The 288,358-nt window shown below is 44.7% G+C and overlaps 2 long non-coding RNA genes across 5 annotated transcripts; one reads left to right on the top strand and one right to left on the bottom strand.

Annotated features, from left to right (window-relative positions):
- Positions 1-64,932: 64,932 nt before the first annotated feature.
- LOC146860215 (uncharacterized) lies at positions 64,933-158,548 on the bottom strand. Its single transcript, XR_014978807.1, has 3 exons — positions 158,456-158,548; positions 65,962-66,233; positions 64,933-65,591 (listed from the first exon to the last, which is right to left on the bottom strand). It is a non-coding gene; the product is annotated as an uncharacterized LOC146860215 (long non-coding RNA).
- A 42-nt stretch (positions 158,549-158,590) lies between these two features.
- Positions 158,591-270,247, top strand: LOC146860214 (uncharacterized). Of its 4 annotated transcripts, XR_014978806.1 has the most exons (6): positions 158,615-158,773; positions 165,312-165,456; positions 193,145-193,248; positions 201,518-201,658; positions 207,499-207,639; positions 257,321-257,606. It is a non-coding gene; the product is annotated as an uncharacterized LOC146860214 (long non-coding RNA). The 4 variants fall into 4 exon arrangements; XR_014978803.1 differs by lacking the exons at positions 193,145-193,248; positions 257,321-257,606 and adding an exon at positions 268,602-270,247 and having other exon boundaries at positions 158,591-158,773; XR_014978804.1 differs by lacking the exon at positions 193,145-193,248 and having other exon boundaries at positions 158,591-158,773.
- Positions 270,248-288,358: the final 18,111 nt, after the last annotated feature.

The raw sequence follows: 288,358 nt of genomic DNA, 5'->3' as shown, positions 1-288,358 counted from the left end.
TGGGGGCAGCAGCCCCCAATCTGTCCCCCCATCGGGGACAGAAAGCCCAATAAACGCCAGGGATTTTTTTTTGGGCACTTGTTTTTAGGGTGGGTCTGCCCAAAACGGGCATTCCAATGCCCCCACCACCGCCACATTACCAGCCTTTCTGCCCCCCAAGGGCAGAAAGCCCACTAGACGCCAGGGATTGTTTTGGGGAAATTTCAATTAGGGTGGGGGCTGCCCAAAATGGGAATGCCAATGCCCCCACCCCGCCACAATTACAGCCTTTCTGCCCCCCTGGGGGGAAGATGGGGTCAGTAGCCCCCAATCTGCCCCCGGGTGGGAAAAAAGCCCACTAGACGCCATGGATTTTTTGGGGGACAATTTGAATTACGGTGGTGGCTGCCCAAAATGGGCATGCCAATGCCCCCACACCCTCCTGCAACAATTACAGTCTTTCTGATCCCCCTGGAGAGCAGATGGGGCAGTAGCTCCCAATCTGCCCCCGCGCGGATGCAGAAAGCCCACTAGAAACCAGGGATTTTTTGGGGGCAATTTTAATTAGGGTGGGGGCTGCCCAAAACGGGCATGCCAATGCCCGCACCCCCCACCAAAATTGCAGCCTTTCTGCCCCTGGGGGGGCAAAAAGCCCACTAGATGCCAGAGATTTTTTTTGCCAATTTGAATCAGGGGTGGGGGCTGCCCAAAACAGGCATGCCAATGCCCCCAAACCCCGCCCGCAAAAATTCCAGTCTTTCTGCCCTCCTGGGGGCATATGGGGACAGTAGCCCCCAATCTGCCCTCCTGAGGTGCAGAAAGCCCACTAGAAACCAGGGATTTTTTTTTATTTGTGTAGGGGTGGGGTCCGCCCAAAATGGGCATGAAAATACCCCTATTCCCCAGAGAAATTCCAGTCTTTCTGCCTCCCGGGGGGCAGAAGAGGGCAGTGGCCCCTGAGCTCTCCCCGGGGGGGAAGAAAGCCTACTAGGCGCCAGCGATTATGCTGGCTTTTTTTATGCGTCTCCACAAAAAATAGCCACAGTCTTTTTGCTCCCCTTGGGGGCATATCGGGGCAACCTCCCCCCCCCTCCCCCGGATTCCCTGCCAGGGCAGCAGAAAGCCCCGTAGGCACTGAACTGTTTTTCGGAATGTGCCCACCTGTCGATTTTGGGACCTAGCTCAGCTGGCACATAGGGAAACCTAGCAAACCTGTAAATCTTTGAAAACTAGACACCAATGGGAACCAGGATAGGGTGACTCATCTGGCTCTCATACGGTTCTGTTACGCAGAATCCCTTGCAAACCTCAAACCTTGTCAAATAAAAACATGTTTTCCTCACATTTATGTGGTGGAAAGTTTTGGAATATGCATGGATCCACCAAATTTCACCCACCCCACGTTCCCCAAAGTCTTCAGAGAAAAATGGTACCTCAATTGTGTGGGTAGGCCTAGTGCCCATGACAGGAAACGGGACAAAACGCAACATGGACACACCACATTTTCACAGTGAAAATGGACCCTTCTTTTGCAAAATGCCTAGCTGTAGATTTTTAACCCTAGCTCTGCCGGCACCCAGGGAAACCTAGCAAACCTATACATTTTTTTAAACTAGACACCAAGGGAAATAAAGGATGGGGTGACTTGTCTGACTCTCACCAGGTTCTGTTACCCAGACTCCCTTGCAAACCTCAAAATATGTCCAAAAAAACAAATTTTCCTCAAATTTCTGTGGTGGAAAGATCTGGAATCTGCGTGGATCCACAAAATTACATCCACTCCGTGTCCCCCAAAGTCTTCCAAGAAAAATGGTACCTCACTTGTGTGGGTAGGCCTAGTGCCTGTGACAAGAAACGGCCCAAACCGCAAGGTGAACACACCATATTTTCACAGTGACAACTGACCCTTTTTTTGAAAAGTGCCTAGCTGCAGATTTTGAACCCTAGCTCTGCCGGGATATAGGGAAACCTAGCAAACCTATACATTTTTTTAAATTAGACACACAGGGGAATCCACAATGGGGTGATTTGTCTGGTTCTCACCAGGTTATGTTACCCAGAATCCCTTAAAAACCTCAAAATTTGTAAAAAGCATTTCCCTCACATTTCTGTGGTGGAAAGTTCTGGAATCTGTGTGGATCCACAAAATTCCACCCACCCAACATTCCACAAAGTCGTCTGAAAAAAATGGTACCTCACTTGTGTGGGTGGGTCAAGTACCCGCGACAGGCAATGGCCCAAAACCTATTGAGGCGACTTCAAAATTACGTATCACAAAACAACCTGGTTTTGCAAGGGGGTCCTATGAGTTTCAGACCTGAGGTCAGTGGCTAGCTAGGGAATCCTACCAAACCGACACATTTCTGAAAAGTGGACACTCAGGGAGTCCAGCAAGGTATAGCTTGCGTGAGTAACCTCAAAATTACTCCACCCAGAATCCCCTGCAAAACTCAAATGTTATTGAAAGAATCAATTTATTCTCACATTTCTGTGTGAGAAAGTTGTAGGATCACAGGGCTGACACAAATGTCCTACTACCCAGCTTTCCTACAGGTCTCCCGATACAAATGGTACCACACATGTATGGGTAGGCATAATGGCTGCAACAGGAAATGGCCCAAATCGTACTGTGGAGACTTCAAAATTACCTATAACAAAACTACCCGGTTTTGGGGGGGGGACCTGGTTTTTTGGCCCGGGCTCGCGGCCATCTAGGGAAACCTACCAAACCCACACATTTCTGAAAACTAGACACCCGGGGGAGTCCAATGAGGTATGGCTTGCGTGGATCCACCAATTATTCCCTACCCAGAATCTCCTGCATACCACAGATTTAGCTGAAAAAAACATATTTTCCACATATTGTTGTGTGGAATCACCATCCTGGCACAAATGTGCTACCCCACAGCATTCTCCTTAGTGTCCCGTGTAAAATGATACCTCACTTGTGTGGGTGTTCAATGCAGAATTGGCTAAAAACGCATTTTTTAAAAAATTTAGCGCTTAGAATTGATGGTGCTATCCCCTAAATCCCTATGTTTTGGGATCTTCCCAGTCACAGGCCCTTGCCCCACCCACACAAGTGAGGTATCATTGTACTCGAGAGACTGAGGGGAACGCTGTGGGGTAAGACATTTGTGCCGGCACTGTGATTCCGCCGACAAATATGAGGAAAATGTGTGTTTTTCAGCTAGCCGGTACTTGACCTACCCACACGAGTGAGGTATCATTTTTATCCGAAGACCTGGGGGAACCATGGTTGGTAGAAAATTTTGGATCCACGTAGATTCCAGAACTTTTCCAGACAGAAATCTGAGAAAAAAAGTGATTTTTTTCAGCTATATTTGAGGTTTGCAGGGGATTCTGGGTAGGAAAAGGTTGGGGGACCCATGCAAGCCATACCTTGCTGGACTCCCGCTGGTGTCTAGTTTTTCAGAGATGTGTGGCTCTGATAGTTTCCCACGATGGCGACCGAGCCCGGGGACAAAAACCCAGGTGATCTCCCTTGCAAAACCAGGTTGTTTTGTGATAGGTCATTTTGATGTCTCTTCAATACATTTTGGGCCCTTGCCTTTCGCGGGTACTTGACCCACCCACACGAGTGAGGTATCATTTTTATCAGGAGACCTGGGGGAATACTGGATGGTAGGAAATTTGTGGATCCACGCAGATTCCAGAACTTTTCCACACAGAAGTTTGAGAAAAAAGTGATTTTTCAGCTAAATTTGAAGTTTTTTAGGATATTATGGATAGGGAAATGTTGGGGGACCCACGCAAGCCATACCTTGCTGGACTCCCACAGGTATCTAGTTTTCAGAAATGTGTGGGTTTGGTAGGTTTTCCTAGATGGCCACTGACCCCGGGGCCAAAAACTCATGGGACCTCCTTTGCAAAACCAGGTTGTTTTGTGATAGGTGTTTTTTGATGTCTCCTCAATTGGTTTTGGGCGCTTGCCTGCCGCGGTGAGAGCGTGGTGTATCCATGTTGTGTTTTGGGCCATTTCCTGTTGGGGGCATTAGGCCCTACCCACACAAGTGAGGTACCATTTTTCTCGGAAGACTTTGGGGAACACGTGGAGGGTGGAATTTTGTGGATCCACGCAAATTCCAGAACTTTACACAACAGAAATGTGAGGAAAATGTATTTTTGGGCCAAATTTTGAAGTTTGCAAGGGATTCTGTGTAACAGAACCTGGTGAAAGCTAGAGAAGTCACCCCATCCTGGATTCCCCTGGTTGTCTAGTTTTCAAAAATGTATAGGTTTGTTAGGTTTCCCTAGGTGCCTGCAGAGCTAGGGTTCAAAATCTACAGCTAGGCACTTTGCAAAAAAAGGGTCTGCGTTCACTGTGAAAATTTGATGTGTCCACGTTGCGTTTTGGGCCATTTCCTGTCACCGGCACTAGGCCTACCCACACAAGTGAGGTACCATTTATCTCGGAAGACTTTGAGAAACGCGGGGTGGGTAGACTTTTGTGGATCCACGCAGATTCCAGAACTTTCCACCACAGAACTGTGAGCAAAATGTGGTTTCTTTGACAAATGTTTAGGTTTGCAAGGGATTCTGGGTAACAGAACCTGGTGAGAGCCAGTCAAGTCACCCCATCCTGGATTCCCCAGGGTGTATAGTTTTCAAAAATATATGTGTGCTAGGTTTCTTTAGGTGCTGGAAGAGTTAGGTTTCAAAATCTGCAGCTAGGCATTTTGCAAAAAAAGGGTCCGTTTTCAGTGTGAAAATGTGGTGTGTCCACATTTCGTTTTGGGACGTTTCCTGTCGCGGGCACTAGGCCTACCCACACAAGTGAAGTACCATTTTTCTTGGAAGACTTTGGTGAACACGAGGTGGGTGGAATTTTGTGGATCCACGCAGATTCCAGAACTTTCCACCACATAAACGTGAGAAAAATGTGGGTTTTCTTTTTACAAATTGTTAGTTTTGCAAGGGATTCTGAGTAATAGAACCTGTTGAGAGCCAGTCAAGGCACCCCATCCTGGATTCCCCTTGGTGTCTAATTTTCAAAAATGTATAGGTTTTGTTAGGTTTCCCTAGGTGCCGGCAGAGCTAGGGTTCAAAATCTACAGCTAGGCACTTTGCAAAAAAGGGTCAGTTTTCACTGTAAAAATAAAGTGTGTCTACCTTGTGTTTTGAGCCATTTCCTGTCGCGGGCATGAGGCCTACCCACACAAGTGAGGTACCATTTCTATCGGGAGACTTAGAGTAACACAGAATTGTAGAACAACTGTTATTACGTATTGACTTTTGATGCATTTCTGCCTTCCAAATGAAAGACAATGTGTAAAAAAGAAGTCATTTTGAAAAATGACCTATAATTCTCATGCTAGTATGGGTACTCACAATTTCTGAAATGTGCAAATATCTACTGTTTCTAAACTCTATATTTTGTTTCAATTTCAGAAATACATAGGTGTCTCTCATACCAATTTTTCCATATATATATTTTCCCAAATTAATTGCCATATACCCGACACATAATAAAAAACCATTGCAAGAAGCTGCTCAGTTATTGGCTCTGGGATTCGTCTGGTTCTTGGTGAACCTACAAGTCCTATATATCCCCACAACCAGAAAGGTCCAGCAGATGTAATGGTATAGCGCTTTTAAACAGCTGTCATAATTAGAAGAAGTTACAGGTGAAAACGTTGACACAAACTGCTGTTTCTTTCAACTAATTTTCAAATTTTCCATATTCAATGGTTAGTTTCTATAAAGAATCCTTAAAGGATCTACACAAATCCCCTCTTGCCGAATTCAGAATTTTGTCTAATTTTCTAAAATGTATAGCTTTTCAGGATCCATTATTGCTTTTATACCCATTTCTACCATTAGCTGGAAAGAGGTTGAAATCCCAAAAAATAGGCAATGTCCTAGAAAAATGCCAAAACTCTGTAAAACTTTTAGATTTTCTGACAAAAGTCTGCTTGTCCATGAAAGCTGGTAAGGTGGTACCACAACCCCTCTTTTGATACCATTTGCAGGGGAAAAACAGACACTTTCAGCTGTAGCCCTTTTTTCCCATTTTTCCCCCCAAAAATGAGATTTTGCTGTATTTTGGCCAATTTCTGTGTCCCCTCCAGGGGAATCCACAAACCATGGGTACCTTTAGAATTCCCATGATGTTGGGAAAAAAGGACGCAAATTTGGCGTGGATACCTTATGTGGTCAAAAAGTTGCAGGGGTCTAAGCGCGAACTACCCCAAATAGTAAAACAAAAAGGCTTAGCACGGGAGGAGTGCGGGGGGAGAGGCCTAGCAGCGAAGGGGTTAAAGAATGTTGTAAAATGAAAACCTTGTACTGTGGTACCTGATGGAAGTAAATGTAATTAATGGAAAGAACATTCTTTTTTGTTAGATATATCATGTCAATACCATATATTTGTTTAGGCAGGAGAGACATTTCTGTTTTCAACGATGTGTTTAGTCTTTTTAGCAGTCTTGTTGAATTGATCATCTATTTTGTGCTATGTCTGAATACGTTGTACAGTTTTAGTTGTAGATGGGTGCTTTAGAGTGATATTTATATAATGGTGAGGAAGTGAGAATTGTTTTGGTCTTAACTTAACTAAATCAGCAGCCCCATTCCTAGCACTTCGTTGTAAGTTCCAATTTGGCATTCTGGTAGTAGGGTAGGTCCCAGTAGCGGCTCCTCGAGGGAGGACTGCGGGCGGTGGGGCGGGCGAGGGACAGGGTGAGAGGTAGTAAACTCCGGCATATGGCCGAACGGAGGTAAGTAAATAAATAAATAAATAAAACAAATTACATTGCACACTCTGCAACGCCAAATGGCGATGCAGAGCACGCAATGTAATTCGCTTTATTTATTTACTTACCTCCGTTCAGCCGTATGCTGGAGTTTATTGTCTCCCACCCCGCCCCTCCCCTGCCCCACCACCCCGCAGCACTCTCTCGAGGAGCCGCTACTGGTAGTTCCTTAGACTGTTTTCCAAAAAGTAAACTTGCAAGCACAGTTCCAGCTCAACATCGCTGCCTTTAAGATGGTTATCTAAGAGAGATCTGGTATTGATTCTTTCTGTTTCCAGAGGAAACATCTATTATTATTATTCATTATTTATAGGTTTTATACAGCGTGAACATGACCTAAGTGGGTATCAGAGCGCTTTACATATGGTTGTAGAAGACATAGGAACACAGCTCAAGGAGACAAATCAAGGTACAAGTAGGACAATGTGCAACAAGAGCAAAAATGACATAATGGTGGACATAGGGTAGAAAGAAAATCAGGGCCATATACATCAAGAACAAAAATGATATTATGGCAGGCGACACTGGTTCCCAACAAATGACAAGTAATAGTTAAGATAGTTAGAAAGTCTCAAGGTAAGAGGAGCCAAGCTTCTAGATCAGCGCATTGTTCATCAGTAGAGCTTTCACTTCCCTTTTGAAGGCAAATCTGGATGGAATCAGCCTTGTTTCCACTGGAAGGGAGTTCCAGATTTTCGGGGCAATGCCCGAGAATGAACGATTGTAGGTTTTAAGCTTATTGAATTTCTTTGGCTTGAGCAGCAAGGTGCCAATACTCTTTGTGTATCGGGAGCCCCCAGAAAGTTCCAGCTTATTTGTCAGGTAGAGTGGGGTATTAAAGTAAAGAGCTCTATGGGTCATACAAGCAATCTTTAATTGGATCCTTACCTCAAAAGGAAGCCAGTTGAGTGATTTCAGGTCCGGCGAGATGTGGTTGGTCTTCTTGGAACCCGTGATTTGTCTCTTAGCTGCATTTAGATATGCTCTGATGGGGGCTAAACTGAATTTCGGTAGTCCGCATAAAGTAGCACTGCCGTATTCTAGTCTGGAGATGACCAGTGCTTGCACTGCCGATTTGAAATCCTCTTGGGGAAGGTAGGGTTTGAGTTTTCTTAGGATGCACAGCTGGAAGTTTGCTCCTTTGGTAGATGCTCTGATGTGCTCTTGCATGTTTAGGTTCCTGTCAAGCAGAATTCCAAGTGATTTTGTGGAGTCAAGTGACAGTGAGATTAGAGAGATATTTCACAACCATGGGGGTTTGCCTAGCCTGTGCAATGAGGAAGAATTCCGTCTTGAGGGCATTTAGTTTGAGATGGTTGGAGGTAAGCCAGTTTAGGGTTAGAGCACGGTTCCGTTGAGAGCATTGATGTCTTCGGGGGTGGATATTTTCATGTAACGTTGGGTGTCATCAGCGTAAATGTGATATTGGATGTTGGAGGCTTTAAGAATTATCATCAGTGGTTCCAGGAAAATGTTAAAGAGTGTGGGGGAGAGTGAGGACCCTTGTGGAACACCCAGAGTGCAGGGACTGGGGTTGGATAGAGTCTGATTGTATTTGACTCTTTGTGTTCTATTGTTGAGCAATGAGGCAAACCATTTAAGGACCGTGCCTGAGAACCCCATCCTGCTTTCCAGGAGGTGGAGAAGATTGTCATGCTTGACAGTGTTGAATGCAGATGAGAGATCGAGAAGAATTAATAGGCAGACTTCATTCTGGTCCAGTAAAGTGAGAGCGTCATCCACTATGTGAGTGATGGCCGTTTCGGCACTTTGGCCAGTGTGGAAACCCGATTGGAATTGCTCCAGGAGCTGGAATTGCTCAATGTGTCTGCGCAGTTGTTCATGATCACATTTCTCCAGTAGTTTTGCCAGGGTAGGAATGTTTGTGATTGGTTGTAGGAGAGTAGGATCTGCACTTATGTTGCCCCCACTTTTTTCTGATGTATACACTGGTTTCTGGCTATAGTCTGGCTGGGTCCCTGCTAATCAGGGCCCCAGTTTCTCTGTTCTCTCTAAACGACTTGGTGTGCCTATTAGATGCACTAGTGATTGGATACTGTGGTACCTTATGAGCCCCTAGTATATGGTACCCTAGGTACCTAGGGCATAGGTACTTCACAGGCCTACCAGGGGCTGAAGCATGTATTATGCCACCCCTGGGAAGCAGACTCAATCTGACACCACAGGCCTGCTACTGCAGCCTGGGTGAGGTAGTGTTAGCACTCCTCACAGAGGTATAGGTTCCTATATCTCACCATACATACACATATAAACCTATCAGCCACCCCTATGGCAGGCCCTATGAATCCTGAGGGCAGGGTGTTTGGTTTACAATGTGAGGGGGTGCCTCTGCATGAGCAGGACCCCTCTGCAGCTGGCACAGTCTATTCTCTGTGGCTGTTTGTGAATGCAGTTAAACCATATACTCTTAAGTGCATTATAACCCAGCGGTAAATGCTAACTTTGGAATGACTGCATCAAAACATGTTGTGTTTGGTGTCAAACAACTTGGAATCATACCCCCACACCAGTAACTGGTGCGGGAGTATGACCACACCCTTCTAGAGGGGACGACATGTACCTACTGTGGTAACACGGTAGATTTCTGAAAGAGCCCTGGCATCACAAACTGGATGCCACCAGCACAGACACTGGGCTGCCCTCCTGCTGCTGACTGAAACTCGCAGTGGAGGAGGCCCAACAATAGGTATCCTGTCACAGGGAGGTGTCACTACCTTCCAGACAGGATTTAGTGTTGTGGGGCTGGGAGGGTGCACTTCTAGAGTGCTTTGAAGTCCTGCACTGGGGGAGCAGTAGGCTCCTCTGTGCATATGCCAGCTCAAACCGGTTCAGGGGCTACCTCTGGCGTGAAACTGGACAAAGGAAAGTGGGTGTAACCACCCCCTACCCTGACCCTCCCAGAGGAGTGGTCATTGAGCTAGTCCCTCCCCTGTCTTCAGTATAAGATAGGGAAACCTTGCCATTGCAAATCAGATATCCCTGGACGACGCTATACAAGAAGAATCCTGGCCCTTCGACGTTCCACTACCTTTGGAAGACAGAAGAATCTCCCTTGGAGTCAAGGAGTGACTCCCCTGCTTGGCAGGCACCAAAAACCTTAATCAACGTTCTCAAACTTTCCCGCTGGAGTTTGAAGTCCCTGCATCCTCAGAAGTGGATTTCCTGATTTCTCGACAGCCATTGTGAGTCCCCAGCAAAGCTGTGGCGAGTGGACCCCAATACCCGGGTACCGTGTACTATTGTCGAGTGCAACCCCTTCACGACATTCTACGAACTTGTGCATTGGACCATTTATGGCCCAAGCCTCCAGCAGGTTTTGCAGTGAAAATCAGAGGCCTACCCCATCCCGAGTGACCGTGGGCTCCTGTGAAGCATTTCCTCACAAGGCATCTTTGCGATCCCTTGCCCATTGGCTTGTTGGACCCCGAAGACTATTTCTTTGAACCAAAGGGCCCCCTGGTTGCTCCAGGCCTGCTCTCACTCACCCTTGCTGGGTTAGTCCCTCAGACCTTGCTGGTCTGCACCTCTGATTTTATTCACTTCTCACGAGACTTGCTGTTGCCAAGGCTTGTTGGCTCCAATCCGGTTGCCGACACCTCAGTAAGCTGCAGACGTTGTGGGACACTCCGAATCCAGCTGCTGGTCATCGTTGATCTCTCCTGGACCTCGTGAGCGAAGAGTCAAAACACCCTTGATCATGATCTGAAAACACCCAACTTCCGTGGGCATCCATCTTCCTGGCCCCGGGTCACTGGCAAGTGACTGTGAGCACTGTCCCTTCAATTTTCAGGTCATCTTCATCTTGAATCCAGCCTTGGATTCCATTGGACACTTCTTCTGTCTTTGCAAGCAGCAAGTCTTCTTTGGTCTCCTAAGAAAGCAGCGACGCGACCCGACACCAAAAGACACCTGGGTGAGGTAACTCGTGCACTCCGGTGCCCTAGTGTGTGTTGGCCCTCGAATTACTTACCTTGTAAGTGGCTTGCTCGTAGACTTCCTCGAAGTACCCTTAAACTTTAAAAATTCAACCGCAACTTGCTCCATTGTAAATTACAATGGAGCAAGTCGCGGTTGTAATCAATAGGGAACCCACTGCTGTGTTCTCACACTTCACGTGTCTCCCGTGGGTCTTTTACTTACCTGCTTCTGCTGCATTAGTGAAGCCCCAGCGATTCTTGTCCCCTTGCAAGTCGACTTTCCTAAACCTCTTTTTTAGTATATGGTCTGGTACGCCCCTAGGGCCCCATCCATATTTGTGCTTAACTTATTGTGAAATGTTGATATTTGAATGTGTTCCTGGCTTCTAATCTCATAAAGAGATTAGTAGAGTGTGTCTAGAAATAAATACATATATATTTGATATATATACCTGTGTGGTGTCCTTTCATTTGGTAATTCAAGAGATTATAAGGTAAAACAAGCTGCTTTACATTCCTCAGAGATTTAGCCTGAAGGATGCTCTCCACAGCTACCACTAGGATAGCTTTCTTTAAAAGGTGGTCTTAAACCTATCTACCATAAGAGTCGAATTGGACTGGTGCACGGTGGCCACTATAACTAGTGACCAGCATATGCCAGGCCAACTTCTCACATTGGTCTGTAATTATTCAGGTCTTCAGGGTCAGCCGAGGGTTTTTTAAGAATGGGGAGCAATAGGCCCGCCTTCAGGCAGTCCGGGATCTCACCTTGATGAAGAGAGGTGTTGATGATCATGGACCAGAGCGGTGCTAATGAGCCTATCATTTCTTTTTAGAAGTTGGGGGGGAGGGGTCATTGAAGTGATTTGAGGGTTCAATGGTCGAGAGAGTGTTGAGGATAGTAATGCCATTGAGGGGTGTGAATTGACTCCAAGAGGCATTGTTTTTGGGAGAGAAGCCAAGCGGACTGGGAGGGGGCATGGAGAAGGAGGAGGCAGGAGGGGGTGAGAGTAAAAGTGCAGCAGACCTTAGATCTGATTTGATCTTGTTCGACTTTTCGAGGAAGAAGTCAGCAACCGCTTGGCAGTTTGGCTGCGGACGAGCGATTTGCTGGGATTGGGTGGGTGCATTGTCGGATTGTGTTTTAATCAGCTCAAATAGTCGTTTCGGGCGATTTCTTGTTTTGTCAAGTTGGGTTTTAAGGAAGGAAAGTTTTGTGGTTCTAATGAGTTTGTTGTATCTACTTCTTTTGAGTATTAGATTTTTTGGAAGATCCGTGGAGGAAGTGGATCTCCAAGTGCGTTCAGCTAGTCTAAGGCTGCGTCTGTCCGCATTTAGGCTGTCATTGAACCAAGGTTTGGAGTCCTTGATGGAGATTCTTTTTAGTTGTAGGGGGGCCGTAGCATTCAGGGCTGAGAGCATGGTATTGTTAAAGTGCTCAGTGAGGTCATGAACGTCTTTCATGTTAGCAGGTGGCAGAAGGGAGTCATTTCAGAGCGCTATGAGCTCATTAGCGCTTGTGTTGTGATGCGATCTTTTCCAATGTTTTAGTTTTAGTGGTTGTGATATATTAGGGATCCAGCTTTCGAGGATAAGGAAGTTGATATAGTGATGGTCCGACCAGTCTCAGGGAAGAATAGATTCGAGATGAATGGTGTTGGGGTTGGAAATGATTAGATCAAGTGTCGAGCCTAAGTTGTGTGTGGGGCTGTCACAGAATTGAGACAGACAGAGGTCTGTTAGGAAGTTATTGAGAGTGTTAACCTCCTGATCATGCGGTTCATTCCAGTGAAGATTGAAGTCACCAAGGAAGATCTGTGGGCAGTGTTGGCTCAGGTTGGAGGAGATGGTTTCCATAGTTTGTTCAATTAGAGGGAGGTTATCGTCTGGGGGGTGGTAGAAGATGTGAAGGCTGCATAAGGGTCTGTGTGCACTAGTGATGTCTATGCCTAAGTATTCACAGAAAGAGAGATTAGCTGAGGAGCATTGTTTTGCTGTGAGAGAGTTGCGGAAGATGCAGGCTATGCCACCTCCTGTTTTCTTAACGCGGTCTAGTCTGATAATATTGTGGCTGGGAGGGACTAGTATGTCAAGGTTAGGACCAGATGAGTCATTCAGCCAAGTTTCTGTGAGGATAAGGAGGTTCAGTTCTTGGGCAAGTATGAGATCTGCAAGGTATGTGGCATGTTTCACCGCTGATCTGCAGTTAAGTACCATGTAGTTCAGGTGTGATTTGTGCAGGCTGTCAGTGAGCGGTGGTTGTGTGGAGGGGATGTGCATGAGAATATTAATGTTTAGGGCATTGGTGTTGAGTCTGGGTGCTCTGTGAGGGTTGGGGGTGATGCTTTGGATGTGTTCCGTGTAGCCTTGCTTAGGAGAGTTCGAGCTAGGGGCAGATAGTGGGGCTGTTTGTGCTAATCTAGAAGGGACTGAGATGGATAAGTGCGGAGAGGTGTACGATCAGATGAGGGAGAGAATATCTGGTTCTGAAAATGGATTCTTGGACCTGGAGGGTCTAGATGGGGCGTTAGGGTAGGGAGTGGTATTCAACTGGATCATATGCGGGGTCTCCTGTGAGGTCTTGGTGGAGAGATCAAGTGCCAGCTCTTCAGTTGCCTCAATGAGTTTTTGAATGACAATTTTGATAGAAGTTCCTGGTTTATTTCCTTGAGTTTGGCAGCAGGCTCTGAATGCGGATTATGTATCACTGGAGGGGAGGAGGAGGGTTGGACAGTGGGAAGGGTGGGAGGAGACCCGGCTGGGGGAGGGGTGAAATCAGCTAGAGGGGAGTGCCCTCTGTGATTAGCGGGAGTGCAAGGAGAGTGGGCAATGGGATGGAGGTTGGGGAAGGGGGGTTAGGAGATTTCCCACTGTGATGTAAGGGAGTGCCAGGAGAGTGGGGAATGGGAGGGAGGTTAGGAGAAGGGGGTTAGGGGAAGGGGGATTAGGGAAAGGGGGGTTAGGGGAAGGGAGGTTAGACAAGTATATGTTGGAGCGTGGGCAAGCCGGTTGTCGATTGAGGGAGTTAAGTAGGAGGGAGCTGGTGGGAGAGGGGGAGGTGTCGGAGAGGAGGTCAGAGCAGAGAATAAGCCGTACTTATCTAGTAAACAGGATTACTCATAATTGTGTTATTTTTCACCTTCTGGTAACTGCTGATGAAATAACGCACACACCTTAAATGAAAAATGAATGCAAGTTAAACTAATCCGTGGGAAATGCATTTTTTACTCTATGACACCTCATATGGTTAACATAATCACTGCAGATGTATGTGTGTGATCAGAGAGTCACATAATTGAATCCTAGTTGGCACATTGGGGAGTAGGGTCTTGTTCATTTATAGTGCTACGAGGTCTTAGCTTGTAACAGAAATCGCTGTAAATATGTAAGTCATTATTTTAAAACTGCATTACACACAGGATAAGATGGGCAGCCACAACATCCATACACAGAATCAAAGACATGCCCTATAAGATGGGGTGCTATCAGACAGAGAGAGATTTCTCAGATATGCCCTGGGAAGGTGGCATATATAGGGGCTTTCGCCTACAATCACTCCCATTAGTACAGCAGGCACAGTGGCACAGTGGCACTGGGCCCAATGATGCGAGAGAGCCATTGCACCCCAATTGTCTTACTAGCATAAAGTGGTGGGGGCCCTGCTGATTTTAGGGCCCAGGCCATCCTTGATACAATTGGAACAGGGCCCAAGCAGTTGAGGGCAAGATGTGGGGCTTTTTACCATTTTGTCTATTGCCCAAAGGGGCAGACAGAGTACTTTGAACCTCTGGCCTAGAAGTGATGGCCCTGTGGACTGCACAGAGCAGGAAGTCTGCTTAGTAGGGCTATAGGTACCATTGGTGCTGTAGATGAAGTGGCACAGAGGCCCAGGGGAATGAGGGACCAACTAAACCCCAATTATGGCTCTTTTACTATCATTCCATGCCGTGCCAATATTGCTTTAGGCCTTGCACAAAGGGAGGGTAATATTGAAGCAGAGGAGACACTTCAGCTTGGGACTCAGAGACAACAGGAAGGAGGATGGGGCTAGATCGGAACCCATGTATTCAACAAAGAGCAGAAGAGACTGCCTGCTTTGCAAGGCATTAGCCACCATTAGTAAAGCAGGTAAAGTGGCACTGGTACCCATGGGTATGAGTGAACTGCTACACAATCATGACCATCTTACTTTACAAAAACAGCATTGGGCCTTGCTAGCATTAGAGCTGAGGAAGCAAGTGCTGCAAAGTGGAGGGAACATTGGGGAGCTCATTTTGTTCTCAAAGGGATAGAGGGCCTCATTTATGAAAAGTGTTGCATCGCTGTGGTAAAACAATGATGCAACACTTTCCAGTTCGCCCTCCTTGCGACACCAGTGATGCGCTGTATTTATTGTATGGTTCTGCATGTCGCAAGGATTGACAGATACGTCAGGAATCCTGATGTCTCTGTCAACGCAAAATTGGCACATTGCTGGAGTGTGTCTGGAAACAGAAGCAACTCCAGCAATGTGTCATTTCACATGGGGCAAGCCCCCTGTGAAAAAGCCTGTGTTATTACCTGCTTCACGGAGTAGAAGTGTCGCAGTGAAATCTCATAGAGTTAATGGCAACACTTTACAAGCCTTTTCTGCACAAGAACACCCACCCTGCATACATTATACCTGATGCAAGTATAATGTATCGCAGGGGTTTACAAAGTGATCCTGTTTTTCCTTGACAAATTTGCTTGGTCATTATTCTCACATTCAGAAAAGTACCTCTGAGATTTTCTCAAAAGCCACATATCCGCACTCTGCCCTATCACACCCCAAATCTTGCTATGACAATTTGGAGGGGGACACTTCGAAACATTTTGCTCTGGGGACTAATAGCAAAAACACTTGAAGACTTTTGTTGTAGGAGGACCTTTTCTGGCCTCTTCCTGAAACTCTGGAACTGATTTCCTGAATTTACAACTTGTTTAATCTCTTACAGTTCATAACGGACCACTTTCTTTCTTCACCTTCTGCCCCTCTTCATGAATGCCTTGCGCACACCTGTGCCTCTTTGACCAAGCACACTTAGTGCCTAATTACGATGTGCGGAAGACATGACACTGTTTCGGTCTGGAACTGCCCGACCTTAGGTCGGTGGTTCCAACAGCCTGATTTGGATGCAACCACCTATAGGGCAGTCGGAAACATCCATTCTTCAATCCAAGCTTGTGGGGTGGGCTGAACAGGCCGACAGCACAAGCTTCCATTGTAGAATGGAGGTTTGCAAACATCCCTGCACCATGTGGCAGGCACCATGTAATGCCTGCCACATGGTGCAGGTATGTTGAGGGGGCAACATAGATGCCCCTCAAGCCCCATTGCGGAGGGCCAGCGGAGAAGGGGGCCCTGCTAGGGTCCCCCAAAGACACTTCCCGACAACCTTATCATTTCAGAAAGGCCAACATGAAATGGCTGTCGGAAACTGCCATCACAAAATCCCGACAGCGGAGCCGAGCCTGGCTCATCTGTAATTGGGGGATTATGGTGTGTTCTGATGCACTAATGGGCTCCTTGAGCCGAATGGAAGTTCTGTGGATGATCCCTCCCCCTGATGTCTCTGCCCGCCACATTGTAACGCGACGGGCGGCGTACAGGGGCAGATGTCAGAAGGACTGCAACCGACCGCCGGTTGCATTTTTTCCTACATCGTAATCATCCCCTTAATATTACATTTATGAACCCTTGCAACCATAGACATATCTCATTGGGCAGAATATATGAAATATTGTGCATGGAACATGTTAAATGCAAAAAGACAAATGCTGACCAAATGCAGAACAATGCCATACATTCACCCCAGTGCAGAGATCTGGGCCTAAATCCATCGTTTTATTGCTCCCCATGCCATTCCAGTTTGAATCCAGCCAAATGCAAATCAGTCTTGACCCTGCGCCCAAAGAGAACAGTCCAGCCCGAACTGCCAGGCCAGGTCCTCACTGGACTAGAAACAAGCATCCTAGGACCGGTTTCGGGGTTCCACCCCTCATCAACCAGGATAGCATGTCTCCAGTGGCATGGAGAGCACGGGACCCAGGTCTGGGCATACCAGTCCCACTCATGTTGACAAATGCAAAAAGACAAATGATGGACAGAATTCAGAACAATGTCATATATTCATCCCAGTACAGAGATCTGGGCCTAAATCCATTGGTTTTTGCTCCCCATGCCATTCCAGTTTGAACCCAGCCTTATGTAAATCAGTCCTATCCCTGCGCCCAATGGGAATGGTCCAGCTGAAACTGCCAGGCCAGGTCCTCCCTGGACTGGAAACAAGCATCCTAGGACCGGTTTTGGGGTTTCACCTCTCATCAGCCAGGATAGCATGACTCCAGTGGCATGGAGAGCATGGGACCCACGTCTGGGCATACCCATCCCACTCGGGGTGACAAATGCAAAAAGACAAATGATGGACAGAATACAGAACAATGTCATACATTCACCCCAGTACATAGATCTGGACCTAAATCCATAGTTTTTTGCTACCCATGCCATTCCAGTTTGAACCCAGCCATATGCAAATCAGTCTTGTCCCTGCACCCAATGGGACCAGTCCAACTGAAAGTGCCAGGCCAGGTCCTCCCTGGACTGGAAACAAGCATCCTCGGACCGGTTTTGGGGTTTCAACCCTCATCAGCCAGGATAGCATGACTCCAGTGGCTTGGAGAGCATGAGACCCACGTCTGGCATATCCACCCTACTTGAGGTGACAAATACAAAAAGACAAACGATGGTCCGAATGCAGAACAATGTCATACATTCACCCCAGTACAGAGATCTGGGCCTAAATCCATAGTTTTATTGCTCCCCATAATATTCCATTTTGAACCCAACCATATGCAAATCAGTCTTGACCCTGCCCCCAATGGGAATAGTCCAGCCGAACTGCCAGGCCAGGGATTTAGCTAAAGACTGTTTCATGAACTAGAATGGCTTTCTTTCACATAGATTAAGGATAGTTTTTTATTTAAAAATGTACCTAGAAATCCTCTTGTATTAATCATGAGAGGAGCTCCAGTCTCCTGTATTGCTGACCCAATTAAGTAAAACCAGCTTTTATATTAATGTGCCACTGTGCAGCGAGAGGAGGAACCTATAATCCATCCAGGTTAGCCATCAGGAACCTGAATTAAGCGGCATTTAAAGAAGGTTATTCCCAGATGCCAACAGAAGAGGAGGTTTGTCAGAAGTTGACAAATTTATTTGGAATACCCCAACACAATTATTAAGTGTAATTTGGTTAGGACATATCACAATTGTAAGAGAAACTCTGCTCAGTCCCTCATACTAATTTCACAAACAATAGGCAACTGCTCTGAGAAATGTGTATTAAATTCAAGCAGGATCAAACAACATTACAGTCAAGAATAAAGCAAAACTAGATTTCCAAACCAAATTAGAAAAATCAAGAAAAATGCAATACGCAAAAAGTCACTAACACAATTAAAGCAGAAAAAGGCAAGTTAGAATATTATATTTTAGGTTTTAAGGCAAAGAACACCAGGATGATGTAACTGCCAGTTGAAAGTCACAGCAAGGCTGATCCAGACCTGTGCTCAAATTCAGGCTGACTGCCATGGAGTGGAGTTTAGGTAAGTCAAGTGGGTCACACAGATCAAATATCTCTACTTAGAGAGGTAGTATATTATGTGGAGCTCAAAGTCCTCCAGCCGGGGAAGGCAGAAGGCTGAATCTGGTCTCCTGAAGTCAGAAATGGCCCCTTTTGGCATAATCAACCCCTCATTTCATTGGAGTGATGCTGATAGTTTTTTGACTGTGTGCACCAGGACGTTGCTAACCAGGTCCCAGTGCATGTGCTCTGGCCACTAAAACAAACAGGTTGAATTTGGCTATATTCCTAATTGGCATATTTAACTTACTGATAAGTCCCTTATGCACATCCCAAATGTACACAGGGCATGTAAGTAAAATGTCACTAGTGGACTGCATCACATATTGTGCCACCACTAAAGTGAGATTGCAAAATTGGACTGCAGGCTTGCCACCAGTAGCCTCACTGTTCAGGTTTAATCTGCAAATTCAACCAGTCAAAATAATCCCTTCTGTCAGGCCTAAACTCTCCTTCTAAATATTTATATGTCACCCCTATGTTAGCCTTAAGTGTCAATAAGGCAGCCTGCATGATAATTAAGAGTAGGGATATGTAAAAGCTCAAAGTGAAACATGTCCTTAAAGTGTAAAGGCCTAAAAAGTTGTTTGACTGTAGCAGGGTCAGCTGTTCCCTAGGAATACATTGGGAGTTAATGTTGAAATTGAAGAATGCTAGTCAGTTTAGGAACCAGATAAAATGTTACCTCTTGGACTTTTTGAAATAATTATCACAAATGTGATGCATTATTATTTTACAAAAGGTACTTCGTAAAGCTACCTTTAACCTGCCCAAAGCCTCCAGAAGCCCATTTGCCAGAGCTTTCAGCTGTCACCCACAAACTAAATGGCTCATTGAGTAGCTATGAAATGGCTCCCAGAGCTGAGACAAAAGTCTTGGATATGGAAAAGTGTCCTGTTCCTCTGAATGGATGGCTATTTTGGAAGTTCCCAACAAAATCATTATTTTCAAAGAGGTCTGCCCTGTCACAGGCAGATGTTACTCACACTTTGGCCTGCCCCTTCTATGGTCCTTCTAGCCAGGCAGGCACCAATTCCAGTGGGAGAGGAGCTGCCCCCAAGAAAAAACCACAATAAAGGGTTTTACTTAGATTCCTGGCTACACCTTTAGGGTAGGCACTGGAGCTCTGCACAGAGGAGCACAGTTTCTGTCATCCTGGTTTTAGATGGAGAGAGTCACTGTAGGATTGTTTACAGTAAGGCACACAGGAACTACTGCACAAATAGATATGGTTTTCCCTATTGGTCAGGGAGGGGCCATGAGTCAACCTCACCTAAAGTCAGACATAAATGTGGCATTCCTGGGAACCCTCTTCAGAACACTGTGTAAGGCCGAAGGACTGCACCTGCTGTTGTGTCCTATTAAGGGAACCCTAAGGGCTGGAGCTGTTTCCTCTTGTACCCCGGACTAAGAGGAAGACTCAGGCGCATTAACATGTGGTTGTCCTTTTCACTGACCACCATGTGTGTGATACTACTGTACAACCCAGGACTCTGCCTGATTAATCCCATATTAGTCTTGTATTGCAGGATCCCCCTCTTCTGTCCTTACTCTTAATTGATGACTGAAAGGCACAGAGTTTCAGGATTAAGTGTTTAGTTCTGAGTTTAGATCAGCTATTACTGAATATTTCAAACTAAATGAAGGCTCAGTCGCTGAAGTGGCCACTTTATTGAAAGTGTTCAAGGTATATATAAGGGGGATCTGTATATCCAAAGAATCTGGTATACACCGGATGCTGTTCGCCACTCTGTGGAGTCTTGAGGATGAGCTCAAAGCACTGGAAAAAACATTTATGCATGCACTAAAGACTGGTCCATATTATCCACAATTTAAGACAAATTGAATGGATTTCAGGAAGCAATAGACCGCAAAACTCTCTACCTGGGGAAGCACATATGTGCCTGACTTTTTGGGAAGGAAGGTAGACCAGGCAAGACCTTGGCCTGGATATTTAAATAAAATACTGATAGAAACCATGCCACTTTAATAAATGTAGATAACGATGATACCTGTACGAATCCAGCAGATATTACTGATATTTATTGTTGCTACTATGCTCAGGTGTACACAGCCAAAACCCAAAGTCATATCTCAGACATAACAACATACTTAGATAATATAGTATTGACCTGGGTTGAAGGAGAAATGTGGGAATTATTGAACTCTCCCTTACTATAGAAGCAATTAAAAATGCAATTATGAGCTTGCCCAGCAGATTGTCTGTCCATTGAATTCTATAAGGACTAAATAGATCTCCTCTCCTTCCAATTACAGGATGTCTATTTTGACATGCAACTTAAGGGCCACCTTCTCCTAATTATTAGGGGGGCTATAATAACAGTCTTTCTAAAACCTGGCCGAGACACCGTTCAATGTTCCTCTAACCAGCCGCTGTCTTGATTCAATAGCAATCAAAAAGTGCTTGCTACAATGTTGGTGCAGCGGCTACAGTCGCTAATGAAACTGCTGTTGTAACCAGAGCAGGAGCAGGCTGGCTTTATGCTGCAATTCACCACTGCCTTCAACCTGTGCACTCTCATAACCATTCTTTTCCTTTACCGTTGGAGCCACTTAAGTGTTTTCTGCATGACTTTCCTGCTGACCCCTGGCTATATATAGGGGAAAGTTGCTTGGTGGTATCCTTCTATTCTGATGACATAGTACTATATGTTCAAAATCACATACCAATATTATTTATTATGAGGGAAAGCAGTTCAACCTCTAAGCACTGCTGAAAAATAAATACATTGTGTTTTCTTTGTTAGACCCTCACCCACTCTAGTAGTGGCATGTTTCATTTTGGAGTCTCATCCTGGTCCCCAAAAACCAGGATGTGATCAACCATGTTCAAGGGAGCAATTTGTTTAATGTTTTCGGTTTTTGGAGACCAGGTTAAGGTCTGATGAAGAAGCATGCCACTACTAAAGTAGGTGAAGATCTAACAAAACAAAAATTATTTCTATTTTCTTTGCCAGCCAATAGTGGTTGAACAGTTGTTCCCCATATTAAATAAGTTTGGTATGGGATACTTGTTTGTGTAGTACAACTTTTATTAGGGAGTGTGTATCCCATGTCTCTGTTATTGAAATACCTCTCTTCCCTTCCAAATTGAGGATCTTGCAACATCCTCATTCAGCTTTATGCTTGACAGTTCCAAACTTCTAATTATATTATTTGATAGGACAGGCTCACTATATTAAATACTGGCTCGCCGAACTAAGTGCCCCGCTGTATGCTCAAATTAACAGGATGATAATGCGCCCCCAGCCCTTGGTAGCTATGATCAGCAGGAAGCCGTCAATTCAGCCGAATGATATAGATGTCAGTAGAATGGCACAGTAGGAAATATCTCAATTTCTTGGACTCGAAATACCCTAATCTTCTCATCTGCCAATGGCCAATGTAGGACTTGGCCCTTTTTGGCTAAAGTCCCTAAAGTTTTTGCTTTCCCCAGACCTTTTTCTGACATAGTGTTGCCAACTTAGATGCTTTGGAAACTTTGCCACTGCTGAACAGTGTCAAAGTGTAGGTGCTCCCTGTATAAAGTAATGGTAATTGGTTGTCCATGATTGGTATGTTTGCCTTACTAGTAAAGTCCATAGTAAAGTGCACTATGTGTGCCAGGGCTGGTAATGCAAATGCTACTAGTGGGCCAGCAATACTATTTGTGCCACCCACACAAGTAGCCTTATGAAGGGAACTCGGGCCTGCCATTGCAGGGCCTGCGCGCAGTTTGTGAAACTGCCATGTTGTTCTGTCAAGTGCACTCACTTGCCAGACCTTACCCTTCCCTTTCTGTGCAACTAAGACACCCCTATGGTAGGTCTAGGGTCCCCCCTGGACAGGGTGTAGTGCATGTGAAAGGTAGGACAAGTACGAACGTGTGTGTCATGTACTGATAGTGAAATAATCTCTATTTCGTTTTCAATGTTGAAAGGCCATCTTGCCCATAGGACAGAATAGGAGGGCTGTGTAATATGTTTTCAAGCCTGTCCTTCCAAATGCTTAAGATAGAAAGGTGAAGTTTAGTATGCCTGAACTCACAATGTAATTATACATCTTTTTATGTAGGTGGTTTTTGCATTGTGTGTTCAAAAGCCACTCTTTTAGAAGTGGCTGCGTTTTTGTGCTCTGACATTTCTGTGTGTGTCTCTGCCTGGCTGTGGATTGACCGTCTGGATTAGACAGCGATAGGATCTGGGGAATGTCTTGACCCGGGGGAGGAGGTGAGATAGCCACAGGCTGAGCTGCATCTGGAGTGTAAGGGGAGAAGAAGCCCCTATAGGTGAAGAGGCCTGGTCTGCTGCTATAAAAACAATTGTCCCATCATCTGCTGAGTGATTGAGAATCCAGACCCCACTAATCAAAGGAAGAGAGGTGCCACTGGCAGGGAGGCACCCAGAACTGGTTTGAGCAGGGGTCAGTGCCCCCTGAAGCAGAAAGATGTCAAATCCATTGAGGGATATAACTATCAGAGCTGAAGCCCCTGGCCTTTGGAGAAGGGCTTGATCAAGTGTGAACAAGACTGGAGTTACTTTGTGGTCAAGAGGACCTTTGCCAAGGAAGAAACACCTGAAAAGACTGATGGATAGGACTGCTTTGGTTGTGTGATCTGGGGCTGGCCTGCAGTTTGCTGTTTCAACCAAGGAAAGGCTAAAGGGACTCTGCTGTGTGCTGCGCCCCCTGCTTTAAGGACTTTGCTATGTGCTGTGTCCTGAAATAATTATCCCCAAGGGCCTTAGGTGAGCTGGCTCCCTGCTTGGAAACACAGGAACACAAAAGTTTCCAAGGAAGACTCTCAGAGATGCTGTGTGTGTGTGCTCTGAGCGTGGCACCAGGAGTCCTAGTGTGTCTCAGAGACGCTGTGTGCGTGTGCTCAGTCTAGCCTGAGACCCTCGAAGGAGTCACCTTGTCATTGTGTGCACTGGAATCCCAGTGAGTCTCAACGCCGTTGTGTGCGGGTTCGTGGGGGCACCGTGAGACCTTCGTTGGGATTTGTTGTTTCATCGTCTGCACCGGAAGCCACGTGAATCTCAATGCCATTGTGTGCGGGTACATTGTGCACCGCCAGCTGTCATGAGGAGTGGCCTTGTGATCGTGTGCACCAGAATCCAACTGAGTCTCACGCCGTTGTTTGCAGTTGCGTTGTGCACCGCGAGACTTTGTGAGGAGTGGCCTTGTGATCGTGTGCACCGGAATCCAAGTGAGTCTCAACGCCGTAGTGTACAGGTGCGTGGGGCACCGTGAGACCTTCGTGGGGATTCATTGTGTTATCGTGTGCACCGGAGTAAAGGGAGTCTCAGGGATACTGTGAGTGTGATCTTCGGACAGTCGGAGACTCATATGTGAAGTGCCCAGTGATCGTGCACCTGGAGTGAAGGAAGATTCAGCGACACTGTGTGAGTGTGCTTTGTGGAAGCCTGGGATCTTCGTAAGTGAAGCGGCTTGGACCAGCAGTCCTGGAGGAGCTGAGTTGCCACCCCGAGCCGCCGTTGCCATTTTGCAAAGCTGCATTGAAGGCCCAGCCGCTGACCGAGGAGAGGAATTCCCGCCCCCCAGGTAACGTGTCGACTCTCTCTCTCATGATAGCAGCGCGAGCCTCTGAATCGGCTCGTCTCGCGGCCTATATCGCCAAAGGAGTGGTGGTACAGGGGCCAGAGTGCAAAGCTGCACTTTGGTATTACATCGTAATGTGTGAGGGGCAACTATGAGAGGCAGAGAGATTACCTAAAGGCCCGGTGATCGGGGCCTGAGTGTATTACGCATTATTCCATTTCTGAAGAACGGAGTACCTGACCGTCGTATTACACATTGCAACATTTCTGTATAATGGAGTATCTGATTAGAGTATTTATTACGCATTGCATTATTCCTGCATACCAAACTATCTGATTAGTCTATGACGCATGGTATTTTAATCTGCAAAACGAACTACCTGATTGTCATATGATGCATTGCATTGTTTCTGAACAAGGGTCTACCTGATTAGCGTATTGCGCATTGCATTTCTCCTGCATAACAAATTACCTGATTAGTGTGTATGCATTGCCTTATTTTTGCAGAACAACATATCTGGTGGTGGTATCACGCATTGCATTATTTGATCTTGCAAAGTGCCTGATTGTTACATTATGCATGACAGTGTTATTACATTGCAAAAGTATATGATTCTTGCATTACGACTATATGATATGTTTTTAGGAGTACAGGAGAATGTTTAGAAGTGCTCATTGATATCGCGAGAACTTACAAGGGCTGGCTGGCCTAACAACTGGCCATGAGAAATATTACACAACCTCATATGTTGGTTACATATTGTGTGGTCTTATCGTATATCTTTTTACATAAAGTTTATACTCCTTTTTACAAAACTCATGTGGAGTCTATTTGTGGTGTCATCATTGGATTATTGTGAGTGTGGTTGCAAATACTTTACATATGTGCCCTTGAAGATAAGCCTGGCTGCTCGTGCCAAGCTTCCGAGGGGGTGAGTGGGGCTATCCAAAAAGCTGACCTTCCTTTCCCTGATGTTGGAACGCGGGTCCCTACTTGGCCTAAGGTACCTACCTCAGCCAACCAGGGATCCCGGGTCTAACAGCCAATAACTCACTGCTTGAACCCGCAATGGAAAAATACCCAGGGAGGGTTCTGCCCAATATGGAAATAAGCACTATGAGAAATAAGCACTATGAGGGATCTATTAGATTATCACAGTATATAACACACCACTTGAAATCTTATATTATCAGCTGTGGTGCATAGATGGACTCATAATCAAAGACTTCCCCAAGCCTCCTATATACATTACACTACTCACCAAGTATATACTTCATACAACTTCCTCCCTATACACTGATCTAATAGAGGCCTTACCAACACCTCCCTCTTAAAGAAGGATGGAGTGGGAAAGGGAACTGGGATGCCAGCTGGCAGATAAATGCTGGTCCTATTGCTGTGCATAAATCTATGATGCTCCACTTACATATAGTGATAAATTAATGCAATTTAATTTTGTACATCGCTTTTATTTATCTCATGCCCTAACATATAGTGAAGTTTATCCGCAGTGATGGAATAAATTATAAACAATTTAAGACGCCGTGCAGGGTTTCTTCATATGGCATTGTCCTGCTCCACAAGGTGCATTTTATTTTTTAGCAAAATGATATAAACTCCTTTCAGCTCCATCTATGTCTCTGGACCTACTGGAAGTCACCATGGATTTGCCCAAAGCAATGCACCATTTTACTTCCATGGCTTTGCTGCTAGCCAAGCAGAGAGTTGCCATGCAATATACACAGAGATCTATACCTAAGCATGATCAATGGATTCAAGATATGGTATATTCTAGAGATCAGCTGACCAGTTTCAATTGGACCTGTCCTGCACCCTCCTGGTGGCTTCTGATGGAATGAATCCAGTTCCTGAGGTCCTGGAATCCTTGGCTGTGGTTACAGTGTACTCTTCATGCCCAAGCTGCAAAAGCTGGGACTTAGAAACTTTTTTGCAGCTTTTTGCCTGAGCAACCAAAGAAAAGCAGGGTTGCAGTCAAAGCTGCAGCCGTCAAAGTCAAATCGACAGTTGGCCACAACTTTTTGGTTTGCTTCATTGAACGAAATGCAATTTCCAGAAAAGTTTCTGAGTCCAAACGTAGAGGACTCTACTGATTGACATTGATGCCTTCCTGGGCATAGACTTTGGACTCGCCTGCTTCGACTTCAGAGACGACTTCACCGGGACCCCACACTTCAGCAGCCCACCATCATTGATCCCCAGTTTGGACGTATCTTACAAATTGCACCTTTGATGACAACTTTTCTCCAGAAAAGTTTCTAAGTTTGAAGGTAACTCTTTGACCAGGACTGTTTGAAATGGAGTTTATGGTCAGCTAGAGTATGCACCTCAGCCAGGCAGAACCCACCACTCTAATCAGGGCAAGTAAGTTACAAACCAAAGGTACTATAGGCTGTTTCCTAAATGTGCCAAGTTCCATAGGGCAAATCGGGAACCTCTGTTGAGGTTTCACCCTGTAGTGTGAACCAAAAAGCCAATGATTCCCTCCAAGAACAAATACCCCAATATACGGGTGCAGCAAGCCCTCAAGTGGTCTCCCAGGACCGGGCTGCACCAAAAAGGAAGAGCTGGCTAAGCGACGAGTGATCAGCCCAAGAGCACAGTACCTGTTGTATTATCGAGCCGTGGGGGCTCTCGGACCAGAAGGTGGTGTGGCAATAGGCCGGGTCAGCAGATTTCCGCGGTCAAAGTCTGTATTGAATCCAGAGGCGGGCCGGTGTACCGAGCCTCATGGGCTTGGCCCACCCTTGACTGCCGGACCACGTGGTTCTGATGGGGATGCAATGCAAGGACTGCGTGAGCTTTACTGCCTAGTGAGCACGGGAAGTCAGACAGAGCACAGTTCTCGACCTGTGCTGCTATCACCAAGTACTTCCCCAAGCCGGCCCCCAAAGCATGAAGCTCTCTTAATGTCATGGCAGGCAAACAAAGAGTCACTCACCACGCGCTTCTGGATCCGTGCTTGCCATGTGTGGGGAAACAGCAGAAGGATCCTCCAACAGAGCTCATCACACGCTAGTTCCTTCGTAAAAGCAGTGAAAGGTAGGCGCTCACAACTTTATGATGGCAAAAAACAGCGAAGAAGCAAGTCACCCAGTCCCTGGAGAACAACCGGGGGGCATAAAAGCAGGGAGGTAGGCAGCACATAAGGCAAGTTGCAAAGTGGCAGTCCCTCTAGCAACCCAGCAATCAGTAGGCAGCAGATTAGCACAACAAAGCAGGTAGTCAAATGACAGTACTACCTGGTAGCACAGGAACCCTCTGGCGATGTGCAGCATTTACCAGTGTCTAAAATTATGGCATCAGAGCCCCTGTACTTATACTCTAAAATGTCTTTGTATAAGAGGTGACTTCTAAAGAAATCTTAACAGCGCACTGCACACCTTTTCAACTCAACTTTGTGTGAGGGCAGGAAACAGCCTATACAAATGTAAGAACGCCCCACCTCCCTCTCTCTGAGTCAAGGAAGACTATCAGTATGCAGAGGTAACCCTGTCATACCTAACCCTGTGTGATGGCTGTCTGGAAAGTATAGCTGTCACACAGGTCCATACTTGGATTAGGGTGAGGCTGCAAAGCACAGTCATAAGTACAGTGAAGTGCCCACTTTCTAAAAGTGCCATTTCTAAAATAGTGATGTAAAATGCAACTGAAATGATTTTTCACTACCATTCTAAACATATCAAACAATGCAAGGCTACTCTTTCAGATCAGAAATTGCCACTTAAACACATATAAGGGAATTCCCAATGCTAGCCTGTGAGAGGAGTAGGTCTAATAGCAGTAAGAAACACAATAGGCTGTTTGTCAGTACCGGGACATGGCACATGACGAAGGCACATGTTGCAGCGCAGAATCTGGGTAACAGAAATCAGAGCAAAACCCCGTACCAAAATCCTCCCTTTGTCACAGACCAAATATCACACTAACACATTCACTCATACATTCATTGGTGGAGCCCTTAACACCAACACTCAAACTTCACTTCTCACTGGTCTGCTCTTACAGGAGAGATGAATGTTCCAAGCGCTGACATGAAAGGAAAACCTTATGACCTATACAGAAAAAATTATTTACATATCCATACACTAAATATCCTTATTCCTACACATCTTAAACCTGAACCTTAAGATACTCCTTCCGCAATGATCAATGGATCATTTAGTTGGATTGGAGTGGTGATTTAATCCTCTCTAAGGCACATTCAAATCCTGATCTATCCCCTCTCAATAAATGACCAAACACATTTTCTTGTTAATCAATAATTTTGTTTATCTAATTAATGCAAGAATTTAATGAATCATTATGCAAAACACAGAACACCATATTTACCTAATCTGGCTATTAGTCGTCCTCTAAGTCGTCAAATTTTGTCGTCGGTTTGTCAGAAATTGAAAGCTCTTCATGCAGCACGCTACAGTCCCAAAGGTTGGGTCAAGGACCAGAGACGTGCAAGCATCAATCTATGCCCATAATTTGCAGGAAGTCCATAGTTCATCAGGAAATTGGGCAGCGATTCAGTCTGTAAAAGATTCAGGAATACAGCAGTCTTGTCGCATCACCGTCGTCTCCGTCAGCAAGGAAATATGCCATCTTAACAGCAGCTTAGTTACAATTTTAAAGATTTGGACATCATTCATTGGTCAGTTAAGATCGTCTGGCGAAGTTTCACACAGTTTAGGGGTTTAAGTCATAGGACGTGATCCCTCCGGTTCTTTGCATAAGTCTTTTGTTTGACTATTTGGCAAACTTCCCATCGTGTCCTTGCTCGGGTACAGAAAGCTAGGGTCATATCGAGGCCATTGGTACATGTGGTGGCGCATGCGCACTTCACCCGAAACCTCGTGGAATGGTGGCCATTGTGTCAAGTCAGTCAGTCGGCCATCTTGATTTTAGGCCCAAAAGATAACTTAAGCGAAACAAACACAAAAAGGTAATTAAAACATAGAAATAATGAATAAAATGTTAAACCCTCACAAATTCCCCTATGTGCTTGTAATTATCTGGCGTATGGCGACATTTAAAGCGTTTATATTCAACTATTGATGTCATCTGGTGCAACATACGATAACGTTACAAAAGCAACAAATATCATGCGATATTCTATTTTCCTAGTATTAGTATGCGTACGTATGTTAATTACAAATTATTTTAGCCATGCAAAATGCAATTCCCGCGTATATTTCGTACATTAGTAATGTTGATTAAACTTGATGCAAACACATTAATAAAATTACAATTAATAGATTATTCTAATTAGTATGAACATGCAGAATAGGGGGGGTATACAAAATGTTGTACTACCTGCTCCATCACAAGGCTACTCTTTCAGATCAGGAATTGCCACATAAAAACATATAAGGGAATTCCCAATGCTAGCCTGTGAGAGGAGTAGGTCTAACAGCAGTAAGAAACAAAATAGGCTGTTTGTCAGTACTGGGACATGGCACATGACGAAGGCACATGTTCTGTGATTCTTGATGAAATGCTAATAAAGAAATTAAAAGTAATAAATAAATAAAGGCACATTTCCTATCTTTAACTTACAAAGCACCTTGCCCACAGGGCTACCTAGGGCCTATCTTCGGGGTGACCTATATGTAGTAAAAGGGAAGTTTTAGGCTTGGCAAATAGGTTTAAATGCCAAATCAAAGTGGCAGTAAACTGCGCACGCAGGCTCTGCAATGGCAGGCCTGAGACAGGTTTGAAAGGCTACCTCCGTGGGTTGTACAAGCAGTGCTGCGGGCCCACTTGGAGCATTTAATTTGCAGGGCCTGGGTATATGGGATACCACTTTACAAGGGACTTCAAGTAAATCAAATATGACAAACAGATGTAAACCAATCAAATCATGTTTTATGGGAGAAAGCACACGCACTTTAGCACTTGTTAGCCATGGAAAGGTGCCCAGAGTCCTAAAACTAACAAAAAGAAGGTCAGAAAAATAGGCGTAAAGGGCCAGGTCAACAGGTACCAACCTGCTCCTCATATCCGACCCGCGTGATCTATCGTGGTTCACCTCAAACCTTACCTTTGACCCAGTCTAGTGTGACCAGTTGCGTGCGGTTGACACTGCTCTTTTTGGCTTGATTTGTATTAAGAACTTCATTGGATATTTGTAATTTTGGTGTCACCTTGTTCATTAAAATATTCTCTATTTTTATAAATTAGAGTGGGATTTTTATTATATTGTGTCCTTGACTTTTTAACAGTTTCCTCACTTTAAACTGCTTTACACATTTTCTTAAGTTAAGCCTGTCTGTTCTGTGCCGTAGCTACCAGTGGTTGATCTCAGTTTTAAATTACTGAAAACTTTATTGGACATAACAAGAATAGTGTCATTTTTGCTGTTAGTGGATTACCTTCCACCATGACTAATAATCCACTTTCTCGCTATTGTTAACAGACTCCTGCTGAAGACTTCAGCGTTGGCACCGAAAGTTCTGAGCAGGATAAGTAAGGATTTTGTAGCTGTCAAGCTCACTTTAGGACAGGGGTAGCTTTGCGACCCAGCCCCAGTCCAAGGATGTTTTGGGGATCTTATTCACTATTATGGTCCTTGAAATACTCCACTGAGCAAGGCTGCAAGCTGGGATCTTTGAGGCTTGATACCGTCATTGCAAAGAGCAGCCAAAACCTTTTTTCTCTTTGAAGCAAAAATTCCCATTCAAGATAAACCTGGTCCCTCCTTCAGCACTCAAATCCTATGGGCAGACTTCTAGGCACTAGGCTTCTCTCCAGGCGTGGCTCCTGTAGGGTCTAGTTCACAGTAGTCAGCTATGCCTTCTTGGAGTCAATACGAGGCCAACCACTTGACCCTTGGAAACCATTTCCAATTCCTCAGTGACAACAACATTTCTTGGGCCTTCTTTCTTTCAGCAGTCAGACAGAATCTTCTTGTACTCAAATGTTTCTTCCTAGTTCCAGGAATATTCTGAGGAGGTGGTGGTGGGATGCCAAAGATGCAAGTCTTATCCTGTGCACTAGCCAGCAACTAGAAAATGCCAATCATAGCTTCTTTATGGCAGAATTACCACCTCCTTTTGCAGAAGGTCTAGTCTCCGTTTACTGCAAACCTTCTCAGAATTACTCAACCAAAATGTCCTTGGCTTCCTCCAGTTGCAGGAGCCTTGTCACCCCTTCATGAAACTCCTTGTGGAAATGAGTTATCCTCCTCTCAAGCAATGCTAAAGCTAACTTGCACTCCTGCCGGAAGCAGAGGCAGAAAGCGTAAGGAGGCTCTGAGTGTGAAAGGTTTTAGGGGCATATTCCTTCACATCTATCATGGGCTTCAATTGGAATTCCATAGAGCATATTATCAAGCCCATTATCGCCGTTTTAGCGGCAGTTTTCTGCTGCTAAAGCGGCGATAATGTTATCGCCTGGCTTGATAATATGCCCCTTAGTTCCTGACAGCCTTCTTTGGGATCTCTACGGTCAAAGAAAGAGCTGGGAAACCAGCCATTTGTATTGCCAACTACTCATGCCACCTCCCAGATGGCTAATCCCTTCAAAGTGGCTACTGTTAATATCACTGCAGCCTTCCTGCTGTCAGTGGCTAAGCCATTGTCTTCCAGGAGGAGTGTTATTAGCAGCTAATAGAGGACGTGTTGAAAATCTGTTTACTCTAAAGCAGTACAAAGTACACTTTTATAAAGTTGCTTTTCCACTAAATCTATCAAAAATCAACTTCCACAACTGAATCTAATAATTAATAGTAATAAGTGGAAAATAAGTGGCTGTTCTATAATTTTCTCAGGCCAAGATACAATAAAGAGGCTTTTATTCTAAGCTAGCCGCGTTTATGGAAAATATGGCTTTAACTATCAAGTTTCAAACAAATGTTGGTAAATATTAACTGTAATGGCATACTTCTCCTTATTATCTAGTGCGCCCTACTCTCATATATTATGTCGGGGTGAGTGCAAATTGCATATTTTGTTTTGTGTTATTAGTACACAAAATTACAGAAAAATGACGTGGGAAGACAAAGAACTACGAAAGGAGCATAACACAGAATTTAGCGCAATTGTTTTAGAGCAAAATGCACACTTGTTTTCAAAATGACCAGCAGTCGCTCATGCTCGCTAATTTTGTTATTCCTGTGCTCCTGCTGTAGGATTTTTGCACAAAATTACACATATTTACCCAAAGTGGCATAATCGTGTAATTTTCGGTAATTTGGCATCAGAAGAGTAATACAAAATTATCAAAATTTCTTTAGTTACTCCAGCATAATTAAAATTTCACCCAGGCCAAATATTATGCACTCAGCCTTGTGGGCATGTAAGGCACATTTTTAGGTATGTCTTAACTCATATGTAGGGGCTTATTTACCATAAAGTGGCAGAGCGCGGGTTAGCTCCAAAATAGGTAATGCCGTGCTCCGTCACTTTGGAAACGCAGGGATGCACTGTATTCACAAAAATATGGTACACCCCTGTGTTGCCCCCTGCGCTGGTGCTAAATTTAGCTGCCTAACGCTATCACGGGCACCCTTGCGCCATAGTGCAAAGGTGCGTGCGTTGAGGGAATTATTTTTTTGGGGTGCACGTAAGCAATCCAGAATGGCAGTTTGTAACTTCTATGTTTGATCCATTGTGCAGCACACATAAAAGTTGCAAATCGTAATTTTTTTGATGATTGTTTATGTGCTGGAAGGGACACCTTCCTGCACATAAACAATCATTAGTGGCGTTTTTCTGTTTCTATGTGTGCTGCACACATAGAAACAGCAAAAAGGAGGAGAAATAATGCATTTCTCCTTGTTTTGCCATGTTAAGACCAGGTTTTTCCTGGTCTTAATTTTGACACTGCCTCCTATTTACGCCACCCTCGTAAAAAGGAAAGAACATCAAAATCAATGGGTGTTGCGGTGGAAAGCCCACCGAGCTGCCATTGCCCATCACTTTCTCGCTAAGTATAGCGTGAAAGGGTGCCTTATTTACAAGGCGGCATGAAGCCATGTTAAGTGGCTTAGTGCCAGCTTGTAAATTAGGCAAACCCCTATCGCCACAGGAATGTCATTCCTGTGGCAATAGGGGTGTGTAAATATACCCCATAGTTTTTTTCCGCAGGACAAAAGCACTTTTCCTTACCATGTCATTTGCCATGCTTCATATCACCATATTTTTACCTGCCATTTTCACGAAGCTGAACAAATAGTTATCTGTTATTAATCTTTGAGATATTGAGGGATAAAGTTAGTTTTACTACGCATGTGAAGGATCCAGTAACGCAGTTAATAAAATGTGAGTATCAAGAAAGACTGTTTTTTATAAGCAAGGACATTGAAGTTGAACAAAATGAAGAGCTTCAGTGTCTTGCTATTCCTAAATAAAAATGTACAGATTATTACATTGCAGATACTTTAAAATGACTGATTAGAATGCTAGAGCCTTATGCCCCGGTGTGGACAGTCATGAGTTTCTATGTGGTTCAATTATTAGCGTAGCAGATTTCTCTCTGCCCCCTTCTATAGCACCTCGTAGAGGCACTGTACATTTATTTAATAGGCAATTAAATATTAGATATGATCTATCACTTTTTCAAGGTTATTTCTCAGTATTAGAATAAACATTATGCACTATGTTTAAATTCGAACAAAGGGTCTGGTTTTGAGTATAGCGAGTGGAGGCTTCTCCACTGGGATGTGGAGGACATTGCCACCTCAAGGTACTTGCACCCACAATATTGAGAGTTGTCCGCCAGCCCCGTGGCCAACTCTAAACACTGGCATGAACTGCCATCACAGCAGTTCTTCTAAATGCTGTAGCAAGATGACAGACGACTCCATCAAACATAACTGCCACACATCAAACTTTTGCAAAGTTTTCATTTTTCAAAAACAAATTCCCAAGGCAGGAGTTTGCTTTTGAAAAATGAATGACCCCCGTACCATGGAAGTTGTCTCCCATAGTGCGGAGGTAATTTTTCTTTTTATTGTCCTTCACCAGCAGGATGTTGCTGGTGGTGAGGGACCTCAAAAAAAGCCATCTGATCAGCAACTCTCAATTGAGGGGACAGTCATATGGCTAACCTCTGATGGGCAATACTCCATTGAGCCATTGGAGGAGTATGTTGACAGCAGAGGTTCCATCGTCGACATACTTAAGGTCCACCTGCCTCTATATCAGGCAGATGGACCTTGAGTTTGTTTGAGAGGGTACTCCATCACCACTGAGACAGGAATACCCTCTCTTCCAAAATCTAAATCAGCCAGAAAGTTGTCTCAACTTTCCCTTTTCAATTTATGAGAGTAAACATTCCCCTGTTGCTTTCCCCAGCACCATGGTAATAGTTTTTGCAGAAAATGTACACTTTACATAAGTGCAGACAGGGGGACATGAACCCGTTGGATGACATGCATAATCAGAGGTGGTCAACACAGGTTTTGTGCAAGAAAGGATCCTGTTATTCAGGTGGATACTACTCTGCAAAAGCTAGAAAGGAAGCTTTTCCCCTATGACTAATAACACTAGACTGCTGAAGCTTCCATGGTCTCTAAAATAACCTAAATTGAAATGGGAGTAAGGATTCTTTCTTGAAGGTTTTCCAAAAAGCATTCACCAATCCTAATAATTGTCTAAAGAAGGCTCAGCAGGGAGGTTGACTTAAAACAACTTTCAGAAAGAGTAGAGCCCTGGGAGGGTGTAGCAGAGTTCCTTATCCTCCTTTGCCCTGTTTATGATTTGCCTCATAAAGAAGCTGTATTACACTATATATTAGTATATGATCACCCTGTCCCAAAAGGCAGCTTAATCAAGTCATACCTAAACACGGAAGTGCTGCTTCTTTTGATTCAATGATATCAGCTGTGAGGCTGATCCAGGGTAACTAGGTAGCCAATGCAGGTAATACTTACACTCTGGAGCCGCCACACCCATAGGATTTGTTTCCCAGGCCATATGTAACCCTTTTACGATACCACAGCGAAGTATCGTTCTCAAGCGGTTGCAGAATTTGCTTCTAAAACACGGCACTGAAGTCAAGTGAGAAGCATCTAAGTGGTCAAACACTCACAAGATAATGCTCTGTTCAAAGGGAAGATAAGCTCAGAGACATGCACGAGGTTGATGGAAGGCTTTCTTTGAACGGTCCACAGATGAGGTGCTTCTCTTGACACAAATGCCTGTGAATGGCCTGATGTGCTTCTTCTCGAGCAACATTTGACTTTGACTTAGAAAAGAGCAGGAGCTAACAAGGGCTGTAGCAGAGTCCGTGGGGGGAGGGCAATAAGATGCCACTGGTTGAACGCCTATCACTGCATCAGAGCTCCAATCCATCAAGTTAATTCCTCCATGGCATCCTTTCTCAGGGTGGTTAGCAGGAGTTTGTGCCTTAAGCAAAAGCGCTAGTTCAGCAAAAAGGGCCGAAAACGACTTGAGCAAATGGAACGAATTCCTGTAAAATTTCAACATGATGTCTATAGACAGAAGAGCTGGTGTGAGTCGCACAACTTTACAGATTTTACATACCATCAGTGAGTCCCATGGTTAACCTGAGCTCACGGTGATGCTCAATAGATTGGCCATGGAGCTGGATGGAAAGGGAATATGAAAGAGCATCCAGATGTTACACATACTGATGTTGGCGACCCTAGGGCAGGGTTCTACAGTGTTGGTCCTGCAGGATTATGAAGATCACTACATTTATCTAAATGTGGACATGCTAAAAATCTGGCATGGATCTGGCCCTCCAGGACGGATATTGGAGAACCCTGCCCTAGGGGATAAAGTGCGAACCTATAAAAGTATTGTTTTCTGTTGTTTGTTACTCCAGGTGTTGAACAAGCGGGACAGGGAGGTGTCCACAGACACTGAGAGTAGACAGTGGTGCACTGGGACTAACTGGTGCGAGGCCTGTCCTTTCTGCTCTTTCCATTGAGCCCAAAACCAGACTGAGTAGCACCGTGAGCATTTTTCCTGCAGACACAGCAAAGGTGGCTTTGCACCTTCGCACACTCCAGGATGTGACATTAGTAGCAACAGTCATTAGCGTTTCATTGATTAACACTTTGTATGAGGTCAAAGAGCCTGAATGGGCAGCTTCCACTTTGCTGAGATCTAAGGTGAATGGGCCACAAAGAGATGTTGGGATATCCCTGAGAGGGCAGGTGTCCATGAAAGGTGAGGCTGTGATGGTGCAGAGTCTGACAGGTCCTGCCTGACAGGCTCTGGTTAAGAAATCTCTGGATTTTCTTTCGGACAGTTTGTCTCACAGATATCTCTCGATGCAGATATATCCAGTTATTATTAAACGCATAAAGAGATTTTGTTTTTTTACATACACAACTACCAATATTTCATATGTTATAACCGAGGTCTTCAAACTGTGAAGCGTGTGCACCAGGCTGATAAGAAGTAAATATGTGAGAGAAGGTTTGTTATTCTGGGGTGCCCGATTACTTTTTTCAAGAGAGAGGGGACTTTATTAAGAAGTTTGACAACCATTGCTTTAGAGTATGATGTTTATACGCAAAATCTGCTGACCCCACTTTGTGCATATTCGAGCCCCCTGGTCGTCCTACTATGCAAATGTTTCCACCTTAGTGACACTTCAGCACATCAAAAACGATGAAAATGTATTCACGTGTTCAGACACGTCGAGCACAAACATTTATTATGCACAATTTGTCCTACAGATTTTTGTTGAAAATTAAGCTTGACAAGAAGGAAGGCCTCAAGTATCTGAATCCTAGAATAAGTTAAAAAAAAACTTGGACGCTTCCCCTAAAGCAAAATATTGTTTGTGGCACCATCTGCTAAATGTACATTAATAGTCTTAAAATTATCACGTGTCCAAAGAGAAAACCTTCTGTAAGAGGAATACAGTACGAGTTATTGTTCACCCACTGTCAGAAACATTTTTAAATATAAATGAATGCTCGTTTAACATGCTGTTATAGTTGGAGCCTTTTCTCCCTGCTGATAATCATTGATAAATGATGAACCTGGATAAATTACATGGACATGGGTTTCTGTTTCTCCATTTTTCAATGCCGAGATCAGGGCCGTCTATGGTGTTGATGGCGTCTGGTGTGACCTTTGTTGGTACCTGCCACGCTCCTCCTCCCCGTCCACATGACCTCCTTACAGGGCTGCACTGGGAACTGAAAGCAGCCCTGGCAAGTTTTGTCCAACCAGCATGTAAGGGTTAGGGCCCTAGGCCTGCATGCGGTGGCATCAATGACATGGACACTTTGATTGCATTCTGGGACTGTCCCTGGGCATGTGCACCTGACCGGTGACACCTGTGATGGATGGGTGTGGGGTACGTGTGGAGCCAGCCCACTAGGAATGGCTAGTGGAAACACATGACTAGACTGTGACCAGCCGGTTACTACACAGCCCCCATACTGCATGTAGCAAGTGAGGGCAATGAGCAAGCATGACCACTGCAAGCAGGGTTTGGGTGGCATACTCCTAAATGCCTTTTGTGAATACCGAAAGTCGTGAAAGTTAGGATTTTATCTCAGTTTAGGAGTAGTAAAGTTAGGAATCTTAACTTTACTACTCCTAAATGATTTTTGTGAATACCACAAAAGTCATAAAGTTAGGATTTTGTCTCAGATTACTTTTGTGAATGGGGCCCATAGTGGTTTGGTCGATCATTCGAGACCTCTTTAGTATATTCTTCTTTGTGGGCTTCAGCCCCGCCCACTGTCTTTCATTTGTTTGTTTCAGTGTCCTTTAAAAAATCCTTGCTTCTAAGTGGGGCCTTTGTTATTTATCCCTCCTTTTCCTGGATTGTTCACTGCTATGGGAAGAGTGTTGCATTACTTGCACCATTCCACGTGCCCCATTTTAGCAAATGGAAAATGGACTACTTTTTCCTTTGTGTAAGAGCACTTCACACAGGTGCTTGATGTTTTCAGTTGCTCTGAGCTCCAACCTGTAGTTTCTGTTAACAGGGCTGTAAATCTTGTGGCACTGGGGCACCTCTTCATTTAGCAGTTCATTTTGCTGGTCTCCGCCCCTCCTCCTTGTTTTTTTATTTGAGGATTTCGAGACAACTAAAGCTGTTTCCCAGTTATTTTTTGGGCTCTAGCCATTCCATTTTGTGAACTCATTCCACTGCTGAGATTCACCCGGCCTACGCTTGCATCACGTTTGCATCACTTTCTGTGGCCCATCCCTCAGTCCCTCTCTCCCATTGCACCAGAGCACTGCTGCTCCCCACCCTGTGCCACCGCAGTTTGCCCCTTGTTGACTATTTCGATGGAATCTATCCTAGCTACAAATGTCTCCTTTCTGACGTGTCTCCTGATCCAATAGTCCTTGTTTCCATTTGTTCAGGGTCTGCTGCTGAGGTACTTTCTGCTGCACTGTGGAACTTGCTGTTCTTCCCGCCGCACTACTTTACCTCTGCTGCCCTCTTGTGGCATCATTGTGTATGTCACCTATAAAATAAAATGTAGAGAAGGGAGAGGACCGCACTAGAAGAAGCTGTTCAGTGGGTGATAAGCCAGACTGGGCAGTGTGTTTCTCACCGCATGGGTATGTGCAGGGTGGAAGGAGCTCGTACTGTATACGTCTACACATGCTTCTTTTTTTAGGTCGAGCCTAAACAGCTCTTGCACTGTTAGGCGATCTGTTGTCTGTACCTTGTGGGGTCTGACTCCTCCCACACTTTGGATTGGCTTTTGCGTGTGTCCTTTGCCTGCAAATGGCTAATGATGGGTGCATTTCCCACCTTTTCTCGCAAGTTCACCCCCATGGAGCAAGGACTCGCACGCTCCTTGCGTGCCTTTATCTTCTTATTTTAATTGCATCTGAGCATGCATGACTTTGCAAAAACCTGACGCTTCTGCACAAAAGCAGGAAGTGCTTTAAGTGCATTTGACAGCTGCTGCTTGGCAACTGCAATCTCTCGCGGTCCACCTTAAGAAAAGTAGCAGCAGCGCTTCAGATACTCTTCCTGGCACTGCATGATCCATAATGCACTGAAACTGGTAAAAGTCGAGTGGCTTCTGCCACGGCACCATTGCAGGAGGGTAATAAATGCCATCAGATGTCAGCGGCTGCAGTCACATTCCCAGGGGACATGTCAGCGCAGGAGGAAGGGGCAAAAGAAAGCCACCTAGCCCTGTGGTTGCTGATGTTTTTTTTTGCACTTTGCCTCATTGTGCGATATGAGCACACAGCTGGAGAGCTGTCCTCCTGGACAGATGTGCCCCACTTTGGAAAACCCCTCTGATGCTAAAGGGGGCTGCGCCAGGGCCGGGGAACAGAGGGTGCGTTTCTTGGGCTCCACAATTTCTCGTGTCCTTGTGCTGACGCACTCCCTTTCACCAGAGGCAATAAACAGTGGTCAGAAGAAGGGCTCTAGGGGTGGGGGTCACTGCTCAGCTTCCCCGATATGTCTTCACATGGAAGGGCAGCTAATTTGCCTCCTCCTGATACCCTGGACAGAGCAGAATACAGTGAACCTCCTTCTTGATGCGGGATGTTTGATTAAAGGAATTGTCTCACACATAAATACACATATTAATAAATAAATGCACTAATAAATAAATTTGGATTGCCTAAAAGAGCCACGATTGGCCACATTTCACTTCAAAGTATTTTAAAGGTAATGACTACTTAGACAAAGGGCCCAGTACATGTAATGTCATTGCTGTGTAGTGTTGTGGTAGTGTTTGCTCGATAATTTTAATAACATTAAAGATGGTTAACATTAGCAGAATAGTTTACTTGTTTCATGGATTAACAACAGAAATATACAAGTGTGTAACCCAAAGGGTGTACTAAGCTACTCAAGATTGACAATTCATTAGAACAAGGCACTGAGGAGTGCTACATGGCTGTCTGCTTTCTGTCGTGACAACACAAGGCACTCATGTTGTGATGCTGAAACCCCTGTTTCTTTCACCTGTTCAACTCCTCTCTGAAAGCTGCTGAGATTTACATCCAGTGTCTGGGATTACACACGTTTTTCCATGTTTACACACAAGACACAAGGCTACTATTTCACTCATATTCCCATTAAAGTTTGAAAGGACATCCCACATTGTAACCTGACCTCTGCTCTTTAACGTGATGGAAAACTAGCTAGTATTTTCTTTGGTTTTTTTGTTCTAATGCAGCAGTGCCCTGCCGCTTTGTTGCTTGCCCCCTCTCATCCATAAAAATAAAACACTGACAAAGACAGTGGCTCTCGCATATGCAGGAGATTTTTGGCTTTGTCAATATCCTTTTAGCCGCAGGGTACCATGGCAAAAAGTAAAGAAAATATAAGAGCTATGACACGTTGGCACTGTCAAATCACTTTTTTCTTTCATTGCTTTCAGCCATGTTGCACAGTGGCCGCGCTGCTGTGCAACAGAGCTAAAAAGCATTGAAAACCTAAAGGATATCATATAGGCGAGACCTATTGGCTTTGCCGATGCTTGTTGTTTTTATTTTTCCTTCTCGCCACTGGCTGATAACAGACCTGAAGTACCTTTGTTGAAGTAAGGAGGCGTGCAATACTGCTAGTGGTAATGTGCTTTCCAGCAGCCGGTACAATATTGCACACAACTGACGGAGAAAATAGAGGCTGCCTGAGCTGCTTTTGGAACTAGTAAAACGGGACAACTAGGAGCTGCAATGTAGTGCTCTTTTTGTGTCGACACTCGGGGAATGAGGAGGGATTTTTCTGCCCCTACTTCATATTCTTGGAATGTAACTCTTGTGCAGAGGTAGAAGTGAAATAAAAAAAAGCATGGGAACTGTGAACCTGAGTGCAGTGGAGGCGGGGTCAGTGAGTGTGGGGTGGGGCCAAAGACGTGGCTATTGACATAGATGATTGGCAGACAGAAATAGGTGTCCTGGAGGGTCAGTGACACAAGCCAATGGCCTGCATCTTGGATCAGTGGATCTTGACTCATGAAAGACATCTTTACCCTGCACTGCTGAAGGAAAAGGTCCTCTGGTCCATGTGTCCATTTGTTCAGGAGCTTGCAGTCTGCCACCGAGCTACTCTCTGCTGTGCTCATCTACTCCAGGTTCTGGCCGCTAAGATAGGCCCCCCCAGTCTTGGACTGGGGTCCCCTTCAATGCAACACAAAAAATAGAGAGTCCATCCGTCCACATAACGTGAACGAAACCTTCTCTTTAAGGTTCACAACAAGTATGTTGCTTTTAGGTTGAGCTTACATAGCACTTGCGCTGTTAGGTGATCTGTTGTCTGTACTTTGTGGGGTCTGACTCCTCCGATGCTTTGGATTGGCTTTTGTGTGTGTTGTTTAGAAATCATAGAATGCAAATGGCTAATGGTGGGTGCATGTCGCACCTTTTCTGAGAGGTTCGCTCCCATGGAGTATTGCCACGGGTACGAGCAGCATTCGTGCCTGCCCCATCTACACTGTTCACATGCCCCTGTTTGTTCACACTCGCCTGGCTGCTTCCTCCATTTTCTCCATCCTGAAAATGTCGGCCGCTATCTCCAAAATCACGATAGTGATTAATCTCATTTCTCTATTCATACTGTGCTTTTTTGGTTTCACCCCTTCACTCGGGCAGGTAGGCACCTAACTCGAACGGGCTCATCGACTTGGGAACAAATGAAACACAACGGGCCATCCAGCTGAAAATAAATACCTGGTAGCGAGGTTCTCCTTGTTAAGAAACTGTCGAGTTAATACAGCAACTGCAGCAGAAACCCTTGACCCTGATTTCAGGTAGGTCGCCCCCCTCTGCCGCCTCACGGTCCTCCTGTGACGCTGCCTGTGCCTGCCCCGCTGCCTGCTTCGGCCGCTTCCTGCCCTCGTGCCACCGGTATACTTGTACTCTATTGTGCGTCTCTTTTGCTGTAATACCGTAATATTGTGCCTCCTTCTGCTGTAATTCTGCCTTAGTTCCTCCACTTGTTGTTTTGCCCTTCATTGTACCCCTGCCCCCCGTTTTTTTGCCTTCTGTATCCCCCCTCCCGCTCCCCTCCCTCGCACTCTCACGCCGCTGCGGCCCTGCCCCCCTGCGAGCCCATTCGCCACCCCGCTCCCGCCTCCCAGCTGCTCCTCCCTCCCACTGACCTTCTTATGGAGGCCGCAAAGCTGTGAAGGGAGCGACCCTTGACCCTGATTTCAGGTAGGTTGCCCCCCCCTCTGCCGCCTCACGGTCCTCCTGTGACGCTGCCTGTGCCTGCCCCGCTGCCTGCTTCGGCCGCTTCCTGCCCTCGTGCCACCGGTATACTTGTACTCTATTGTGCGTCTCTTTTGCTGTAATACTGTAATATTGTGCCTCTTTCTGCTGTAATTCTGCCTTAGTTCCTCCACTTGTTCTTTTGCCCTTCATTGTACCCCTGCCCCCCGTTTTTTGCCTTCTGTATCCCCCCTCCCGCTCCCCTCCCTCGCACTCTCCCGCCGCTGCGTCCCTGCGGACCCGCCCCCCTGTGAGCCCATTCGCCTCCCCGCTCCCGCCTCCCAGCTGCTCCTCCCTCCCACTGCCCTTCTTATGGAGGCTGCGAAGCGGTGAAGGGAGCGACCCTTGACCCTGATTTCAGGTAGGTCGCCCCCCCTCTGCCGCCTCACGGTCCTCCTGTGACGCTGCCTGTGCCTGCCCCGCTGCCTGCTTCGGCCGCTTTCTGCCCTCGTGCCACTGGTATACTTGTACTCTATTGTGTGTCTCTTTTGCTGCAATACCGTAATATTGTGCCTCTTTCGCTGTAATTCTGCCTTAGTTCCTCCACTTGTTATTTTGCCCTTCATTGTACCCCTGCCCCCCCGTTTTTTGCCTTCTGTATCCCCCTCCCGCTCCCCTCCCTCACACTCTCCCGCCGCTGCGTCCCTGCGACCCCGCCCCCCTGCGAGCCCATTCGCCGCCCCGCTTCCGCCTCCCAGCTGCTCCTCCCTCCCACTGCCCTTCTTATGGAGGCTGCGAAGCGGTGAAGGGAGCGACCCTTGACCCTGATTTCAGGTAGGTCGCCCCCCCTCTGCCGCCTCACGGTCCTCCTGTGACGCTGCCTGTGCCTGCCCCGCTGCCTGCTTTGGCCGCTTCCTGCCCTCGTACCACTGGTATACTTGTACTCTATTGTGCGTCTCTTTTGCTGTAATACCGTAATATTGTGCCTCTTTCTGCTGTAATTCTGCCTTAGTTCCTCCACTTGTTCTTTTGCCCTTCATTGTACCCCTGCCCCCCGTTTTTTGCCTTCTGTATCCTCCCTCCCGCTCCCCTCCCTCGCACTCTCCCGCCGCTGTGTCCCTGCAGACCCGCCCCCCTGCGAGCCCATTCGCCTCCCCGCTCCTGCCTCTCAGCTGCTCCTCCCTCCCACTGCCCTTCTTATGGAGGCTGCGAAGCAGTGAAGGGAGCGACCCTTGACCCTAATTACAGGTAGGTCGCCCCCCTCTGCCGCCTCACGGTCCTCCTGTGACGCTGCCTGTGCCTGCCCCATTGCCTGCTTCGGCCGCTTCCTGCCCTCGTGCCACCGGTATACTTGTACCCTATTGTGCTTCTCTTTTGCTGTAATACCGTAATATTGTGCCTCTTTCTACTGTAATTCTGCCTTAGTTCCTCCACTTGTTGTTTTGCCCTTCATTGTACCCCTGCACCCCGTTTTTTGCCTTCAGTATCCCCCCTCCCGCTCCCCTCCCTCGCACTCTCCCGCCGCTGAGTCCCTGCGGCCCCGCCCCCCTACGAGCCCATTCGCCGCCTCGCTCCCGCCTCCCAGCTGCTCCTCCCTCCCACTGCCCTCCTTCTTATGGAGGCCGCAAAGCGGCCGCGCAGCGGCCGCGCGCAGCGGGTGCGCCACTGGCGCGCCAAAGGCAAGCCCGTCTGCACCCATCTGCCCCTGGACCACTCCCAGCACCAGAACCCCTGGCCCCCACAGGAACCAGAAGCCCCGCCTGAGATACGACACTGCGCCTGGACCCCCGTCAACACTGAAGACACCACCCACGTGATGAACACCCCTGCCCCCACCACATCTTCAACAAAGCCGACTCCATCATCGCACCCCAACTCCGGAACATCATCAACAACTCCTTCGCATCCGCTACCTTTCCGGAGAGCTGGAAGCACGTGGAGATCAGCGCCCTCCTGAAGAAACCCACCACGGACCCCACAGACCTCAAGAACTTCCGGCCCATCTCGCTCCTCCCCTTCCCTGCAAAAGTCATCGAGAAGACCGTCAACAAGAAACTGACCACCTTCCTCGAGGCGAACGACTCCCTCGACCCATCGCAGTCCGGTTTCCGAGCGAACCACAGCACCGAGACCGCCCTCATTGCAGCCACCGACGACATCAGAGCCCTGCTTGACAACGGAGAAACTGCCGCCCTCATCCTCCTCGACCTATCGCCGCATTCGATACAGTCTGCCACCGCACCCTAACAACCCGCCTCCACCACGCCGGGATCCAAGGAAAGGCCCTGGAATGGATCACCTCCGTCCTCTCCGACAGAACCCAGAGAGTCCGTCTCCCGCCCTTCTGCGCCGCGGCCACCAAGATCATCTGCGGCGTACCCCAAGGCTCCTCGCTCAGCCCTACCCTCTTCAATGTCTACATGAGCCCTTCGCAGCCATCGCTCGCAACCACAACCTTAACATCATCTCCTACGCTGACGACACCCAGCTGATCCTCTCCCTCACCAAAGACCCCGCCACCGCCAAAACCAGCCTCCAGGAAGGAATGAAAGACGTCGCAGAATGGATGAAGCTCAGCCATCTGAAACTGAACTCAGACAAGATGGAGGTCCTGATCTTCGGACCAGCTCCCTCCGCCTGGGACGACTCCTGGTGGCCCCCTGCTCTGGGCACCGCCCCCAAGCCCACAGACCATGCACGCAACCTGGGCTTCATCCTTGACTCCTCCTTCACGATGACCAAGCAAGTCAACGCCGTCTCATCTTCATGCTTCAACACCCTTCGCATGCTCCGAAAGATCTTCCGGTGGATCCCCACCGAAATCAGAAAGGCGGTCACCCAGGCCCTCGTCACCAGCCGGCTGGACTACGGGAACGCTCTCTACGCTGGAACCACAGCCAAACTACAGAAAAGACTCCAGCACATACAGAACGCATCTGCACGACTCATCCTGGACATCCCTCGTCACACCCACATCTCCGCCCACCTGAGAGACCTGCACTGGATCCCCGTCAGCAAGAGGATCACGTTCAGGCTCCTCACCCACGCACACAAAGCTCTCCACGACATGGGTCCCGAATACTAGGGGTGGGCGGAATTTGCGAAATCCACTTTCGCAAATTATCGCGAAAATGTTTTAAATTATCGCAAACAAGCAGAAATATCGCGAAGATGCAGAATTTTTTTTCCCGCATGTTCGCGAGATTTTCTGCATGGTTGCGGGTCGCCAACTTACCCATGTGGTTGCTCGCGGGCGCGGCCATCTTGTTTTGAGTTGTCTCGCGGTGCATGATTGCGAGAAGAAAGACGTGATCGCGCGACGCATGACATCACTGCGGGCGCGAACTGTCGCGTGACAGCGCAAATGGCTAAAAACAATCCAACATCTCATGGAGAACGCGACCGGATCAAGAAAACTTGTCGGCGAACGCAGGGATTCAGGTAAGGCAATCGCGCGCAAGTGAGAATGTATTATTTTACAGCGCGAGCAAGAAACAAATTATCGCCAAGCTGCGGAAAGCGGAAATTTTGACATTTTCGCGCTCTCCGCGGAACGTGAAAATGTCAAATTATCGCAATTTCCGCAAACGGAACGAAATTTTTGCCCAGGCCTACCGAATACCTCAACAACCGCCTCACATTCTACTCGCCAGCCCGCCAGCTCCGCTCCGCCAGCCTCGCCCTCGCCACCGTCCCACGGATTCGCAGAACCACCACCGGAGGAAGATGCTTCTCCTACCTGGCCGCCAAGACATGGAACTCCCTCCCCACCCACCTACGACTGACCCAGGACCACCTCTCCTTCAGGAAGCACCTCAAGACCTGGCTTTTCGAGCAGTAGCAGCCCCCCCCCCAGCGCCTTGAGACCCGCTCGGGTGAGTAGCGCGCTCTACAAATATTCTTGATTGATTGATTGATTGGTTTAACAATATAAACATATAAAAAAAAGTGAATTCTGGCACGCAGTGCCAAAATGCGCTCTCTCGTTCGTGCCATTAAAGCTTGGGGCTGGTACCTATTAGGACATTTATAGCAACCTACTAGTGAATAGCAGAATGTAGACACAATACAATATTTTCCGTGATACAGAAACTATTAGTTCCGATGCATTCTACTAGATCACATTAAGTTCCGCATAAAAACAAAATAAAGACTTGGCAACAACAGACTTTTTATTTAAACAAAAACTTTTACGAAAATATCTTGTCTGGTCAGACCCATGGAACAAAGACTCTTGCACACGCAATTTTAATTGTATTTTACTTTTTGCAGTTTAATAAAAGTGAACTCAATCGAAGGTATAAGAGCAGTTTACATAGCACCAAACGAGTACTGTTGTGCGATGTGCATACATACCGTGTATGGTGTGACAGTACACATTTTAGTGCATCTGGCAGTTTCATGGAACAAAGACTTGTGCGCACACTATTTAAAATCACATCTGGGTTGTGCTACAATCAGGAAGGTCTCTTGCTCTGTGCCGACTAGTGCTCAGTATTGCCCATAGACGTACTTTCAGAACTTGAGCAACCGCCCACCGATACGTTGTTACTTGTGGACCGGTACTATACTCGGTGGTACTAGCCAGGTAAATTATCTCATATTTTCATCTTGGTCACAATCATTCACATTGAGTCGAGTTTACCATGTCGAGTTTATTTTCATTGCATTTTACTTTTTTCAGTTTTATATAGTGTGAACTCGACCGAAGGTATCAGAGTGCTTTACAAAGCACCACGGGGCATATTATCAAGAACGGCGTTAAAATTATCGCCGCTTTAGCGGCAGGAAACTGCCACTAAAGCGGCGATAATGGGCTTGATAATATGCCCTTGAGAATTCCAATAGAAGCCCATGTTCCGGTGTGAACTATGTGCATACGGCTGGGTATGGTGTGACAGTACATATTTTAGTGGATAGGGTCCGGACTTCTGTTAGTAATATTTGTGCTCACTCTTCCATGAGTCTCTCTAGTGATAATGTTTACAGAAGAGCTTTAAGTGGAATGAAAAAAGTGTGTGTGTGCATGTGTGTGTGTGTGCGTGTGTGTGCATGTGTGGGTGTGTGTGTGTGTGTGTGTGTGTGTGTGTGTGTGTGTGTGTGTGTGCACGTGTGTGTGTGTGTGTGTGTTACTATCCTTGTGGGGACTTGAGTATGATAACACACTCACGCTGTGGGGACTTGATTGCACTGGCGGGACCGGAACCTAAGTCCCCACAAGGTAAAGTCTTCTAAATGATTGGAAATTACTTCTGAAACAACTGTGCCAATTTTTACAACTTTTGCAAAAATTGCCTTGTGGGGACCTGTGTTTCACCATGTGTGTTTATGTTTTTGCTCAGCTCTGCCCCTGTAGACAGGAGGTGGTACTGCAACCTCAAACACACCGCATATTAAACACACTTTCTCCATCAGAATAAAGAAGAATCGTTTTAAATGTTACATTTTGCTCAAAACAATGACCGTGTGACCATTTCTATGTTTTTTAAAAGACTGTATAATTAAAATGACAGTCCTGACTTTGCATTTTCTGCATTTTAGAATGTTTATTTTAGCTGTTTTTAAAGTATTTTACCAACCAATTTCATCTAGCTTCTTGCATTAACAGCACATTTTAGATTTACTGTTTTCATGTCATAAAGCAATTACTGATTGCAGTTTAATCACTTAATGGAACTGAAACACGTCTGTCAAATATTTTACGACACAATATAAATTCGGTCCTTATGTTTCTGTAGTTCAGTAGAGGGAACTTCTGTTCACGTTTCACTGCCATGGTGTTTTGATAAACCTGATAACACTCCACAAATCGCCTGCCCCTTAGGTGCACAAATAGAGCAACCAATGCATCATCATATGCGAAACCCGCTCTAATGTGTTCTGAGCCTGACCCTGACCTTAACTACCCTCTTCCCATTCAGTATTCAGAAACATATGACTTACATTTCCTACAGAAATGCACGAAAAACACACCTGCTAATCAGAATCATTTTTTAACACCGAGGGCATTCAAGCTTATTTTCACACAGGCAAACACGCAGAATAATTCTATTTTTGGTACAGTCATGTTTGATTAAAGCCGATTTTTTCGCTAAAGATGACCTCCCTTACCTTGGTTTTTACTGCATTTAAATATGTATAGATTTGTATTCCTGTAGTGCACAAAGCACTTCTACCCCACCCACCAAATCTTGAATGGAGGTATTATAGGGCAAAGTGTTTACACCTTTTCATAGTCCAAACAGTGGAATTAACAGGTGGGGAAAGGCAGGAGATGTAGTCACGACAAAGGCGAGTTGTTTTTTCTGTTTCTGGGGCATATGGAGGTTTTTGTTTTTCTACATCTGCTCACGCTAGTTTAAGATAACTGTAACATTTCAAAATAACCTTTAGAAAAACGAATTTGTTTTTATGCACATGAAGTAATTGAAAGTTGTGGACATAATCCATACTAATTAGTTAGTACCTTTAGTACAAAGATAAAATGGCAAGATGTTTTAGAATTACATTTCAAATCTTTCTTGAGCAGCCTATGTATTGGTCATGGATGTTTTCCTACACATAATGCACTCGATGTAACTGAAAGTCCTGCAGAAACTGATTGATTCTTTGACTTCCTGTCAAATGAAACTAAAATCTGGGGCCACAGTAAAGAGATACATTTAGCATTGACTCTGTGACCAGCCGAAGACGTGCTAACACCCATTTAGGCATAGCAAGGGTTTACATTACAAAGGGGCATGCTGTAAACCCCTCCAGCCTGGGACTGCCATGGGCTGGGGGATGGGTCCTGTGGCACCTTGGCACTCAGAGCAAAAGCAATGGGTCCGACTGGCCTGACACCTGCAGAGCTGCCAGGGTTGGACTGGGGCACCCAGGCTGCCCATTCTCTGATCACAGCCTCCAACCCGGAGCGGGTTTGTGCTCATATTAAAATTGTTGTGCTACCTTCAACAGAAATGGCAGAATGTGCTATTTTAAAATGTCTTTCGAAATGACAAAAATGCTAACATAGATACAAAAAGTGGATCAGAATTCATATGTAACCCTCGGATTGATATATATCTCTTGTGCTACATATTTTGTACTTTAAAGGACACAGCGAAGATGAGCACAGCTTCCTTATGAGGTATGAAGAGCTAACCTTCCAAGTAAAGTGAATGTATGGGCTGAATTTCTACTTTTGCTTATTTTAATGAAGGAATAGTGTTTGAGTTTACAGTTTTAGCTGCTGTTTTCCTCTTCCTGCAATATTTCAACAGAATAAGTCAGGGCACTACCTGATTTCCTTAGAAGCAAAGTATTGCTCAAATTTACAATATATTATAAGAGACAGTGGTCCCTGAAAACGAAGAAATGTCACAAGCAATAATCAATATAGCCCGAGACGTTGCCTTGCCGACTCCCCCGGAACGTGACTACATCATCACATCGTGATTTTTCGTTACCGCGTGAATTATTACCCTCGCGGACCTAGACCGATTCCGTGTTTCTAACGGTCGCTTAGTTTTCCCAACTAAGCTGACACATCTTCCTTGCTGTTATCAAAGACAGCACGAGGCATTTTTATAGGCAATCATATTAATCAGTCCTGATGATGATCCTAACACCCCCCCAGTAAGGATCGAAACGTCGTCGACTATGTTGTTCACCTTACACTATGATTACTTATGTGTATGAAATGTCGTGAAGGTGACTAGGATGTTTCACTATCTGCTATTCTTGTCATAAGAAACATCGCTTCAATTGCCTGTGTGTGTTTTTTCAAAAATTCATGTCCTCTTGATATGTAAGCCATAGGATACAGGCTTGTGTCCCACCATTGCTTTGCTTACATCTTGTTACATCATTGTAAAACATTTTGCTTATTAAAGCTGCCTTGTCCGGCTGGACATAGGCTATAGTACCTATTGTGGCTATATTGATTATTGCTTGTGACATTTCTTCGTTTTCAGGGACCACTGTCTCTTATAATACGTAACTTCCCAAGGTCCCTGACCAATTGCTTTGGGTGCCCTTGTCCCTTTGTTACAAATTTACAATATGTCACTCAGAGCAAAACTGCATTGCATGAATGGTAAAAATAATTGGCGGCACCTTATGTAGTAAGAGTCGAGCGCTAATGTCAACACGTGTTTACACTAAAAAGCTGTTTTCGCCAGAAGCTAAACTTTACATAGCATTGCCTTGTGTGAGATTAGAGGTGGATAAGCCAAAAAACTAACAGGGAGTGATGAGTTTCTACAGGAGAGGCAATGGTCTTTCTTGGCTCATGGAGCCTTTGCACAAGCCGAGCCCTGAAAATGTTTGCAATGTAAGTCATACAACAAACATAATGTAAAATATGAAACATTCTCTTCAAAGTTCAAAACAGACCGTTTCTTTAACATGTGGAAGCTTTGACATTAATACAGCACTTTATAACACTGCGCTGAAAATTACTTATTAAAAGTGATTGATTTTAAACAAGAGGCAAGACAGTTGTCATGTTATGTTAAAAGAAATTTATATAGCGCACATACACCGGGTTGGTTTCATGGCGCTGCCCTGGTAGATGCCTGTGCCCTAAGGAGCTACTCATAAGCCTGTCGAAACAGCCAGGTTTGAATAACTTTCCGGAAACCTAAGAGGTCAGTGCATAAGCGGATTTCAGAAGGAAGAGAATTCCACAGTTTGGAGGCCGGGATGGCAAACCTCGCACCGCCTAAACGCTTCAATTTAAATAAGGGAGTGGACAGGAATAGCTTATGGGCCGAGCGCAGGGTGCGTCCGGGTTCATGTCTCATAATCAAGCTGTTCAAAACTTTGGGTCTTCTTCCATTAAGAGATTTGAAAATGAGGCAGCAAACCTTACAGGTGCAGCGCTGAGCAATCGGGAGCCAGTGTAGTTTCCTCGGAAGCGGAGTGACATGGCAATTCCTGGGTTGATTGGAAATCAGGCACGCTGCTTGGTTCTGTACTAGCTGCAGGCATTTTTAATAGGTATAAAGGGATGCCAAAATACAACGAGTTGGCATAATCAGTATGGGACATAACCATGGCAAGTGTCACCTGAATCAGAGCTTCCTTGGTAAGTAGTCTTCGGATCTTTTTTATTTTTCTCAGATGGAAGAAACAAGTGGAAATTACTGATCTGATTTGAGACTTCATGGTGAGATTCTGGTTAATTGTTACCCCAAGGCTCTTGGGCGAGCTAGAAGGGGAGGGACATTGGCCCAGTTTATTGGGCCAAAAATGGGAGCCCCAGGGATTTTCATGAATGCCTCCTGTTAAAACCAGCTCCGTCTTATCCGGGTTAAGTTTTAGATGGTTGCTGTTCATCCATTTACTAATGAACAGCATGGTGGACTGAAAAGCATGGACCGAGTCAGGAGAGTTGCTAATAGGAAATATAAGATGGAAATCATCAGCGTAGTTAAACACGCAAACTTGACGTTCCTTTAGGGTCCAGATAAGGGGAAGGAGGTAGAGATTAAACAGCAGAGGAGAGAGTGAGGAGCCTTGTGGGACACTGCTTGGGATCCTAATCCTGGGAGCAGTAAACTCAGCGGTGCAAACTGCTTGAGAATGGTTTTCCAGGAAGGAACTAATCTACCCCAGTGCGGGTCCCTGAATCCCAGCATCTCTCACATGGTCGACCAATAAACCATGGTCGACCGTGTCAAAGGCAGCAGAGAGATCAAGCTGGACCAGAGCCTGTGGGGAGCCCCTATCGGCATCACTACGAAGAGTGTCGAACACTGTCAATATCACTGCCTCAGTCGAATGTGCTGGACGAAAGCCAGCTTGGTGAGGGTCGAGATATTCAGACTCCTCTAGAAAGCCAGAAAGGCACCTGGTTACATAGGCTTCTAAAACCTTAGTTAGTTATGGGAGGAGGGAGATAGGGCGCTAATTTGTCAGGATCTGGGGGTCTGTGCCTGGTTTCTTCAAGAGAGGGACAACAGTTGCCTCCTTGAAAGTTGTGGGGACAATGCCCTTGGACAGTGATTCATTCAAAAGATTTAGAGCTGGGCTGGGAAAGGCAGTATAAATTTCTTTTAAGAAGGTAGGGGGGCAACAGTCCTTAGGGGAGCCAGATTTGACTTTGGATAGGAGACCAGAAAGAGTCTGGTTACTGATAATAGGAAATTGTGTGAAGATGCAGGGGTTTTTGATTGTACCGGAGCTTGTTTCCGAAGTAAGACAGGCAGGGATACTGGCCTTAATTTTAATAATCATGTCTATAAAAAAAGAGTTCAAAGAGTTGCAGAATCTTTGAGAAAGGGTAGGTTTAATTGAAACTCTTTCAGGATAAGACAGTTAGTTCACAATAGAAAAGATCTCCTTGGATCTGTTAGTGGCAGTCAGAATTTTGGAGGAAAAATAAGCTGCTTTGGCAATCATAATGCACTTTCTATATGCTTTCATAGTATGTAGGTAGATCCTTTTATCTTCAGGTAGATAGTTACGTCTCTGCTTTCTTTCAAGTTGTCGCAAGGCCAATTGTTGGTTTTTTAAATGAGTAGAAAACCATTCCTGAGCATCATGACGGCGGGCAGAATGTATCTTCCTAAGGTGTGCGAACTTGTCACTGGCTGTTGTAAGCCATCTGGTTAAGTGTTCATCAGCCAGATTTATCAGTTTTATTCCAATTTCTTCATAATCCCCCTTCAGAACTGGAGATTTTGGACATGGGACTATCATCAATAGTGAATTTAATCAGATGATGATCTGACCAAGTACAGGGTAGGATCGACATAGTAGATATGGTCAGGTTGGCTGTCCAAACATGGTCTATGGTATGCCCTTTAATGTGTGTAGCAGAGTGTATTTGTTGTGTAAGGTTAAACCCTGAGAGTAACTCAGATAGTTCAGCCGATTGGGGACCACCCGATGTTTCGTTGGCCCAATAATTGAAGTCACAGATCAGCAGAATTTTTCCATGGTTAGTTACTAAATGAGCGAACTGCTCGCCCAAAGAGTGGGGTTAAAGAGGCATACTGTGGGGGGGGCCTGTAGAGCAAAACGCAGATTACATTGTCATGTAAAATATCTGTTGAAACATTATGGTCTATTAAACCAAACACAATAGGTTTTTGTACAACTGGTATTCTGAACTCACATATTTAAAAGTGCTTTTATACTCCATAATGAAGAAAAAAGAGTTTAGGTGAAATACAATACTTGCCTAAAATCATACAATTTTATGTAGGGAAGTAGCGATTTATCCCACAATTGCGGTTTCACCATGTACAAATCAGTTGTCTTTCCTTTTTGTTAATGCTTTTTTGTTACCTCTTAGTGCATTTTTCTGCAGTTTTTATATAGCGTGACAGCAACCCAAAATTATAGGAGTGCTTTACATGAGCACCAGTTACAGTAATTAAGGTCACATTCATTTTTTATAGGTAAGGGAAGATTAAGTGATTTGCCCAGAATCATGGATGTTGAGCAGGCCTGAGACATGAATCTGGTTCCCCAGTTCCAAAGTTTGCAGCTCTGGCCATAATGCTCCATTCTGAATAGAGCTGAGGGTGGCAGGCAGAAGCCACATGAAAGCTTAGATTGTTATGGGCTTAAGGTTCCAACAGCACCTTGTGCTGAGCAGGGCCAGCCATGGGCATTGGCGAGCTAAGCCCTGGCCCTGGGTGTCTAGGTTTGGGGGTCAAACAATGGACTGATCTAAAGGCCTACTTTTATTTATTTTTGTTATTGCAAGCTGCCAGCGAAATTAATTTTCTAAATAAATCTTTTCACTCTCTTCATTTGTATCCCTCTCATTCCTGTCCCCTCCTATGGTCTCTCATCTCCAATTAAGCACCTGAATAGGTGATTCAGGTCCAAAGAAGGAGGGAATATTTGTGTTCACAGGCTGATCACTGTTATGGTTATCACCTAGGACTTGACTGACTGTGAACACAAACCCACCACCCCCTCTGGGGTCAGGTGCAGTGGAGGTGACAGGGCACAGACCTTCCATAACTCACAATATTGCCCAGTTTCTCCCCCCATGTTTGCTGCACAACGTCCACTGCTAGGGATCTACCGATGAAGATAGTAGTTACATTCAGAATAGCAGCAATTAGTATTTTACTACACCAGTCTGCTGTATACTGTGGTGGGGACTTCAACTCCCAGCATTCCTAGGGTCCCAGAAGGTGGTCCTGCAACTGCCCTCACCTGTGCTCTACTCTGCCGTATAAAGCGTCTTTTCTAATCCTGCTACGCGGGTGACGCCCTGGCCAAGGGCGGGCCCGTCATTGACTGGAGAGGCCGGGCCGGGCACCTATCAGTTATGTTGCTTTGCCCTCTGTATGTGAGGTGCAGCAAGGGGTGTCAAATGGTTCCAGCATTGCTGAGGGCTCAGATATTTCTACAGCTCCCCATTTGCCATCAGAGGCCATGCCAGATTCCTTACTTGAGGACCCTACTTCTATGCCCTGCCCTCCAACACCAAAGAGGAAAAGAAAGTGTAAGAAGGCTCCAGTGGAAGCCGGTAGAATACACGTCTGTGTGCCTGCCGCCCTGATGCATCCTGAGGTCGTTAATGGCCCAGTCTCTTTCGATGAGACACAATGGCACTATTTATGACCAAAATAACAACTATAATTAAATATATAGTATCCCCAATCAGAGAAAAGTTGGAGTGTCTGATTGGAGAAGTTGATCAGATCAGATCCTTTTGTCAACATTTTCCTCTTGGTAATTTAAGGGTCGATAATACAGATATGTCATCACCACAAGCCGTTGCACCCTCATTGCTAGAAACTAATTCCAGGGCAACCCATCATCATATGGGAAAGCCCTACAGGGCTAGCTCTGTTGCTGGGCCAACCCAAAGGGACCCTGCAAGTGTACTCGTACCAGAGGACAAAATACAGTCTGTCCCTCAGCCAGGTTCAATGATTAAGGCACATTCAACACTAAGCCATACACATTACACGAAGTCGCAGTTTACAAATTTAGATTCAGTGGGTGACAATGCTGTAAATTCTGTAGAGAATCATGTTACGATCAATTTGCCCCTGGCGTGTTGCCCCTATGTGGCCGTTTTAGTTAATGTCCCACACCCCTTGCTGCCAGGTCAAACAGAAACCGATGAATCTTTGAAACATAGAGTGATACACTGGCTCCATAGGAATTGTCAATACCCAGTTGGGAGAGCACACCAATTTTTACTAACCAGGAGAGTGGGATGGGTTGGTCCTTTGAGGAAGAGCCTCAAAGGAGACTGTATTATTATTAATTTCAGGGATCCTAACTGGAGCAAGGGAAGTTCTAGCTTCCGGGTGTGGTGGAGCTCTGGACTCAGGGCGCCATCTTGTATGCTAGCTAAGCAACCTAGCAGCTTTCTTTTTAAACTGGATCACTACACCTGCAGTAATAGTGCACTGCAGCGAACTCTAGCCTTCACTCAGAACTATCCATGTTCAATATCACACTTTGCCTAATTACTCCTCATTTTAGTGTGTGAACTTCACACACTAAATATGCAATATTTGGTAACAATCATCCATGCTAAAATATTTGCCAGATAGAAAAGAGATATGTGTGCGACTTCAAAATTCATACTGCCACGTTACCACGAGCAGAAAAATCTTACCTGCTGCACAAACATTACTCTCTCAGAGTAGAAGAGTGGTTCAGTGAATTTAAGAGGTTGGTGCTGAAATAAGCTTCAACTCTGTAGGTAACAAGTTTGAAAACCAGAAAAGCCCACTCAGCCTTCCCTCCCTCCAAACGTTGGTACGTGAGTGCCATTAAAATGGATAACCGTAAAACCTGCAATTTACAGCGCTTAGAAAAGGAGGATGAAGTTGTAAAGCTCATATAAAAGCACATATTCTAAGTTATTGAATTTCTTGAAACAAATTCAACGACAAGAAAGAATAACACTAATCTATAGATTTAGTTATGGCTTTGGCCTTGAAAACGGCCACAACCAAGACTGATCTCCAATACTAGAAGACCAGGAATTGTGTTTTTTGCTACACAGAGAGTCCATGTGCCTTCCAGAACAAAGCATGTATCATTTCTGCCCAGTACTATTATGTTCTACCACCATCAGCATTCATATCATTGTGGATGCTCTACATGACAGATGGTACTGGTGGTATTCTTGCTGCCAGCAGAACGAGCCACCAAGCCTACCTGCTGGTAGAACAGTATTCTGCGGACTGGTAATTCACCACTGGCATTATTTCTTCTGTGATGAGCCTCCACGTTCTAGAGTGAACTGGGAGCCACAGCCTGTGGTAGTCAAGAAGATAATGCCACATTGAATGTGCAACTCAAAGGCTGGGGCATAGTTACCATTGGCTCAGCATGTGCAGTGACAACAGGGCCTAGAGCCCTGCAGGCCGCATTGCACCCTGATAATTACTGTATTTTCTTACACCACACCAGTCAAGCGCCCGTCTTCCTTGCGTGCACAAGGATCTGTGGCATCGTTGCTACACTACTGCTCATGGGTAACTTTAAGAGTGATCAGGTTTCATGGGTCATGCCAACAAGGTGGTTGGTAAGGGTTACAACTGATCTTTAGACTACACACATTCATTGTGTTACATTTCTGCTCATACAGAAGCCAGCCAGTGCATGGTATTATTAGAACTTTCTGTCCTGATTCATTCTGTTGGACTTGGCCCTTTTTGCATGGTAATCCCTTAACTTTTTGCCTTCCTCATGTATTTTTCTGACCTGTTGTTGGTGGTTTTATGACTCTGAGCACTTTATCACTGCTGTTCAGTGCTACAGTGTGTGTGCCTTCTATGGTAAACTTGGTAAGATTGGTCTACACCTGTTTGGCATATTTTATTTAACTGTCAGTCCCTTGTACCATGGTATCTCATATTACCAGGGCCAGTAAATTAAATGCTACTGGTGGGCTTGCAACGCTGCTTGCGCCACCCACCAAAGTAGCCTTTTAAACCTATCTCAGGCCTCTGCCACTGCAGGGCCTGCACGCGCAGTTTACTGCTGCTGTGATGTGGCACATAAAGTGGTTGCCACGTCTGTGACTCCCCTTTTGCGACATATCAGTCACCCGTAAGGTAGGCCATAGCTAGCTCTATGGGCAGGGTGCAGTCTATGAAATTTGCCTTAACTGTGTGGCATGTCCTAGTAGTGACAAAGAGCCTATTTGGTTTCTCACTGCTGTGAGGCTGCCCTCCCATAGGAATGCATTGGGGATTCCCTGATATATGTTTCAGTGGTAATTCCTGACATGAGAGGGGTAGCGTGATCAAGTTTGGTATGTTTGAAATAGTGGTGATAAATGCTGCATATTGGTGAAAGCGGATTTATTATTACTAGTCTAGAAATACCACTTTTAGAAGTGGGCATTTCTGTGTGCTATGTGTCTTTGTGCCTGCCTGTTGTGTATTGACTGTCTGGCCTTGGACTGATAGGGCCTGGGGAGGTGCAGTGGCTCCAGAGAGTCTGGATGAGTCAGCGCTAGGCTGAATAGGCCTGGTCTGCATTTGGAGTGGTGGGAGGAGTAGCACATGCACCTGAATGCGGCTGCACCTGCCTTCCACAATGATGGCTCCGCCCCCTGTGGTTTGTCTCGGGCCAAGGCTTACACTTACAATGGGGAGTATTGTGCACTGTAAAGATATTTTTGAGTGCCCCCAGAACTGGTTTGGACAGGGCTCAGAGCCCTGTGCTAGCAGAGCACAAAGACTTTACAGACTATAAATATTGGGGCTGTGACCCCCATGTCTTTTGGACTGGAAGAGAAGATACAGTGTGGACTGCTGTTGGACAGGAGGAACTGCCATTGGGGTCTAAGCTGCTGCCTGCTTGGTGGCTGAAGGGACTGCCCTCTACTAAGGGGCCCTATTTGCTGGCCTGTGTGTGCCTTGTTCTCTGGCCCACGGATTTACTAGGGCTGTGTGGCTGGTCCTGGGGACTGGGACAGTTACTTTCCTTTACTTAAGAGCCAAACGTATTGAGCGCTTTTTCTTTTACAGATGGGAAGCATCGAGTGCGTGTGAAGCATGCTATTGGAGGCACTGAGGTGGAGGTAAAGCTCCAGGTGCAAAGAAGACTCGGACCTAGGAGCACTATAAGGGCCTGCTTCCGGTGCATGCTGAGCGCTGCAGGGATCCTTGTGTATTTGCATTTGTATTTTGGGGTATTTGTAAAGCGCGACATTCATGCCGAGGGACAGAAGGATCGGTCACTAGCTAGTCTTAGCAGGTTGCAGTATTAGAAATTGTGAAAAAGTCTGCATCGCTATTGTTTCCTTTTTCATCTAAGGACTGGTCATTCAAGTTTAATTAGTTGTATTTGTTAAATGTTAATTTGTTGGGTATTTATGATTTATTGAAATGTTAAAGTAGAATGTATGTCTTGCTCTTATGATATGAATTAATGTCTTGCAGGTTTGTGTTTTAACTAATGTAGAAAGTAATAAGTGAAATAAATACACTAAGCCTTGTTTATGAGTTAGAAGGGCTTTCTAAAGAGATGTGTACAAATAATACATCCACACGATTTGTGTTCTCCTACGCCCACAGCGAAGAAGCATTGAGGAGGAGCAGAGGACGCTTGCCGGGGCCAATGCTCAACTAACGAGCCTCAGGTGTCACGAGGACTACATGGGTAATCACGTTCACTTTACCCACAATCGCATGGCATAGGTGAACAGCGCCGGAGGCATCAGGGAGATCTAGGTGTTGCCTACACTGAGCCAGCCACACAGGACCTGCCGAGGTCCCAATCGTTCCCTTAGAGGTACTTGGGCACAGTTGCCCGTGGTGGCCTGGGCCATTTTTTGGGGGGGTAGGGGGGCAGGACAGGGTGGCAACCCTCAATGAAGGGCCTGTTTCTACGCCCCCCGTAGTTACCGAGCATCCATACGATAAGAGCAGGAGCGGTGGGGCTGCTATCGGAGTAGCGGGGTCATTTTCTGGTGTGTGTTGCACCCCTGGCCCCGATATGGTGTGTTAGGCCCCAGGGCCATTCTTTGTGGAATGCGGCTGGGGCGAGACCTCGACAGAGGCCCCTGGTGGTTAGAACTGCCACATTTCCTTGTGTAGGCGGGCACATGACCCAGATGCCTACGGGAGGGACACCAGGAACAGTCATCAGAGCGCGGGTGGCGTTCTAATTCTTATACTATCCTAGGATAGTTTATCCACTTTTGTGGTGTGCCTAGTGTGTCGCTGCTGTGTAATTGTGTTGCACAAACGCTTTACACATTGCCTCCGGGATAAGCCTGAATGCTCTGCTAAGCTACCAAGGGCAGAGGTTATCTTCAGCGTGTAACTCCCTTGACCTGACTAGAGTGGTGGGTTCTGCATGGCTTAGGTGCATGCCCTAGCCAACCAGAAACCCCATTTCTAACATATTACTTTCCGTCCAGGGAGTACCCCGATAAATGCTCAGAAACTGTGGGGCATATTATCAAGACAGGCAATAAAATTATCGCCGCTTTAGCGGCAGAAAACTGCAGCTAAAGCGGCGATAATCGGCTTGATAATATGCTCTATGGAATTCCAATTGAAGCTCAGGTTAGATGTCCTTCACATCTAACATGGGCTTCAATTGGAATTCCATAGAGCATATTATCAAGCCCATTATCGCCGTTTTAGCGGCAATTTCTGCCGCTAAAGCGGCCATAATTTTATCGCCGGTCTTGATAATATGCCCCTGTCTTGTTTCCTCTCCTTCAGTTTTGGAGATCTGAAAGACTTTTACCCATTTATCATATCTTGGGAGCTGCGCTTATATCTATATCCACTTCTATAATGTAACCTATGGTAGGCTTGGAATAATGTCCTTTTGACATCATCGCAATTCAAGTCAAACATCATGAATGGCATATTTTATGACGCAAAAATCGTTTTAAAGAGCTACGAATTTAAAAATGCTTAATGAGGAATTCAAATAATTTTAGAATAGCTCCTCGACAGGACCAAATCAAGCACTTGCTTTTTATGCACAGCGCTACGGGCATTTATAGCAATGTCTTTGAAATGTTTTGAAAAGTATGATATTTTGTAGCTTGGTTTCTGCAAGCTCAGAATATTTCTATACAATACAAAAACAGCCACACAAATTGATTTCAGCAAAAAGGCAAACTTACTGCTGAATGATGACTCAGACCTTTGGGATCTGCGATGTGCTCTAGAAACAAATGTGTTTTATAAAAAATGCATGAGTTGTGGAGCATGAATCGTTGAAGCACTTTGCAGCAACGTTTGAAAACTGCATATTACACGGATATATTATTAAACTAAAGAAATGTTTATTTAAATAAAGCCTCACAATAACAACTGTACCCTCATATATATCTACTCTGAGTATGATTGATCTCGGTCACGCTTTTTAATTACCTGGTGGTCTTCAACAATGAGGAAAAGCGGTTTATTTTGCTGTTTTCACTATAAATGACTGTGCAGTGGGTTCTGGTGTGTGTCCTCTATCTCCAGACTGCAGAGGAGTGCATTGTAGGTCCCCATGAAAGAGCTATAGATGTCGAGAGAGTTAATATAATTCATTGAGAGAGGAGCAAAATGTCAATCGGTAAGCCAAATAATTTATATATGAGTGATCATTTTATAAAACCAGCATGTTATTTCCACTATGTTTATATAGTTAGTACATGTTGCAAATGCAGGTATTTTATTATCCTTCTGTTTTCCATTTGATATAAAATGCCAAGAGGGATGTAGCAGTGACAATCAAGTCAGTTTTAGATTCGCCAACAATGCTTTAAAAAGCACATAGAACATATAGTTGCTCAAAAGTATATGCTCGACAAAGTAGAAACATTTTTCTATACAAATACTTGACCCAAACTATATCGACAAACTGATGAAAGTGCTGATTTCTAAATGTGTCAACATGTTAATGCCAACAATATAGACTTTTGGGAGGGTCTTCATTAGGATATGGACAGACTGAGAAGGAGACAATATGGTGTTAAAATGAATCCAAAATCCAGAAATAAATTAAATGTAGATTTATTGTCAGCACGGCAAAATAGGTCATCCATGTACAGCTCCAGATGCAACTGGACAACAGAAAAGAACCTTGTAGAAAAACAGCCATACAGAATATGGAATGTCATAAGAAAATAAACAGAGCGCATGCCACGGTTGGCAAGCAGCAGGGGATGTAATAGAGATGAAAGAGAGAGATAAAAAGAAGATATGCAAATGCATTAAGGAGAATGTAACACATCCCCCTCATTAATAAACAAAGCCAAAAACAAGAACACGTGACTATACAAAATGATTACATTGTTTAGGCAATTGTCTCACGCGGTCAGACAATTTGACTCTAGAAGCAACAGTTTCATTCTTTTGTTCATCACGTAAATTTGTGGTGGAATGGTTTGTTCCCCAAGAAATGTTAAACTTAGAAATATCCTTAAGTGGGAATTTTGCTAATCTTTTAACATTCCAAACTTTTCCGTCCTGGGTAATGACACTGTTACTAAAACTTTCTTGATCTGGATGGCTTTTCCAAACCTGTTAGAACCTTTATTTATTTAACCTGGTTTAAGAATCCTGACTCAGTCACCAACCTGAAACATGCGTAGCCTAGTAATCCATTTGTCATTATACCATTCCGTAGTTTTGTTTTGTTTCATTTCAACCCTTTTTGCTGTATAATGCACACATTCTTTAACAGTGAACTTACTTTGGCATTTGTTCCTAAACCACCATGGAAACACACTGGTCGCAGGGTCTCTGCCTTTGAGGAGTTTAAAAGGACTGAGATCTGTCGTAGAATGAGTTGTGATGCGATAAATCCACAAACGTTCTCTTAAAGCACTCATCCAACCAGCATCCAACTTAAAGGAATCTGTGACAAAATTCTTGAGCACTCTATTAAAGCGCTCCACCTGTCCATTTTCATGTGGTACGTAAAGGGATGTAAACTTATGCTTGATTCCACAATTTGTAAGGAAATTCTCCATTTCCACAGATGTCAACTGTACCCCATTATCCGTAACCAAAATGGAGGGACAGCCTTCACGTGCAAAAATGTCCTTAAAGAAACAAATGACAGCACTCGTTGTGGCCTTGGAAATGAATTTTATCTCTGGCACACTAGAATGATAATCTATAATGACCAAGGCGAAACGTGAACCCGCAGGCAAAAAATTAAATGGACCTGAAATATCAAAGGCAACTTCTTGGCACGGTTCCTCAGGCCACTTGACAACTTTTAATGGAGGCACAAAAACTACAAGCCGTACGTGTGTTTTCCAGCCGACTCGTACAGCTTTACGAGCGGGCAAGTACGATGCGAGCTACGTGAGATTCACCAACCGAGTCGTTTCCGGGTCCGAACCACTCCGTACGTCTCGGTCAGGAGCTAATCGTGGCGTGCAATGGATGCGATTTACAACCGAGCCAGTATGATGCACGTGTCGGACAGCCTGTGCGAGCCGGAGTGTCCAGCTCGCAAAAGCTCCAGGAGTCGGACTTTGGGGGTCAGCGTCGGACCCCCTGACACCCGCAGCCCTACGTCTCGGGCACAGGGGGAGACCTATGGGTCTCCCCAACACAGGCATGCACGGTGCGGATGGCACCGATGCGTACCCACTGTAGGGGGCGCATTTGTTCGAGACGTACCCATTCAGTCAATGGGAGCGCATGTACGTGTCGTACAACTGGCTCCCATTGACTTCTATGGGAGTCCGACCGAACCGAGTCCGACAGCATAGGTGCGCATCGTACATGCTCGGTCGGACTGTAGGGGTCCGGCTCGGTCGGAAAACACTCCGGATCCGACTCGGTCTGAGTGCTTTCCGACCCGGATCGGAATCAGCCCCTTAATGTGACATCTGTATTCACTACTGCAATTTTTTTTAGCAATTGTTTATCATATAGAGACACTGGTTCACTAGACCGTGGATTCAATGTCAAGCCCAATTTCCACTGGTCACGCCAGCCTAAAACGTTCACTTCTTTTTGTTTGATGTATAATTTCACATCTGCACACCTAATTTTGAAATGTAACTCTAAATGAAAGAACCCTTCAATATCAATTTTCATTCCGTCAAAACTCTGCAATTATGACAGAAGGCAGTACATTTTCATATTGAATATCATGGCCTAATTCTCTTTGTAGTATTGGTGAATGATGATTGTCCACGGTGAACCAGAATCCACCATGAGCATGAGATTTTCTCCCAAAATGTGGAATTCACATTTGGGAGACTTCATCTGGTTGCCCGGTACACCATCAATAATAGATACAAGAAAACCCTTGTTGGTTTCAGAAACATAGCTGACTTTGATGGTATTGTTACTATCAACTAAGTGGGACACTGCGCCACGTGCTTGTGTAGAATGACGCCTATTATCTCTGCACACACTACTAAAATGTCCTATTCTACCTCAACTTTTGCATTCTCTATTAAATGGCTGGACACCCTGGAAAGAAAGCAATATGAGATCTATTACCACATCTATAATACATGTTATAATTAGTAAAAGTATAATTTCTCTTGTGGACATGAGTAGAATTGAATCTGTTAATATTAAATCTTCCATTTGAGTTAGGATGCAACTGAGGATGTTCATTCTTAATCTCATTTTTGGGTTTAACAACACACATTTCTTCTTCCATAACAGTTTTAATAAAGTTCTGTCTGACAACTTCCATCCACTTCTCGGATTGTTCTAAAGCCTTAGCTTTAGTTATGGCCTCAGTCAAATTGGGATCTCCCATGACCCATAATTTCTCTTGTATTGTCTTGTTCTTGACATGTACTTTTATTTGGTCTCTTATCATTTCATCCGTCATTGCACCAAAGTTACAGTGTAAGGATAGGGCCCTTAAAGCAGTCAAGAAATCGTCGAAAGATTCCTCCTCTTTCTGTGCTCTAGTATGGAACTTAAATCTATTTAAAGCAATGCTTGTGACTGGTTTAAACCTTTTCTCCATTCTCATTAATGCCTCAACGTACACATTCATGTTATCCCCTCCTCCTTCATTAGGTGAGACAATTTGGGGTAAAGTTCTGAAAATAACCTGTCCTTCAGAACCTAAACAGTGCAAAAAAATGTTTTTTCCCTTTCCGCTCCCATGCGTTCCCCATCTATGGCCTTCATGTATGTAATGAATTCTTCTTTCTACCTTGACCATGGCATTGGTGGATCCCCTTTAAGTTGTAGGAATTTTGCTGGAGGGTCAAACTGCATTGTTGTCAATAAAATTTGAAATTGGTATGATAATGAACAATTATAATGTTATTCAGAAAGTAGTAAGTAGTATGTTATTAGTGACTAAAATAATATTTTGACTCCTTCGCGATATATATAATAACAGTTATTTCAAAGTGAATAGTAGTTTGTGAAATAATGTTAAAGTGATGGCCCAATGAATAATAAATAAAGTTAGTAAGACAAGACTTAATGAATGTAGACAATCCATTCCGGAGTGAAGCTCTCTCCGTTTACTCACACGCGTAATGAATATTCACCGCTAAATTATGTTAAAGAAGAAACATGCAAAAAGGCTTCGTCATTGCTGGAATATCCTAATTAGGTTACCAAGGCAACAAAAATGGCCGGTGATGACGTTGCACACTCCGGACGCTGACACGCTCTTGACACTGCGTGTTGCATAAGCGCACTGATGATTGAGTTTGTAGTGGTGCAGTTCAGAACACAAAATCTTCCCCTGCTTACATGGACGGAATGATTTCTCGGTCACACGCACATACACACATCACATGCTGGTGGGGCCCATAACACTAACATTCATTCTAATCACACTATCTGTGCCTACAGGGGATATCCAATCTCCAGAACTACAGCTATTCACTTTGGATAGAGGAAACTCATCTATCGATTTACCCTGTTAGTTCCTCCATCCGGAGGTCGACTAGATCATTTAGTTAAGATAGGTTTTGATGAAATTCACTTTGATTCTCATTTAATCAATAAAACATTGCCAGAAATAATCACCCGACACAGTTCTTCAAATAATGTTTTTCTTTATCTAATCAAATTGCAGGTTAAATCCTAACAGTGCCATATTATCTTTTGTCATATTTACCTATTCTGGCTAATTGTCGTTTTCTAAGTCAGAACCGGTCCTCAGAAAGTTAATCGGAATCCTAAAGTCCCGTCCTCTTCCGTCTGCATAAGGATCTCCTAGCGAAGAGCAGCATAGAGTGTCGCGTAGAGTAGCATCGATCAGCTAGGGTCACGAACGCCCTTTCCCTCTCTAGACTACTAATATTAATACTAAAATGTACATATAACAGTAACATTTTCTTTATTTCCAGGCCCCTGATTGGCTGAATTCAGCCTCATCCAAATACATTTAGAAACATTCCCCAAATTTCACATACGGATGATGAATAAACTAGGCACATGGGAAAGGCTGTTCCCAGGTCAGGAAAGTATCAGTCTATTGTGAATAGGTGGCTTTTGGTTCCCAAATGGCAACAATTGCTTCATGTTCAGGGACATTGGCATCTCGCCCAGAGTAGTCTTCATGGACCTGGTTTGATAGTTCATGGAAAGGCCACAACGAAGTCGGTGCAGGTGCCTTTCTCCATTGCTCAATTATGAAGTCATGTACTTTAGTTAGGTTTCAGTCGGCAGCCATCTTTTGGTAGGCCAGAATAGTCAACTTTAAGTACAGAAAACACAAAATTGTAATTAATACATTGAAATAATTAAAACAGTGTTATTCCCTTACTAATACCCTTATTTGTATGCATTTATCTAGCCATATGCAACATTCAAAGCTATTAATGCTGGTTTATTTAAGCGCAAATCACATTAACACTGCTTAAGCCAACATATAAATTTAATATGCGTACAAACTTAGTTCACTTATTATTTTAGCTATGCAAATGCATTCCCATGTGTAGTCTCTTGGTTAATAAGGTTGATTAATTATTATCACATCACTCTATTATTTATTAGAATTAGTTCTTTATTTGTTTTAGTATAAACTTATATAAATGGATTGGGTATATAAAAAGAAAATATTTTACCCGCTCCATCAGTAGCAGGGTTGAAGAAAGTATTCTCAGAACGAAGCACAACGTGGGGAATGGATTCCGTGTGTCTCCGCTACTTTTGAAGAATGCAGCAGATAACGGAATGCTGGTATGGCTCCTGCTCCAATTTAAAAGATGCAGACAGGTCACGGTGAAGCGCGGTAAGCCAATTTTACCGCTAGGATTTTAATGGCCGTTAACTCGTTGTAATCCACTGCCCAGAGGTCGTAAACACTGTGAATACTCCCACAGGTGCAATCAAGGCACTTCATGGAAAGAAAACAAACAGCCACTGGTGAAATTAGGGCACTTAAAATGAAAGTTAGCAAACATAAAATATCCAGAAGGTGCAGGACAATTACAGCGATGCTTGAGGTGAAAATAAAATCAGTAATAATAATTAGGTATACAATAAATTATTTCAAATAGGCAAGGAAAAAGGGAAAGAAAATCCATGGGTCCAAGAAACACACTGTACCCATGTTGATGATGACAAGAGTGGTTCTTCAGCTCGTCGCCAATGTTAAAATGAATCCAAAATCCAGAGATAAATTAAATGTAGATTTATTGTCAGCACGGCAAAATAGGTCATCCATGTACAGCTCCAGATGCAACTGGGCATCAGATAAGAACCTTGTAGAGAAACAGCCATACAGAATATGGAATGTCATAAGAAAATAAACGGAACGCATACCAAGGCAGGCAAGCAGCAGGGGATGTAATAGAGATGAAAGAGAGAGATAAAAAGAAGAGATGCAAATGCATTAGGGAGATTGTAAAATATGGTAATAACAATACAAGCTCTATGATCTCCATGATCGAAATTAGAGGAGAGGGATTGTTTGAAAGCGTTCGGGATCTGCACGGGTGGAAAGGATTAGCTACAAGTTTCTGGTCCCAAACAACATTTAATGGGGCGGAAAAGTAAAGAAACTAAATCAAAGTTGTTCCAACATCAACGGCTAACGTAAGTGGTATTCATCAACAGTGTAATATTTTACTCACTGTTCCAGTATTTTGCTCAAAAAATTATATTCAGTTTAAATATACTTTAGTTAGTCGTTTCTAACATAGATAGAATCCTCTAAATAGCTGTGGAATATCCTGCATCCAAAAATTAATGCTGCAAACAAGCATTTTTGTTCAAAGAACTTTAAAAATGAGATCTCTCTCTGTACTCAAGATAATCAGCTTTATATCTGTGTTTCAAAGCCTTGCTATAACGTACCTTGAACACGACAAAAGGCAAATAATTAAATGTCCAAATTCTGAGTAATGGCCCAGTAAGGTCAGTCAGTCACTGTGGAGGATGTAAAGCTGGTGGCACAGTTTTGACCTGCTATAAAGTTAAAGATATATGGGGGAGGATTTACAAGACACCGGTGCCACCAGTACGTCCCTTTTTGTGATGTACTGGTGCCGTATTTCTTTGCCCCACATATACAAGGACAGGAAAAGCCACCCTGCGTGGCTTTTCCTGTCCTTGTAAATACTGCCCTTTACACACAGCACTTTGCGTGAAAGGGGCGTTCCATGGGTGTTGCTGTGGGTGTTCCCACGCAACACCCATGGAAAAAGACACCTTTCCAGATATACAAGGAGTCGTAAATTTGGAAATGGGTGTGAATGCTATGCCTCCCCAGGGGAGGCGTAGAGAGGCGCAACCAGGAGAAATATTTTCATTTCTCCTAGTTTTTTCCTCTTTCAATGCATGCTGCATTTTACAGCATGGATTGAAAGAGGAAAACACCTGTAGTGATTTTTTTTGAGCAGGAAGGTGCCCCTTCCTGCACAAAAACAATCTCCTTATAACACAAGCATCCTTGCATCATGGTGTAAGGGTGCCTGAACTAAGCCTGGGCAAAGCACTACGCTACGCTCGCGTAGTTTGCGTAGTTTGCGCTACTTCGCACTACGCGAATTGCACGTAGCACAGTGCAAACATGCGTAGCGTAGCATTGCGTAGTGCAGCGGTCATTTTTTGCTTGCTCGCGGTCCTCAACATCAAGTTGGCGACCGCGAGCAAGCAAAATGACATCCCGGCGAGACTTTTTCCTTGTTCGCGATCAGCAATATCAAGTTGCCGATCGCGAGCATGGAAAATAAACATCCCGGCGAGATTCTCAATGCGGGGAGGTCAGGTTTCTCATTGCGAGTGGTCGCGTATGCTCGCGACTGCTCGCGATGAGAAACTACCAGTCTGCGTTGAGAAAGCAGCTGCTCGAGTAAAAATCTACTAGAGCGGAAGAAAACTACAGCTCGCACTGTGCAAGATGCCGTTTTCAATGATTGCACAGTGCCGGATGCTTGTCCGCACTGTGCAATCATTGAAAACGGCATCTTGCACAGTGCGAACAGGGTACTACGCAGTTCGCGAAGTGCTACGCATAGCTCACGTAGTGCGAAGTGCACTTTGCGTATCTTCGCATAGTGCTACTTCGCGAACTACGCCCAGGGTTATCCTGAACTGATGCATGGCAGCTCTTTGTGCGCCAGCGCAGGGGAGAGCACAGGGATGCGACATATTATTGTAAATATGTTGTATTCCAGTGCTTTGGAAGTGCCGCAGAATGGCGCAGCCAAAGGGCTTGCGTTGCCGCGCTGCGGGACTTCCTCATACATCTGACCCATGATGTTTTTCAGCATACTCCTACTATGTCTTCAAATGTCACCAGCTTCAGCAGCAGCATGCTCCACCATTATAAATAAGGCTTGCAGAGTTACGTTTTTACTGATTCTTACAGATAAATAAGGACAGAATACAATGTGCTTCCTGGCTGTTTTTATTTTTAAAAGCGAAAAAACATAGGAAAAGTTGTGCTTCATGTGGGTGACTCTCCATGCTGTTTTTTGTAATTTCCAGGACAACAGTTGAGCAGATAGACAGCATGGGAAGTTAAAAATAGGTTGAGAATTCCTTAATTAAAGGCATAATGTTAACACATATTTGTATTAGAATTCTGATATTTATCTGTGGGTGTAGTGTTATACACCTGCTTAATGTGTTAAAACGTGACAGGCAGCTAAGTATGAGTGCATGTTTATCAGTTAAATGAATGTGTAAATATACCATTTTACGACTCCATTTATGAGCAAAAGAAAACATAAATATAGAAAAATGACAATAAATTGGCCCAAAAATATATATGGATAAATACAGATGGAAATGTTAACAAAATAAATATCCTAAAACCGGGAGCCCTAATTATAAATATAACGCTTCAAAGAACTTGTAAAACCTTTGGGTTAGAGAGTTTATACCTAATGAAGAGGAGTTACAGGAGAGATATGTCCCATTCGTTGGCCTCCAATCTTTTGGCTGTTCCTTGACCTTAACCCGAGATTTAGCAATAGTGCAACAGTAAACCATTCACCAAGTGTGATTTTATTCAAATATGCTAGCGCTTCTTTGGTTGTAAGTACAACTTCTTGACATATTTAGTATGTGGGAAACACTACCATTTGTGACATGTGCTTAGAGTTCAATCTGTCCATGATGGCTCCCATTTAGGCGCACCAACTAGGTTTTGAGGCAACCTTTAAGGATCACCTTTCTCAGACCTCCAGTCACGTTTCTCCCCTTTGGCCTCAGCTGGACCTCTCTTTTCTTGGGGTCATCTTCTAGTTGAGAGATGACACTGGCGAGCCCACTCTGAACCTCCAACTGCCTCACTCATCTCTAACAAGCCCTATTTAACATCTCCATCTGCGGCATCCTACCTGGGAACCAGGGAAAGGGTTCATAGTGTAAAGTTAAATCTTTAAGGCATCTCTCCTCTTTGCATCTGGTAAGCCTCGGCTCGACCTGGGGCGATTCACTCATATCCTCCTCATGCCTCTAGAAATGTCACTGGGTCGCATCATCTGTAATCTAACCACTTTCCTTTCCTTCCTCAGAATTTCTAAATGATTCCTTCACACTGTTGGTTGCCTAGCTACAGCTACTTTTGTGGTTTGGATCATCACACCTCTTGGTGGATTCCATAAGCCCATGGGAAACAGTCAGACCAATGCGGGCTCACCATGCGTGTCCAACCAACGTGAGCGTAACTATGCTTGCCTTCACCATGCATATGCCTTAACAATGCATATGCGTGCTTAAGGCAATGCGCGGTCTAGTTAACGAGCAGATGAGTAGTAGAGGGAGAAAGGAGGAGGCAATCAGGAGAGGCATGTGGTGAGGTAAGTGGGGCTGGGGTCGAGTCTTGGCGGGTAGTTTTTCGGGGTGGGGGTAGGTTTTAGGACTCAGGAGGGGGTCAGGGTTGTTTGTAGGGCAGGGAGCAGTTTTAGGGCTCAGGGCAGAGGGGCTGGGGTCGGGGTAGTTAGCAGCTGTAGGGGCCAGTTTTTAGAGCTCAGGGTAGTTTTTAGGGTGGATGGCAGTTTTTAGGGCTAAGGGCAGGGCGGGAGAAAGGGGACAGTTTACAGGGCGGGAGGCAATTTTAGGCCTCAGGGCGGGAGGGGCTGGTTTGGGGTATCTCATGGATTTAGGGGCCAGTTTTTAGAGCTCAGGCCGAGGCACCTGGGGCTGGGATAGGTTTTGGGGCGTGGGGTTCATTTATAAGGCTCAGGGCAGGGGGAAAAGGGAAAGAATACAGGACAAGGGCAGTTTTAGACCACAGGGTGGGGGGCAGAGTGAGGGTAGTTTAGGGATGTAGGGGACAGTTTTTAGAGCTCAGGGCGGGGGAGCCTGGTGTCGGGGTAGATTTTGGGGCGTGGGTTAAATTTTTAGGGCTTAGGGCAGAGGGAAAAGGGACAGTTTACAGGGCAGGGGTATGATCTAGTGTGCATGTCCCTTTACCCATTATGTCTTTACTGCAAAATTTCGTGGTAAAGGCATATGTGGTAAAGACGCGGTCGTGGTAGAAACTGCTTGGTACAGGCGTGCATTGTTCAGGCATACATTGTACCATCATCCAACTTAAGCCCATTACATTGATATCTCTAGTATTCCTTTGGTTGCACCATAAACGCTTCTGTGCTGACTTCTTAGACTCATTACTGTGGAGTTCATGTTTTTCCTTGGGTTGCACCATCACCTTTTCTGGATCTATAGTGCTGTGTCATTAATATGGCATCTGTGGTTTTTCTGAGGTTGTAACTCACCAACTCCGGGCCAAGCCCTTAGATTTTTAATTGATATTTTTTAGACCTGCCAGCCTTAGGGTGGTTTTCCCCCAAACGTTCTACCTGCTTACCTCCTCTTTGCTGATTCTTTTGGTTGGCCTTAGGACTTCAAGCACTTTACCATTGCTGACCAGGGCTAAAGTGCATGTGCTTCTCGCCTAAACATGGTAAGATTGCTGTATACCCAATTAGCATATTTAATTTAAGTGTAAGCCCCTTGCAAAGAGGTATACCATATACCATATACAGAGGGCCTGTAAATCAAATGCTACTAGTGGACCCGCAGCACTGATTGTGCCACCCACACAAGTAGCCTTTCAAACCTGTCTCAGGCCTGCCACTGCAGGGTCTGTGTGCGCAGTCTACTGACACTTCGACTTGGCATTTAAAACGCTTTACCAAGCCTTAAACTCCCCTTTGATTATGCATAAGTCACCCCTAAGGTAGGTCCTAGTTAGCCCTAGGCATGGCTGGTGCAGGTAAGAGTGGTAGGGCGGGGTGGGGGAAGTTGTCAGACGACGAGAGAAGGAAAATAAAATAAAGAAATATATAAAACCACCTACTTTGCGCTCGCTGCATCACCGACTCAGCGATGCGGTGAGCGCAAGGTAAGTGGTTTTATTTATTTATTATATTTTCCCTATCCCATCGTATGTTGACTTCTCCCTGCCCTGCTCCATTACCCACTACTCTTACCTGTACTGGCCGCGCCTGGGAAGCCCAAAGAGCAGGGTATTATATAAGTAAAAGGTAGGACAGAAATGTTTACATTTTCATGTTCTGGTAGGGAAACACACCTACATTCATTTTTCTCTACTGTGAGGCCTACTCCTCCCATAAATTAACATTGGGAATTGCTTAATAGAGTTTTAAGCTATAATTCCTTATTAGAAAGCAGAAGCTGTGTCATGTATCATGTCTGTGGGATGGTAATGATAAATCCTATTTTATGATAAAATTGGATTTAACATTGCTATTTTAATAATGGCACTTTTAGAAAGTTGACATTACTCTGCTCTTCCAGCTCTGTGTGCCTGCAGCCTGTCTCCAATACATGTCTGAGGTGAGTGGAAGCTAAACTTTGTGCATTCCCTCTAGACAGCCACAAACACAGAAAGGTTAGGTGTGTCTGAGTACTCATCTGCATTCTGATGGCTCTTCCTGGGCAGGAAGTGAGAGAGTGGCTGGCACGTACACCGGAATAGGCAGTGCCGTGTCCCAACACAAAGGTCTGACTACCCCCTCCTGATAGTCTGGAGCCAGGGGTGGAAAAAATGGACCTTAGTGTATGTCAAAGTCACCCTCACTTCAAAGGCACCACTGGGTATAAGTACAGGGTCTCTGATCCCACCAACTCAGACCCTTCTTGACCTACAACTAGGAAGGCGTGTTTTTTTCTGCCCAGCTGCCTGCTGCTCTCTGACCCTACTGAGGAGAGCTGCCTCTGCCTTGCAATCAAGGTGATCTACAAAGGCTTGTTGGCTTGCATCCTTTGTGTGAGACTCAGGGCTATCAAAGTCTCTACCCCTCCTCCTGTCTCTGGTTCACTGGAACTAGATACTAGATACTTGCAACAGAGAAATTGGTGCATCTGGCCAATCAGAATGTTTGGTCCTGCAGTATGGTCCCGGGTATCACAGGACCTCAATGATCACTGGGAGAAAAGGCTCATTCATCCAATGTGATTTAAGTATTTTATTATTTTTCGGTTCAGCTGGATTTCCATAGAGGTCCTGCAGGACCCAGTGGTCCAGATATCACTACCATTTACCCCTTCATAACTAGGCCTGAGCGAAATTTAATATATGCTGGGATCATTCTGTAATTTCAAGAATTTTGTGTCATGCTTATTGCGTGAAATTTCCAAAATTAAGCCGTTATGCCACTTTATGTTCCAATTGCGGTAAGAATTAATGCAAATGATGTGATTCACTAATACAAGGATGCCTTTTGTGCTAAATTGTAGTGTGACATGACGGATTTATATTTCATGTAATTGCGCATCATTGTGCGTAATTATATCATCATTTCACATAATTACGCACAACTATATATGTGCAGATATCATTTAAAAAAAAATATAGCTTTCCTTCTTGGGAAAGTCCTGCTTTGTAAGCTACCTATAAATGGTGTGCGTGGTACTTACCTGCATGGTAAACACTGTCTTGTAAACCGGGTATGTGATAAAAGATGTGTTGTAAAGGTGACATACCCAAAATAGCAGTACGAGGATTCCCACTGTCGCAGAAGGCTCCTTCCCTGCCCCTCATTTTTTTTAAACTTTGTGAGCTCTTCACCCTTCGCTTAGCAAAACTGGTGAAATTTAAAAAATAAATTCCCAAAGTTATGAGGTCTTGAACTTTGAACAGTCCTACTCAAGAGTTACACTGCACCTCTAGTCTAAAATACACGAAGCATTGACATCCCATAAGTGAGACATTGGGATGGATTGATCGCAACTCTGCAATAATACTTATAATACCGGGATTGAGTGCCCTTGTGATGCTTCGTTCTAGTAATGTGCATCATTGCGCGCTCCTGTCTAAGAAAATGTAGTGATAGCTCAGTTGAAAACATTTCAAAGACCAGGATAGTTACATGTTAAATCCCAATAAAATAGCTGATGGGACGACTAAGAAAGACAGTGTAGACAGTGTAGAAGGATATTGTGTCTTCTTCAGTTACACATGTTTCACTTGCTATTTCTATAACACCTGTTCCTCGTATTAAGGAAACTTACACTATTTCTGTCCATTTGATTGCTTACCCATATTTTTTAGTGGAGTCTGTTAAAATGCATTTTGAATACCAAATCAATCATTAACCCGTCAGAAGCGAAGAGGAATTCCCTTGCGTCTTTCCCTCTGACCATCTGTATCATAATGCGGCAGTCAGACGGAAACCTCTGATGTCAGGCAGAAAGCCTCAGATGAGCTGTCATGTGGATTTCAGCCCTACATCATAAAGAGGTCCATAGGTGTGTGGGAGTGGCAGTGGATGGATAAAAGATTCTATGGGGTGTGAGTGGGTGCATCAGACATGCTGTGTATGATGTGATCTTGAGATGTCATCAGTGATGTCACTGACCATGTCATGAGGGATGTAATAAGCAGTGCATTGCGGGGGTGTGAGTTAAAACGGCTGAATTTCTCTGGTTTTGTACAAGCGAAATGTCAGCCTAACTATAACGCCCCTTTAACCTTTGATTTTTCAGTGAATTTCATAGCTTTTTTAAATGCTAATATTTAACTATAACGTCCCTGAAACCTGTGTTTTTTTAAGTGAATTTCAAATTTTTTTTTTACTACCAGTTGCGTTGGCAGAGTGGTGGAGACGGGGCCTCCAACCAGAACTCAGGAATTCCACTGCATAGGACTTACAGGAGGTACCAGGAGGGCTTCTTGGCCCCCAAGGTCCCTCAGGAGCAGGCCTGGGCGTAGTGGGCGTAGTGGGGCTACGTGAAGCAGCGCGTAGTGTGCCCAAATCTACGCACACTCGCGCGCCCTGCGTAGCCCCACTACGCGCGGCCCGCCTCCCACCCGCCCTCGCGAGATATACGGATGCCCGCGCATGCGCATTTGTGTAAAGAAATTGGGAACGAGGAAGAGGGAGCCCCGGAGACGCCGCGCTGAAGGTAAGTGATTCTATTTAATGTTTTTATTATACTTGATATTATTTTAAAAGGAGGGCGGGCGGGAGGCGGGTGGCGGGTGGCGGGCGGCAGGCAGCTCTACTTCGCCCTGGTGTGTGCGTAGTGCTGCCTGCTACGCCTACTTCGAAAACTGCGAAGCAGGAAGCGCTACGTACACTCTGTGGGCGAAGCGGAGTGCTACGCCTGGGGTTACTCAGGAGTAAAGTGCTTCTAAAGTTAGACTGACACACACCAAATTGTTATATTCCAAGTCCTTTATGGACGAATTGGCAATTGGAGGATATGATCTGTGTAAGGCTACTATCGATCTTAAATCGGTTTGGGGTTCTAAGCCGTGGCAGGTACAGAGAACAGAAGCTTTGCATCGTGCCTGTCTTATTCCGAATCATATGTTATTTTTAAATTCTTAAATTTTTCAGACCACCTGTTTTTGATTGGGTACTACAAAAAAATTTAATTCGCCCCTGATTCCGGATCTGGGTGCTTACCCTGGTTGGGGTAATCATACAGATCTTCCCCTTTCTGACTTGCAGGCATATGTGTCCAACACATCCTTCAACATTACTGATTTACATTACTGATTTCAATCCAGAAGGGTGGTTGGTGTGGCAGACAAGTTCAGATGTCTGTCAACATCGGTTTCTAGGTTTCAAACAGGGGTATACACAAGTTTGTGTGGACCCACGTTTTGACTCCTCTCATAGTGTAACTACCTACTCTGTGGGGAAGTTATGCCAATCATGGCTGCAACATTCTACTTTAGCATCTGTTAAACTTCATTTATCAAAATTAAACGACAAAATAGATTTGAATGATTTTGTTAAGGGTCCTGCTACTGGCAGGTCCAAAAGATGGGTATATGCTGTTTACAACGAAGTTTGGAAGTTGTCACAGATTGAGGCTGCATCCAGATTACGTGCTATTGATCAAGCCAATATGGAGAAAGTGTTGGCTGTAATAGATAATAGCATTAACACCCTGTCTTCCAGAATTTATACTTTAGATAATATTGTGTCATCTGTGTTAGACATTGTGCAAGATGATTTGTCTGTATTATATCATGGTCAAAACCAATTGCGTTCTATTATGCTGTTTGTATGGACCTTGCAAACGTTAAAGGCAGGGAAAGTACCTTGGGATTACATGAATGTTTCATCTTTGTTCCTCCCTTTTAATTTAACTGCAAAGCAACAGTTTATGTCCATGAAAGATGCTACTTACTCACTGCTGCACATTGAGAAGTTAGAACCTTTACCTTTCTCTGTTGCTGAATTAAATTCTGCCGTGTGGCTTATCCACGTTACCTTTTCCCCTGTTTAAGTTTAGTTCGTGCATGAAACATTATGCTCTTGGCAGATATGAACAACTTGGTTCTGCCTTCCTGCACAAAGTTTGGTCACTCCCATTCACGTATAGATGTGTGAGAGACAGTGCAGAAGTTTACTTGAAAGGGGAGGAGTGTACTTCCACTGCAGATCACTCTGTAGTTTGTAGACATATTCAGTTACATGGTGCTTGTAATGTACAGGCCCCTAATTTAGCGTGCATCCTGAAAGGGATTCCGGTGCCAGTTATAACACCGTCTTTTACGCTGCTTGCTGACGGTAGTAATTTGATATTAAATAATGAAGCTTGCTGTGGGATGTTAGTGGGAATTCCTTCCATAGTGACTGTATCACAGCGAGTAGTTTGCTGCAATAACGTCCTTTTCCCACCCCCGCATAGCCGGTTCGATGTTTCTATCTAGCCTTCTATTGCAACCTTGAAAGCAGAGTTCAACAAGATGAGCAGAATAAGGGCTCTATTGTCTCAGAAAGAAGTCGCGTTGACTTCATCCCGTGAAACATTTGTCCTTCACATAGCTAACACACGCACGGAAGTACAAGCACTTTTGAATACTGATCTCCCACTACATTTTGGAACCTTGATTCAGACTATCTTTAATGCCTCGTCAACTAGTGGCTTGGTTCATTTTTTTTAAATTGTGGGCTCCGGCCTCGTGACCTCCTTTCAAACTATTTTTGGTGTGATCCCCGCATTTTTTCATTCTATTTTTTCCAGCGTCTTCGGAGGTCTCCCTTTGCTTCTCGCCCTTGTAGCTGGGGTGCTTCTACTGATTTGGGTGCTGCGCAATGGATGCACAACTTGCGTACCAAGGCAGTATGCCCAGGCTGCTCCATCTGCGTAACCGGATGCTTGATAACTATGGCGCTTTGCCGTTGGTGACCTTAAACAGCGCCTATGGATTGTCGGTCCAGTTTCCCTTCTTTACTTGTGTGCAACCTGTTTTTCATTGCCTAGATTGTCCATTCCAGTGGGCTCTGGATTTGTGCTTGTCGTCATCGGTGTCTCCTGCTCCGGATTATGGTCAGCTGATGACCCCCTTGGTGGTTCATGAGTTGGACTGTTCTGGCATCGGGATTATGGCATGTGCGGCTGCGCATGGAGTCCTTGGGAATTGGGACCTCGGAAAGGCGGCTGCTGACTTCTTGGAATGGAGTTATCTTGAAGAACCCGCCTGTTGTCCAAGTTTGGTGCTTGAGGCTCCTTTAGTCGAGGAACACATGTGTTCCTTTCCCTTGCTTAATTGGATGGCAGACAATTTTGCGGACCGTTCCAATGATTTTCTCTTGGAAGGTGTTACAACTTATTATGCCTACACCCTGATGGATTGACTTTGTGCCCTTGTCATTTCATGGTACGGCTATGGATGTTTTGCTTTTTTCCCTTTTAATCAGGTTTTTTCCTAACAACGTAATTTTTCTTTTTCTTTTTTTCTTCGAACTTTTTCACTCACCTTATATGGACTTATGGTTCATGCCCTTGGTTCCGTTCTATCGAACTTGAACTCTGCGTTCTTGAAAGTGCGCCCCTAGTGGTTAGTGGTCCGATCAAAGGGGGGTGTAGTGATGATACCTATCTCCCTATGTACAATGCTAAGTTAGCACAACCGCGTTAGATGTTAGAAAGCCATCTTGCCGCTTCTGCTGCTTTTGCACGCGACACTGTTGTCACATGTTATTAATTAAGAAATGCTTACTCGACTTTGCTTCACATGAGAACTGTCTGTTGTTTAACATCCTTAACGGTGAGCAGTGACCTTGGTCTGTACACCGTGTAAAGAACGAGTCTGGGTCACTAGACGGTGCATGTTGTTGTGTTCAGGTTGATCGTACCACTATTTAGCCATAACATGCACGCAGCTGCAGATACCTGAAAGATGAGTGCTTTTTAATATTGCAGTGCAGCATGTTTTAGAGTCAGTCGGCAGAAGAGTGTTCCCAGGAGAGAGCCTAGCTTATCCTGTGATGTGATTCCACTAAGCTGACCTATACGGTATGGGGTTCCCCATTCAAGCCTAGAGACCTTCTAATAGTCTAATAATAATACTATTAGTTTTATTATGATTGCTCCTTTCATTTTCTATGGTATTGTAACAATGCTGATGGTTCTGATCTTAACCATTTGTCTGCTTATGTTAGCCAAAATACTGCATCTTAGGACGCGAGGTTTATAAATTAAACTCTTGAAACTTTAACCGTGTCTCTGTTTATTCTGTTGTGGACTGATATGAGAATAATAACGAAAAGGTATTTCTGATTCCCACCATTCCTGAGAATATTCTAAGTCGCTTGTTCTGGGTTGTCTATACATTGGGACCGCCGAGCTAGATCTCGGATAACGAATGGGACACTAAGCTAGTCGGAAAAGGGGTTCTGGGTTCTGAGGGGAGTTTTTGTTACACCACAATTCTCTGAGGTCCTGGGTTCCTGCGCATAGTTCTGTGCATAAGCAGAATCCCTGCAACACCTGCATATTTCTGCTGGCATCTGTGCGTAGAAGGCGTTGGTACATGACCTGGAATCTTTATCTTTCAGAACTTCGAAAACAATTACATTGCAATAACTTTGCAAACCGCTAATAAAAACATCCATCTTTTCTCAAAATGCTATTGGGCTTTTTTTTTTTAATTATGTACTTCAAAAGGCCGGAGGAGTATTTGGCGCTGATTTCTGCGAAAACTCACCCCAAACATATTTGGAGCCCCTTCAGCACCTACTTGCCGTTCCAAGTGAATCGGGATCCATCCCCAACAATCCAGGACTAGGCGCCTGTACCACTTACAGAATTGCCATGAAAACATGATTGTTCTGCCTCTCTTCCCTTAATCAATCTCAGTGTTAACGCATTTACTCTCTAATCAAGAAAATACACCTACGTAATTATGGGAAATTCGATGGGTAACTTCTTGTTTTGTTGTTGTGCTTAACTCAAATTGCATAAAAACAATCATTTAAAAAAGCTTTGCATCTGACTTAGTAAAGCTAAAACTTGAACAGAATATTAAATTTTATATTTAAAAAATAAAGGCAGCAAATACCTCCTAAAATGAAAGCAATGCAATTAAATTAAAGCTTGCTTCATTTTAATTTCAACATGAATTACACGTCTCTGAGCGATAACTGACCTTCCTGCGAATTTTCTTGTGAAGTCTATTTATTGCTCTGTATACTTTTTATTAAACATATACAATTTCACTTCTAAGATGTCACTATGGTTTCAAATTAACTGTTTCCTAGGCTTCTTCTTAAAATGATCTCAAACAGGGTGCAACCTGTTCTTAATGGGAGGAAGAAAGCACGTGAAGGCAATGCCCAAGGTCAGCCAAAGATGTGCAAATGCACATTCTTGCATAACAAAGGGCCGGTTAACCAGCTCTGCATACACCACCTCCAGTCAGTGACTGTCACAGACTGGGGGATGGGCGCAGCTGCAACAGAATACACACACCTAAGTTAAGAGAGCAGACAGAGCGCCAGCAAACAGCAGGTGGTTTGTCAGGCCTAAAACTTCAGCAGCAGCAGCAGAATGTGGTTGAGCACTTAAAACTGCCTTTTGTGCTCCCAAAAAAACGTAATAATGCCATTTTAAAGCAAAGCCCATGAAGTGCAGGGTTTTTCATTTGGAACACTGATAAATAATGTGAAGAAAAGAGTGACAAAGGTCAAGGCATCCTCACAGGTTAATGGGAGCGTGAGCACTCTGGCATATGTGTCAGTCATAACAGCACATCCAGTTCATCTGCACAAGTGCACAAATTTTAAAAGCAACATTTGCTACATTTCATAATTTTAAAAAAACTATAAATTTACGATTCTGGAATCTACATTTTAATTTTCCTAGAACATTTCAAAATAATTTATATAATTTTAAATGAGTTTCAAATGCAAGTCAATAGGCTACATTTCATCACTTTTCTGTTTGAATCGCCTTTTGCTTATACGTACAAATTGACCTATCAGCTAAAAGAGGAGGTTCACGCCGGTTTTGCAACACTGAATATCTTACTTGCCCTAGCCAAAATTGAAGATATGTTGGTAAAATGCCTGAAATTTTATTAAAGCAAAATTTGTAAAATTTTGCATTACACAATTTCAGTAATGGTTTGTTTGTGGGAGCAAGGTTTGCACAAAAAATGTCTTACAGGGAAACATTGTCTGCTCAATCCAATCTCTTCCTGCTGTCTCTTGTGACTTTTATTATGCAAGGTATGCTTTACGCAATATAATGCAATGTAATACAATTTCTAAATGGAAGGAAATGCTGCTTTTTGCATGATCACCCCTAAAGTTTGGACTGATGCTGTTGGTTTTCAACTCTGAGGGTTCATTTACAATAATTTGACACACGGCAGCTCATCAAGCCCTCCTGCTGCGCTGCTGCGCATCAAAATAAAAGGGCAGGAATGTACCATATCTAGACGATATGGCGCATTCCTGTCCTTCTCCCCTGCGACGGCGCACAAAAAGCAGTCGTGCGCCAGCGCAGACATCCTTTTATTTATTTTTTTTGTCCTCATTTATGCGATCTTATTGAATTAAGCAATCGGGTCACCTCTCAGGTTTACCACCCTCAGAGCAGAGGTAGGAGCCATGCGTTAAATCCAACGATTCCATGAGCTAGTTTGACAATGTTGCAGCCCTTATAAACTCATGGGTTATTTAGATAGCGATGTTTAAATCATTGGCCAGCCCTCCCTATCCTACCGCCTGTAATTATCCCATAGTTCCCAATGTTTTGTACGTTTACTATCCCCTCTGGCTCTATCCAAATTTCTAAATTTTTCTACTGAACGAATTCAATCATCAATCGTAGGGGGAGAAGGAAGAATCCAATTTATACAAATCTCACGTCTAGCCAGGAGCATGAATGTAAACAAAAGGTATTTCTGTTTTTTTTGTTAAATTAATATTAAGATCGACATTACCCAAAATACCAAAAATAATAATAAAAGGTCTTACCTTAATAATCGAGTTTAAGCTTTTATCAATGATCTTACCAATTTCATTCCAAAATAAGTCAAGCTGATGACAGGAGTAAAACATGTGAATATCAATTGCTTCCTTCTCACCGCATTTTGGACATTTTTTCGTCACCTGGATGTTCCTTTTTGAGAGCTTTTCGGGGGTCCAATAAGATCTATACAAAGTAAACAAATGATTTTTCCTAAGAGGTGAAGAAATTATAATGTGCCATAAGTAAGTGCAGGATACTTGCCAAGCTTGTTGCAAGTCTTCAGCCGGAAAAATCTTCTTCCATTTGAGGTCTGGGATATCATAGTCTGCTTTCTTCTTCTCCACTAGGCACCGGTACCACTTTGATACTTCTTTCTTCCCAGCAATTTTATTGAATGCACCCTCTAAGTTCGTGACATCATCCGGCCAAGTAGCTTGAACTTTAGCCCAGTTAGCCAACTGGTAAAATGTAAACCTCGAGGTTTCATTCATCGTCAATGCCACCAGTTCTTCCCATAATTTTAAATTGACATATTCCAAGAGATCTCCCCATTTTATTATTCCAGCCCTTTTCAAAGGGAGTGCTAGAGAGTCCTGCAAGCATTCGGGAGTTCCTGGAGAGTTCCATATCGGAGCTTGCGGGCTATAGTACGGGTACAGCCATATTTTCCTTATGTCTCACCATAGTTTAAATGCAGATCTTTGCACCTATAGTTTAACTTTTTTGAAGAACTTTTGGTGGCCGAACTTATAAAGGTAGTGACTATGTTTTCTTATTGCTTTCCAATATGCGGTATATGAATCATAGTCTCGATAGAGATGCCTTATATTATTAAAATGGAAAGCTTTATATTACATCAAGAGGTCCGGGCTAGCTATCCCTCCTCGGTGTGCCAGAAGGATTCCCACAATCTGTGGGTTATCCACTACCCCCAAAATCTGGTAATCCCTGCACAGGTAAAGGTAGTGGTCGAGTCACGGATACTCCCCTGGGGGGTGACATTGGTGACCATGTGGCCTCACTTTTAAAGGAGATGAAAATGGGATTTGCTAAAACCGAAAAAAAACATGAGAAAATTCAGGCCACCTGTGAGGCTCTAGAGACGAAAGTCAATGCGCTTGTAGATAGAGTAGTGATAGTGGAAACGGCCTTGGAACAAATCAAGGATGAAGTGAAGCTCTGTCAGAGTAATAACGAAAAAGCATTGGTTGCAGAGAGAGAACTTCGGGACAAAATTGAGACCCTAGAAAATAACTCCAGGAGGAATAACCTACACCTACTAAATGTCCCGAAAGGCCAAGAAGGTCAGAATATAAGGTCCTATAAGATTTTGTACCTGAGATGGACGAAAAAGATTTGGATGGAGACATACAAAGGGCCCATAGAGACCCATACAGACTCAATAGAAATAGGAAAAACTCGCCAAGAATTCTAGTCAATTTCAAATCTTATTCAGTAAAAGAACGCATCCTGAATAAGGCGCTAAATTTTGGCATCCTGTCCAAAGATGGATATAACTATAAAATTTGCTCAGATATTTCCAAGGCAACAGCCGATAGGCAATGGGCCTAAGGAAAATATATGCAAGACCTCAGGGCGGAAGGAGCCACTGTACAGATGAAATTCCCAGCCCTCCTATGCATAATGTGGTGCAACAAAACCTACAACATCAGAGACCCAAAAGAAGTGGAGCTTTTTTTGGAACGCATTAAAACCAATGGGGATAAGTAGCCTTATGAGCCTAATTGTTTCTAACTAAACATGCCTTCGATTGCGGTCCTCAAACTGGGCAACTAGGATTGCTCATGTTAGTGGGGAGGGTTCTCCAGGGTCGGGGTACACACAAGTTTATAATTTTCTTTCTACACAGTTTGGTTGCTTTTTGGGTGGGGAGCATAGGGGGAAAACAAATATATATATATTTGTCTGATATGTAAATGGTATAGCAAACAGGGTCAAAGTCCAAAGCAGGGAAAATCTTAAACCTAATGTGTGACTTGAAAATAGCGACATGAAATCTGAACAGGTTAAGAACGAGAGGGCGGCAAAAAAAAATCTTCGAGTATCTTAAATACCTAAATATGGATATAATTATATTGCAAGAAACACACCTCCTTAGGGAAGAATGGCTTGAAGCCATAAAGTTCGAGAGTTGGATTGGAGAGTCTGTCTGTAGTGTATTGTCGGTAGTGGGTTACTATGGTCCAAACATAGATGATCCCGCACCTCTTCAATCCCTGTACGTGCAGCTGATATCACAACACACACCAGTTATATTGGGAGGTGACTTTAATATCTTATTAGATCCTAAAAAAGACAGACACCCACCTGGCAGAGCTTTCAACTTACCTAGAATGCGACAATGCTCGAACAGGCTCAAAGATGACTTGGACTTAGTTGATATTTGGAATTTCAGAGGTGATCAATTTAATAAATTTACTTTTAGGAATTATAAATACACCCATGCCTCAAGAATAGATTTCTTTCTGGTCGATAAACTCCTAAGTAGGAGAGTTCATCATTTGCCCGCACATCTTTCAGATCACTCTCTGGTCCAATTAAATATAAAGTATGAGTCAGCTCAGAGCGAAAAAAGGTGGACTTTAGATCGGACACTCCTTCTAGATCAACAAGTTATCGATACCATAAGACTAACAATGGAGAATTACTTTAACGAAAATAGTGAGGGCGAAGTCTCAGATAGGATAGTGTGGGAGGCTTATAAAGCTGTTATTAGAGGAACACTAGTCGGTATAGCATCAGGCAAAAAACAAACTGAAGCAGCTCAAAATATCACGATTAGAAACTGACTTACTAGAAAAACAAGCAAAGATAGAACTTTCAACTTCAGAAGAAGACCAAAACATCTTGAAAGGTGAAATTATGAATAAGAAACAGGAACTGTCCCTTTTTCTGGAGGAAAAGATAAGGAAGAGGTGGCAAGCTAGCTCTCTGTCAAATTATGAATGGGGAGAGAATAGCAGTAAACTCTTAGCCTGGAAGCTCAAGACTGAGTCTAATAGAAATAAGATAACTGCTATCCATAAGGGAAACAGCGGACAGATAGTAGAAGATAAAGTAGGTATTGAAGAAGCATTTGAGTATTTCTTCCAGTCACTATACGAAGAGGACCTATCACCCCCACTCATAGCAGTTGACGCTTATTTAAATAAGTCACAAATCCTGAAACTAGATGTAGACTCCTGTGAAACTTTAAATGCTGTAATCACACAGAAGGAGGTATTAGATGTAATAAATAACCTCCAAAAGAGTAAAGCAGCAGGACCTGATGCTATACCAAATTAATTTTACATAGCCCTGAAAGACTATCTAGGCCCTAAACTGACTAACCTGTTTAATACTATTTTCCTTGAGGGTGCAACAATTCCTAATTCCTGGGATGAAGCAACGATTAGCTTGATCTTAAAACCTGTCAAAGATCCCTCCTATTGCGAATCATACAGACCAATCTCGCTTCTCAATATAGACTATAAAATCTTTACCCAGGTTTTAGCAAAAAGACGTGGTTCTCTCTCCGGCAAGCTTATACATGAGGGTCAGAAGGGCTTTATTAGAGGGAGACAGCTGCATGATCTCACACATCAATTGGTTGGATCCATTGATATTGCTACCCATGAGAAGGTACCCCTAGCAATATTCACATTTGATGCGGCCAAGGCTTTTGACCGAGTTAACTGATCTTATCTACAACAAGTTATTACACAAAACAACTTAGGCCAACATTTTTCTAGGGTAATAGCAAATATTTATTTGTCTTCGACAGGGAAAATACTTATTAATGGCAGCATAACGAACAGTTTTTAAATTAAGAGAGGTACTAGGCAGGGGTGCCCTCTTTCCCCTCAACTCTTTAATCTATACATAGATCCGCTAGCCAACATGATTAGGATCTCAAAATAAATCATTCCTTTTAGTTTTAATAACTGGGAGTTAAAAGTAGCATTATATGCTGGTGATTTAATGATCTACTCGAGTAATTTAAATTAGCTGAACTCAGACAAGACGGAGGTCCTCATCCTCGGCCCACCCCTTCAGCCTGGGACAACTCCTAGTGGCCAACAGCGCTAGGAACAGCCCCAGAACCCACCGACCAGGCACGCAAACTGGGGATCATCCTCGAATCTGCCCTCTCCATGACCAAGCAAGTCCTGCTTAAACACCCTCCGAATGCTCCGCAGGATCTTCAAATGGATCCCCTCCGACACGAGAAAAACCGTCACCCAGGCCCTCGTCACCAGCAGACTGGACTACGGGAACGCCCTCTACGCAGGAACAACAACCAAGCTCCAGAGACGGCTGCAACGCATCCAGAACACCTCGGCACGACCGATCCTCGATGTCCCCCGACGCAGCCACATCACACCCCACCTGAGAGGCCTGCACTGGCTCCCCATCAACAAGAGGATCACCTTCAAACTCCTCATCCATGCAAACAAAGCCCTACACAACACCGGACCAGCATACCTCAATGACCGACTCAGCTTCTACACCCCCACCCGCAGCCTCCGCTCTGCCAGCCTTGCCCTCGCCAAAGTTCCCCGCATCCGGAAAACAACTGACGGCGGCAGATCCTCTTCCTACCTCCCCGCCAAAACCTGGAACACTCTCCCTACCAATCTGCGACAGACCCAAGACCTGCTGGCCTTCAGAAGATTCCTCAAGACCTGGCTCTTCTATCAGTAGCAGCCCCACCAACCCCCAGCCCCTTGAGACCCTCACGGGTATGTAGCGCGCTCTACAAATGTACTGATTGATTAATAAGACATCCAATACCATAAATATATTACTAACAGGCTGTGGGGAAATTTCTGGATACCAAATAAATCATCAAAAAACCGAGGTAATGCATTGGAACATATCCGCTCCTCAAGTTGAATCTAAAAATGAAATAAGATACCTTGGGATTCAAATATTAAAGAATATCAATAACATTGCCCAGGTTATCCTCCAGAGTTGAGGAAATTATTGAAGTCCTGGAGTTAGCTATACCTTTCTTTTATAGGGAGGGTCAATGTAATAAAAATTACTATCCTACCTAAGTTTACTTTTGTTTTCAACACAATTCCTTTGGAGTTTAATTCACTACAGATAAAAAAAGATACAAAGCGCACTGAACACTTTCATTTGGTCGTCGAAAATGTCCAGGATAGCTTGGAAGAACTTGAGTCAGAATAAACGCCAGCGCAGACATCCTTGTGTCATTTTGCAAATGTACCTGTACTGAGGGGATGATTGTTTTTTCACAGGAAGGGTGACCTTCCTGCACAAAAACAATCATTAAAGGCATTTTTTTTCTTTCTATATGTGCTGCAGAATGCAGCAGGATTAGAAAGAGGAAAAAACAAGGATAAATAAAAGTATTTCTCCTCGCTGCCCCTCCTTACGCCTCCCCTGAGGAGGCGTAGGTTTCTGACGCATTTGGGTTTACAAAATGTTAATCTGGGAATGTGTCAAGTTCCATTGATATTGCGTGGGAACACCAACACCAACACCCGTGGAATGCACCCTTTCACGCAGAGTTATGCGTGAAAGTGAAATATATTTCCAAGGCCTTGAATAGTCATGCACTGTGACTTTACATGGCCTTGTAAATATGGAAAAGCCCACTGTGCTGCTGGTGCATCAATAAAAGTGACGCACCAGCGGCATAGTGGGTTTGTAAATAAGCCCCTGTGAGTGCGCTGAGGCCTGCTAACCAGTCCTCAGTGCCAGTGTTCCTACCCCTTACAAACTGTATGTTGAATTGGCTGCCCCCAATCTTTTTACGCACCGCCTTCAAATTACTCTAATTCACGCACCTCTGTACACCGTTTTGTGAACTCACTAACCACATAGTGCATAAACTATAACTTGTGCCTTGCTTTATACGCTTTCATAATACGTCACTTATACTTTGTTAAATTATATCATTTATAACACTCATCACATTTCCAATTACAACTTTTATGAGAGCACTGTGCATGGCAACAGGGCGAGTTATAGTTCATGTACTGTATGGTTAGTGAGTTTACAACACTGTGTGCGGAGGTGTGTGAGTTATAGTAATTTAAAGAGGGTGCATAAAATTGAAATTGAAGGTATAACTATAACTTTAGAATTTCTAATATTTTTGTAGTTTAAGTTTGGTCTCTATAGAAAGAATAAAACATCTTTTCATAACTATAACTAAGATTCAACCTTTGTTTTTTTCATTGGATTTGCATGTTTGTTTTATTCATTTATTTATTTATTTTTGTTAAATATCACAAAAATAAACCCATGATTATTTTCTTCTTAATATTGATTTGGAGAGGCGTAGTGTAGAATGGGATACAGTAGAGTGTTATAGAATAGAGTGAGGTAGTGAACTTGTGTACTGTGTTGCGGCGTAGAGTGCAGTGGCAAAGAGTGAAGTGGTGTGGACTGGAGTGGTGTAGAGGGTAGTGGCGTAGAAGGTAGTAGCATAGAGTGGAGTGAAATAGAATGGAGTGGCGTAGAGTGGAGTGTCGGCGAGTTGTGTAGGGTAAAGTGGAGTGGCATAGTGTGGAGGACAGTGGATTGGCTTAGAGTGGAGTGGTGTGAAGTGGAGTAGCACAGGGTGAAATATTGTAAAGTGGAGTAGCATAGAGTGGATTGGCATAGAGTGGCTTGAGTGAAGTGGTGTAGAGTTGAATTGTGTAGAATGGAGTGGGGTAGAGAAGAGTGGGTTAGGATGAAGGGGTGCAGAGTGGAAGTGCTTACAGTGGAATGGCATACGGTGGAGTGGCATAGAGTGGAGTATTGTACAAGAGAGTAGCATAGAGTGGAGTGAGTAGCGTAGAGTGAAATAGCATCAAGTGGAGTGCCGTAGAATGAAGTGGTGTAGAGTGGAGTGGCATAGAGTGGAGTGGTGTAGAGTGTATGACCTTCACTGGAATAGTGTGGAGTGGCGTGGCGCATCGTAGAGTCAATTTTAGTATATTGGAATAGCATGCTTTATATCGATAGAAAATAGCTCAAACACAGGCCCAGGTACTGCCGCTCTTCTGAGGCAGTTATGGCCTACTGAGATCTCTTGGCGGAGGCTCTTGCTGCGAAGGGAAGAGGGAGGCCGAGATCCATCTTTTGCTGACACACACCCCGCCCCAGGCGGCTACACACATGCTCCCTGAACTCCGTCCGAGCATAAGCTGGTGGGGTGTAGTCTCTCTCTCTTCTCCTCCCGGCTCAATGTCCCGTGGGGGTGGGTCAGTTGACAGCAGCTGTTCCTCGCAGGGGAGTCGGATTGCTAGGCGATGCCTCGCAGTGGATTGGCTCCCAGCGCAGCTCCTTCTCGGGGGTTTCTTGATCTTTGGCAGATGAACACGGGCCAGCGGCGGTGATGGCTCGGAAATACTTCTTAGACGATTGGAGGCCTGGGCCAGCGGTGGTGAAATGCTCGCAGCTCCTTGTCGATGATGGCCCAGGCCGATGGCAATAGCAGCACTTCGTTGGTCACGCTGCTAATCACAAAGGTGGGGGCTAGGCTGTCTCCAGACACACAGCCACAGCACATGCCCCACGACCATCTTGGGCGGCAGATAGCACATGCACACAGCGTCGCTGAGACGGCAGGGAACTTTGATGGTCCTGAGTTCTCACAACATGAGGCCAGCTCTTCTCAGGCCCTTGGAGACTTTTCTCTTCAGGACACAGCACACAGCAAAGTCTTTTTGTAAGAAGGAGGACACAACACACAGCAAAGTCCTTTGTCCTCTCCTTAGTTGAATCAGCAAACTGCAGGCCAGCCCCAGACACTCAGCAGGAGCAGTACTTCTCCTCAGTCTTTTCATCTGGTCTTCTTTGGCAGAGGTTCCTCTTGATCACAAAGTAGTCTAAATTACAGGGGTTTCAGCCCTCATATTTATACCCCAAAAGTCTTTGTTCTCTGTTTGTCAGGGGTCCTGGACGCAGTCCAAACTAGTTCTGAGTGCACTCTGCTAGTGCACAACTTCTTCCTTTGTTCGTGTGGGCCAGGGTCCTCAGACACACCACAGGAGGTCGACCAGCATTGTGGAAGGCAGGCACAGCCCTATTCAGGCCCAGATGCTACTCCTCCCACCACTCCAAATGCAGATCTGCCTATTCAACCTAGTGCTGACTCACCCAGACTCCTGGAGCCACCCCAGCCCCTGTCATTCTCAAGCCAGAAAGTCAATCCAGAAACAGGCAGAGGCACACAGAAAGGTTGAACAAGAAAATAGCCACTTTCTAAAAGTGCTATTTTAAAACACAGAATTTAAAAACCATACTAAAAGATGTGTTAATAAATTCTGAGTTCAGGGATACCTGACTCCACTTTTTTTCCATCTCACTCCTATGGGAAGATATGCAGGTAATATATTACACAGCATTCCCCATTCTGTCCTATGGTCAAGATAGCCTATCAATAGTAAAAAACATAATTGGCAGTATTTCACTATCAGGACATGTTACACACACTTGTACATGTCCTACCTTTCAAATACACGGCACCTTGCCCAGGGGGTGCCTTGGGACTACCATAGGGGTGTCCTATGTGTAAGAAAAGGGAAGGGTAAGGCCTGGCAAGTGGGTACACTGGCCAGGTCGACATGGCAGTTAACAAACTGCTCGTAGGCACTGCGGTGGTAGGCCTGAGTCCTCTTTGCAGGGCTAATTATGTGGGTGGCACAATCAGTGCTGCAGCCCACTAGTAGCATTTGAATTACCAGCCCTAGCACACTCAGTGAACTTTACTAGGGACCTACTGGTAAGACAAATATGCCAATCATGGATAACCAATCACCATAACAATTTACACAGAGAGCATATACACTTTCGCACTGATCAGCAGTGGTAAAATGCCCAGAGTTTAATAGCCATCAACCACAGGTCAGGAAAAACAAAGAAGGAAGAAGCAAAAGGTTTGGGGACAACCCTGCGAAAAGGGCCATTTCCAACAATGGGATTCCAGTATTTTAATCAGATAAGGAAGCAGAGATATGGGACGATAATTAAGTAGGACCAAGTGATCGTCCCCAGGTTCTTTCAGAAGGGGGACTACAGTAGCTTTTTTCAAGGCTCTATGGACACAGCCCTGCTTCAATGAAACATTCAGAAGACGGAGGGCGGGAGCAGGGTTAGCAGTGAACACTTCCTTGAGGATGTGTGGTGGACAGCTGTCGGTAGGAGAACCCGATTTAACCCTGCCCAAGAGTTCAAGGAAGGCTTCACTGTTAATCAGTGGAAAGTGGTATAAGGAGTTTGGGTTCCTTGAGGCTGTAGGTAAGGCCTCATATGCAGGACTTACAACAATGCTGGTTTTAATCTTAGCAATTATGTCAATGAAGAAGGCGTTCAATGTGTTGCAAAGTGACTGGGATGGCACTGGTTTTATTGTGACTCCATCAGGGTTGGATACCTCGTTGACAATTGAGAATATGTCTTTTGATTTGTTGGTAGAGGTCATAATCTTTGCAGAGAAGTAACCGGCCTTAGTGATTTGGATCGCTTTCTTATAGTCCTTTAATTGAACTAGGTAGGAGGCTTTCTTATCGGGAGAGTAGTTCCGTCTCCACCTTCTTTCTGATTGGCGCAAGGACAATTTTTGGATTTTTAAGTTTTCAGAGGCTTGTTTATTACTAGCTGCAGTTAGCCAGTCTTTCATAGCTTCTGCACTCAGGTTGAGGTCAATAGATGGCTGATCAGTAAGAGCTGTGTAATAAATTTGTGAGCTCTTCCTACATCTGTGTAGGTGGCCGCAATGCAGTGGTGTTAGCAACAACCTGTAAAATCAATAAAAAAGTTACAAAAAAGAACACTATCTTCAAACACTATTTTTGTGGAGTTTGACACTCTATCTCTTTGAAGGCTTAAACAGTCCAATAACAATGCACTGAGTTGGGTAACAATAAACATCTGTTATTCAGCGCCAAGATACCCGTAGTGGTGAACGTGCACTTTACAAATACACGTGTTATGTTATGTTATAGGGACATTATTCCAGTAACTACACACTATATTTGTGGGGTCTTGAACAGCACTATAATCACACTATATCTTTATTGGGCTTAAACATTACTATAATCACACACTATCTCTCTGGGGACTTGAAAATCACTATATTCACACACTATCTCTCTGGGGACTTGATAATCACACCCTATTTTTGTGGGTACTTGAACATCACTATAATCACACACTATCTCTCTGGAGAGTTGAACATCACTGTAATCACACACTATCCATGTGGTAACTTGAATATCATTACCTTTACATACTATCGTTGTATTGATGTGACCATGATGTTCTCCAGACACTCTGTTGGTAGGGACTTGAACACCACTATAATCACACACTACCTTTGTAAATCAGGTCCAATCTGTGTGGAGACGTTATCTACACACACTGTCTTTATGTGAATTTGAACATGCTTACCTTCACATATGATCTCTGTGAGATCTTGAAAATGTTCCTAACTGCACACAATCACTGTTGGGACTTGAACGTCCTGTGTAACTACACACTATTACTGTGGGAACTTGAACATTCCATTAATCACACACTATCTCTGTGGGGACTTGAATATTACTATAATAACACTCTGGCTCTGTAGGGACTTGAAAATCCCAGTAACCATACACTATCACTGTGGGAACTTGAACATTCCAATAATCACACACCATCTCTGTGGGGACTTGAACATCACTATAATAACACACTATCCCTGTGGGGACTTGAATACATTTATCTTTACACACAATCACTGTATGGGCTTAGCCATGATAATCTCCACACGCTATGAGAGTAATCGCAGTAATTTCACGTTACTCTGCCCGTTCGCATATTTATGAGTAATTTGGCACAGACATCCTGATGCAGGAGCACCAGAACTACGAATATAGCGAGTATGAGTGGATGCGGACTGCTGCTGTCCAGTTTGTTGCATTTAAAACTACTTTCTTAGCTATGTTATTAGCATGAAATGCATCTTCATGTCCATTTTGTGCATTTTGCACTCTGAAAAAAAGTGCTAAATGCTGGGATATGCTTCTTGCATAATTCAGCAACATTTTGCAAAATGTTGCTGTAATTTCGTATAATGACGCTACAGAAAATAATGCGAGTTATTCCCACTCCTACTTATCTCTTAAGAATTTGAGCACTAACAAAGAGGTGCATACAGTTTTAAATTCCTTCTGTAATCTTGCTATATGTTAATTTCTGGCACTTTATTAACACAATTCATCTATTGTGTACCACTAGAATATATGAAGCCATTGAATTATGAAAAGATTATGATGTTATTTGCATATTTTACTGATAAATAAACATTTAGCCATGTGTGAATTACTGTATTCAATAGCAAATGATAATTATACAGCTAGTCCCCGCAAAGATGGAAACACATGTTCAAGTCCCCACAAATATGGTTCTGTGCGCGTGATTAAATAACAAAATATTTGCACATTTGAAGCAGGATCCTGTATTATGAATTTTTTCTTAAAATTATTCCATTATTGGTATATTTTTAAAACATTGGGAAAGTTGACTAATTGAGGAAAATGTATAAAGAAGAGGAAAATGGCATCAAAATGATCTATATGGAATTTTAGTTTTACACTAAACACTGTATTGCACTGTACAAACTCAGGGACTGTACCCCACCATGGAGCACCAATGTGAGAAATGGGGTTATTGGTTGAGGAAGGTGTGAGCCCTTCTCAACCAACAGCCACAATCCTGGTCCGGGTGAACCACAAAATTCACTAAATTAACTTGTGCATAACCCTTTGGTAGCTTGGCACAAAAATCAGGTTAACCTTCAGGCACTGTGTGAAGTAAAATGTAATACGTTATTTGTCACCAAAATGACAAAAGTCCAATCAGTAGAACTGGAGATATGCAAATTCAAAGAAGTATAGCGCCTAAAAGTGAAAAGTGCCACCTGTGGTTATCTGGTCAAGCAAGACAAGGTGAAAGTTACAAGGTCAGGCAGTCCGCAATTGGGCATGGGCCGGATGGGGGGACAAGGTTAGTCCGGCTTAAAAAGTTGCCTTCTAAAGTCCAGTTCATAGAGTTCTGTTAGTGGTGGAGGAGGACAGAAGGAGCAGGTTGAGCATCAAGGGCGGTCGCAGCTATAGCGCAAAGAGCAGGCAGGTGTTGGAGACGATCATTGCTGGAGCTTTACATTGGCAGTCACTGTAGGCTGTCAATGCTGCAGCGCAAAGTGCACATCTCACTTTGCTGGTAGTATCTGGTGATCGCTATAATGTGAAGAGTCGGGTTGACTGGATCTTCGCTTTGGCAGGTGGTGTGGATGGCAAGATCTTGGTTATGATAAGCCAAAATCTTCAACATTCCTCCTTTTCTTTCGGAAGGATTTTAACTGATGTCACTACGAGGGCCCAGGAATGGAAGGCACCTCTTGGGGATCAGGAATTGTCTCCAGCAGAGGCAAGAAGGGCTCAGGCAGGTCCAGTTGCAGGTTCAGGTAGGTCCAGTTACAGCAGGTCATCTGGACAGTATCAGAGAGGCCACTGCGGCGTGTTGTGTCCCCGTAGCACAGATAAAGAGGTCAGTCCACTGACCCTTGGAGCCACTTTAATTTGAGATAAAGGGTGAAGGTCCATTCTTCCTTCTCAGACAGCGGGCAGACAGCAGAGCAGGCCTCAAGCGGCAGGGTTGTGCTCTGGCAACAGGACAGTCCTTCCTCTGTAGTATGCACATGTCCAGGAGTGTACTGTAGAATGGGTCTGAGGGTCCATTTTATGTGGCTGGAACTAGCTTTGAAATGGGAGAAGCTTCTAGAGTTTTTCCCCCACAGAAGTATTTAGAATTTCCTGCCTCCCTGTCCTGGTCCCAGTCTGTCTGCAGTCACAATAGACTGGTGTGAAGTTATTTGTTGTGAGCTGAGGCAGTGTCTTTGAAGTGCAAGTAGGTCTGTGCCCAGCTCTGTCCTGCCGTTCTGCATCTAAGCCCTCTATTGTGTGGCTGTGGGGGAGAAATGCACAAAGGACAGATTTCAACTACACCTAGTCTTGCAATCCAGGAAACAGGCTGCAGGGACCATATTGTGACAAGAAAAGGTCAACGTTCTAAAAGTTATATTTTCTGAACTGTGACTTCAAATTGAGTTTTCCATTAAAGAGGCTTTTAAATTACAAATCCGCAAACCCCAAACATGACATTCTACCTGTTCCCAATCATAAGTTATCACTTATTAAATGTAATTAGGTAACCCACTTTTATCCTATGGGAGAGGTAGGCCCTGCAGTAGTAAAAAACCAAATTGGAGAGTTTTTCACTACCAGGATATGCAAAATTTAACTGTACATGTCCAATTTTTTAAATACAATGCGTCCTGCACTGTGGAAAGATAGGGCCTACCGTAGTGGTGAAATATTTATTTATTAAAAAGTAAGGTTAAGACCTAGTAAAACGTTTATTTTCCCAGGTCAAAATGGCAGTTCAAGATTTCACACACAGGCTGTAATGGCAGGCCTGAGGAATATTTAAAGGGCTAATTAGGAGGGTGGCCACATAAGTGATGCAGAGCCACTATTATCATTGAATGTACATGCCATGGGGACACATAGTACCACTTTACTAGGGACTTTCAAGTAAATAAAATGGGCCAATTGGGTGTAAGACCAATTCACAATGTTTAAAGGAGAGAGCACAAGCACTTTAGCACTGGTTAGCAGTGGTAAAGTGCCCAGAGTGTGAAGGCCTGCAAAAACGAATTCAACAAAACAGTCAATGAATCCATCTATCGGGGATTTGTAAAGCGCACTACTCACCCATGAGGATCTCTAAGGGGGATGCATGGGGGTGGGTGGGGCTTTCTGGCCGATCCAACAGTGGGTTCATCTGATGCTGAGGGGGAGTTCGTCAGGAAGAGTGAAGGCAAAAATTGGAGGGGGGTGACCCTGCAGAGAGGGCCTGATCCAACAATATGTCTCAGACATCATAGACTTTATGGGCTCAGGGCTCAGATAGCTGAGCAACCTCACGGGTGACACACAAAACACTCAGGTTTCAGACAACAGAACTGTTGCTCGTGATGATTAAATAGAATAGCACTGTGAGGTGCCCAGGATCACAATGAGACTTTTCGGGGAGCTAAGAATGCCTTGCATCGTACATTAACACTAAGGTCTCGTTTGGAGAGGTGTAAAAATATGAAAAGCTATATGTAAAGTTTTTTTCGCAGGCATCTAACATGACATTTCTATTTAAAGAAATGTTTTATTTTCAGCATCAATTAATACAGTGATACAATTTCTTTGCATGGAAAGTCGAGCACCAGCTGTAAAAGTGAAAGTGAAAATATATGCAAAAACACAATTTATACATTTTAGTCCGCATGTAAATCTACATTTGTTGCAAAATCGCGATTAGCATTTGAAATAATGTAATTACCACAATCGCAATATTATAGTGAATTGCTGGGCACTTTCATAAGAAGAACTGCATTATCTTTTATAGCTGTTTCTTTGTCATAATGTGTGCTCTACCTTGCTGATCCCAGTTTTGTTTTGTGAAGCAAGGTATCCTCTGCAACTAGACAAGACACCCTGATGTCTCTTGAGGGTGGCGAGGGAGTGACACTCTCTCACCGCCGAGTCCGCATACAACCTAACAAGGCCCGGATGGCAGCATGAGACTGCAGCACTCAGAGACGTTTTAAGGCATGGGCAAAGTGGGCTCTAGCCCAGGGCCCCAGCCTTTCAGGGGGCCCCTGATAGATCTAGCTCTGATCTCCACACAGTCCTGCCCTGATGACCTTGAATAATTTGCAAAGATACATCATTTTTAATACCATTTTCCTTCTAATTTGTTTTTAATACAAAGTAATGTGTGGGAGTCTATTACAGACATTTTGTAGAGAAATGTTGCGTTTATGTTTTTCAACTCTATGCAACATCTATAAAAAAAAAGTTCCTTTTAGATCAAAACAGGACCTCACATATGCTAAATGGCAGTGGATCGTAGAGATTATGTGAAATAATATTAGTGAGCTGCTTCTATATTACAATAATAAAAACACACATCACTATCCCTGAATATTAGATGGACACACATTTAGAATTTGGACCAATCCGCCTGTCTAGTGTCAGTAACCTTGTAAAAGAGGTTATGAGAAAGCTGAAATTGGATCATAACATGTAAAGCTGTTCTGAACAGGGGCCCCCAAAATATGTTTGGCCCAGGGCCCCCCAAATCCTTAAAATGTCCCTGGCAGCACTTAAGCGACTGCCACGGTTGGACTAGACTAGAGTGTCTCAAATGAATCTAGAGAGATGAGGAAGAGCGCCAAGGTGAAAATAAGATCAAAGTAATTTGGGGCCTTTTAAAATCCAAACAGCATGTGAGAAAATATTTCTGACTGAGTAATAGTAACTGTGCCTGATGTTTGTACGGTGCTTTTAAAAGTGTAAGCGATTGGGATCTACGGAGCGCTACTGGTGCACCTCATTCCTTGTCCAGCTCTAATAGTGCATATGTTACACCAGTGCTGAAGTGCCACACAGGCCTCCCAATGTGCCTCACTCTTTCACCACAGAACAGTAGAGCGACTTTAGCTTTCCCAGCAATGCATCTGTGCAGAGCGCCGCCTATGCACCTCTGTCTCAACCAGCAATACCTATGCTACCCCACTGATAAGATTTGCATAAACATCTCCCGCTGCACTTCACTCCTGTCCAGTAACAATCCTGGACTGAGATCTAAAGCAAGCGTTACTGGTGAGCTTTCCTCCCAGGCAGCATCCCTTGTGATGTATCTATCAAGATGCAAGCACGACTCTGCCAATTAATCTTATGAACCTGCAGCATGCGATAACATTCACATTTTAATATTTAACCCCCCTCTGCCACTGCACGTCACTTAGCAACGGTCAATAGCAACCATGTATGTTTTCCCACTGCAAGGATTTGCAATGACCTCTAGCAGTGCACCTGGTTTCCAAAACGGCTGGAGCGGCCGACTTTGAAACTGGGGTACCAGGTTCGAGTCCGGCGGGAGGCTCAAACATGCGGTGATCCTGGGCAAATCACTTCATCTCCCCGTGCCTAACAATGTATGTGTCCGTCAGTTATGCAAATGTGCTCATGTAAGCTCGCGGATACCTTCGGGTCGAGTTCGTGCTATAATAAAAGTGCAACTAAAACAATTTTCAATTGCTGAGACCAAAGCAGTTCTTGCAATCCGCCTGACGAGAGCAGCAACATCCAAGGTACACATCTCTTCCACTGTGGTTGTGTGCCTTCAAGCTGCGCTCACACACATTCAACTGTATGTTTACAGTTACTTGTATCCAAGCACGCAGTCACTGGCCCTACCTACTCATGCACCTCCAGCCCGGGGTGAAGAAGAGATTGGTGCACCAGGACCTTGAGGCATGAGGGTGCCACTGCACCTCGGTCATTGCTTCTTTTACTACTCAGCCAGGGACGCTTTTTAGGTCTGGCTAGAGCCAACGCATGCGCTTGTCTGGCAAGACAATTATTAAGCAGGTTTTTAAAGTGCTACCAAAGGCGGCCACCAGCTTGCTGTTACACGCCCAAGAGCGTTAGGGCTCCAGACACCCTGCATACTTCACTGACCATGTGTTCAGAACCTTCTCCTTAGGCTTTGGCTTCAGGGAGCTGAGAATTTGAAAAGTTAAGTCACACTCTAAGAGGGTGGCGTGGCGTAAAATACTTAGTTCAGCTAGTGCTTGCAACTCTTTTAATAAATACATTGCAATAAGACTCTATATACAAACGGAAAAATCTTATGGAATAAATCTTTATCTAAGTCTCAAAAGTCCTTTGCACATTTCAACCGGGGTAACAGAAGCAACAGGAAGGTGCACATGGTCACACATTGAGATAGCTTGCTGAATTCACGGTGAGACGCTCTCACAGTTGTTCTCAGGGGCCTCAGTAAAGGGTGCCAAACTCACGCACGGGCACTGCGTGCTCAGATAGCGTCCGATGTGGTTCAAGGAAATCTGCAGTCACAGTCACAGAATATGGGAAAGTCAATGCAATACTATCCCAAACCCCAAAGATGGTCCTTATATTCTCACTAAGAAATCCTTTGCTGAGTCCTGGTAGAGTGCAAAGAGCACATTGGGCCCGATTCACAAAAGTAATCTGAGACAAAATCCTAACTTTACAACTTTCGGTATTTACAAAAGGCATTTAGGAGTAGTAAAGTTAGGAAGTGTTGTTGGAAAACCGACTCAGAAAACCGAAGGAACGTCTGGTATGTGTCTCTCTCCACATACGGTCCATACACAAACTCATTAAAAAAAGTTGTACCCCAGAACTGGCATTTGATTAAAGATATTGATAAGGACCTCCAGATTCCACTATTTGCACTGAAAAAGAATATAAGTATTGGCCAGCGAATCATCAGGGTATCAGACGATCCACCTAAAATATCTGCGTCATTGCGTTCCCTTTTGTGCTTACCATCAGTAGTGGGTCACCACAAATGTGGGAATTGTCATGCATGTAGCTCTACCATAGAAGGTACAGAATTTATTATTACCAATGACAAGTGGATACGCAATGACTTTTCGAATTGCAAAACCAGGAATGTGGTGTACGCCATCTGTTGTCCATGTCCTCTAATTTATATAGGCAAAACGACACGAAAGATCAGATCCAGAATAAGTCAACATCGATCTAGAATTAGGAACAATGTGCCCCATGCACCGTTGGTTGCCCATTATAAGTCACTCAAACATACAGAAAAGGACTTACAATGGACAGTCTTGAGTGTTATCAAACCTAATTCAAGAGTGGGAGAACTTGAAATGACATTACTCCAGAGAGAAGCATATTTAATTATGCGGTTTGAATGAGATGTCCGAAGTAAATAGACTGTGAATTGACACGATCACCACCTGTCTAAGCGCTGGGAATCAAAAATCCAATCTGCCTTCTTTTTAATAGATTGTGTAAAGACACTAATAGTACTTTTAAAAGCGTCATGAACTATGAGTTCATTTTGCGGTGCCTTGAACAAACAAGAATGTGACGTATCATCCATAGCATTCTTAAACTGGTTACAAACTAAAAGTCCATTCCGTATTTTCTCTAAGCTAAGTTACTCTCCACCAAAACATAACTACATAACCCAGAACACTTAGCGCCTATCACGTGACCGCAACTGCGTTTGAAAATCCAATAACCAAGTCCGGAACTGGCCGCCATTCACTTCCGCATTCAATGAATGCCAAACGAACATATGGTAGAAGGAAGGGAACTCCAAATCATTCGTGCAGGCAAGTTTCTAGTTGAGCATGAGCCCGTCAAATTTTGACATTGCGCAGCGCACAGAGAGATTTACAATCACTATTAATTCCAACCCTACAGGAGACGAGGGACATGACGTCTCACCCACTCCGTCAACATTAACTAAAACCGTCAAGACGCTTGAGTAAGCCATCACTCTTTACTTTCTTCGCTCTAGAGTAGCTTGCAATGTATGACATATAAATGTAAATACCAACGGGTACATCGGTAACCGGTATGCCTCTATGTATTGCAAGGCAATGCCACGGCGCCAACGCTGACCGAACCGGAGTCAGTGACAACGCCCAATTGTAGGAAATTGGATCATCGCCGATCCAGTACTATTTGTGAAAGATTACAGGCAAGTTCGCGCACTATCTATTTTAAGGCATTTTTGCTTAGTTACCTGTCAAGCACTTTTTAACTGTTACCACTCTGTGGTGACATTCATGTGAGTGCACCCTAATATATGGAAGAATCCAACATACGTCTTGCACTCACCTTCCTTGTATGAAAGGTAAGAATAAGTGTAGCAGTGGTGCATTCAAAAATAAGGTATATAAGCCCAATACCCTTTTTTACATCTGTGTAATATTACATTACATTTTAGAGCTTGACCTAGTCCTGATGCGAACCCTCCAATGAGGAAAAAGATTTGCCTCCGGTGGTGGCTTTGCGGATGCGGGGGACGGCTGCCAGGGCTTGTCCGGTCGATCGCAGGGTGCGGGTGGGTATGTAGAAGGAGACGCGGTGGTTGATGAGTTTGGGTCCTTGGTTGTGAAGGGCTTTGTGTGCGTGGGTGAGGAGTCTGAACGTGATCCTCTTGCTGACGGGGAGCCAGTGAAGCTTTTCCAGGTGTCAGGAGATGTGGTGGTGGCTCGGGACGTCCAGGATGAGGCGTGCGGCGGCGTTCTGGATTCGTTGGGAGTTTCTTCTGTAGTTTGATCGTGGTGCCGGCGTAGAGGGTGTTGCCGTAGTCCAGGCGGCTGGTGACGAGGGCGTGGGTGACGGTCTTCCTTGTGTCGGTGGGGATCCAGTGGAAGATCTTGCGGAGCATGCGAAGGGTGTTGAAGCATGCCGATGTGACTGCGTTGACTTGTCTGGTCATGGAGAGGGAGGTGTCCAGGATGAAGCCCAGGTTGCGGGCATGGTCGGTGGGTTGGGGAGTGCTGCCTAGGGCGGGGGGCCACCAGGAGTCGTCCCATGCGGTGGGAGTGGGGCCTAGGATGAGGACTTTCGTCTTGGCGGTGTTGAGTTTAAGCAGGCTGTCCGTCATCCAGTCCGCCTCTTCCTTCATTCCTTCGTGTAGTCTGGTTCTAGCAGAGGAAGGGTCGTTGGTGAGGGAGAGGATGAGTTGGGTGTCATCTGCGTAGGAGTTGAGGTTGAGTCCGTGTTTGCGTGCGATGTTTGCCAGGGGCGTCATGTAGATGTTGAAGAGGGTAGGGCTGAGGTAGGATCCTTGTGGGACGCCGCAGATGACCTTGGTCGCTGTTGATCTGAAGGGGGGGCGGCGGACTCTCTGAGTTCTTCCGGCGAGGAACGAGATGATCCAGTCCAAGGCCTTGCCTCGGATGCCGGCGTTGTTGAGGCGCTGTATCAGGGTGCGGTGGCATACCGTGTCGAAGGCTGCGGAGAGGTCAAGGAGTATGAGGGCCACGGTCTCTCCCTTGTCGGTCAGGGATCTGATGTCATCCGTGGCTGCGATGAGGGCGGTATCGGTGCTGTGGTTGGCCCTAAAACCGAGGGGTCGAGTGATTCGTTGGTTTCGAGGAAGGTAGTCAGTTGAGTATTGACGGTTTTCTCAATAACCTTTGCTGGGAACTGGAGGAGAGAGATGGGTCGGAAGTTCTTGAGGTCTGTGGGGTCTGCTGTCGGCTTCTTGAGGAGGGCGTTTAGTTCGACGTGTTTCCAACTCTCTGGGAAGGTGGCGTTGGTGAAGGATGTGTTGATGACGTCTCGGAGATGGGGGGCGATGATGTTGTCGGCTTTGTTGAAGATGTGGTGGGGGCATGGGTCGGCGGGTGATCCTGAGTGGATGGAGTTCATCGTGCGGGTAGTTTCCTCGGTGGTGATCGGGTTCCAGGCGTGGATGGTGGTGCTGTGGGGGGTGGGTTCTGGTGGTGGGTTCGCGTTTGTTGTGGTGAAGCTGTTGTAGATGTCGGTGATTTTGTGGTGGAAGAAGGCTGCGAGGGAGTCGCAGAGGTCTTGTGACGGGGTGATGGCGTTGTTTTCGGCATCGGGGTTGGAGAGTTCTCTGACGATGCCGAACAGTTCTTTGCTGTTGTGGGAGTTGTTGTCAAGTCTGTCTTTGAAGGAAGATTTTCTTGCGGCGCGGAGGAATTGGTGGTGTTTCCGGGTGGCGTTTTTGAGGGCTGACATGTTCTTGTCGGTCCGGTCAAGGCGCCAGGTTTTCTCGAAGGTGCGGCATCGTTTTTTAGAGTCCTTGAGGGTGGAGTTAAACCAGGATCTTCTTTTGTGGTTGGCTCCGTTCGCTCGGGTCTTCAGGGGAGCCAGGATGTTAGCGCAGTCGGAGATCCAGCTCGTGAGGTTGTTGGCTGCTTTGTTGGGGTCTGAGGTGCTGGTGGGCGGGTTCTGGGAGAGAGCTGATATGAGTTGGTCGGCGGTGATTCGGTTCCATTGTCTTCTCGGTGGTTGTTGAGCGTGGTGGTGGGTTGTGCTTTTCCTGTAGCTGAAGTGGACGCAGCTGTGGTCCGTCCAGGAGAGTTTGGTGGTGTGGTTGAAGGAGATGTGTTTGCTGGAGGAGAAGATGGGATTGAGCGTGTGTCCGGCGTAGTGGGTGGGGGTGTTGACCAGTTGCTTGAGTCCGAGGTTGGAGAGGTTGTCCAGTAGGGTGGTGGTGTTGTTGTCGTTGTAGTTCTCCAGGTAGAAGTTGAGGTCTCCCAGGAGGATGTAGTCGGCGGAGGGGAGGGCGTGTGGGCTGACGAAGTCTGCGATGTCTTCGCTGAAATTGGTGCGTGGTCCGGGGGTCTGTAGATGAGGGTTCCTCTGAGGGTGGTTTTGGGGTCGCTGTGGATTTGGAAGTGGAGGTGTTCAGCGTCGGAGAGTGTGTGGTCGGTGTTGGTTGTGATGCGGATGGAGCACTTGTGGACGATGGCGATGCCGCCTCCATTGCAGTTGGTGCGGTCTTTCCTGATGATTTTGTATCCGTCAGGGATGGCTATGGCGATGTCGGGTGCCAAGGAGGGGTTCAACCAGGTCTCAGTGAGGAAGGCGATGTCCGGGGCTGTTGAGTCGATGAGGTTCCACAGTTCGATTGCGTGTCTGTGGACGGATCGCGTGTTGATCAGGATGCACTCGAGGTTGTGTCAGAAGGACCCCCAAAGCACATGTTTTCAAAAGTACATTCCATTATACATTTCGAGCGTCCTCAGTATCTGCACCCTTTGCCCATCATGTGACAGAAGCCTCTGTGCCTGTAGTTAGAGCCTATTTGAACATGCCTGCTAGCACGTTAGTGCAATGGGATTTTAACTCACATCACACATTTACACCATGTGCACTCAGGTGTTTCCCTTTAGTGACATTGCAGGGATGGGATGAGAAATACTGTTAGAAATGGAATTTCTGGTTGGCTAGGGCTTGCGCCAAAGCCAGACAGAAACCACCACTCTAGTCAGGGCTGGGGAGTTACACGCCAAAGATAACCCCTGCTCACCCCCTTGGTAGCTTGGCACGAGCAGTCAGGCTTATCCCTGAGGCGATGTGTAAAGCGTTTGCGCGCGCACCCAGCAACAACACCCAAGGCCCACCACAAAGGAAACTCCACACAAGGTATTCTATAAAAATAGCCTTTGTATTATACACGACACATTAGATAAAAACACACACTTTACAATGTGCCAACAGGCACGGGCAGAGTTTACAAGGGATTATATGTACAGGGGACAGGGCCACATGGACCACTGTCAGGAATTAGCACTTTTAGAACATAGGAATATTACTGTAGAACAAAATAGCAAATGTAGCACACAACCAGTAACTACTGGTATCAGGTAAGCACCACCTACGCAACCCTAACCACCTTAGGACAATATCGCGCAGGGATCTAGGACCTCACTAGCACCACCTGTACTAGGAGAAAACAAACAACCACCTAAGTATCACAATACCTGTAGGGGTAAACGCACTTTACACATGATGCATCACATTCAGAGGTGTAGAACAAGGGAAACACATGATGCATAAAATACATTCAGCGGTGTAAAGCAAAGCACATGACGCATAAACACATTCAGAGGTGCAGGAAAGGAACAATAGCGCAAAACTCACATTCGCCACCACCTGTGGCAGTCCCTAGGCCAACTGGCCTTGTCGGGGCTAGGACGCCCTATGTCCCAGCAAAGTCAGGGCGCGACTGCGCAGGCTGCGCAGACCAGGGCGCACAAAGCACAACCTACACGTAGCAGTTGCCCACTAAGTGCTGGGCAACTGGTGAAATGCTGGGGCACCACTGTGCCTTCCTAAACAAATATGGCAGGGGTTGGAGCCTCGTGGCTCTAAATGCACAAAATGCCCCCTAGAGCCTTCGGGGCTCTGCGCAACTCTGTGGGGCAAGGTGGGAGTGGCCCGCTGCCATCTGGGGCCACTCAGTCACAAAAGAAATGCCCCCGTATGGATGGAGCCTCCCGGGGCTCGTAAAAACACTTGTGGCCCCCCTGAGCCTCGCAGGCTCTGATCAATAATGTGGCCCTTCGTTGGAGCGGCCCGCTGCCTTCCGGGGCCGCTCTAGCCACCAAAGAAACGCCCCCGTATGTTGGAGTCCCCTCTGGGACTCAGAATCAAGAATGCCCCCGAGTCCCCCTCCGGGACTCAACACGGACTTGCCCCCACACGTTGCAGCTGCCCGATCGGCGGCGCAGCTGGGAAGACGTTGTTAGCAACGGAGAGGTGCCCCGAGAGGCACCAACACTGCGGGGTATTCAGCCTCTTCTCACTCCCTGGGGGTGCACCGGCAGCTTTCCCTGGGGCCCCGTGGGTGGGGGCAGGCACAGGCAACGTGCGAAGGCTCTCTCCCCCCCCGGTCCCTCCTCACCTGGTCGGCGGCTTCTTTCGGCGGGGCAGCAGCGTCTCGCTGCCTCGCTCCCCCTGGAGCCGGGACTTCCTGCCTCCGCCCTGCGTGCTGATGACGCGGCGGTAGGAGTCCCGGTTGCTAGGCAACCCTCCGGCGGCAATGAGGAACTTCTCGTGTTCCCTTTACTGAAGCGCGGGGTGGGCTCCCGCCTTCAGGTACAAAAATACGACAGTGGCTCCTCGTCTCGGGGCACACACAGCGGGGTAGGCACCCGCGAGGGAGGCGATACGGGGTGGGCACCCGTATATGAAACAATAAAATAAGCGGGGTAGGCACCCGCCACCGAGTGCCACAATACGGGGTGGGCACCCGCCTTAAATCCGGCCAAAGCGGGGGAATCCCTACGTCGGGGTTCCCTCCTGGATTATCGTAGCGCCGCGCTACGGGCTCCAATGAAGGCGCCTTTCAGGGAAAGCGCTTCTTGATGCTGGGGGCCCAAATAAAGCGCTCCTAGCGCTATACGTCCAGTAAAAGCGCTGCCAGGCGCTTAGGGATACAATTAAAGCGCTCCCAGCGCTTAGAGGAGGATAAAAACAAAAGTCCAGCAAAGTTCTCCCCTGCATACAGCAAGGCAGGGGTGGGGGGGGCAAGGCTGGACCCAGAGCCAGCTCACTGGGCCTCCAGGCAGGGAGGTAGTCCAAGTGGCGGTCCTCTGGTCCAGCAGCAGCAGCAGCAGCCCCCCTCAGGCAGGATCCTGGCAGAGAACAGTTTCTGTGGGGACACAGCCCCATTTTTATACAGTCAAACCCTTTGTTCTGGGTTCAGGGTGAGGGGGAAAACCAGTCGCAGCTGGTTGGGGAGCACCCTTGATGTGCTCAGCCCCTCACTCTATTCACTGGCAGGGCTAGGGTCGTCAGTCGCACCACAGGGGGCGGGGCCAGCATTGTGTGTGGAAAACCCTGTCCTATTCAGGACCCAGGTGTACTCCTCCCACCCATCTAGCTGCTGATCTCCCCATTCACCACTGGGTGACTCATCCTGACTCTGGGGAATCCCTAGCCCGTCACATGACATGACCAGCCAATCACGCGACAGACACACTGCACACAGAAGTGCCCACTTCTAGAAGTGGCACTTCCACACTAGGTACATGCACGCCGCACACATCATCGCACAGCATTCACTCCCACGAGTCCGCACATACCAAACTCGGGCCTGCACACCCCACGCATCAGGAACTACTAGGGACACATACATTCCCCATGCATTCCTATGGGAGGGCAGGCCTATCTCACCACATGCACTCAGAGCACGCACGCACTTTACCCTGGGACACAGGGAAAGTGCGCAGAGACCAAACAATTACCACACCAAGTCACCAATAAAAAGCAAAAAAAGTTCAGGGGTGAACCTGCCAGAAGGGCCAAGTCCAACACAACCCCCTTCCAGCCAAAACGCAGGGCAGACCAATCACCACCGTGATGGACTTCCCTGCTTGGGGCGATAGAACACGGACGCGGGCCCGCAACTGCAGGGACACCCTCCGGTTCTACGCCACGGTGAACCCATGGAATTCTTTCTAACACCACTGTCTGGACCAACTGGGCTACCCCACTGGTACTCCCAAGCTGTCCGCGGCCAAGACCAGGCCCTAGGCCACCCAGGTGCCACCGGTCTTTGCCTAACCATAGAGTGGGGGGTAGTAACCCCTGGCACATAGCGGCCATTCTCCACTCTACCCCTCATCAGGGCAGTTCTAAACTGCCACTGATCCTCCAGCCTAGGGTCTGTACCCTCAAGCTGACCAAAAGTCACGGGTGAGGCTCTCCTCCCCCTACCTCTTCTTCTGGGGTTCCGCCCTCTCTTCCTCTGAGAGGCGACCCCGTAACGCAATTCACCTACCAGCTCAGGACCCCTCCCTGAGAACTGGTCTCCCAACCTAGGGTTTAACCCCTCAGGTTGCACTGGGGTCAGAGGTGGGCTCTCCCACCCTCTGCACCCCCTTCCAGAGTCCTGCTCCCTACCAACTGGGGAGGTACCTCTGGAAGAAGAACCGGTCAGGACACTGGTTACAGTCGTCCTACCCTTCAGGTCAGGCTGATCCTGCACCTGGCCTCCCAACCTCGGGTCTAGAACCTTTGGTGGAATACTTGCCTGGCACTCCAGGACTACGGGGGACTTACACACCATCCCCCCAAGAGGAACATATGCCTCATATGTTGCATGACAGTCTGCCTGGTGCAGATCTCCCGTCCCCTGTCCACCTGACAGTGCGCGAAGATCCCCCAGGACAGACGTGTGGTCACCATGGTCACCTCGAGGAGACTCAGCCCTCCCGGCTGGTCCCTGACCCACTGGCTCCTCCACCGGGGAACACCGCCCCATGCCACTCCTCTCGCTGGACTTCTGTACCCTCCCTACTGGAGCGGTACTGCCAGACATCAGAACCACTGGAGCTTTATTTACAGACGCTCCAGGTCCTCCATACACTAGGTGATCCTCCTCAAATGGACTAACAGGACAGCCTAGGTCCCAAACTTGGTGTTCCCTCATGAAACCATCCAAGTCATGAGGCAGGGTTTCGTGCGTCTGGGGACCCTCGGTCACCCACTTACTCCCGCTCCACTGAGCCAGGCCGTAAGCCCCTACACCCTCCTCGCTATCCGGGGACCTAGCTGGGCTACACTGAGCCTCCTCCACCACGCTGGGCTGGAGGATCTCTGAACCACTACTGTTGGAATCACTCTCCCATTCATCATCAGAACTTGGGACCCCTTCCCATCGGTCTGCTCTTTTTGCAAGGTCCCAAGCATCCAAATCGTAATATCCCAACAGGTGTTGGCGCAACCCGGGGTAAAAACTACTGAGTAGCTGCTCTTTGATAACCAGAGCATACAGTCCTTCAAAATCCCGTTTCGTGTTTACTCTTACCCAATCATCCAGTGCATCCTCGCATTCACCCACAAACGTGTCCCAAGACTGGTGAGACAGCTTCCTACTGCCCCTGAATTTCAACCTATACTCCTCTTCTTGGGAAACAGGTACCAGACTGGGTAAACTGGGAATGGGACTTCCTGCACTGGACTTTATCTCGCTGTCACCACTGGACTCAACCCTCCCTGGGGAGCCCAGACAACTACAACTGCGCTCAGGGGACAACTTACCCTCCAGAGCTAATTTCTCTGTGGCAAAGGCCCGCTCAGCCTCCGCCATCTGTTTCTGAGCTAAGACCCTCTCGGTCTCCAGCTTGGCATGCTCTATCCTGAGCTTCTCCATGGCCAGCTGATGCTCCCTTTCTTCCCTCCTATCTACCCACTCCTCTGGGGACAGGGAAAGGGATGGGGAGCTGCTCCTGACACTGGACCCAGCAAGGGACTCCCTATCTATGGGGTCTCCACTATCTACTGGCGTCCCTGTCAGGTTACTTTCTTCCTCCTCTTCTAAATCTTCAGGGCTCCCTACAGACCCACCACCCTCCTGGTGTGAGGCCCGGGCCCTTATCCTACTGCGCTCAAGACCCCATTGACCCTTTTGCCATAGGATCAGGCTGCTTCTAAGTTCGGACTGAGAGTCTGACTCATCCACCCCTATGTCTCTCTCTTCACAGAACCTTACCAACTCCAACATACTGTACCCAAACAGATCACCGAAATCAAAAGCTGGCTCCATTTTGGCGGACGTTCTTGAGAAAAGATCACACAGGGAACCTAGGGGTCTGAGCTTAACACAGGAGTACACAATTCGCAAAGGATTCAGCAAGCTCTCTATCCCAGAGAACTCACACTCACTTGCCTAGTGCCACACACCACTCATCCACACCCAACCCTCCCCTCGGACTGGTAAGGCGGTTTCTACCACCCCTGATTCCTCAACCTGACCACCACGTGACACAGGTACCAACTCTGGGCGCAGGGCGGGGGACAAATGTACTGGACACTATTACGCTGCCACCACTGGATCCCACCCTCTGGTGAATCCAGAAACACAATGCACTAAGGGGGATGATCTACCCTCCCGAGCTAGGGACACCTAACTCACAGTGCACAAAACCACATTTCCAAAGAAATGACAATTAAAAACAAACTTAGAACAATAATCCCTATACCATGTGATTTATCTAAATGCAGAGTTTTGTAGTGCGGCCAGTTGCCGCTGCGGTACAGCGCAAACGCAAGTCCAAATCCCACCGCTGATCACCGATGTTAGAAATGGAATTTCTGGTTGGCTAGGGCTTGCGCCAAAGCCAGACAGAAACCACCACTCTAGTCAGGGCTGGGGAGTTACACGCCAAAGATAACCCCTGCTCACCCCCTTGGTAGCTTGGCACGAGCAGTCAGGCTTATCCCTGAGGCGATGTGTAAAGCGTTTGCGCGCGCACCCAGCAACAACACCCAAGGCCCACCACAAAGGAAACTCCACACAAGGTATTCTATAAAAATAGCCTTTGTATTATACACGACACATTAGATAAAAACACACACTTTACAATGTGCCAACAGGCACGGGCAGAGTTTACAAGGGATTATATGTACAGGGGACAGGGCCACATGGACCACTGTCAGGAATTAGCACTTTTAGAACATAGGAATAATACTGTAGAACAAAATAGCAAATGTAGCACACAACCAGTAACTACTGGTATCAGGTAAGCACCACCTACGCAACCCTAACCACCTTAGGACAATATCGCGCAGGGATCTAGGACCTCACTAGCACCACCTGTACTAGGAGAAAACAAACAACCACCTAAGTATCACAATACCTGTAGGGGTAAACGCACTTTACACATGATGCATCACATTCAGAGGTGTAGAACAAGGGAAACACATGATGCATAAAATACATTCAGCGGTGTAAAGCAAAGCACATAACGCATAAACACATTCAGAGGTGCAGGAAAGGAACAATAGCGCAAAACTCACATTCGCCACCACCTGTGGCAGTCCCTAGGCCAACTGGCCTTGTCGGGGCTAGGACGCCCTATGTCCCAGTAAAGTCAGGGCGCGACTGCGCAGGCTGCGCAGACCAGGGCGCACAAAGCACAACCTACACGTAGCAGTTGCCCACTAAGTGCTGGGCAACTGGTGAAATGCTGGGGCACCACTGTGCCTTCCTAAACAAATATGGCAGGGGTTGGAGCCTCGTGGCTCTAAATGCACAAAATGCCCCCTAGAGCCTTCGGGGCTCTGCGCAACTCTGTGGGGCAAGGTGGGAGTGGCCCGCTGCCATCTGGGGCCACTCAGTCACAAAAGAAATGCCCCCGTATGGATGGAGCCTCCCGGGGCTCGCAAAAACACTTGTGGTCCCCCTGAGCCTCGCAGGCTCTGATCAATAATGTGGCCCTTCGTTGGAGCGGCCCGCTGCCTTCCGGGGCCGCTCTAGCCACCAAAGAAACGCCCCCGTATGTTGGAGTCCCCTCTGGGACTCAGAATCAAGAATGCCCCCGAGTCCCCCTCCGGGACTCAACACGGACTTGCCCCCACACGTTGCAGCTGCCCGATCGGCGGCGCAGCTGGGAAGACGTTGTTAGCAACGGAGAGGTGCCCCGAGAGGCACCAACACTGCGGGGTATTCAGCCTCTTCTCACTCCCTGGGGGTGCACCGGCAGCTTTCCCTGGGGCCCCGTGGGTGGGGGCAGGCACAGGCAACGCGCGAAGGCTCTCTCCCCCCCCCGGGCCCCTCCTCACCTGGTCGGCGGCTTCTTTCGGCGGGGCAGCAGCGTCTCGCTGCCTCGCTCCCCCTGGAGCCGGGACTTCCTGCCTCCGCCCTGCGTGCTGATGACGCGGCGGTAGGAGTCCCGGTTGCCAGGCAACCCTCCGGCGGCAATGAGGAACTTCTCGTGTTCCCTTTACTGAAGCGCGGGGTGGGCTCCCGCCTTCAGGTACAAAAATACGACAGTGGCTCCTCGTCTCGGGGCACACACAGCGGGGTAGGCACCCGCGAGGGAGGCGATACGGGGTGGGCACCCGTATATGAAACAATAAAATAAGCGGGGTAGGCACCCGCCACCGAGTGCCACAATACGGGGTGGGCACCCGCCTTAAATCCGCCCAAAGCGGGGGAATCCCTACGTCGGGGTTCCCTCCTGGATTATCGTAGCGCCGCGCTACGGGCTCCAATGAAGGCGCCTTTCAGGGAAAGCGCTTCTTGATGCTGGGGGCCCAAATAAAGCGCTCCTAGCGCTATAAGTCCAGTAAAAGCGCTGCCAGGCGCTTAGGGATACAATTAAAGCGCTCCCAGCGCTTAGAGGAGGATAAAAACAAAAGTCCAGCAAAGTTCTCCCCTGCATACAGCAAGGCAGGGGTGGGGGGGGCAAGGCTGGACCCAGAGCCAGCTCACTGGGCCTCCAGGCAGGGAGGTAGTCCAAGTGGCGGTCCTCTGGTCCAGCAGCAGCAGCCCCCCTCAGGCAGGATCCTGGCAGAGAACAGTTTCTGTGGGGACACAGCCCCATTTTTATACAGTCAAACCCTTTGTTCTGGGTTCAGGGTGAGGGGGAAAACCAGTCGCAGCTGGTTGGGGAGCACCCTTGATGTGCTCAGCCCCTCACTCTATTCACTGGCAGGGCTAGGGTCGTCAGTCGCACCACAGGGGGCGGGGCCAGCATTGTGTGTGGAAAACCCTGTCCTATTCAGGACCCAGGTGTACTCCTCCCACCCATCTAGCTGCTGATCTCCCCATTCACCACTGGGTGACTCATCCTGACTCTGGGGAATCCCTAGCCCGTCACATGACATGACCAGCCAATCACGCGACAGACACACTGCACACAGAAGTGCCCACTTCTAGAAGTGGCACTTCCACACTAGGTACATGCACGCCGCACACATCATCGCGCAGCATTCACTCCCACGAGTCCGCACATACCAAACTCGGGCCTGCACACCCCACGCATCAGGAACTACTAGGGACACATACATTCCCCATGCATTCCTATGGGAGGGCAGGCATATCTCACCACATGCACTCAGAGCACGCACGCACTTTACCCTGGGACACAGGGAAAGTGCGCAGAGACCAAACAATTACCACACCAAGTCACCAATAAAAAGCAAAAAAAGTTCAGGGGTGAACCTGCCAGAAGGGCCAAGTCCAACAAATACACATAGAATGGAGCAATAATTAGTGTGGAGCTCTGTATTTTGGTTACGTAAAGCTCACCTAACAGACTGTAGCTCTGTTTATCTGTCAGATGGGATTACCATGGCATACTAGTCAATCTGTAAGGCTTGTGTGAAAGACTGTGACTCTGCATCCCAGCCGGGTATCTCTCATGTGGCAGATTGTAGCTCTTCCCATCAGTCTGGTGAGGCTCCTGTGACAAACTGTGTGTACATTTGTCTATTGACCAATTATCACTCATCTAGCAGAGTGTAGCTCTGTCTGTCAGCCACGCAAGACTCATGTGCCCCACTATAGCCTCGTTTTTTATTCTAAGATGAAACTCATGGGAAAGAGTATAGCTCTAGCTACGAGGCAAACTCATGTGATAGACTTCAGCACTGTCTATCAACCAGGTAAGGCTTGCCGGGCAGACTGTATCTTTGGTGACCAGATATGACTTGTGATAGAGTTTAGCACCATTGACCAGGTAAGGCTTGAGTAGTAGACTATCTTAGGTGCCCAGATAAGACTCATGTTACAGAGTTTAGCATCATTGACCAGGTAAGGATTGAGTAGCAGACTATCTTAGGTGCCCAGATAAGACTCATGTGACAGAGTTTAGCACTATTGACCAGGTAAAGCATGAGTAGCAGACTATTTTAGGTGCCCAGATAAGACTCATGTTACAGAGTTTAGCATCATTGACCAGGTAAGGATTGAGTAGCAGACTATCTCAGGTGCCCAGATAAGACTCATGTGACAGAGTTTAGCACTATTGACCAGGTAAAGCATGAGTAGCAGACTATTTTAGGTGACCAGATAAGACTCATGTGACAGTTTAGCACTAATGACCAGGTAAGGATTGAGTAGCCGACTATCTTAGGTGCCCAGATAAGACTCGTGACAGAGTTTAGCACTATTGACCAGGTAAGGCTTGAGTAGCAGACTATCTAAGGTGCCCAGATAAGACTCATGTGACAGAGTTTAGCACTATTGACCAGGTAAGCCTTGAGTAGCAGACTATCTAAGGTGCCCAGATAAGACTCATGTGACATAATTTAGCACCATTGACCAGGTAAGGCTTGAGTAGCAGACTATCTTAGGTGCCCAAATAAGACTCATGTGACAGAGTTTAACACTCTCCATTAGCAAGTTACGATTAATGTGATAGATTTAAGTACTTCTTATTGGCCAGGTAAGACTCATGTGGCAGACTGTTGCTCTATCCACTAGGTTAAACTCTGGTGGAACACTGTGGATCTGTCTGTCGACAAGTAGGATTTACATGACGAACTGTAACCATTTGAACAGGTAAGAATCATGTGATATAATTTAGCATGTGACAGTTTGTCGCGAGATCAAGTACGTAAAACTCAGATGATTGACGCTGCCTGTGTCGCATGCAGGCGGCACCTCAGCACAGCATTCCCCAGCCAACCTATGCACCCTTCCCATCAGTTTTAGCCCCTCCAGGGCTAGACGATGGGGGGCAGAGTGTTTGCACCCCGGAGGTGGCTCCCTCAATGAAATCACTTCAAGGCCTGGATCCACCTTTATTGAGCCCCAGGGGTCCCCTCTTTGGGCAAACTTGCACAGCTAAACCCACCCTACCTCTTCCCCTTACTGTTTGGTTGGTGAATACATATATAATGCAAGGGCTTTGATGGGATAAACTTTATCACTGTCTATTGACCAGTTAAGACCCGTGTGGCAGACGGTAGCTCTGTCTATCAGCAAAGTAATAGTCCCATGGTAGACTTTAGGTTGATTTGACATAGATGGAATTATGCTGTGAGGAGAAGAACGCTAGCGAATGTGGCACCACCTAGTATTTTGTCTTGCTGTGCCTATCTGGGGACAAATGGGAGGAAAGGGGGAAGTAAAATGAGGTATATTTAAGGAGAGAAGGGGCAGACAAGAGTAAGGGCGAAGAATTTAGACAAACAGTTGGACACTAGCTTGTATGGTAGCAAGGTGGCTGCCCACTCTGCATTCAGATGCATACACCACAAACTAGCAAATAAATACCTTGGAAATGTTGTTCTGTTTCACTATTCAAATGCAAACATTAATTTTGCACATATACAGAAGTGGTGGCATGAGGGCATCGTCCCCCTCCCCGCTGTGAGTGGCCATATAATAGGCACATGATAACATTACATATTTTTGCCAGCTGATATCCTATCCCCATTTTTCTTTGGGCGGGGGAGGGGGGGTTCTGGGCAGCACTCTCTTTGCTGATGCAGTCTAGTCATCTGTTGGTGAGAGTGTAGTTTCAATAAGTCGAGATTGCGCAACTGAAGTGTGTGTGTGGTAGAGTATGAGAGCAGTGCCTGGATTGGCTGTGATGGGTGCTGGGTGTTCCCCACAGCCTGCCTGCCATGCACATCATTAAGAGCAGGCCGATTAGGTCCGGATGATTCATTTTATAAAGGCTACAGTGAACAACTGCTCTGTCATGTGACCTTTTCAGTTTGCAGGCACATAATGTTAACCAAAAAAAAGACTGAGGAAGTCAAACATGATGGGCTTCTTCCAAGTCATGACTGCGTTTTAATGAAATATATTTTGATGTATTTTAAAACTTTGCATCCCTTGCCATCATTTTTAGGGTCTAGCCTGCGAGAGAATGTGCTAATGCATGGGTCTCGCTTGTAATACACTGCTGTTAACAAAAAGGGATTGGAGCCTGCCTGTTGCTGACCATTTGTTGGCTTGCGTGGCATTCTTCTCTACAGCCTCGTAATTCATTAAGGCAGGCCTAACATCATTTCCGTTCCTCACTGTGGAACAGGGACAAAGCACTGATTGATTCAACTTAATCAGTTCCCGTCCACTGCTCCCGACGTGATTGAGATACTGTTTTGCTCTTTTTTACTGACCTGCAAAGAGAAGGCGTGTGATTGGCAAAAACATGCCCAGCACTGGAAATAAAATTGCAAAGATGTATTTTGTATAGTTAAATGTCTTTTATTTTGCCAAGTCTTCACTGTGCATTCATGTTTTCTTTTGTTTTTGCTTGTGGGTACTGTCCTCAAAAGATGAGGATTATTTTGTTGCAAAGACACATTTTATTTCTTATGTGTAATTTCTGAAATGATGCCTTAACACATGATGGTGCAGTACACCCCAATTTGCCCCACTCCAATCCGCCCCATTTCAATCCACACCAATTCACCCCACCTCACACCAACCTTCCCCACTCAAATTGATCCACCCCAGACCAATCCAATTCACCCCACTCAGTCCAAAGCACTCACCCTAATCCAGTCCACTCAAATCCACCACACTTCATTCCTCACCAACCCACCCCACTTTAATCTGCCACACTGCAATTCACCCCAATCCCATCCAAAGTAATCTGCCCCATTTCAATATCTGCACTCTAATCTGCCCCACTCCAATCTAAAACAATATGCCCAATTCCAATCTAAAACAATCTGCCCTGCTCCAAACCATCACAGTCTACCCCACTCCAATCTGCTGCGCTCCAATCTAATATAATATGCCCCACTCCAATCCAAAGTAATCTACCCCACTCCAATCTGCCCTACTCCAATCCAAAACAATTTGCCCCACTCCAATCTGCCTCACTCCAATCCAAAACAATTTGTCACACTCAATCCAAAACAATCTTCCTCACTCCAACCTTCCCCACTCCAATCCAAAACAATCTGCCCCACTCCAATCCGCCCCATTACAATCTACCCCACTTCAATCTGCCCCACTCCATTTTACCCCATTCCATTCCAATCCACCCCACTCAAATCCACCCACTTCTTCCAATTCGCCTCACTCCAATCTACCACAATTCACTGCACTCCAATCAAATCCACACCACACCAATCCAATCCATTCCAATCCAGTCCAATACAATCTACCCCACTCCAATCCATTCCACCTCACCCCTATCCACCCATGTCCCTCCCAAATCCTTGTCACTCCAATCCACCTCAACACAATTTAATCCATCCCACTCCAATCCAATCCACCCCACCCCAATCAAGCCCACCCCAATCCTGCCAAATCCATTCTATCCCACTTAAATCCACCCACCCCACTCCAATCCACTCTGGCCCAATCCAATCCACCTCAATCCAATCCAGTTCACCCCACAGTTCCCCCCCACCACAATCCAATCCACCTCACTCAATCCAATCCACCCTTAATCCAATCCAATCCACCCCACTGCAATTCAATTTACTCCACTCCCCATACCACCTAACCTCACCAACCCCTGTGCCCTACTAGCCGCCACTGCTAATCCTTGTAAAACCTTGTTTATCACCATGTACTTACGGGGTTCTGTCATTCTATCTTGACAGATAAATTGTGCTATATGCTCTGCTGCAGTAATATTGTGCCATCTCGTAGCCCAGAGAGTACATATAGGTCTTTCCCCACTCAGCATGCTACTGCCTTTGCTTACCGTTTCTGTGTGCAAAGGACATGAGGTTTACTACTGCACAGGCTGTTCCTGCTGTGTGTTCAGCAAACCTTGCACTGTTACTGTTATAAAAATGGGCAACTAGTTTAGCTTTTTAGTCTTTGTGTTCGAGAAGTTGTGAGGTTACTCTCGATTATTCGAATATTTCAATTTTCTGGTGGGCAAGGGAGAAGACATCACAAATACTCATGGGAATACAATGTGTGGACTGGCATAGTCTTACGTGCCCTTTCAGAATTTCCAGTAAAGCCTGGAGCTATGTAGCCAGTTCCTTTGCAAGTGAGCTGTACAATCCTCAATATAACATGTTGCTTACTTCAAAAAATGCCCCCTTCCTATTTTAGGTGAAGCCAACTCACTGCACTCTTTCCTTTGACAGCTTTGACCATTGATTTCTGGCCCACCACTTGCACAACGCACCAGCCTCCGCTGATAGAACGTGCTTATTCTGTTTGAGTCAATTGCAAGGAAAGGTATACATTCTTTACTATTCAAAATACAGGTATTTTGAGGAGACACTATAGAATTCTATCAGATTCATAACATTTCAGTGTGACATCGATTGTACATAGACATTCTCACTTCTATTGTTTGTAGTGTGCCTGAAAAATGTGTATATTAATTTCAATTAATTGATTGTTTTTACTGTTTGGAACATTTAATCAATCGACAATAGATTTCAAAATAATAGTGTTCAGTTAATGTCATATGCACAGACCCTATCCTTTCCGAACCACTAGTTTCTCTGGACAGACAGGGTATCCACAGCAGGAGCATCTGCTGGTTACAATGCTTCAACCTTCACTGCTCGAGCAGTGAAGAGATCGCCCCCCGTTCTCCGGGCCCAGCCGGCCTCCTGTGGTTCGCATGTGGCTCTGATCATTGCGATCATATTGAACAAAGCTGTTGGCTCAGGTTCTGCTGATGGATTGTCTTTGTTTTCATCAGTCATTCGGTTAATTTCACGTATGAACCTGGAACTGGCAACGTTTGAGATTCACTTTACAACATCAATTGAATTGCAACAACATGCAACAGAATCTTCTTCAGATTGGCACGTGGATTAGATATCACTAGTGCAGCAGGTGCATTAGCGGCAGGGCCGAGTGGTATGTGGAGTCCAGTAATGAATACCTTTTACTATCAAACCTGAAGAAGAGGGGTACATTTTTCTTGGTTACATTAGGGCCCGAAGCAACCTTGCTACCCTACGAACATCACAACGGCTAATAAAGTACTGCACCATATATGAAAAGGTGGGTCTGGTGAATCAGTGGACTAATGCATCCACTCCAGAAACGTTGGACCACATGGCCACAGGTTGAAATCCTGGCTGGCACACTCTGCCTTTCATCCTTCTGAGGTTGATAAAATGGGTACCATTGAGTTGGGTAACAATAAAATACCCTTAACTCAGCAGCAAGATGCTCTGTGAAGGTGAACGTGAACTTTACAAATGCACGTTATGTTAATGGCTTGATGCTTTTTTTAGTTTTTTTTATAACAATGAAGGAAGTAATCGTTACCTTTTTTATTTCTGTTGAGTTCTGGTCATCCAGAACAGCAAGGAGTTATGAACTTGAAGCACCTTCTTCCGACACCAACTAACAAACTCTCAATTTTCAGGTTAATGCCATTATTTCCCATTGTAAAGAAAAAAAACTTAACTTGCATTAAAAACAGAACCAAGGGTTATATATCAGTGCACAGCTATAGTTGAAAAGAATTAGCAAATTACTGTTTTCCATTATTAAGGGGGGAATGGCTTCCACGCTGAACAAGATGGTGGCTTATTGCTCAGCTCCATCACAACATGGAGCAATTAACTTTTAATTAGCTATCTCCAGTCTGCGCTTGGGGGCCTCTGGCGATAAGTTCAAGTCAGATGCAAATAGCCGCCATTTCATCAGTGTGCCGCAGGAGTTGTCAGATGACTGCTGCCTTATTTTGCTGTGTGTGGACCAATGCCCTAAATATGTCACTTTGTGCCTTTTTAGATTGGCACAAGATAGCCTTTCACTTCAATACATACTGAAGACAGTTTTCTTCAATATAACTCTGCATTGCAGTTGTCAAACATGCATATCTAATGAGTAGCTGCCATTTTGTCAGCGTGCCGCTCATTTCTCACATTTTATAACTTTCCACACTAGGCTGCTTTATGCATTTTCCCTCTATGACCCTATAACCAGTGGAATTCCTCCTAACCTGTAGCAAAACGGAGTGAATGTTTTCTGCTACATTTTTGTTGTGCCTCCTTTAAACGAGTTGCTTTATGTATCTGACTTAGTTTTTTTTAACTACTTGATGGCTTAAAATTTGCCAAGTACTTTTTATTTTGGTCCTGTTGCTTTCAGTTTATTGACCATTTTGTCCGCATTCCCCATCATCATGTTGTATGGGCAGTATTAGCCCATACAAGAAGATTACGCATCGTTCTATGCGCTACATCAAAATGGTTAGCAACTTACGTACTACTATTAAATCCACTTCTAGCATGAAACCTAAAAGGGCGAAGAATGATCCTCCAACTCCTGATATGTCTTCTCATAATCCTGTTTTGGATACTATCCTTGATGAGGTGTGGAGTTTTAAACCTTTGATGTGTGCAACTAATAAAAAACAACAGCAAATTGAGAACTGGTGGATCGTCATGGAGGGCAAGATTTTTTAGATTCATCTTCAAGATACGGTCACCAAGATTACTGTGCTAACACAAGAAATCCAAAAACTTAAACTGCATACTGAGGACCTTGAAAACAGAAATAGATAGAATATTCTTCGCTTATATGGATTACCGGAGAATTTTGAGGGTCCTGATCATCTTGCTTTCTGGAAGAAATTAAAATTCAATCAGCGCATCATCTTGGTCATCCTCAACCCCATTCTACTAGACCTCGAAGTATCATCTTGCTGTTTTTGGAGTTCACAGACCTGATGCATTCTTAAAATCTGCTAAAGAAAAATGTCACCTTTATGGTCCGGCCACAACATTTTCTTTTCTCAAGACATTTTATAGTGCTACAAACGCTAGAAGAAAATAATTCCTTGCCCTTTGACCACAAATGAGATAGTTGAATATTCGCTATGCTATTTTACATCCTTGTCTATGTATGATTGCCTATGGAGGCACTTCACGATCTTTTGACAATCCAATTAAACTAAAATCGTGCATCCAGAATATTTATCCTCCTACTATGGATAGTAATGTTCAATGCTTTTAAGCATTTTTTCATGCACATGTTTTTCTCAGTTCTTTTTTTTCTGTATTTCCCTAAGTATATGGCTGTGTTTTATATTTTTTTTATTTTGTATCTCTCTGCTGTTGTTCTTGTTTTAGGGCTGACACATCTCATGCTCAATCTTCTTTCTGTTTGCTTTAGATCTGTATCTCTAGCTGTTAGACCTGGCTGTTTTGACAGGTTTATCCCCAAACCTTTTGCCTCCTATTTTTCTGACCCTATTTTTGTTGGTTAAATGATTCTGGGCACTTTACCACAGCTGATCAGTGCTAAAGTGCGTATCCTCTCTGTATAAATTGTGACAATAATTGATTATCCATGATTGCCATATTTAATTTACTGGTAAGGGGCCCCTGCTGCTTGCAAACGACGTCGCTCTGTGTGAGGAGAACCGCTGCGATTGAAAACAAATTTGGCGCCAGTAATCGGTCGAAGACTTGGTACAAAGCAGAACAATTACAGCGTACCGAGGGACATTGATAATGCGGTGAATGCCATAGTTTCAAAGAGTGGCGGGAAATACGGCTACATAAAGCGAGGCAGATTGGTCCACGCATTTTACAGTCATTAAGCAAGTTATTGACCATTGAAAAGTCGCTTTCCCATAAAATAGGGGTTCATCGCAGTCGGTTCCCCCACAATTCAAACAGCAGCCAGGTTGAAGAAAACTTCCTATTAGCAGATTGCACCAATCTATTTATAGTTAAGAAGCCTGATGAGAGACCCCGTGGCCCTCTGGGGCTTGAAACGTGTCGACAATCACAGTAATAGGCATTAAGACCAATACTGAAGATCTACTGAGGAACATTGAATGAAATTATGTTCCCAGCTTTGAGAATCAATATGTATCTATTGACCACAAATAATTGATTTGTGTTGATCAGATTACAAATGATACATTGGTTTATGTAATGTTTTTGTTTGTGATAAATGTTTGTAATGTATACTGTTATAAATGTTTGAAAATATGTGAATGTTTGTAAAGAATGAAATTGTCTTTTGATATGTGTTTAACTGGAAGGATCGGAAGTCCTCCAAAAAAGATAAAAATCATTTAAAAGAAAGGTTAAATAAATTACCTAATCACCCAAAAGAATATAGTGTGATTGCTGCAGTAAGGAAACCGCATGAACTAATTAGTATACCAGGTTCCCCCCTTTTGTTGTACTTTTAGAAAGTGGGCATTTTCCTACTTCACCATTCTGTGTGCTTCTGGCTGTTTGTGTATTCAGCGTCTGGTGTGTGAGTAACAGGAGCTGAGATGTGCATTCACTCTAGACAATCACTAGGGGGATTGAGGTACACCCTTCTTTGGCTAGGTGACTCATCACAGGGCTGAATAGACCTGTTCTGTAATTAGAGTGGTGGGAGGAGTTTTACTTACACCTGAATAGGCTTGTGTCTCCTTTTGCACGATGCTGTCTCAACCCCCTGTCGTCATGCTGCACCAGGGAAGACAGGACTGGTATGGACTGGGTTCAGAGACCCTTGCCACAAAGAGAACAAATGTATTTTGGGGTATAAGTATAACACCTAAAACCCCAGGACTTTAGATTAATTCCAGGAACAAGAGGACCCTACCAAGAAGATCTGCGCAGCTATAAGGAGGACTACTGCCCCTTTGCTGTGTGCTGTGTGGGGTTGGCCTGCAGTTGCTGCTTCTGTCTGTGGTAGAGGAAAAGGACTTACTCTTTTTGCCACGCTGTGGTATCCTCCTTATGAAGAATCTCTAAGGGCCTGTGGGTGCTGGCCTCCTGTTTTGGAAGACTCAGGGATATCAAAGATTTCCTTGGGCTTTTATTGTGCCCGGAATTATCTGAGGGGGCTTATTTGCTGACAAAGCTTCTGCGCGCCTCACTGAGGTGAAGTTCTTGTGCTTTTACTTTACTGGAGCTCCCTGCACTGACTGGAAGTTCTATGGTGCTTTTAATTTGCCCAAAATTAGCTGAGGGGCTTTTGTGTACCTCACTGATGGGAGGTCGCTGTTCTTTTACTTTGTGGAACTGCTCGGGCTGATAGCAACTCGCAAGGGCGCTGCCTGCTGCACCGCCATGGGCCCGAGTCCGAGGCTGAGCTCAACTGTTGCAGCCCGACGACCTTAGAAAAGTGAAGGCGGCCGCTCGCTAGCGAAGCGTGCACGGCAGGAGTCCAAGCATTGCCTGGCCACCATAACAGTGCCCACCAATCACTAAGGAGGAAAGAGGAACAGTTGCCAGAGCAACTTAATGACGCTGACTAGGGGAGCCAAAATGGAAATTGGCCCCATCCTCGGGTGCCTGGAGAAACCCAAGAGTGGTGCAAGCATGCAGGGAAACCTCGCTGACTGCGGTCATGCCTAGCACAGTATTCTGCAGGCCTGGAAGAGGCCCATGTGAGGAGGATGGGTGAAACCACCAACACGGCCGCCAGGAGAGACGGCAGCTGCATATCCTTCCACAAAGCACCACCCCTCCTTCAACTCGAAAGGCCATAGCCCAGGGAGGAGCCCTGAAGACCAGGCATTAGAAACCAGGCCAAGGATGAAAAGGTAAGGCAGCTCCTTCTCAGCCCTCGGTGCTTGTGGAGGGGGCTGGGCTTCACAGTATATGTGGCAATCAGTTTGTGGGTGACTGCCCTTGATTCTCCTTAAGCAGGCGGGGGGCCAAGGATGTCACTCTGCCAACGGGGGCACGCTTGGTTTTGCTTTGGTCAACTGCCCTCGCCGTATTTGATCCCGGCGGCTGCGCCACAGGTTTGTGGGCAGCCTACATATCACTGTAGGAGGCACTTTGGTGAGAAGACTCATGGGGTCTCATAGGCCTACCATTCCTGCATTATTTTAATCCAGATGTCAGGCCTTAGGGCATATTTTGGCTCCTAGCACTCTGATCTGGTTCACTGTTGAGTGGGGGACCGGAGGTTACAATGTATGGTAAGCCCGGGCGGAGCAGGCGGAGTGCCTCTACGCGTAGTACCATGGAGTTGGAAAACTACTCAGTGGAACTCTGCTCCTTCCCTCCTCCCAAAGTAATTATAATGTTAAAAAAGGCACTTACCTGCCATATAATTACTTTGTGGAGGAGCAGGTTAACTCGGTTCCCCTAACTTCGTGTTCCACTGCTAACTCGGAGCTTAGGCAAAACTCCGGAAATTTTGCTGGCGCAGCCGAAGTACCCACCCGGGGTTAATGCATAGTGGGTTGGCTTCAGCAGCACCATGAGGGTGTTGTTTCTCATAATGTGTGCATTATATAGGCCCATGAAAGCTGATTACTTAAGTGCCCTATACATTTACTTGTAGCAAGGGCAGCATATGTGTCTTCATGTTATTGCCCTACCTGTGATGCCATGATCGGTGCCTTTTTGAGAAGGTGACTTATGATCTAGGTGACTAATGTGTATTATATGCATTATTATAACACCTGCCTAGTGGCACAGTAATTCATGTAATGGTGGTCGTATGTGGTTTATATGCATCATTGTGACCAGTGACACAGTGATTTACGTGATGTGACCTACTTTTTTTGATGTACAATACAAAGGATATTTTTTATATAACCTTGTGTGTTGTCTCTCTATTTGTGGTATGCCTAGTGTGTCACTAGTGTGTGTGTGTGTGTGTGTGTGTGTGTGTGTGTGTGTGCGTGTTGCTCAAATGCTTTACACATTGCCTATGGGATAAGCCTGACTGCTCTGCCAAGCTACCAATGGGGTGAGCAGGGGTTATCTCGGGTGTCTAACTCTCTGACTAGAGTGGTGTATTCTGCCAGGCTTAGGTGTATACCCAAGCCAACCAGAAACCCTATTTCTAACACGAGCCTTGATCTGTCTCTTCATCCTTAATTTCATATTCTATTTCTTCTTTCTACTCTCTTATTCTTCTTGTAACTGTGTGAGTGCTTATTTGTTTTTTACTGTTACTATGTTTGAGCTGCTTCCATGTTATGTTGATGTTATTAAATGGTGTCTTTTTGTTTCCTATAACGTTTTTGCAGCTTGTCATCCATGTTCCTGTATCCCTACTGGTAATCCTCAATATGTTTTATGTTGTTTCGTGGAACGTTTGTAGTTTGGGACATTCGGACATAAGACAAAAGGTACTCTGTCATCTGTCAAAATGTAATTCACATGTTACTTTTTTACAGGAAACTCATTGTAATGATGTGGAATCGCATAAACTAAAATGGAAATATGTGGGCCAGGTTGTTTTTTTCTCCATCCATTAACCATAAATGTGGTGCTGCCATCCATTTTTATAAATAGCTAAATGTAGAGATTGTATCTACTCAATGTGACACTGTTAGGTCATGGGCACTGGTTATTGTTATAATTCACAATAAACAGATTTGTTTAAAATGAACGGTCCTGCCAAGCCTGAGTCTGATTTTTGACATAGAATGAAAATCAAATTTGCTTCCGTTGTTAATCCCAACATTATTGTAGTGGGTGATTGTATTCAATAGTTAGAACCTTTTTCTGATAGAAAATCTAAATGCAAATTTAACCCTGATAAATCCCATAAAGCATTTCAGTCGGCCATTGCCACTCGCCCTTTATTTGATGTTTGGTAAACTTGTAACCCTGATACTTGTGAACTCATATCTTTCTCTAGTGTTCATCATTCCATGTCCAGAATTAATTACATTTTAGTTATGAAAACCTTATTCCCTTCTATTCAATCATCAGAAATTGGCTCAATTTGTATTTCACATCATGCCACATTAATAGCTTCTTTTGATTATCTCTCACTAATTCTAGAACTGGTAGTTGGAGATTCAACAACTTGCTCTTATTTAACACCAACTTTATTACAGAAGCATCTGTCTTTATTAATGAGTTTTTTAAAATTAATTAGTCAATTGAAACTTCCATTCCTAATAACTGGGATGTGTTCAAAGCCACCTCTCGGGCTTTGCTATAGCCTATTCAGCTAAAAGGAAAAAGATAGTAAATTGTCAATATCTTACGCTACTACAACAAATCAAAACACTTGAACATACTTACTTTACTCCTAAATCCTCCTCTGTTTTACATGAACTGTCTACCCTCAATAAACTTGACACCACTGATGCATGTAATATCCTGATGCATGTAATATCCTACTTACGGTTAAATCGAAATAACCTGGAGGTCAAAATAAAGCTAACAAAATGTTGACTAATAATTTAAAATTTTAATCTGAGCATAACCATATTGGGCCCATTCGTAATGAGCTCACCAATACCATTATGACCTCCGATTCTAATAGTTCTAATGTCTTAGGATTTTATTAAGGGTAGACTCGCTGCAGATAATGCCAGAATGTTTTCTAATATTCTTGCATTTGGTAAAAAATATCACTACCACTTGCGGCCTTATCATTTGATGCCGAAAAGGCATTTGACCGCATTAATTGGCAATTGTATTCACTACTTTCCATTGCTTTGGCCTAAAATGTCATTAGTAAAATTATTATAAAATGACCCTGGTGCCAGTGTTTGTTATCAGTGGTCATTTTTCTCCTTATTTTAATTTGCATAGAGGTACTAGACAAGGTTGTCCCTCTCACCTTTCTTTTACATTCTTTGTTTAGAACCCTTCCTTGAATGTATTCATTGTAATACACTTATCTCTCAGTTTAAACACAAATCCCTTGAATCTAAATTATCGGCTTGTGCTGATGATGTTCTGATTTACATCTCTAATCCCCTGTCCTCTTTAAATATTTTTCCACAAGAGATCAATTTATTCTTATGAAACAATGATGATATTTTTATTATGTTCATTTTATTTCAAATCCTCACAAATCATAGTTATTGATTGCATTAATTACATCAATTACACAAACAGTTGTCTTCAATTTATTTGAGCGAGGAACACCATTACATAGCACCCACTAAAATGTTTTTAACAGTTTTCTGCAGCTAAGGGCAAGGATTTCCTTAACTGAAGACTTTTTTCCAAGAATGAGCAGCCACCCCATAAGCTATGATTATAATAGCTAATCAGAAGTTTTGCTATTTTAGTAAAGACTAGAAATGTAATCTGGCAAATAATTTTGGAAAAAAAACTGGTGTAAAACAATGATTATTAGATGGGGAGAATATGAGTCCTTCTCAAGTAATAAGTCCAAAATCTTATCAGGTCCAATGCACTAGTTCAATAAATAAACCTGGGCTAAACATCTGGTAGCTATAGCACAGAGCAGCCAGGTTTAATTCAAGGAAAAGTATGTAAAGAAGATATAATATAATGCAGTAAAAACTCCACAATCAACTTCTAAAAGTAGTGAAAGGGTTTCAAAGAAAAAACAAATTACTAAAATAAAATAAAGGGAAACCAAGTTATGAACTTTTAAAGCTTTAGTCCAAACAACACCACTAAAAAGTGAATCCCCAATCAAAGTTGTCGGGACTGACATGCAATTTCAGGCTCACCATGATCTATTGTACCTTATGTCTCAGAAAGGATCACGATTGAATGCATCATCCATCATAGTCCCCTCAGAGTTGGATAATCATTGGATGAGGCAAGCTAAAGCCGTGATTTTGGCATGATCAGCTCAAAACCATAAAAATGCAACTTTTGATCCCTCCAAAGTCCTCTAGTTACTCAGATCATTTTAACGACTTTACTTGGTCAAGAGTACCACCTTCCAACTTTGGGCCTGATTAAGAGTTTGGCAGACATACCATTGTTCCTCCTTTACTGAGGGACTGATCCCTCTCTGAGGCTGATAGATTTCCATCTGCTATTATGCTGATAATAATTCAACCATTCCATCCATCACCTTCTTGTTTTTTTTATATTAAGGGTTTGGTCTGACGGACCACCATCCGGAGGACTTTCCATGATGGAGGACGCTCCGTCAGCTGGTCCTCAGTCTTCTGTTGTCAGTTCCCCCTTTCCATTATCCACTGTCAACGGATACACCCACGACAACATTGGTATGGCAGATACCAGTCCACCATATTTAGAGTTGTCCACCATCAGAGTGGGACAGAGAGACACTTACATTGGAGGAAAGAAATGGCAGATAGGGTTTCTCAAGGTGGACACGTCTGTCAAATTGATAGATGCATCTGTACAACACATACGCGATCAAAATAAAGTTATGAAATACACCTGCAGCTCACACTTCAAAAGACACTTCCTCAAATCACACAAGCATCACCTCAAATGTTTATCACCTTTTCTTTCCACAATGCCCAGAAGAAGACAACCTCGATTCTCTGAGAATGTAATAACTGTTGTGAAGGATTCATTAATTAGGGTAGATCCACAGTTGTTTAAAGCTCTGGTCTAGACCACACCCATGCGCCAAAGACGGCGAATGTGGAAAAGAATAGTGGATAAGGTGAATGCTGTCTCCAGCATCAAACACTCACAGGAGGACATCCACAAGCATTGAAATGATTTGCTGTGGAGAGTCCATTCTCTCACTTTCAGGTCACACAAAGATGCCCTGGTAGCTGATGGTGGTTTTCCTAGGCACCTCAACCTCATGCCCTAGGAAGAAAAGGTGTTGTTCATACTTCACACTGAAAGCAATGCAGGAATTTCAGGTAAAGTGGAAACTGGTAAGTACAAACATTAGCTATCTGTCATTAACAAAGTTACCCTCTCTATACTCTGGCACCCCATTCTCCACAACAAATCACTAAACTAAAAACAACCTATTCACAAAGGTTTGCAAAATGATGTTTGGCACAACTTACTAATTACCGTACTTGATAACAATATCCTATTTCACTCTGTTACACCTTTTTCCTTAATACAACTCCTGATAGACACCCATTCAAACAGGTGTAATATCATATTTTGAGCACAAATCTCTCCCTTTTCTATGTAACACCTACATCTAACAATTTACTCATAATAATGTGCGCTCTATCCAAGTTGATCTCATTCACAAACACCATACTAGTTTTCTTGATATAATACAATATAAAAAAAGGATTTTGTGGTACTAGACGTAAGAACAAATTAATCTACATACTGGAACACTAACATTTCGGATCTGGTTTTGGAAATGACATACCAGTGCACCATAAGAGCTTATTTGTATTCATTGTCTTAGTATATTGTTCAAACAAATATCTTTTGAACCATCCATCTGCACAGGAAGTGAAATCACTGGATTTCCTATCAATCATCTGCAGAGGAAGGGAATCATCTTTTCCACACAGTCTTTATCATCCAATGTCCCAGCAGACCTTACCACGCATATGCATTTACCATGCATGGCTTTGCAATGCATATACCTTTACCACAAATGCCTTTCCCAAACATGCCTTTTCCATGATTAATCGTAAATATATGTAAGTATCGGAAAGAATTCTATAGTGTTTTTTAAAGAAATATATTTTTTAATTATTTTTTAAATTATTTAAAGGCAGTGATATATTTACTTTATATATATATATATATATATATATTCATTATATTATTTATAAAAAAAAGTCAATAAAGTTTTAGGAGCTGGATGAGAGGGATATACTAGCAATGGTTGAGGAAGTCTATAAATACACAGGTATCAACTAGGATACTTGAGTATTAAATATATAATCCAATCTAAAAGCAATGAATTAAAAAATAAGAAATAGAAATGATTGTAAAAAATAGGTATAAATTGCTTTAGAAGTTGGATATAAGTTGTCTTTCCCCGTGTGCAGATACAATTTGATACTGACTGATGACATGACTTACTGCCATCTATGCAGAGTATGATGTAATACTGATTTGGCACCCACTAATGCAGTGCTATTTAATAACACCAGAGAAAGTAAACAAACTAGCTATTGCGTTTTCTGCCTGAACTGTCTTGTCTTTGGTGAAAAACGGTTCTCAAATATTTAATTACAATATGAACAAGAAGCCGAATTCTATTTTTCACATGGAAACATGTCTAAATTAATTTTCTATGCCTATTACAGTACAGGCTGTGCTTGAGCAGTACTGCTTAGTGAGGCCGCATCACTTGGGGGAGGGGAGGGGAGGAAGAGTTGTGATTATATATGAATTGGTGTTTACATGCCACACAGAACGCTTACCTTTGCCTGATCGTGAGTGCGTGTATAATCTTTTCTCTTGACCTCACAAAGATTTTTACCTTGTCTGGGGATCTGATGTATCGTCCACTGAGCGCCATTTGTAGCTGGAATTCAGAAATAGGAGAAGCAATTGCCCCTTTTGTATTAAAATCAGCCAGTTTTACTATTTTGGAAGACCTTAATATTCTTTGGGGTGAGGTCAACAGTTCTAGTGTAAGGCGTACCTCGGGCGAATTTACCCACTCATTTTGCTTGTCATATTATTGTTCTTGTTTTTCTCCAATCTATCCTCGCTGATGGTGGATACTCTGGTTCCCTTTCATTAGTCAGAATTTTTTCTAGTATTGATTCCAAGGCGAGTGAAAGGCCAAAATTGATCTTTGCATATTTGGCTCCTAAGTACAGGAAGAGGGTGTTAAAGCAGTGGGTTCATAGATCTGTTTCTATATAGACAGAGCACTAGCTCTGAAACTTGGCTGAAATAAATTTCAATTGTACACCAGCTCCTTTATTAATTGATGCATAATTACAGTTAAAAAAATGTAAGCAACTAAACAAGCATGCTGAAAGCAGTATTGTCAAGAGGCCAAAGAAAATTTAAAAGGGCTTCAAATGCATACTCCAGAGTTAGTCACTTGCTGCGTACAGCCTATTATGCGAATAAAACTGAGAGTTTGAATAATTCAGCTAAAGAGATCTTTTTGATTGTATGTTTCTTTTAAATCTGAAACAAGCATCTCTACCTTTATTCCTCTCACAGAAAAATTGGAATGAATTAGCTAATGTTTTTCCTAATACGATTACTGATATTTACACTTTTTTTGACCGCATATGGCATCGAGGAACACTGGGTACTCTCATGTCACTCTGGGACACATACTTTAGGGGAGTTTTGTCCATTTGATTCTATGATTTTATGGTTTTTGCTTGACACTCTGGCTCTCCTGGTGACCCTTTACCTCTTGATGCGATGAGCAAGATAAAGCTGGTGCTGTTTCCCCACCTGCATCATCTTCCAAACTCTTGACTGCTGGAAGGGCGAGTTCTAACGGTGTGGAAGCATGCTATGGTGGTCCCACTACTTTAGAAACATACTCTTGATGCCACTGTATGGACCAACTACAGACCTGTCTCTCTCTGCTGAATTGTGCCAAGATTCTAGAAAAACATGTAAATTAGCAACTTTGCACATATTTAGAGAAACACGACTTATTACATTCTGATCAATCAGGATTTAGCACTGACTTTAGTACATAAGAAGAGAGGGGTAAGAATTTTACTTTTTAAAACATACTGGTTAGGTAATTATAAGAAACGATGGAGGGAGGTATATAGATGTTATTTTAAAAAATATATATATATATATTTTGTGTTTTGACCAAAATTACTTCTCCATACAGGCTGTTTTTGAATGCGCACATCAGGACGATTGTTTTTCTTTTTCCACATAGGTTTAAAAAGAAAGATAATTTTTTTAAGCTATTTGAATAAAAAGCAACATTTTAAGTTTTTGGAGTCCATTTTTTGTTGTTGTTCACTATGGAAAAAGAAGGGGACCCTTTGGAAGAAAAAAAGCAGGAAGCCTGGATTGCATTTTTAAAAAGAAAAATCTTTCAAATTGTTTAGGGTTTTTTTTTTTATTAAAGTTATACATTTTTTCAGGCTTCATGGTTTTTAGATTTAGTCATTTCAAGAGTTTTGAAGAAGGTAATGTGAACATTGTATGGATGTTTTTTTCTGGGTTTGTATTTGATGCAGATTCCTTGGATTGTTGCACTAGCAACGACTCTTGGTGTGAGGTTTTTAAAATTTCACCAAGTATTGAAGAAAAGAGACAGCTTCAGGTAACAAGTGAAAATGTTTTAAAATGTAAAACTCATTTAAAAAAATGCCAATTCAATTTAGTTATTTAGTCAAAAAAGGAGAGTTATTTTTGAAGATATTAGTGTGTATTGGTAGTGTAAAATGTACGCAATATTGTCCAGGTAGACTGAAGCGCCCAACAATGGAAATTGTGGGGTTTGCCAAGTCTTTCCGATATCTCTTTACATTTTTGGGGTATTTGAGAAATACACTACCTGACAATGATTGCACCTTTCCAATTTCCTGGAAACATTGCTCTTTTGTAAAAAAATATTCCAGAAAATGATAAAGGTTGGGGTGAATTTTTTCAACTGAAAATGTTAAAGAATCATGCCAACCCTCAATGGCATTATAGCTATTTGCACCTCCCTCTAAGCAAGTTGAGTAACATTTTCACCATTGAATAGGAAACCTTGGTTTCCTTCTCTGGCCCAACCTGATTAGATGGCCTATTCATGTCTTGAATATAATTTAGAAGTGGGGCCAATTTTTCCTTGTTCTGTGAAATAATCTTATAACTGTACAATTGAAGTGTAGAAGTCATCCATACACTCAGGAGATACAAAATAGAATGCAGTGAATTTTCTAAGCTCATATTGAAGTTTTCTGTTTGACATATAATCCTCGTTAAAGGATTTTTAATTTTTTTTTGCTGATATGCATGGAAAAGGTGAAAAACATCCTTTAATTTGGTTGTTAGTGTAAATTTTAGAAATCGTATTAATCATTCGTAATTCGAAATCAACCATGATTTTCCTAGGACATCTACTTATTGTTTTGCTTTTTACAACTGATAAAAACTCAATGTAAGTTGAGAATTGTTTGTCAGGCAGTAAACCATAAGTTAATGGGATTGTTGTGTTGTTTATGTTTGCATGAATTGTATAAATTTCCATCCATCACTATTCTCTAGGCTTAATGTATTATGCACTCTACTAAAGATTAATATTGCTTTCACAGGGTTCTCATTGTCATAGAGTGGAAATGGTTCATGACTGAAAGATTCTGTTAGTTCAGGGCGTATTTTAAAGATCGGAGTAGTTTTGGTGTGTTACTATTTGGGGATTACTCACCTGGTTTTGACCGTGCACCATTCTTTTTAAATTTGTGATTGTGGGTATACTACTGGCAATGTGCATGAGGAAATTCTAGCTACCTCCCTCAAAACTGAGCCACATGGTTTATTGAAGGTGGCAGCTAATGACTTAGGGGAATTTTTACAAGCCTTTCAATAAGGCACCCTTTCACGCTTCAATTAGTGTGAACGGGTGGACAATGGGTGTTGCAGTGGGCGTTCTGCCACAACCTCCATTGATTTTGATGCTGCCCCATATATACAAGGGTTGTGTGCAGGAAGGTGTCCCTTCCTGCACATAAACAATCATCACAAAAAATTACAATTCGCAGCCTCTTTGTGTGCTGCAGCACACATAGAAATCGCCATATGTGGACATGAACAATCATTCCCCCCAATGCAGGCACCCTTGCACTATGGTTCAAGGGTGCTTGTGTTGGTGCTAGGCAGATTCATTGAGCTTAACTTAGTGCCAGCGCTAGGGGAAATGCAGGTGTGCACTGTATCTTTGTAAATAAGGTGCATCCCTGTGTTTGCAAAATGGCAGAGTGTGGCGTTAGTAAGTTTTTCTTTATATTCTGTTGTATATATGTCCCTTATTTTGTTGAAAATTATCTCTAACGTCAATCTCCATTGCAGAGAGTGGTTAAATGCCTGTGACCACACCTGCGGAGTTCGCAAGGACCCTCCCTGAGCCTGACTTTCTTCAATGTAGCCATGATTCGTCTAGTCAGCATCATCTGCTCTCACAATATCAACGTCCTTTCCTACGAGGTCCACACACAACTCATTCTCTCCCTCACTGACAAGAGGCCCAGTATCCGGATCAAGTTCATGCCTGCATTACTGAAATCCCCCACTGAATGAAGACCAACCTTCTAAAGCTGAACACCAACAAGAATGAGACAATGATCCTCATGAAGAGCACATTACCCTGGGACACCATGTGGTGGGCAACAGAGCTAAGACCGACACACAGCCCCATTACCTACACAAAGAACCTTGAGATCATCATCAACAGCAAATTTGAGATGACTGCCCAAGTTACTGCCATCATGCCTCATGCTTCCAGACCCTGAAGATGCTTCCTGGAAAACCATCATGCACGCCCTGGTCAGCACGATGCTGGACTAGGGGAATACCCTTTATGCCCGGATCAAATAAAACATAACCAGAAGCATGAAGACTGTTCAGAGCTAAGCAGCTAAAATCACTCTTAAACTCACACGCTACATTCTCATCACACCACACCTGAACGAGCTCCACTGGCTCCTCATTCACAAATAAGCACAATTTGAACTCCTCACCCACACTTGAAAGGTACAAGATAACACTGGCCCAGCATACCTCAAGAATCATATCTGATTTAACAAACCGCTCATCGGGTCTCCTGCTTGCACAAATCCCACGAATATGGAAAGCCAGACCTGGCGGCTGAGCCCTCTCTCACATCACTCCTAAAGTGTGTAACCACTTACTACTAAACATAAGAGCCTCCTCATTACTTGTTGAATTCCACAAAAAGCTGAAACGCTGTTTTTTATATATAGCCCTACTAGGCGCGAGGTCTGCCTAGACTCACACCTGCTCAGCGCCAGGATATCCTCCTGGATGATGGTGCGCTTCACAGATCTGCATAACTTAACATTGCAAGCTAAGGAATGGTAAAGCGATGTCAGATGATTTGTTTAATTTTACTTAATTAGTAATACTCTGCTTTTATACACATTATCATCATATTGAATGATGCTTCACTTGTTTCTTCAAAATGTCTGGGACAGCTCATTTTGATTAAAACAACAAACACACATAGATGGCTTCATGACAAAAGATGAAGTAGAGAGTTGTATTTATAGGTCTTTCAAAAGCATTGTAAAGAGGCTGATCAGAGCTCTTAAGCTATCTCACTCAAGCCTCACTTTCTGTTGTGAAAATAAAGTCAAGGATACTATGAAATAAAATAGGAGTAGTGCTACATCTTCAATGTTTATGTACCTAAAGAAATCTACTCTACAAAAGGGAGATAGTCAAATAACAGGGAATCAGCTAACTTACATAATTCTTAAACATCCTGGGGCATATTTATAAACAAAATGTTGGAGAACGGGGATATGCCAAATATGGCAATGCCGTGTTCCCACATTTTTAAAACCCAGGAATTCCCGTATTAACAAGAATAGGGAGCACCTCTGTGTTTCCCCGAGTGCTGGTGCAAAAAAAGCTGACTAGCACCTGTGCAGGCACCCTGCCGCCATGCAGCAAGGGTGCCTACGCTATAGGGGTATGTGCAGGAAGGGTCGCCTTCCTGCTCATAAACAATCGATAATGGCGATTTTCTCTTTCTATGCTGCAGAATGCAACACACATAGAAAGAGCAAAAAATAAGGAGAAATGTAATAATTTCTCCTTGTATCACCATTCTTAGAACAGGTATTCCCCGGCCTTAGTTTTTTGGTGCTGCCCCAGACTTTTAAATCTGGACCTGTGTCAAAAAGCAATAATGTTGTGGTTGAACGCCCTCTAACAACACCCATTGGACGCCCCTTTGGCACAGAGACTGCCGCGGAAAGGGGCAAATTTACAAAGTAGTATGAAGCCATGGTATGTGGCTTAGCACCATCCTTGTAAAGTTGGGAATGCATTGGAGCGCCATACATTTTTTTAGGACGCTTCGGTGGCATTAAGGGCTTGTAAATATGCTCCCATGTGATAAGAATAAAGCACTGTTAAACCGCATTTATCTTCAATTCACTCAGTATTCATATTTTTTAAAAGTTTATCCATTAATGAGAATTCAAATATTTGTAAGGTTACCCAATCAGATCAGTAGTGGTTCTATGTCATATTTGTGATAGACTAAGTCAACCGCATAACTCTAAATCTAGCCACGAATGTTATTGAGTTAATATAGTATTTACAAATAATATTCCCTATCATCATCAGCGTCAATAGTGTTGGCCATTCTGTCTGAGGAATAAGGATCAGAAAACTTCAGTCGTAGCCGCTCCTGCCAATGAAGATGATGTAGAGGAAAAGTCTAGCCCATCAGGTTTGTGCTGCCAGCACCCTACTCTTCTCCCTCTCCCTTAGGACACAAGATGTAATACATCCAGCAAAAGTCTTCTCCCCATTGCCCCCACAATCTCCCTGTGGCACCACACCAATAACCTTTTTTAATTTTCTAGATTCTGTGAAAACAGCAATAACAACTGCTGTGCAGCCACCTCCTACTACACCTGTGGCCACACAGTCAAGGTCACATGGTGGTTTGGAAAAGGCCAGGGCAGGACCTGCTCCAGGAAGGCAGGCTCAGCATACTGCCACCAATGCCAACACCATTGGTGGAAACTGATGGGTGGCAAGAGGAGAAACTAGGCCAGATTATAGTACTGTTAAGAGTACACATACATTTCCTAAGGAACGGAATGATTGCCAGTGGGCACAAAATGATCTACTGGAGCGTCACCTGAGTCTATATTCTGGGGTGGTGCAGGTGATATCTGTTGCTATTGTCGTCAGCAGTGTCTGATCTAACTGCTGAGTTTCTTGGACCAGGACCATTTTGCTGCCAAATTAAACCCTGAAACATCCGCAGCTGTCAGCTCCAACTCCCTATTGGCACTAATGCCACTGCAGTGGCCCTTCTAAGGGTCTTTCTTCTGGACTAGTTGAATAGACGCAAACAATGTTTGTGCTAATGTGGGCGTCTGGACTACTCACTGTATCCACCTTTTACCAGCACATTTCCAATCCACTCATTGATTGTTGCTTGGAAAAGGAATTTAAGGAACTGTTGGCTCATCTTTATTTTCTCAAGCAACACACATGGTAACTGTTAAAAGGTAGGTCTGACACTATGGGCCGCCCGGATTTTTCACTTTTTGAGCACCTAATTGTTGAGCTTTTACTGTGGGGGAGCCTCATAAGTTGGGACTCCCCCACAGTGAACTCATAATGAAAGAGACTGCATGGGGATTTTACTGGTGTACCCCTGGCTTGACCAGGCCACTGCGCAGCAGCTGGAGTAAGGGACACCGGGCTGGTTACATACAGACACATGTGTACATGCGTATGCACACATGTAAGGGCTGCGCAGGGGAGATTCCTAGCGTGTGCAGCCAAGAAGCAGGTGCAGATAGACTGGTGTGGCAGGACTTGTGCAGAATGGGGGGGTGACATGGAATAGGCTTTATACACTGGGAAGAAACATGCCAGGAAAAGTCAGTGTGTTTTACTGTGTTTTTCACTTTATTATTTCCTTATAGGGATGTGAGCCCATGGGCTAGATTAACTTTCCCAAGGCCTACAGATTCCAGACACACACTAACGTCCACTGTAATGGGTGTGAGAAGAAGTATTCTGCAGAGTTCAAAGTCATATTTGTACTGCTTTTGGGTCATCCAGAACTGTCATATTTCTCTGAGTCAGCCATAACCAGGCCCTGGCTGGGGGCTGACCTCAGTAGCCTGGATTGATGACCTTTCTTCCCAGAGCAAAGACCTCCTCTCCACGAAGAGAAGATGGGTGGGGCTACAGGCTAATCCATCAGCAGCTATCGCTGGGTGCCAGGCACCAGGCTGCACCAGGTAGGGAAGGCAGCAAAAGGGGAAGGGGCTTTCAGAGACCATTTGGCAGGAGACACATGACGACGCCATCTTGAACCAACCCAGAGGCCTCGGCAGGCAGGAGGGAGCTAGGGCAGAGAAGTGATGTGTCGCTGTGTGATAGGGCAAACAGAGACTTCTTGCCAGCCCCCTCCCCAACTTCTTAAAATAACTAGCACATGAAGAGTAGCTCTCTCTGGGGTGTGGTCTGCTGAGGCAGAAGGTGCGGGAGCCTGGCGCAATGGATAGTTGGAAGGAGGAACTCCCTGACTGTCCCAAAATCCTGAACAGCACCAGGAAAAGAGACCAGGACCAGTGCGCAGAAGCAGGGGCCTCTGCGCAGGAAGAAGAGAGGCCCAGGAGGAGAGTCAGGCGAAATGTTGGCGCAGGGAGCCAGTGAAAACAGCTTCCTGCCAAAGTTCACCCTCTTGGAGGCAAAGAGGTCAGCGACAAGTGTTCCAGAAGGGCAGAGCTGGCCATCAGGAGCGAGAGGCCGTAATGGTGCAAATCGGCAGCCTGGGGGCCGAGATCTGCCCCAAGATGGTAGGCGACCTGTGACCCCGCATGGGACCGATGACAAAGCGCGTGGGACTCCACTGTGACCCCACCTTGGCCCCCGCCAATAATGAAGCCGGGGAGAGCCGGTGCGCTCCCCGTGAAGAGTTGCAGTGGGGAGGGGCCCGGGATCCCAACCCAGGGTCCCGTGTGTGGAAGGAGGTGGGGAGGACCGTCGTGCCCCCTCAGAGATGAAAGTCGGGGGAGCGCCGTTGCCCAGGGGCCCGGGACTCCATCCAAGGGCCCCGAAGAAGTAAAGTCAGGGAGTGCCGTCGTGCTCCCCATGAAGATGTGCCCAGGGGCCCGGGACCCCATCCCCGGACCCCAAAGAAGAGAGAAGTCGGGGGTGCCTTCGCCATCACCCCCCGTGAAGAGGAGAAGAGGGGCCCGGGACCCTATCTCCGGGCCCTGAAGTGCAGGAAGGAGGAGGGGGAGTCCCGTCGCACTCCCCCCCAAGGTCCAGCGAGGCCCGCAGGTCAAGCACAAGCCTCCGTGTCTGCCCGCCAGAACGGGCAGACCAGAATGCACATGCCGACTCCCGCAGACGCACACGAGGGTGCGGGCCAGGAGGGAGCCGGCAGTTGGGGGTGGGCTCCCCAGGTTGCCTCCAGCAGTCTGCCAGCATGGGGTGCCCGGGTGGGATCGAGCCCCCACAAGGTAGAGAGGAGGGGCAGGGGGTGGGCTCCCCGGGCAGCGGAAACCACTCACCGGCAGCACGGGGTCTGGGTGGGACCGGACCCCCACCGATGTCCAGGAGCGGCCGGGGGTGGCTCCCCGAGTCACAGGAGCCCTCACCGGAGGCACAGGGTCCGGATGGGATCGGACCCCCAAAGAGGACGAAAAGCACCAGGAAGGACAGCGCGGCTCTCCCCGGAGCAGTGGGGGAGCCGCTGCTCTATTATGCGAAAGTACCCATAATGCCTTGTAGGCCAGGACCAGCCTGCAAGGGCAAAACTGCGTTTTTCTCTGCTTGTGGTGGCCCAGGAGAATGGAGTCACCACCACCAGTGTGCCAGGGTGCAGGGGGGACTGCAGGAGCAACACAGTCTCCCCCAGCAGCACAAGTAAAGTCCCTCCCTAAGTCTCCTGCGAACTTGCAAAGAATAACCCCGCAAGGGCCCAGCCAGCATTTTAATTCCTCTTGGGCTGGAACTTTTGTTCTACAGCTGGAGGAGGCTTGAGAAGTGCGCCAAGCTGAGTTGGGGATGTCTGGAGAAGGGCATCCCCTGGAGATAAAGAGGTGTAATTGCACCCATAGTGCAGTTACTAACGTTATTTCTTTTAGAGGGAACGAAGGTCACATGTGTAAGGTGATGTCATAAACAAAGTGTGGTTATGTTGCCAGACATTCCTGCTAGGGTGTCTGGCTGTATATGCGTAATCCTGTGATTTCATCTGTGATGCCTTAGGGGCTGTAATTGCAATGCATTCTAAGGATACACAAATGTGATGAGTACTGTCATTCTAAAGTGATGTTTACACATGTATTATTGCTGCTGCGCTTAGGTGAAGAACCCAGACTGCTAGCCCTTAAGATGTAGAGGTGTATATTTCATGGCCCGTAGGAAATGCTCAGTCAGGGTTATTTGTCACCAAGGAAGGGTTACCTATTTTAAATGCTTGTTGAGATAATGGGGTGGGTCGCCTCTGGGATGGTGCCAATGCGCAGGGCCCTCGCTCCAGGTTATGTTCAATGACCTGCATTGGGGGCAAGATGATTTGCATACATGGGAGTGGTGGTACTAGACACCACCCCCCGGCGGGCGGGGTGGAGATGTCATGCAATGTCACAAAGTAATTCCAACAGCTTATGTATATTTGTAAATTGGTGCATAGTATTGAGTAGTGTGTGTGTGTTTAATATATGTACTCTTACTTTTATAAAGCAAAGTACAGACTGGACAATCAATTATTAATTATTGAGTTTTATTTCTGCGCACCTGCAAATGGCGATTACTAGCCCACAGCACCTCCCTGCTCTGCAACGCTACTCCCTGAGAGTCGGGCGCTACAATTGGGTGTTTGGTTCCCAGTGAAGGACAAATGTAGTCATGTTATTTGTGCAGGCCTCACAGATACTGCCTCGTTTTCCAACAGTAACTAATTTTTAGGAAATGTGAAATTTTAATTTTGTTTATTTGTTCAATATTGTGAATACAAATAATGTGTGTTGTGACATTTACTTCAAATAAAATAAACAGAACTTATACTACATAATAAAGTCCAAAGGATGAACACACGTTTATTGCCTACACACTATACGCATTTCATCAAAAATCAAAAGTTAAATTACTACAATCTCAGTATGCAGACTATCAGCTAGAGTGATTTCTCCAATTTTTTGATAATTCTAAATTTTGTAGCACTCAAAAGACCAGCAAGGGAGAAGGATACCTCAATAATCAATACTTGTCAAAATGTAAACTATGCAGAGAAGTCACATTAGGAAGTAGTCACAAAATAGAAGAATTATGAGGCACAATGAAAAATAATGAATGACTTTGACAATGGAATGTATGGAAAATCATGCATTGTAAAGACTTTTAAGCCAGTGTTACATAGTGTTGGCAACTGCTCACCCAAATACATTAGCAACACCTTTTGGGCTGCCCTCATATTTACACAGATATCATGCTCATGTATAGGCATACAATATACCCAATTTACAGCGCTGCACTATCTTCTGGCTAAGTTTGTGCTATAGAGGTGCCAAATACATACACACATAAGATTGTTTCTACAGATATGCTACAGATGACCTCATCAAGAACAAGTTCTAGAATTGGAGACACACACAACATGTGTCAGGTATCTTAGAAGAGACTTAGTTATATTGGCATCACTTCATGACCGAGAGGAAGTGCATTAATATTTATTCTCAAAATAAAAGACTGCTGGATTTATACAATAAAAGGTGCATGCTCTCTACCTACCCAACCCAAACTCTTGTTGGGTCTCTAGCTCAAACCAGGTGAGAGGGGAACCCTACGTTTTTATTAAAGAACCCCCACTCACAAACCTAGTTGGTAACATGCTTCATCATTAGGTTCCCACCCTGGTTGCCAAATGCTTCCAGGGTGTGATTTCAACACATGATTACAGCTGAGCTGTTTTTTTGTGAATAGTGCAAGTGTAAGTGGTTTAAAATGGACTCAGGGTCTCCTGCCATTAGAAGTATTCAATGCTTTTAGCCAGTTCAAACAAGATATTTCCATCCTTGGATTTCCTAGATGTTAGCGATCTGTTTCAGTGCATATGCCCAACCGCCTCACCTATGGATACTGGATCAAGAGTGATAGGTTGACATACAGACAATTCCTATGCTCTTTCCTCAATGTTCTAAAAATTAGCATAGTGCCTAGAAACAACTTCAGGGTGTTAGGATGATGAGAAATAAATATCAATATTAGAGTTTTTCTTGCTCCTTTAATTTCCATAATTTTCATATTCTGTGTGGACACCATTCATATTTTAGGTACTAGGTTAGGATTTTTATATAAACATTTTAAAATAGGTTCTGTTTCTTCAGTGCAATGCTGAAGTGTTTTATTTATTAAGGAAAGAGTGTATGGAGTTCCATTGTGTCCCAGAACTCATCTTGTCAGACTGATTGCTACCAGGAAACACTTCCCACACATAATTGCTCAGTGCTTTGTGTATGGGTTGCATTGATAAATTGTATTGGCACATTGACTAAGTCCTTGTGCCAGGGGTTAGAAAAATGACCTCGATAACTCTCTAAGAGTAGCCCCAGAGAACACTAAGATACTCACTTCTAGTACTAGGGCATGTTCAGAGAGACCAGAATTCATGGGAAATCATCAGACAATGAGTAACAATGAAGCCTGCTTAGTGCAGCCCTCGTAAGAAATTAATCAGAAACCTACCTTTAGGTAAAAACAACCTTGTCTCGCGAAGTCTCATAAAGAGGCAGCAGTGCTCCCTTAATTTGAAAGTGACTCCTCCTCATTTTCAGTAACTTAGTTACTTGAAGCAATTATTACACGTAATGTACAGAATTAATGAAAAGCAGTTTACTTATACTTTAAGAAAAAATAATGTTACATTAATGTATAAATTGAAAAATGTTTCTCAAAATATTTTATAATTAACTTATACATATTTTTATATAGTTTTAACATTAAAATATATTTATTTATATTTTAAACTAATTTAAATTATTTAATTTAACATTATTTCCTCTGGTGTTTTATATTAATTCCAGTATCATCAGTTAAGGGCTTCGCAACTGGCAGCAGTCCAGACTGCGAAGTTTTGTCATTCAGGCTTGCTTAAAGTAAAAATTATACTTTCAAAGGCCTTTTGTTATATAGGCCCCCTGGCCCAAGAAACACTTTGTGAACTCTATCAGTCCCTTCATTGAATCTACCACTGATACAGATGATATTTCGATTTTGGAGGATTTCAACTATCACCTAGAAAAACTGGAGGATTATGATACAGCCTCACTAGTCGACACTATGACCAGCTTTTCCCTGAGACAGATAGTGGAGCACACTACGCATGCGGCGGAACATACTTTAGATGGCATATTCACATCAAATCCATCCCTAAAGGTCTCAGAGGTTCTGCCCATTATATGATCATACCATAAAGCCATAATGTTCTCGGTTAGCACTTCGCAACACCTCCTGCGACCCCATAATACCGGTATTGAAAGGTCGTGATAGGAGGAATATCGACCCCCTTGCACTACAAGTGTCCCTAACCAACTCAAAGTCTGTATGGGTAACTGTGTGGGTGGAAATTTCTGGACTTCTGGTGCTACAACTTCCGGGACGGCAGGGACCAAACAACGTCTTTCCTGAGGAACACAAAGATTACTTCCACATACTACAAAGCTTTGCCTTGAAAAAGCCCACGGTCAATGGACCACTAGAGCGAAACACGTGTCGGCTAACTTTCGCTAGTCTGCTTCTCATTCTCACTAAAAACTCAAATAAAAACCACTCTCGAATAACACAAAAAGACGTTTGACAATTTTTCCAGATTCATTTTGACAACTCATAGTCTGACCTGGCTACAGATGCAAATAGGGCTGCCCTCAGGTTTTCTACCTGGATCAAAGCTGCGGTTGATTCTTTAGCCCCGGAAAAAACTTTTTTTCACTAGGCGGAAAAAACCTTCAGATCTCTGGTTCTCCAACAAATTGAGAACCCAGAAAGAAATATGCAGAAAGATGGACAGACACTGAAGAGCAAATTTCAGACTACTGGAAAAAACTAAATACACACAAACAATGTCTGACTACAAGTAACTGATAGTGTAAGAAAAAAGCATGTACTTCTCAGCAAAATAAATTGCAGGCTAAAAACTCCAGTAAAGAACTCTTTAGAACAGTCAAAAGCCTAGCCAAATTACCAAAGACCCCAAGTATGGACAGCAGTGTTGAAGTTTGCAATTCAATAGTTCTTTTTTAAGGATAAGGTGGAGATTATGTACAGATCCTTAAGGGATAGAGATGTTGCTTCTAATGGAATTGCTTCAGCATTTCCCTCCCCATCTAACCTGTTTTTCTCCTTTTCCCCACCCACTGTGGAACAGATATTTCTGGCGTTTAGGACATCAAATTCTGGAGCTCCATCGGATCCATGCCCCCCGAGAATATTGCATCTAGCTCCTGAACTTATTAGTGAACAATTGGGGGCTGTATTCGAAGAGATTACCAGCTCAGGTATTTTTCCCGATGACCGGAAAATAGCCTTGATCCTTCCACTTCTTAAGAAACCCAATCTAGATCCAGTCTATTCCAGCAGCTACAGACCAAAATCAAGACTACCTTTCCTGGCAAAGGTACTGGAAAAAGTACTAAATTCCCAACTCACAGCTTTTATCTCATCAGCAGAACCTTTAGATCGCTCTATGTGGCTTACGGGACAGCCTTACTCATGGCGGCCATAGAGCTTAGAGCAATCATGGACACTGGTGGCAAAGCTGTCCTGATTTTTATTAGATTTATTAGCAGCTTTTGACACAGTGAACCATGATATACTGATCAAAAGGCTGTCAGATGTAGGATTAAAAGAGACAACCCTGAAATTGATTAAATCATATTCATCCAACAGGGTACAATGTGTACAGACAGGAGCTTTCTCTTCGGAGCAATTCATGCTCCCCTGTAGGGTGCCATGGGGCTCTTCTCTAAGCCCTACGCTGTTCACCCTTTATGTTATCCCCCTAACTGAAATTATCAGGCAGTTTGGTTTCTCAGTAATTAATTAGTAATTATAATTGTCAAGACACTATATTTTGTAAAACAATGTGATGTTTATAAAAGCAGTGAAGCTGTGTATGTAGGCACCCCATGGCCACGGTGTGTCTAGGAATATTCAAATATGACAGCCTGGATGTTGGCCTGGTGCACTGAAATAATTAGGACTGATACCTTAGAGTTTTACGATCATTTGTGATGAGATGTTCTGATTATCATATATTCTGATCATATCTCTTCATGCTCACCAAATCTATAATGGCTTAATGATGACACTGATGTAGCATCTTGTTAGACATTCAGAAAGATTGGTTCTGTTTCTGTAAGAATCCTGCAATGCTGATACATAAATGTTGCCTCACTATAGCCAGCCATCTCAACTGCCTTTTCCTGATACCCAATGCTAAATGGAAGGGTGTAAACGAGTGTAGAGATCAGTTACCAATATCTCACATGGTGTAACACAGCCTGGTTGTAAGGGAAAGGATTTCTCCATGGAGAAAATTATTTTCCCAGCCAACAGAGAACAATAAATATGTATTTGAACAGGGGAGCCCATTTCACCTGTGGGAAGTTCTCCATTATGGAGAACTCCAACAGCGGCAACAAGAGCCCACTTCAAAAGTCACTTGACCTTACCAGGAGTCCACCTGAAAATCTGTTTCTGAGAATGTTGATGATTTGCAACGAATAGGAAAACAAATAGAAAAATTATGCTGTGGCACAGATCTAAGCCCATACATTTATTGTAATCTGACTGGCAAAAAATATTAAAGTTTCAGAAAACAAAATGAAAGCTTGAACTAGATGAATTACTCATGCCTGACAATGGGCAACTTGGTTCACAGGCACTGACTGCCCTGGGTTGGGTTTATTGACCTCTGTGCCTCTGATACAGGCCACTTTTCAGAGTAGATACTGCTCTATTGTTTCTGATGCTGTTGTTAATTATGTTGTTGCACCCAGAAACATACATTTGTTAAGTGTAGTCTGCTTTCAGTTGATCTCAATATGGCACTTTAAAAGCATATTTCTGTCGCTTGCTCTAATATGTCCAGTGAGAGGATCGGTCTGTACCACAATTTATAATATTCAGTCTGGATTGTACGTTGGTCAAGAAGTACAACTCAGGTGGTTGTACTGCAACATAGGATTATATAGATCCCTTGTACTGACAGCATGAGCACAGGTTTAGGTTTTTTAAGCTGGGTCAAAGTATTACTCAGCGGCACTCTACGCACTCAAACCAGGTTGCAAAAGCAACTGCAAGCTAGCATCACCAGCCAACACCCACGGACCATTCAGCTGTCACCGCTGCCGCCACTCCTGCAGCACCGCCAAGACCACGGATCCAGTACAACCCACCTGCAACAACGCGACTGCACCAAAGACCCTGCAATGCATCCTCCTCAACATCTGATCCCTCCACAAACACCCCAATAACGCAGCCCGAACCTTGCACAGATGGATCTTCGACTGCGCCAACACCATAACCCCCCTCAAGAAGAAGAAGAACACACATGCCAGGAAAGCCAGCTGGTTCACCACCGAACTCCGAGAGTCCATACGCACATGCAACCGCATCGAAAAGGCCCGGAGGAACTCCAAATCTACAGAAGCCCACAACAACTTTAGAGCCGCCACCAACGCCCACTACCAACTCATAAGAAATACAAGAAAGAAAGCGATCAAAGACAGAATCTCCATGCATACGCACAACAGCAGAGAACTCTTCAGCATCATCAAGGAGTACGCCCAACCCATCAGCGAGTCCACAGACATTCCTCCCTCACAAGACCTCTGCGACAAACTCAGCACCTTTTTCCACCACAAAATCAAGAACATTTCGACAAAGACAGCCAACACACAGAACCCTCACCAACCACCCCGACACCTTGAAGCCAATGATTGACAGTTGGACAGCCCTCAGCACCACAGACACACGGAAGATGATGAAGTCAACCCACTCCAGGGCCCCCACGGACCCCTGCCTCCACCACATCTTCAACAGAGCCGCCAACACCATCGCCCCATGCTTCGCCACTCCATCAACCGCTCCCTCACAAACGCCTCCTTCCCCTATGACTGGAAGCACGCTGAGATCAACCCCCTCCTAAAGAAACCCTCGGCAGACCCCACCGACCTCAAGAACTACAGACCCATCTCCCTGCTCCCATTCCCAGCGAAAGTCATCGAGAAATCCATCAGCAGCCAACTAGCCACCTTCATCGAAGAGCACAACATCCTTGACTCCTCCCAATCCGGCTTCAGAAAGAACCACAGCACAGAAACTGCCCTCTACGCCGCTACACATTACATCGGCTCCCTTCTGGACAGAGGAGAGACAGTAGCCCTCATCCTCCTTGACCTTTCAGTGGCCTTCGACACAGTCTCTCACCGCACCCTAACATGCAGACTTCACTACGCAGTGATCTGGGACAAAGCCCTCAACTGGATCCGCTCACTCCTCTCCGGCAGAACGCAGCGGGTCAGACTCCCTCCCTTCCTCTCGGACCCCACACGACCACCTGCAGAGTCCCCCAAGTATCCTCCCTCAGCCCCGGGTTGTTCAAAATCAACATGGCTCCCCATCGTCAGAACCCATGGACTGAACATTGTTTCATACGCAGACGACACCCAAGTCATCCTCTCCCTATCCAACGAACCCAATGCAGCCAAACACAATTTCCAAGAAGGCATGGAAGCAGTCGCCAAATGGATAAAGAGCAGCTGTCTACAACTCAACACGGACAAAACAGAAGTACTCATCATGGGCCCACACCCTGACACCTGGAACGACACCTGGTGGCCCCCCGCCCTCCGAAGTCTGCCCACCCCCATGGACCATGTACACAACCTTGGAATCCTCCTGGACTCTAAACTCAAAATGGACCACCAGATAACTCAGTCGCATCCTCGTGCTTCCACACCCTCCGCCTCCTATGCAAGACCTTCAAATGGATCCCCCTCGAACACAGAAAGACCGTCACACACACCCTTGTCACCAGCAGACTTGACTACGGCAACACACTCTACGCTGGAATCATCAAAAACCTCACCCGCAAACTTCAAAACATCCAGAGCACAGCCGCCAGACTAATCCTCAACCTGCCACGACACTGCCACATCACCCAGCACCTGCGCACACTCCACTGGCTCCCCATCAAGGCAAGAATCACCTTCAAGATTCTCACCCACGCACATGATGTTAAAGATTTTAACATCATGTATCTTAACACTCGATCTGTTGTTAAGCATCAACTGGAAGTTTTCAATCTATTGGCCACTGATGCACCAGATATGCTGTTTTTGGCCGAAACAAGGCTTACAGAGGAATCTTCCCCTGAGATATTAGCAGCTCTTCCTGGAGATTATTTTTTTTTACATACAAATAGATCTTCAGAAAAAAGAGGGGGTGGGGTGACTGTTGCTATCAAGAAAGGATTACCTTTTACCGCCATTTCTCTTCCTGAAATTACCTTGGTTGTTAATCTTGTAGTCAAACTGGATTCCCATAACAGTACGCTGGTATGTGCCCTATTGTACAGACCTCCTACAGTGATGAAAGAATTTCCTAAAGTCTTAGCTAATAACATTGCATCTCTGACTGTAGATTACGACAAAGTTTTGGTATTAGGTGACTTGAATTATTGGGCGAATGAGGTGGAAGGGGGTACGCTATCAAGGAAACTAACGGAGTCCCTTGCTAGCTTAAATCTTACTCAACACATTCACTCCCCACACACATTAAAGACCATATACTCGACCAAGTGTGGTCTATCAATCTCACACTCCAGAATCTGACTATCCACCCTTGTGTATTGTCACACCATTACAGTATCAGCTTTACTCTGAATGATATATCATTGCCTAAGCCGTCACCTCAATTAAAAGCTACCTTCAGAAATTGGAGTCGGATTGACATGAAATCCTTTTTGGATACTCTATCTCATGAGCAGCCCACCTCTGAAGAAAAGTAAGATAGCTTTGAGAGGGGGATCACTAACTGGCAACTTAATGCTTTAGATATTCACACCCTTATACAGACTAAGATCTCCCGTTTAAGGCAACACGTAGCATCTAAATATTTCACCTCTGATCTAAAAATTCTAAAACTCAACGCACGTCAAGCTGAAAGGAAATGGCGTAAAACGTATTCAGCAGAGGATAAAAAGCAATATACTGTAGGCTTAATTACTTATGAAAGTGCCATTCTGGAGACTAAGAGAGTCTTCTTTACTAACAAGGTACTCAATTCTGATGATAGGTCAAAAGAAATTTTTAAGATTGTGAAGGAGATATTTAATCCTGGTCGTATGACTCCTCCCATCACTGCTACCCAGAGACTTTGCAACGATTTGAATTCCTTCTTTGTGGAAAAATAAAAACAATTCAAGATTCAATCGATTCTCATCATAGTAGCTCAGATGACCCTTTGGATCCCCCCAATGCTTCCTCTCTGACTATTTTCCCTTGTCTAGACAGGAAACTCCTCTCTGATCTTATGAAGAAGGTAAAATCAGGCTCCCCTAAAGAGGTATGTCCTACTCACATACTAAAAGCCATCTATCTGGCTTTTCCAGATACTATTCTTGAGCTTTTGAATCTCTCTCTTTCCCTGCGGTCTTTAAGGAAGCAGTGGTTATTTCACTGCAAAAAAAAGCAGGGCTTGGACCCTCACAAGCTGGAGAACTACAGACCTATATCTCTCCTTCCTTCCCCGCTAAATTATTGGAGACTCATGTAGCCAGCTATTTTAGCTCTTTATTAGAAGCCACCAACTTCTTTGTTACCCATCAGGCAGGCTTTCATCCATCGCACTCCATTGAATCCATTATTCTATCTGATATATATGACTTTAAAGGTCAGGCTGACATAGACTGCACTCAGGCCCTGATTCTCCTAGACCTGTCTGCAGCATTTGATACCGTGAACCACGAAATACTGTTGAATCGCATTGCCGCAGAGGGTCTTGAGGCTTCTGCCTTGGATTGGTTCAGATCTTTTCTAGAGGGCCGCAAGCAATTGGTGTGGCTCTCTCCTTACAACTCTAACACTGTAGATATGAGATGTGGAGTCCTGCAAGGTTAGTCTCTTTCACCGAATCCTTTCAATGTGTATATACGCACCACTCATTTCCAGTCTACGGCAGATGGGGATTAAGATATACAATTATGCTGCTGACATGCAGCTAATATTTACCATTGAAGACTCAACCAACTCAGAGGAATTTGTTAGGAATTCCATGTTGTTCATCCAAAATTGGATGAACAACAACCAGTTAAAACTGAATTCTGAAAAAACTGAAATAATTGTACCCAAAAACAAACGTATGCATTGGACACCCACACATTGGCCTCTGGAGCTAGGCGCGACACCACTCCCTAAGCCGGTGATTAAGAGCTTGGGCATACAAATTGACTCAGATCTCTATGAGGTCTCAGATTGGCTCGGTCATCTCTGCCTGTTTTGTTCAACTCCGAAAGCTGAGTAAGATCAGAAGATTCTTTAGCAGAGAGGCCAGCATTCAAATTATTATCGCCTTGATCCTTTCCAAAATCGACTATGGAAATGCACTATATCTTGGCCTCCCACAAAATCAGAAGCATCGTCTTCAGATGATACAGAATCAAGCAGCCAGAATTATCTGTCAAAAAGATAGACAATGCCACATTTACTGGCTACTGTTTACTTTAGCCCATAACTAGATTGCTTCTGGCTTGAATCCCCTCTACTGAAATCATAGCGCCAAGAGACCTTTTGGTGAACGTGCGCTTTAGAAATACCTACCTAACCTAACATAACACAAAGCCCTACACAACACCGGACCAGCATACCTGAATAGCTGACTCACATTCCACGCACCTCAAAGGACCCTACAATCAGCCCAGCTCTCCCACACAGTGGTCCCTCACACCAGAAAGACCAGGTCGGGAGGCCGCTCCTTCTCCTTCCTCACGGCCAGAGCCTGGAACGCCCTCCTGCTCCACCTCAGACAGACAACATCACTCCCCAGCTTCATAAGGGACCTCAAAAGATGGCTCTTTGATAGACCTCCTCCTTGATGGAGAGGACCCTGCACCTCCCTCCCCGCCCCCCCCCCAGCGCCTTGAGACCCTTATGGATGAGTAGTCACGCTCAACAGAACCATGATTGATTGATGGAGTATTGATGGAAACTAAGGAGAGTACAACTCTCATTTGCATGGCAGGGAGATAGAAAGCTGAGCAAGATCTTCTACTATCCCAGGTTGCACGAGAGCTGAAGAGCCTCAATCCAGCCCCGTGCTGCCTATGCCCACAGACAGCACTCACTGTTTATAAGTCTCATTTCTGTTGTCCACTATTTTTCACTTCACCCTCGGAATATCTGCAACCAAACGTCCAGGGCAGGCTTGTGCTTTCATTGTGTTTCTGCAGGCATCGGTTGACAGTGTGTGTCAGGCAAGTCAGGCAGTACAGGTGCATGTACTGAGCTGGACCTGAGACTGCTACACCTGAACCTGATGTGACTGGACAGCAAGCCTGTGCAGCTCAACACAATTCTTCTTATCACATCTCTTCCCAAGTACCTCCTGCTGGCCCCACATCCTGCAAATTTCGGAGGAAGGAAAAAAGCAAGTCCAGGAACGCCCCCTGACCTGCCATTGCATACATAAATGATTTATCACCAACACTAATTGCACATTGCTGCAGCTGGAAACAGGCACAAACATGCACAACTTGTTTAGCTGCCAAGTGTTCATCTAGCTTAAGTACAAAATACTATGCTTGGACGACATTTAAAACATTTCCTACTTTCCATATGTGCTCTATAGTGCAGCACAGTAGGTAAAAAAAGGAGAAATTAAAACATTTCTCCTTTTAACAGCTGGGGCCTTATTGCGCATGACAGTGCCGGTGCTAGTTGCCGACGTGTGCCAGAGTATGTTTGTGTTTATGTGTGTTTACGTCTATGCGCTAATACAATATGCGTACAGACACAAACGCACATAAACACAGAGCTCAAAGTCTGTGCCTACATCACGACGGCATTACAGATTGATCCTCTGTAATTCCGTTGGGCGCATACTCTGGCACACATCAACAATTAGCGCTGGCGCTATCATCGGTAATACGGCCCCTGATTTCAAATGGCATTATTTTTGGGTGCAACCACTGTCTCAAATTTTCGTTAGATATGGTTTTGCATCAAAAAGCATGAGTGGTTGCATGGAAATGCCCATACCACCCATGAAATGCCCCATGGCGCTAATGCAATCCAGAGATGGGTGCCTCTTTGCATTACCTTTTGGCAACTTTCCAGGGCAAAACAAGTTTTGCCCTGGAAAGTAAATAACAAAAAAATCATTTTGTGCTGGTTTGTGTTTGACGCACACAACTCAAAATGTTGGTAAATCTGCCCCTGTGTGTGTTGTATTATTGAAAACCCAGGAGCAAAACAAGTATTTGTAAACGCCAAGAGGAATACATTTTTATTGACAAAGGTCTCACTTTGCACACGTGGCAATGTATGTAGTATTACATTGATTTGTGAGGAATTTGTGACTCCTGCACAAATTGTTGCCAGAATTCAGATCTACCAGGCCCAGCTATGATGACCAGCCGCTTCAGATTTACTCTGAGGGAAAGAGATGATAGGGGCTTGGTTAGGTTGCTGGTGCATATTTCGAGGCTTACTTACAGCTCGTCAGGGCAGTGCTCTTAGATTCCAAATCTTTACCTCAATCAGAGCATGTTCCCAATGAGCTAGCTCACTCTGAGCTCACCGTCTGCATGGTTATCGATGCTAACAGGTTGTTCGCCTCAGTCACAATGGGTGGGGGTCAGAAGGGGGGCTTCCTTCGCTAGCACTGGAGGGGACAGAGGTCTCCTACCATCATCAACAAGTGCAAGCAGCGCTCTCGGAGCAGCCCATAATCAGCAGCACTCATACTTCGCTCACCGTCACGATCACTTCTTTTCCAGGCTTCCACTACACCCCTTACATAATGAGCACAGTCGCTTTCATAACACCGCCCTCTAAGACTAGACTCCAGTGCTGGCAGCATTTGCCCCTCTCTTTGAAAGGTACCTGGGCATGATTTAGCAGAATGTCTACTAGTATGCATTTAATGACCCGAGACCCAGGGACGGCTGCCGGGTGCACGTGAAGCAGTCTCGTACGAGACACAGCAAGCTCCGGGGTAGTACTAGGTTACAAGCAATCCGAATATCGGGGACACAGAGGGGCCGGGATATCACTGAACATAGCTCTCTCCTCATTGATTGCCTGCACAAGCTGGTGCCAGGAGCTCAGTCTAAAAACAGAAGGGAAATTACGTTTTCTTTTTAAACAACGTGCTCTCAGCTTTCAGTTTGTGTGAGCTTTATTAATCCTGTAGGCTAAACTCTTATGAGTGGCCCTTTGCTGGGCTTCATAACGCATCATTTGAAGTGAGAGACAACCAAATTCACCATGTGATTTGTGGGGACCTGAGCAAAATACAGACTGGCTGGGCCCCTAAGGACCCCGTGACTATAGCCCTGCATCCAATGACCACTATGAAACGGTCTGCACCCACTGGTCCACTGTGGGGCCCTAACTCCCCTCCAGGTAATTGCAATCCGCCTCTTACGCTTCTTGGGGTGAACAATATTCGCCAACAAAGAATGCTGAGGAAATTCTCACAAGCCAGAGCAGTGGTCCTCTGTAATCTACCCACCATGACTGACCAGAAGGCTCCTGCCATTGCACAGTCCCATGCCAAGTGCATAAAGTCAGCATCCACAAAACCACAACGGGGACGAGAAAACAATCGTATTGTATCATTACATGCTCTCAGAGGTCACATATGTACAATGTAAAACATTTAAGTGTATCAACTTAAAGCAGGCATTGCCAGACACAGATTTTAAGAACGTGCAGACCCTGATCCAATCTACATCCCAGCCTGCTGAACCCATAGCTGCCTGTAAACCCCATCCGCCTGCCTTGCCTTATACATCAAGGAGATAAGATGACTCGCTGAACCCAAGGCCAACAGCGCACCCAGTACAGCCAAATCCGATGGCACCGCTGGAAAAGATAACCAGATCTCCATAGCTATCTCATTAACACTTGTGTAAGTACAAGTTGAGACTGTGCATCCTCAAACGCGATAAAGATATTATTAGGATACAGATCCCTGCCCAGTTCAAACCTTCGTCATCCCAAGCCTGAAACAAAATTGCTCCCTCTAGTTGGCAGAATGGGGCCAGCACCCAAGACGGTAGTTCCCTATGAAAGAGAGCCTTCTTAATTACTACCGTGACTACTCTCTGCCATATTGCAGCGGTCTGAAGCACTATGTTAGAGACACCAGACAGCACACCCAAGCCTGCCATCAACATCACCGGGAGCTCTCCATCCTTCACCATTTCTCTGAGCAAAGCTTTTACCCAGTTCTCAACCAACTATTTAATTGGATGCGGCGTTTGAAACGCATTATAGTAGAATTCCAGGTTTGGCACTCCAAGCCCAACATCTTCATACCCCCTCATTAACATCATACGAGCCATTCTGCTTAACTTACCTGCCCATATGAGTGAGGTGAGGAGCACATTTAACCTCTGAAAAACTCCAGCCAGCAAGGGAAACAACAAGTTCTGAATGGTGTACAAACATTGAGCAGCAGCACCATCTACGACACCCCAATTCTTCCATGAGAGACAACAGCAGAGTGTTCCAAAACCGTACCGAAGCACAGCACTCTCTCAACATTATAACACAATTGTTTTTTCGTAGTATGCACCACCATCTTCCCCAAGTATCGGAAACGTTCAACTTTCAACCTCAACCCCAGATCAGGGTTCTGCTCTGAAGGGACCCACACCAACTCAGCCATAGGGAACAACAATGACTTTGTCCTATTAATTCTGAGACCGGATACATCACCAAAGACACCCAAGAGCTGTAGCACCACACCCATTTATTCCATCGGGCACCCACATTAAACAGAGCATCATCAGCATAAAGGGCTATTACCTGGCTGTTCTGCTCAAGTTGAATTCCCCAACCATGCATAACCAGACGGACATGAATGGTCAACGGTTCCACTGCCAAGGCAAACAAAAAGTGGACAATCCTTTCCAGTTCCACGCTTAATGTCCCACTGAGCAAAGCAATAATGTCCCATCCAGACCCATGCACCAGGGTTAGTATTAAGCAGTCATATCCAGGCCCGAAACCGAGCACATAACCCCATAGCCTGCTTTATCCCCAAAAGATACCTCCAGTCCACCGTATCAAAGGCCTTTGCGATATCGATTGAAGCCAAAGCCATTTCCTCCCAGGCACCTTCTACCTCGAGTAACACATGCGTCAATATTTGCAGATTCATGGTTGTGCTGCGACCAGGAATAAATCCACATTGAACATTATGGACCAAACAACTCATTGCTGTGGGCAGAGGATTGGCCAATAGCTTACATAAGATATTATCATTATTAGTGGGCAATACGCTGCCAGATCTGACCTGTCCCCACCCGACTTAAGCATCATACATATAATACCCTCTTGCACGCTTGGCAGGAGCACCCCTGACTCTCTGGCTTACAAGAACACCTCAAGTAATCTTTGAGTCAACACCGCTGAAAATAGTTGATAAAATTCAGCAACACACACATCCCCCTGGGTGCTTTATTTATTGGTAAAATTTGTAGAGTCACCCGCAGCTCCTCCAGCATAATATCTGCCACAAGCTCTCCCCATCTTTGTCTCTCCCACCCTGGGAATGTTTAAGGGCACCAGATAAGCATGAACGTGATCCAACTTGCTGCTAGTACCCCCTAAATATAGCCCCTCCAGGTGACGCTGAAAGGTTGCCACAACCGTCTCCCTCATTGCCGCTAATACACCGTCTCGTCTATCAGGTGAAACACCACTGAAGCACTGGTCTCCCTATGTAGTAGCGAAGCCAAGAGCCTGCCCGACTTATCACCCTCACGGTGCAGGCACTGCCAGTACTGGTACATGTGTATGCATCCAGTCTGTTCTGTTTTTTGGCGATGCTCTGCCGAGCCCTCAGTTCCTCCCTCTGACTCTCCGGGTTAGTCATGTCCTGATCCTGCAAGAATGCCAATTCACTCTCCTCCAATTGCAGTTCCCACTGGAGCTGCCTGTGCATCCCACAGGTTGACCCCAAACATTGACCTCACATGGTGGCTTTTATAGCCTCCCACTCATGGTAACTGGACCCTGTGGTGCCTGAGTTAGTTTCCAAATAGTCTGTTAGTGCATGCGAAAATCACCGGGACTCACCATAATTGTGTTTGCGCCCTCAATCCCCAGCCAGTTCACAGAGTACCGGTGAGTGATCAGTTAGAAACCAAGCTCTTATCTAATCTGCTGTAAGTGTTATGTATGGGTGAGTGACAGGCAAACACTCTATTCAACAGCCGGGGAGCCCTCACAGACAGTCTATTTGCCTCCCCATCCGGGACACAGTTGTAGTCCCGGAGCCACAATATCAGACTATCAAGGTCTGAACCCAGCATTTCCTGAATCATGAAGAAGAACTGGGGATAGCCCACATTGGGGGCATATAAGTTAGCCAAGGATATGGCCTTCCCATCCAGCTGGCCCTCTAAGATGACATACCTTTCAGCTCTCCATGTGGGGTACCTCAGGGGTCATTTCTGAGCCCCACTCTTTTTAATCTGTATGTTGAGCCCCTAGCTGCAATCATTAGGAACTGTGGGTTTCTGCCAGTCTCTTACGCTGACGACACCCAAATAGTGGTGTGGATCAAAAATACTGTCAAAGAGACGGCAGAAAAATGTCAAAACTGCATGATACGAGTTAATCAATGGATGCAGAGTAACTGTTTAAAGTTAAATGGAGATAAAAGTGAAGTTATGTTGCTAGGTACTGACATGGAAATTTGGTTCCCGGAGTGGTGGCCACACAGTCTAGGCCATCGCCCATTGCCAGTAAACAAAGTGAAAAATCTTGGTTTCATACTAGACAACAAACTGACTTTTGACGCCCAGTCCAACAAACTGGCATCAACCATTTGGTACATTCTGAAAATAATAAGGAGGCTCCTGCCATTTATCTCCTTAGATTCTCGCAAAACGGTGGTAACAGTCCTGGCCTTATCAAGGCTTGACTACGGGAATGCTTTGTATGCTGGGATACAGGCTCAGCACCTAGCAAAACTACAACGCCTGCAAAATGCTGCGGCAAGATTGATTCTGGACATTCCCAGGTCTGAGCCAATTACACACAAACTAAGATCCCTACACTGGCTACCAATGGAAAGAAGAATAAAATTTAAGTCGGTATGCTTGGCCTATAAGGCCCTGCATGGGAGTGACTCTCAGTTTTTAAAAACTCATTTACGGCTGTATGAGCCATCCAGGAATCTCCGTTCTACCCAAGCAAAACTGATCCAGATCCCAAGATACAAACAGGTCAGGTGGGGGGGGAAAGCTTTCTGCTACACGCAGCAAGGGCCTGGAACCTCCTCCCAATCACAATCAAAAACAGTCCCTCTATGCTGTCATTCAGGAAAGTGGTAAAAACCTGGTTGTTCTCCTCCACTTAGACCAAGCTGTGACATTTCTCGGGTAGTCTCTGTCTCTATGCAGCGCTAAGACACCCACGGGCATACGTGCGCTTTATACATTTTTTATCAAATCAAAATCAAATCAAATACCTCCCCTCTATGACCGCCTCCATGTATGTGGGTGCAAAGGTGTTCACCAGAGCTACCCATACCAACACCCCCCAAGCATAGGCCGACTAGGAAGCATTAAATACCCACCCTTTCCATTTTTTTCGTTTCCTCTCAACTTATGCATCATTGAGGTGTGTCTCCAGGAGACAAGCAATATTCACTTTGTGTTGTTACAAGAAGGATAACTACCTATACCGTTTAACATATTTGCAGGTGCTGGGCGGCAGAATACAAGCAGTCCGCTGGCTCCATCAAGATGGCAGTCTAGGGCATAGAAGTCAAACCAGGTCCCCCACTCTTCCTCTGCCACCAGGGGGGATGCAACAATCTTGCTGCCAGCCCGTTGGGGTCCAAGCACTCACCAGTCCGCTTTCAGGCCCCACATGGGGCACCAAGAACTGACTCAGCTATCCCCAGGCTTCCCCGATCCCGCCAACCAGGGAGAGGGAGCCAACATGCCTCGCTCCAGTCGCCAGGGATGTCCGCCTCCCCGTTCAGCCCTCAATAGACCTGCGCTCACCCCACCAGCCTCGCCAACAGGGTCTCTAACTTCGCTCCGGTCAGGCCCCTCAGAAGGGCAGACTCCGTCGCTGCCAGCTAGGCCAAGGCAATGCAGCCCAGGGCCCAGCACATTGACAGCTGCCAAATGTGGCCACACCAGAAACTGCTCAAATTATTCCCCTGTGTCAGAGCAATATTATGCTAGTAATTTTTTAGTTTGTAGGATGTACGGGATGCAGGATGGTACAGGATTATAGACGGGCGGGCCTGAGCTACAGGGAACTGCGTTCGGTTGGCCATCTTGCCAGGCCACGCCCCTGCCCAGGTCTAATTATAAACCACATTCTTATATGTATGTGAATAATTGATGCACTATCAGACTATAATACAGCAAATGTTATATGTTGTGCATGTACAATCAATACTAAATGCAGCATGCATTTATAAATGAAAAATGTGGACTTCGTACATTAATATTCGAATAAATGAAATGCAATGGAATTACATAAGCAGACACGCAAAGATCACATCAATGCCCAGCATCCCAGGCTTTCCACATCAACCCAAAATGGAGACAAAAGTGAAGCTAGGCACACAAAACAACAGAGTACACAAAGTTGCTTCAAGATCCTAGTAGGCCTTGCCTTACACTGCTTGAAACAGTATTCTTCCTTCCTGACTTATGTTATCAACTTTTTGCCAACTGCTGAAAATGAACCAAACTTATAGAACATGTAGTGGGTGCTCCAATCAGGAAGATCAACCAGTGTCCACTCTCAATGTGCTTCTCAATGTAGTAAGTAGATTAGATAGGCATCCGGACACGTCTTCAGGTTACAAGACAGATTTATCAGGATAGCACAGCAGAGATAAAGCACTTCGCTAGCTGACCAGACCATCAACTGCCAAGACTGGAACATTCACAAACCAAATAGAACACTCATAGGTAGTAAGGGAGGTTGAGAAGACATAAACACAAAGAATGGACTACTGACCCCAAGTAGCCATAACAAAGCAAGCACATATATACAACATATCTTCTTCCTTTACAGAAAACACAATAAACGCTTCAAACACCCAACAAAAGCTTAAAGCACGAAAAGGAAAAGCAAGAAAACATAAAACATGTAGGAGGTCAACGACCTCTTGGACTTCCAGATGACGAAAGCAAAGGGCAGGATAAGAAGAGGATCACAATGAGAATCATGACGAATATCACGATGACATGAGCACCTTCTTCCCTTCGATTGACAAAAAACAAAAAGAGACAGTCTACTCTCTACAATCCGTCCTTGTGGCCAACGGGAAGAGACAGCTTACGTTCTCCAATCAGTTTTCGTCTGTCGCAGCTTACTGCACACAGTTGAAGATATAAAAGTTCAACAAACGCCTCTAATGCTCAACAGTTCTGGAAGAATGCTCCCTAAGAAACATTTTAGCCAGATTTCTTACAGTCCAAAATGACGTTCTGGTTCTTTTCTTGGGTTAAAGGCCTCTCGATGTAGTTCGGGCCTCTACATTAGACTTAAAATTAAATTTCTTTGTTGACAAACTGTCTCAGTACTAAGGGCTAAAAGACCCGGCTCTAGTCGCGGAACATTTGTCCCGGTAGAAAGAACCTCCATGTCACGATTTTGTCTCGTGGTACTGGAACTCTTGTCGTCACAACTCTAGGTCGTGAACTCTCCTGGTCAAATGACGCATTTTTCCTTTCTTTTCCTATCCCGGTACTGATTTTATGACAACTGTTGTCTCCCGCTAGATAGGTTGGAACTTTAGTTCTCTCATTTTTGGTTTCTGGTTTCGCCGGTCCTGGGACTACCATTGTCCTCTCCCAGTCGTGGTCCAAGGCACACTTCCTTAGTCCTTACTTTTCCCTGAAACAGGGTTAGGGTTGCAATATCTACCCTAAACAAATATTTAAATAGGAATTCCACTTTGCAATTTTTCCACTTGCATTTCATCTCGTGAAAATACAGTCTTTCAAACCAACTTTTCATTTACTTTGCAATTTTTCCATTTGCATTTCAACTCTTTAAAATTTACAAAACTTCAATACTTTTGAAAGGTGGCATCTTTTCTTATCCTTTATCTGCCACACCTGCTTTTGAACTGCTCTCTGTGAACGCTAGAATTAAGTGAATTACACTCTCCAAAGGTTGATGCTGATTGATGAAAGAACTCCTCTTGCGCTTCTTCGCTACTATACTAAATATATGTGCTATTGAACGTCACCATTAGAACAATTTACTGTTCCAGTTCTTAACATAACAGGTTTATATCTTTGACCCAGTTCTCACTTTTACTCTTTCTGCCATAGTTCTATTCCAGCTTACGAAGAGCCAAGCAGCCATAGGTTTAATTATTTTAAAGTATTATTTCCTTGTCACACTCCTTCTGCCAAGTAAAAATAGCAAACCATATTATGAAACACAAATTTCAAAAAGTCCTCCGAACATCCAGCAGGTGGCACTCTCGTAAATGGATTATTATCCTTAAAATCGGCGGTTCTCTCGTAAACAGTTAACATCTTTAAATCAACTCATCTGTGCTCCCATTTCACGCTTTGACTTATGGTTTGCCTTTGTGCCGAAAGCGAAATACAAAAGTAATGTGACATAAAATTGCTGAAGCGTGTCAATTACCAGTATAAGACCCATAATCTTTTGAGTAAGACAGATGCGCTTAAAAGCGGAATCACAAGTGCTCCGAAAATCCTCACAATAAATAACACTGCTTGCATTCAAATTGCTTCCAACTCTTAAACATTAGGGTGTCTTACTTGATCACCGGCGAGCTAATAATGAACTGCCTCATCGTGTAGTGTCCCGTACATCCCATTACCATGGGAACACCAAACAAAAATTTCGAAGATGGCTTCCTGACGTTGCGTGTTGCGTGATGACGTGCTCACGCTGGATACGAGGAAGGCTTTCTCCCAGAGGTAGTAATACGCGATAGAATTACGTTTCTATGACGGTAGGCAGCTGACGTTAGACATGGAATGTCACGCTTCTCCGCCGACACCCACGGAGAATTCTAAGACGTCATCATTATCAGGATGGCAGCGACGTCGGAAAGACCTCTCTGAAGCCTAACGGTAAGGCGGAGACTAAGACACGCTACACCATTCTCTTGCTCCGTGTCATTTTCTCCACTCATTACAATGTCCATGTCAAAAATAGATCTAATTGCATGCCTAAGTCACGCATATCGTTTACCGCAATAAACAGTTCCAGACGCACGTTGGCTTAATATAATCCAATCGATCGCACTTGTTTTCAAAATATGTCAGTTTCAATCAAAAATACGCTCTTCACGTTTGGAATTGCTGACATGTCGCCTAGTATGAATATTCTTTAACGGAGATAAGCTCTTGGCTGCGCTTAACAGAAAGTGTCCCTCATACCTGTCAGGTCGTGTTGACACAGGATAGACAACAAATGGAGTAGTTTGGCAGATTTCTTTTAGTTTCTTGTTTCTTTTGCCGATTTTCAAGCGTTACTCAGGTTTTCAGTTTCTCAGGATACCAGTTTCTTTCAACTTTTTATTTGAATGACTTGCAGCAGATTTCTTCTTTCCTTGGTGATTCTGTCGGTTTCTTCATATTTTGGTTGAAAATTTCGTCCATACAGCAGGTTTCTTTAAGTTTTGCGGCATACCAGAGGCATCTTGTTTACTTTTACAGTTGCTTTCAGCCGCAGATGGATGACAAGGTGTCTTGGGTTCTTAATGCGAAGTGTATCTCGTGCTGCGCTGTGCTTCTGCCTTGGTCTGGTCAGCCAAAAACGTCGCCAAAATGTTGTAAGTAGATTAGATAGGCATCAGGACACGTCTTCAGGTTACAAGATAGATTTATTAGGATAGCACAGCAGAGATAAAGCACTTCGCTAGCTGACCAGACCATCAACTGCCAAGACTGGAACATTCACAAACCAGGTAGAACACTCATAGGTAGTAAGGGAGGTTGAGAAGACATAAACACAAAGAATGGACTGCTGACCCCAAGTAGCCATAACAAAGCAAGCACATATATACAACATGGGTGCTCCAATCAGGAAGATCAACCAGTGTCCACTCTCAATGTGCTTCTTTTCACAAAGAGCAAAACTGGCCTTTAAAAATAATTAAAACTATTAGGGCATCTGACTCTTCAAAACGTTTCTCTTACACTGCTTAGTGTTAACAATCACAGATAACAAGGGCGTAGCCAGTAACATGGCCGATTAGACGCAATCGCCAGTGCTCCTGCTGCCCCACTGATATCCAGGCAATAATCCTGCCTTACAACACGACTTATCGGATCAAGTAACATCCCGAAGGTTTACAGTGCCTGGCGATGCAGCTGCGGGAAGAATGCGAGACTTGAGAAGTTGGGAAAATGGCTCTGACGGAACTACTGTGGAGAGAGGAGACGGGCGAAGATGGCGACCGGCCCCAAGAAGGCGCTCAGAGGGACGCGACGACCCCAATGATCTTAGATAAAACAAAAGACACATCCTCCGATGAGCCCCATTGTGAGCAGCTTGAATTCCATGCTTGAACCCTTAAGCAAGTATGCTGATTTTTTCCTAAAACCACTGGTGCATAAACAAAGATCCTATTTGAAGGATACAGCACATGCTATATCAATTTTTGAGGGACAGGACTTCAATAGGGTGACCCAATTTTTGGTCACCCTTGATATTGAAGCCCTATACACCAATATCCACTAAGATGACACCATTAGAGCAATCACGTCAATTTCAGAACAAGGGGAATTGAATAGTGGTAACAAGGATTTTATAATAGCATGTATCCCTATGGTCCTTAAAAATAACATCTTCCTATATAAGGATGAATTATTCAAACAGATCAAGGGGACCAGCATGGGGGCCACATGTGCCCCCAGTCTGGCCTGTTTGTATGTGAGTCAATTTGAAAATAGACACATATATAATGAGCTGGCACCCTACTATGAAAATGGGTCCTGCTGGCACCGTTTTATTGACAATATCATCTTTGTTTGGTATGATGTCAGCAGTGAACTAGATTCATTCATTGAATAGCTCAACTTGGGGGACAGTAACTTGAAATTTACAGCTCATTATAGTAATTCAAGTGCTGAGTTTCTTGATATCAGGTTGAAATGTGTTGAGGATGAACGGTACGTGGAATTATTCACCAAACCCACAGACAAGAATACTCTACTCTTATATAACAGTTATCATCCCAGATCCCAGAAAAACAATATTCCCTTTGGGAAATTTTTGAGACTGCGACGTAATTGTACATCCCTCAAAGACTCTATTACCATTCTGATATCATGTCCAAAAAACTGCAGCATAAGGGGTATCCAAGGAAACTCATCAAACAGTTCCTTAAGAGGGCACGGTTTTATGACCGTGACCATCTACTGGACATTAACAAAGAGGAACAAGCATTGACATAGCTAATAGGTCTCGCTTTTGGGACTTTGTAAGTATTTAGTTATGCAGCACAATATCCTTGGTGCAACAACATCAACCGTTGCATGGCTAAACACTTAAAAGATCCCAAAGGCGAGACCTATTGGCTATGCCAATGCTTGTTTATTCTTCTCTTCACTTAAGCCAAAAACTCTAAGGCACCTTCGGCGCTTACCATTTATGACCGATGTGTTTAATGTGCCTTCTGAATCTGCAACAGTGAGAAGTACGATTCAAGCAATCTGACCCATGTAAGTTATACCTGTTAGGCGCAGGAGCTGAATCCTGGCAGTAGAGGTCAGTGCATCGCTATCTCTATAAGGAAACTCTTTTAAGTAGGTCAATAAAATGAGCCCACTTTGATCCTGAAGCTCATCTGCCAGAAAGTGGCATCGGGAAGGAACTCAGTAATGAAGACCATGATTTTGGGAAAGCAGAGCTATTACTAGGCGTAAATGCTCCTGTTGGGTCCACACAGATCAGGTCGCACTTTCAGTTGTGGCACCGTATGAGAAATCTTTGAAACTGGTTTTAAGGGTTCGCAAAAGGGTAAATTGTACAAGAAAATTCGACAAGTTCGCAGAATCCACAGTGATTTTCTCAATTTAAAGCCAAAAGAAGCAACACACACATCAACATGCACCAAATGTATTTACTTTTACAATTCCTGCATGTTTAGAATGCAAGCTAATCACAACATATAGGTTTTCTATTCTCCTCACGATTATCACACTTTTGTGCAGCATAAATACAATATTAGTAATACCCTATTTTTTTTTTATATGACTGCACCTCTCCACCACGTACGTCAAAGGAATTTCTAACATACACTCTAAGTCTAACATAACTAAATGTACCTACTGTCAGAATGATGGAAGGGGCTGGTCCGGTTCAAACTCCTGACCTGCAGATAAACATCAGCCCACTGAGCCATCCTACCATCTAAGTTTAAGGTCTTTGTTTACAAGCCTGATGCCAGAGCTCGTGTCCTGTGCACCTCACATCAGGCTCACTGAACATGTCTATAATCCGCAGCGCACGCACCCGCCTGCCATACTTATTAAAATGAATGGTAGGCAGCACAAGGACTTTTAAGCTCTAGAAGGCTTAAAGAGGGGCCCCCACTGGGGAAACGTGAGCCTTGGGTGCGAGAATGTATTCTTTAATGGTGTAAATTCGTGTTACATAGTCAGAAAACTCGAGTTTACACGTGAAATCTGTTCCTAACGATAATGAGAGATGGTTCTTGGGCGAGCAATACCTTGGAAAGCTGGTGAACATCCGGAAACGCGTGGGCTTGTGGGCATTTACAAACTTTTATAAAACATGTTCCCTTCCTCAATAGACATGGTGATTTATTCCTGAAGAGGATAGGAGGAAACCTTAGCTAGAGTAACAAGCATTGGCTGCACAGCAGTAAAAGTAATGCCGCGCGGCCGTAAAAGCGAAAGTCACTCTGAAAGCGCAAGTGATCGCGATGACGCGCTAAAGCACGCTAGGGATGCGCGCACAGCAGCGGAGGGAGGGGCATGGTGCTGAAGGCTGGCGCAGGAAAGGCAGATGGCTGGGCAAGAAGGGAAGGGTGAATGCGGGTAGCAGCTGAGCGCGTGCATGCCACCGTGCACTGAAGCTTGTAGCCAGCACAAAAATGTGGGTAGCACTTTCAAAACCCACCTACTAAATGTCTCGGCCAGACCAGCACATGTGCTGGGTCGGGCGAGACCTAAAAAGACACAGGAGCTGAGAGAATTGTCTTTGTGACTAATTTCTCTAACAAAAGCAACATGGTTAAGAATATAATCAACAGAAATTGGAAAATTCTCAACCATGGAGACAATGTGCAAATGCAAAAAACGCTTTTTTCCTTTAGGCGGAAGAAGACCATTAGGAACTCTCTAGTGAGAATGTATAGGTGAGAATCTGGAGGTCAAAGAACACTAGGTGGACAGAAGGCAATAGGCAATTATAAGTGTGGAACATGCGCCATATGCCCCCACTGCATTGAAGTCAAGAGCATTACGTTTGCAGGTAAAACTGTAGTGGCAACAACTCTGAACAATTGCCGTAGCAAAAATATCATCTACCTATTGACCTGTCCGTGTGGACTAGGTTATGTCGGTGAAACAGGTAGTGAACTACGTGTCCGGCTACTTGAACATAAATCGGCAATAAGAACTAAGAAAACTAATGCCCCCCTAGTCGACAATTTCTCCAAACTGAATCACGATTGTGAGCAATTTAAATGGTACATTCTGGAAAAAATCTGTATAGATAGAAGGGGCGGAGATGTGCACAGCAAAAGAAAAACACGAGAACAGTGGATGATGTATCATCTAAACACAATAGAAAATGGTTTAAACACACAAGAAGATTGGATGAAAATAGTGGCCAATCAATAAACAGAAGGCAGTGTAGATCTATATATATTGCATGCACAGCAGTTAGTTCCCTGCGATAGGGGATCAGACATTAGGTAGGCTGTGTAATAAGACACAAATTTATAGGCGTTGGCTAGAATTAATTGGAGAGTTAAGTATCTAGTGCAGTTGCCTCCCACTAGCGATTCGAGTGGCTATGAGACAGTGAATAGAAATTAGACATGTATTGAAGTATACTAGTAGGTATAAATTGAACAATTCTGCGAGTAAAATCTAGCAGTATTGGCCATACTCATGAATGTACTGCAATTATATGTATGGGATCCCTTGAAACCCTGCTTGAATTAATGTATGTATTCAAACAAACAAAGTTGTACTTGTAAAAACAAATAAAGCTGGTGTCATTATTCACGAAAATATATGGGATCCCTTAAGACCCTTTTCCGATCAGATTTACGCATACAAACCAATAAAGTTGTATTTCATATAAACAAAAAAAGCTGCTGCTAAAAATCCATGAAAACCATGTTGTTAGTTTCCGGGTTAGGAGTGGCAGATCAGCACATGTTGTTAGTTTCCGAGTTAGGAGTGGCAGATTAGCACTAGTAGTACATGCGGGCCATGTGGTCTGTAGGAACCAATGAGAGACCGCGAGACAGTATTTAAACGAGGACAATGTAGCAGTCTCTCATTCATATTTTCCAAAAGGACGAAGCAGCACGGGGAATCCCTGAGCTCATAAGGTGAGAAAGGAAGCTTATAAAATAGATGGGATAGACATACGAACAGCCTATTTAAATGAATTCCCTGGCACATATATTCATGGGTGTAATATAATGAGGGAGTTTCTTTATTTTAGAGCACGACGTAAGCACATCGGCAGGTGAGGAGGTGTATGTACTAAAAGCCCCTCTACCTTGGACCTCATTGCGGACCAGTTGGACCCAAAATTAGAAATCTGGGGTTCCGGATTGAACCGTTCAAGAAAATACGGCAGTTGGGAAACGGGGATTATTCAAGTCCGTTTAAGAAGGTACGACATAAAATACATAAGAGGAGATGTACTGCAGTGTGTTTAGTTAGATTATATGGCAGACATCCTCTGGTACAGCAATAGTAATATAAAAAATACTCTCTATTTATCAGGGGTCCAGTAAATAGACCATTCTTCGAGTCTGCAAAAGAAGTACAAGAATAATTGCAAATATCAACTCCCCTTCATTCAGGTGAGAATAAAGAGAACGCCTTTGAGGCATACAAATGAGTTTAGTGATCTATATAGGTATCTCTCAAATTGAGTTTGATGATGAAGATATGCGAACAGCAATGTAGGCACATTGTGCCATTAGTGGCCTATATTCCCCAAGACGCATGGGTTATTTGCAGCAGGGAGAGTGTAATACCGTAGGTGTATTCGTTTGTTATACAGCGGGTGACTGTGGAGTTTTTTTGGACCCAGAAACTGTACACAAATGTCGGGTAGTGTAAGAAGTGCTTTAGCAAAAAACTGTTTCCCTGTTTCCTTTTTTGAAGGTTGTAAGCAAGAGTAATGTGATGCTCTGAAGGGACAAGCTGTAAATATCCTTATGAAATGTTGATATACAGTGTAGATAATTGGAGAAATATATTTGATGTAAATAACATGGGCATATCGTATAAGGAGTTTAAATTGGGCCATAACACATTTGAGCATGTATAAAACGAATCATATAATTATGAATTTTGTTAGTAGAATGTCATTGTAAATTTCATGTATAGTAGAATTATTTTAAGGTTTTCAAATACATATTTCTTTATACACTTGTTTGTACAGGGTATAACAATCAAATATACCACAAAGAAAAGTGAACATAATGACTGTCTTGATAAAGATGGAATAACCAGATACCCATTGATACGCGTCGACGCATTTCTATACATTATCCCGAGGACAATTGGACCTGTAGATACAAAATAGAGTATGTATCCAGGATAATCTTGCTTAAATTATTCCCAGGGAATTGTTGAGTTACAAGACAAAGCATACTGTCTATCATTGTTCGTCCTCCCTATTTTTTAGGGTTCTCTGCGGGAAAAGTGTTATAAGATGTTATGTTATGTCCTGATTTGATGAATTGTATTGTTTTTAATTATGCTGAAATTATGCATTGTGTTTTATTATAGGTGTTTTTATAATATTTGTGTTTCAATAATATTCACATGTACTAAAGAAATAAATTGACTTGTTTGCACTGCATGTTATAGTAGAATCATTTGTTGTACTGATAGTACTCTACTCCCTTGGTTGCTGACAAGGGGTCTCTCTCTGTTTAAACACTCCATACCACACAACACAGCTCTCCTGTGAGTAATACAAGCATCAAGGGAAGTACTGGGAGGCAGGATAGCTGAAGTACTCACTGATGTGACACTGCTGAGGCAAAACCTCCGCAATGTGGCAGAAAGAGTGATGCAAGCGGAACAACGTATCTCGGAAATGGAAAATATAACACACAATTTGAAGGGAGAAGTTATCATGCCAAAGACCTCCTTGAAGGAGAAAATGTGGGAAGTGGACGACGCTAAAAATTGAGAAGGAACAGCCTGCACTTAATAGGTTTCCTAGAAGGAATCGAAGGGACGGACACGGGGGCATTCCTCCTTAAATAGCACAAAGAAACTCTCAGAAGTGCCCAATTATCCACCTGCTTTGTGATCGAGCGGGCACACAGAATGCCTACCTTCAGACCTCCAATGGGGGCACCCCCCAGGCTAGTCATAGCCCGATTCTTAAATTATCAGGATTGAGACTTAATATTACGTGAAATTAGATGCTTGGGAGAGACCCGGAAGGAAAATGCAAACATAATGGGGTTCCCGGACAACTTCAGGGAAGCCCAGAACCTTTGACTCCGTTAAAGAAAAATTGAGAAGCCTCTAAATTCAATACATGCTGCTTTTCCCTGCCAAGGTCAAAGTAATATTTCAAGCTAAGACATTCTTTTTGCAGACACCTGAGGAGGCATGGTCGTGGATTGAGGAGAGGCATCCCAAAGTGCGAAGTACAGAAGAGAGAGACTCTCAGTGCCGGACTCCAGAGACAGTAGTAAGGCCCAAAATATGAGAGCCAAGACCAAACGCCACCTTGGGCATGGGCCTAAATATCAAGGCAGCACGCTCAGAAGGTTTGAAGCGATGGTGGAGCAAACAAAGCGAGATTTAGACTAGGAAGACGATTTGAATCGAGAGTCAAGAAAACTGTCACGAACTGGAGGACGGCCAAGGAAACAAGCCACACTAGACCTGCCGGAACTGGAGGGATCAGACAGTGACCACCCGCCATTGCAGAAAATTAATCGGCAAGAGGAGCCGGAGGTGAAAGGCAGGTGCAGGGAGATAGTGCGACCTGCCTCCCCAGACGGTAGTGAAGAAGGCTGAAGAATCCAGGGCATGTCGGATGCCAAAGGGACAGTAAGAGAGCACTAGGTGCCCATAGAGACTTAACTAGCTCAGGCTGGGGTAGCTCTGAAATCTGGCCTGGAGCCCTGTGGGACACTTATCTTTATTAGTTCATTAACTTCATCATTGGGGAGGGAGGGGTAGGGGGATTTAGACCTTCCAGGCTAATCCTACGACACAGTTGTCATGTTGACATTTAGGGGAAAGTGTGTGAGAAGTGAGATAGAGAGGGGAGGGGGCAGTTGGGGGGGGGGTAATGTCCAGAGGGGAGACACAACCAGAGGAGATCTGAATGCTAGCAATGTCATAGAGAGGCATGCAACTACACATCGAGACACAAACGACACATCAGGACATTGCATCCAGTGCAGATATGGCAGAGGCAACCTCACGGAGTATGGCTGAGAAGGACTACACAGTAATGACTTGGAATGTTAACGGCTGGGGGACCAAATCAAAAGGGGCCTGGTCACTAAATACTCAAAGAGACTGAAGCCAGACATAGTATTCCTCCAAGAGACACGCCTTAGAGGGACACGCTGTAACTTCCTGGGGAGAAGCATATACACTACCCTGGCCCCTGCAGGGTTTACCTCTGGTTCAATTGGGGTGGCAATCCTCATTAGGAAAACTGTACCCTTTCGCATCTCCTAACAGCACATATGTGGCGGTAAGGGAATATGGGGACGCAGGGATATTACATTGGTTAGTGTTTATGCCCCCCCATGACTACAACGACAGACACTAGAGAAGGTGACAGAGGTTCTGCTGGCTGCAGATTCCCCCTACACATAGTAGGTGCAGATTTTAACGACATGGCAGACCCTGGCATAGACAGATCGGGAGGGACCGGTGTGGTGGAAGGGAAATACAATGCTGGCTGAATTTGCCCACACCCTGGGCCTGCAAGATATCTGGTGTAGATACCACCCAGTTGATTGGGTATTTTCTTACTTCTCAGGTGCCCACCGGGTGTTCTCTAGATTAGATTACTTTTTTGCCCCAGCATGGGAACTGGGTAGGTTGACGGGTGGAATACTTAGCGAGAGATTGTCAGATCACTCTCCCCTGTGGCTAACGGTGAGTTGGGAAACCCGTGGCGAGACGGGGGGATGGAGGCTAAATGCGTGGGAACTCAGAGATCCGGTGATAGCAAAGGAGGTGAGGGTAAAATCAGAGCTGTATTTTCTAAAAAATAATGGAACAGTACCTTCAGCAGTGGTCATATGGGAGGCATTCAAGGCAGTGTTAAGGGACAGAGCAAAAAACACAATGGCACACAAGAACAGGAAAGAGATTCAGGACATAGTGGCTCTAGAGAGTAAACTCCTGCAATTGGAGCAAGATATGGACAACGACCCCAGTCATTCTGCCCACCGCCAGATAGAAATCACCCACGCGGAATACCAATCGCTGGCACGACAGGAAGCGAAACAGATGTATCTTGCCTCGAGGCATCAACTCTACGAAACTGAAGATAGGTCAGGGAAGCTCTTGGTGTAGTTGGGTAGGAAAGAGACTGAAGCCTTATGGGTACACATTATCCAAAGAGACGGGCAGAACCTTACCACAGCATGGGACATTGCCAATGCCTTTGCAGAATATTATGCTAACTTATACAAAGCTAAAAAAGGGGTAGGGGATGCCCAGATCCAGGAGTATCTTAGTGGGATAGACCTACCAGTCCTGTCTCCGGAAGACCGGGAAGCCCTAGAGAAAGAGCTTACGCTAGAGGAGGTCACAGGGGTCATACACAAACAAAAAACAGGGAAAACCCCAGGACCTAACGGTTTGCCCGCGGAATTCTTTAAGGCTAACACTGCACTACTCAGTGGTTAACTCCCTTATACACGATTACCATTCGGGATTCACGACTAGGAGGGGACGAAGTTTAACCTACGGTGTTTAGCAAACTGGCAAAGTACGGTCCAAGACAGAACAGAGCCACACATGCTGCTCTCATTGTATGCAGAAAAAGCCTTTGATCCTTTTCACTGGCCTTTCATGTGGCAGACATTAAAAAGGTTTGGGTTTGGCCCCAAATTCACGCAGTGGATTGAGCTGCTTTACAGGTCACCGAAGGCGAGGGTGCGGGTCAACTGGAAGATGTCAGAGTTTGCAATAGAGAAAGAGAGGCACTAGACAGGGGTGCCCAATGTGCCCGATGCTCTTTGCGTTGACCCTGGAACCGCTAGCGTGCATCGTAAGAAGACACCCGATGATAACGGGGATCATGGCACAGGAAGGTAAAGAACCCATCTCGCTATACGAGTATGATGTCCTTCTGTATGTCACTGATCCCTCATCCACGATCCCGACACTTTTCCAAGTGTTAGAGACATACGGAGAGCATGAAGGCTACAAGATTAATTGTGGCAATCAATTGTTTACCCGGTTGGAGGGCCCCTTGAGATACAAGATCTCCCCAGAGAATTGCAAGTAACCACAGAAGGCTTTAAATATTTAGGGATGTAAATATCTACGGACATCTCATGCTGCCTTACACAGAACATCTGAAGGGTAGTGGCAGACTTTCACGCAGATGTGGGAAGGTGGAGACGGTTGCCCCTAACATTGTTGGGCAGAGCGGAAATGTAAAATATGATTACGCTCCCCAAACTTCTATATATCTTACAGAACACACACTACAGGATTCCGGAGGACACGTTCGGGGCAATAGACAGAGAGGTGCGCATGTTTCTGTGGGATAGAGGGCAACCACGGATTGCGCTTCACACACTACAGTGCACTCAGTACAACAGGGGGATCGCCCTTGCAGATATTAGATCATATTTCTGGGCTGCACACCTGATAGCAATAAATGAGTGGGGACACCTGTTGAGATCACACCCGACATACGCACTGGAGTGAGGTCAACTTGAGGTACACTCTCATCTACACTAGATATACATGAAAAAGGGGGCAAGACACTTGTTACAGGCGACTCAGAGGACATGGAGGCATGGAAGGCCGCAAAGAAGCGAATGGGCTGGAATAAGATGGTAACGAGACAGACCCCATTATGGGAAGGTACACATCTCCTGGATATCGGGAAACTGAAGGGATTGAAAGACTGGGACAGGATAGGAATTTCTAAAGTTGAAGACCTGATAAAAGAAAAATCCCTGATTTAGTTTGAAGCCTTGCAGCAAGATTTCCAAATGGGGGACAGACAAAGGTATAGGTATCTGCAAATACAACACGCGTGGACCACAGAGGGAATAGATATTGCAGACCTTCAGACATAGACTTGCCCAGACGGAGTCTTAGCCTGTGTAACCTGGGGATGTCAGTGGCCTAGAGAGACATAGCCAAAAAAAGGGATGCACCAGAGGTCCCTACTTTGAGGGAGTGGAAAGTGGGGATGTTATGTTATGTTATGTTATGTTATGCAGGTTTTTGTATAGCGTACGGCTACTCGAAAGAGTGTCCCGACGCTTTGGATTGCACACTAATCGCAGAAACACAACAGGGAAAATGAACAGAAACATAAAAAGAGGAAACCTGATAGGACCTGAAACTAAGAAGTGAAAAGCCAAGTTTTAAGCCCCTTCCTAAAGGCCAACAAGTTTGGGGTGCTACGCACGATGGACATGTACTCTGGGGCGGAGCTAGTGACATATAAAATGAGAGGCTGCACCAAACGTTTTTTTAAGATCTGGCATCCCTGGCTCAGGTATTATGGGCTAGAGTTTAATGATAGACAGGGGGGGTCGCAGACTCTAATCACGCCCGAGAAGACACAAGCCGGAACGAACATATATCCGTTGGGAGGAGGGAGGACATGTCCTATGAGAACCTACTGCCATGAATCTAAATAGAAGTATATTGATGCTGCTGAATATGCGAGATCTTTGTAACCAAATGAGAGATGTGTATTGCCCTTTTGCCTTGTATGCGCCAAATGTTAATTCGATGTCTATTGATAGTGGGACAAATGTACTTATAAAAAAAAACAATCACAGATAACAAAAGAAATCCGAAGACAAAATAAGGGCTGATCCTGCCATACCCTCCTAACATTGTAGACAAAAGTAATACAAATGAGGACAGTCTCAAACTTCAAATACACATGTAACAGTACACACAAAATGACGTTAGCCACCAGTACGTTTAGGCCTAGCATGCCTGATGATTCTATACCTCCTTTGGTTTCTTTCAAGTCATCAATAGCAAACGAGTAGCGAACAAATCATAGAATACATGGTGTGCCAGCCACCCTGCCAAGCCTCCCTTTACTGCTCACTCCTTGTGTTGCAGCTAATAAAACTCGGAAAATGGGCAAGCCCTGAATAAAAAGCATAGATGGTCTCCTAACAAGAACACATTCCGCCAAATTAAACATACCACCATCAAAGAAAATAACACAAACATCAGTGAGAAAAGAGTTGATGCCACTCCTCCCTGCCAACATCCTCACATCCCTCGCTTCACTTCACTAACCATAATAAATGAACCAAAATATAAAAAGAAAATCTGTGGAGTGCTCCAATCCCTGTCACACCCCCACACCTCTGCATTCCCTTTGCGTCATATTAGAAACCGCACAAATGAATGACAAAATCCACCCTGGCTTTCCACGATCTCCTTACGATTCCTTCCGAAATTATAGAAACTGTGCAAGTAAGTCTTGGTGCGGCACATGTATAACAAGCGTGTGCAAAGCAAGATTCCAGACACGAACATAGATAGAACTACAACGAATACAGTTTTGTGGCCTACCTTGCTTCCACCTAAGTGCAGAAAATAACCCCATAAATTAGACAAACATAATGGCGTCTAGCCACACTGTCCAAGTCCTACCATGCTTTCTAAATCATATTACCATCTACAGAAAATGACCAAAAAGTGAATGACCCTCACTCACTCTTTAATTCACAAATGCATTAAAAACTGCAGTTTCAAATTGGGAGATCGACTCTAAAACAGGTTCCTCCTCACTCATCCTTATGCAAATCACCACTGCGGAAAACTACCCAATAGACAAAAAATTGCCCCGGATCCTGCGACTTCACATTTTCACACTTAAATATTAAAGCAAACCTACCTGTTTTCTCAAAACGGGTATAGCTACTGCATAACAAAGGATGCCCTTCCAGTCTCAATACTGGCCATGCCTGGGGGAGGCAGTGTGGGAAATGGAAATGGTATTTTGTATTTTGTGGTCAATTACACTTGTAATCAGTGTTAGAAAGGTTTTCATAGACTGCTTCTACCGGAAAACAATTCAAAAAAGTATTAAAATTCGCCACAAAATGGATGTGGAATAATTACCTGAAACTTTGTTGGCAGGAATTTTAGCCCAATAAGGGCATTAACATACCCACGAATTGATTGCTTTCTCTCATTGATGCAGATAATTTCTGAACGTCAGTTTCAGTTATTCTACGCATTGGATAAAGGCTGAGGCATCAGCTAAAATTCCTAATTTGTGACTTTTTATGGTTATAAATGTTATTGATAATAACAAAAGCAACGTATTAAGCACATTTGCAATTAAGCTATTTAGGGACCAAATCAAAAAGGTTGTTTGTGAGTAGGCTTGAATTACGGCTTTATATAGAGTTTGGCTGTAGAAATTGGGTTCCGCCCATTCAGTATGCCTGGTTTTGTTTTGCTTTTGGATCACCCGGTTTTCAACTTTCTACTGTGAGTGAGTCTCCCACAGTGATCACATGGCAAATGGACTGTGTTAACTGCCAGTGTCTGCCTTTTAAGATAAGGCTGCTGCGATGCAGCAGGGGTAAGGGGTTCTTGGATGGTTACATGTGAACATGTGTGCACACGCATATGCCCACATGTGAGTGCTGTGTGTGTGAGACACTGTAATGCGCAGCCCGGTAACTGCGCGCAGAAATCCTGACACAGAGGAGACTCTACAGGATTATATATTGGTAGATAATGACCTGGGCTAGGCCTTATAATGTTACTGTACACTAATAGGGACATTTAGTGTGATACACTCTTTTTGTCTGTAGTGACACTTTTTTCATTCACTTCCCTTTGGTCCACAAAGTCAAGTGATATATCAAAATGGGGTATAACCTGTGCAAGAAAATCAAATGTGCAAGTTCCCAAAAGGGTGAACAGTCTTAATATCGAAAAAAAAATATCGAATGGACATAATATCGAGTCTAAAATATAGAATGGACATAATAGCGAATGGACATAATATAGTTGATAAAAATATCGAATTGCAGGTAAGTAATATCGAAGTACATAATATAGGCATTAAAAAATATCGAATTTTTATTAATATCAATTTTTTAAAAGTGTTTTGCATGTTAGTATATGTGTTAAAAGTGTATATTAGTTTTTGTAATGTATGTTTAATTTTTTTAAAGTAATGAATTTTATGTTATTAAATTTTTGCGTAATTTAATTCCGTAGCGGGTTGTGGGTTTATAGGGGAATAGGGTGGGAAGTAATTTAATAGTAATTAAGTAAATATTTATTTTTATTTATTGGTATTGATAATTAATGTATTAATTCATTATTAATTGGTAATTAAATGTTATTAAATTATTAATTGATAATTATGCTAATTGTATTAATTTATAATTTGTAGTGGGTTGTAGGTTTATTGGGGAATATGGTGGGTAGTAATTTAATTGTAATTAATTAATTACTGAAAATATTTTTGTGTATTGATAATTAATTTACTGTTAATTAATTATTAATTGCTATTTTTTTATTATTTATCAATTTTTGGTATTGAAAATTAATTGGTTGTTGATTAATTATTAATTGGTAATTAATTTGTATTAATTGGTAATTAATTTTTATTAATTGTTTAATTGATAATTATGTTAATTGTTTTAATTTATTATTTGTAATGGATTGTGGGTTTATAGGGGAATATGGTGGGAAGTAATTTAATTGTAAATAATTAATTATTGAATTTATTTTTGTATATTTATAATTAATTTACTATTAATTAATTATTAATTGGTATTATTTGTATTTATTCATTTTTGGTATTGAAAATTAATTGGTTGTTAATTAATTATTAATAGGTAATTCATTAAAAAAACAATATTTATTGGTATTTATAATTAATTGCTTATTAAATATTTTGTGATTGGTAATTAATTTTAATAATTTTTGTATTGGTATTAATAATTAAATTATTTAAAAAAAAATATTAGATTATTTTCCCTACTACTGCACTCATTGGAGTGGGAATAGTAATTTTTACCCCTACTCTATCCAACGCTTTCCCTACTGTTGCACTCTTTGGAGTGGGAATAGTAATTTTTACCCCTACGCTATCCAACGTTTTCCCTATTGTTGCACTCACTGGAGTGGGAATAGTAAATTTTACCCTCCCGCTATCCAACGCTTTCCCTACTGTTGCACTCTTTGGAGTGGGAATAGTAAGTTTTTACCCCTACGCTATCCAACGCTATCCTTACTGTTGCACTCTTTGGAGTGAGAATAGTAATTTTTACCAATACGCTATCCAACGCTTTCCCTATTGTTGCACTCAGTGGAGTGGGAATAGTAAATTTTACCCTCCTGCTATCCAACGCTTTCCCTACTGTTGCACTCTTTGGAGTGGGAATAGTAATTTTTACCCATACGCTATCCAACGCTTTCCCTATTGTTGCACTCACTGGAGTGGGAATAGTAAATGTTACCCTCCCGCTATCGAACGCTTTCCCTACTGTTGCACTCTTTGGAGTGGGAATAGTAATTTTTACCCCTACGCTATCCAACGTTTTCCCTACTGTTGCACTCTTTGGAGTGGGAATAGTAATTTTTACCCCCTACGCTATCTGACGTTTTCCCTACTGTTGCACTCATTGGAGTGGGAATGGTACATTTTACCCTCCCGCTATCCAACGCTTTCCCTACTGTTGCACTCTCTGGAGTGGGAATAGTACGTGTTTACCCCTACGCTATCCAACGCTTTCCCTACTGTTGCACTCTTTGGAGTGGGAATAGTAATTTTTACCCCTACGCTATCTGACGCTTTCCCTACTGTTGCACTCACTGGAGTGGTAATGGTACATTTTACCCTGCCGCTATCCTACGGTAAAAATATTGATTATTTTATATCAATATTACGTTAATATATATCTATTAAAAAATAAAAATATAAGTTCATTGTTTTTTAACTTACATTAATTATTTATTATTTTTAAGGTTATTTAAGTATTTTTAAATATGTTTTAGTTAATTATATTTATTATTTTATTATTTTTACATTACTTTTAAGACATTTACAAAATTCGATATTTTGACTAACTATATCTTTTTACAACGATATTTTTGATTCGATATTTTTGTACTTACCTGTTTGTAGATAGGAATTCGATATTTTTGCATTCTATATTTTGTCATCGATATTTTGGTAGGTCTATATTTTGGTAGTCGATATTATGTCAGTGATCCTCCAAAAAGATGCCTGTACAACATATGGGTCATCCAAAAGTCTTATTTCTCTGGCTCAGCTTAGGATCAGAGCCCAGACCTTTTGTCACCCTGCTGTGCCATGTTAATTACATTTCTCTCCAGCAGCAGAAACAAAGGCCTCCCCACACAAAGGGACAAAGCTACAGTGCTTCTATCAGATCTTGAGGAGGAAAGGGGTGGGGGCAGAAGGATCTGCGTCAATCAATCAGTTGGACCAGGCATGGGCCTCTCAGGCCCACTGAACAAAGGAGGTACCTCTGGAGCGAACAAGGAGGGGGCTCCCTTTTGAAGATTTGGTAAGAAAGGCCCTGGCAGTGATTTCAGCGAGTGGTGGAGATGAGGCCCCCAACGGAGATGTGGCTTGTGACTCCTGGATGAAGCCATCTTGAACTGTCCTAGCATGCTGTACAGGAGGGTTGAGATGGAGGCGGAGAGGTGACATGGCACCCTAGGATTTGACAGGGATGCCTGGAGCCTTCCACTGCCCTTCAAAAAATCTTGTGCAAGCGGGAGACTCTATTGGTTGGTGTTTTTCTGACCTGCGCTGCTGGACCCTGGGACTGCTATGGACAACTGGAAGGAGGAACCCCTGACTCCCAGAAAGCACTGTGACTCTGCTCATTGGACTCCAGGACCAGTTGGACTTTCCGATAGCCAGTGAGGCTGGCCCCCTTAAACTCCATGAGGGATAGTTGAGGGTAAGCCCCTGCTTCTGCGCCCATAGACAAAGACCAGGAAGAAGGCTGGCACAGAGAGCCAGGGGAACCAGCTTCCTGTGGATTACACCGCTATTGAGGTTAGAAGGTGTGCTACAAACTGCCCCTGGTGGCTGAAGTTCACTAACATGAGTACAAAAAGCCCAGGATTGTCCAAATTGGCCCAAAGGGGCCCAAGCTATGGGATTTCGAAGATTGGTGACGCTGGCGCACCTCATTATGCAGTTTTTATATGGATTTTCTGCTTGTGGTGGCCCTAAAAAGGGCAATGGGCACCACCAACAATAAAAAGGAGGCATGGAGAGGCTGCAGAAGTGCAGCAGTGCCTCCCCAAGAACTTTTACACAGGACTGGCCCTATGTTCTGTACAGGTCAGGAAACCAAGACCTCTCTGTAATATTTCATAATGTTTCAAAGCACTCCCAAAGCTACAGCTATACAGCTGGGAATGCAACACCCTCTAGGGGCTTACTCTATGTCTTTAATTATTGTGGCATGAAGATGTTTAACCCCTTCGCTGCTAGGCCTCTTTCCCCCCTGTGCTATGCCTTTTCTTGGCTATTTGGGGTAGTTTGTGCTTAGGCCCCTGTAACTTTTTGACCACATAAGGTACCCATGCCAAATTTACATCCATTTCTTCCAACATCATGGGAATTCTAAAGGTACCCAGGGTTTGTGGATTCCCGTGGAGGGGACCCATAAATGTGCCAAATTACAGCTAAATATTTTTGTTTTGAAAAATGGGAAAGAAGTGCTGCAAATGAAAGCATCTATGTTTTTCCCTGCAAATGGTATTAATAAAGGGTTTGTGGGAATGAATTCACAATTATCCCTGCTTTCAGGAACTGACAGACTTTTGTCAGAAAACCAAATTTTTTAACCAATTTTGACATTTTACTGGGACATAGCCTATTTTTGCTATTTTCTGTGCTTTCAACCTTCTTCCAGTTAATGGTAGAAATGGGTATGAAAGCAATAATGGATGCTGGAAAGCTATACATTTTAGAAAAGTAGACAACATTCTAAATTCAGCAAGGGTTATTTGTGTAGATCCTTCAAGGTTTATTTATAGAAACTAACAGTTGAAAATAGGAAAATGTGAAATGTGCCAACGCTTTCATCTGTAACTTCTTCTAATTATGACAGATGTTTGAAAGCAATATACCGTTACATCCGCTGGACATTTCTGATTGTGGGGATATATAGGATTTGTAGGTTCACCAAGAACCTGACAAACCCCGAGCCAATAACTGAGCAGCTTCTTGCAGTGTGTTTTAATTATGTATCGGGTATATGGCAATTAATTTGGGAAAATACATTCAGTGAAAAATCGGGATGAAAAATACATATGAATTTCTGAAATTGGAACAAAATATAGAGTTTAGAAACATAAGCTATTTGCACATTTCCAAAATTGTGAGTACCTATACTAGCATGAGAATTATAGGACATTTTTCAAAGTGACTTCTTTTTAGGTCTCGCCTAGGCAGCGCTTACACTGTCTCGTTGAGACATGCAGTATACACTATTAGTTGGGAAGCTTCGTGAAAGCTCCGCCCACTCTCCACCCATTATTTTCATTGGCTTGTGTCTTAAATGCTGCCTTCAAATTGGCTGTAGGCTTGTTAGTCCCTCCTTATGATGGACATGTCTTCATTTGTGTCCTTCCATGGCTATTGGCCCCTTTACTGCAGACTACTTTCTTTCTGTGCCTTGTGCATACCCCACTCCCCCTGCAGTCTGATGCATGATTTGCCTTTATCATGTTGGAGCAATCTTTCTCGGAGCGCTTTATAGGAGCACCAGTTACCGTTATGCACGAACACATTCAGGCGCCGGGAGATCAAGTGACGTTGAGCCGACGCTGAGGCTCGAACTCAGTTCCCCAGCGCCTAAATCAGCAGTCTAGCTCTCCCTTTCAACAACTTTGAAGATACGGGGACGGAGATTAAGTGACGTTGTGCTGACACCGACATTTATTATTTGGTAGGCACGGGGAGATTAAGTGTATACGAGCACCAATTACCATTATGCACGGACACACTCATTATTTGGTAGGCGCCGGGAGATTAAGTGTATATGAGCATCAATTACAATTATGCACGGACACACTCAATATTTGGTAGGCGCCGGGAGATTAAGTGATGCTGAGCCGACGCCGAGGCTCGAAGTCAGTTCCCCAGCGCCTAAATCAGCAGTCTAGCCCTCCCCTTTCCACAACTTTGAAGATACGGGGACGATAGTGGTAGGCGTGTTTTTTGAAGGAAAAAGGGGTGGAGAGAGAAATCATCGGGCCAGTTCAAAATTCCCTTCAACGGTGAGTTAATATAATGGGATGACTTTGTGTTCCAATCTCTTCACCCCCCTCTCAGGGTAATACTTCACTGGACGTTATTGCCACCTTTTAAGAGATGCGTATACACAAATAATAATCCACCCCCGCCCGCCTGCAGTCCGATGTCAGGTTTGCCTTTATCATCTCCGAGCAAACTTTCTTTTTGCATTTTTACATAGCGCGAACAGTAGAGTTATTGGAGCGCTTGATACGAGCACCATTTACCATTATGCAAGGACACATTCATCATTTGGTAGGCGCCGGGAGATTAAGTGACGTTGAGCCGGAGCCGAGGCTCAAACTCAGTTCCCCAGCACTTAAATCAGCAGCCTTGCTCTCTCACCTTTCAACAACTTTTAAGCTACGGGGACGATAGTGGTAGGCTTGTTTTGAAGGAAAAAGGGGTGGAGAGAGAAATCATCGGGTCCATTTAAAATATCCTTTAATCTGGTTAACTGGTGTGAGTGGCTCACAGTTTTTATTCCAGCACACAAAGTCCTAGAAATGCACGGACCATAAAAAGCGAATTCTATTTTGTTGGTGAATATTTCCGCTGTGGCAGTGTTTCTTCCAGTTCTAGCGTACCTTAAACGAGATGAGGTAATGGAGCTGTTTCATTAACTTGCGCTCTCTGTTCTAGCCAACGGGGAACCGAGGTTGTCACAGCGGAGCGCACCACTGGTGTCTGCTCAAGCTAATGGCGTAGTTGTTTGAAATGCCTTCCGAGGAGTCAGAGTTGAATGCAAATTCTAGAGGTTTCTTGACATGCCCCTGTTGGTTTCGGATGGAGCGTGTGAGAAGGACTGTGCTGGACCCTGAACAAGCCTCCGATGAAGCGTGAGTGAGTGCAACGGGACTGGGGTATTGCTTGACTACTTTACTAATCAGTCTTCTGCCCATCTCTGACGCCACACTTTGTGATACGTTCACTATTTTAAGGCTTTTAGCAACCACGTTTTGGAATATTTAAGTCCTTAGATATACGCAAAACCGCAGGTACTAGAATGCCATAAAAAAGTTATTTGGGGGAGGGTGGGGGTGACGGAGTTTAAACATCGGCATAGACAGGGTGCAGTCATGTGACCGAGAGGCACACTGAAAGTCTAATATGGGGTTTATGATTCTCTTTAATGGGAACAAACCATGATTCACATGATAAAAACGCGCACATGAACAACTGTTTACTGCTCGCAAACACCCTGGTGCCCCAACTGCCAACTTTGTATTTAAGTGAAAGTGCTGCGGAGCTGGGTGCTGTGAGAAAGAAAGGCTTGTGACAGAGAAAACCCGTCTGTGCACTTTCTCAATCTGTGGCCCTCTGCCCCAGCCTGGTTGGGTGGCATTCCTCGCGTAGTTATCAGATCTTGAGTTTGCACAAGTGTGGTGCACAACGGGACGTTACTGCTCTGAAGTGCCTTTGTTTACCATAGACCCATCATCGGTGCAGCACTAGAAGGGCAGAAACCTGTTGTGAGCGTGGTATGTACGGAATATTTGGGTGCATTGCAGCCTTCCCCAAAACAGTCCCTAAGAGTTATATTTTATTTGAACACCTGCCCAGGAATAATTTGCTGAAAGATTATAATCCAACAGATATTTAAAAATAATGATCAAAATGATGGAACCGCGGGGTCCAAGTTTTTTCCAACATCAGCCCTCTCTCCCAAGCCCTTCCTCCTCCTCTCACTCCTAAAATTCAGCTGCGTCTTTCCCGGGCCCAAACTCAAGGGGCCCGATTCACAGAACAAACTTAAGACAAAATCCTAAACTTAGTACCATTTTGGTATTCACAGAATGCACTTACTACTTCTGGTATTCACAGAATGAACTTACTACTTTTGCGATTCACAGAATAAACTTACTACTTTTGCTATTCACAGAATGGATTTAAAACTACTAACTTTACGTCCGCACTCGGGCTGGAAATTCTGTCTCGGAGGCGGAGCTTCTGGGCCGGAGGCGGAGCTTCTGGCCTGGAGGCGGGGCTTCTGGGCCAGAGGCGAAGCTTCCGGCCCAGAAGTGGAGATTTTGGCCATGGCTAAATCTCCGCCACTGGCCGGAATCCCCACCTCCGGTCCGGAAGCTCTGCCTCCGGTCCGGAATTTCCGGCCCGAGTGCGGACGTAAAGTTAGTAGTCTTAAATCCATTCTGTGAATACCAAAAGTAGTAAGTGCATTCTGTGAATACCAAAAGTAGTAAGTGCATTCTGTGAATACCAAAAGTAGTAAGTTTAGGATTTTGTCTTAAGTTAATTCTGTGAATCGGGCCCAAGCTGTGCAGGAAGATTAACGCTTTGAGGCGGAGACTTTTTCACCACCAATTCAGACTTTATTAGAAGCCGCTTTGTCTATCTGCATTAATCTAAGGCAGTAAGTACACTTTGACATTTTAATTTGCAGGAATGTTTCCCTTAGAAGTAGTCATTTTACTTTAGAGTTATCTAAAAGGCAGTGTGAATTGCCATGCATCACTTGTTATTTATAAGAGTAATTTAAAACTAAGTCTGTGCTCGGAAACGTTCCTTTTTGTGAGTAAGCGCTTTTCAAAGTCATGTTGTTAAAACTTAGAAAGGACCAGTTAAATTCTACTTAATATTTGATTGTATCAAATCATTTACACAAGTAAACACATTTCATTATTAATAAAAGAAGCAGCTTTCAAAAGCACTTTAGCCCAAATTTGGCAGGGCGCTACATTTTTCATGTTGTGGCCCAGTTATTTGTTTATTTAGCACACGTAGTAAGGGCAACACACATTACAGGAACACAGCAATGGAAAACATTCCTGCAGTAACGTTCTTGCATCCGTATGGCAAAGCTGCGCACGCAATATTGGGGTGAATATTTTTGTGCAGCATGTTTGGGTTGCCCTATACTGCATTTAGTTGGCACTTTTGGGCTTCTGAACAGGCATTCCAACTTTTGGAAGAGACAATCAGTTTATTTACTTGCAGTACCCCAGGGCGTGTGGGGCAAGATGCCTTTTTTTGTTTTTGAATAACATCCTCTTTAAGGAGAAAAACATTTATTAACAGCAAAAAAACAGGCTTATATTGTGCCATTTACACATTTTAAACATGCGGGTAATGTATATCACATAATTCCACTCCACACCACATAAATCCACTCTAGTTCAAAACACATGGGTAAATGACATTCTCATTTGTAGCACCAATACCTCTAGCTCCCACAAATGCGAGACCAATTTGCATTGCAAATGCTTGTTTATACATTGTCTTTCATTTGGAAGGCAGAAATGCATCAAAAGTCAATAGGTAATAACAGTTGGTCTACAATACTGTGTTACCCTAAGCCTTCTGATAAAAATGGTACCTTTCTTGTGTGGGTAGGCCTAGTGCCCGCGACAGGAAACCGCTCAAAACGCAACGTGGACACACTTCACTTTTACAGTGAAAACTGACCATTTTTTTGCAAAGTGTCTAGCTGTAGATTTTGAACACTAGTTGTGCCGGCACCTAGGGAAACCTAGAAAACCTACACATTTTTAAAAACTAGACGGCCAGGGAAAACCATGATGGGGTGACTTCTCAGGCTCTCACCAAGTTTGGTTACCCAGAATCCCTTGCAAACCTCAAACTTTGTCCAAAAAACACATTTTCCTCAAATTTCTGTGGTGGAAAGTCCTGGAATCTGCGTGGATCCACTAAATTCCACCCACCCCATATTCCCCAAATTCCCTCAAGAAAAATGGTACCTCACTTGTGTGGGTAGGCCTAGTGCACGCGACAGGAAACAGCCCAAAACGCAAAGTGGACACACAAAATTTTCACAGTGAAAACTGACCCTTTTTTTCCAAAGTGCCCAGCTGTAGATTTTGAACCCTAGCTCTGCCGACACCTAGAGAAACCTAGCAAACCTATACATTTTTTAAAACTAGACACCCAGAGGAATCCAGGACCGGGTGACTTGTCTGGTTCTCACAAGGTTTCGAGAAAAACGGTACCTCACTTGTGTGGGTAGACTGTGGTGTTCCTATGGTATTAGAATGTAAAATAACATTCTACACTCGAGAAGTTCCACACAGGCGGTTCGTAGAGTTATGTGACGGTTTCTGCCAACTGTGGTTGTTTAAGCTGATGGTACAAGCTGTGTTGGAAGTTACTTCATAGACCTCGTGCCCGTGACAGGAAACTGCCCAAAATGCAACGTGGACTCACCACATTTTCACAGTGAAAACTGACCCTTTGCAGCATTTTGACTTGAGGGCCCCAGAGTAGGGGCTCCCCAGACGCTGTAGCGCCACATACTTTTGAGTCCCAGAGGGGGGGCTCACCTTGGTTAGGGCTGCACCGCAGGAGCAGGCAGCTCCAACGTGGGGCCATAGTTAGCTCTTAGGAGCCCCAGTGGGGGTTCAGTAGGCACAGTTGTGCCAGCCCCATTCTTTTCCTTGGGGGCATTGCATTTAGTGTCCCAGAGAGGGGCTCAGGAGGCACGCTGGTGCCTGGGCTCATTTTCACAGCTGCTCAGCAGTTAGTGGGCAGCTGCCACATTTAGGCTGTGCAACTGCGCACTTTTTTGGTTTGCTATATTGGCGGCCAGAGGGCCAGTAGACGGTCCTGTAGAGCCCTGACATTTCTGGACATAGGGCATTTGAGCCCTGGAGAAGGCCAGTTGGCCTGGGGGTCCGTCTTATGTGGTAGGGCGCAAGGCCCTAATGTGATCCCTAATGTGTAACACATTGATGCTTTGGGTGTTAACGTGCTTATGCTAATAAGGTTTGGGGCCTAAGGTGATTTATTGCCCCATGTCATTTATGAGATGCCTAGGACAAATGTGATTTATGCCTAATGAGATAATGCGGAGTACAGTTTTTGCCAGTACTTACTGGTTGTGATGTACTTTTATTATAAGTTCTACAGCTACTCTTTTCACTTTGTGATGATTCTGACAGTGGCCCAATTGACCCTGTCGTGTATATATCCCCTGTAAATATTGACTAGTGCCAGTGGGCACAGTGTATATTGCTTGATTACTATTCTAATGTGTTTATGATAATACAAAGGCATTTTTTTATATAGCCTTGTGTGGAGTTCCTTTTGTGGTGTGCCTAGTGGGTTGCTGCTGTGTATGTATGTTGCGCAAACGCTTTACATATTGCCTCCGGGATAGGCCTGACTGCTCTTGCCAAGCTACCAAGGGGGTGAGCAGGGGTTATCTTTGGCGTGTAACTCCCTTGCCCTGACTAGAGTGGTGGTCCCTCTGCCTGCCTTTAGCGCAAGATTTAGCTAACTAGAGATCCTATTTCTAACACTGCTAGTGGGCCTGCATCACTACCCACACAAGCAGCCTTTCAAAGGTTTCTCAGACCTGCCACTGCAGTGTCTGCATGCAGGTTTTACTGCCATGTCGACCTGGCAAGTGCACCCCCTTGTCAGGACCTAACCTTCCCTTTCCTTACATGTAAGACACCCCTCAGGTAGGCCCAAGATACCCCTACAGGTAGGGTGCAATGTATGTGAAAAGTAGGACAAGCACTGTATTTCACTACCAGGACATGTGTGTGACATGTCCCGATAGTGAAATACAGTACATTTAATTTTTCACTATTGAAAGGATATCTGTCCTATAGGATAGAATGGGTGTTTATTTATAACATCTTATAAGTATAACTTCCCATTGGGATAATATGGAATGGTGGAGTTTGGTATCTCTGAACTCAGGATTTAAAAATGCATCATTTAGTAAAGATGATTTTTATATTGTGTGTGTGAAAATACCACTTTTAGAAAGTGGGTGTTTTCTTGCTTAGCCAGCCTATGTTGGTTTGTGTATTGACTTTTTGGTTTTGGAGTGACAGTGGCTAGGGGTGTGCATTCACTGCAGACATCAACTGGGAGTGTTGGGGGGGTTTAAGGTGTGCCCTGCCTTTCCTGGGTGACTCTGAGCTGGGCTGAAAAGACCTGGGGTGCATTTAGAGTGGTGGCAGGAGACTTGCCTTGTTTCTGAATATGCCATGTCTCCCTTGCACAGTGCACTCTCCACCTCCTGCCAGGAAGCTGGGCCAGAGAAGACAGAACTGGTTTGGACAGAGCTGAGAGACATTTGCCACAAGAGAACAAAGGAAAATGTGGTATAAATATTGGGGCCCGACCCCAGAATTTTAGATTACTTCTGGAGTCAAGAGGAACCTCTACTAAGGAGAAAAGCTGAGAAAGCTGAAGGAAAAATACTGCCCCTGTGCTGTGTGCTGTTAGCCTGCAGTTGCTGTTTCTGTAAAGGAGAGGGCAAAGACTGAACTTTGCTGTGTATCCTGTTTGAATAAGATCTCGAAGGGCTTGGTGAGCTGCATGATACACTGCCTGAATTGCAACGCAGCCCCAACACCTAGTGATGCCACACCGTACCGACTTTGACATCGTCACCGAGGCCGCTGCCTGCATTTACTCAAATACAATTCCCACCATCCTAGAAGCCTGAGGGATAACCTCCCCTATGGGCAATTTCTCATGCTTAGACGTAATTGTACCCGCAGAGTGGACTTTTTCAAGGAAACCGAGACCCTTACCAACCATCTCAAGGAGAAAGGATATCCCATGGGATTTCTTAAAAGAGCCAGAAAACGCGACTGGTACTGCCCCCGCAGTCTCCTCCTTCAAATGAAACCAAAGGGCACAGGACAAGAGAACATTGCCTGCGTTACGACATTCAAATCAAGGAGTAACGAGATCAAAAAGATCGTGAAAAAAATATTGGATTCTGGGTTCCACTGAACAGTCCTTCCCAAAAGATCCCATCTTCGCTTTCAAAAGAGGCAAAAACATTAAGGATACAGTGGTTAAGGCCTATCTGGAACCACCAAACCCACCCGATATCAGAACTCAACTAGGCTTGCAACCCTTGACTTGACATCATAGATGGGGTCACTGCAAGGCTTGTTCACTGACAAACGTAATATATGCAATCAAGTGTCCTTACGAATTGCTGTATATAGGACAGACCACACAGGTGGTAAAAGTGAGAGCTCTTCAGCACATGAGCACAGAGTCAAGTGTAAAGTACAGGGAGCCCCATTAGTTGAACATTTCAACACTTTGAACCACACACCTGAAAGCCTAAGATGGTGGGTAGTTGAGAAAGTTCACACACATCCTAGGGGAGGTTCAATCACTGCATCCCTTAATTTTAAGGAATGTAAGTGGATCCACTCTCTTGATACGGTGGACAATGGGCTGAACGAACTAGAGGAGATATCTAGACAAATGGGCCAACTGTGATGTGACACCCTCTTTATGTTCGCAGACCACCTGATACTGACCTTACTAACATCTGAAACCTGCATTACCATCTTGTATCATAATGTACCTTTCTTTGTGATGTGTTACTGCGCTGCATGCAGGATACGATAAGATACCATGCCCTTCATATCAATGTCACATTGTACATTTCTTTTAATGAGTTTTAACATGTCATAATTGTTTGACTGCAATCCTTATTTTCTACATACCAACATAATTCTTCATTATGTACAACACCAGGATCCATGTATAAAGTCTCAATGTGTACAGATGTTCATTTATGACACTGTGAAAGCTGTACCAACGTCATAAGGTCTCCTTTCATTGTTTAACTATGCACACCATTAGGATTCATATACAAAGTTTAAAACTGTACAAATGTTCATTTATGAAATTGTGACGCCTATAACATCGTCATAAGTTAGCCTTTGCTTATTCCCCTGAACCTTGTATGTATCTGGTCTTGCTCGGGGTGGCATACCCATCGCCCGAGACACACACGCAACCACTCACCCTCCGGTACTTAATGCGACACCGATTAAACCAGAGGGTACATGCAAGCATGTCAATGTCTGTGACAGTGTTCGTTCTGACCCTATTAATATTCACATGATGGATGTTGCACCATTACAATTCACACAGGGGCATACAACCACGCAGGTTACTGTTACACGGCGTTCAACTTCTGAGATGCCCTAGCCGTATTTAATACTATCCAATACCATCACCATGAATTGTGTTACCTTGTCATTTCCTGTACCTGGTCTATACCTGGTATTGTAAACCGTAGAAGGACACTAAATCCTGTGAGCACATCCTAAATACAATCTGACTAGCTCAGTACTCAGTGCTGCGGGTGATCTCCTCCCACCTCACAGAACTAACTGAGTGAATCCCTCTCTACTCTACACTTGGGAGTTCTGCACCTTGGGGAGCTTCCAATGCCCTGCCCTGCAAGGCATCGACTCCAGGTATGCATCACACTTTCAGCACAATGCCCCAAAGCATACCGCTGGCGGGATTCTCGGCCTCCAAGCCAAGTAGAGTGGTGACTCTTGGCCCTAGGGGTTTGTCGACATCCTATAGCAATGGAATGGGGTGCCCTCCTACTGTGACTCCAGGAGCATGAAACATTAACTTTAGTCCAATCCCAAACCGCACTCCCATCTGCCTCTGCATTATGATTGGTGTTTGGAGCCCTGCAGGTGCCCCTCCCACAACCTTCAAACTTAGACCCTGAGTGACCAATGACCCCCGTCTCATCCGCCTTATAACAGTGTTGACGCATCCTTGATAACTGCACAAGGGCCTGTCATGTTTTTACAGCTGCCTTACCTTGTCAGCCTAGCCCCACTTGATTCCTCTTCCCCCTCCTCTCTAACGAGACCTTCGTGGATCGGTCCACCGACATCTGGCCTGCCACTACTCCCCGCCCCCACTCCTATCTCCCCTTTCCAAACAAACCTATGATGATTCTGCTCTGCCTATCACTCTGTATTACCCTCCAGAATGGTATGTGTTTGCATTTGTGTTACTGTTGTTATTGCCCTGTACAAAGAGCAATAAAGATTATTTTTTTTTTAATCCATGGGTGGATGCATGGCAGCGCCCATGCTCCACCCATAGAATGCCTTCTCAAAGTAGAGTAATGCAAGGCTGCGATTTGTGCTGCCTTGCATTACTCTGGATTTACAAAGCCATTCACAGCAACGCAAGGTGGCTTTGCGTGGTTTAGTAAATGCATCTGAAGGGCTTACACTACCTTGCGTCACCTTGCATCTCTGTTAGGGTGACCGACCATCCACAAATTTCACAGACGGTCCACAATTTGGACCTCACGTCCATTGTCCGTGATGATCCCTTTTACGGACGCCTTTTGTCCGTAATTTTGGGCCTTGCAGGGAGCAAAGCTGTTCCCCTGCAAGAGGCCTCAGCACCCTGATGGGGCAGCCTCAAACTCATTCTCGAAACACAAGAGCAGCCCATTCTCATCCTGTATGCTGGCTGATTGTCACATACAGAATGACATGGGCAAGTTTGAGCTGTTACAGCATGTGTTGGTCACCTCCTGCCGCAGTCCAGGGTTGGGCATTCTGTTAGGGTTAGATGGAAGAAATGTAAAAACAAATGTACAAACACACCCATGTTGCTATGTGCCAGTTCATGAAAAGAAGCTGGCTAAAGAAGTTAAAAAGAAGAGGTTAGAGTTCTTACACAGTCTCATCATTTCAGAACTGTAGCGTTTTGAATACTATATACAATGAAGCCATAGTTGCTGCTTTTTTATTGATTTTATGCAACTAACAACCATTGACAAAGCCAATAGTCATGGCTTGTTGTAGGTCTAATGTTGCTGGATGCAATGACAGAAACAGCAAAATACCAGTTGGGACGGCACATTATGCTCAGCACATATATTTAGCTTAGGTGTTTTAAGCTACGCCCTTAATTACATCAGACACACCCTTGGTGAAACCCCCAGCTTTTTCATCCCCTTAAAGCCCTGGAAACAACTCCATGCCACAGTCACCTCACGTCCTGGCACTGTGCATCATGCATGACTCATGACTTCCAAGTTTTCGGATTGCCTATGTACAGTGGTATAGTGAACCCACCTACCCCTCACCCCACCCCTTGCTTTAGGAACTACAGTGAGGGTGAAGTTCTTTATGGGCCTCTTCTGTCTGCAACTCAGTAGACAAAGGCTCATCTTATAATTAATGTGAAAAGGTGGGTGACTGAATAAGTGAAGGAATGGGTAATTAGCTGGATTAGTGAAAGGATGAATGGATGAGTGAAAGGGTGAATGGATGGATGGATGCATGAGTGGAACGATGGATGAGGGTAAATAGATGGATGAATCAGTAAAAGGATGGATGGATGAGTGAAAGGGTGGATGATGGGGGAGTAAATGGGTGGATGGATGGAAGAAATGATGGATGGATTGATGAATTGATAAGTGAAAGGGTGAATGGATGGATGAGTGTAAGGGTGGATGTAAGGATGGGCAAGGGAATGAAAGGGAGCATAGATGGACAAAAGGATGGATAGGTGAGTGAAAGGGTGGCTGGATGAGAGATATGATAGATGAGTGAAAAAATGGATGAGTGATAGGGTCAATGGATGGATTCATGAGTAAATGGATGAGTGGGTAGATGGGTGTAGGGTGTATAGAAGGATGGGTGGCTAAGTGAAAGGGGAATGGAGAGAGGAAGGAAGGATGGATGGATGAGCAAAAGCATGTATAAATGATTGGCAGAAAAGATTGGCAAATGGGTGAATGGATGAGGGAAAAGAAGAATGTAAAGATGGATGAGTGAAAGAATGCATACATGAGTAAAAGGGAGGATGGAGAGCTGGAAGAAAGGATAGATGCATGGATGAGTTGGTGGATGGATGAGTACGACAAAGGATGGCTGGATGGGTGAAAGGATAAATGGTTGGATAGATGAGTAAATGGATGGCTGGGTGGAAGAGTGGATGGATGAGTGAGTGAAAGGGAGGGTAGATGGACGAAAGGATGGATAGATAAGCGAAAGGGTGGATGGATGTGATAAAGGATGGATGGATGGATGAGTGAAAGGATGGATGAGTGATATGGTCAATGGATGGATTCAGGAGTGTATGAGTAAATGGATGGGAGGGTGGATGGGTGAAGGGTGGATGGAAGGATTGGTGACTAAGTGAAAGGGGAATGGAGAGAGAAAGGGAGGATGAATGTATGGATGGATGAGTGAAAGCATGGATGAATGATTGGCAGAATGGATGGGCGAATGTGTGCCTCGATGAGTGAAAAGAAGAATGTAAAGATAGATGAGTGAACGAATGCATACATGAGTGAAAGGGAGGGTGGAGAGCTGTAAGAAAGGATGGATGCATGGATGAGTGACAAGTTGAATGGGTGGACAGATGAGTGACTGGGTGGATGGATGAGTAAGTGAAAGGATGGCTGGATGGGTAAAATGGTAAATAGTTGGATGGATGAGTAAATGGATGGATGGGTGGGTGGGTGTTTGTAAAAGTGGATGGATGAGCAAAAGGATGGCTTGGGTGAAAGGGTAAATGGTTGGATGGATGAGTGAATGGATGGATGGGTGCAAGAGTGGATGGATGAGTGAAAGTATGGATTAGGTGAAAGTGTGGATGGGTGATGGATGGATGGATGAGTGAAAGGGTGGATGGAGGGATTGATGAGTGAAGTGATGGATGGAAGGATAGATGATGGATAGGTTTGCAAATGGTTGAAAAGGTTTGGATATGGATGGGCACACATATGGAAGGACAGAATGAATGGTGAAAAACTGTATGATGGATAAAAGAATTCATAGATGACAAAATGTAAATTTGAAATGGTGGATATCAGGGATTTGATGGAAGGATGAATGGCTAGATCCTTGGGCAAGAGAGCTCTCCTGTGGAGGGTTGTGGTGACTTAATTTGCTTTCTTGGTGCCATAAGCGCTTTAATTCAAAGTGGAAGGTATTTAAATTTTCTGAGTACTCCCTTGCCAATGTGTTACTATTCTGTATTTGCTGTGTGCTTATGTGTGGGATCTATACATTATGCATATGACATATTGAGTGACACCCAACTGCTTATTGAATGTTACACTAGTAATTGTAAATGTTTTGCATGTTTTGTTTTAGGTGCAAGGTTTTAGAGAGAGCCTCATAGTGCCATGAGCTGTGTTTTGGATGTATATTTTGTTTGTAGCAATAGGCAAGGCGTCAAACATAAACAATGTAATAGTGTATCGACAGTGCCTTCTTTTATGAAACCTGCAGGGAAAAGCACCTTTGTAACTTCTGTCACCTAGTGCAACTTTCTACGAAGCCCCTATAAGCAAAGTCAGATTCCACATTTTAAGTTTCACTTGCTGAAACACCCAAAATGCGTTCCCTCTAGTGGGTTCATCACAGCAATCCTCCCTTCAGTTCACCTATACGTGCTGCTTTACATCGCACAATAGCACACAGATATGAGATGCTAGTAACAAAGTACAAAGTCTATCTGAACAGATCTTCCTGACCAAACATGCCTGCTCAGTACAATGAGTTGTAAACAAAATATCAGACTGTTACAAACAAGTCCTGGGCACACGTTTAAGATTAAAAGTTAATACAATTTGGTCAATGGGTAAATATTGAGCTCCTGCATTTCGGCAGCGATACACATGCAAGCTGGACCCGCCTATACCAGGCTCCACGCTAACATGGACGCACCCGCATGAATCCTTTACTTATGATCTTACATTTAGAAACTCCATATTTACCCATCGACCAGGTTGGAATTTTCACCGGTTTCTCGATTGTTCAACCGTAGTGCTTTCATCAGCCCTGAAGAGTCACAGGTTATTGCCGAAACACGTGTCGGCTGGCGCTTTTGCTTTGACGAATTCAACATGCATAAAAACAACATTCACGGAACTACCGGTGTCGACCTTCTTTTGACTTCCAAATTGTATTAACTTTTAATCTTAAACGTGTGCCCAGGACTTGTTTGTAATTGTGTTGGTATGGGTCTCTAGCCCACACCTTAATCAGGGGTTTTGGGTCTTCCCATGACCTGGCTGCACCGTGAAGCTATTGTTCTTCATTCCTCTCGCTACACCTTACCATTTACCTGCCTGAGCGCCATTTTTCCTGTTCTCTAAAACCCCTCGCAGAGACTTTAAAATATCAGACTGGACAACCTAGTGCTACCACAAAAAGAACTGCACAGTTTCTCAAAGCTGCATGCATACAGAAAAACCATGAAGCGCATGATTGTCTCAACCTAATATAAACTTAATTTGACTTGTACTTAAGTGGTTGTTTATTTACTTACTTTTATACTATTGTTTATACTATTGCGCAACTTCCTATGATGTGTCTGTAAAAACTACCTTTTGTCGCAAACATTAATCCTGAATTTTGACCTTCTGTCCTGAATTTTTGTCCTGAATTTTGACACTTACCGTCCTGAATTTGCACCCATGCCAGTTGCTCACCCTAATCCCCGTGACCTTCTGAAGACACAGGGAGGGAGGCTGCTTGCCCCCTTGCCCACATATAATGTGGCCTTGCGTGGCTTAGTAAATTCCGGTTAAATACTTACGTTTCAAGAACAATCAAGTCCTCGGTCAATCTGCCTTTGGGTGTTTCACTTTTTCCCTCCGTTTAAGCGTCTGTAATACAGCATTGCCTGCCTGTTAGACTAATTGATGCTTCCGTATGCAGATTAAGCCCATCATCCTACCTCTGTGTGAGTGGCTGCTTTATTACTGTGAATTACGTATCCACTTAAAAATGTGTGCTGCTTTAAAAATTACATCAGCTATTCTCTATTTTTATGAAGCACCAAAAACTGGTACCAAAAGTTGTAATTTTTTTGGAAGAGTTTATGCATGCTTAATTGATTTGTTACAAACATGTAACATTATTTACAAACATTTGAAACTGTTGGAAGATGTTGGGTCATGGGTTAAGAAGAAAAAGCCATCTCCAAGTAGCGATACCCAACACCTCTCGCACCATTCTCACGGCCCATTTCACAAGAGCGTGTTGCTCCAAGCAGCTCTTACCAGTGAGGTCACCTGACATATTTTATGTTAATCGTAATAAATAGTCGCGGCCGTGGATTTGCAGAGGAAGCTTTTGTCCGCAGCCTGTGCTGCACCTTCTCTGTATGTACGATGGATCTTTGCACTTCTCTTGCCCTTATTCTGATATCTGTTCTGCGGGTGCAAGAAAAGATTGCGCTGCTGATCTGTATCTTTCTCACCTTTGACAAATCCTTTTCACTAAACAAGAGCCAACACGGTTTGCATTATCAAAGCTTGTTTGAGAGAGTCAGGGAATATTCCTGGCTTGCATGCAGTCTTTTAACTATGCACCAGTCTGACCCGGCCTCTTAAGCACACGCTCATTGGCAATAGCCTTCACTGGCCTCTGAGCCAAGATTTTACAATAAAACAGCTGCCTTCGCTTGACAGATCCATTAACGGAAAAACAAAAAAGGTTATCCACGATCCATCCGCGGCAAGAGGCTGAATGCAGCGCAGTCTGAAGGCTGCGAGACTTCCTTGAAGCTTCCCTCACAAACAGCATGTATTCGGCGGCCCTTTGCTTCGAGTGAAACTGCTGCTCGACTCAATAGATTTTAAGGCAAGCCATGCTCCAGACATTAACAGAGCACTGGAGTTGTACAAATATTCAGATACACAAGAACTGAGAAAACACAATGAATTAGTCAAATACCATTAGAAGAAAATGTATATTACGACCATTGCTGGAATTGGAATGAGTGGGTTTAAAGGGCCAGTTCAGGGGGCAGGGTAGCCAGGGGGCAGAGTCAGGGAGGGCAGCCTAGGAAGGTGTGCATTCAGTGATAGCCAGCGTAATGTCTGAAGTTATATGCATTATTATGATAAAGTCTGATCCAAAAGAAATATATAATTAGAAATGCACTATTAACCCTGTACTTGCAAATTCTGTCTCATATAGACCCCATTTTACCAACTCCATCACTTCGCTTAACAGAACTACCCAAATCTGGTGGAGACAATATCAGGCATGTTGCTGACCTAAAAGACTGAGACAATTTACAGGTTGGTCCAATTATTTCTCTAATCATCATCATCTTTTGGTTCCTGTGTCTTTGAAGCTAAGTAATTAGCCGCATGACGCCCCTGGAGTAAAGAAGACCACACATCATTTTCTGGTTTTAACTTATTTTAGGGGATGGCCATTAGAATGCACAAATAAGTAGGATGTGAAGTGCTTTCCTAATAGGACCCAAACATCAAGTCTATTTGTAATTCAGGAGACTGGTTCACTGAGTCTATAGAACCATACCATTATCTGAAAGCCCCATGTCGGAATTCTGGTAAATGCTGTCATTCTTCCAGGGAGTACAATTAGCATCCTAAAGGTGGATGCTGGTAATATTTGTAATTCACAGCACTTCACATCCATGCTTCTTGGACCCCTTTAACTAGCTGCTTAAATAATTAAGAGCCAATGCATGGTTCCACATTGCCACAGTTAGAGCTGTCAGCTTTAGAGTGGTCCTCCCCGAAACTTTCTGCCTATTTCCATCCATTTTTTTTGCTTAAATTCTTTTTTTGTTGGCCTTAGGACTTTGTGCACTGTACCACTGCTACCAGTGCTAACGTGCTTGTGTTCATTCCCCTAAACATAGTTAAATTGGTTTACACTTGATTGGCTTATTTAGTTTACATATAAGTCCCTTGTAGAGTGGTATACCATACATGCAAGGCCTGTACATTAAATGTTACTAGAGATCCTGCAGCATATATTGTGCCACTTATTTAAGTGGCCCCTTAAACCATGTCGCAGGTCTGCCATTGCAGCCTGAAGGCTGTATTAAACTGCCAATTCCACTTGGCAATATAACCCACTTGCTAAGCCTTCAACTCCCCTTTTATTGCATATAATTTACCCCTTAGGTAGGCCTTAGTTAGCCCATATGGCAGGGTGTATTTTAATTAAAAGGTTGGACATGTCCTTTATGTTTTATATGTCCTGAGAGTGAAAAACACTTAAATTCATTGTTGATTACTGTCCCATCGGATAACATTGGGTTGCATTATTACATGTATAAGTGCTAACATTTGATTGGGAACAGATGAGCTTTTCATGATTGGTACTTATGAAATTGTGATTAAAAGTCCTCTTTAATGGTAAAGTCGGATTTCAAATTATAATTATGAAAATGCCACTTTTAAAAGTAGGCATTTTTCTGCCGTTCTCCATTTGGTGCCTGCAGCCTTTCGTGGGTCACATGACTGGGTGTAACTGGCAGTTAGACTTTGAGAATTCCTCCCAAACAGTCCCATTGGAGAGGGATTAGGTGTGCCTGAATGGCCTAACTGATGACAGGATGGAATGCAGCTGGGCACGGCCCCACTTGCAACTGCATAGGCTGTGCTCGTCTTTCACGCAAAGGTCACCTCCACATTGTCTCCACAACCAACTTGGAGCCAGGGCAGAAGAGTCAGGATATATGAGTTTATCCACTGGCAGATCAACTGATACACTGCCTGTTAGACCTAGCTTTTTCAGCTGGGCTATCCCCAGACTTTTTGCTTTTTGGCCTTCTGTTTCTGACATTTTTTGTTGGTTTTCATGACTCTGGACACTTTACCACTGCTGATCAGTGCTAAAGTGCATATGCTCTCCTTGTAAATTGTGTTTATGAATTGGCGTTTCCATGATTGGCTTATTTGATTTACTACTAAGTCCCTAGTACATTGCACTGTACTAGGGACTTAGTAGTCAATCAAATAAGCCAGGAAGCTGGGCCAGAGAGGGCAGAACTGGTTTGGACTGAGCTAGGATACTTTTGCCACAAAAGAACAAAGGAAAATGTGGTATAAAGATTGGGGCCCGAACCCAGAAATGTAGGTTACTTCTGGACTCAAGAGGAACCACTGCCAAGGAGAAAAGCTGGGAAAGCTGAAGGAGAAGTACTGCCCCTGTGCTGTGTGAGGTTGGCCTGTAGTGGCTGTTTCTGCCAAGGAGATGGCAGAGTCTGAACTGTGCTTAGTAGAGGAGATCCACAAGGAAGGATCTTGAGGCACCCCTGCATAACTATGAGGTACTACACAAGAGGGCAACACTATCAGATGTCTCAGAGGAGGAATCTGAGAGGGGGGGGAATGTCCAGTCAGAATACCAAGAGGGCAGTGGCCCTGAGGCGCAAACATTATGGGAAAGCATGGCTTGTGAGAAGAGGAATCAGATTCACGCTCGTGACCGGAGGCTGAAGCAGCTAGACTGGGGGTGCGAGAAGATAGTGCGAGCCTTAGCTGAAAAAGGAATGTGTGTAAATCAGGAAATGAGCTTGGCAGGGCTGGAGGTTGAGTCCATCTCAGATGGTGGCAGCAAAAAGGTGTTATCTACTGCTGAGGGAGAAGTACACACACCCAGAGATGTGGCGCCTGACTTGAAGGTCGGAGTTAACATACACCAGGGAGTTCAGGTTTATGCAATGGCTCCAGTGGAGAACAGTGTCCCTGAAGTAGATTGGTGAACTGCCACAGGGGGTCATATTCCTAGTGGCGGGAGGGACACTCTACTGACTCTAGATGAGAGGTGCAGGGAGATCGGTTCCCCCATGGTAGAAGTCCTGGTATGTAAGTGTTGAGACCGCCCACAAGAGTGATGGTTCAGTGACAGAGGCAGTCAGACACTGTCTTTTCAGTCTCAGGAGAGTGATTTAGGGTACTTGTGCGAGGCACCGGATGGTGAAGCAAAGAGTAGCTTGGTTAACACCTGTGTGGGGCTGTGTGATGCAATTGTTGGAGAGCATATTTTAAGTCCCTGTTTTCCAGAGCTGTGCACACACCTGGTAGAGTGTGAGCTCTCTGACCCCAGGGAGCTTGCTCCAAAGGCAGATCTTGTGGTGGAATCCAGAGGGTCTGAAGAAGCATCTGGTGGTGATCCTGAAGGAGGTGGCTCAGGTTTTTCCCGACCAAGTGAGGTAAGTGAGGGTTGCAGTAGCCCAGATAGGTCCCAGAGTCGTGGGAGGGGTGTAGGGTCCCATGTCCTGTCTCAGAGGAGAAAGGGTGGGTGTGGGCTGTGTCCTGAGGTGCCTGAAACCCAGACTCAAGGACTGGTTGGATCCATGAGGGAATACCAGGAAGGGGGCCTGGTCTGTACCAGGAGGCCATCCCCTGAGGGACATACCAAGGTGTCAGGTGAGCTGGGGGCTGCTGTAATAAGCGTCCCACCAGTTCTGGTGTCTGGAAGCACCTCTTCAGTTGGGAGGGTGCATGAGTCCAGAGAAAGGGGTGAAGGGGGGATTCAGTACCCAGTGGAAGGACCAGTGTTGCCAGATCTGAGGTCAGAGCACCGCAGGACTGACCCTGCTGAAGCTACTTCTGGCCTGGGGGGTCTTCATGCTCTGTTTGGTGGATAGAAGACTGGCGATCTGACCCTGGTAGACTCTTGCACAACTCCTGAGGAGTGTGTTTCCCTTGGAGGGTTGGTGTAATCACCAGATTTCTTGGGTTGTCAGGCACAGGTCCAGCCTGACCTGGATGAAGGGGCAACTGCTAACAGCGCCCCTACTGGTTTGTCTTCTGGGGGCACTGCTCCAAGTGGAAGGGTGTAGGGCCCCAGTAGTGGGGCAGAGAGAGGGCAGCCTCATCCCTGACCCCTGGCCAGTCTAAGGGTACACACCTTAGGCTGGTGTACCAGTTGCAGGGTAGCACCCCTGAACTAGCGGGAGAATTGTGCAGGACACCTGCCACAGCTCCTTGACAATTCTGGAATCTCGGAGTTCTGCTCCAGGTGGGGGGGTGCAGACCCCAGGGAGGAGGACCAGGTGTGGGAAAGCCCACCCCAGTCTCTGGTGTAGCTTCCAGGTACAGACCCTGGGCTGGTGGGTCAGTGTCAGGTTAGCATGCATGACTTGGCAGGAGGGAGAGTGGACAATGGGGCCCAGATACCAGGGGCTACCACCCCCCACTCTCTGACACCACAGAGGTTGGAGAGCCCTGAGAGGCATAAGGCCTGGGTTTCGTCACTGACAACTGTCAGTGGTCACTGTGGTTTCCTGTCTTGGTGGGAAGAGTTGCCCCTGGGGAGGAAACCAGGAGTTTTCCCCAGGGGTGGACAGTGCCACACCACTGTGTTGGCCATGTGGGTGTTGTCTGCCTACTGGGACACTTTTGTGAGCAAAGTGAGTTTAGGTGCTGCACAGATGGCGTCCACAGGTTGGAGAATGGTTCCCTCTGTGTTAGCTTAGTTGGCTCTGAGAGTATGGATAGAGGGATCCAACTAGGTTCATCAAGGCATAGAACCAGAATGTACCCCTGAGGTGTGGGCCAAGTCTGTGTTCTATCGCCCCAAGCAGGGAAGTCCATCAAAGGATTGATCAGTCTATCCTGGCTTTAGGCTGGAAGGAGGTTGAGTTAGACCTGGCTTTTTCAGCAGGGTTATCCCCAGACGTATTGTTTTTTGGTCTCCTGTTTCTGACCTGTGGTTTTTGGTTTTTATGACTCTGAACACTCTACCACTGCTGATCAGTGCTAAAGTGCATATGCTCTCCCTGTAAATTGTGTTGATGTGTTGGCGTTTCCATGATTAGCTTATTTGATTTACTACTAAGTACAATGCACTGTGTGTGCCCAGGGCCTGTAAATCAAATGCTGCTGCACTGATTGTGCCACCCACACAAGCAGCCTTTTATATGGTTCTCAGACCTGCCACTGCAGTGTCTTTGTGCAGTTTTTACTGCAATGTTGACCTGGAAAGTGTACCCACTTGCCAGGCCCTAACCTTCCATTTTCTTACATGTAAGACACCCCCCAGGTAAGCCCAAGATACCCCAATGGGTAGGGTGCAGTGTTTGTGAAAGGTAGGACATGCACTGTATTTCACTATCAGGACATGTGTGTGACATGTCATGATAGTGAAATACAGTGCATTGCGTTTTTTACTATTGAAAAGCTACTGTCCCATAGGATAGAATGGGAGTTTAGTTATAACATCTTATAAGTATAACTTCTCATTGGGATAAGATGGAAAGGTGTAGCTTGTTATCTTTGAACCCAGGATTTAAAAATACATCTTTTAGTAAAGAAGATTTTTATATTGTGTGTGTGAAAACACCACTTTTAGAAAGTGGGTATTTTCTTGCTTAGCCATCCTATATGACTCTGCTGGTATGTGTATTGACTTTCTGGTTTTAGAGTGACAGGGGCTAGGGGTGTGCATTCACTGCAGACATCCACTGGGAGTGTGGGGGGGGTTTGAGGTATGCCCTGTCTTTCCTGGGTGACTCAGAGCTGGGCTGAAAAGACCTGGGGTGCATTTAGAGTTGTGGCAGAAGACTTGCATTGCTCCTGGATAGGCCCTGTCTCCCTTGCACAATGTTGTCTCCACCTCCTGCCAGGAAGCTGGGCCAGGGAGGACATAACTGGACAAAAAGATGCATTTTTAAAGCCTGGGTTCAGAGATACCAAACTCCACCTTTCCATCTTATCCCAATGGGAAGTTATACTTATAAGATGTTATAAATAAACTCCCATTCTATCCTATGGGACAGATATCCTTTAATAGTGAAAAACGAAATGTACTGTATTTCACTATCAGGACATGTCACACACATTTCCTGATAGTGAAATACAGTGCTCGTCCTACTTTGCACATACATTGCACCCTACCCGTAGGGGTTTCTTGGGCCTACATGACGGGTATCTTACATGTAAGAAAAGAGAAGGTTAGGTCCTGACAAGTGGGTGCACTTGCTAGGTCGACATGGCAGTAAAAACTGCATGCAGACACTGCAGTGGCAGGTCTGAGAAACCTTTGAGGGGCTGCTTGTGTGGGTGGCACAATCAGTGATGCAGGCCTGTTAATCAAATGCTGCTAGTGGGCCTGCATCACTGATTGTGCCACCCACACAAGCAGCCAACTAGCCCACCAGGTATGGGTTACCCATCCATCGAGGCACACCTGAACAGGAATTAGGCCATGTTAAGACAATTTCCTCTGTACATAAATATGTATTCAAAGTCCACACTATGCTCCACAATTATCTTTCAATCTTGTTCTTTATTGTTCCTTCTTGTCATGTCACGTTTATATACAAAAAATCAGCCGACACGTGTTTCGTCCATCCGGACTTTTTCAAGGCTACTGCGAAATCAGACGGAAGTTGGCAATCTCTTTAGTCGTTTGCTCAATCTGTAAATATCTACGTCCTTCGCACCTCTGTATAAATGCTCTAATGATAGATCAAATAGTCGCATTAACAAGTGTCTAAATAATCCATACAAACCGAAGTCATCAGGTCCCAAGACGTCTTGTTCGGGCTCAGGAGTCGATACGCCGAAACCGATCATTGAACAGGTGTATCACGACTTGTGGGCCACTATTATCATATGGATGGGCTCTAAACTGGGTGTTCGCGTTCCCTTGCTTTACTAATCAAGGATTGATACTGAGCTCTAAAGGACAGCAGTGTCCACACATGGGCTATTAACCAAGGATGGCCATGATTTCTGATTGAATTCGTCTTAGGTATACTGGGACCTGATGACTTCGGTTTGTATGGATTATTTAGACACTTGTTAATGCGACTATTTGATCTATCATTAGAGCATTTATACAGAGGTGCGAAGGACTTAGATATTTACAGATTGAGCAAACGACTAAAGAGATTGCCAACTTCCGTCTGATTTCGCAGTAGCCTTGAAAAAGTCCGGATGGACGAAACACGTGTCGGCTGATTTTTTGTATATAAACGTGACATGACAAGAAGGAACAATAAAGAACAAGATTGAAAGATAATTGTGGAGCATAGTGTGGACTTTGAATACATATTTATGTACATAGGAAATTGTCTTAACATGGCCTAATTCCTGTTCAGGTGTGCCTCGACGGATGGGTAACTAATGTGTAGACCTTAGTAGGGTATCCTGTTGGTTTTCCCCACGGGTCGGTTGTTTCTTCCAAAAGCAGCGGGAGATTCCCTGTCTGAGAGCACCTCATTTCTTGAAAGAATTTTTTGTGGCAAATTTGAGGGTACTTTGATGTTATCATGGATGTGCATGTGAATTTCTGGCAAACTGCTGCTTAGTTTTGTGTGTGCAATAGCCCACTAGGTATCTCCAATGTGTGCCACAGAGCTGGATTGCATAGAGGTGGTCCGAGGCCATGCCCCCTTTTTATACCACTCTGCAAACATGCCTCTTGGCGCACTGCTGCGCGGGAGATGAAGTCCACTTATGTCCTGAGGTCTTCAGGACATAAGAGGACCTCATCGCCCCACCAACAGTGCACCAAAAAGCGCGCGTTTGCTGAGTGGTGTAAAAAGGGGTATGGCCTCGGACCACCTCTCTGCAACGCAGCGCTGTGGCGCATATTAGAGGTTCCTGGTGGGCTAGTTGGCCCCTAGGGACCCTCCGTATTCAAGGGGAATTAATTCCCCATCTAACAACGCGCCAGGGGGAGCGTTTGCAGAGTGGAGGAGAAAGGGGGCATGGCTGTCAAAGCCCAGTTCACCTGAGTTTCTGTTCAGTTCTGATGGAGGTTGAAGACAGTCCGACCCCACCCTGAAACCGCTTGTTCCAGCACACTTGTGTAAACAGTGCACTAAGAACCAGAAGCTCAAGGGAAGGGGGGAAGTGGATAAAATAAAAAAAGAGAGAGACAAAACCGTTCTTGCGTTTCCACTGTTGAAGTGCCGTTACAAGCTGCGGCCCTCTCTGATTTCTGTAGAAACGGGTACCTATTGGAATATAAACAAAGAACAGATAAGTGCAACCTATCCCTACATGTGTTCCTGACTAACCCTTAATCTATTAGAAATTCCCTTCTACAAGTACCTCTTGGATCCTGGTCTTTAGCTTCCAGGTTTGGTATGTGTTACTGTTCTGGGATGTATTTTCTATTACTGTAAAATTCCTATATTCCTATAAAAATCAAACGAATATCATTATCAGATTTATCAACATCTAACATTCACCTTAATATAACTAAAGCTGAAGTTCTTAATTGTAAACTCACTTTTCACACATTTCCTGACTTTTATAAAACAAATACTGTACTTTTACATCAAGATAACGCAGGTAATTAGTTCAAGTCCTTGCTTTACTGTTGGCCTTGCTGCCAATGATTTCCTCTGTTCGATTTTAAAAAGTTCCAAGTAAAACAATGTTTATTTCACTAAGTTCCACAAAGTATTCTTCCACAAGTTCGTGAGAGCTATCTTGTTCCAAATTGTCTATACATGAATCCAGAAATCGCCGTCAAAGTTCTTTCAGATAATAAAAGGTTTTGAACTTACTTGTTGCTGGAAAGGGATACTGATCAGTCTAACCTAGTCCTCTTTCTCTTTTGCAGGTTGATTGCAGTGGGCAGAAGAGGGACTGGGGCAGGAAGGAGCCGGAAACCGGAAGAAGGAAGAGCCGGCAGTCACGCCCGTTGAAGCCAATGAAGGTCAGGAGAGAGCAGGAATGCCAGCGCCGAAGGATACGTCCTCAGGTAAGCAGGAGGTAGACGAGCACAAGCACTGGATGAGGCTGAGGGGCTGTCTTTTATAGACAGGACTGGGTGTGGTTCGAAGAGCTGGGTGTGGTTCAAAGAACTGGGTGTGGTTCTCACATGCTGGTGTGCACAGCTTCTGTTATTATGCTAATGAGTAGAATTAACACCTGCTGCCCATGTTCTAGCAAGGGGTGCAGAGCTTCAGTTATTAAGCAAACGAGTTGAAGTAACACATGGCCTAGGGAGGGGTTTTCTAAATAAGCCTTGGTAAATGCAAGGTCCAATGTGCAATCAAACAGAAAAATCCAAACTTGTGAATACATTAAGCAACATACACAGAAGCCTAGGGAGGGGGCTGAGATAACAAGAAAGGCTTTCAATAGTATGTTTAAAAGAGAGCTATTACTAAGACCACTAGTGCAATGAGAGGGGACATGCTCTTTGCTGTGCACAAACGCTAACAGTCGCCCTCCTCAAAGGCCCTCCTACTGGATGGGGTTTCCCTGGATTTTCGAGATAAAACTGTCTAATCAACCGCGGGGCATGTACATAGGATGCTGGATCCCATGAATTCTCAGTTTCGTCATAACCTCTCCATTCTACTAAATGAAACAGACGTCCCCAAATTCTTTTCACTTCATATTCTAGATTTTCCTTAATTGGTATGGGTGGAGGTGGTGGTTCAGGTCGGGTTTTTGGGTTGTACGGCTTAAGCAAGGACACATGGAAAGTAGCATGTACTGGGTATTCTTTTGGTAAATCCAATTTTACTGTTACTGGGTTTACTATGGCAGTTACACTAAAGGGTCCAACGAAACGTGGTTGCAGCTTTCGGGATCCCTCTATATTTAGGTTCTTTGTAGAGAGCCATACTTTGTCACTGATTTTATACATTGGGGCCTCATATCTGTGTTTGTCTGCTTGTTTTTTCATGTTTTCTTTGTACTTTAATAAATGTTTCCTGGCCTTGTCTTGTATGTCACCTAATCTCGTTAGTCTATCTGTGACTGTAGGCAACAGGGAATCTTCTAACAAAATGGGTATAGCTCTTGGATGATACCCCTGCATGAAATAGAATGGTGAACAAAGTAGAGCTGCATGTTCAGTATTATTATAAACAAACTCCGCTACTGGGACAGCTTCCAACCATTCACTAGAATAATCAGCCAATAAACAACGCAGCATTTGAAGTAAGGTTTGGTTCAGTCGTTCAGTTTGTCCATCTGTTTCCGGATGGAAAGCAGTGGATAAAGCCACATCTATTTTCAGTTTTTTGCATATGGTTTTCCAAAATCTAGAGTTGAACTGGCTGCCTCGGTCTGACACCACTTTACTTGGCAAACCATGTAAACGCACAATTTCTCTTATAAAAATATCGGCAAATTCTGCCGCAGTTGGCAATTTCCGTAAGGGTACAAAATGTGCCATTTTAGACAAAAAAAAACACTATCGCTAACACTGTTGTGAAGGATTTTACTAGTGGTAAACCTACAATAAAGTCTACACTCACAGTGTGCCAAGGTTGTTTGGGTGATGGCATTGGTATTAACAAACCGTCAGGGGCCTTATGAGAAGATTTATCCCTTGCACAAACTGGACAGGTAGTGACAAATTGCTTAATGTCCTTACTCATATTATCCCACCAAAAGTGTTTTCGCACATTTTCCAGAGTTTTTACCCAGCCAGGATGACCTGCCAACGGTGAGTCGTGATGCCAAATTATCACCTGTGTTTGTAATTCTGTGGTGGGCACTAACAGCATGTTGTCGTGATACAATAAACCTCGTTGTATTGTGTTATGGGAATCCTTTAACCAATCTTGAGGTGCTATTTTCATGTGTGCATTATATAGATCTGTGATGAAATCCTTCTGTGGTACTGGTGCCAAAAGCTTTTGGGGAGGAATAATGGGTTCTCCTATTTTGTCTTGTTTCATGTCTGAGGTATGTCCGTATCTAGATAGCACATCAGATTGAATTTGTTGTGCACCTGGTCTATAGGTTATAACGAAGTCAAAGGTACTAAAAAAATTTAACCAGCGCATCTGCCGTGGAGTTAGTGCTTTTAGTGATCCGAAAAACTGTAGGTTCTTATGGTCAGAAAAGATGGTAACAGGGTACTTAGCTCCCATTAAATGGTGCCTCCACTCCGAAAAGGCTACTTTGATAGCTAATAGTTCTCTTTCAGCCACAGTGTAATTTTGTTCAGCTGGTAATAACTTTTTGGAATAGAATGCTATAGGATGTAATTGGCCATCTAAAGCATTCCGTTGGGAGAGAACTCCTCCTAAAGCTACTTGTGAAGCATCCGCTTCAACAAAAAATGGCAAGTCAGGATCAGGATGTGTCAGAATTGGGGCTGAAGTGAACTTTTGTTTCAGGAGTTGAAAGGCGTGTGCTGCCTCATCAGACCAAAGAAATTGTTGCCCTTTCCGCAACAAGGTGGTTATTGGGGCCGCAATGTCTGCAAAATGAGAAATAAATCTCCTATAAAAATTGGCGAAACCCAGAAATTTCTGAACATCTTTCACAGATGATGGTTCTGGCCAATCAGTGATAGCACTAATTTTCTTTATATCCATAGTTATTCCTTGAGGTGACAAGCAGTATCCTAAAAAGTCCACTTTGCTGACATTAAAAGTAAATTTTTCTAATTTTGCAAAGAGATGATTTTCTTTTAACTTTGATAATACTGCACGAACATGTTGGGTATGTTCTTCCGGGTTCTTAGAGTAAATGAGAATGTCGTCTATGTATACTATGACGCAAACGTCCAAGAATTCGTGTAGGACCTCATTTATAAAGAATTGAAAAGCCGCAGGGGCATTACACAACCCAAAGGGCATTACTGTGTACTCAAATAGACCAAACTTTGTTTTAAAAGCTGTCTTCCACTCATCCCCCTCTTTTATTCGGACCAGGTGGTAAGCTCCCCGCAGATCAAGTATAGTGTATACAGTAGAATGCCTTAATTGATCCAACAACACAGGTATTAGCGGAAGAGGATATTTATTTTTTATTGTAGCCTTATTTAATCTTCTATAGCGGATACACGCGCGCAAAGATTTATCCGGCTTCGGGATAAAAAAAAGTGGAGATGACACTGGAGATGTGGAATGTCGGATGAACCCAGACAGCAGTAGGTCGTCTAGATAGGTTCTTAAATATTTGGTCTCTTCGTCAGTCAAAGCATATACTCTGTTATTAGGTAAAGGGGCCCCTGGGATAAGATCTATACGGCAGTCATATGACCGATGTGGGGGCAATACACTAGCCTTCACTGGGTCAAAAACGTCTTTAAAGTCAGAATATTCAAGAGGGAGACTTGGTTCATCTTGTGAAACACTAGCACAGTGTATTACCGTGCTTTGTTCTGTACCTGCTTCTTGATAGCAATTGGTTCTACAGAATGAGGAATCCAAAGTAACTGTTCGGTTCACCCAGTCAATTCTTGGGTTATGAGTTGTTAACCAGGGTACCCCGAGAATCAAGCCAAAATTAGGGGTATCTATTAGATCAAAGTTAATCATTTCTGTATGTCCGTTTTGACAGACCATGACAAGTGGACTTGTTTGTTTTGTGATTAATCCTGAGGTCAATTCTGACCCATCCACTGCACATACTGCTTCGGGACAAGGCTTTAAACAAATAGGAAGACCTAACGTTTTAGCTAACTTATTGTCCACAAAATTTCCTGTTGCTCCTGAGTCCAGTAGGACAGGGAGAGAATGTCTAACTTGGGTAGTTACAATTAAAAATATCTGAATTATGAAATGTCTAGGTATGTGTGGTACCATGAAGGCTGCAGAATTAGATGTTTGAGTAGGATGCTTACTCGACCACGTAACCTCCCCCCTTGTCGAGCTTAATCGTTTCCCGACTCAGTTGAGGAGATAGAGGATGCAGTACCCCTTCGTGAAGTTTTAGGTTTTACTGGACATTCTCTGGCAAAATGTCCTGCCTTGCCACAATATAAACATAATTGAAGTTTTCTCCTTCTTTCTTTTTCCTCTGACGTGAGTGGTCCTCTGAGTGTTCCTATTTGCATAGGCTCAGGTTCAGGGAGTTTATTATCTGTGTCTTTCTTCTCATGTCTAATAAAAGTTAACCGTGAATCTAGTTTAGATTTATCTCCCTTTCTTTCTCCTAGTCTGTGTTCCAATTTCACGACTAAATCTACAAAGTTAGAATAGTCTTCTGGCAAATCAACGATATGAGCCAACGCGTCTTTTAACTCGTCTCTCAAACCTTTATAAAAAAGGGAGACACGCTTTTCTTCTGGCCACTGTGTCTCGGTGAGTAAACGATTAAAACGAGTGAGAAAGGTCAATAAATCCTTGTTACCTTGCTTAATATTTAAAAGCTCATTATCACTTGCCTGCATAAAAGTGTGTCTTGCAAAAAGGCCGGTCATAGTACGTTTAAATTGATTCCAATTATGGAGGATGGGATCATCTCTATCCACAAAAGGAATTGACCAATTGGCTGCTGTACCACCCAAATAAGACAAGACGAAAGCCACTTTCGTAGCATCTGTGGGGAACTGTTGTGGTTTACAAACGAAGTGTAATTGACATTGATTGATAAAAACATGGAATTTGTTACTATCTCCATGAAAACGCTCAGGTGCTGCTAAAGGCACAGCATTAGGGACATTAACAGTAACCTCAACTGGGGGAGGGAAAGTTGTATGTCTAGATTGTGCCCCTGTCTCTGAAGGGGGTTTAAACAACGGCGTAAAAGCTGTGTTCCTCTGAGATTCCCTAGGATTATAATTGCTTAAATCCTGTTTTAAAGAGGTGTTCTTCAACTTTAATTTCTCTATTCCCTCTTGCATATGTTGTAAGATGCCAGACACAGATTCATTATGGGTCAAGTCCTCGTTTAGGGCCTGCGCCATATCTGTGGTGTCAATGCCCTCTATTCCTTCCCCGGCGTTCATCGTCCAACAGAACTGAATATTTTAAAGGCTTGTGCTTATGTCAAAGCCCAGCTCACCTGAGTTTCTGTTCAGTTCTGATGGAGGTTGAAGACAGTCTGACCCCACCCTGAAACCGCTTGTTCCAGCACACTAGTGGAAACAGTGCACTAAGAACCAGAAGCTCAAGGGAAGGGGGGAAGTGGATAAAATAAAAAAAGAGAGAGACAACACCGTTCTTGCGTTTCCACTGTTGAAGTGCCATTACAAGCTGCGGCCCTCTCTGATTTCTGTAGAAACGGGTGCCTATTGGAATATAAACAAAGAACAGATAAGTGCAACCTATCCCTACATGTGTTCCTGACTAACCCTTAATCTATTAGAAATTCCCTTCTACAAGTACCTCTTGGATCCTGGTCTTTAGCTTCCAGGTTTGGTATGTGTTACTGTTCTGGGATGTGTTTTCTATTACTGTAAAATTCCTATATTCCTATAAAAATCAAACGAATATCATTATCAGAGTTATCAACATCTAACATTCACCTTAATATAACTAAAGCCGAAGTTCTTAATTGTAAACTCACTTTTCACACATTTCCAGACTTTTATAAAACAAATACTGTACTTTTACATCAAGATAACACAGGTAATTAGTTCAAGTCCTTGCTTTACTGTTGGCCTTGCTGCCAATGATTTCCTCTGTTCGATTTTAAAAAGTTCCAAGTAAAACAATGTTTATTTCACTAAGTTCCACAAAGTATTCTTCCACAAGTTCGTGGGAGCTATCTTGTTCCAAATTGTCTATACATGAATCCAGAAATCGCCGTCAAAGTTCTTTCAGATAATAAAAGGTTTTGCACTTACTTGTTGCTGGAAAGGGATACTGATCAGTCTAACCTTGTCCTCTTTCTCTTTTGCAGGTTGATTGCAGTGGGCAGAAGAGGGACTGAGGCAGGAAGGAGCCGGAAACCGGAAGAAGGAAGAGCCGGCAGTCACGCCCATTGAAGCCAATGAAGGTCAGGAGAGAGCAGGAATGCCAGCGCCGAAGGATACGACCTCAGGTAAGCAGGAGGTAGACGAGCACAAGCACTGGATGAGGCACAGGGGCTGTCTTTTATAGACAGGACTGGGTGTGGTTCGAAGAGCTGGGTGTGGTTCAAAGAACTGGGTGTGGTTCTCACATGCTGGTGTGCACAGCTTCTGTTATTATGCTAATGAGTAGAATTAACACCTGCTGCCCATGTTCTAGCAAGGGGTGCAGAGCTTCAGTTATTAAGCAAACGAGTTGAAGTAACACATGGCCTAGGGAGGGGTTTTCTAAATAAGCCTTGGTAAATGCAAGGTCCAATGTGCAATCAAACAGAAAAATCCAAACTTGTGAATACATTAAGCAACATACACAGAAGCCTAGGGAGGGGGCTGAGATAACAAGAAAGGCTTTTAATAGTATGTTTAAAAGAGAGCTATTAATAAGACCACTAGTGCAATGAGAGGGGACATGCTCTTTGCTGTGCACAAACTCTAACAATGGCCTCTCGCGAAATGCCTTTTTAATTTTTTTATTTCTTTTTGCAAGTGGGGCTGTGTCTCCCCCCCCTTCTTTTACATTGTTTGGGCCCTGGGGACCCCATCCCCCAAGGCCTGACCCTATTCGTTAATTTATTTATTTTTAAACGGGAAGGGGGCCCCCTGGGCATGGCCGGACTTTTTTTATTTTATTTATTTATGTGGAGGGGGGCCGCGTGGCCTCCCTCCTCACGCCAATTATGGCCCCAGGGACCCCATCCCCCAGGGCCGGCCTCTATGTTTTTGAATTTTTTTATTTATGTTTTATTAGAGGGGAGGGGGGATACGTGGCCCCTCTCCCAGGCCACTTTTAGGCTTGGGGACCCCATCCCCCGGGGCCTGGCCTCTGTGATTGGGACCATGGGGGGAGCTCTAATGCCCAAACTGTCCCGCCGGCTCCCCGCCTCCTGCGGGTGCCGGCATTGCTTTTGAACAAGGGGAGCTGCTGATATGCAGCTCCCCTTGCTCAAAAGCAATTCTGCTCTGCTTCATTGAAGCGAGAGCAGGTTTCCCTGCTCTCGCTTCAATGAAGTAAAGCAGAGTTTGCTATGGCAGGGCAGGAGCTGTGCTCCCGCCCTGCCATAGCAAACGGCAATGTCCCGGGGGTGGGCACCCCGGGATATTGCAGGAGCTGGCTCTGGGAGGTGGAGGTCCCCAGGGACATCGAGGGCTCCAGGAGGGAGCCGCGCTGCCCCCCTCCCCCTAATTATAATTAAATGGATTTTTACACATACATACAGATGGAAAAATATTTTTTTTCCGTCTGTATTTATAAATAGAAGCGGAAAAATACAACCAAATCCGATTCCGAGAATTGTTCGGCAATACGTGCTCCAGCCCAGGGTTGTCTGCCATGCCCCTCTTCCTGATTGTGGTGTATGCCTGCCCACATTAACACCTGCTGGGCCATTAATCTCTGGCAGGCGCCTGGTTAACGCTTAAATGGTCTTTTAAAGACCTGTGAAGTACTCGAGTGCAGCTGCGATAAGCTCATGTTTGTGTGTGCCTGGGAAACTCTCTTAGCCCGGGCTGACACACAAGGGGGGCGGGAGGGGTGGTGGGGGCTGAAGCCCTTTGAGCACAATGGGCGTTGCGCACCAGTCTCTTTTAGCAGTTCACCCAAAAGAGGGGCAGCCAGGTGTGTGCACAGTGCAAGAACGAGTGATTCACACATGATCTTGCACACACACGCGGTGCGTTGCCTCCGTGTATTTTATTAAGAGTACTCAATGTGCCCCCATGGGCAGGTGCACGTCTTGCAGCACCTCACTCAAAAATGAGGTGCCCAGGTCTGTGCCCAGCAGCCTTGAAGAGGAACGCCTACTTCACCAGGGCATTCATTTGCGCACCTTGAGGCAAAGCCTGTGCCCTACGATCGTGGCTGGTGGCTCCAGGGGCAATCTGCTGCTACCCACCTAGTAACTCCCCGGGCAGCTGCCTCGTAGTGCCTTACAGCAGCATTGCTCTGGAAGCGCTGTGCTGACAGGCACACGTGTTTACTGCCAGCATTGCACACTTTCACTGTTGCCGGTAGTGAGCAGTGGTGCACACAATTACGTGTTCTATCCTAATTCAGGATTTAAATCACATTAAAGTTACGTACATGTGCCCTCTTGGGTTCATGGGTGCAGAGGTCGAAGCTGATATGAGGGGACCCCTCTGCTTGGCTCAAGGGGCCCTTGCACTAGTGACAGGCTCCTCACCTTGTGAATGTTCAGCCTTTGTTTTCTGAATGCAGAGACAACCAATGGTGTCAAACGTGAAGGCGATGAACTGAAAGCGCCTTTCAGCACAACTGATCCGGGCCAATGTGGGAACACATGTTGTGTGAGTGCTCTGTGCCCCAGAGGGCAGGGGCTTTCCACGCTCGTGTGCAAGTAGCAAAGGAATTCAGAGGCGAAACTACAGTCACGTCGTGTCCTCTGCAGGCCACCGTAGTTGGCAGAGGCGCTACTAGAGCCAAATTTCGGGGGGTGGGGCTAATTTCAGTTCACTGAAAGTGCACAGGTGCACTTGTCTAAATTCTAAATGTGTTTACATTTAATAATCATGGCTAATGACAGTGTTTTCAATATTGTAACACAGCAGCAGCTCACTAATACTGCAAGTAATCTGTGGCAAAGTTTTCAGATGACTGTATTGTGTTTACTTAATTTGGCGCATATATACATATAGCTAAACCTATAACAACCGTGTGCACTGTCAATTTAAATAAATGTGGAAAAATCCTAGCTGTAATGTCTTTTTTTGCTTGCGACAAAAATAAATACAGATATATACAGATAAAATGACAAAAAAATAAATGTGGATAAATACAGACGGAAATGTTAAAAAAATAAATACCATAAAACCGGGAGCCCTAATTATAATAAAAGCCCCAGGGAGGTGGCAATCCCCAGGGCTTGGGGTTTGCCGCGAGGCCCCCCACACTTTTTGCACAATGACCCGGGGAGGTGGCAGTCACCGGGGCTGCAGGGGGGCTGCGTGCCCCCTGCACATCATTAATAAACCCCCGGGGAGGTGGCGGTCCCCAGGGCTTTGGAGGCCCCCACGGGCCACCACCGCATAATTAGGCATGCCCCTGGGACCTGGCCCACCCGGGGGCTTAAATACAACGAAGCGCGGGAGTTTTTTTTCTATTTTCTCGGCCGGATTAGCAACCCCAGCACAAATTCAGCTGATTTCTTTTTTTTATTTTTAAATGCTTTTTTTTGGACCTGGGTTTCCTTGTGGGACCCCCTCAGCAGGCCTAGGGGGGCAGGGTGATTGTATCCTGCCCTCTTTTCATGTTTTTCATCTTTGTTTCACCATGTGTCTTGTGACTCTGTTACCGAGTCACAAGATGGCTGCCAACACTTCCTTGTTTGGAGTATTGGTAGCCAAATAAGAATAAGGCTCGTGCCCGGGAGGGTTTGCGAACCCTCATCAGTGCTCAGATATCGATATTTTTCTTATTTGAATTTCTCAGGATCTACTGAACGGATTTATCCTATTAAAAAAAGGGCACACTCTAAACCAAGACCTACCTTTTTGCCAAATGTGGTGTAATTCTGTTCAGTAGGTTGGGCTGTAGCCTGTAATAAAGTTTCCTATGGAAAATAACTTGGAGAAAATGTGCTTTGGGACCCCCCTTTTTTCTCTGCCCCTGCTTGACGAATCAGCCTGAAACTTTCTACACAAAAACTGAGCGGTCCAGCCCTATTTTTGGGAAAATGTCACGAAGATTTGTCAAATGGCGCCAAAGATATTGGCATATCAAAAAAACGCTTTTCCTATGGAAACTAGGTCCTAAGTATAACTACCTACTGGCGACCGCCAGTAGGTAATATATATATAGATATATATGTATCAAACCAAAGGTGAAAGGGAAGGTAAAGTTGGCTCATATTTCACTCGCACAAAACCATGGCAATTCAGTAGCTATAGTTACCTGTGCTAACTATAACTTACGTTCCCGAAATGCACAGCTTATGACCTCACATATTATATCACTTATTGCATGGTCAGTGACATAACTGATGACATCTCAAATTACATCACTGCTGACATCAGCCACATAACTGCTCACACACCCACACACACTGCTTTACAACCTCTCATACCTATTCACACAATCACCTCACATACCCATTCACAGACCCATACAAGCACTCACACAACAACTCACTCATCCATATAGCCACTCGCACACCCACTCATTCACCCAGTCATTCTCACAACCAATCACTCACCCAGACAGCCATACATATACTTTTACAACCAGTAACTCACCCATATAACGACTCACACAGCCACACACTCACCTATACAGCCACTCAGACACCCACTTATTCATCTATATAGCCACTCACACACCCACTCACTCACTCATAGAGCCTCTCAACACAGCTACTCACTCACCTATACAAGCACTATTACACTAACTCACACACCCACACTCCACTTACATACCCATTCAGATATCCATACAAGCACTCAAACATCCACTCACTCACTCATACAGCCATTCACACAGACACTCACTCCCCAATACAGGCACTCATTCACTGACTCACATAATATATGTCATAAATAGTACCACTCATTAGTAGCATTCAAAATATAGTAATTTAACTTTTGTTGTAACTTAGTATATATGTTTAACTCTTAGAACACGCTCACAATCACTGGATGATGTCATCAGAGTTGTCATCAGTGATGAGATTTGAGATATCATCAGTGATGTCACTGACCATGTCACAAATAATGTAATTTGAGAGGTAATAAGCAGTGCACTGTGGGGGTGTAAGTTATAGTTAGCTCAGGTAACATCAATTGCTGAATTTCTATGGGGTTGTATGGGTGAAATCTGAGCTTAATTATAACGTCCCTGTAACCTTTGGTTTTTCCAGTGAATTTCTGAGGGTCTTTTTAATTCTATTTCCCAACTAGAACGTCCTGGTAACCTTTGTTTTTTTCAGTGAATTTCTATGTTTTTTATAATATTGTTTGCTAGCTATAACGTCCCTGTAACCTTTTTTTTTTTCGTGAATTTCTGTCTTTTATTATTGTTATTTCCGAACTAGAACTTCCCTGTAACCTTTGTTTTTTATTTGTGAATTTCTACGTTTTTAACATTTTATTTCTGAACTGTAACCTGTAACCATTAACCTTTGAGAGTGAGTGTGTGAGTGAAGGCATGAGTGTCTCAGTGGGTGTGTGATTGAGTGTGTGAGTGTCTCAATGGGTGTATGAGTGGATGTGTGAGTGTCTCAATGGGTCTGGGATGGGCTGCGTAGGTGTCTCATTGGGTGTGTGAGTGGTTGCTTAAGTGTCTGAGTGTGCTGTGGAGCAGACAAGGTATCCCAAAGCCTCCAAAACCTCCATAGAGCGAAGACCAACCCACTGATTTCACAAAGAATTGCACACCCCAGTGATAACACCAGTCAGAGGAATAGACAGACTCTGTCCATAGCTGCTCAATATCCACCTGCAAAGCACAGAAACACAGACTGGTATAGAAAGCTCACAGCAAACCCTAAGAAAAAGCAATGTGGGATTTTATGTGCTGTAAAGTAGCTTGTTTGTTATGCCTGCGTGTTACAGGCCATCCCTTGTGTGGTATTTTGATCGGGTCGAGTTGTTCTCACTCTTTTCTCATAAAAGTAAATGAACATTGAGGTGTACCTGCTTCTGAGAGGGACAGCCGTCATGCTCTGTGTGCATGTGGTAAGGCGGCACTGCTGACATTTCACTGACACGTGCAAGTGGCCAGAGACCATCTTTTTCACATTACAAACAGGAGTTAGGAACTAAGCCTGGGCAAAGCACTACGCTACGCTCGCATAGTTTGCGTAGTTCACGCTACTTCGCACTACGCGAATTGCACATAGCACAGTGCGAACACGCATAGCGTAGTGTTGCGTAGTGCTGCGGTCATTTTTTGCTTGCTCGCGGTCCTCAATGTCAAGTTGGCGACCGCGAGCAAGCAAAATGACATCCCGGCGAGACTTTTTCCTTGTTCGCGATCAGCAACATCAAGTTGGCGATCGCGAGCATCGAAAATAAACCTCCCATCGAGATTCCCAACGCGAGGAGGTCAGGTTTCTCATTGCGAGTGGTCGCGTATGCTCGCGACCGCTCGCGATGGGAAACTACCAGTTCGCGTTGAGAAAGCTGGCGCTCGAGTAAAAATCTACTCGAGCAGCAGAAAACTACAGCTCGCACTGTGCAAGATGCCATTTTCAATGATTGCACAGTGCCGGTTGCGTGTCTGCACTGTGCAATCATTGAAAATGACATCTGGCACAGTGCGAACAAGGTACTACGCAGTTCGCGAAGTGCTACGCGTAGCTCACGTAGTGCGAACTGCACTTTGCGTAGCTTCGCGAAGTGCTACTTCGCGAACTACGCCCAGGGTTATTAGGAACACAATTAACTTCTTTATAACGTTCTGGTGTCGCTCACTGGGCTTACCCATATCCCTGCATGGCTTATCATGACCTCGTAGATATGGTGTTAGGCAATACAGCTCAAGTCGCTGTGTGGTATCACACTGCCACGGGGAGGCATGCCATGGGCATTACAGTGCATTTTCCCAGGTAACACCCTTGGCATTTGACACATTTCCAGATTTACGACACGCTGTAAACCTGGGAATGCGTCAAATGCCTATGCATCCTCAGGGGTGGCATAAGGGTTGTTTTTGTGGGGGAAGGTGCCATCTTCCCCACACAAAAACAACACGATTTCAATGCAGACACTCTTGCACCATGGTACAAGGGTACCTGCGTTGGCGCATGGCAGCCATTTTTGCATCAGCACTGTGCTTGTGAACTCTCTTGTATTTAATATATCTGAAAAGGGGGCTCTTTTCAGTTCGCGTTGGCGAAATACTGTGTCCTGCTTTTGAGTGGAACTTTTTTTGTTTACTTTCCCTGGCTGCACGCATTGAAACTGTGTCGCACATTTTGTTTACTTTCTCTGGCTGCACGCATTGAAATCGAATTTTTCTAGATGTATCTGGCATGGCTACATTGATGCCCATGAGGTCAAGCTGGAATTATAAATCCCTTGGAAGAAACAAACTTGTTTTATCACACAGAGAAAAACATGTTGCTGTTTTTTTACATAATCACTTTTAAATTTTATCCGATGCCACTGAAAAAAACTGCATCACCATCACCTTGTCTCTTCAAATAAATCAATGACTCTTTCTTAAAATGAGCTATTGTTCTAAATATGTGTGGGTAGTTTTATAGGTAAACCAACAAAAAATAATGGAAAATTTGTTGTCACCAACTAAAGTCTTTAGAAAAGAAAACATGGAGCCATACTGCCATCTTGTGGTTAATTATTCATATTCCGACTGCGCTGAACTTCTACTTTATCTCTTCAGAGGGAAAGCAAATGGAAATCTTTCTGTTCTCGTTCAACTACAGGTGGAAAAGTTCAAAAGCAAGTGAGGCACTGCTTTCAATTTAGTAAAGAAAAAATAAAATCTTAACGCTGACAAGGAGGCGACATTGCAAAAGATGTAGTAAGGCTCCAACATTTTTAATATAGAAACAGATGGGTGTAATTGCTGGAGCTTGCTCAAAATCTATCTGTGCATCTAGAAAAGATGTGGACTAGAGAAGGTTTGTGGTAGCTCTCTGGCTACCTTCCTCCATCCTTGCGATGTAGTTGCTAGGAGCAATAATGGAACACCTGCTTTTAACAGCTTGGACACCATGTAATGCTGGAGATGCCCAGCGGTGCACCAGAGTCTTCAAGTTCACAAGAAATGAGTGCAATACATAATTGAAGGGAACGCCACCAGGCAGAGCTAGATTCCAAATATCGGATTACATACAGAGTTTACCTGCTTCAAATAGATACACACAACAAAAGTAAAAAAACATACACCACCGGGCCAATATGCACTTGATCTATTCTGCACATTTAATTGTTGGATGCAGCAAATTTTCCTTACGCGTTTGTATGGCTTACTAACATGGATTAAAGGCTTACAATATACATGCACAACGTTGTCACCTATATTTCATCTGAAAAACATCCTGTGCTCTTCACCTTATGCCTCAAGGCTCCAATTTTTAAATTCATGCTTTCAAGGCTATATTTTACTACTACTACTAAACAGGCATTCACAAGTGCAGTTACCTTGCAGGCACTAGGGTCATGATTTGAATGGTGCAGCAGTTACAGTTCCACCGGGGCCAAAAGTTCAGACTCTTGCAATCACATCAATTCATTCATTTCATGTCCCGCTTTCATGTCATTTTTCCAAATGTTGCTCTTATACCACTAGTAGCAGCACAATATATTGCCTTTTTGTTTATAAACAAGTCATAACACTTAAAGAGACATTCTGTAATTTATATTGTACAGAAATTCAGAAAGCTACAACTTACCGCAAAAAACAGATTATTATTAATTACAGTGGGTTTTCCCACGTAACACACATGGCATTTGACACATTCCCAGATTTACAACACACTGTAAACCTGGGAATGTGTCAAATGCTTATGCCTCTTCAGGGGTAGCAGAAGGGTTGTTTTTTTGAGGGAAGGTGTCTTCTTGCCCATAAACACAATAACAACATGATTTCAACGCAGACGCACTTGCGCCACTCTCAGTGCGCGGTGACAGTTGTCTGCTATTGTGCTGTATTCTGATGTCAGAAACGTGAAGATGATGAAATTCTGCTGTAGAGTTTATGGAATTGGAGAAGGCTTTCATACCTTTCAGAGGACTGACTTGCAAGTGTGTGTGTGTTGTGTGTTCACTGTGCAGATGCTTACAAAAACTGGGGGGCATTACAAGGGGATTTCTCCACCAGAACCTCATGTTTAGTGATGTTCTGGTGGAGATGTCCCCTTCTCCTTATTTACAATGTGGCGTTAAGCCACTTGGCGTGGTTTGCTGCTGCCCTGTAAATAAAGCCCCTTTTCGTGCTTCACTTAGCTTGAAAGGGAGTGCATGGGGTGTTGCAGTGGGCGTTACACCACAAGACCCATTGCTTTTGACACTGCCCCATATTAACAAGGATGGGACAATGGCAAAAACTAAAACCAGGTAAAACCTGGTTTTAGGATAGCCATACGAGGAGAAATTATTAATTTCCCCCGGTATTTTGCTCTTTCTATGGGGCATATTCACAGTGGAAAGTGTGGAAGCATGTTGTTAAGCCAAGAAGGCTAACAACACACTCCGTCACTTTAGAAATGCCGGGCTGCACCATATTTACACGAATTTGGTGCAGCCCTGTGTTTCCCCTGGCGCAAGCGCTAAATTTAGCTGCCTAGCGCCAAAGCAGGCACCCTTGCACCATCGTGCAAAGGTGCCTGAAGGTGTCCCTTCCTGCACATAAACAATCTTTAATTGGTGTTTTGTAACTTAATAATGCACACATAGAAGTAGCAAAACGTAATTTATTTTAAATGATTGTTTATGTAGAGGAAGGAGCACCTTCCTGCACATAAAAATCATTGGCGTTTTACTGTTTCTATGTGTGACGCACTATGCAGCACACATGGAAACAGCAAAAACGAGGAGAAATGTTGCAGGATTTCCCTGGTCTTAATTTTGTGTAAATATGAGGCAGTGTCAAAATCAATGGGTTTTGCAGTAGAACGCCCACAGCAACACCCATTCCCCTCCCCTTTCACCCTAAGTATAGCATAAAAGGGGGCCTTATTTACGAGGCAGCGCTAAGCCATGTTTAGTGGCTTAACACTGCCTTGTAAATAAAGCGAAGCCCCTATTGCCACCACAACGTCGTGTCTTCTAAATATTACCCTATGTGTGCTGCATTCTGCAGTACACATAGAAACAGCAAATCACCTTTAAATATTGCAGGTGAAGGTGTGCCTTCCTGCACAGTAACAAATGCAACATGGCGCAAGAGTGACTGCGTTGGCGCTAGGCGTTTTTGTTAGCACTAGCGCTAGGGAAAACGGAGCAGTGCGCAGTATACTTGGAATTACAGCGCATACCTGCATTTAAAAAATGTCAGAGCGCATCACTACCAATTTTGTAGTAACACCACGCTCCAACATTTTATTGTAAATATCCCCCAAAAATCTTCGTGCATTAGGCCTGTACTTTACTTTTTCATTAAGAAGCCCTCCCAAATAAACCTTTCCAACAATGGACACTTTTGTATGACTGTGTGATACATAGATACATTCACACATAATATGAGGATATCATGTCCGCAACACCGACTAGCACTATGACGACAAATAGTTGTGGCAAATAGTTTGACGGGACAGAGATAGATTTTTTTCTACACTTTGTCACAATTATGTTTTAGAAGTTTTTATTATAATTGTTTTAATTAAAGCACCATACCTATGTTTTATAGAGATATATGCAAATAAACACAAAGCACTCGCACTTCATTTGTGTTTTGCGCAACTATTTAAAACAATAAAAAAAATATGTATATAAAGTAAATAGTTTTATGTAAATAGAGAGATACGTGATGTAATTAGAGTAACACAGAGTTAGATATGTGCATATATCAATTGAATTATATGGAATTACTAATGTACATATTTTATTTTATTATCACACACTAATATGCAAAACTAGTTGCAACGCAATATATTATGCAGTTAGTGTCTGTGTGTATTGTGTGAAGTGATCCACTGGCATTCTTGTATTGTCCTGCTGGACACGTTCTAGTGTCTCAGTAGGCACTCCTTCGAGGGCTGGACATACATGCACACCACAGGCGTCACGAGTGTTGTGACCCTGTTAGTAAAAGGGACAGTATGCACGTGCTCATGGCCAGTTAATCAGTATATACCTGCCTCTGTGTCCATCATTTTAGAAGCATTTGGGCCTGGGGCCCACAACACTACAATGGCGACGAGCGGGTCTGACCCCACGTGTATCACATCTTCTGCCATTCAGCCGTTCCTCATGAAGGAAGGAGTATCCTGTTTCTAGACCTTCCCCACACCGCTGCCAGCAACTATGAGCAGTGACAGAGTGCTAGGTCGCAGCCCACACCGAGATTAGGACACCGCTATACTGCAGACCCTGTCCGCATGAAGCAGACGTCCTCCTGCAACACCAAGAGGTGATGTGATAGCCACAGTGCCCACGGGTGAGGGAGACCTGTGCTGGCACACAGCGGCATCCCGTGAGACCATCACACCCCTGCAGCAAGTAAAGCCCGCGTGGAAAAGCACAGCCTACAGGTCTCAGAGGGCTGCCGTGCCCCCCCCCACAGTGTAAGTGGTGGCAACACTTAATGGGGCATGTCAGGTGCAGCAGAACAACCAGGGCTAGAACTTTGACCGGGCTTGTCGCCTTGCCGCACTCATGTCTGCAAGCCCCTAGAACACCATGCCCGCAGCATCAGAGAGACCACTTCAGCCTGAGATAGGCTGTTGCGGCAGTGCCGCCGTGCTGTCAGCTGTGCAGATCGAAAGAAGGCCTCAGAAGATAGTCTAACACCAACATGGGCATGGCGAGGCCTGTAGGCAGGAGCAGCTGCCTTCCAACGTACTGGCCGGCCCAGAGAGGGAAAGGTGTAAACCGGCATACAGCCACACCATGCACATTCCCCAGCCCCCCTCATCACCCAGTTTGGTTCAGGAGAAAGGTCGGCCACCCCCGGGCAGTTGCACTTCACTGCCGCAAGGGGTCACCTACCTGTTGCGGCCCACGAGAGAAAGCGGAATTGAAGCACTGCAGCAGATAAAATCCCAACTATCAGCAAGCTGCCCCGCTGCACAGTGTGATCCTCACTCCAGCGGCCCACAGGCACAGACTGCCGCATTGGAGAAGCGTGCAGCGCCACCTAGCTGCTGATCCACTGCAACAGCCAATTGCAGCAACATAGGGCAGGAAAAAAAATATATATAAGTGTTCAAGACAGTTGCAGCCCTACCATTCCAGGCACAGTGTCTTCCTGGCCCTCTAGCACCTTCTTCACTGCATGCGTGCCTGAGCCACAAGGCCCTAATGCGTGAGGGAAAGCTGTTGTGGCCCGAGAGAACCAAGGAGACCCACAACACGAGGAACGCTACCGGGCCTCCTAGAAACTGCCTGCAGCGGCATCTAGTAGCACTTCGTAACACTGCAGCTTCCAAAGAACACATCGTGGAAGCAGCCCTGACAAGTACACAAGTTCTGCAAGCGACATACCGTCCATAGGAGGGAGACCCAGCAAAGCCCCTCTCACTTTGGTCTTGTATCCCTGGGTACAGTGGGTAGCATTCCTACTCAGTAAGGGAAAGTTGCACAACACAGAACTTGCTGAAGCCTGAAGAAAGATGGCTGTGGTGCCACCTAGAGTACATGTGCTGCCAAGACATGTGAGAAAGGAGCAAAGGCAGCACTGCCAGCTGCACACTGGCCTGTCTGACAAAGATGTCAGCTACATGAACCCCGCAGCTACACTGAGTCTGAGGAAGACACAAAGGGAACAAATTAAGCAAGCCCACACACAACATGCCACCATGGCAGTCCAAGAGTATCTGGGGGCCAGGTCCTCACCCTATGCAGCAAGTGCAGATGGAAGGAAAAGCCCTGCAGCACTGAGTCACTGTTTGTAGATCCAGGAGAGGTTGAAGGCTCACGCCTCCGCCTAGAACAGCTGACATTCTGAGGATCCCATGGCAAGTACCGAACTTGAACTGTAAGCCTACCCCCTTGTAGCCACCTGTCATGGCAGCGAGGACGGCAGAAATGCTTTACCCCAGCAGAGAGCATTAAGTAGTGCAAAGATGCCTCAGCCAAGAAAGTTGCCAAGAGTCTGTTTGAACCCAAGGACAAAGCGTCAAGAAGCCAAGCTGATGAGCAAAAAGTTCAGCAACGGGCATGAGAATGTGCACAGCATGGCACCCCCCAGTGGCTGTCTGACGCCGCAAGTCGGAAAGAAGAGCAAACGTGCCAGAAGAGGGCACCCAAGAAGAGGACGGAGCTCACAAAGTCAGAGGTGTGCAGAACGTCGCACACGTGAACCTGACAGCCCGAGCAGGCACCCAGGAGAGCGAGACCTCTCCACAGAGACAAAGCAATGCCAAATGTAGGAGGGAGGGCTTCAACATCTCCACTGCACAAGCCAATGCTTCCCAGTGAGACTGTCCGTTCTCGAGTGTCGGCGTCCCTGCTCCTGACCGCAGATGCCATGGGTGAAGGAACAGCCTCAGCAAGACAGAAACATTTAGCTGCAAAGTCCCTCCAGAAATCCCCTCTCCTGGAAGATCATCACCACCTGTCGTTCAGGTCTAATAGCAACCACATCATCATTGCCATGTGCATGACACCGCAACCAGCAGGAAATATGTAAGTGTGACCGAGGGGAAGTCGTGAGTGGCTGGGTCTGACATTGAATAAAACTTGAGCTGCTGCCAGGGCGCATCCTGAAACACCAACAGCAAGTGAAGTGAGTGACACCCCCAAGAATGACCTGGCAACCACCCGCTGGGAGACCGAGTAAGCCGCAAGCATGCGTGAACAGAGTCTCTGCCTCACGTTTCTCAGTGGGTCCATCACACCACTGTCATAAATGGTTCAGCAGCCCATGACATTCAAGTGCAGGAATGCACATGCCTAACCAAAGGAAATAGAAGTGCCTGGCCACCCCCACTCCAGGTGATCGACTGAAGAAGCGAATGCCTGTACCCACCAGGCAAGTCATCACCGAATGTCATCCAGATTCACCACACGGCTGGCCATTTCAACACGCCAGTCGGTGTCAGGTGCGTCAGACACTACCATCCCCAGGGTACCAAACAAGTGGACTGGAGTGCTACACCATTGTCACACCAGCCGAGAAGAAGAGCCAGAGACTACCAGCTAACCTGGTTTGCATCCAAATTATGGCAGCAAGAGCATGTCTGGACCAAGACTCATCCACCCCTGAGGTTTGTATGAGCGACTAGGCACTGGCTCCTGATTGGTTTTGCAGCTGCCCCATGTTGGCACACACGCAGCACACAAGCAGTCTTGTGGAAACCCAGACAAGGGGCCTCCCCCAGGCAGGAGGGTTGGACTTTATTTTGCCCCACCGTCGGATTACAGGATACAGCAAAGTCGCCTAACAGAAACTTCAGTCGACCAAGCAACACCTTCATGAACCTACACCATGGACTCCAACCATGCTCATGATGCACCCTCTTTTAATAAACTGTTAGATCCCACCACAGACCGCCCTCAACGTCAGCGGAGTGGAGCAGCTTCGGATCAAAGGACATGTTCCCACTGGTATGCCACCGGAGTGCGACTGACATCTCCAAGCCAGCATTCTAGTCCTGAACCACTCAGGTTAAATGATGATTGTCCTGCTGCAGCCCGAGTTACCAGCCCCATGTCTGATGTCTTCCTGCTGCACGATTTGCGAGGCTGATGGACCCTGCGGTGTTTAGTTGATTGTTGTTTACCTCCACAGGTTGGACTGGTGATTGTTTTGTTCTTCAATAAAGTTTGGGAGGAATTTAGTGTCCTGCTGAACTCGTTTAAGCGTCTCAGCAGGCACTTGTATTTCCGGCCACTCCCTTGAGGGCTGGACAAACATGCACCCCACACCCATCTACCACAGACGTCACAAGTAACGTAATCTTGTAAATAAAAGACCCGGGTGCGCGTGCTCGTCGCCAGTTAACCAGTATACAACTGCCTCGGAGTCCATCATTTTAGTAGCATGTGGGCCGAGGGCCCACAACACTACAATCCTCTAAATTATATCACTGCATGCAGGCACCCATGCACCCACAGTAAAAGAGAAGCACTCTGTATGAAACAGAGCCCATTTTGGAAGTAGATCCATTTTTTTCAGAAGGCAGTGAGCGTTTTGTAGACCTTAGTTCCTGGGCTCCAGAACATTTGCTTCTGGCACTATTGATGGGTATAGGAGAACACCTATGGTTTGGGCTAAAGTTTTTTTTTATATACTTGATTAAGTATGAGATTAGATTGGCGCCAGCTCGTATTCAGATGCATGTATCACTCATTTCTTTTTTGAGTTCAATAACATTTTTATTAGTCAATGCAAGAGAGTAAATCAATACATAACATCAATTAGGAAAGGGAAGGGAGAAGGAAAGTGGGGAAGAAGGGGAAAAAGGGAATAACAGAATGTAGCATGTAATAGAGAGTATACTATAAAAACACTGATCATGGGCACTTGGATATTTTAAAATTTGAACATGGGCATTTGAGAAAGAAGAGAAGGGAGAGAAAAAAAAAAACAGTATATTAGAAAAGCTTGGATGCGGAAAGGGTATCATGGGGGTTATGAGACCTCTTGTTGAGCAGGCGTTGGACAAGATGGGTGGGCAGTACATTTATCTAAATACAATGTAATGGGGAGCCATAATTCTGCTCGCTTGGTTGCTAATTGAACAGGAAAAACAAAAGCATTATCGAGTCTATGATTGTGACAAACATTGTACCACCACCCTTTGAGAGAAATATTAGATGCATTTTTCCAATTAACAGTAATCTGCTGAAAGGCTACAGCTAATAACAGATCTACAATGCGAACATACATATCTACATTATCCCAACCTGGGGACAAACTACCCAGGAAAAGATGAGTGAGAGAAAAAGGAATGCAGGCATGAAAAATAATATTGACTTGAGCCCACACCTGTAGCCAAAAGTCATGCACATGTTTACAGAGAAATATCATATGAAATAAGGTAGCATTGGGGGAGCCACATGACCAGCACGTGTTTGGGGTAGTAGGAAAGCGTTTGTGTAGTGTAGAAGGGGTATGAAGTAGTCTGTTGTAAATAAAAAATAAGGATTGCATCAGGGAGGCTGCTCTGGAAGTTTTACGGAGTTTTGCCCATATCTTATCCCAAAGAGATATCGGCCATTCTGTTTCAAAATCAGTCTCCCATTGAATCTCAACCTTGGATTTAGGTCTGAGAGATTGGTGTGAGTGAAGATATTTATAAATAAGGGATGCTTTGGGAGTCGTACGTAGGAGGGAGTGGAGTTGGAAAGTGGGGGATTGTTGAACAGGGGAAGGAGAAGAAGTGCCCGAGAGCCGCTCATAAACCTCTAAAGCGGTATTTTTAAGTAACAAGTATTTAGGGACAAAAGAGAGAGGTAGGCCAAAGGAAGAACTAAGATCAGAAAAAGAGAAAAAGATGGAATTAGAGAAGAGCTGCGAAATCCATATCAAACCTCGGGATCTCCATGATTTCCAGTAGAAGGGTTTATTACCAATTAGAAGATGCTTATTATGACAAATGGTGGAAGAGAGGAAATCAGCAACAGTCATAGGAGGGCCAGGGGCATCAGATAACAGGAGCTTAAGGGTATATTTGTGAATAGGGGTGGGATTCGAAGAAGGTTTACGAGAAAAAGCAAGATACTCTGTAAAAGAAAATGGAGAGAGAAGAGTACGTTCAACCTTAATCCACAAAGGGCAAGGAACAGCAACGTCTTGTAACCAGAGGGAGGCTTGACGCAGCAGAAAGGCCTTCTGATATGCAGGAAAATCAGGGAAGTTAACACCACCTTCAGAAGCGGGACGAATAAGTCTAGCAAGAGACATTCTGGATTTTTTAGAGCTCCATAAAAATGAAGATAACGTTGAGTTAATCTTTTTAAAGAACTTCAATGGAATAGATACGGGAATATTGGATAGCGTATAGAGAATGATGGGTGAAATCATCATTTTAATGGTATCAAGACGGCCCCACCAAGAGAGGTATAGGGGGTGCCACCTTGCAGTGAGGTCCGTAATTTTTTGTGTGCATTTAGACAAACCTAGAGAGACAGTGTCAGGAATAGAGGGAGTGATATATAGCCCCAGATATTTAATGTGAGTGGGGCACCAAGTAAATTGAGATTCACAAAATTCTTGCTTGAAAGTGAATTTGGTCAAGGGCAGGATCTCACATTTATCATGGTTGAGTTTATACCCAGAGAGGGAGGAATAATTTCGAACTTCATCCAGAAAAGCAGGGACAGATTCCGTGGGGTTAGAAAGAAAAAGTAAGATATCGTCTGCATAAGCAGCGAGTTTAAGATGAAGGTCCGCAATCTGAAAACCATGGATAGCGGGATTTTGACATATTCTGGATAAAAAGGGTTCTAAAGCAAGGTTGAAAAGAAAGGGGGAAAGGGGGCAACCCTGACGAACGCCTCTACCCAGACTGAAATAAGAAGAAATTTGGCCATTGGCAACTACTGCGGCTCTAGGGTGTGAGTATAGCAGGGAAACTAAAGAAATAAATTTAGGGCCAAAACCAAACCAAGTAAGGGTGTGAAAGAGATATCGCCACTTAACTCGATCAAACGCCTTTTTGGCGTCAAGGGCAATCGCTGCAAGTGAGTGTTGACAGCGGGAAGACTTTGACAGAATATTAAATAAAAGTCTGGTGTTGTCCGTAATATGTCGGCCCTTAACAAACCCGGATTGCTCTTCACCGAGAAGATCAGGAAGTAGGTGGTCCAATCGGACCGCCAATACTTTAGCAAAAAGTTTATAGTCAATATTGACTAAAGAGATGGGCCTATAGTTTTTGCAATATTGTACATCTTTCCCAGGTTTAGGTATTAAACAGATATGAGCATCTGAGAACGTCCCTGAGGAAGCACCTTGAGCAATAAAAGTATGGAGAATGGAATGCAAGCGTGGGATCAACAACTTATAGAAATGAAGATAAAATTCAATGGTAAAACCGTCGGGGCCAGGAGCCTTATTAAGTTTAAGGTGTTGCAAAGCAGCGAGCAGTTCCTTTTGTGTGATGTCAGATTCTAGGGAGGAAAGGTCAAGAGGAAAAGTGGGTGGCGTGTGAATGGTGGAGAAAAAATGAGCAAGGGAGTTGGGAGAGGGTTGAGTTTCAGATGTGTACAATGTTTCATAAAAATGAGAGAACACAGCCAGAATATCAACATCCTTATGCTTCAGGTTATCATTCGAGTCATAAACAGATTCAATATTTAACTTATTGTGCTTAATCTTTAAATAGTTAGCTAGGAGCTTCCCTGCTTTATTCCTACCCCCATAAAATTTGGCAGTAGATTTTAACAAGTATAGGGAAGCGTCCTCCGTGGATTTCTCATTAAATTTCAGTTTTGCAGCAACAAGGGCTGTCAAGCTATCCTCAGAGTGGGAGGTCAAATATGTGTGTTCCAACTTCTTAATATCTAAAAGGAGCTGTTTGGTGGACCATCTGGCAGCCCTGCGTTTGTTCGCAACATAACTAATGATAAAGTCACGTGCAGCCGCTTTAAAAGCATCCCAGATAGTGTGTTCCGGGATATCGGTGTGATCGTTAATCAGAAAAAATTCATCAAAAAAGGAAGTGAAATTAGCCGTAAACTTGGGATCAGTTAGGAGCGAATTATTAAATCTCCATCTTCTGGGACCATTAACCTTAGGGAACACATCAACGCTCGTAAGGACGGGAGCGTGGTCCGAAAGTAAGATCGGGCCTATCTCGGAATGTAATAGTGATTGAGCAAGGTTGTGGGAGACAAAAATATAATCAAGTCTTGACTGGGAGCGATGACAAGGAGAGTAGAAGGTGTACTCCCGCAGTTTGGGATTGCAAAGGCGCCAGGAGTCCACCAATTTATGCTGTGAGATAGCATGGCTAAATAGCTTATGGGGCTTGTTGGGAATATAGGGGGCCATGGATTTCCTATCAATAAAGGGATCCAGAGGTTGATTACAATCCCCCGCCAAAATAAAGTTGTGATCCATAAAGTTAGTTAGGAGTGGAGAAAAATCAGCCCAAAAGGAGGGCTCACCCGTAGTTGGGCCATAAACATTAAGAAGGGAGATTGGAACACCTTTGAGTGATAGCTTGGCATAAACCCAACGACCCGAAACATCCGATTCTTGGGTAAGAACCTGAAATGACAGAGACTTGCGACAAAGGATTGCTACACCATTCTGTTTGCCATCACCCTGTGAGTAAAAGAGTTCACCCACCCATCCACGCTTGAGCTTAACTGACTCTACATCATTTAAGTGCGTTTCTTGTAGGAATGCAATATCAACATTCAATTTGGCTAGGTGTGACAAAATTCTTTGACGCTTGATCGGGGAGTTAATACCCTTCACATTCCATGACAAGATATTCAAGGACATAACAATAATCTATTTACAAAAAATGTAAAAAAACATGACCAAAGAATGAAAAGCCCATGCATCGTAGAAAAGACATGAAGAAAGAAGAAGAAAGAGAGAACCAGTGTGGATATGCTAGAGAAGAAAAGAAGAAGAGGATAAACGAGAAACTGAAGAACAGGTGCATCAGGGGGAACAAGGACTGCACCTCTTACATAAGCAAAAAATTTAGTCAAAGATAGCATGCTAAAATATAAACATGTGAACAAGAGTACGAACAAGAGAAGAGGAAGAAGGGAGGGATACAGGGAAAAACAAATGAGGAAATAGGAAAGGAACGTACCTACAAAGGAAGGGTGCGAGATAGGGTGGAGGAGGGAAGGAGCCAGTTGGGTGAGGCGACACATCCAGGAACAACGAGGCAAGGACCGGGAGACATTATCAGAACACGAGAACAGAATTACCTGTAGAACAAATGGAAAAGGAAGGAATAAAGCCAATTAGGAAAATGCAATGAGACTATAAGAAACATCCAAAGCGACAAACAAACCACTAAGCAAACATATTAAGGACCAGCAAAGTGAACATCCGGAGATTAGGAAAACTCAGCTGTAATCACAGCAAGGAAATCAACAAAATCAGAGGGTCATTAGTCAACCAGCAGAGGAGGAAGGACCGGAGGCATCCATAGCAGATGATCTGTGCGCGTTGATGAAGCTCTGCAAGCGCACAGGATCCTCGTAAGTGGTGGTATGATTATTATAGGTTACTTTAAAGAGGCAAGGGTGGTAGAGGCCATATCGCGCCCCCATCGCCCGTAGATCATTCCGGAATCCTAGAAAAGCCTTGCGGCGATTAGCAGTAGCCTTGGCATAGTCCTGAGCGAAGAACAGGGACGAACCAGACCAAGTGAGATGTGGAAGGGACTTGGCCGCTGTCAAAACCATCAGGAGATCTGTATATTCCAGGAAATAAAGGATGACACCTCTAGGTTTTTGTGAAGAGGAAGCAGAGGAAGACGGCCGACCCAGCCGATGGGCACGCTGGATGTTGAGGGATTTGTCTTGTGGCAAGTGCAGGACCTTGGGGAGGAACGACTTGAAGAAAGCGATTGGGTCAGACCCCTCTGATCCCTCAGCTAGGCCGTAAATCCGAAGGTTGTTGCGCCTATTCCTGTTTTCCAACTGCTCCACATGTTGCTGTAGGTCCGAGACTTGAGATTTTAAGGTTGAGACAACCGAGGAGGTCTCTTTAAGTGACTGAACAGAATTTTCAACTGAAGTAACCCTTGTTTCCATTTGTGACCAGTTATCTGTGAGGACCTGAAGCTTGAGGTTGGTCTCTTCCATAAAAGGACGCAGGGATCTTATTTCTTCTAGCAATAATTCCATGGATACTGACCCTGGATGCTTTGGGGGTGAAAGAGAATTTGACTTGAGCCGTTTCGTATTAGATTTAGAAGTGTCCTGCGCAATTCTGGAAGGATCCATTGGCGTATCCGAGACCGATAAGGTAAGGGAGTCCTCCAACTGTGAAAAGGCAGAGAAAACCTTGGAATTCTTCACGATGCGAAGTTTGGTCGAGCGAGGCAGATGCGACATTGACTTGAGTCTGCCCATGCGTCAATCCGTAAGAGTAGTAGCCCAGTCAAGTGCAGAAGAGCAAAGTGTGGAGAACACCAGACTTGATACAGCAGGCAGGTAAGAGTGATTGAAGTACAATGTGAGGGCGCACAATCTACTCCAGATAACGCAAGTGATGTTGTCACCAGGGCACTGAACATAAGGTCCGTGCACTATACCACAAAAAACCTCCCTCTGAAATAGTTCCGGTCAAACTGTCGTGAGGCCTCCTGATGGGTTATGGAACATCCGAGTAAAACCATACATGAGCGATTTCTAAATGCAGAGTGCGACGAGGCTGCCGACTAGAGCTGACGAAGAGAAAAAAAAACAAAAAAACACAGCAGGGTGCACTCCCCACATGCTCCTAGTGACTAAGAACTTGAGGGATAAAATGTGAGGTAAAAAATAAGCGCCAGTGCAGTCAGTGCAAAGTCATCATTGATGTAGGAAACATCGCTATGTTATTAACGTGGCGCGGTTGCAACAGTTGAGATAAGAAGTGTTATAAGTACTGGTCCAGTCAGGGGTTTACAAGGAGGCGACCCAATCAAAAAAAAAAAAAAAAAAATGAGTTGCAACACATGCTGGATGTTCAGAGTATAAGCGCCAGTGCCACAGCATCAGTAAAGTTGAAAGGCGAAAGTGCTTCACCGACGATTAATTTGACAGCGCGACATCAACAATGTAACGCGCGTCAGTCAGGAAAGTTAAAATGGCGGCCATCATGGTAGAGGAAAGTCCGTCAAAACTTACGAGAGGAATTATAGGGGTCACAAACATGAATAAAGATCTTCAACAGCACCAGCAGGGTCGGGGCAGGTTCCGACGCATCGCCGACTTCGTTCTTCCGTGCTACGAGAGTGGAAACATGCTGGTCTCTCGGAGTTGCCCCGGAGCCTCAGGAGAACGCCGCCATCACCCGCAGGCATCAAGCCACGCCCCCCGCATGTATCACTCATAACCTGTGTGTTTTGTAATGTAACTGTCTGTTTTAGAGATGATGGTAGTACTCTACGTTTGAACTGTGTGTCTCTTGTGGTGAGTGCCCGCGTACGTGTGTATAGATTGACTGTAACCTCTCTGCACTCCGCACTCAGGGCTCAAAGGAGCTGCACACAGCTCTAGGGCAAGACGAACACAGTAACATGAGTTTCGAGCTCACTAGAAATGCGATGAATATGTTTGCCCTTTGCCTATTTATTTAAGCTCGGTTGGGGATATTTTCTTAGCCGTGAGCATTTTGGTGACTCTCTGGTGCCCTGCTTTGGAAAATCAGTCTCTATGGTGCATCCAACCAGGCCCGAATTCTTCTGCTCTTGCAGATTGGTTTTCTGTATGTTCAACAGTGTATTTGTCATATTTTTGCCAGGATCTTTCTCAAACCAGCACTAAGGTGTACAGTATTTCACTGACTGGCGGCATTGATGATCAGGTGTGATGTAGAGGTTTCATATGCTTCTCATTTCCTTGTTAATAAATGCTGTTCATGGTGCATTGCTGATGGCAATCTGCTCTTACCTTGTGCTGCTCACATGGTTAGACTGTGTTACTATGCCCACTTATAGGCTCTCGCTTGGAGGCAGTGAGTTCTGAAGGGAAGCAGATCGACTGCCATACAGCACTTCATGTCTATGGATCTGGAGGATCAAGAAAAAGATGGAGATGCAGTGTAACTCTCTCTGTTCTTCATTCGTAACCACCCTAGGCCTTGGAAGATGGAGGCAGCGCAGAAGACTGCTCTCATGAAGATTCACAGGCTCCAAACTGTTTGGGGAGCCATTGAAGGCTTTGATAAAGGAGACTGGGGTGTACAAAAAGTTGTTGGCTCCAGTTCCCTCATCTCAGAAGGGAAGGTTTGCTGGTTTTCAACAGGCTTTGGGGCAGGCCTTTCAGTCTTAAATGGCCTCCAAGCACTTTCGTGTTAGGGGACATGCCCGGGGTGTCCCTTCCTTCCACAAGTCCTGTGGTCAGCATGGTCTCTCAGGTGCTTCAGGTCCTTCCAAATCATGATAGTGCGAGGGTTTCGGAGGGGGCTCCGGTTGAGGGTCGCCTCAGGTCTTTTTTTCCAGTCTGGGTGGAGTTCGTCATACAGAATTTCAAGCTGGGATATCAGATCAAATTTCGGGAGCGTGTTTGTAGAGTGGTGGTGAAAGGGGCGTGACTTCTAAGTCCTCTCAGCAATTCCGCTAACTGGGACTTACTGGAGGTAACAGAAGGAGTTCCTGGACCCCAAGGACAGAAGGGGTTCCTGGACCCCAAGGACCCTCAGCATCCAAGGGGACTTTATCCCCCAACCGCCAGTGCGTCTGGAGGTGCGTTTGCAGAGTGGTGGTGAAGGGGATGTGCCCTCAGGCGACTTGCAAGAGGTTTTTACAAAAATCTTTTTTTAAGGGAGGGGTGCTGCATGGCCCCCTTCCCTGGACCATTTTCCCTTTTGGAGACCCTATCCCCCTGGGCCAGGCCTTTTTTCAATAGATGAGGGGGGGCTACCCAGGCCGATTTCAGCCCCAGGGACCCCAACTCCTGGGGCCCTGCCCGGCCTTTATTGATTTTATTTTATTTTTTTAAATAATAATGGGAGGGGAGGCACGCAGGCCTCCTTCCAGACCGATTTCCGCCCTGTGGACCCATCCCCCCGGGCCTGTCACTTTTTTCCACCTTTTTAAAACACAGAAGAGAGGGGGACCACATGGCCCCCCTCTTTGGCTGGTTTTGGAACCCGGGGACCTCTTCCCCCGGGGCCCAGCCTCTCCCCTAGGGACAATGGTGAGAGCCTCAAGGCCCCTTCGGTTCCTGTCAGCTGCCCGTGTCCTGCGTGAAGCAGCATTGCTTTTGGACGGAGGAAGCTGCAAACATGCAGATCCCCCGCCCAAAAGCAATTCTGCTCCTCTTCTTGCAAGCAAGAGCATTTTACATGCTCTCGCTTGCACGACGCGGAGCAGTGTTAGCTTTGGCTTGGCAGGAGCCGTGCTCCAGCCAAGTCATAGGAAATTACAACGTCCCAGGGGTGGGTACCCCAGGACATTTCTGGAGCCGGCCTCCATGAGAGTGGTCACGGGACCGCCCCTCCTTTATTTATATTTGTCCTGTGGAGGTGGTGGTCCCTGTGGATGCGGAGGGACAGTGAGGCCCCCTCATTCTTTTTTGTTAAACCCCCAGGGAGGTGGCAGTTCCTAGGGCTGCAGGGGGTCCGAGTGGCATCCCAGCATTATTTTTAATTAAACGCAGGGCTGCGTGGGAGTCCGTGTGGCCCCCACTTTATTTCTGAGTAAAGCCCCAGGTAGTTGGTGGTCCCCAGGTCTGGGAGGTCCAAAAGGCCTCCCCATTTATAAAGATATAAGCTACGGGGAGGTGTTGGTCCCTGTGGTAGCAGGGGAGGCCGTATGGTCCTCCCTGCATTTTGTTAAAAAAGCTCCATGGAGGTGGTGGCCTCCAGAGCAATATTAAGTACTAGGAGGAGGGCCTGTGCACCCCCTCCCTTATTAAAATAGTCCCAATGGGACCTGGCACACCCAAGGGCCAATTAAAAAAAGTAACACATTTGTTTGCCGGGGGGGGGGGGGTCCCAGTGAGACCACCCAAAGAGTTCTAGGGGGTCAGGGTGTTTCTAACCTGCCCCCTTTTTTGTTGTTGGATATTTTTGGGTGGAACTTGGTTCAACTGAGTCCCAAGATGGCTGCCATCATTTCCTGGTTGAAGTGTTGGCAGTCAATCCAATTTAAGTAGGGTTTCATTAGGCTGTTGGGCTCCAAGATATCTATATTTTTAAAACTTAAATATCTCTGAAACTTCTGAATGGATTCACATCAAATCACAAAAAGCATGCTTTCTGGCCCAACATCTAGCATTCTGCCAAATTTAGTGTAATTCCGTTCCGAGGTTGGGGCTGTAGTCGTGTTAAAAAAATAAAAAATTCCCATAGACATAACATGGGTAAAAAGCATTTTGGGACCCCCCCTCTTTTCTCGACTCCTGCTTGATGGATCACTCCAAAAGGTTTGACACACCACTTGAACCAAAAAGGGGAAGCTTAGTAAACATTCCGTGAAGATTCGTCAAGCGGTGCCAAAGTTATTGACAAAGCAAAAAATGCTCTTCCTACTGAAACTTTGGTCCTAACTATAACTACCTACTGGCGAGCGCCAGTAGGTAATATATATATTTGTATATAAATATATATATATGGACTAAGCCATCCTGTCTGGTGGTATTCAGGTGATCAATTTTAGTAAAGATTTGGACTACTTTATCTAGAAAAAGCTGACTAGTGTGTTGCAGAACACTTGACAACTATTGGTAATTTGGTAATGTGTTCTAGGGACTGAGGAGAGTTCGGACACTACCTGAAAAAGTTTTTTCCTTGAGTAGTGCTTTATACTTCTCCATAAATATTTTGTACTTAGCTTTTTTCCTCCAAATTCGCTCTTGTGTTCTACAGACTTGATTCTGTAATGTTTTTGGTAAACCAGGGGCCTGAAGGTTTACTTCTCCTTGAGTGCGAGACTCTGAGCGGACCTGAAATAGATATAGCTGAGTTACCCATTAAGTATATTTCGGGGTGGCACATTCCATATTTTCAACATATGTAGGCAATGAATCAGCTAGTATTTGTTTAGGTAAGCCTGCCTGTACTTTATTCCAAACCCGGGTTTTGAAGGTGCAGTGGGGGGGCTTTTGAGAGGGTGCCCTTAGATAATACCACATAATGGCGAAGCTAACTGCAAGGAGTAAATTATTATCATTTGAGGGTTGTTAGCAAACAGTCAATCAAGTTTATGGCCAACTAAGTGCGTCAGCTCACGAACTACGTGGGACAGGCCAAAATCACCAAGAGTCTCGGTAAGGACCATCATATCTTTGTCAGCATTGTTCTCTAATTGAAAGTTGAAATCCCCATGCACTGTGATATCTTTTGCGTATAAACCTTTCTCTAAGAGGGCCCTTATTTTCTGTATAAAGATGTCCCTGGGACCAGGATGGTGATAGATTATTATTCCTCTGACTGGTTGTGTTTTGGAGTGTTCCATATAGAACTTAAGTGCCTCACATTCTTTGAGTTATGCTTGTTTAATGATGATAGAAATGGTAGCCCTGTGGATCATGGCTAATCCTCCGCCACGTTTCAGTGGTCTATTCACTCAATGTATAACATAGTTTGGCAAGGCTGCTGCCGCTGGATAGGGCCAGCTTGATCTACCTAAGTTTAAGTGACCCAAACTATGTCTAGCTGGTGTCTAGCCATAAATTCTACAAATTCCAGCTGGTGTTTTACCAGCGACCTCGCATTTAGGAGGGCACATATCATTTTGTCATTGGATTTACCAGGTGTTTGAGTGTGAATGATTGGAATGTTGTCCATTGGTTCGCTTCTAGGCAAAGCTTCACACAATACTTATGGGGGCCCAACGATTTGGGTAAGCAATAAGAATTCCCAGTAGGGGGGTATAGAAGACCAGGCATAGGCACCCGGAGATCTTACCTTTGGTGTTCAGAGCCAGGAGCTCTTTCCCAATATATACTATCATCGGTAATAGATGGGGGCCAAAACCGGCACGGGGCTGGCACAGTGCGTAATCTGGATGCAGATGGGCTTGCCTTAGGTGCGAATTTGGTGTGCGGCACGCCTGCTTTGCAGACACACTTCCTGCCTCATTAAATCCCCTTCAAAATGAGGTTGGCCCCTCCTCGTTTAAAATATATATGGGCCTAGGGGATGGTGTCCCCACAGCCATAATAGATTCAGGGAGGGTGACCATGTTGCTACCCTATAAAAAAAATGGCCCTGGGGGATGGGGTACTCAGGGCCTCCTGAGGCTAGGGTATGGCTGAGGAGCACAGCCTCCCTCCCCTTTAAAATAAAAAAAGTTCCTAGGGTAAGGGGTTCCCATGGCCATAGAAAGCTCAAGAAGGGGAGCTACATGTCACCCCTCCCCTTTAAAATTGATACCCTGGGGGAGGGGGTCTGCAGGGACTGATAAAGTTTGGGGAGGAGGGCCATGTGGCCCTCTAACATTTTTAAAATAACGGCCACGGGTATGGGGTCCCCAGGGTATTAAGAGGCTTGGTGAATGGAGCCACGTGCCCCACCACCCCTATAAAAAAAAGGCCCAGGGGGTATAGTGTTCCCAGGGCCTAATAAGGCTCAGGGAGGGAGAGCGCATGTGGAACAAGAAGGCCTAGGGTGTGGGGAAGGGTGTTCCTCTCCTGTGCAAGATGGCCAGGAAGGGTTTCACCTAGACACTTCCTAAGCTTCCAAGCGTAGCCTGAGGGATGTACCTAGCCCTTTCCTGACTTCAGAAATTGTCTACCCTGTCGGTGGTAAATGCAGCATTCACACTTGGCACACTTGGGCCTTTCTGCCCTTTGTTTCACTAGAGAGACTAGATCCAAAACCGGTCTGTCCAATTTAGATAGGATCGCTGACAGAATATCGACGGACAGAATATCGAGCTACAGGAATATCGAGTCTACAATATCGATGAACAGAATATCAACAGCCTATCTCTAAAATGGTAAGTACAAAAATATTGAAACCAAAATATTGTTGTTTAAAATATCCTTGTTTAAAATATCATTTTTTTAAATGTCATAAAAATAATATAAAAATAATTTAATAATAAATATAACTAATAAAAACAGTTAGAATTATTTAAAAATGTTAAAAACTCATAAATGATAAATGTAATATAAAATAAATTAAACATACATATTACATTTTTTATATATATTACCTTAATAATATTAATAAATAATTATTTTATTTAATTCTAAAATGTTAGAAACATAAGACAAGTTATAAATACACATATATATATATATATAAACCTGTAATATAAATATAAAAATAATATGTATATATAATAAATTGAAATATTAATATTTATTCAAATAACATTTTTTTACACTACATTAACTATAAAAGTAGGTAAATGTTGGATAGCGTAGGAGATAAACTTTCTTTTCCCACTACAGAAAGTGCAACAGTAGGGAAAGTGTCAGATAGCGGAGGGGAATAATTTACTATTCCCACTCCAGTGAGTGCAACAGTAAGGAAAGTGTTGGATAGCAAGTGAGTAAAAATTACTATACCAACTCCACCGAGTGCAACAGTAGGGAAAGTGTTGGATAGCGGGAAGATAGAAATTACTATTCCCACTCCAGCGAGTGCAACAGTAGGGAAAGTGTTGGATAGCGGGTTTGTAAAAATTACTATTCCAACTCCAGTGAGTGCAACAGTAGTGGAAGTGTTGGATAGCGGGTATGTAAAAATTACTATTCCCACTCAGTGAGTGCAACAGTAGGGAAAGTGCTGGATAGTGGGTGGGTAAAAATTACTATTTCCACTCCAGTGAGTGCAACAGTAGGGAAAGTGTTGGATAGCTGGTGGGTAAAAATCACTATTTCCACTCCAGCAAGTGCAACAGTAGGGAAATTGTTGGATAGCGGATCGGAATAATGTACTATTTCCACTCCACCAAGTGTAACAGTAGGGAAAGTGTTGGATAGCAGAGGGGAATAATTTAGTATTCCCACTCATGCAAAATAATTAACATTAATTAACAAATAATTAATTTTTCAAAAATAATTTACCTCCCACTATATTCCCCTATAAACATCACCACCAATATTGTAAAATATTACACAATTAAAATAATTATTTAACAATTAATTAATTAACTAATAACAATTAACAAGCAAATTAAAAACAATAAAAAAATTAATTAGTTCACACAATTAACACTGTAAAATAAATATTGTATATCCTACTCCCCTATCAATCCTCAACCAACTGATAAAAATTAACCAATTAATATATTTACCAATGTTTTATTAATAATTAATATCCAATTAATAATATATGTTACATTTTTAACACAATTAACAATACAAAATATTAATTACATAAATATTAATTAATAAACATAATAATTAAATAATTATAATTAAATTACTTCCCACCCTATTCCCCTATAAACCCACAACCCGCTACGGAACTAAAACACAATATTTATGTGTTTTTTTTTAAATGAATACCTTCCAAAAATTATTAATAAATATATTATAATTAAATTACTTCCCACCCTATTCCCGTATAAACCCACAACCCGCTACGGAACTAAAATACGCAAAAACAATTAACATAAAATTAGGTACTTGTAAAAAATTCAAACATACATTACAAAAATAAGCTATACTTTTAACATATATACTAACATACAAAACACTAAAATAAAAATCGATATTATTAACAACGATATTTTTACTAACGATATTACTAACATCGATAATAATTAAAACGATATTTCTTACCTGCATGTCGATATTCTGGTAGACGACATTCTTGATGGTCGATATTCTGTCATATCGATATTTAAATATCGATATAATAGTATATCGATATTTAGACATCGATATTATGTCTGCATACCGAGCACAACAGTTGTTTATTAATTCAGTATACATTAACAATGACATATAACTGCCACACAGGCCTTTCTAATAGGTTTAGGGGCATGGAATAGTCTGAATTGTCACACTTGTAGGAGTGCGATGATTAGTAGTTGTGCTGGTATGGTAATTGACAGTGCTGGCAGGGGCAATGTGGTGGTGCAAGTTGCAGTGGCCATCTGACAATGGGCCTGACACTTATTTTTACAAATTAAGCACTGCCTTTTTTGCTTTCCAGCTGACCAGACCCAACTGAACATGACCTGGTCCCCTTTGCGGGCCTCTGTGGGAGTGATCCTGACCCTCAAGTGCTGCCCTCAAGGTCCTGTACTTGGTTGGAGTTAGAGTGTTCTTTCCTCTGTTCAACTAAAGGTTTCACCTGATCAGACGCAGCACAGCTTGAAAAATGCAGGGACTTAGATGGCACCACCTCACTCCTTTTGATTGACAGCATCACTGGATCCGACACAGAATGATGGAAAATGCCCCATGACTCCCGATCCCAGCACCTCTCAGCTCCTGATCGGCAGCTTCACCAGATCTGATGCAGAACAGCACAGGATTATGCAGGACCTTACATCACAGCACCATGCAGTCTCTGAACGACAGCCTCACCAAATCTGAGACAGAAAGGCACAGGATGATGTAGGGCCTCGCATCACTGTACCTCGCAGCTTCGGATCAATGACTACACCAGATCTGATGCAGCACGTTGTAGAGCCTCAAAGAGCAGCACCGCTCAGACCCTTCACCAACAACAAAAGGAACCACTTCAGAGGGCCGCTTCTGGACCTTTACCCCACCAGCGGTCAATTGCTGTTGGCTTGAACTTTTGACTGTGTCTCTCGGTCCAGTGCATCTAGATATGCACAGTTGGTGGCTAGGCACTATTTTTACCTTAAACTTTAAAATTCTTAACTTTAATTTGTCTAATTGGGTTTTTGTCATTGTGGTATTATTTTTAAAATGAAATATCCTCTATTTTTTTTAATTGGTTTGGAATTGTTCTTGTGTTGTGTTTTTACTTTATTGCTGGATACATACTTTCACATTACCTCTCAGTTAAGCCTGCCTTATTTGTGCAAAGCTAACTGAGGGTTAAGCGCAGGTCTATTTAGTCACTTTTGTGTTCACCCTGACACGGATTATGAATATTATTTGAGGTGTGTTCTAATTCCCCCTCAACTAATAACCAGTTGATAGACAGACAGACAGACAGACAGACAGACAGACAGACAGACAGACAGACAGACAGACAGACAGATAGATAGATAGATAGATAGATAGATAGATAGATAGATATGATTCAAAATATTCTTAGATACACCGTGAACTAGATGACGACCAACTCTCTGAAGGTCAATCCAGACAAAACAGAGGTCCTGGTCATCCCCGTGAAGTCAAACCCCTGGAGTGACCGGATCTGGCCCCAAGAGCTTGGCACAACCCCCATGCCGGCACGGGCGTAAAAAGTCTGGGCATCAAGATAGATGCTGACCTCTCCATGTCCAACCAAGTCGCGACCGTAACCGGTACATGCACTGGCCTGCTGAAACAGTTACGGAGACTTGCCCCCCTCCTTTCGACCGCAGCTCTACAGATGATAGTATCAGCTACCATCCTATCCAGATTAGACTACGGGAATGCCCTACATCGGTCTACCGGAAAAACTCACCCACAAATTAAAGGTGACCATGAACGATGCAGCCAGGCTGATCTTCAGGCTTCCCAGAAGGGCGCAAGCGGCCTCTCTCCTGTGCAAGCTTCACTGGCTCCCAATCAAGCAGAGGGCCAAATTCAAGGGCCTTTGTATTGCCACAAAGCAATCTACGGCCAGGCCCCGGCCTACATTAAAGAGCGTCTTCAAAACTATGTACTGGGCCGGAAACTCCGGTCCGCCGAGAACTGCCTGCTGGCAGTCCCCCGGTTCAATATGGTATCCAAGAGAGGTAGAGCTCTCTGTAATGCTCCCGCAAATCTGGAATAAACTGCCCAATGGTCTCCGAAAGGAATGCGCTCTCCTCCCTTTTAGGAAACGCCTTAAAACGCTCTTGTTCAGGGAGGCTTTGGACACAATATAACCATCTGTAACGCGTGTTCCTGGGGACTGCAGTCGGTAAGATAGATAGATAGATAGATAGATAGATAGATAGATAGAAACAGAACATTGTCTATACAAGCACGACATACAATAGCACGGAAAACGAACTAGAAAGTGTTAGAAGTGTTAATGACAACTTAATAGATTTAGCTATGCAGCGCAGGACTTCCTACTTGCTGCTTAATAATACTTAATAATACTTCCCAAAGGGTACATTGATTTACACATTATATTGATTATTGATCTATTCAGCATTAGTCATTTAGTACATGTATTTCACTGCTGGTTGAGACAAGAGCTGCCTCAAAGCAAGCTAAAAATTCATTAGCAAATGTCGTGGAAACTAAAAGATGATAACATTTCACTGCTCACTGCAGCACGGCGATGCCAGATTGACTACGAAGATGTCGATGCAACCGTAGACGTGTTAGAGTATTTTCTCAAAGGAACATCATTTTGAAAATCAGATTTATGCTCAACGTATTACTTTATCTTTATCTCTCAGACAGTATTACAGTAATTTGTGAAATGTTCTTTTTGGCTGACGAAAATGACTGTGAACTGCCTTACCTATTGGAGACAAAATAAACCTGATAATTTACACCAAGAATGCACTTTAGAAATACTGCCTCTTATAGAAGTTAGGTTATCTTGCAGATAGCTTTAGCTGTGTCATGGAGGACCTATTGTCAAAATGTAAACAAGGATTGGCAAAAGCAAATAGGTCTCGCCTATTATAACAAGCCATAGGGACAAAATAAACTTGCACTGTGTTAATATACACCAAAAATGCGCTTCTATTGCGAATTAAAACTAGTTACGCTCACATTTTTAGGTCTTTCTTAGTGTCTACAATGTAAACAAACATTGGCAAAGATAATATTTTTGTCTTTAATAATGAGGCATAGAGCAATTGGATTTGTCAACACAATTTTATATTGCGCAAAGAAAATTTTAGTATGGTCACTGGTGCATCAGTATGAATGTGCACACATGAGTGGCCATCTTGGAATGGTCTTGTGTCTTAAAAAGCTTTTCAAAATTTCTGCCTGAGGATATGCATGCATATAAAATAAGCGAATGGTCTGGTAGCCCTGTGCAGATGCCGGATCGCAATAAAAAGACATCACTCAGTGTTCTCAGTTTTGGAGTGAATTTAATCACAGGAGAGAATCATTTGATAATCTTCCTCAAGTCAATTTGATGAATTCCTTTATTATTACTTCTTTCATAGCATCTGACTTATTACAAGTGTTAACAAGCATTTGCAATGCAATCGGTTTCGCCTTTGGGACCTTATATGTATTTAGCTATGTGGCACATTAGCCTGGGTGCTGAAACATCTTCTGTTCTTTAACATGGAGGAAAAGTAAACCCCAAATTGCGTGACATGCCAGATATGGGAACACATGGAGAGAAATATAGCCTTTCAGCGGGAAATGGTATAGTCCAGAGCTCTGTTTTTAATATAAAATCAGGGCCTTCGGTGGTCATATCACTGAAAATACAAGATTTGAAAAAAATATTATTGTCTACGGGTGATCGTGGACGACAATTTCTATGGACTGGAATCTAGAGAATGCTAAAGTGATTCTGGTATTTTACTGACCTCTGCTGGTCGTTTTCTATCAAGAAAGTTAAATAGGGGCAGTTGCCAGAAAAATTAAAAAAAGAAAGTCCCTCAGCAGAAAGCAAATTTGGTATTTTACTGACCTCTACTAGTCGTTTTCTTTCAAGACTGTTAAATTGAGGCAGTTGAACAAGCAGAAAGCAATTCTGGTAGTTTACTGGCCTCTACTGGTCGTTTTCTATCAAGACAGTTGAATAGAGGCAGTTGAACAGAAAAAAAAGCGAAAGTAGACAAGTCCTAGGGCTGATCTCCAGAGCCCAGAAAGTACATACACATATAAACAAGCATTTGCAATGCAATGCAATCGGTCTCGCCTTTGGGACCTTATATGTATTTAGCTATGCAGCACATTAGCTTGGATGCTAAAACATCTACTGTTCTTTAACATGGAGGGAAACCAAACTTCAGTTTAAATCATTTTGCTAAGACATACAAGAAACTATCTGAGAAAGGGCATTGGAAGAGAGGTTAACTACAAGCGAGTGGCAAAGTAAATGGTGTTTATCTTGCTTTCAGTAATAATGAAAAGTTCAGTGATTCACGTTATTAAAGCACAGGTTATAATTAACATAAAATGTTACTCAAACTAGTCTAGTTGGCTGTTTTAACTATACTGTCTGAAATAAGCACTGATGTACAGAAGGGCATATGTGCCCAACTGCTATCATGGGTTTAAAAGGAGGTAAAGACAGTTAAAACCAATACATCTCAATTACCTTAAGCAGCCTAAAAGCCTTGTGTTAGCTGTGGCTAATAAATTATAGGTACCACAATCAAAGGACCTCATGCCCTTCCTGTGGAAGCTCAAGGTACGACTAACCAGATTGGTTACAAACCTCCCATTGAACAGGTGAAGACTTTAACAGATACGTGTTTCAGAGTGTGATAGAGTACACTATAAATCATCGCAAACTGACACTTGCTTTCTCACCTGATTCCTTCATGGTGTGGGTCAAATCCAAATACTTTGGCTCCTCTTCGTTGACAGTGTTGTTGTGCCTGAATTGTGTCAAACTCACCCTGGCCCCACCAGAAGCTTGAATATGCAGGGGCAAGAAAGACAGTTCTGACCCCAGCTCTAGTATCACCTGCCCCTGTACAGACCCGCCTTCTGCGTACCCTGACCTCCCCGTATCCTCCAGAAAAGGACCGTGAAGGTCTTCAAAATGGCCTGAGGGCACCTTGGATAGTGGGAACTAAGGTGAATGAGAGACAACAGATAAGTGAAGAGCAACAGATATAAAAGTGCAATGACGCTATGAATAATAACCAGAAAAACAAGACAAGAAAATTAGAACTCTATGAATAAAAATTAGGGAACTAGAAATAAGGCACGGAGTGATCATTACAACATAAAGGCCACAGTGGGAGCACCGAAAATATAAAAGGAAGATTAGGAATGCAGAAAAATAACAGAGCAGGCAGGAAACTATATATAGGTTTAGAAAAAGTGACAATCTACAAACAAATATAAATGCAGAAATTCAAAAAGTACTGGAGTTAGAAAAAGGAGCTTAGAAGTATTACAATACTATAAATAGAAAGGGGCAATGAATAGGCGAAGGGCTCCAAACGGGTGACGAGCAATAAGTTCAACGACAGCAAAAGGTTCCGAATCATGAACGGGCACAGGGACTCGAACATAAAAAGGACAGAGAGGTGACACACAAGGAAAATAATTAAGCAATTTGAATCTGAAAATTTAACTGGAAATAAGCTGGGGCGATTGAAATACAAATATGAAGAAGTGGTCAAAAATAAAAAAGAACTAAAAAATGGATAGGTAGGCACATAGAAAGAAATGAGTTAGGCTAGAAATAGAAAAACTCACTGAGGCCACAGAAAATAGACAGGCGCTGTATGTCGGTAGCTTGCCCACTGTAAAGGGAGATCAGGGGGACCTGCTGCGCCCCCAATTGAGGATCCCCTTATGACAGGAGCACTTTGAACATCCTGAGCCAATGGAAGTGCTGTGGCTGCTCCTCATGCAGGTATGTAACCCCTTGCAGCGCTGCTGATGGCTCGGTTTATCATGTGGAGTTACATGGGGGCTCATTTGTTTGGCTGGGGCACCAGGCTAAACAGAGGTCCACCGAGGCGCCGCCTGTCGACCACTGGCGTAACCCAGAGAATGAAGTCGCGAGATACACCAAAGTACACTCGCTACAAAACACAAAGCCAATCAGATTCGTCGATGAACAATATGGCGCAAAAAAATTCCTTTAGAACCGTCTCATATAAAGGAAATGTTATGGAACCTCGGGCACTCTCTTCTTCAAGACCGTTAATAACAGCCATAAAGAAAACGTCAATTAATGATCAGTCATCCTGCATGTCTTTTCCTACATCATAATACTGTTAGGTTTACACTTCAAATTCAGAGCACATTCACTTATGTTAGAATTGAAACGTAAAATTCCCATATTACTCGTATTTTGCCCAATATTATGTTAGCATTATATAGCGAAATCATTATATATGCATACTGTATGTATACCCAATTAGTATATGCAGATGATGCGTTTGTTAGGTTGACAATTGTGTCATCATTTTAGTTCTCGAGGATTATAATCGAAACTGTTACTTGCTCATTTACGAGAAATGGTCCTTGGTAAGTTTCGTTTCTCCAATGCTAAATTTTGCTCATTAACGTATGCCTTTTCTGTTACATAGAGGCTCTCTCCCACCTGTCTAAAGGGGAGGATAGGCCAGACGACCTTGGATAGTAGATAACTTGTACCAGGCTGCGGAATTGAAACTTCTGTTCTGTATCCCCATTGTATTCTGACAGCTACCAGTGTTCTTCCTTAGTAGGCAGGTCTTTGTGGGCTCCGCAACATACATAATGTAACTTTATGCTTACTAGAGTCAGTCCCTCATAGGAGGCTGGTCAGATTGGACTCCTCTGCAGTGTATTTTTGTGAATAAACTAATTTGCTTGTATTCTCTACTGCGTCATCGACTCTTTATTAGTGGAAGGCTTAAGGAGGTTGAGAGTGACCTGGGTGGCCCTAATTGGGTCACTTCCTTCAGTTGGTACCCGAACAGAGACCCCACCAGGTGACGCATCCCGCCCGTAGTCGGGCTGTGGGGTCGGGGTTGCATCCGGTCGGATGGGCAGATCGGGGATCCCCATATGATAGAGCTTGGTTCTTGCGGCTGCCACGCCTGTCTGATCGGGCGGCTCCTAGTCTAGAGGTCATCTCGGCTGGGGTCCTGAAAAGGCAAAACCCTTGGATCTGACCTTTTGGTCTAAAGAGTCGGCAGTGGAGAATAATCTTGTTTGACCTGTGTGCAACAGGTGAGTTTATCTTGATTTGTTCTGGTAAAAGCTGTGCCATCTTGATTTAGATTACGAGACCTCAATATGCTTTTATACCTCCGCCACAGGACTCCGACTCTTCCCGGGGCTCGTCGCAGAACAGACCCCGACAGACCAAATCAAAGAGATGTCACAGATCTTGTTCAGACAGGCGCTCCTCTAGTCCAGAACATGCATCCTGAACTAGCCGGACAAACAGTATTTGGCAGACCACTGCAGCCATAGAATATGTTTCATTGTGATTTCCCTGCTCTCCACTGACCTCCAAACGGGTGTGGATGCCCAGCCATGGGGCTGCCTAGCCCGGGACATTTTCGCCCCCCCTGTTAAATGTTTTGTGGGTGGGTTGGGTACTTTTGGCGGCAGGGCCCTGGTTCCCCCCGTTGGGGGCCGGGCACGCCCTTCGCCACGGCACGTGCTCCTAGTTCATGGCAGTATTGGGTGGGGGAGGGGGGTAGTTAGGGGAATTTTGTGGGGCTGCCATGGGGGGAATTTCATTGTTTTTATACATGCAGAATTTGTTATTAAAAAAAAAATAGGGGTGATTAGGGCAACAAGGATGACTTTCCTACTCTGTCTGATTATTTTGACTTCCTCATTAGGAAGCTGTCAGTACTCTTCATGAGTTTTATACTTAGAATTTAGAGGGATTTTTATCAATTACCTAGGATCACCTTGTGATTTATGATTCTGTATTTTTGTATTCTGAGTCTTTATGAAACTATGCATTACTTTGTAATGTTTTATTAACAATTCTGTATTCAAACTTTGAAACTTAATTTTGATCTAGAACTCAGTTCTTGAATGGTCACAGTTTTTAATTATGAATTTTACTCTACTAAATTTGGGGTATTGAAGGGGAGGATAGCTTTATTCCTCTAGATCAATAAGAAAACCTGTGGAGCTGAACTGTATAAGGTAAATGTGGGGTTATTTGATATTGGGGTTCAGGAGATTATTGGCATATGGCTGCCACAGTATTGCGTTGGCTGAAGGAGAGCTAGGAGAGCACAGGGTAGCCCCTCACCAACCCATGTGGAATCTGAGGGATGCCTGTCAGAGGCCTAGCCCGATCAGCAAAGATAGATCAGAGCAGAATGAACTGGGCAACAGTTGTCAATAAATACAGACATAAACACGATATAGCAAGTACTCCTAGAAATGGTAGAAATGACAGCCTGAGCGTTGGAAAACCCTGGTGCTGGTCACTGGCAATGGGCCTTTCAGGCTTGGTAGTATTTGATTTTCTCAACACAAAACAAAAACATGAACAAGACCTGAGAAAGAGAAAGGTTCCCAAATAGGTATGGAGGCGTGCCATGGTAAGGCAAACTGCATCATCTTTACATCTTTCTTTGTATAAATATAATGGTACACAGGCCCTAAGTAATATAACCTGTAAAATTGTGAGTTTCTTGCAGGAGCTTGAAGACTTAACCATGAAATACTGAATAGAAAGCAATGCTTAAATGTATGCTGAGTTTTCACCAAGTAACAGGACCCATCCCTTACTTTGCCACCAATGGGATACAAAATGACCACACAAGCCCTCGATCACACTGAAATACTGATATAAAGAAAATGGTGCAATAAAGCAACAATCAGGCCTGTCTCCACACAGCCAAATAAAGATATGCAAAGAATGTCATGGTCCAACAATGAAGCACCTTGTCATCTGTGACACCACTCCCTGCAAATGGACCATTTGTAGAAGCACAAACCATAACCCAGAAACTGTTTCTTAGTCCATAATACAGGCTAAATATTATTGATTCTTAATCCATAACTCTTCATTTGTAATCCATAATATTTAATATATTACTGATGAACAGTCACAATTTTTGATACTTAACCAAACCATTAAGAAGACAAGTAAAAGGAACAAACCCACATCATCATGGCCTCCAACTGCACTGCCATACAATTACTTTTCCCTGAAGCCGTAACAGGAAATAAACAATCCTCTGCTCCATAACCATGAAGAAACCTGAAATTACATTCAAAATGATCTGAAAGTAATAACCGCAGTTAGAACCATGGTGAATACAATAAAAAACTAACTAGGTGAACTGTCGTCCGACAGACATCACATTGTTTAAAGCATGACTTGAATAAGCAGAAAAATGCCTAGATACTCTAGAATCCACACTGGGTGAGGCCCTGGACTAGGGGCAAGAGGTATAGCAGCTTCACCAAAGATTTATACATTTAGAGGATGGGTCAAGAAGGGAAAATGTCCACTTTCAAAGAATGCCAAAAGGAACAGAAAAAGACACAAAGGAAGACTCCCTAACTAATTTTTTGCCCAACCTTCCAAGTCAGACTTCTTGACCGATCTGGAATTTTAGAGAACCCATTGCATAAGGACACAGCAAACAGATACCGCTAACCATTAAAGGCAAATTATTGTGTGTTTCCTACACCACCAGCAAGCGAGACAAGAAGTGCAGCAAAAAAGGGCAGATTGTATACGCATGAGTCATAAAAAATAAAGTCTGGCTAACCTCTCCAATGTAACTAGCCTGAAGCGCAGGACATTTTTAGCACTGAGACTACAGCTACGGCAAAAGAAAATTCCATTTGACCTGCTCCACACAGAACTAGATGACCTTCAGCGACTCATGTAACTGAGAGTATTTACAAATGTGGAAGTACAAGCGCCAAATGAGCCACAGGAAACTCAAACATGGATAAGCTACGCTTTGAACCACAGAATCAAAGGAGACCAGTTGGCAAAGTGTCAGACACTCACACAAGGAAACTCTACAGAAGGTGGGTGAACCTCTGAACCATGACAAAGATAAATCCAGATTACCTCTGATAATGCTTGGAGAGCCTCACAACTAGGACTTATTTACATACCCACCTTACCAACAAGTTATAATGCAACAATCTCATCTCTGTTCTCTAGGTTGTATTTTCCAATTTGCTACTACTGCCTCCTAGTACATTTCCAATTAGATGCCATACAGTCTATGTCGACGGCATGTCAGACAGCGGGTGCTGCTTTCTTTTAATTGTGTGCTTTCAATAACCTCTCACCCTTATTTCAATCTGTATTGTTTTCATTGCAGTTCTCCTGGCTCCACTTTTTTTATAGACTCCACTTTTAAAGATTTATTTTGCCCACCCCTTATTTTTAGATCTTGCACACTCTGGTTAGTATGCCACACTTTCTGGTGGCTATGTCACTCCTTAGGGCAAGACATAATATTAACACAGCTTCTGGGATTTGACAATTGGAAGCTCAAATCAAAGAGACTACCATGATTTAGGACTCTGGACTTGTAATGCTTATTAGCTTTTTATTTCCTAGTGCCTTACCCAGGCTCCCTCCCTGGCTCCAATGAAAATTAGACTCTGCACAGCCTATATCTACAGCTTTACAGTGGCAGCTGCTTTCTTTTACTTTTATGCTTTCATTGATTTCTCATTCTTATTTCAACTAAGACTGGGTGTAACTCGTGTAATTCCATGTAGGATAATCACACTGAATTACCTAAGAATTCTGTGAGAGTGCGCGTAGCTGTGCGAAAAAAGAGTAATTATGTGTTTTTAACTTTTTCTTACCACAAACATGCCTCTCACATCCCAAATGGATGCTAGGATGCATTTTACACTAAGAAATAACTCTAAATGGAACATAACATGAATAGCAGACAGCAGCTCATGCTCGCCAAATGTGCTCAAGGACGACTTTCCCCCAACTTAAACCCAGCATTTAGCCCTGGATTCTTAGTGCACCCTACACCCAAAATGGGCATTAGGATGCAATTTGCACTAAGAAAGAGCGATAAATGCAACAGAACAGGAAGAGTGAGCACAAGTCACCACTCGCACTTGCTAAATGTGCTCTCACAGTAGGATTCCTTCCCCCAAATTACTCTTTATTACACAAGCAGTAGTAATCGCATTTTTATTTGTAATTCCACTTCAAAGAGTAATGCGGAATTACCACAATTACTACAATTACTCCACTATAATTGAAATTCCGCCAAAACCAAATTACAGCTTGTGTTGTTTTCTTTGTAGAACAGCTGACAGGATAGCTTGTCGGCCAGTACAGGAGTTGCTAGGCTCCACTATTAACATTTTATATTATCCACCCCTTTTTTTTATCTCACACACTCTCAATAGGGTGGTACAATTTTTGTAGCCATGCCACTCCTTACTACAGGATAGAAAATCAATGCAGTTGTGCATCCCTGTTACAGGCACACGTCTTGGGTGTGCCAGCAATGAACCAATGGAAAGCCTCTGTGTCCTTCCGCACCCAGACTGCACCCCTAACCAGGACCCCGGTCCTTATATTACTTATGTACCTGAAATAATTACCTATATGCCAGTGCTGATACTGAGCCTTAATACCACTGCTAAGCTCTCATTATATCGTAATAATTAACCAGGCTCTTGTTTGGATCTTTCCATTGCTTGAACTGCAGTTTCTCTTGTTCTCTGGGGTTCTCCTCTAACACCGGAGTCTCCAACGTTTCTGCTGCTTCCCTACCGCAGAACTTTCATAGCACCCCTGCCGAAATGCTCCTCTCGCCACCTCCTCCTACCCGCAGTTCCACTTCGGTGCTCATCCTATGGTGCAATCACCTAAAAACCCATTCACTAGGCCACCTAGAGTTTCTGCCGGCGCAACATGGACAAAGTTACCTCACATGGCAAGAGGCCAATTGCAAAATGGGCGGAGATCTCTTTGATGAGAACGGGATAATGGAGTTCCCCCAGCTGTCAGCAGGATACGGTCTCCCTAAAACAACTTATTGGCAATACCTTGCCCTAAGACACTGGGTAACACAATCAAATGTTAGCATACAGGCACGGCGCCCCTTAATGAAGTTTGAGAAATGGCTAATAACCAGAACCTCGCACAAGCATTTATTATCAGACATATATGCCTTTTTAATCACACCCACACAGACATCAGCGCAGCGCAGGTGGGAGACAGAATGCGTGAGGGAAGTCTCCCCAAAGGAATGGCAAGGCATCGTGCACAGAGCCAGAGCCTCCTCTTGTAGCATTGCAGGCAAAGAGATGTTCCTCAAAATAGTGCATTACTGGTATTATACCCCAGACAGGGTAGCGTGTTGGAAACCAGGGGCAGACGCTCATTGCTGGCGCCAATCTGGCCAAATAGGCACCTTAACCAATTTGCTGTGGGTCTGCTCCAAGATACAACCCTTCTGGGACACCATACTGACTGACATAAACACTACATATGAGACCGATCTGCCACGATTTCTAAGGTACATATTACTAGGCCTTCCGAACGCCTTAACATATCCCTTTAAATCATGCTGGGGACGAGCCATTAAGCTGGCTAAACAAGTGTTACTTTTCAGGTGGGGTAGGGAAGGAGTCCCAACCAGGTCAGATTGGCAACATAAGTTATGGGAGATGGAAGGAATGGAATAGATAACGGCCAGCCTATTACATAGACTTTCCCGCTTTCACAAAACCTGGAAATCCACAGTGGAGTTCTTATCCTCTGAATTTAACGAACTTACATGCCCCAAGTACCTACGTGTGCTCGGACTTACCAGAGATCCCTCCCAGGATTCAAAGACAACCCCGCAGCAGTAACGCAAGCCCCAAGAAGACCCCCACTAGAGACCTAAGATCATAGCCAGTACTGGTCCCTGCACTCCCCCCTACTCTCTTCCCTTCTCTTTCTTTTCTAGTCAACCTTCTCTCCTTATTCTCCTATTCTATGATGTATTCCCACCGGCCTGTAGGTTGTAGGTGGTGATTTTTGTCTGAAAATACAAAAAAAAGATGTAAAGCCTAAAAACCCATTCACCACCAAAACCATGGCTGAATGCATGGAAGTTGACTATTTCCCATTCTCTTCATATTCTCGTTTTATCCGAAACGTGGCTTAACTCAGTCTCGAACACTGATATCTCTGTAGCTATGCCAATTGGGGGGAACTGCAGGCTGTGCACCATTTCCTATAACCTGTATGGACCTGTTAGACCTGGCACCTTGGCGTGGGTCTCTCTTCCATTTTTTGTTGTTGCCTCATTTGTTTTTGCTGGTGTTAGATGCTTTGGGCACTGTGCCACTGCTGTCCAGTGCCACAGTGCAAGTGCTCCCTATTGTAAATTGCTGTCTGGATTAGTGATTCCAAGATTGGCTGATTTGGTTTACTTGTCAGACCCTAGTACAGTGCACCAGGAGTGCCCAGGGTTTGTAAATCTAAATGCTGCTGGTGGGCTTGCAGCACTGGTTGTGCCACCCACAGAAGCAGCCTGTAAAAGTGTGTCTAAGGCCTGCCATTGCTGAGCCTGTGTGCAGTCTGGTACTGTCATGCTGACTGGGCAAGTACACCCACTTGCCAGTCCCTAAACCTTCCCTTGTCTTCATATCAGACACCCCTATGGTAGGCCTAAGGGCAGGGTGCATTGTAAGTATAAGGTAGGACATGCCCTGGTGTGTGTGGCATTTTCTAATAGTGAATTACAGCCATTTTCGTTTTTCACTATTGCAAGGCTACCTGTTCTCCATAGGCCAGAATGGGCAGTTTGATTACTAAATCTTATAATCCTAACTGACTCAGGGAACATGGTAGAAATTCGAGTTTAGTATGCCTGAACTCAGAATGATAAAATACATCTTTTAGTGAAGTTGGTTTTAACATTCTGTGTGTGAAAATACCACTTTTAGAAAGTAGGTATTTTCTTGCCTAACCATCCAAACCTGCCTCTGCTTGGCTGTGTATTCCTTGTCTGGAGTTTGAGTGACAGGGGCTGGCGACAGGGTGAGTCAGCACAGGCCTGAATAGAGAGATCTGCATCTAGATGGGTGGGAGGAGTTGCACCTGGGACCTGAATAGGGCTGTGCCTTCCCTCCACAATGCTGGCTCCACCTCCTGTGGTGCATCTGATGTCTCTGCCCTGCACTCTGAAAGGAAAGATGGAGTCTTGTCAACAAAGTGCTCCAGGACTGACCAGAACTGGTTTGGACTAGGCAAAGGCCTCTCTGCCTTCAGAGAACAAAGAGAAACTGGGTATAAATATTGGGACCCAAACCCAAGAACTTTTTATCACTTTGGGAAACAAGAAGAAACCTTTGCTGAGGAGTGGAACCAGAAGAAACTGAGGAGAGACTATCCCTAAGCTGAAGTGCTGCTTGGGGGATTGGCCTGCAGTGGTTGCCTGACTGCCAAAGAAAGGAGAAAGGACTTTGTGTGCACTTTCATTCAACTTGTGAAGGATCTCCAAGGGCTTGGAAAAGAGCTTGCCTCCTGCTGAAGTCTCAGGGTCAACAGACTTCACCCACCAGCTCCCCAAGAGTTCTTTTGAAGTGCCTGCAGTTGTGCTAGACTTTTTGAGGACTTGCGTGTCGCAAGGAGCTGGAAGCGCGACTCAAGAACAAGAAGCGTGTCTCCTAACTGCCGTTGCTGTTTCACAACACGAAGCGCCTCGCCGGAGAAGAGGATCGACGTCGCATCAGATGCCGCTGCATCACCGGGAAGCGTGTCGCAGAAGAATCATAAAGGGCCCGATTCACAGAACTAACTTAAGACAAAATCCTAAACTTACTACCATTTTGGTATTCACAGAAGGCACTTACTCATTTTGGTATTCACAGAAGGCACTTACTCATTTCGGTATTCACAGAAGTTAGGAGTCCTAACTTTAGGACTCCTAAATGCCTTCTGTGAATACCGAAAGTCTTAAAATTAGGGTTTTTCTCAGTTTAGTGGTAGTATAGTTAGGACTCCTAACTTTAGAACTCCTAAATGCCTTCTGTGAATACCGAAAGTCTTAAAATTAGGATTTTTCTCCCATCAGGCGCCGCCGCATCACCAGGAAGCGTGTCGCATCAAGGAGAAAGCACCATCTTTGGTTATTTGCTCCGGATCTTCAACGCATCACCGACCTTGCAACACTTTCGTTGCCCTGCGTGTCGCATCTTAAAGTACATTGAACTCGGAGTGTCACATTTACCATCTTAAGAGAACTAAGATAAAGTAACAGTATTGTGGATTTTTGTCGTTTATGGTCTTGTGATAAATCTATATAAAGAATACTTATTCTTTATATAAAACTTGTGTGGTGTCCATCTGTAGTGTTGTCACTGGATTACTGTATGTGTTCACAAATGCTTCACACACTGCCTCCGAGATAAGCCTGTCTGCTCGTGCCAAGCTGCCAAGGGGGTGAGCAGGGGTTATTTTAGGAGTGTACCCCCTTACCCTGACTAGACGCAAGGTTCCCTATTTGTTACAGGTACCTACCTATGCCAACTAGAGACCCCCAAATCTAACAGGACCATTATATAGTTAGGTTTGAATGGTCAATAAGCCCGGGATGCGGTGCCTGTCAGAGGTGAATTGACCCTAAATCATCCCAGGCTTAGAATTTAGCCTCAGAGCTCTCCACCTCTGCTCCAGCTAGCACAGAGGTGATGACTGCTGCTTGTAATTTCCATCCATGGATGCCTTGAATATTTTTGCTCCCAGTAGAACAGTGTATAGGGCCCGGAAATCTCCCTCGACAGCATGGCACACTGCCCAATGCAGGGCTCTCAGACGACATTGTTAATATTTTTGACGCACATGGAGGTGATCTGATTCAGGTACAAAGAAGTCTATAAGACTTCCACCGGAAATTACCGCAGGCATCTCAAACTCACGGCCATGCATATCTTGCTGAATGCCTCAGTAGCAATACCCGCTTTTAGAAGGGAATATTCTCCATTATAAAAAAGCTTTACTCAGGCCACAGCCAACAACACGGGATGCACACTTCCCAGGAGCGCTGCACAGCCCTCTCAGACCGCTTCTGAGAGACAATTGGAAAGGTTCAGCTCCAACCCCCAATCTCCCTTTGTCTTGCTTCCCTTTCTCAATCCTACCTTGAGTCTCGAGGCAGTGCCTTGCTCTCTGAAGGTTCTTCTATTAATCAGGACATGGGTCCTAAGAGCATCCCAACTATAAGATCATGGTCCTCTCTGGATCCAAGTCCATCCCACATTCTTGCCCTGCGGACCCACCGATTCCTGCCAGCTCTTACTGGCCTGTGCAATCAATCCACATCCTCGGCTGAGGCCCAGAAGCAGAAATATGCCCCGGGCCATCTCTACGCTGATGGCTGCTGGCCATTATAATATGCCTTCCAGCAGAACCGAAGGCCCCAGTGAGAGGACTGTCTGTTGAGGGCAGAGGAATATGGGGTAGGGGCCTTTGGGTGAGGACAGGAAGCAAGAAGTGCAGATAGGCCATAGGGGGGCTAGTGGGGCGGCGGGTGGTAAGCCGAATAAGCCTCTTGTATAGTGCACGGCCCCTGCACAGTATATGCTTCATGGGCAAGTGTGAGCATCCTGCACAGCACCCAACCCACTGCGCAGTATGGCCCACTGTATAGTGCACTTTCTGCGCATTATGAACTCCTCATGCACATTCCCCTCCCCCGCTCCCCCCAGCCAAAAGTCAAACAAAGACTGCAGAGGTGGGAACCGCTCAGCTTTCTCCCTTCTCCTCTCACTCCAGGGCGGGTCCATGATCCAAGTGCCGTGTCCCTCCTCCCTCCCCCTCCTCTCCAGGCATTCCAGATGGCAGGCTGTCCACAAACTCGCTGAATTCCTGGCCCTAGGTGGGCCTCCAGTGGGATAGACATGCCGCACCACGCCAGGTCATTTACTCTGGGCCATTCATGCCACCAACCTGCTAGAGTCCCAGGCTCTAGAGAAGGAGTCCCTCCCGATGGTGCCCACCGCCACACATTAGGAACTGCTTTGATGCCATATATCATCCAAAATATATGATAATGACACTGATAAGAGCAAACACCTTCTTAATATATTTAATGGTTTAAATAATGTTATCATTTATAAAATGATTTAATGTTTCGAAATGCATGGATTATGATGTATATATAGACTTATTGTCACAGCTTTGCTTTCAGTCATCACGTTAATGTATGCGTATGTTTGGTTTAATTGTGAATACAAATAGACTATTGTCGCATTTTAACAATAGTCAACCTCACTTTCATGACTTTCTTAGCTACTACCATGCAGTGGCCATTGAATCGCCATGGCCCTAGTGCTTCTTGGCAGATATTCCATTGTGAAATACTGACATCTGCTGGCCATTCCTGTTTTTTTTTTTTTTTAACTTGGCAGATTTTATTGAAATGTGCGTGGCCGATGAATAAATAGCATTGGTCCAAAATGTTTCCAAAATATTGCGGTCATTAGCACCACATCACCCATGAAAACTGCAAAAGAATACTAAGACGGAGAAACAGCACCAAATGCATGCTTTTACTTTTTGTTAGTAGGACTTAGAATTCATCACTCATATTTAGCAATCTTCCTTGCAGCCGAACATCATAATGAAAGTAGATAAAAATGACATATTGTGGCTGCTTAGTTTTCGTTCTTGTGATTTTGGAATATACAGTGTGCATGACACTTCGTAACTATAAAAGCATTGGCAAAGCCAATAGGCACAGCATTTTTAGCCTGTTGACCTTTACCGGTGATATTTGCTGATGCTGCTAAGCAAAATGGATTTTGCTGCAAAAATTCAAAAAAAGATTCAATGAAGTAGCAGCAGCATCATTTATTAAACATGTGCATGCTTGGTAATGTATGTGTATGCATGCGCCACCAGGCATGGACACCACTAGGAAATGGCATAGGCACATTTCTTTTGTTTACCAATTCAAGATGAGGATGTTCTTTGCATCTCTAAATTAATAAATATATATATATATACATATATGAAACAACCCACACGTATAGACGTGTAAAATGAAGCGCACTCCAGCAAGAATCCAGGGACAAGGTTTTTCAAAGCATGAATGCTTTATTTGGCAAGTTCCCCCCGTGCTACCCCCGAAACGCTGACAGACGCGTTTCGCCGACTGGCTTTTTCAAAAAAAAAAAAAAAAAAAAAAAAATATATACATATATATATATATATATATATATATGAGTTCCAAAAGCTGTCTCCCACTTCCTGACGGCGAGGAAGAAAGCACACGGACACCAGCTCGTGCTTCACAGGATTTTAATGAAAGTCAGCACCCACACAGCACGCCATTACGCGTTTCGGCCACCAGATGGCCTTGATCACACGTAATATATATAATAATTTTATTTGCACTAAAGTGCTTTGTGCACTGCGGAGCGGCCCAGCAGTAAATGGCTGCCCTGGGTCCTTAAAAAAGTATATGCAAAAGGCCACAGTGGGTCTGAGGAGCAATAGAGGGGAGGGGAGGGTCGGTGGATAGCCACTAGCAGTGGATGGGGGCAAAGGGCCAAAAGAGGCACATGAGGTTTGGTCCTCAAAAACGAGGGAGTGGGGGCGAAAGCAATGAACAAGCTTGGGGTATAAATGAGGGCCAAATACAGAGCACACAGGGCAGTGGGTGTTTGGGGGGAAGTAGCATTTGAGAAACATTAGCATTTTCATGGAGTGGTGAATTAAAAAGAAAAAAAAGTATTCTCTGACTGTGAGCAGTGGAGGAATTCAAGCGATGGAGTCAAAATGAAGCTAGTGAGACAATGCTCGAGGGTAGAGAGAAACACAAGAAGAGGATAGCAAGCCATTGAATAAGAAGTAAGCAAATGAGAGTAGCAATAAAACTAACCAATGGCAAACAACGGGCGGATTTTAAGCCCAGTGTAAGTTTTTGTTGTGGTCCACATCAGGCCTTCCACAAACAAATAGCTAAAATATGTCTGGTAGGTGAACCCTGAATATAGGTAACTGTGGGCAAAATGTTTCCACTAAATCTCCACTCTTGCACCCCAATGTTGTGTGTTGTCGGTGCCCCAGGTGGGCATGGGGTACCCACCTAAGGCCCTGTGTAAGGGGTATGTGGGTCCAGTGTTGGCTCAAGGAGAGGGGAGCTGCTTGCCCCTCCCCTTTAAATTAATTTGGGCTTCGGGTATGGGGTCCCCGGGGCCAGTGTTGACTTGGAGAGGAGGGCGCATCACCCCATGCCTTTAAATAATGTGGGGCCTGGGGTATGAGCTCCCGGGGCCAATGTTGCCTTTAAATCAGTTTGGGCCCTGGAGGATGGGGTTCCGTGGTCAATTGTATGCTCGGGGAGGAGGGCCCCTTTAAATCTAGTTGGGTCCTTTGGTTCTGGGGACCCCGGGGCACTGGGGACCAGGAGCCACAGTTCACTTGGGGTGTGCATGCTACTCTTTATATAAAGTTCAATCTCATGGGAAAGGGACCCCGGGACCAGTAATGGATCAGGAGGAGGGGCACGTGCCTTCCTCTCCAATAATTTTATGAAAAAGCTGGAAAGAATTGCCGGCTCCTGCCAGCTCCCAGAATGGGTGCTGGCAGTGATGCCAGCAGGACTTCGGGGGCCCTGTGGCTCTCCCCACAGACCCCAACCAAAAATAAGGATCTGGTGTTCCTGGTGGGCACCGGGACACTTTAAATATACATTAATAAAATATACGAATCATAGATGATCTGCAGGAGTAACCATAATACTCTATGAGGACTTTTTAAACACATTTTTTTTAGTTTGATATTGTCCTTGGCAAAGTCAGGGGCACCACTAAGCATTTTAAGGTACTGCCTAGGCAGCGATTGTATTCAGGACATGGGCATTGAGGTAGGGTCTATTTTTTATCATATAGTACCCCAGGCCAATTCTGCCCACACCTGAGGCATGAGACCAAGATAAGGCCTCATCAGCTAGCATATAGAAATCTGTTAAGTTGACCAAACTGTCCCAGCTGTTCTTTTTCTATGAATAGGCCCCAAAGTGTCTCTCTTACAAGACATCTCCTCAGCGAGGCCCAGCTCCCCGGGCCCCCACTCCCTTGATACACTATTCTTCTCTTACACCCACGTAGATACCGCAAGAATAGAAATACCGCAAGAATAGGGAACTTTCCAAGCTAAAAGAGACATCACGCAATACCTGATGGTGGGGGCCACTTGCCATCTGTCATATTACAGTATCTGTTGCTAGCTTTAATGTAACTAAGACATGCAACCTATATCTTCCTAAATGTTCCGCTTTCTTATAAAAGTTTCCCTGAAGTGACACAAATCCTGTTCAATAGATGTTCAATTTCATTATGATTCATGGTCAAACATCCTGTGACCTTTTGGGAACCTTTTGGTGGCGTGGGTGTCACTTCTGTTTTCTTAAATATTTCCGAGAAGTGACCAAAATGCGTCATGTCCTATAGGTCAAAGGCACCTGTTAATGTCGTCATTTTGTGGTCAATTGTTCATCATTGAAAGAGTATAAAGATCCGCTCCTCAGTCCATTCGGGGGACTACCCTGACGCCTGTGTGGTCTCCTTCAGCCATCTATCTAAGCATCTTTGGCTGAAGCTCTAATTGCTTATTGTACTTTGAAATTGTCTCTTTTTCTCTCCTCTGCATTGCCCTTATTCTAAAAACATTATTGCAATTGCAAAGCAATAATGTTTTTTCCTCCTAACTTAACGTGTGCACTTCTAGCATTCAATATCTATCGTTTACACATCTATTTTGTCATCATTTTGCAGAAGCAGTCCCACAAATTAAGCTGCCTTGGTCCAGTGCCCCAGGACCATGAAATTTCAACCTTTCATTGCATTTAATGTACTTTAAGAATTGTAATTCTTGGATGGTTAGTTTTCTCATTTCAGGTTTGCCTTCTAGGCACTTGCATGTTTATGAATACGTATTCTTGTGTTGCTATTTCTGACTGATTGTAATTGTGATTTCATTATTCTCTTTAAACTAATGAATTGATGAATATATTTTTTGCTGTGTTAATGACTTGATGAATAAAAGTGCTACTTCAAACGTAAAACCTTTGTTTCACACCCGTGTTCATTATTTTTAGACAAGCAGTGTTTGAACTGGTATAGTTCACCACAGGAGGGTCTAATTCACCCCTCAACAGCATTACGCTCCTCCCACGTTCCCCCCATGATTACAATTGTCTCCTCTTCCTGTCCTTTGTAAATTATGGCCATTGATTTGTCAATAGGTTTCGTAGTCCCTCCTTACTACCCTCCTCCTGCTGTGAACTCCCATATGCACAGCCCCTCTTACTTGTGTCCTTACTCTGTAGCTTTCATTAGCAGTTCCGGAGAACTATTTACTTAATTAAACAGCACTCCTAGGAGCAATGCCGGCCGCTTCTTGTTTCACACTTCAGGCTTGTTTCTCCCTCAGCGCTGCACCCATCTCACAGCCGCCGAGCTGTTCAGTAATGTTTTTTTCCTCATTTCAGGCATTCATTTCTCTCAGTGTGGATCCCATCTCAGGGCCGCTGCGCTGTTCTGTAACTTCTTTTCCACATTTCAGGTGTTTATTTATCTCAGCGCGGCACCCATCTTACGGTCGTCGCGCTGTTCAGAAACTTTTTTGCCCCATATTTCAGTCGCTCATTTCTCTCAGCGCGGCACCTACTCACGACCGCCACGCTGTTCAGTAACGCTCTTTTTCCACATTTCAGGCGTTTATTTCTCACAGCATGGCACCCATCTTAGGGTCGCCACTCTGTTCATTAACTTTTTTTGCCCCACATTTCAAGCGTTCATTTTTCCCTCAGCACAGCACCCATCTCATGAGTGGCAAAAACAAATATGTTTCAAGGGGTGGTCTCTTGGAGGAAGGGGCGCCATGTTTGCAGGAACTCCTCCTCCTGATCCTGCAAACCGTATATAACACATTCGTGTGATGCCGTTTGTACCATTGCCACCATCTAGTCCTCCTGTGAGGGGGGCGTGTAGACGAGCGTCATTGCCATGAGATGCAGATTTCAGCTGTTGCGAGCGCTGTGTGGAGTTAGTGATGCAGTGGGCCTGTTAGGCCGGGGGAGTCTTACATATCATGGTGGTTGGGGTGAGGGTGAGGCGAAGGGGCATTGTCCCTCCGAATGTCTCACCTATATAGGAGCAGTAGCGCTGTATAGAAGGACAGACACATAAAATGTGGAAGAGACTGGGAACCGAACCCGGCCCTGGAAAACTGCTCGGCCGGCCCCCCCGGGGGGCTGAGGGGGTGCGCCGAGCTGTTTGCAAGGGATGGTTTCTGCCGATTTTGTTACCAGGGGCCCATATTGCAGGCCCCTGGTAACAAAACCGGCCCACCATGGGCCAAAAAACCCACCTCCACCCTGGCGGCCCACCGGGGAAACACCCGGTGCCCGCTACGGCCAGTCCAACCCTGATCGCAGTTCACACCTGGGCACCTCCAGCAGTTAGAGAGCGGCAGTAACCTGTCCGTTGTAGCTGTAGGGACGTCCAGTATCAATCATGTAAAATTTTAAACAGGCAGAATTTCAATCGGGCTTCTCTGGTACATTTGTCAAGGGCTTTTAGTATGTCCGACCCGTCCTCTCCTTCTATGGTGATATGTAAGCGCGTCTGCCATTTCTCGTGGAGATTGCTAAGGAGAGGTTGAGAGTGCAAATGGTTAGTCAGTGTGCCATATAGCCCAGACATCACTCCATTATATCGACCCCATGCCAGTAGGAGTTCCAGAATTGGCGAAGGTTCTAGTATCCATGGGAGAGGGCCAATGCAGCGTCTCAGGCATTGTTGTAAAGTTTTGCCAAGCTTGTTGGACGGGGAGTCTGACATCGTCTCTGAGCTGGGTGAAAGGTTTTAGCTCACCATTTTGGAGGATCTGATCCAGCATCCGAATTCTTCCCTCTTTCCAACTAGGCTAGTGGAGTGCTCACCCATTTATGCAAATACTGTCATTTCCCCAGAGTGGGACTTTAGAGTGCAATCGGTGGCTTACTTTCAAGAGGTGCTGTGCCCGGTGCCAAGTTTTGTATGTGACCTGCATCAGCAGGTGGGGGGGATGTACGGGTGGTGTGGTCTCGGTGTGGTCTCTGTAAAGGAAATCAAGGTTTTGATCGCAACCAAGGAGCGAGTGTTCCATTATGGCGTGCTGGGGAGTAGATAGGCTGCTGTGAAAGGTTTAGGGCCAGGGAGTAGTGCTCTGGAGATGGTAAACACAGGCCACCATGGGAACGGATGGCTATAAGTTTGGTTTCGACAAGGCGGGGCAGATAGAGCCCCAGACGGATACGGTCGTCTATGCGGCGTAGAGTGGCTAGAGGCATCACAATCTGCAGTATTCCCAGGGCATCTGTAAAGCGAGGTAGTGTGACCATTCATATGGCCTGCACTCTACCCCACATGGAGAATCCCAAGAGGAATCATTTAGCAAAATGTGTTTCCATGTGTGCTATGAGGGGTGTCAGATTATCAGTGACCACACTGTCCAGGCCACAGTTAACTAGGATTCCCAGGTATTTAAGCCATGACGGCTGCCAAAGGAAGGGAGACCCATGGACCGATGCCTTTATTGTACCTTGGGAGAATGGGAGAGCCTCACTTTTGTCCCAGTTCACCTTATAACCGGACAGGGCTTCGAATCTGTCTATAATCTCCAGCAGGGCAGGTAGGGAGTGTGGGAGGTCCCTAAGAACGTCCCAACTATATTGTCTGCATAGAGATATAGTTTGGGCATGCCACATTTAATGGGTTTGCCCTGTATTGGTGGTGAATGGCAGATGAGGGAGGCGAGGGGTTCCATGTCCAGCAAGAACAGGAGGACGGTTAGGGGACAGCCCTGTCGGGTACGTCTTTGAATCCGGAAGGTGTCCGATATGAATCCTCCGCAGTTGATCTGTGCCTCAGGGCAGTCACAGAGCAGACGGATCTTGGAGATAAATTGATCACCTCGGTCAAAGTGTTTCATGGTAGCATAAAGATAGCCCCAGTCAATGCGATTGAATGCCTTTTCTGCATCCAGGGAGAGAGCCATCGCATCTTCTGGTAGGTCTTTTGCAGTTCATAGTGTGTGGGACAGCGTATGGAGGTGATTTCTAGAGGAACAGCCTGGGACAAAGCCGACCTGCGTGTGGTGAGTAAGGGATGGGATGACCATGCACAATCCTGCAGCCAGGATGCTGGCTAGAATTTTAACATCTCTGTTTATGAAGGAGATAGCTGCCGCAAGAGAGTGGGTCTTTACCTGGTTTGGGTATGACTGCAATCCTTGCCCTGTTAGAGATAGGGCCTAGAGATGCAGTCCGTTCCACCTCGCTTAGGGCCACATATAGGGTGTCTATTACCTCCTCCCAGACTATTTGTAGTATTCCGCAGGGAGCCCGCCTTCCAGCCGTGGATTTGTGGTAGTGCAGGTTGGCAATGGCGACTGCTACTTCTTTTGTACTTTTATCTCTCTCTAGCAGCTTTCTAGCATGGTAGGTTAATGCCGGCGAGATAGATGTATAGTTGATGATCAGTAGATGGGGCCTTTGGGTGTAGAGTTTCTCATACAATGAGGCAAACGTATTGACTATGTCCTGGGGTTTTGTGAGGATCTCTCCTAATTCTGCCTGACTGGCAGGAATAGCCTTAAATGCCTCCCGTTGCTTCAGTTGTGCTGCCAGTAGGTGGCCCGATTTCTTGCCCTGTTATAGTGGAGATGGCAAGAACGGAAATACAAACAAAAACAAGAGAGTAAGGAACGAGACCTTCGCCATGATGACCAGGTCAAAAAAGAATTAGAACAATCCACATCAGAGGCAGACACTGAAAACACCACGCAGGAGTTGATTATTGTAAACTTGTCAGACAGAGTCTTATCTACATGTGATGTATCTGTATTAAGCAAAGGACTGGGGTTTTTCCCTACTCAATATGGCAATGATGTAGATATATTTGTTGACCTATACAAATTTGTCCGCCTAATAAAATTGAAAGATAATTTTATTCGTAATCCGCTTTGTCTGTCTGCAACATTGGGGATTGTATTCCAACTATCCACACGGTTTCTGATATAAATGTGTTAAAGTTGTTACTATCATTACAGGATAATACACTGATGGATGTAAATGTGTTAAGGGCTGAGCTGAATATTTCTGAAAATGTGGGCATTGACAGGGGTCTGAAGACACGCTCTAATTTCACCCCAGTGGGGACTCACCCAAACATCGATATATTTAGAGAGAGAGTGGCCAATGGTTTTTATGAACTTTTGGAACATAAGATCCCCCCCAACAGAATGACTCGCAACCTGACTGTGGCAGAAAACGGAGCCCTGAAAGAACTTAGATCTGATCCCTCCATTGTAATCAAGGAGGCAGATAAGGGGGGAAATGTGGTGGTGATGGGCAAGACGGCATACATGAAAGAAATTGATAGCCAACTGGCAGACAAGACCTGTTATACAAAAGTGTCAGGGAATCCGACTTTAGCACTTAGTAGTCACATCAATATAAGACTGGTCGATTGGCGAAAAATAGTTTAAATAAGTGAGGATGAATGTAACTACCTCCCTGGTCAAGGAACCCTCCTTCCCATGTATATATGTATTACCCAAAATACATAAGGGGGGCCCTTTTCCACCAGGACGCCCTATAATTTCAGGGGTTAAGTCCTCCAATGAGAGACTGTCTGAATACGTAGATACATTTTTACAACCTTTAGTCCACAACCTCCCGGCTTACATCAAGGACAGCAAGGATGTCCTCAATAAATTTGAGGGACTTGAGTGATCTCGTACTCTGCTATTTGTCCCCATGGATGAGGCCAGCTTATATACATGCATCAAAAAGGAGTTTGGTGTCAGGGCCTTAGAATTTTTTCTGGGACAAAGAACCGCTGACCACTATATGCATAATGAGATGTTATTGGAAATTACAGATATCATACTTTCCAATAATTTTTTCTTACATGATGACCAATAGTACCACCAAGTACAGGGCACAGCGATGGGCTCCAGGTTTGCTCACGCTTATGCTGGACTCTTTATGGGTTGGTACGAGTGGGAGCGTGCCTGTGGACGCCGGGCTAGAACATGTTATATTCTGGGGCAGGTACATCGATGATAATATTATGCTTTGGGATGGACCTGTCACCAAACCTCTGGAATATTATGTGTTTTTGAATGATAACCCCTACAACGTATGTAGGGAGGGACCATATTGAAATCTTGGACATTGATTTGTATGTTCATGACAATTGCATACAAAGCACCATCTACCGAAAGACCTCTACCTGTAACAGCACTTTACAATCTCTGAGTGCACACCCCAAAAATGTGGTCAATAATATTCCTTACGTTAGAAGGAATTGTAGTTCCAATGATATATTCACTGAGAATATCCAGAAGACAAAACATTGTGTCTTGGTGAGGGGTTACCCCTTAGGAACTCTAAATAGGGCTGAAAACTGGATTGCCAAAGTGACCAGTGAAACCACTTTGACAGTCAATCAACAAAACAACAACAAAAACTAAGCTCACCCCAGTTTCCTTCAATACACAGTATAACATCCAAAGTGATATGGTGTATAATGTTCTGAGAAAACATTGGCATCTTCTCATGCACATCCCCAGCTTAAAGGAGATCATACCACCCAGACATAGAGTGACATACAAAAGAGGAAAAAACTTGAGAAATTGGCTTTGCCCCAATTACATTACCACACCGAATGGTAGAAACCTGCTTATCCAATTCGATAAAGGGTTTCTACACCTGTAAGGACTGTAATGTATGCAGATTTGGGAGGGATAAAACAAAGACATTCAGCTTTAACACCAATAGGGTATATAATATCTACTACCTGATCAACTGAAAAACAAAATATGTTATTTATATTTTGGGTTGCCCTTGTAATAAAATCTACATGGGCAGCACCATCAGGCCCCTGAAAATGAGGATCCTGGAACATATACGTACAATCAGGAATGGTGATCTTAAATACCCTCTCACCTTCCACATGCAGGAAAATCACACAACCTGTAATGACATCTGGTTCATGGGAGTTGACCACATTCCGGCTAACCCCAGAGGGGGGGGGGGGGGGGGACAGGGAACTGTCCCTAAGGCAGAAGGAGGCAGGCTGGATATGTAAATTGCGTAGTGTGGAATACGGTCACAATAGTGATGATGATTTAGACTATTACCTGTAAATGCTATGGCCATGATTGTTTCCCCCTGGGATATCCTCGTCGTAATGAATGAATTTAAGAAAGGTTACATCCGCCTTCACACATATCAAAACGTTTCTAACCATGAAATCTCTTGTATGTTGATACATTTCCTGGACAAGTTTCTAAAACATGAACATTGATTTCCTGCCACCATGGTCCCTACTAACATACATCATGTTAGACAAAGGACTTTTTAGCTTGTAAGTGCTGATAGTATGGATAGAGTGACTTGGCAAATAGAGAAAATTAAAAATCTTTTGTTTTGTCTGAATGTTATTATTGACCTATTGGATTGTTCTTGTACAAATTTGTTGGGGATTATTTTAGACTCTTTCTCATTTCTTTCTTATTGCATTTTGTTCTCTCTGTTATTTACTTAACTCTCCCTGTTTGCTCCCCTTTTGCCAGGAATACAGCTCTGACACTTTTCCCGCTGCTAGGGATATGACATATGTGGACTCTCTTGCATAGGGCGCAGCTCTACAATTCTTTATATCATGGAGGTATTTCTTCTCTATGACCTGTCTTCCCTACATCTCGAGCATAATGCCTCTGTTATTGCACAGCTTGGAGACTGTTTCCTGCACTTTTCTGTCGTTTTTCCACTATATTAGAAAATTAATTGTAATGTATTACCTTGGTGTTATCTGATTGTTACTTTGAGATCTAACTTAGGACTTGGTTTGTACAAATGGAGGTTCAAGTAATTTTATCTGGCTACGGGACAGGTTAGCAAATATTTATTCATGGCGGCTAAAGTTTGGTTGCCATGTTTTTTTCAGGTTACTCATGAAAGTCCGTTACGGGCACTATGTGTTATTATATTTTCAAACCACGCAATAAGGCTAATTTGATTGAATGAATTGCTTTCCAAATCGGGCTCTCTCTGTAAACTGGGGTAAAAGAAGATACTGGAAGTTGATCTTTGATGTGATTAAGAACTTGCTTACAGTGTGGGTGGGGGTGGGTTGGTTGGGGGTGTGTGGTTGTTCTATGCCAGAATCTCAATTGTATGCTCTGGGACAGATGCTATCTGCGTAGGGGGTGGGCGTTGTCGACATGTGATGCTTGACTTTTGCATTTTTAGTGGGGGATGCCTATGGTAAATGGAACGTTGAACTGTCTGACCTGGAATGTTCGGGGGTTGAACGACCATCGTAAGGCGAGATTGGTGCACGCTTACCTGGTGCGCCATTGTGTGGATGTATGCCTATTACAGGAAACGCACTTGAATACTGTTCCAGCTCAGAGATTGCGACATGCTAGGTGGGGGGATGTCTATTCGGCTGTTTATTCTAATTATGCCCGTGGAGTGGCGGTGCTGATTCGTCGGGGGCTGGATTGGAGGGAGATCTCTGTGCAGTGTGACCCGGAGGGCAGCTATGTGGTGGTGTGGGGCCTGCTGTGCGGCGTATCGGTGGTGTTTGTGGCTGTGTATGGTCCCAACGTCGACTCCCCCTTGTTCTTCCATAAGTTATGGGGGCAGGTGAAAGCTGCCGGTTGCGATACAGTGATATGGGGTGGGTATTTTAATGCGATACTTGATGATGCGGCAGATAGAAGAGGGGCGGCCCGGGCACTTAACCCCCTGGCTAGCTCAGCATTGCGGGAGATAATGGCAGACGGAGCGCTGGTTGATGTGTGGCGTAGCAGGCATGAGACTCTGAGGGAGGGCACCTGTATATCAGCACACTGTGGTGCATGGTCGCGCCTGGACTATTGGCTGGTATCGCGGGACGTGGCCCTGTGGACTGTGCAGGTGGAGCATATGCCCCGGTCCCTGTCAGATCATGCCCCCTGCATGTTAAAATTGCGGATCCCTGGAGGTTCGCGCCCAGCGAGCGCTTGGAGGCTACCACCTCATGCGTTGCTTGATGATGCTTTCCGGGAGGAGATTAGGACAGATATCACTGAATACTTTGACCTGAATGTGGGTTCGGTGGCCACTGAGGCGTCTCTCTGGGAAGCTTTTAAGGTGGTTATTCAGGGCAAATGTATTGCTCGACAGGCAGGGGTGCTGAAGGCAATACGGGGTACTCTGGCAGCACTGGAAACAGATATCAAAGGGCTCGAACAGGCATTCTTCACCGCGGGCGAGCCTGAGCAGGCAGGACTCCTGAAATCTAAGCTATTGGCTTACGAGGAGGAGGCGCTGCGGGAGGTGAAGTTCCTGGGGAAGTATGCAGAGGCTAGACGATATGGGGAGGGTGGGAGACCGGGGAAGGTCTTGGCCGGCATGATCAGACCGCCGCGTCCTGCGACTTATATACACGAACTGCGCTCTGAGGCTGGGGAGCTGCTGCATGGCGGAGGTGATATAGTAGATGCATTCTCTGGCTTCTATTCCAAATTATATACTAGCACCCAGGAACAGTGTCCGGAGGGGCTAGAATCCTTTATGGACTCAATAGCGCTGGTGTGGTTTAACAACCGCCATAGGGAGTACATGTACCTCCTGATCGATGCTAGCGACGTGGCGCAGGTCATTAAGAGTCTGCCGCCCGACAAGGCACCGGGTCCTGATGGTCTGACCACGGCGTTTTATAAGGCGTACGTGGATGAGCTGTCGCCCCGGTTGCTGGCGGTGTATGAGCAGGGCCGTTTTCTACCATTAGGCAAGACTAGGCGGCCGCCTAGGGCGGCAAATGGGGAGGGCGGCGAAAAACATACGTTTGGGAATATCGAATGCATTCATTCTTCTAGCCTGGATGTCAGGGGGAGAGAGTGATGGTAGTAAAAGGGAGGGGCCGGCATTTTTCAATTCTCGCCTAGGGCGGCAAAACACCTAGAAACGGCCCTGTGTATGAGGAAGCCCTGGAGACGGGGGTATTACCTGTAACCATGCGTGAAGCCCTGATCATTACACTGCTGAAGCCGGACAAGCCTGCCGACGACCTGAATTCATATCGGCCCCTATCCCTAATTAATGTTGATGTAAAAATACTGGCTAAATTGCTGGCTAACCGTGTGCAGCCTCTGCTGCCAATGATAGCACTCCCTGACCAATCGGGATTTATACCGGGTAGATCGACCTCCCATAACTTGCGGAAAATTTTCTCCGCATTGCACTACCTGCACCCCGATGTCAGAGCTGCGGTGGTGCTTTTAGACGCCACCAAAGCCTTTGATACTCTCGAGTGGCCCTATCTATTTGCTATTTTGGAGAGGATGGGATTCAGCGCACTGCTCCTCAAGAAAATCCGTTTGCTCTACACTTTACCCAAGGCCAGGGTGCGTGTAAATGGCCTAGTTTCTGAACCATTCTCCATATCGCGGGGCACGAGGCAGGGTTGTCCTCTCTCCCCGCTGCTTTTTGCTATAGCTATGGAGCCATTGGCGGCCCGTGTCCGCCAGCACGATACGGCACGGGGTATTGGCTTCAGCTCTAGGAATCTCCTTATATCACTGTACGCGGATGATGTAACTCTGTACCTCATCGATCCAGCGGACAATTTGGATCCCGTTTTGCGGGAGTTTGTTCGTTTTGAGGGGCTTGCGGGCATTTCTGTAAATTGGTCCAAATCGGTGGTGTTTCCCCTGATGGATGGCACTGAGGTGGTGTCTTCTGAGTACCCCCTACGTTGGGAGGCGGACGAGGTCAAATACTTGGGGGTCTGGATTAGTCGCAACCTGCAGGCAATCTGGAATCTCAATTTTGGCAGGGCGATGGTGTGGCTAGGTGAGAAAGTGAAGCTCTGGACCTCCCTGCCGCTGTCCCTCACGGGAAGGGTCGCGCTGGCTAAAATGGTTGCTCTTCCCAAGTTTTTGTATCTGTTTGTCAACATACCCATCTCCCTTACAGCGCATTTCTTTGCCACTCTGCGGTCCCATTTGGTGTCCCTGGTGTGGGCGGGCGGCCAGGCTAGAGTGGCCTGGGAGTTTCTGACGTTGCCATTGACTCAGGGTGGCTTGGGTGCCCCGGATATGAAACTATACGCTTTATGCGCGCAGGCTCAGTTCCTACACTTTTGGATGCATCCCACTCCTTTCCAGCTGCACATGGCGGTGGAGCAAGACGCTGTGGCGCCCCTCCCCTTGAATGTGGCAATATGTGCTACAGCGAAACGTCCTAGAATGGATGTTGACACGGCGGGGGCTGTGCTGCGGGCATGGGATGGGTTGCTCAGGAGAGCGGGGGTTCCGCTGATGTATGCCCCCTCGATCCCACTGTCGCATAACCCGTTGCTGCCGTGTTTGGCGGACGGAGTGGCGGGGTGCCTTGGCGAGAAACTAAACCTTCGCACTTTTGCAGATCTCTTCCCTGATGGCCGGTTCCTATCCCCCCCGGTGCCTGTGGAGGGCGAGACGGTACCCTTCTCCGAACTCTTTATGTATCATAAATTGAAAGCGGCTTGCCGGCAATTGAGTGGGGATTTCCCTGCGGCACCGCCGACCTTTACAGCTTTGGAGGTGGTGGTACGTTCCCCGTCCCCCCGTAAATTGGTCACTCGTATATATCGCCAAGTGCAAACCATGGCGCCGGTGGCAACGCCTAAGTCTCTGCAATATTGGAACGAAGAGCTTCAACCCGCGATCTCTGAGGAGCAGTGGGACTTTTGTTGCGGGCAGTTTACTGAGCTTTCGCCCAACTATAGGCTGCGTCTGATTCACTTTAAATACCTGCACAGGTTCTACAGGACCCCTATCAGCCTGCGAAAAATGTTCAAAAATATTGAGAGAATGTGATGGTAAAAACAAGGATGATCTGTATAATCACATCCTGACCAATCATGGAGCTTGTTAAATAGGCAGGTAATGGTTTAAAATGATATTAGGGTGCGAATATGTATACATGAGGGATCAGATTATGATTTTATGTTCTTGTTTATTTCACAGCCCTGATGATGTCCCAGGAGGGGACGAAACGAGTCGGCTGTTGAGTGTATTTGAAATAAGGAATTGGAGTTATCATCCTTGATAAGATTATTGGATCATAAATGGATGGAATGAACGATTGATGGATCAAAAAGAAATAATTGTGGAATGAAAAATAGACATTTATATGGAACAAGGATGAAAGAGAAATGCACATGGAACTAATTGAGGCACAAAATTAAGAGGACATTTGCGTGGAATCAACTTGACATTCTTCATGTTGGAAAGAATATGAGAACTGAGAATAAATATTCTTATTGGTTAAATCAAAAATATTTGTTTTGAGATATTGTGTTTAACATGGGTGCTCCTTGTATGTGTGAATAAGTTAAATTTTGGAAATGGTTTGACGATGACCATTTTAGAGTGAGCACCAACGGTTGAGCAATAGAGAGAGAATTTAGAACAATATTGTTACTCCCTGTGCGCACAGGTTTTGGACCCTCATCGTTGTGGCATTTTGACTAATTAAATAAGGGTCTGCAGCATGGGAGTAGATCAGAGACATTATAGATAATAGACAGGATTGTACACCAACATGGAGGATGATAGAGAAAAGTTAGCAGCTGAATTATTCCAACACAGTAAGACATCAGGCTCCATGGGGAGGAAGGATGTACCGGATAGGAGTTTAAGGGAGAAGTTTTTGAAATTAGAGAAAGTGAGAAATCTAGAATTATCAAAGTGGTGGGATGGGATGACTTTAAAGAACTATTTAGACCAAAAAAGGATACAAAGAGGTCTTAGAATAATAATTTTTCCCACTTTTGATGATTTTGATGAGGACCACCTCAAAGAATGGGAGGAAAATGTGTACTCTTCTTCATTTACAATGATGAATATTTTGATTAAGAATGCGGATAGGAAAGTTGAAAAATTGAAGAGTCAGATTGCGGATCTTGAGAAGGAAATAGCTGATATGAATTTGAAAGAACTAACTGAGAAGAATTATAGTATTTTGAAGGAAGTTATCAATAGACATTAGATACAAATAAAAGACAAAAAATTATGTAAGATACGTAGAGATGAGAGAGACTACAATCGGGGAAGGGTCTTTACCTTTGCGAAGGGTTTTGATGATATTCCGAAACCAAACTCTAAAGGGGGTCCCATTAATCAAGGTGAATTGAGTTCAGTAATGTACAGTAGTTCAAGTATCTCATCGGTAGATGAACCAACAACATCAGGAATAGGGGGAGTAATACCAGTTAAGAGTTCGTCTTTTTCCGAAGAAATCTCAAGGATCAAGAGAGGTCGGAAGAAAACTTCAGCAGAACAAGAAGGGGGCGGAAATATAGGAAATACCAGGATGCGAACTCGAAGTCAGAACAGAAACAGGAATTAGATCAGGAAGGTGGATTGGTTGGGAAAGCAGGATCAGAGGAATTAGAAGTAATTAATTTATCTGATAGAGAGTTAAATGTTTATGAGCTCTCGGTCTTGAAAAAAGGATTATCTTTTTGTCCAAATAATGAGGGTAATTATACGGATTTAGAGATTGATTTGTTCAAATTCTCCAGAAAATTAAAATTGAAAAGCTTTTTTTCTATGGTGGAAAAACCTTTGAATGTACCTACTGCTATTAAAGGATCAGATATGACGATTGCAGAACTGCATAATGTGCATTTATTAATGTCATTAACAGAAGGAGAGAGATTTGGAATGGATGATATCTGAGCAATGTTGGATGTCCCTACGGACTATAGTTGTACAAGTGGTTTAAGCGTTAAATCAAAATTTATACCCCAGGGGGCTCAATTTACAGCTATTGATATTTTTGTGAAAAAAACCTTAGAGGAATTTCGTAGAATGGAAGACGCAGGGGTCCAAGGGAGATTGAGGAAGGATAACATTACGAGGGAGGAGAGAAAAGCGTTGGAGAGTTTGAAGTCAGACAATAAGATAATCATTCGAGAAGCTGACAAAGGTGGAAATATCGTCATAATGAATAAATCGGATTATGTTCAGGAAATATACAAGCAGTTGAATGACCCTAATTGTTATGTTAGGGTAAGAGGGAATCCGATGGGTCAAGTGATCAGGTTAATTTCAGGATGATTATTTGCTTGGAAAGAGGAAGATTTAATTGATGACGCTGAATATAAATATTTGAATGTTCCTAATCCCACCTTCCCTTTTATTTATACTCTACCCAAAATCCATAAATCAAAAACAGAACCGCCGGGTAGACCCATAGTGTCCAGCATTGGGAGTGTGACGGAACATTTGTCTGAATTTGTAGACACTTTCTTAAAACCTTTGGTGGCAAACTTACCATCATATATTAGGGACACTATGGATGTCTTAAACAAATTGCAGGACTTTAAGTGGGAAGAAGGAATGACACTTGTGACTTTAGATGTTATTGGACTTTATACTTGTATTGAAAATGACAAAGGTGAACAAGCTTTAAATCATTTTCTGAGTAGCCGTAGTGCAAGCCTACGTGCCCATTCAGAGATGTTGGTTCAAATGAGTGCTTTGATTTTGAGGAACAATTTCTTTCTTTTTGAGGACCAATGGTTCCGACAAGTGAAAGGTACAGCCAAAGGGTTCCAGGTTTGCTCCCTCTTACGCCAACCTATTTATGTGGTTGTTTGAGAGGGAGCATGCCTGGGGCCAAAGGGCAGCTAAATGGACGGATTGCATTTTATGTTGGGTCCGATTCATAGATGATGTTTTAATGATATGGAAGGGTAATTTGGTTGAATTATTTGAACATTTTGATTTTCTAAATCAGAACGATTTCAATGTAAAGTTTACAATGAATCACAGCGCGAAGAGGATAGCATTCTTGGATGTGGAATTATTTGTGGAAAATGATCTGATTAAGAGAAAATTATATAGAAAAACTACGGCTACCAACTCTATTTTGTGTGCAGACAGCTTCCATCCTAAATCGGTTATTATAGGGATCCCTTTCGGGAGATGATCAGATTAAGAAGAAACTGCAGTACTGAGCAGGATTTTACAAAAGAATTGGATGATCTGCAAAGCAGATTATTGTATAGAGGTTATAAAATGACTGATTTGTTAGATGCCAAGGAAAGAGTCCTGGAGGTACAGAGGAGCACTACTCTTGTTCAAAAGAAGAGAAGACAATTTAAGGAAAGAGTAACCTTTGTGACCACGCACTGTACTCAGAAAAACGGTATATATAAAGCTCCAAAGAAAAACTGGAGCCTATTGATAGGTGTACCAGGATTAGTGAGTTCGATAGGCGATAAACCAGGAATAATCTACAGGAAATGTTCAACTATAAAAAACATAGTTACGAGGAATTATGTTCCATCAGACGTAACGGAGGGTCTGAATTGGCTACCCAGGCAACCTAAAGATTTTTATGTGTGTGGAACCTGTAATATTTGTGAATTGGGGATGGACAAAACCAAAGAATTTATGTATAATACGAATAAACGATATGTTATAAGAGAATTCATCAATTGTAACAGCACAGGAGTAGTATATGTAATCATATGTTCTTGTAAAAAGATTTATATTGGTAGCACGAAAAGGATTTTGAAACTAAGACTTCAGGAACACAGACGTGCAATCCTTAATCAGGATACCAGATCACCTTTGTATGTACACATCAAAGAATGCCACAATTCCCAACAGGGTTTTAGATTTCATGGTATACAGAAAATCTTGCCCAGCAATAGAGGTGGGGATTGGGAATTACGAATCAGGCAGGAAGAGGCTAGATGGATCAGCAAATGTAGAGCAGTGGCAATGGGTTTAATTAGTGATTCCGAGCTTCATTATTTCTTAGTTTGAGAAGTTAAATTGTACAACACACCTTTCCTGTCTTAGGACAAAGGGAGTAGAGACCTCTGTGGTTGATGATGATGTTGAAGAAGGGAACGAGGTCATATTAAGGAAATCTGACCAGTACTCTGTGTATTGAAGTTGGCGCTGATACCTAAAATGGAGCAGTAGTTTGTAATATAGGACAGATCAGGATTGATATGGGACAGAGATTTTGGGAATCACTAATTTTGGAAGGGTTATAAATCACTTTTTGAATAAATTGATTGGTGACTTTATGGAATACATTGGATGCGGCGTACCTAAGATGAAGATGAGTAGTAATGGAACATTAGGAGTAGGACATAACTGTGGGCCTTTTCAAATTGGGAATGACTTGAATTAATTCATTTATATGGCCACTGATGCGGCGGGCCGAATATAAAGATGAGGAGGAATGGGAGATGATGAATGGGGCATAATAGTGGGCCTTCTCCCATGGGTAATAATGATGAGGTACAGAGTTGATGAACAGACGGAAATCATTTGAATAATGGGTATTAGGTGATGGGTCTATGTGGAAGATAGGGACCATTTCTCATATGTTAATATATTGATGAATCAGGTGAGGGGAACATTTCTCATATGTTAATATATTGACAAATTAGGTGAGATAGCGGACCGGATAGAAGCACGAAGGGAAATAGAGTTGACGGACTGATGGAGATTGCCTGAATAATTGGGATGGGATGACGGGTCAATGCGGAAGATAGGGATCTTTGTTGATTAGTAAAGGACTGACGAATGAGGTGAGATAACGGACATAACAGGAATCTTGATAGGAAATAGGTGGGCTTGAAAAGGCGCGCTGCGATTGGAAGTAGTGAACAGGGGAATAATGCGGATTGGACGACGGTGTTGATGCGGAAGAGCAGGATTGCTGCTCACCAGTAATGAAGCCTACGCATCAGGTGGAATAGCGGACCCGAGAGGAAAGGAACTGATGAACGAGGTGAGATAACGGACATAACAGGATTCTTGATAGGAAATTGGTGGGCTTGAAAAGGCGCGCTGCGATTGGTAGCAGTGAACAGGGGAATAATGCGGATTGGATGACGGTGTTGATGCGGAAGAGCAGGACTGCTGTTCACCGGTAATGAAGCGTAGCATCAGGTGGAATAGCACACCCGAGAGGGAACACAGTAGTTAATTAGCAGTTTAGAAACGGTGTGCAGTGATTGGTTGCCCTGCCTTTTATAACTAGAGGAGCAGGGTGGGCGATTATGTGAAGCGAGAGTATCGGATAGACCGCGTTGAGAGACATTTCGGGTAGTTGAGCCGCTTCAATACTTACAGGTACTGGGTCAGAGAGTTTTGAAAGAATCCTTATGGAAAGTGAGGGGATTTAGTTAATCGGGTCCAGAATGTTTTTTCTCCTTTGTCTTTTATTAATGCAGAAATAGGATTTTCTAATCGAGCCTTGCAGCCTTCATGTGAAAAGATACGCTCTGGATGTTCTCACCAAAATTATTGATAAAAGGTGAGAAGAGTTTGGGTTTTGTTTTGGCTTGGGACACGAAAGAATAGTAATGGGTCGATTACGGCTTTAGAACTTTTGTATGGGAGGTAATGAGTTGGTTGATATTGGAGGTAACTAAGATAACTTAATAACAGTTGCTTTGGTGAGTGTTTTTGAGACATAAATTTTGTGTTTCAGATATACTTGGATGATTAACCAATTGAGGCAAAGGGGAGATTAGCGACATAAATACTACAAAAGAGGCTTTTGAAGAGTACAGAAGAGGTGGGTGTGATTGACGTTGGAGGGCAATATAAGAAGCCGGACAATGGGAAATATTAATTAGAATGCCTACAGGAAAGGAGCAATAAAATTCCTTGTAGGAATGGTCAAGAGGTAGTGAAGAAAAAGGAAAAATTGTTGTTTTTCCGGAGCATATGCAGTTATGAACGGTTTTCTACGTAGGAAGTATTGAATTATACATACATAACAAATGTTATATCTAAGCAGTGTTATGACTAATATTGAGAGAATGTGATGGTAAAAACAAGGATGATCTGTATAATCACATCCTGACCAATCATGGAGCTTGTTAAATAGGCAGGTAATGGTTTAAAATGATATTAGGGTGTGAATATGTATACATGAGGGATCAGATTATGATTTGATGAAATAAGGAATTGGAATTATCATCCTTGATAAGATTATTGGATCATAAATGGATGGAATGAACGATTGACGGATCAAAAAGAAATAATTGTGGAATGAAAAATAGACATTTATACAATGCACATGGAACTAATTGAGGCATAAAATTAAGAGGACATTTGCGTGGAATCAACTTGACATTCTTCATGTTGGAAAGAATATGAGAACTGAGAATAAATATTCTTATTGGTTAAATCAAAAATATTTGTTTTGAGATATTGTGTTTAACATGGGTGCTCCTTGTATGTGTGAATAAGTTAAATTTTGGGAATGGTTTAACGCTGACCATTTTAAAGTGAGCACCAACAGTTGAGCAATAGAGAGGGAATTTAGAACGATATTGTTACTCCCTGTGCGCACAGGTTTTGGACCCTCATCGTTGCGGCTTGTTGGTTTACTTGTTCTTAGGTGTGGAACCATTTATTCTTTTGCTCTGGTCCACCATATTTGAGTGCAACCGGATGTTTTTGGTGCATGTGGATATTGTGTACTCATTAAAAGTGAGTATCATGTTTAAATTATAAATTCCCCATTTACTCGTTAATTATTTTGATATAGTGTTTTTCCTGAAATTCTGAAACATATTGTATAATGTTATCTATACAGACTGAACACGGGGCAATCCACTTGTCCAGTCCACGCCAACACTCGTAGTCGTGTATATTGAGGAGCGCCTCACCTATGGTGGGTATTTAGTATTCTCTTTCTGAACAGCTCCTTAGCCTTCTTTTTCCTCCCCCTCCGTAGCTGTCTATTCTACTTGTACCAATATAGTAAAATATTAAATATAGTAACCTGCACTTTGACTTTACATATGGTTTACCAATATGGTTCCTCTTATCATAAGGACCTTCATATGCAATTGATTTTCATTCTTTCTGATCATTCTCTGATTATTTGTTCTTATCCTAACCCGCTATTGGAACTGATGACTCCACCCCTTGAGGGATGGACTTTACTTTCCTTTCTAAAGCTTTGCACTTGTATCTTTTCTCTTATTTTTCTTATGCTTTTCTTATTTTTCTTACCTTTTCTGTTTTTTTCAGTTCTCTGCTCCTCTTCTATTACTATCAGAATAAATTGTATTTAGGAGCTTGTGGATTTTTCTTCTATAAAATATGTATTCAAATCAGATTTGTGATTTTGAATAACATAGTGTCAAATGTCATGTGCTTTGACAGGCTTGCAGGTTTTTAGTGTCTGTATGTTTACACCTGAAGTGCTGTCCTGGTGGATTATTATTATCATTGGATGTTATGTCACCCCTGTTGAAGGTTCCATGTGGAATAGGTTTTTATGTCACATCTGATTTCTAAGAGTATGTACTGACACAAAGTCAGTCCTGTCACATGCGGCTTCTCTCATCAATTGCCCCTGTATGGTCACTTTCGCAGCAGAACATATGATCCTAATGGAGTTAACAGATGTCCTGTTGTTGACCAGGTAGGTAGGAAGATGAGACCATAGCTGGGCCTTTCTCAGGGGCGAGCAGTACCTCTGGATGTTCAGCTCTATGGTTTGCGGCCTGGGGATGCAAGTCCCATGTTAGGAGCCAGTAAAACCGGGGAGTGAGTCAGACAGAGCGGCTTCCAAGATGTGGGATTCGCTGGTAAGTGCAACAACAGGGTGCGATATCAGAAAGTAGTCTATCCTAGAATGAGTTCCGTAGACAGACGAAAGAAAAGTGTACTCCTTATCAAATGGGTGGCAGAGGGGCCAATGGTCAACCAATCCATAGTCAGTTGTTATGTCTCCTAAGAGGGCTTTGTTTCCCTTGTAGCTCTTGTCCAATGGGCCTATTCTATCGAGGACTGTGTCTTTGGCAAGATTCCAGTCTCCACCAATTACATAGTTAGATGCCCCATTTTCCACTAGTAAGCAGTTCAAGTGTAGAAGAAAGGAGTGTTTGGCACCCGTCGAGACATATATCAAACCGACACACAAGAATTTGTCTGCTGTTGGGGTCGACCCATGTTTTGACATTTGTCACAGGTAGGGATTTGCGTAGAAGTATGGCCACTCCACATTTTTGTGGGTGGCTCCCTCCTTCGGGGGTCTGAAGAGTCACGTAGCTATGGATAACCTTGCCCACCCAGTCGTGGCGTAATTTGGCCAATTCTAAGGCATCTAGGTGCGTCTTCTATAGGAGGGCGATGTCTACTCTTTTCGTTTGCAAGTAGAAGAGTACCTTTTTACATTTGATGTAATGGGTAAGGCCGTTTACATTCCATTAAATGGTGCGCAATGGGCAGGAGGGTACGGGGGGCAATCGCTGTTATCTGTTGGTTGATGGGGCATATAGGTCGGTGGGGGAGGGAGGGAAAGAAGGAAGAGGTGTTAGGATGAGAAGGGAGTATTGGCTTAGAGGATAAGGTAGGGAGCACAGGGGAGAGTGCAGCAAGGAACAATGTGGGGAGGGGTGGAGATATGGTCGGTATAAGGGGGGGGGGATCCAGGCCAGGGGGGCAGAAGGAGCAGCTCTTAGGTGACTCTTGGTGGTTTAGGTGGCTGTGAAGAGGAGGTTACCTATATGTATGTGTAGAGGTGGAAGGGGATGGAGGGGGAAGGGATAGAAGCAAAGATATCTGGTATGTGTGGAAAGGGTGAGACAAACTGGTAAACTGCGCAGAAAAGGTCAGCACTAGGGGGAATTGGGCTGCTCTTTGCGGTTCTAAAGTTTCATGCTATGCAGGCCAGTCAGGCCCCCGGACCCCCCAGGAGACATGTCAGTCTGGGGTTGATTCAGGCGCTCGGTCACTGCTATGCTGCTGGGCGGCGTTGTGGTGTCTCTGTGGGCAGTAGTGTATGGGAGAGGGGACATGGTTGTAAACTGAGATGATATAAATCAACAGTGCTTATGCAAATACTGCACTCTGTGGGAGGGCGCGCTTAGTGATAGCAGTTCTATGGGTCGAGGGAAAGAGTGTGTGTACAATATGTATCATGTAGAACATGCAATGCAGCGAGTGCAAATCAGTGTATTATTATTCAACTCAACAGTAACAATAAAGACATTTCATGACTACATTCCTAAGAGAGAGAAAGAGTAGGGGGTAGCACCGGGAAGGGAAAAAACAGTATATAACATGTCAAATATAGGAAATAAGTGGGTACTCAGCCGGTCTTCCCCTCTAATAGGTGTCAGGGCATCAGATTCGAGTCCTCTCATTAGGTGTATAAGGCTCAAACTGTTGTCATTCAGGATGGGCCCTCCTTGGCCTGGGTGGGTTTCAGGGGAGAGCATGACGTGTCTCTGCCTCTTTCATGCGTGATGGCGGCCACTGCCTGTAGGGCCTGTGCTCTGTCACCCAGGAAGCGAGCAGGTCTGTCCGGGTCTCTGCTCCTGCTCTGGAAGTGGCCTGAGTTGCGCTGGAGGTCGCCTGGGGATTGTAAGGAAGTTGGTAATGGGCATTGCGATCAGTCCTCCAAAGGAGGTGCGGCAAGTTCCATACTTTGAGGATTGAGACTGTCCGAGAACAGACGAAGGTCATCGGGGTTGAAGAAGTCTTTGGAGATTCCCTCTTTAGGGACCCCCAAGCGTGCAGGCTGGAAGTGGCCATACTTGATGTCTAGTTGTCGCAGGTGGGGTCTGAGAGAGAGGAAAGCTTTGCAGTGGTCATTTGTCTCCCTTGTAAAGTCTGCTGCTGTTTGGATCTCATGGCCCTCAAAAGAATGCGGGCCATTAGTGCGGGCCGCTGTCAGCAGTTGGCGGGCCTGTTCATGGTGTAGGAAGCAAATAATAAGCGAGCACGGTTGTGCGTTCTTTCCTGCGCTAGGTGGTCCTATACGATGGGCACTCTGCATCTCCAGTGGTGGGTCAAAAATGAGGCCTGTGAGTTTCAGAAGGGTGGCATTGATAAAGGACTTGGCATCCGATCCCTCAATTCTTTCCGGGAATCCAAAAAAGCAGACGTTGTCCCGGCGACTCCTATCGTCTAGGTCCACCACTTTGCTTTGAAGGAAGAGGAGTTCTTGGACCCAATCAGGGTTAGTATTAAGGTGTTCCTCTATGGCAGCAACGTGTGTGTTGAGACAATCCACCAGATTCTGGAATCCAGCAATGTCTACATGGATGTATTTGGTCTCAGTAGTGAGGGCAGAGAGTGATGTTGCCATGCCTTCAAGTCTACATCCTACAGCAGCGATTTCCTGGCGAATCCGTTCCATGGGGGGGGGGTCTGGTGGGGTGGCCATCATAGGGTTGGGTGGTTTTGGTACCAGAGGGGCCGTGACCTGCAATCCCGGGAAAGGGCAGCCTTGGGCCAGTGCTTCTGTAAAGAGAAGTTGTGGTGCTGGCTTTCCTGCCGCTTTGCCAGAAGTCATCCCCGGCTTGTCCATGGCGTGTGGGCACGATACACCATTGATGACCCTAATGCTCTGGGCAGATAAAGAGCAGGCAACCAGGAAGGGCTCAGATGTGGTGGTATCCTCTGTCCTGAGGAGTAGCTGCAGCTAGTGTTGGTGGCGGTGGGGAGCTGGTAGGCATCTCTTAGAGGGCTGAAAGCATGAACTGCGGGCCCCAGTGGGCAGAGGGAACGTGACAATCTGGAGGGTTCCAAAAGCTCAGCGTTGTGTCCCAGGGGTGCCTACAGTAAAGCCCAACCTAGCAGTCTGGTGAAGATGAGGTTAGCCTAAAAAAGGGACCCTCAAGGGCTATCGGAGGACGGCGAGTAGTAGCACCTGGGGGAGCTTCTGGCTGTGGCCTGCGCCATTCTCGAGTGTCCACGACTATCTGGTGGCTGTCTCTCCCAACATGTGAGTTTGTTGCTGGTAGGTGAACAGTCAGACGTGGGGAGGTGCGGCTCCTCCCGCTTGGTGATCCGGCGTGGGTGGCTGTGGTGGTGTTTACCGGGGGGAAGTAGGCTCCAGGACACGGCCCTACAGGGGGACCTGTGTGGTCTCAAGATCATCCAAGGGTGACAGGCCCATCCCAGGTCCATCTGGCCAGAACTAGGCCATGCAAGGAGGACATTGTGTGAAGAATATGTTTGCCCACTCTTCGTTGATTGCTGATTCATGGGCGTCTTTCCTCTAGGGGAAGGGGGACTGACTCTGCGCTTTCAGTCTTTAATAGCTGGGGGCATGCTATCCAGGTGTGTTGGCGGGCTCTTGGCCTCATCTGTCCTCCCAGGGCAGGTGGGTCCATCTCAATGGCCTTTTCGGAGCAGTTTGTGTCAAGCTGAGGAGGGGGAGATCCCCTGTAGCAAGTATCCCCGCCACGGGTTATTCCACCCGGCGGTGCTGGGTTGCTCCCACTGAGAGGCCATGGAGCAGTCAGATGTATGGTGGACGGGGCTGCCCGTATGACATGAGGTCCAGTGTCTCCAGGAAACCCTTTCTGTATGCTGAGGTGAGAGGACGGGAGCGGGGACAAGTTCAGTGCAGGACCCAAAGGACCCGAATCGACTCCAGTCCAGGACGGGAGGGGCAGGTTGTCGCTCAGAGCAATGCATGGCTGTTCAGGGTGTGACTACACAGGTCGTGGTCTTCTTCTGCAGCGCAGATTCAGCCAGTCTCCCTTGGGGATGGAGGCAGGGCCAATATATCCCTCTGTGCTGTGCCCCAAGTGGGTGCTGAGGCACTCACCAGAGATGTCTGTGGTAGTCCATCAGAATTCAGCAACAGGAGCGTTCCCGCACCGAGGGACTTCGCCGGCCTGTGCTCCGTACTGTGGGCGGGGTCTGCTGTCTGAAGTTAGGCCCCTGTCGTCTCTCAGCAAGGGAGCTAGGCAGTAAAGGCTCCCCAAAGGATAAAAATCACCTCCTCTGGGTCTCTGCCCCCCGTTACATGTGGACAAAGTATTAGCTCGCAGGAGGTGTCCGGGAGGCCACAGTCGCTGTTTGGGGCTCCCCGCAACATGGAGCTCCGAAACGAAGCGTCCATTTGCAATCGTGGCCAGACCACGCTCCACAGTACCAATGTTAAAATTATTAATACAAGGGGCAGGTGTCCAAAATTGGTGCAGAGATGCCTGATCAGCACCGTGGCTATCAGTAGTGTAGCAGTTGCACAGGAGATGATAGCTGTAATGTGCACCAGCACTGCAATCGTGATACACAACGAGTGGGCAGGAGAACCCAATTTACTTGCTTGTATTGGGGCCTTTACTCCCTCAAATGCCCCTGGCCTGGATCCATGCCCACTTATAAGGATAATCGCCTAGAATACATTTATACACAGTTAGTGCCAAAGGTAACTATTTACATAGAGGATGGTTATCTGAGAATATTGTATTGTATTGTATTGTAAATAAATTTATAAGGCGCACAGCTACCCACCATGGGGTCTCCCGGCGCCAACTATAAAGAGGCTAAATGAGATAATTGTCTACTGCACGAAGAGCCAAGTTTTCAGGCCCCTACGGAACTGTGTAAAAATGGATTGAAATTTTAGGTATACAGGAAGGGAGTTCCAAAGTTTAGGGGCCAGATACGAAAAGGAGCAACCCCCCATTCTCGCCAATTTGAATCTGGGGATCACATAATTGCCCTGGGAGGCTGATCTAAGAGCGCAAGAAGGGACGTAAGGGTGGACCCGTGAACGTAAGTACTGAGGTGCTGAACCATGTTTGATTTTAAACATGAAGCAAAGAGCCTTGAATTTAATACGGCTCTCTATACACAGCCAATGTAAGTCCCGCAAACAAGGGGAGATGGAAGATCTCTTCGGGACCTTGCAAAGGAGCCGAGTGGCAGAATTCTGCACCAGCTGGAGCTTCTTACGTACCTCTTGTGTACAACCCAGATAGAGTACATTGCCATAGTCAAGGCGAGAGGTTACAAGAGCTTGGACCACAGTACGTCTTGTTGGAACGGGAAGAAGCCAGAGGATTTTTCGAAGCCACCTTAAGATGGTAAAACAGGTGGCTGAAATGCTGACAACTTCTTGGCGCATAGATAAAGAATCGTCCAGCAAGAAGCCCAGGTTGCGTACATGCGTAACCGGTTGGGGTAGCGGACCCATTACCGAGGGCCAATGATTAGGGCCCCAAAGATGTTTATCCTTGCCCAGTATAACTAACTCGGTTTTGTCACCATTAAGTTTTAACAGGTTAGCCTGCATCCATTCAGCAACGCGACCAAGTCCCTCCTGAAGTGTTGAAGAGGAGCACTCCTTGTTAGAGGATAGAGAAAAGATGATCTGCGTGTCATCTGCGTAAGAGTAAAGAGAAAGTCCCGCCTCCTCCACTATTGAGGCCAGGGGTCGTACGTAGATGTTAAAAAGCATAGGGCTTAGCGTAGACCCCTGGGGAATCCCGTAAGCAGATGTACGTATGGAGGAGGAGCAGCTTGATGAACAAACCTGAAATGAGCGCTGACACAAAAACGAGGCTAGCCAGGACAGAGCCGGCCCAACCACCCCAGCCTTTTTTAATGCGGCGAGAAGAATAGAATGGGAGACCGTATCAAAGGCAGCGCTCAAGTCAAGTAGTATCAGTGCCATGGTTTCGCCTTGATCCAGATGACTACGTAGAGTCTCAGTGACCCCCAGGAGAGCAATTTCTGTGGAAAAATTTGCACGGAAGCCTGACTGAGAGGAATGCAGATAACCTGTTGCCTCTACATGTGCAGTTAGATGAGTATTAACATGCTTCTCCAAGATTTTTGAAAACATGTATAGCCGGGAGATAGGCCGAAAGTTAGCAAAAATGTTGGGGTCCGCCCCAGGTTTTTTCAAAAGGGGGATCACCATGGCCTTCTTCCAGTCAGCAGGAACAGTGGACTCCCGAAGAGAGGCATTAAGCAATTCTTGAATCACAAGAAGGGGAGCCGGTGCGAGCTGACCAAGAATAGTAGGAGGCATGGGATCTAAAGGGGAGCCAGATTTCACCTTAGAAAGACACAGGCGTAGAGACTCTTGGTCCAATAAAGGCCACTCAGAGATCAGTTCCTTAGGAGAAGGGCTCTCACCATAAATAATGGGAGAAGACTCACTTCCGGGCAGTGGTGTACTAACTGCCAAGGAATTATAGATAATTTCGACTTTAGTAATAAAAAAGTCAGCGATCTCATTACATTGGGATTCATCAAGTATTGGAGGGGCTGGAGAAGTATCTGCCCCTGCCAGCTTTTTTATCATGGAAAAAAGAGCCTTAGGGCGATTAATGGCCTTAGAGATGGATTCAGAGACGAAAGTCCCTTTCGTTTTCCTGCAGGCTAGATGATAATGTTTTAAAGCTGACCTATAAATTAATTTACTCTCAGCTGAGTAAGTTTTCCTCCAACACCTTTCAAGGTGTTTGCACTTGGCCTTCATTGTTTTGAGGTCCTGCGTAAACCAAGGAGCAGGGGGCACTAAGTTTAGATTTAGGACTACTAAATTGCGAAAAATCCTAATTTTAAGACTTTCGGTATTCACAGAAGGCATTTAGGAGTCCTAAAGTTAGGACTCCTAACTTCTGTGAATACCGAAATGAGTAAGTGCCTTCTGTGAATACCAAAATGAGTAAGTGCCTTCTGTGAATACGAAAATGGTAGTAAGTTTTGGATTTTGTCTTAAGTTAGTTCTGTGAATCGGGCCCCTTGTGTTTTGGGAGGGACCTACAGTTAATACTCCAGAAATTGAAAGTGGTGCTTACTGACCCCAGTGAAGCTATTGTTATAGAAGGTACAGCTTGTGTTTTGTCTCTGTTATAGTTAAATGTAAAGTCACAGCCTGTGCAGTTGGTCAAAGGTCTAATTGACAAGTCAGATGGCCTGCAAACGCATTCCTTACCCCGTAAGTGGTACAATTCCTCAGCGGAGTATATGCGGCGAAGGCTACCATCTCCCTCATCAAAGACATAATTTCTGGCCACTGGGCACTCGAGGGCGCGGACGGGCGCAGACGGGCTTGCCTCTGGCGCGCCGGAGGCGCGCTATCGGAGCGCCGCTGCGCGCGCGCGCTGCGCGCTTGCATCTGATTGAATAAGTAACAGCCGGTGGAGCAGGGGGCGTGGCCCAATGCGGAAGAGACCCACCAACCACCTTCGCGGATTAGGAGCGAGTGATTGTGGGCGTCTTCACAACACAACACAGGTAACAGCCAATGTCTCCCACGTATGTCCCCACAACCCTACACAGCGAGCGCTTCTATTAGCAAATTAAAAGAAATAAGGAACAAAGTTCCTGTGTTAAAAGTTTTATGTGCGAGTATGTGGGCAAAATACTTGGCTCAGCGGCAGCGGAAAAGATCACAGAGGACCGCTGCGCGCTTGCATCCAATTGAATAAGTAACAGCCGGTGGAGCAGGGGGCGTGGCCCAATGCGGAAGAGACCCACCAACCACCTTCGCGGATTAGGAGCGAGTGATTGTGGGCGTCTTCACAACACAACACAGGTAACAGCCAATGTCTCCCACGTATGTCCCCACAACCCTACACAGCGAGCGCTTCTATTAGCAAATTAAAAGAAATAAGGAACAAAGTTCCTGTGTTAAAAGTTTTATGTGCGAGTATGTGGGCAAAATACTTGGCTCAGCGGCAGCGGAAAAGATCAAAAGCATTTGCTTTTCTCCTCACTCTCCTTCCTTGTGCCTCATGCTGCTCTTCTCCTCCTTACTCTCTTTCCTTGTGCCTCACGCTGCTCTTCTCCTCCTCCCTCTCCATCCTTGTGCCTCACGCTGCTCTTCTTGTCCTTACTCTCCATCCTTGTGTCTCATTCTGATCTTCTCATCCTCCCTCTCCATCCTTGTGCCTCACGCTGCTCTTCTTGTTCTTACTCTCCATCCTTGTGTCTCATTCTGCTCTTCTCATCCTCACTCTCCATCCTTGTGCATCACGCTGCTCTTCTCCTCCTCACTGTCCATCCTTGTGCCTCACGCTGCTCTTCTCCTCCTCACTCGCCATCCTTGTGCCTCGTGCTGCTCTTCTCCTCCTCGGTCTGACCTTGTACCACAGGCTGCTCTTCTCCTCCTCACTCTCCGTCCACGTGCCTCACGCTTCTCTTCTCCTCACTCTCCTTACTCATGTCTCACACTGCTCTTCTCACTCTCCTTACTTGTGCCTCACGCTGCTCTCCTCCTCACTCTCCTTCCTTGTGCCTCACGCTGCTCTTCTTGTCCTCGCTCTCCATCCTTGTGTCTCATTCTGCTCTTCTCATCCTCACTCTCCATCCTTGTGCCTCATACTGCTCTTCTCCTCCTCACTCTCCATCTTTGTGCCTCATGCTGCTCTTCTCCTCCTCAGTCTGTCCTTGTACCACAGGCTGCTCTTCTCCTCCTCACTCTCTGTCCACGTGCCTCACGCTTCTCTTCTCCTCACTCTCCTTACTTATGCCTCACACTGCTCTTCTCCTCACTCTCCACACCACATACAGACACTCCATAACACATAGGTAAAATAAATTGCCATTTACAGCGCTAAAAGCTCTAACTCAAACAAGTGCGAGACCAATTGCATTTCCAAATGCTTGTTCTTAATTTTATTGGGGGGGGATGCAGGGAGTACAGCAGACACCAAGAGACATTAAAAAACAGTAACTCTCCTGGGTCATTACATTCATGACCCTAGGAGAGCTTACCATGTATTTTTAATGCACTCTTCTGCTGGAGTACAGAGACTGGAGTATAGAGTCCCCATGTGTTCGGATCTATGGCTGTATTTTGTAGCTTCATAAATGTTAAAAACAAAACTCAAAGGTGTGCTGCTGTTTTTTTTTTTTAAATAAAGCTTTATTAAATTTATAATGACAATCACTATTAACAAAAATAGAACTGTGCAAATAAATTAAATATACATGTTGTTTTAATTATTGTTTTTTATTACAAAGACAACATATTGATGCTTAATATGTGGTGATATTCTGACCCCTTCATAAAGTAGGTAGGCGCACTTTATATATTTTTGTGTTCCGACCCTTTCACAAAGTTAATAGTTCTGCCTTATTTAAAACAATGACACTTACATTTAGTCAGGCAGGTCCACAGAGGTTTGGGCGCCAACAACTCATGTCCTAAAGTAACTATAACTGAAGCCCCTGCCATTCACAGTTTTGCCATCAATGATGTCATTTCAAATGTTGCAGTTGTGTTATCAAAGATTTTATAGAAGAAATCATAAGGGAAGAAATTTGTGGGGTGAAAGCTGTGCATGGTGAGAGAGTTATAGCTACCTAAGGGCACAAGTTATAATTACTAGAGATAACTATCACCAGTGGATTTCAGAGTTATTTTTTTCATTTAAAACATTACGTTGCCACTGACATTTTTCTCTAACTATAACGTCACTTTTACCTTTCGTCTTTTTTCAGAGAATTTCAAGGTTTTTTTTTTTAGACGTAAAGTTATACTTAATTACCATATGTAAAGCCAACCCCAAGCCATGCACGGCCAAAGGCCATGCATTGCGTGGTTTGGGCACAGGGTCTGGCCTTGTACCCAACATTCTGCAATTACACTACATCACACAGCAATCAACCTTCTTTCCTATAAAGCATGTAGGTGGTCTCGCAGGTCTGGCTGCACTCAAGCTTTATCAAGCAATGAAATATTAATATATATAAAGAAAATCTATCGCCTTTGTCCGAAAATCACCAATATTTATAATCAACTGTATATTTTAGTAATTCGCACAATGCAATGTTTAATAACAGTGCTTATATAGAAATTTAAATGTTTACTAAGGGGGCGTGGTCTCGCCGTGCTGCAAGATGGACGAGCAGTAGACGAGCTCTGCCACCGACTTCATTTAGCCGATTGCGAGCCTTGCATTTGAAGCGCCCATTTGCTGCATCGGTCCGTGGAATACACCAGTGGATATCAGCTGCCATGAGCGAGAGACCTTCAGCGGGAGGAGGTCTGATTTCGTGGCGCCCGCAGGTGCAGCCTGACATGGTGGTCGTGGCCTAGTGGAGACACAGCGCTTCCGGGCTGCCTGCTGCCGTCGCTATCTTCGTGGAAGCTTGAACCGGGGACGGCAGCGCCTGATCGCCTGCTACTCTAGAAGGAGCACCACAACGTTGTATCCCTGTGAAGTGGGTGTGCTAGTGAACAGGGAGGGGCGTGGCGAGTGGTACCCTGGAGAGCTGCGCCCCGCTCACAATGACCCTTGTGACGCTGGCCTGGGTGCAGCCATCAGATGCTGCTCTCCTTCACGTTTGCATCAGAGAGCGAGGCTCTACACCTGCCGCGACCCAGGCCGGCTAAATTGAGGCCTTGCCTTAGGCCGGCGCGGGTGGGAGGATGAGCCCGGCCACGTACGCCTGAACGAGTCGGACGCTGTTTGGACAGGCCCCGCTGGCCTGAACGTCCATCCTCTGCATCAACCCAAAAAAAAAACACACATACCTGCTGCACGGCGCCAGTGGCCCTGGGCAAGATAGCACCTACATATAAATCAGCAGCGCCACAGCAGGAGCAGAGGTGCAGCTGGGACTGTGTTTGTGGCACGCGACCCTGTGCAGTAACATTACTCCAGCTGGCACCATGGGCACGATCTAAGGTGCACGCTTAGGCGCAGGAGGGGTGCATAGTGTGATACCGGGACAGGAAGAATTCCACCCTCAGGTGGCCCTGAGCACTGCACCTGCAACATCAAGTCACCAGCTGTCTGTTCTCCGCCACTGCAACCATAGGCAAACATGAAGGAAGACAAACCAAACTGTCCTTTGAGAGAAAGCGCAGTGCCAGACAGACGGACCATACAGTGGATAATAGAACTGTGCCTAACAGCACGGAAGACTCAGATGAACAAGAGCTGGACTTAAAAGAAATTCTCCTGGATGTCAAAATGAGCCTAAAAAATATTGACGCCAAGCTGGACTTACTCACGCCCCGTCTAGACAAGGTCAAAGGGAGAGTACCCGTGTAGATAAATGAATGAATGAATGAAAAATGAATATAATTCATAAAGCTCAACTTATGCCCTTGGGCGTCTTGCCGCAATAGAAAACATGGGTACCTACAGCAGATGTCAGAAATGAGTCAGGCACATGACCAGATGCCTTCTAATCCTGCGAGAATAGCCAGTTCTTTAACCCCTTCAGTGCCCATGACGAGCTGGACTCGTCATGGGCCGCGGTGGCGCTGTGCCCATGACGAGTCCAGCTCGTCATAGACCCTGCCCGCTAATGCAACGGCCGGCACTGGGCGGGGAAAGGGGCGGGCACTGAAGGGGTTAAGGCCTTTCTGAAAGTAAGTAAAGAGGGAGCAGCTTTTAATATCAGTGGAAGGCTGTTCCAGAGCACAGCTGTGGCCCTGAAAAAGCTCTTCCCACCCCAGTTGGTCCTCCTAAATGAGGGGACAGTCAGGTTTATGGCCGAGCCTGAGCGGATTGTCCTCACTGGGACGTACCATTTGAGTTTCTCTTTGATTTGGGCAGGCCCCAGTCCATGCAATGATTTATAGGCCTGACAGAGAGCCTTAAAGCTACATCACTAACTGGCAACCAGTGTAGTTTCCTGATTGCTCCTCTAGCCGATTCATGTTAAGGAATTTTAAAAAGGAAAGGGGCAGCAGCGTTTTGCAAAGTCTGAAGCCTCTTCAAGACACCCGCTGTGGGAGGAAGATAGAGACTATTACAGTAATCGATCTTTGTCCAATGCAATGATAACAATTCCCAGAAGTTCGGGAGGCAGGAATTTTTCTATCTTTTTTATGAGCCTTAGGGAGCAAAATGAGACGGTGGACAACCTTTACAACGCAACTATTACAACGCACTACACTTACAACACAATTTTTACAACGCAACATCCACTACAACGCATTCCATTACATCGCATGACACTACAACGCATTTTTAAAAACTACCTTTACAACGCATTCCATT

The sequence above is a fragment of the Triturus cristatus genome, chromosome 3_1 (assembly GCF_964204655.1).
Source record: "Triturus cristatus chromosome 3_1, aTriCri1.1, whole genome shotgun sequence".
NCBI lineage: Eukaryota > Metazoa > Chordata > Amphibia > Caudata > Salamandridae > Triturus > Triturus cristatus.
This window is presented reverse-complemented; position numbering and strand designations above follow the sequence as displayed.